At 41.6% G+C, this 241193-nt stretch overlaps 4 protein-coding genes across 18 annotated transcripts; 2 read left to right on the top strand and 2 right to left on the bottom strand.

Moving 5' to 3' along the window:
* Nucleotides 1-13113: 13113 nt before the first annotated feature.
* Nucleotides 13114-75280, bottom strand: LOC134351403 (RNA exonuclease 5-like). Of its 4 annotated transcripts, none has more exons than XM_063057500.1 (21): nt 75226-75271; nt 72199-72341; nt 70276-70440; nt 68471-68586; nt 65272-65398; nt 62636-62732; nt 59858-60025; nt 55060-55148; nt 51487-51611; nt 47764-47902; nt 47119-47213; nt 40561-40663; nt 37342-37508; nt 35194-35314; nt 31533-31649; nt 28008-28145; nt 24106-24198; nt 18496-18715; nt 16104-16321; nt 14724-14833; nt 13114-13745 (listed from the first exon to the last, which is right to left on the bottom strand). In XM_063057500.1, the coding sequence occupies exons 2-21, from the start codon at nt 72247-72249 to the stop codon at nt 13691-13693; spliced, it is 2514 nt and encodes an 837-aa protein (XP_062913570.1). In that variant the 5' UTR covers nt 72250-72341; nt 75226-75271; the 3' UTR covers nt 13114-13690. The 4 variants fall into 4 exon arrangements, with proteins under 4 accessions (XP_062913570.1, XP_062913571.1, XP_062913572.1 ...); XM_063057501.1 differs by having other exon boundaries at nt 51487-51602; XM_063057502.1 differs by lacking the exon at nt 72199-72341 and having other exon boundaries at nt 75226-75280.
* Nucleotides 75281-75551: 271 nt separating this feature from the next.
* Nucleotides 75552-97286, top strand: eri2 (ERI1 exoribonuclease family member 2). Its single transcript, XM_063059297.1, has 9 exons — nt 75552-75710; nt 81058-81122; nt 81829-81912; nt 83102-83229; nt 84366-84522; nt 87260-87360; nt 92786-92867; nt 95041-95129; nt 95268-97286. Exons 1-9 carry the CDS (start codon nt 75688-75690, stop codon nt 96636-96638), a joined length of 2100 nt encoding a protein of 699 aa, XP_062915367.1. The 5' UTR covers nt 75552-75687; the 3' UTR covers nt 96639-97286.
* A 180-nt stretch (nt 97287-97466) lies between these two features.
* acsm3 (acyl-CoA synthetase medium chain family member 3) lies at nt 97467-142029 on the bottom strand. 10 transcript variants are annotated; one of them, XM_063059286.1, is made up of 17 exons: nt 141217-141904; nt 135853-135935; nt 131825-131892; nt 131048-131312; nt 130221-130431; nt 128396-128603; nt 124968-125111; nt 122580-122736; nt 119928-120007; nt 113820-113894; nt 113587-113710; nt 110397-110477; nt 106568-106669; nt 103969-104096; nt 101962-102061; nt 99831-99950; nt 97467-99319 (listed from the first exon to the last, which is right to left on the bottom strand). In XM_063059286.1, the coding sequence occupies exons 1-17, from the start codon at nt 141338-141340 to the stop codon at nt 99227-99229; spliced, it is 2163 nt and encodes a 720-aa protein (XP_062915356.1). In that variant the 5' UTR covers nt 141341-141904; the 3' UTR covers nt 97467-99226. The 10 variants fall into 10 exon arrangements, with proteins under 10 accessions (XP_062915356.1, XP_062915366.1, XP_062915359.1 ...); XM_063059296.1 differs by lacking the exon at nt 141217-141904 and adding an exon at nt 136782-136857; XM_063059289.1 differs by lacking the exon at nt 135853-135935 and having other exon boundaries at nt 97530-99319; nt 141217-141333.
* A 5091-nt stretch (nt 142030-147120) lies between these two features.
* thumpd1 (THUMP domain containing 1) lies at nt 147121-162904 on the top strand. Of its 3 annotated transcripts, none has more exons than XM_063057496.1 (5): nt 147121-147478; nt 148344-148549; nt 152899-153064; nt 156789-157040; nt 160185-162904. In XM_063057496.1, the coding sequence occupies exons 1-5, from the start codon at nt 147295-147297 to the stop codon at nt 160571-160573; spliced, it is 1197 nt and encodes a 398-aa protein (XP_062913566.1). In that variant the 5' UTR covers nt 147121-147294; the 3' UTR covers nt 160574-162904. The 3 variants fall into 3 exon arrangements, with proteins under 3 accessions (XP_062913566.1, XP_062913568.1, XP_062913569.1); XM_063057498.1 differs by having other exon boundaries at nt 147130-147478; nt 156792-157040; XM_063057499.1 differs by lacking the exon at nt 147121-147478 and adding an exon at nt 148115-148223.
* Nucleotides 162905-241193: the final 78289 nt, after the last annotated feature.

The following is a 241193-nucleotide window of genomic DNA, read 5'->3' as shown; positions in this document are numbered from 1 at the left end:
TATTATAGTTGTCCACTTGCTTAATATGATATCTTTGCACTTTCTTCACCACTCAGCTTCCCACCTACTTCTATATCAGCAGCAAGTGTAGAAATGTTAGTTAATCTCCTCGGCCAGATTGGTGTAGATTGTGTACAACTGGGCCATGAGCGCAGATCCCTTTGGTAACCCAGTGATCACAGTGTGCCAGATCCAAATCTCTGTTTGTGACGTAATATAACCGACTCTCAATCTGTGTTAGACCATTAACACCAATTCCAGGCGCTCAAACCTCAATTGGGACTTTACCTAAACCATTCTGGAAATCCAAATATATCAAATACAAAATGCTGGAGGAACTCAGCAGGCCAGGCAGCATCTATGAAAAAGAGTACCGTTGACGTTTCGGGCCGAGACCCTTCAGCGGGACAGGAGAGAACAAAGACGAGGAGTAGAGTTGAAAGGTGAGGGGAGGGGAGGGATAACACCAGGTGATAGGTGAAACCGGGAGGGGGAGGGGTGAAGTAAAGAGCTGGGAAGATGATTTGTGAAAGAGACACAGGGCTGGAGAAAGGAGAATCTAACAGGAGAAGACGGAAGGTGATGTAAGAAAGAAAAGGGGGAAGGAGCACCAGAGGGAGGTGATGGGCAGTGATGCACCATCAATAACTCCAAAAGACTGGAAGTAGAGTAAATACTGAAAGGCTTTTATTCGCAGTAAAGTATGACTTCCAGCATGCGTAGTGTCTGCCTCTGGACTGAGAGGCCCAATCGCCTTTATTCAGGGGTCTGTGGGAGGAGCCACAGGGGCAGTCAGCAGAGGGGTGTGTCCAGACAGGTACAACATATATATATGATTTCCACAGGCAGGCAGGGAGATGAGGTGAGAGAGGGAAAGGGGGATGGGGAATGATGAAGGGGGGGGGGGGCATTACCAGAAGTTTGAGAAATCGATGTTCATGCCATCAGATTGGAGGCTACCCAGACGGAATATAAGGTGTTGTTCCTCCAACCTGAGTGTGGCCTCATTGCGGGCAATAGAGGAGGCCGTGGACTGACAAATCGGAATGGGAGTGGGAGTGGAATTAAAATGGGTGGCCACTGGGAGATCCTGCTTTTTCTGGCAGATGTAGCACAGGTGCTTGGTGAAGCGGTCTCCCAATCTACATTGGGTCTCACCGATACACAGGAGGCCACACCGGCAGCACTGGACACAGTGTATGACCCCAACAGATTCACAGGTGAAGTGTTGCTTCACCTGGAAAGACTGTTTAGGGCCCTGAATGGTGGTGAGGGAGGAGGTGTAGGGGAAGGTGTAGCATTTGTAGCACCTATGCAGGTTGGAGAAGCAACACTTTCCATCTGGGTAGTCTCCAACCTGATGGCATGAACATCGATTTCTCGATCTTCCAGTAATGCCATCCCCTCTTCGCCATTCCCCATCCCCTTTTCCTTTTCTCACCGTATCTCCATGCCTGCTCATCACCTCCCTCAGGTGCTCTCCCTTTTTTTTCTTCCATGGCCTTCTGTCCTCTCCTATCAGATTCCCCTTCTCCAGCCCTGTTTCTCTTTCACCTATCAACTTCCCAGCTCTTTACTGCACCCCTTCCCCTCCCAGTTTCACCTATCACCTTGTATTATCCCTCCCCTCCCCCCACCTTTCAACTCTACTCCTCATCTTTTTTTCTCCAGTCCTGCCGAAAGGTCCCGGCCCAGAATGTTGACTGTACTCTTTTCCATAAATACTGCCCGGCTCGCTGAATTCCTCCAGAATTTTGCGTGTGTTGCTTGGATTTCCAGCATCTGCAGTTGTTCTCTTGTTTCCAAATATATCACATGGGTCCCACCTCATCAACTCTACCAGACACTTCCTTAAAGAACTCTGTCATCAAATGAGGAAGGGCCTTGACCCAAAATGTTGACTGCTTATTCCCCTCCAGAGATGCTGCCTGACCTCCCCCTGCTGAGTTCTCCCAGCATTTTGTGTGTGCTGCTCACAATGTCTGGCACCTTCAGAATCTCGTGTTTATGAATCCTCTTTTGTAAATTCAAGTTTAACTCTGCTCAATCATATTATTATGTCAAATGAGCTTTGACTTAGGGATGAATATTGGCCAAGTTGGCAGTAATAACATTATATTCTACTATTGAAATTGCACCATTGACATTTATGTTCACCCAGAAGAGCAGAGCTTGGTTTAATGCCTCATCTGAGAGGTAGTCGCTCTAACAGTGTGACACACTGTCAGTGTTCCCCAAGAGAGTGAACTGAGAATTTGGTGCTCAATTCTCTTCCACAGGGCTAGAGAACCCACAACTGTATGACACAAAGGCATAAATGTTACCAACTGAGACAGGGCTGCAGGGGGAGAAAAGTACCCGATTTATGCACGACAGGTCCCCAGTGTAATATATTCCTTTAATCGGCTTTTTTTTTGGGGATGGCAAAAGAACTGTTAGATTGATTAACAGAAATACTGCACATTCTGTTTTTCAAATATTTACCAATTTTAAGTAGCAAATAGCATGTCTTACAACTCCTCAAGAACCTGCAATGGGGATCCATTTCTATGGAGGCCTTTAAATTGATAGACGGATTCAGCATCATTATAATGAGACAGGGGGCCTGGGCTAGTTCCATGACTGGAAAGGACAATGGTTGCAGGATAAATCAGGGGCTTCAGAGCTAGGTTCTGTTTGGAATTGGTATGTATATACTGTCTTGTCACCTCCTTCCATCTGGTCCATCTTCACAGTGCATTGCTTTTTCGTGGAATGGTATCATTAAGGATGCCCGCTACACTGACCATTCCCTTTTCTTTCCTTTACTTTCTGTGAGACAATACAGAAGGTGAAAGAATGGATGACCAGACCTAAGAACCAAAACCTCTCTTGCTCAAAGCTCAAAGTAAATTTATTATCACAGTATACTTTATTGTTGCCAAACAATTGATACTAGAATGTACAATCATCATAGCAATATTTGATTCTGCGCTTCCCGCTCCCTGGATTATAAATCGATAGTAAATATTAAAAATTTAAATTATAAATCATAAATAGAAAATAGAAAAATGGAAAGTAAGGTAGTGCAAAAAAAAAAACGAGATGCAGGTCCGGATATTTGGAGGGTATGGCCCAGATCCGGGTCCCAGATACCCAGATCCGGGTATTTACATTTCACTGTATACTTCCATGAAATACTTTTTTCTTGCAGGCATTCACAGTAGAATGAAGAAATAGAACAAAATCAATGAAGAATTACACACAAAGACAGATGAACAATCAAAGTGATTTTCTGGGGACACACTCATCTACAACTGTTTTAATAAAGTCCATGATAATCACGGTGTATTCATTCAGATCCCCAGATGAGTCCTTGAACATGGCCCAGTCCACCGACTCGAAACAATCCCATAGCTGCTCCTCCATCTCCCGTGACTTCTTTGTTGTCCTAATCTCTGGAGCTTAGTTCTTTAGCCTCTGCCTGTGTGTACATGGGAGAAGGACAGCCAAGTGATCAGATTTACCAAAATGTGGTTTGGGCATGGAACGGTAGGCATTCCTTATCTTGGTACAACAGTGGTCTAGTGTGCTGGGATCTCTGGCGCTACGGGTTATATGCTGATGGTAATTGGGCAGGGTTTTCTTCAAACAAGCCTGTTTGAAGTTCCCAGCTATGATTTGAAATGTGTTGGGATGGACTGTTTCTTGTTTGGAGACAGCATCATGCAGTACCTCAAAGTAGAGGAAAAGAATTTTAACAAAGCAAGCAACACACATCAAAGTTGCTGGTGAACACAGCAAGCCAGGCAGCATCTCTAGGAAGAGGTACAGTCGATGTTGCAAGTTGGGACAGTGGAAACCTGATTGGATGAGGACTATCAGGAGGGAGGGATGTAGGGGTATAAATCTCAAGCATCATCCTTGATGAAGATGGCAGAGTTTGTCGTAGAAATGTCAGTGAGTAGGATGAAGAATGAATTAAAGTTTGATGTTAGGGCCAAAACCCTTCTTCAAGTCTTGGCACCTCTCTCTTTCCGCCGTGGCCCACTCTCCAATTAGATTGCTCCTTCTTCAGTTCTTTACCTTTTCCCCCTATCACCTCCCAGCTTCTTCATCTTACTCACCCACCTGGTTTCATCTATCACCTTCTAGCCTGTACACCTTCCCCCTTCCTTTCTAGTGCTGATGAAGAATCTTGGCCTGCAATGTCAACTCTTTATTCCTCTCCAGAGATGCTGCTTGACCTGGTTAAGTCCTCCAGCATTTTGTGTGTGATACTCTGAATCTCCAGCATCTACAGAATCTCTTGTGTTTAATACTTTATGAAGACTACCTGGTGCAAGGTGAGGGACTTTTCAAAACATATTTTGGAATGGTATTGGAGATGGGACAGAACCATTTGCTGTGATCCATGTTGTACCCAAAAATAGATCAGGTGCAAGGGACTAAATAGCCTGTCTTACATTTCAACTAGCACTATTCTTATTGGAATCTACGCCTGGCATGCATCATAGCCAATTGTTACTTGTTATCCGCACTGGTTAAGGACTTAATATATCTCCTTGAACATAATAATGTGGGATCTGTATTTGTTTATATGAACAGTGGTTTCCTTTTGGAATAGATGAAATCTTGTGAAAGAGTCGAGCATTCTGTCAGGTGAAAAATTAAATGCAAGTTTTTGATATCAAGTGATCATTTAAAAAATCCCACAGCTCTCATTATGTCCTGGCCAATTTCTGCTTTATTTAGAGTGGATGAAAGGACCAGAGGGCGCACCCTCAGATTACAAGGAGGTCCCTTTAGCAAGAGTGTTGAATATGTGGATTCATTGTCATGGATGCCTGTAGAGGCCAAGTCATTTGGTATACTTAAAGTGGAGGTTGATAGGTTCTTGATTAGTAAGAGCATAAACGGTTATGGTGGCAAGGCAGAAGAATGGTGTTAAGAGGTATAATAAATCAGCCACAATGGAATGGTAGAGCATTTTGATGGGTCAAATAGCCTAATCCTGCTCCTATTTTTATGTCCTTACTAATCTTCCTGTCATCCATTAAAACTAATAAACATTTATCTCACTGCTACTTGAACGATCTGGCCATATTAGTATTAACAGGCACCTTTCCAGCATTTCTTCATAAGTATTTCATTGCTTGTAATGTTCCTGAATGGAATGCAAGTATTTTCTTTCCAACCCCATTTTACTATTCTATGCAGATGTTTATTGAATAATCTTTGATGCACCTAGGTGGAGGTAAAGTGTGATGGGCCACTCTCATCTCAGTCATTTCTCTGGCCCTTTCCTACAGGTTGCATAGAGGTGGAATGTCAAGAATCGTGTAGTAGCTTGAAGAATGGGTTCAGGCTGTAACTCTTTAGTCAGACACCTTTGGGGTGCTGCCAGACCTCAGAAAATACTGGTTCTCAGAAATTGCCCAAAGAACTGCCTTGCCAGTTTCCAAAGAAAATCTCTTGAGTGGCCTCCCACTGTGAACCAGGTGCCTGCAATGTTGACCTTGGTAAACTAGTTGAGGTCTGTGCATTTTATCACCCCCCACCCCGACATAATCTCCATAATGGTAGATTTTTATAAAACAAAAACTTCATGCCAATTTAATGTTCCACACCCTCAGGCTGTTAATCTGATCAAGTATTCTAGTTAACCCTCCACTCTCCCTCTATTATTCCTATCACTAAAACAATCCAAGTTTGCACATTGTATTGGATTTTCCTGACTTCACAGTTATAGTATAGTTTGAGCAAAAACAAATATAATAATAAATCTGCATTTATCAACACTACTGGTTGCCAAAGGAATTGGGACGGTCAACTGTTGAAGTGTTTTGCCTTGCTGTCTGGAGTTAAGAAGAGAGTGGGTCCTTAAGGCGAAATTCAAACTCCATATATTAACCTTAGTTTCACTACTAACACATTCAACTACTGTTGAAACCCTGTTTATCATCTCTAGACTTTTCTATTCCAGCCCATCCCTATCTGGCCTCAATTGTACTTTGACCATCCAAAAATCTGCTGTCCAAGTACTAACACTTGAAGTGAGTTTAAGCATCATTCAATGTCAGTCAGTAATCATTGCTGACCTCCACTGGTTCCTAATCACCATCTTGATTTCCTATAATGGCTTGAAAGTTCAAAGTAAATTTATTATCAAAATATGTATATGTCACCCTGAGACTCATTTTCTTGTGGGTGTACATAGTAAATCCAAGAAACACACCCAACAGGATGAACGAACCAAAAATAGATGTTTGTGAAGATTGGGCATGGTTTCACTCATGGATCCTTTTAGTAGATACCTGCATCCTTGCTAGATAACTACACATCTTTAATTCCGACATTCCGATGACTCCTAAATCTAACTGATCCATCTTTAGCCACTTTACCTTCAGATGCCAAGAGTGCAAGCTCTAAAATTCATTCCACAATGCCTCTGCTTCTCTACTACATTCTGCCTCTAAGATGTTGCCTAAAGTTTACATCGTCTATTTTAATCATTCACCCAGCCCCTCCTTATGTACTGTATTATTTTATGATAGTGCTATATTACTTCATGTGGCACGTGGTGCTGGACTGAGTTAAGAATCTATCCAGCTAGCAGCTCTAAAATGAATGTCCACCAGGTGCTGGAGGCCAAAGTAGCAGCACAGGTTTTAATTCTACACCACTTTTAACATCATGACCTGAAACCTTCCTCTCTTCTCCACTCCTCTCATACGTGATGTTTAATGCAAGGCGTTTGGAGTCAAAACATGGCAACAGCAGTAAATCCAAAACAAAAAGAGCAAATGTGGTGGAAAAGCTCTTCAGGTCAGTTTCTATCAGTGGGAAGAGAAAAGAAGTCGACGTTTCAGGTTGAGGGACTCTACAGGAGTGCAAAAATGCACTTTGACCCATTTCTCCCCCTTGACCATCAACCACCGTATGCCAGTCTTTGTTATTTATATTTTTTCATACATTGTTTTTGTTGAAACTGCCACCTCTTAAAGCACAGTAGCGTATTGCTTTACAGCACCAGCTGTATGATGAGGGTTCAATTCCTGCTTCTGCCTGTAAGGAGTTTGTACACACCCTGCGGCTGTGGGGGTTTCCGCTTACAGTCCAAAGACAGGGCTAGGGTTAGTAAATTATGTGGTCATGCTACGTTGGCACTGGAATCATGGTGACACTTGCTGTCTGCCTCCAGCACAATCCTTGGACTGCCTGCGTGGGTTGTTGACCCAAACAACACATTTCCATACATGCTTCAAGGTACCTGCGACAAACAAAGTTAATCTTTAATTTCCTTGTCGTTGTGTGATCTTCTGTTCTGCACCTTCAGATAGACCTCCACCTTCCTCTCTACCTAAGACATGCTGATCTTCTCAGCTTTCCTGTTGTAATGAAGACTCCTCGAGCAGAAGCGTCAGCTCTCTCCCCTCATAGGCATCACCTGATCTACTAAGCATTTCCGGCCCTGTCTTTGTTTTGATAATGGCCATGACAGAAGACCAGGCACACACAACAATGAAGTTTTAGCTTTGTTGAAGCTACAACTGTACGTTGCTTACCTGTAAGCACCTGAGACAACATAGAAAACCTACAGCACAATACAGGCCCTTCATCCCACAAAGTTGTGCCAAATATGTCCCTACCTTAGAAATTACTAAACTTCCCCATAGCCCTCTATTTCTCTAAGCTCCATGTACCTATCCAAAAGTCTCTTAAAAGACCCTATCGTATCTGCCTCCACCACTGTTGCTAGCATCCCATTCCACGCACTCAACATTCTGAGTAAAAAACTTACCCCTGACATCTACTCTGTACCTACTCCCCAGCACCTTAAACCTGTGTCCTCTTGTGGCAACCATTGCAACCCTGGGAGAAAAAGCCTCTGACTATCCACACGATCAATGCCTCTCATCATCTTTTACACCTCTATCAGGTCACCTCTCATCCTCTGTCGCTCCAAGGAGAAAAGGCTGAGTTCACTCAACCTATTCTCATAAGGCATGTTCCCCAATCCAGACAACATCCTTGTAAATCTCCTCTGCACCCTTTCTATGGCTTCCACATCCTTCCTGTAGTGAGGCAACCAGAACTGAGCACAGTATTCCAAGTGGGGTCTGACCAGGGTCCTATATAGCTGCAACATTATCTCTTGGCTCCTAAATTCAATTCTACAATTAATGAAGGCCAATACACCGTATCTCTTCTTAACCAGAGTCAACCTGCGCAGCTGCTTTGAGTGTCCTATGGACTCAGACCCCAAGATCCCTCTGATCCTCCACACTACCAAGAGTCTTATCATTAATACTATATTCTGCCATCATATTTGACCTACCAAAATAAACCACTTCAGTTATCTGGGTTGAACTCCACCTGCCACTTCTCAGCCCAGTTTTGCATCTTATCAACGTCCCGCTGTAACCTCTGACAGCCCTCCACACTATCGACAACACCTGCAACCTTTGTGCCATCAGCAAACTTACTAACCCATCCCTCCACTTCCTCATCAAAGTCATTTAGAAAAATCACGAAGAGTAAGGGTCCCAGAACAGGTCCCTAAGGCATACCACTGGTCACCAACCTCCATGCAGAATATGACCCGTCTACAACGACTCTTTGCCTTCTGTGGGCAATGCCTTGCTGAAATCCATATACACTACATCAGACAGGGGAGGAGAAGAAGATGGTGGTGCAACGCAGCTTGCAGCCGCCACTCCAGTGAATGATATCTGTTATCTGTCAGGTAGGGTGCCGTGCACAATCCTCATTTGATGGAGACAGACGTGAGAGCACAGAGGAACATCTGGTGAAACTTCTGAAATGCCTGTTTTGCTGCTGCTGCTGCTACTGTGTGACCCAGAATCTCGGGAGGGGAAGGCCCTGAATCCTCGGCTTGGCTTGCTGCTCGGCAGCCAGAGTGGGGTCGAAGCGCTCGGCAGAGATTATGCTCGGTGTCAGAGGCTTGAAGTTTTCGGACGGACTCAGAGTCGGCTGCTTCCAATGCATCGGCAAGTTTGCAGTGCTTGGGGGTTCATGGCAGTGAGAGTTTCTCCCTTCTACCGTCTGCGTGAGATGATGGGGCTATCGGGACTTGAGACTTTTCTTTACTGTGCCCATGGTCTGCTCTTTATCAAATTACAGTATTGCTTTGCACACTTGTAACTATATGTTATAATTATGTGGTTTTGTCAGTTTTAGTCTTGGTTTGTCCTGTGTTTCTGTGATATCTTTCTGGAGGAACACTGTATCATTTTTAATGCATTCATTTCTAAATGACAATGAACGAGGACTGAGTGTCCTCATAATCTAATCTAATCTACTGGTCTTCCTTCATCAATGTCTTTAGTCACATCCTCAAAAATTTCAATCAGGCATGACCTGCCCTTGACAAAGCCATGCTGACTATTCCTAATCATATTATACCTCTCCAAATGTTCATAAATCCTGCCTCTCAGGATCTTCTCCATCAATTTACCAACCACTGAAGTAAGACTCACTGGTCTATAATTTCCTGGGCTCTCTACTCCCCTTCTTGAATAAAGGAACAACATCTGCAACCCTCCAATCCTCCGGAACCTCTCCCATCCCCATTGAGGATTCAAAGATCATCGCCAGAGGCTAAGCAATCTCTTCCCTCACCTCCCACAGTAGCCTGGGGTACATCTCATCCGGTCCCAGTGACTTATCCAACTTGATGCTTTCCAAAAGCTCCAGCACATCCTCTTTATTAATATCTACCCGCTCAAGCTTTTCTGTCTGCTGCAAGTCAGCACTACAATCACCAAGATCCTTTTCCATAGTGAATACTGAAGTAAAGTATTCATTAAGTAGCTCAGCTATTTCCTCCGGTTTCATACACACTTTTCCACTATCACACTTGATAGGTCCTAACCTTTCACCTCTTATCCTCTTGCTCTTCACATTCTTGTAGAATACCTTGGGGTTTTCCTTAATCCTGTCCACTAAGGCCTTCTCATGGCCCCTTCTGGCTCTCCTAATTTCCTTTTTAAGCTCCTTCCCTGTTAGCCTTATAATCTTCTAGATCTCTAACATTACCTAGTTCTCTGAACCTTTTGTAAGCTTTTCTTCTTGACAAGATTTATTACAGCCTTTGTACACCACGGTTCCTGTACCCTACCATAATTTCCGTCTCATTGGAACGTACCTATGCTGAACGCCACACAAATATCCCCTGAACATTTGCCACATTTCTTTCATACTTTTCCTTGAGAACATCCGTTCCCAATTTAAGCTTCCAATTTCCTGCCTGATAGCCTCATAATTCCCCTTACTCCAATTAAACGCTTTTCTAACTTGTCTGTTCCTATCTCTCTCCAATGCTATTGTAAAAGAGATAGAATTATGTTCACCATCTCCAAAATGCTCTCTCACTGAGAGATCTGACACCTGACCAGGTTCATTTTCCAATACCAAATCAAGTACAGTCTCTACATATTGTGTCAAGAAACCTTTCTGAACACACCTAACAAACTCCACCCCACCTAAACCCCTTGCTCTAGGGAGATGCCAATCAATATTTGGGAAATTAAAATCTCCCATCACAACAACTCTGTTATTACACCTTTCCAGGATCTGTTTCCCTATCTGCTCCTCGATATCCCTGTTACTATTGGGTGGCCTATAAAAAACACCCAGTAAAGTTATTGACCCCTTGAAGCAGGAAACATGTTCCCGATGTTGGGGGAGTCCACAACCAGAGGCCACAATTTGAGGATAAGGGGTAGGCCATTTAGAACGGAATTGAAGAAAAACTTTTTCACCCAGAGAATTGTGGATCTGTGGAATGCTCTGCCTTAGAAGGCAGTGGAGGCCAATTCTCTGGATGCTTTCAAGAAAGAGTTAGAGCTCTTAATGATAGCAGAGTCAAGGGCTACGGGGAGTAGGCAGGAACAGGGTACAGATTGTGGATGATCAGCCATGATCACAGTCAATGGCGGTACTGGCTCGAAGGGCCGAATGGCCTACTCCTGCACCTATTGTCTTCCTATTCCTAACCTCCACCCACAAAGACTCCGTAGACAATCCCTCCATGATGTCCACCTTTTCTGCAGCTGTGACACTATCTCTGATCAACAGTGCCTGGCACTTGAAGTAACCATTCCTGTCCCTGAGCCATCCAAGTCTCTGTAATGGCCACCACATCATAGCTCCAAGTACTGATCTACTCTCCAAGCTCATCCGCTTTGTTTACAATACTCCTTGTGTTAAAATAGACACATCTCAAACCGTCCGTCTAAGCGCATCCCTTCTCTATCACCTGCCTATCCTCCCTCACACACTGTCTCTATTTGTGAGCCAACTGCCTCTTCCCCAGTCTCTTTAGTTCAGTTCCCACTCCCAACAATTCTAGTTTAAACTCTCTCCAGTAGCCTTAGTAACTTGCTATAAGCACGGGGAAGAGGTCTAATTTCTATTAGATGAGGTCAAAATTCTGTGATTCACTTGCAAATGATAATACCCAATTAAATATTCTGGACATATATTAGAGTCGCAAAAAAACAGTATTGATTTGAACCATTCGGCTCAGTCTGTGCTGACCAGGATGCCTAAGCTAGTTCCATATTCCTCTAAACCTTTCTGATCTACGTACCAGTCGAAGTACCCTTTAAATGCTGTTAATGTCTCAACAACTTCCTCTAGCAGCTCGTTCCACATACAGAACATCCCCTGGGTGAAAAGTTTGGACCTCAAGTTCCTATTAAATCCTCCTTCACACCAAGCAGTAGTAAATCAAGGCAACTGAACCTGCTGTGTTGTCTACAAGACACTGCACCAGTCATCTGAGAGGCTTCTTCAGTTCTAATCCATGGTGGGTAGTTTTCTGGTTTATAAACCCTAAGTGTCTGAAGATATAGTGATCACATGAGGGTTGCTGAAAGTCGTAGAAGCAATGAGAGGGTCATTAATCTTACCTTAATGGCATTGTTCATCTAGCAGGATGACCAAAATGGAACACAATACTCCAAATGTGTCCTTATCCACAGCTTGTTACAACTGCAACACAACATCCTAACTTCTATGTTCAAAGCTCAAATGATTAGACCATAAGACATAGGATAGGAGCAGAATTAGGCCATACAACCCATCAAGTCTGCTCCACCGTTTCATCATAGCTGACCCATTTCCCTCTCAGTCCCAGTCTCCTACCTTCTCTCCACAACCTTTTACACCCTGACTAATCAATATCCTATCAACCGCGGCCTTAAATATACCCAATGACCTGGCTCCACAGCTGCCTGTGACAACAAATTCCACAGATTTACTACCACCCTCAGGCTAAATGAAGGCAAATGTGCCAAAAGCCTTCTTCACCATGTTAGAATAATATTTTGATTATTTTCCATGTATTTAGATTTAAGAACAGATTAAGGGATACCAAGCTGCTAAGAAACACCCACAAAATGCTGGGGAAACTCAGCAGGCCAGGCAGCATCTACAGAAAAGAGTACAGTCGACATTTCGGGCTGAGATCCTTCGGCAGGACTGGAGAAAAAAAGCTGGGGAGTAGATTTCAAAGGTGGGAGAGAGAGAGAAGCACAAGGTGATAGGTGAAACTGGGAGGGGTGAAGTAAAGAACTGGGAAGTTGATTGGTGAAAGAGGTACAGGGCTGGAGAAGGGGGAAGCGGACAGAAGGCCATGGAATAAAGAAGGGGGGTGGGGGGAGAGAGGTGCACCAGAGAGAGGTGATGGGCATGCAATGAGATAAGGTGAGAGAGGGAAAAGGGGATGGGGAATGGTGAGGGGGGTGGTGGTGGGATTACTGGAAGTTTGGGAAATCGATGTTCATGTCATCAGGTTGGAGGTTACCCAAATGAAATACAAGGTGTTCCTCCAACCTAAGTGTGGCCTCATCATGACAGGCGTAATGGATGGAAATAGCGTAATTGGAATGGGAAGTGGAATTAAAATGGGTGGCTACTGGGAGATCCCTGTTTTTCTGGCGGATGGGGCATAGGTGCTCAGTGAAGTGGTCTCCCAATCTACATCTGATACCATATACCAAGCTGCCGATTCTGACAATGAAGTTTGGATTAAAGTTGAACATAATCTTCCTCTTCTCAAAAACTGTTCTTGTTAGTAAATATACAAATAACTGTACACTCCACATAATAGATAAATATTCATGTCAGAAAATGAAACACAGATGCACAGTACATGACAGTGTTTTCAAATACAAAACCAATATAAATGCAGACTGTGAAAATAGAAAGAGATTCAGGATGTGTAAAATACTACACAGACTACAAATGTCTGTGGAATTGTTACAAACTTGTAGCCACAGGCATAATACAAATCATTCCACAGTGGGAAAGGAGAGATGCATTGAGACCTGCTCAAATACTGTCAAAATTGGCAGCAAATGGAATATTTTCTGCACAACATAACCTAAACCTGGCAAGATCTGGCCATGGGGTGATTGGAGTTTCTGAATTCTGACCAAGAGAACTTGGTGCCATAACATAACCCAAATGCACTTGGATTATTTTCACACTTGAAACTTTCCTTTGTAAAAGTTTAATTGCTTAAAAAAATACTTCTAAGCAGATTTCTTGGCTCAGTCACGGCTGTTGACATAATTCAACTGTATACACGTGATCCAAGAACTATATTCACTTCTTAACCGTTCAATTAATGGTTGGTATCAAAACTGTAGCGTTGTGAGTCCATACTGAGCATTCAGTTTTAAGAAACTTGCTTTATTTCGAGAAGGCAGAGTCCAGGCGCTGAGCAGTGATCACTGTATTAAACAAAAAGAAATTAGTAAGTTAGAATAAAACTGTACAATGGGCCTTTAAAAAAAATCAAGAGTTTATAATTAAAGGAAAATAATAGGTGATCTTCCTTAAATATACAAAGGGAAATGATAGGAACTAGTGAGAGAATCTGATATGAGGGAATATAGTTACAAGGGGAGGATGCCAACTAAGTTTCACTTGCATCGAGTTTTTCAAACTATCCACCTCTTGCTGTCCATGATATGATATAGATGGTGGCCGTTGATGCGAGCAAGATGGTTCCTGCGAAAGAAATTTCTACAAAAGCCACTGTGCTGACCGTAAAATATTAAACAAGAAATGAGTATCACCACTGGTCACCAAGACTGAGCAAACTTCGAGACTGACACCAAAATCTTTCGAATTGAGGTGATTAAGAACACCTTACTGGGACTAGAGCATTTCTGGAATTCTCTACCCTCAAGGGTTGTGGAGGTTAGACTATTGGAGCTATTACGAGGGGAATTAGATACATTTTTGAAGGATCAGAGGATTGAGGACTTTGGGGAGCTGGATGGGGCAGATAAGGCATGACCATACTGATGGACAGATTGGCCTGTTCCTGTTTTCTTATGTTCACTTATTTATTCCTTTACTCTCCCTTGTTTCACTCTGCACCCTCACTCTCCAGCATCTCATCCTTGCAAAGTCCTGGCTTCAGTTACATTGGTTTAGGGGAGAGGATGGTAGAAGCATTGTAATCTATTCAGCACTTTTGGGACGGGGCAGATGACGTTATTCAAGAGAATTAAAAAAAAACACAGTAATTACATTAATCATAAGAATGTAAATCGCTGCCAACACGGCAGTATTTTATAACAATTTAGATATGCATTAAATATGCTAGACTACAGCCAATTGTTAGGAACAGCGTACATAAGAATTATTAGTGGCATTGTGAATGGATTAGTGGCTTGTAAAATGTTTATTGTATGCTTTACCTATTTATTCCAGGCAGCAGGACAATACAAAGCATGCCACTGGGTATTCCTCTGAAGAGCCGTCCAACTCGTCGATCCAGAGTCCGCATCACATTTTTCACCTCTTGCTCCTGTTCAATATAACATATTTTAGCAACAGGGCCAGAAATAAGAATTACATTTGACTCCCTGCAACCTGTTGCTCTCCTGTAGCCCACATTCCCTGTTACTATTCTGGATCAGTGTTTCAGAATGGCGTCATCAGATAACGCTCAGTGTTTTTGGGCTTTAAACCTTAAATGTTTCTCTGGAGTTCTACTGATACTAAATGCAGCACAAGAGGAAGGTAGGACATTTATTTTGATCTCAAGTTATCAATAAAGCTCCTCAACTCCTGCATGGCCAATTTAATTGCAAGTTAAGGTTTTCCACACCTCCCCCCCATACCCAGCCCAAGTGTTTTGAATCATTTTGTTCTGTTTACAACTATTATGCATCACTTACACCAAAAGTGAAGTGGGTACCCTAATCCATATGCTTTAAACAAAATCAGCTGATCTGGAGCTTGTACTAGATTAGATTGTTGTCATAAACACTCAGTGACCACTTTATGAGACATCTCCTGTACCTAATTGTGTCCTCTGGTTTTAAACACTCCCACAATAGGAAACATCCACTCCACATCCACACTGTCAAGGACTTTCATCAGTCGTTAGGTTTCAAGGAGCTCATCCCTCATTCTTCTGAATTGCAGTGAATACAGGTTCAATAACGTGGCTACTGAGCGTACGTTCATGGTCTTCTGCTGCTGTAGCCCATCCACTTCAAGGTTTGACATGTTGTGCATTCAGAAATGCTCTTCTCCACACCACTGTTGTAATGCGTGGTTATTTGAGTTACTGTCGCCTTCCTGTTAACTTGAACTAGTCTGGCCGTTTTCCTCTGACCTCTCCCATTAACAAAATATTTTGGCCCATAGTACTGCCGCTCACTGGATTTTTTTTTGATTTTTCACACCATTCTCTGAACTCTAGAGATCACATTTCTTCCCCATTCTGACGTTTGGTCTGAACAACAACAGAACCTCTTGACCATGTCGGCATGATCTTATACTTTGAGTTGCTGCCATCTGATCGGGGATTAGATATTTGTATTAACAAGCAGGTGCACAGGTGTACCTAATAAAGTGGCCACTGAGTGTATTATCAGGGAGCATGTAGCTCACAGAGTAAACAGGACAATAAATACAAGTGATGAGGGCAAAGCACAGCATGGTGCAAAAATTGTATAGTGCAATCTGAGGTAGTCTAAAATGAAATGCTAATAATAGATGGCTCCATCCTCTCAACCGGCCTAAAGAGGCTTTATAAAGGTTTTAGGATGAGCACAGCTGAAACTTACACATTGAGAAAGCTTCTCTTTTTTCCTCTCAGAGGACTGACTGCTTAGAGACAGAGTGTCAGATATCCTGGGGCTGACAGCAGTGTAGGATTCCTGAGTGGCCCAGGTCTGAAGGTGATATGGTGTGAGTGCTCTTCGAACACAGAGGTAACTGTTCTTCAGTTCTGTTCCATTCATGGCTGCTTGAGCGTTCAAGGCACTCTCAGGGCTTCCATATTCTGGAAGACAAACACAAAGTTCAGCAATTACATGAGATTTGCTTCACAAAATTAAGAAGTTCAAAGTAAATTTATTATTAAATTACGTATATTTTCTTGCAGGCATTCACAGAACAGAGAAACACAACAGAATCAATGAAAAACTACACACAAATGTGCAAAAGGAGACAAGATATCCAAAAAAAGTAATAAATAATACTGGAAACATAAATTGTAGAGTCATTGGAAGTAAGTCCGTAAGTTGTGGAATAATTTCAGAGTTAAGGTTAGTAAAGTTATCCACACTGGTTAACTTCACTAACCTGATGGTCAGCGGGTAATAACTACTCCTAAACCTGGTGGTGTGGGACCCAAGGCTCCTGTACCTCCTTTTTGATGGCAGCACTGAGAAAATGGCATGACCTGAACAGTGGGGGTCCTTGAGGATGGAAACTGCTTTCTTGTGGCAATGCCTCTATTAGATGTGCTCAACAGTGGTGAGGGCTTTGCCTGTGATAGACTGGGCTGTGTCCAACTCTAGTTGTCAAGTCATTATGCAACCTTTATGATCCACACAAGCCAATCTTTGCTCTTCTTCATCCGAAAGCAAGGAACTGGGCTCGGCGAGAAGTCATGATCAATATCATCCTTCTGTGTCGCTACATTCCTCTGAATATAACGCTGTCCCAATATCCTCTACAGCTTAACGCCAAATGAACTTACACAACCTCTTTTTAATCACGTCTATGAATGCAAAATAACGGTAAAAATAATTTTTGTAAGACTATTTTGCAGCTCCTCCAAAATAGTTCCAACACAAAGGATTTCTGGCTGGTTCCCAAGATACACAACAGGCAAATCTGAATCCTTATTGTCCAACTCAACTATGGAAAGTGCCAAAACAAGGTTTGAATTACAATTCAAATTCCAAGAAGCAAACACAGCATAGCTTCAAGTATTTATCCCCACACATTAAAAAAATTGAACTCTTATAAAGTTAACTGTTAATTTCCAGAATTCCACAGTAAAAATACCTCAGCAGATTTGCCCGCAAACAACATGATGGATTTTCATTTATCCGTGGCCCAAATTCCCTGGTTCTATATAAGAATGGCCATTTGCATATTCTCATTGGCCACTTTATCAGGTACCTTCTAATATGTATGTTTATGTTGTTGTCTACTGCCGCTGTAGCCCATTCACAAATTTCAATGTGTTGTACATTCAGAGATGCTCTTCTGCACACCACTGTTGTAACACGTGGTTATCGGAGTTGCTGCTGCTTTCCTGTCAGTTTTTCGCACCATTCTCTGTAAACTCCAGACTACTCTGTATGAAAATCCCAGGAGATCAGCAGTTCCTGAGATACTCAAACCACCCAGTCTGGTACTAACAATCATTCCATTGTCAAGGTCATTTAGATCACATTTCTTCCCCATTCTGATGTTTGCTCTGAACAACTGAACCTCTAGACCATGTCTGCATACTTTTATGCACTGGGTTGCTGTCACATGATTGGCTGATTAGATATTTGCATTAATGAGCAGGTGTACAAGTGTACCTAATAAAGTGGCCACTGAGTGTAATCACAAACAAGAGAAAATCTGCAGATGCTGGAAATCAAAGTAATACACACAAAATGCTGGAGGAACTTAGCAGGTCAGGCAGCATCTATGGAAAAGAGTAAACAGTAAACAGGACTGATGAAGGGTCTTGGCCTGAAAAGGTTGGCTGTTTACCCTTTCCCATAGATGCTGCCTGGCCTGCTGAGTTCCTCTAGCAATTTCGTGTGTGCCACTGAGTGTATATAAGGTTTTAGTTTATAAACTTAGCAAGATGCCACTTCATAACTTTGAAGTTTTCACAGTGTAAGAGCCAAGTCTCTGCCAACAGTGAACCAGCAATGAGGACATTTGGTGACCCAGCATCTCTTCTTGGGTAGCTCTTCATATTTAACTAGATAAGAATTCTTCCACTTGGAGAATACCAGGTACAAACCAATATTCTGTCAACCCGAGGTAGCATTTTTGAGAATGAACACACTTGGGTGTTAACGTAAAGCAAAAAAAAAGGTTTTATGGTTCTTTCATTATTCTATATATTGGCATGTGATTCCCAGGTATACAGTTTAACTTAAATTAATTATGACAGAATTCTCAAATGCTTTAACCAATTTGAACTGTTGATCTACTCACTGATAAAACAATCCTTATTCTTTGCACTAGGTTTATCACCCACAGAAATTACTGCTTCAATGTGTCCAAATTGGCTAAATTTCTCTGCAATGTCTTCCAAAGTCAACAGACTTTGCTGAATTCCAGCCACATAAACAACAGCCTGATTTGTGACGTCTTTCTCTAGTTTCTTTAGGATTGTTTCACAATCCAAGGACTTTTCGCTCATAGGTCTTTGAACCTGGAAAGATAGAAGAAATGTGTTTTAATTCTCAATTGTCTTGAGCAGTAACATTGTTAGGAATATGTTTGGGAGAGTGGATGATGCCCTTAATCTGAATCAAAGTTTAAACACATGGAAAGGAAAATCTTTCCTGTCATCAGGTGTAAAATTCCTATGAAAATGAGTCTAGGCACAATTAATTCATGGATGAATGCTCTATTTCTACATCTGGAAACTGCCTCTGTCTGGCTGTACCTCCAGCACTATCTGCTCTTAAGCTCTCTCTAGCTCTGGCTCTATCTCTATCCCATCCAACTTGCTCAGAGACACGAGGATGGTTGGTGTGGAAAGAGGCACATTTAAGTCACACAAAACAATGGATAAAGTTTTATATATTTATACTTTCAGAAGCTGATATATAGAATCCAGTAAAATACAATCAGAAAATCATGTCTATGAACCTAAAAAAACAACTTATCCTGAGCCTCAATATTGATGGACAGTGTAGCTCAATGCCATCTTGACCCAAATAGCAGTTCTTGCTCCTTCCTCTTCATTTACTGCCCCTGACCACTACCTCTTACTCATATCTGTCCCTAAACATTAACCTGACCCCCTAACTCCCATGTTTCCCCAAATCATCACTATGAACCCAAAAAATAACTAGTCAAGCCATGACATCGAAGGACAATGTAGTTCTACACCATCTTGATCTGAATCTGAATTTGTGGTGACAAAAACATCATGTAGGAATTACACAGCAGAAAGCATTGTGGCCAAGCTATACTGTGCTGGCATTTATTCCCATTAAAGGCTGAAACTCTAACATTACTGTCCACCCCTGATCAGTTAATCTGTTATTCTTGTTCTCTTTTCTCCATATACACTGAATGGCTATCCACTTCAAGGATCAATATATTGTGTGTTATTGTCATAGGACACAGGACATAGAACAGGATAGCCCATGAACAGGTCCTTCAGCCCACAATGTTGGTGCTGGACAGTTTAAATTAGGAATCAAATAGCCAACTAAACTAATCTCTTCTGCTAACAAAATGTCCATATCCTTTGTCATATTCATGTATCTATCTAAATGTCTCTTAAAAGTCCCTAATGTTTCTGCCTCTACTGTCACCCCAGGCAGTGCATTACAGGTACCCACCACGCTGTGTGAAAAAATCTTGCCCCACACACCTTCTTTGAGATAAGTCTCTCTAAACTTAAATGCATGCCCTCTGATATTAAACATTTCAAACCTGGGAAAAAGATACTACTCTATCTATGCCTCTCATAACCTTATAATCTTTATCAGAGCTCCGCTCAGCCTCCGCTGCTCAAGAGAAAACAACCCAAATTTGTCCAATCTCTCGTTGTAACACATGCCCTCTAACCCAGACAGCATCCTGGTAAACCTCTTCTGATCCCGCTCCAAAATCTGGACATCCTTCCTATAATGGGGCAACTAGAAGTGTATGCACTACTGCAGATATGGCCAGATAAAGATGCAACATAACTTCCTGACTCTTGAACTGAATGACTTGAATAATAAAGGCAAGCACACCCTCTGCCTTTTTAACCACCCCGTCAATCTGTGTAGCCACTTTCAGGGAGTTATGAACTTGGACCCCAAGATCCACCTGGTCATCAATACTGTTTTGCCCTGAACAGTGTATTGTCTCTTTACACTTAACCTTCCAAGGTGGAACTCTTAAACTTTAACTGGGTTAAACTCCATCTGCCATTTTTCTGCCCATGTCTGCAACCGATCTGTATCCCATTGTATTCTTTGCCAGTCTACTACACCATCCACAACACAATAAATATATGTATCATCTACAAGCATATTAAAGCACCCACCACATTTTCATTCAGGCCAATTATATACATATCCATCATCAACACGTGCTGTGCCGTATGACACGGGTGATCGTGGTCTATTACCGTGATTATTCCTGGCAAAGTTTTCTACAGAAGTGGCTTGCCATTGGCTTCTTCTGGGCAGTGCCTTTACAAGATGGGTGACCCAGCCATTATCAATACCCTTCAGAGATTATATGCCTGGTGTCAGTGGTCGCACAACCAGAACTTATGATATGCACCAGATGCTCATACGACCATCTCCCATGATTTCACGTTACTCTGATCTGGGGGGGTGGGGGGAAGAGGTGTTAAGCAGGTGCTACACCTGACCCAAGGATAACCTGCGGGTTAGTGGAAGGAAGGAGTGCCTTACACCTCCTTTGGTAGAAATGCATCTCTATCCTGCCACCCAATATACATATCCAAGTTATTTACATATGCCCTCCTGTCAGCATGAAACAGACTGTCCATTCTCCTCTGACCTCTCATTAACAAAGCATTTTCACCCACAGAACTGCCACTCACTGGGTGTTTTCTGTTTCTCGCACCATTCTCCGTGAAATCTAGAGACTGTTGTGCATGAAAATCCCAGGAGATCAGCAGTTTCTGAGCTACTCAAACCACCTGATTCGCACCAACATTCATTCCACGATCAATGTCACTTAGATCACATTCCTTTCCCATTCTGATGTTTGGTTTGACCAAACTTGCAATCTACAATGCTCCTGCTGTTCTCTGTCTCAAAATTTTGGCATTGTAGTTTACACTTGCAGAGGGGGGGGGGGGTTTACACTTGCAGAGGGAGGGGGGGTCTATAAATGAGAGCAGGTCTTAGTGGCAATTTATTTGAAGTCTTGTTGCACTTTTAAAGGAAATCCCATTTACGGAGCATTCTGCTGAATTTTTTAAAAGTTATGCTGATACATCAAGAAAGTTCCAGGAAATTCCTGGTGCCCGCTTCTATCCGTCTCTTCCCCAGCTCTTGAGAGTTGTTGCTCGCATGTGAAGAGCCATACCGGGATCGAGTTTGAGCTGAAAAATTGAGTACTCCTTCGTCTCCACAGGTGTTGCCTGACCCACTGAGTTCCTCCAGCAGTTCATTCGCTCCAGGTCTCAGCTGCATAATCCCGACCATCCAGGACATCTTCAAGAGGTGGTGCTTCAAGAATTCATCCAGCATTGAGGACCCTCACCACTTGGAACATACCCCCTTCTCATTACTACCATCAGGGAGGAGGTACAGGAGCCTGAAAATCCACACTCAACAATTCAGAAACAGCCTCTTTCCTCTGCCATCAGATTTCTGAATGGTCCACGAACCCTACCGCATTATTCCTCTTTTTGCACATCATTTATATCTTTTGGAAATTATAGTAATTTTTATGTCTTTGCACTGTATTGCTCCTGCAAAACAACACATTTCATGTCATATATGACAGTGATAATAAACTTGATTCTAACATTCTCTTTGTTCCATCCGATGACCTCCTCTGCCATTTAAACAACCTTCTCTCTCATTTCCTGATGGAGTCTTCAACTTAAAACATTTACTCTTTCTGTTTTCACGGATGCTGCCTCATCTACTGAGTTTTTCATCAATCTCCATTTTTATTTAAGACTTTCAACAACTACAGTTTTAAAAAAAATCATGCAATGGGTTATATATTAGAAACATAGAAAATAGGTGCAGGAGTAGGCCATTCGGCCCTTCGAGCCTGCACCGCCATTTATTATGATCATGGCTGATCATCCAACTCAGAACCCTGCCCCAGCATTCCCTCCATACCCCCTGATCCCCGTAGCCACAAGGGCCATATCTAACTCCCTCTTAAATATAGCCAATGAACTGGCCTCAACTGTTTCCTGTGGCAGAGAATTCCACAGATTCACCACTCTCTGTGTGAAGAAGTTTTTCCTAATCTTGGCCCTAAAAGGCTTCCCCTTTATCCTCAAACTGTGACCCCTCGTTCTGGACCTCCCCAACATCGGGAACAATCTTCCTGCATCTAGCCTGTCCAATCCCTTTAGGATTTTATACGTTTCAATCAGATCCCCCCTTAATCTTCTAAATTCCAACGAGTACAAGCCCAGTTCATCCAGTCTTTCTTCATATGAAAGTCCTGCCATGCCAGGAATCAATCTGGTGAACCTTCTTTGTACTCCCTCTATGGCAAGGATGTCTTTCCTCAGATCAGGGGACCAAAACTGCACACAATACTCCAGGTGTGGTCTCACCAAGGCCTTGTACAACTGCAGTAGTACCTCCCTGCTCCTGTACTCGAATCCTCTCGCTATAAATGCCAGCATACCATTCGCCTTTTTCAACGCCTGCTGTACCTGCATGCCCACTTTCAATGACTGGTGTATAATGACACCCAGGTCTCGTTGCACCTCCCCTTTTCCTAATCGGCCACCATTCAGATAATAATCTGTTTTCCTATTTTTGCCACCAAAGTGGATAACTTCACATTTATCCACATTAAATTGCATCTGCCATGAATTTGCCCACTCACCCAACCTATCCAAGTCACTCTGCATCCACTTAGCATCCTCCTCACAGCTAACACTGCCACCCAGCTTCGTGTCATCCGCAAACTTGGAGATGCTGCATTTAATTCCCTCATCCAAGTCATTAATATATATTGTAAACAACTGGGGTCCCAGCACTGAACCTTGCGGTACCCCACTAGTCACCGCCTGCCATTCTGAAACACATTGGATTAGTAAGGGTTCATAAGTTGTGGGTATGCTAAATTGGCACATCATTGCAATGTGTTGGTCACTGATGTAAACAATGCATTTCACTGTATGTCTCAATGTACATTTGATAAATAAAGCTCACCTTTATCATATTGCTATAAATACGGTTGACGCTTATCGAAAAAACCCGATAATTTAGAATTTGTTAATTAACTTATTTGCATATCAAATGGAATCTAAATTTATAAATTAAATCATTGCAATGATAAATAAAAGTTCAAATGAAAAGAAAAAGTGGTCTGTGGTGTATGAATACAAGAATCTGGACCACATTTCAACTATTCTAGAGCCCTGTCGCAGGGAAGCAGCATCCACCATCAAGCACCCCCATCATACAGCAAATGCTCGCTTCTCACTGCTGCCATCAGGAAGGAGGTACAGGAGTCTAAGGTCCCACACCACCAAGCTGAGGAACGGTTATTACCCCTCAACCATCAGGCTCCTGACCCAGAGTGCATAACTTCACTCATCCTAACACTCAACTGATTCCCACCTATAGACCTGCTTCTAAGGGCTCTACAACTTATATTCTCAATATTATTTAGTTATTTACCTTAGTTTAGTTATTTTTTTCTTTTTTATATTTGCACAATTTGTTGTCTTTTATATATTGGTTGTTTGTCCATCTTTGTGCGTAATTTGTTATTGATTCTATTGCGTTTACTGTGTGTGGCCACAAGAAAAAGAATCGCAGGGTTGTGTGTACATGGTGACATATATGTACCTTGATAATAAATATATGTTGAAATTTGAACTTCATTGTGCACGAGAGAACTGTGTGTTGTTACCTTAATGAGGAATCCAGCCACAATGCTTCCATTCAGCATTTCTACAGCAATCAATGCACTTTCCGGCACCTTGTATTGAACCCGCACATACGGCTGCAAAGGGAATGAGAGAAGTTACAGAACAGCTAGAACCACTTAGTTGAAATTTCCTTTACCTAGTTCTTAGTTCATCTCTGTAAAATGATTATTTACACACTTCATTTCAGAATCTCAGTGGGTTCAAGTACCAGTTTAGCAAATGAGTTTGTAGAGTCATAGAACACTACAAACTCCACCATGGATGGTCCTAAGCCTGGCTGCGAAAGGAGAAGGGTTGGACATGGGATAGCATCCAGAGCTACAGAAACACCAGCAGAAGCTCCAAAGACTTCATCCCTGGCAGAGGAAGGATCTTTGCCTCGAAGATGTGTGCAGTCATGTGGTGAAAGCAGAAGCCCTAGGAATGATCAACTTTCGGCTCAGGACTGAGGACTCCGGTAAGCTGATGTCAGTGGCTTATGCCCCAATAGGGACGATTGGCTTAAGAAGACTAGGAGCTCTATAACACAGAGAAAAGGCTCTTCAGTCCATCTCATCCATGCCAAATGTGGAGAGTAGCAAGTTTGTAAAACAGATCATGTTAGGTAGATTTAATGAATACTTTTTCCAGGAGGATTGGCCGAGGGACAGAAGACCAACAGAATTTTCCCACTCTCCGTACAATATTCAATAACTATCTGAGTGATAGAAGTTAGCATTGTGTTACCTCAGAAGTTTGGCACCTCATAATACAGCGCATCACTCTACAAGACAGGAGTGCCAACCCAGAGTTTGCACACATGACTCCGGTGGCAATACCATCCTTGGGAAACCAAATTAATATTAATAATGTGAAAGATGAATTCTTGGAATACACACTATGTGCAGACTCACTATTAAATCCAAAGTAACTTTTTTCCCCCGATTGGCTTTATTTGAATGAAAATAGAACCAATTGGGAAAATGTTTAGTTTAGATCTTACACAATGAAATAGAAAAGGGTTGCTTATTGTGTTGTAAAGGGGACCCCAGGGAAACGGTGACTATTATTTATGGCTGAATTTTAAATTACTTTAAAAAATGACACAAATCAATCTAAAACCAAGGTCTTCAGTCTAAGTAAATAAAATGATTAAGGTATGAAAGGCACCTCAGCTACATCAGACCAGCAAACTACATTAAAAAAAATGTCATCAGACAGGAAAAAATTAACACAAATAAATACAGGAATAATATCAGCAACAATACGTAATATTTAAGGGACAAAAATATGGCAAGAATAATGGTTCAGCTATGGAGAAATTAAAAATATATTTAAGGAAAATGCTTATAAACTTGCTAGAAAGACAAGAACATTAAAATGAGAAGACTACAATATAAAAGCAGATTAAAGTGCTGTGATTTCAAAAGGCATTGTTCAGACCATATTTGGAGCATGGAGACCAGCTTTGGGCCCCCTATTAGACCATAAGACCATAAGATATAGGAGCAAACAAGAATCAATCTTGTCCAATCAAGAATCTATCAACTTCTGCCTTAAAGGCTCCACAGCTGCAAAAGGCAAAGAATTCCACAGATTCACCTTCTCAGAAAGGACATGCTGGCATTGGAGAGGGTCCTGTGGAGGTGTATGAGAATGATCCCAGGAATGAAAGGGTTAAAGCATAGGCGCATCTGATGGCTCTGTGCCTGAACTCGCTGGAGTTTAGAAGAATGAGGGGGTATCTCATTGAAACCTTCTGTATTTTGAAATGTCTAGATAGAGGGGACTTGGAGAAGATGTTTCCAATAGTGGGAGTGCCTAGGGCCAACAGCCCCAGAATAGAAGGGGGAATCCCTTTAGAACAGAGGTGAGGCAGAAGTTCCTTAGGCCAGAGGATGATGAATCTGTAGAATTCATTGTTACAGATTTTTTAAGTGGAGGGCATCAAAGATCACAGAGAAGGCATTAGAATGGAGTTGGGAGGGGATACTAAATCAGTCATGATTGAGTGGCGTAGCAAACTTGATGCGCCCAACGGCATAATTCTGCTCCAACGACTTATGGTATAAAAAACAATAAATTAAAGAACTTTCCAGAATTCAGCAAATGATAAACAAGGGCAAAACAGAACACAAGGGAAATCTAACAGGAAACAAAATCAGAAGGAACAGACAAAGGAAAAGACTAAAAAGACAGGAGAATTTATGGTAGGCTATAGAGCAGCGACAGAGGAGTTAAACAAATCCTTTATTCTCTTGTCAACAAAGAAGAGGGAAATAACCTGCTGGAACTAGTGATGCAGGAATAAACCAGGTCCTTCTCAGACTGGGTTCCACTGGAATCAGTGCTTAGACTTCAACTATTTACAAACGTATAATCTGTATTAATGATTTGGCTAAGGGGAACAAATGTAACGTTGCCAAGTTTGACGATGGTATGGCACAAATTCTAAGCTGCAAGAAGAAAGCAAAGAGGTTGCAAGGGAGGTTGACAAACCAAGTGAGTGGGTTACAACAGAGCAGAAAACTTAATTTAAAAAAATGGCCCAGAAATACTGAGCTTTTCCTAAATGGAGAGAGATGAGCAATGTTGTTACATAAAGGGAATGTGGTGTCCTTGTACACTTCGTTAAAAGCTAACCTGCAGGAACAGCAGGCTATTAAGAAGGTGACTGTTATGTTAGTCTTTACAGCAAGAGAATTTGAGAACATGTAAAGATTCTTATCACAATTATATAGGGCATATGTAGGACCACACCTGGAGTATTCTATACAGTTTTGGTCTACTCATGTAAAGCAGATTTTACTTTCTATGGATGAAATGCAGTGAAGATTTACCATGCTTGTTCACAAGGTGGCAGGTATGCCATTGAAAGATACAAAATTTTTTGAAAGTTTGACAGGGTAGGTAATTGCTAACCTCAAACTATAGAGTTATCACGGTCTCAAGGTAAGGAGGAGAGGTTTTTTTATATTAAAAGGGTGATGAATCTCTGGAACTTGTTCCTTTCAGGACTGTGGAGACTCAGTCACTGAATACATTCTAAATAGTGGACTGCAGCAACAAAAGCCGATCAATGCAATGTATTGTCAAAGACTACCGTCTCTGATCTTTCCAAGCCACGTGGCCACCTGTCATTGCAACCAATTGCATTTACACACAAGCACCTATCATAAACTGCATTTCCTGCGAGATTAATGTTTAAGTAACATACACCCAGTGGCACTTTATAAGGTACACTTGCTCATTAATGCAAATATCTAATCAGCCAATTATGTGGCAGCAACTCAATTCATAAAAGCATGCAGACATGGCCAGGAGGTTCAGTTGCTGTGCAGATAAAACATCAGAAATGGGGACGGAATGTGATCTTAGAGACTTTGAGCATGAAAAGATTGCTGGTGTCAGATGAGGTGGTTTGAGTATTGCAGAAGCTGCCGATTTCCTGAGATTTTCATGCATAACAGTCTCTAGAGTTTACAGAGAATGGTGCGGGAAACAAAAAATATTCAACCAGTGGCAGAGCTGTGGGCGAAAATGTTTTGTTAATGAGAGAGGTCAGAGGGGAATGGCCAAGTTGGATCAAGATAACAGGAAGGCGATATGTAACTCATATAATAATCACACATTATAAAAGTGGTGTGCAGAAGAACATCTCTAGATGCACAACATATCAAACCTTGAGGTGGATGGGCTACAGCAGCAAAGGTCCATATTTATACACTCAGGGGTTACTCTATTAGTTTTAGGAGATTCCTAATAAAATACACACTAAGTATGTATGTCCATTCTGCATTATTCTGAGCAACTATGTTATTCTCTAGTTTAATATATAGACTAAAGTTATTACAAAAATTACTAAAGCATAAGACACTACCCTTTCTGTAATTACTGCACATACCTCGTACGTTTCCGTAGTAACAGTGACAGAACTGATGGAACCACAATTTCTGAATGTTCTTTTAACAGATTTTAAACAGAAATCCTTACAGAATGGTCCAACATACACAGTACACATCTCTGACAACATCTGTTGCATCTGTAGAGAAATTTGAAAAGAAAAATTAATTAAGATCTGTCAATGATGTAGGGCAGTGATCCCTTAACAAATGCCTACAGACACATTAGCCAAAGGATTTGGGATTTGATGGTGAAATTAGAATTTATTGGCTATTCCTTAAAATCAATGATAAGGTGGCCATGGTGAATAAAAGACGACAGGGTAGATGCAGAGCTCATGTATTGCCTGACCCGAGTGCCTAGAACTAGGGTGGTCACAGTCTCCAGTTAATGGGTTGGCCATTCAGGACAGAAATGAGGAGAAATGCTCTTATCCAGAGAGTGGAACTCATTGAGATTATCCTAACCTTGAAACACATCGCTGATCTTTCTATGTCGCTGGGTCTATATTCTTTAAATCCCTCTCAGATAATGCTTTGGGAGTGCCTTCAGCATAAGGAATGGCAGCTCACCATCGCCTTCTTGTGAGCAATTTGGGATGGACAAAAACATAGAATAGTATAGCACAGTACAGACTCTTCAGCCCATGATGTTGTTTTGACCTTTCAGCTCCTCCAAGATCAATCTAACCCTTCCCTCCTATATAGCCCTCCATTCCCCCCCCCCCCGCCCCATCACCCAGGACATGACCTCTTCTCATTGTTCCCACCAGGAAGGATGTAGCTGAGGGTACACACTCAGCGATTCAGGAACAGCTTCTTTCCCTCTGCCATCCCCTTCCTAAATGGACATTGAATCCATGAACACTACCTCACTTTCTTTTTATTATTTGTTTTTTTCACTATTTTCAATTTAATTATTTAAGATATATATATTTTTACTGCAATTGATTTACTTATTTTTTTCTATATTACCATGTATTGCATTATACTGCGGCTAAGTTAACAAATTTCATGACAAACGCCAGCGATAATAAACCTGATTATGATTTTTCTTTCATCCATGTGCCCATCTAAGAGTATCTTAAATGTCCCTAATGTACCTGCCCTTACCACCACCCCCAAAGTATGATCCATGCACCCACCACTCTCTGTATGAAAAACCCACCTCTGACATTCCCCCCATAACTTCCTCCAATCAATTTAAAAGTATGTCCTCTCATATTAGCCATTGCCACCTTGGAAAAAAGACTATGCCTTTTATCATCTTGTACACTTCTATCAAGTCTCCTTTCATTCTCCTTCGTTCCAAATAGGAAAGCTCCAAATATGTGCTGGCTTTGCCTGCAATGTTCAGATCCCAAAACGAAAAAAGCAAAACATGGATCAAGAGAAGCTGGGATTGAATAAGAGAGTGGAGACAAGGCCAAACAAATGTTTACTAATTTAATGAATGGTAGAGTAGGCTTGAGAGTCTATTTGCCTAAGTCAGTGGGTCCAGAGGAGGTTCACAAGAATGATCTCAGGAATGAAAGATTTAATATATGAGAAGCATTTGTTGGCTATGGGCCTGTACACACTGCGTTTAGAAAAATGAGGCTGGCGGGGGGGGGGGAATTTCAATGAAACCCATCAGATGTTGAAAGGCCTAGACAGAATGGACGTGGAGAGGATGTTTCTAATAGCAGGTGGGATGGGGGGGGGTGGGGGTGCAGTCTAGGACCAGAGGCACAGCTCAGAATACGAGGATGTCCCTTTAGAATAGAAATGCAGAGAAATTTCTTTAGCTGGGGGTATGAATATGTGGAATTCATGGTCACAAAAGGCTGTGGAGGCCATATCATTGGGTATATTTAAAGCAGAAGTTGATAGATTCTTGATAGGTAAGGACTTCAACGGTTATGAGGAGAAGGCAGGAGAATGGGGTTGAGAGAGAAAATAAATCAGCAATGATGGAATAATGGAGTAGACTTGAATGGGTCGAGTGGCCAGGTTCTGCTCCTGTCTTGTGGTCTAACTACCCCTCCAATATCTTATATATGTCCTCTTATAGATTTACTCTCACAGTTTTGGCATGGTAAGTATTTCAATATGAAGATATGATGGATGTACTTCAAGTCAGGATGGTGTATGACTTGCAATGGAACTTGCAACTTGCATCGCTACCACTCTGTGTGCCTGTTACTTGCTCTTCTATTTAATGGAAGCCTTAGGTTTGAAAGGTGTTGGCTTAGCAAATTGTAGCTGATATACATGTTGTAGCCACAGTGTGCTGGCAACTGAGAGGAAGACTTTTTATACATTTTATTGTGGGTGCAGAAGGTACAATCTATAACATTGCATGGAAGTCATTTGACATTCTCCCCATTCCTCGAAACATCTAACACTGAACAGACAGGAGAATCTGTGGGGTAGCAGCATTATCACTGCTAATTAACACCAAATTCTGGCATTCTATTGTCTCCATCACATTAGTACTCCGAAATTCTCTTCCCAACAATGTAGTGGGAGAAATATCATCACAATTGCTGGAACAGTTGAAAAGAGCTTCGTACTGCTAATTTGGAGCAGATAAACCCCAAGCATAATTTTTACTAAAACGTTATTAAATTATGCAAGTGGCTAATCAACATTTTCCACTTGTGGATAATGAGGATGACTTTAATATCTCCTTCCCTGTTAATAACATAACTGAAAGCAGGAGTGGCCTCTTGAGGTTCAATTGTGAAAGCATATTTGCTGGCCATAGCTAGGCAAGACCATCTGGTTCTTTGTAATTGATGACTTATGAATGAAAAAATGTGGAATATAGAAAGTCACACCTTTTAATTATTTAGAAGACTAATTATTTCTCAGCAACGATTTCACACTGCTAAAAAACATAGAACAGTACAGCACAGTATGAGTGCTTTGGTTCTCAATATTGTTGTTCCTCACCACGCCTTGTGGCGCATTGAGCAGTTTCTTCAGCATTTGTCTCTGTTTATTACGAGGCCGGGTTGCTAGCTTGACGCTTGACCCAGCATGGATGGAAAGTGTGCAAGGAGCTGGCCGGATTCGAACCCAGGACCATTCACCTTGAAGTCCAGGGTGGATGCCACTACACTACTGGCCAACATCACAGTGTTGTGCTGATCTTTTAACCCACTCCATGATCAATCTGTTTATTCAAATAAAGAAATTTCACAGGAATTCCACTAACACAGTGATGCTAATTAATGTATGGGTGGCATGTGGCCAAGTGGTTAGGGCACTGGGCTCACGATCTGAAGGTCGTGGGTTCGAGTCTCGGCCAAGGCAGCGTGTTGTGTCTTTGAGCAAGGCACTTAACCACACACTGCTCCAGTCCACCCAGCTGAAAATGGGTACCGGCAAATGCTGGGGGTTAACCTCACGATAGACTGGCGTCCTCTTGTACTCTCAGTTGCTTCACGCCACAGAAACCGGCATACAAGGTGGGCCACAAAGCTCAGGACAGACTTTGACTTTGAATTAATGTATAGCAATCCATGTCAGTTTTGTCATACCTTATCATGTAGTCGTCCTACATTGACTTTCCTATGCAGATCACAGTCAGCATAAGATGTAAAATGAATTAAACTTAAGGCAGCAGCTGGGATATTGGTCTCACCATGACGAATAACCTGCAGAAAACATAGTTCGGGTACAGTCAGAAGCAAAGTATTATAGCTTTTGTGTGTTTATTTGGCAAGAACTTTTAAAAATCTACCTCAATGTTTAATATGGATGCCTATCAATATTAATGCATGTAGGCTTGCTGTGTTGGCATCTGAAGCATGGTGACACTTGTGGCCTGCCCCCAGCACGTCCCCAAACTGTGTTGGTTGTTGACACAAACAATGCGTTTCACTGAATGTTTCCATGTATGTGTGATCAATAAAGCTCATCTTCTAATATTAAAATCTCTGGGCCCAGCATGTAACTGCAATTACGAAGAAAGCACGACAGCACCTCTACTTCCTTAGGAGTTTGCGAAGATTTGGCATTGCATCTAAAACTTTGACAAACTTCTATAGCTATGTGGAGAGTATATTGACTCACTGCATCACAATCTGGCATGGAAACACCAATGCTCTTGAATGGAAAATCCTACAAAAAATAGAGGATGCGGCCCGGTTCATCACAGGTGCAGCCCTCCCCACCATTGAGCATATCTACATGAAACAGTGTCGTTGGGAAACAGCATACATCATCAGGGGCCACCTCCCCCCCACCCACAACTCAGGACATGTTCTCTTCTCGCTGCTACCATCAGGAAGGTGGTACAGGACCCTCAGGACTCACACCACCAGGTTCAGCAGCAGTTACTACCCCTCAACCAACAGGCTTTTGGACCAGAGAGGAAAACTTCAATCAATTTCACTTGCCCTATCATTGAAATGTTCTCACAATTAATGGATCCATTTTCAAGGACTCTTCATCTCATGTTCTTGATACTTACTGCATATTAATTAATTAATTCTTCCTTTTTGTATTTGCACCAATAGTTGTCTCTGCACTCTGGTTGAATGCCCAAGTTGAATGGTCTTTCTATTGTCTAGAGTATGATCATTACTCTATTCAGTATGCCCACAAGAAAATGAATCACAGGGTTGTGTGTGGTGATGGTGACATATATACTTCTGATAATAAATTTTACTTTGAACTTTATATAACATGCAAACCTTCACTAACAGTTCCAGTTAGCAAAATTTCTGAGGCATGTTTACCTGCAATAACTGTTCCATTTGTAGGTGTGCTGTGCAGGGCTTTGCAAGATTAGGTAATAGTAAACAAGGTACAAGGTTCAATTCAATAAATGGTATTTGTCAAAAGTGCTGAAATGGTAAATAGACATATATCCACTCAAAGAAACGCTCACTTGAGAAGACTTGTCAGATACATATTGCCCCAAGTGTTAGAGCAGGATGGTTGCTTGGAACCCTTTTAATTACTTACTTGTAGAACAGTGTAGATTTCCTTAATCAAGTCTTTCCCATCCCATAACTTATCGGTTGCTATTTTGCCCTCCTAATGTTGAGTTTTCCAGCTTTCACGGTGGGATGTCTCAGTGCTAATTAATTGGGATATATGCGCTGGAGTTGAGAAGAATGCTCCAATTAATTAACTTCTCGGTTTTCAGGTCATCTAATTCTCATCCTCTCTTATTTCCACCTTCTGACCTATACCATGGCAGTTTCCTCTCTATTCTTATCCATTTCCAATTCCTGCCTTAGTCCATTAATCCCACCTTCCTTTTCACCATATTTGGCTTCAGTACAGTACTTGGGCAAGACTGTTGTGCGATGCCCTGGAAAGTTGATTACAAAAAAATCATGCAAAACTTATTTTTGTAAATGCTTTCTTTTTGAGAGAAATACAACTAAAAATGAAACATTTTAAACTGAACTTGCCATTCTAGCTCAGTGTTAATGCAGCCAGTGCTATGAATGAATGCAGTAAACACATGAATGAAGAGTTTAAAATAATTCTTGTTGGTTTTATCTGTTGCTTGGTTCAGAAGAGAGGGCCAACATACAGTTACAAGAAAAAGTTTGTGAACACTTTGCAATTACTAGGTTTTCTGCATTTATTACTCATAAAATGTAGTTGATCTTCATCTAAGTCACAATAATAGACAAACACAATCTGCCTAAACTAATAACACACAAACAATTGTAATTTTCATGGCTTTATTGAGCACGCTGTTTAAGCATTCACAATCCAGGCTGGAAAAAGTATGTGAATCCTTGTGTTTAATAACTGGTAGAACCTCCTTTAGCAGCAATAACCTCCACCAAATGTTGCCGGTAGCTGCTGATCAGACTTGCCAATGGTGTGGAGGAATTTTAGACCACTCCATCAATATTTCTGGGACACCTTGCATGAACAACCCTCTTCAGGCCATGTCACAGCATCCCAATGGGTTAAGGTCTGGACTCGGACTTGCCCATTCCAAAACACAAATTTTCTTCTTTTTAAACCATCCTGTTGTTGGTTTACTCGTGTTTAGATCACTGTTTTGTTGCATCATCCAACTTCGATTAAGCTTCAGGTGGCGGACTGCTACCCTGACAATTTTCTGTCAAATGTCTTGATATGGTTTTGAATTCAATGTTTCCTCAACGATTGCAAACTATCCAGGCTCTGAAGCAGAAAAGCAGTCTCAAACCATGATGCTTCTTCCACCATACTTCACAGTTGGGATGAGGTGTTGGCGTGCAGTGGCTTTTGCCATCAAACGTAGCAATATGCATTTCTGTGAAAAAGTTTAACTTTTGTCTCATCTGTCCAGAGAACATTGTCCCAGAGGCATTCTGGAACATCCAGATGGTCTTTTGCAAACTTGAGATGTGTAGCAATTTTGTTTTTGGAAAGCAGTGGTTTCCTATGTGGTGTCCTTCCATGAACACCATTCTTGTTCAGTGTTTTTCTTATAGTGGGCACATGAACAGAGACTTTAACAAATTCTAGAGATTTCTGCAGGTCTTTTGCTGTTACCCTTGGGTTCTTTTTCATCTCCTTCAGCATTGTACTTGTGCTCTTGGTGTGAGTTTTGCACGTTACCCACTCCTAGAGAGCATAGCAACAGCACTGAATTTCCTCCATTTGGAGACAATTTCTCTTACTGTGCACTGATGAACATTCAGGTCTTTAGAAATGCTTTTGTTGCCTTTTCCAGCTTCATGCATCACTACAATTCTACTAAGGTCCTCTGAAAAGTTGTTTTGATCGAGGCATGATGCACATAAACAAATCTTTCTTGAGGAGAGCAGGTTCTGTCAGTAACTTGACTTTATGTGTCTGTTTTCTAGGGCAGGGCACCTCTGCAACCCACACCTCCAATCTCATCTCATTGATTGTAACACCTGACTCCAAATAGCTTTTGTACAAGACATTACCCGAGATGTTCACATACCTTTTTGGACCTAGACGGTGCTTGTTTAAATGGTGCACTCAGTATTGACGAAAAGAAGTACAATTGTTTGTGTGTTATTTGTTTAGGCAGATTGTGTTTGTCTATTATTGTGACTTAGATGAAGATCAGATCACATTTTATGAGTAATTAATGCAGAAAACCAGGCAAATGCAAAGGGCTCACAAACTTCTTGCAACTGTATCTCAGCCATTCATAGAGTTTTCTTCATATGCAGAAATTGCAACAAATAATTGGTTCAAATCTCTTACCTCCTTGTCTGTTTCACATTCAATTTGATGCCACACTTCCTGGTATGTCATAGACCTCATAGCATTCTTTGTACCTAATACCACTACCTTACGATCAGCTATACACAATTGTTTTGGTAAACTAGAGGACAAAAACAAAAACATACACTCATTTCACATAAATGCTCCATTTCTTTAAAAAATTACATGAAGAAGTTATATGTTTTGCCTTGAGAATCTAGGCTTTGTCTCAACAAAACTATCCATTCTGAATACTGTGACCATATATCAATCTTCTCAAATTTAATTGCTCTAATATTTTTTTAATGTTGTCAATTAACAAACCAGAGACATCACAAGCATCAACCAAATAGAATGAATAGACAGTTAATAAAGTGATTTGGATCTTTTTCATGATAATATAAATAACATTTTGTACGCTGTACTAACTACACTTTCTTACTGAAACATTGCTTTGTGATATAAATTAGACTAAAATCAGAATAATAGATTAATTAATATATTCTCAGCAGATATGTTATTGAACTAGAAAATCATAATTATATTAATGGAACATAAAATGTTCCCATCAGATTTTAAATGATTTAACACTGATTTATACCAACACCTATAATTACTAAGTACCATTGAACAAAACAAATTGCAGATTGCCTGAATTTCCTACATATTTAGTGTACATTATTATAAGAAAATACAGCAAATTAATTATTGTAGGAGAAGCTTGGGGTGGGGGGGGCGGCTACAGTACACAGAGTCACTTGGGAGTTATGAATTCTGCTATTTGAGATGCCTGATAATAAAAGATTAAAATTCTGCTTGGTATTTTAGACACACAATTAAGCAAATTTACAGTTATTTGGTTACGGTACCAAAAAAATCATAAGACACAGGAGCAGAATTAGGCCATTCTGCCCATCAAATCTGCTCCACCATTCAGGCACGGTTGATTTATTTTCCCTCTCAATACCATTCTCCTGTCTTCACCCTGTAACCTTTGACACAATTACTAATCTATATAAATAAATTAAGTTGAACCTATCAGCCTCTGCATTAAATATACCCAATGACTTTACCTCCATAGCAGTCTTCTGGCAATGAATTCCACAGATTCACCACCATCTGGCTAAAGAAATTCCTCCTCATCTCTTTTCTAAAGTAACTCGTATTCTCGTATTCTGAAGCTGTGCTCTTTGGTCCTAGGCTCCACCATTATTGGAAACATCTTCTCCAAGTCCACTCTATCGATGGCTTTCAATTTTTGATAGGTCTCAATGAGATTTTCCCCTCATTCTTCTAAACTCCAGCAAGTACAGGCCTAGAGCCAGTGAACACTCATCAAAAGCATGTGACTAGGCAGCTTTATTCACTAAATCAACTTCTCAGTATGGACCAGAGTCAATGTTCGGGAATCTCTGCATTATGCCCAGAAACTGATGCATCAATATTTTAGAATGTAGACTGATAGTAGCTAGACAACGAGCAGACATCTCATTGGTGCTCATGTTCTTATTAATTTCAAAGTTCTCCTGTGCAGTTTTAGATGGCTTAATTCCCAATAGTAACTCTGTGATTTTGAGGTACATATTGGCAATTTGCATCTAAGATCTTGGAACTTAGAAAGATGGAACATGTGCAGTTTCTCTGCGGGTTGAGCATGCACTAGCCAAGCAAGAAATCTACAGATGTATTTTTCTTGGTATTGTTACTTGGGTAATCCTAAAGATGAGTCAGTTTCCTTTGTGCATATCACTGCAGCTAACTATCCAAAATAAATGAAGTGCCCATTTCTGAGAAGCAACCAGTGAGTTGCCAACACTGAAGAATTTGCACTTCCTATCACTCTGTGGAAAAATGATCACAGCATTTATTTACAAGCATCAGAAGATACTTGTGTATGCCATCAGAGAATGGTTTTAGCAGAAACATGTTATCCAAAATCCTTCTCTATGAGCCGAATTGATACCCTTCCCTGCCCTTTGCCACAGTGATAACATATATTGACACACAAATAGACACAAAAATGGGAAAGCAATTTGATATTGTACTAGGTTTCGTCTATAATGTGACCAAAACAGTCCACATGGTGCTCAGTGAAAAGCAAAAACAGAGTGACTTTTTAAAAAGAATTGATAAATGTAATGAACTAACTTGCCACCGTATAAGCATGCCCTGCCTTGAGATTCATCTATCCTTCTGCAGCTTGTGCTCAGTTTGTTTGATGACCTTTTCCACTGTCTTCGGGCTTCAGGCTGTGGCGTGATATCATCTCCCATTGGCTGCTTAGCTTGGAAATTCTCCAGGCTCAGCTCTGCTATCTGTAACCAAAGCATTTGCTGAACAGTAATATCCCTTATGCACAGACAGGCAACAAACACTCTGGGCTCTGAAAATAAACACATACAAAGAAAAAAAAAACTCATCCGTTTATCCAGCAGAGTTGTTTTATGCAACCTGACCTTATTAAATCCACTATATTTATTTAACGATGCTACAAGACTTACAGCATCTGCTGCCAAATGCAGCGACAGAGAGGTCATCAAAACTGTGACATTTTAGGCAGATACACTGGGAGGTCAGTATCACCATTAGGTATAAAATTTTTATGGTACAGACCACATATCTGAGACCACAATGTTAGCAGCAAATATTTCTCTGAAACACATTGACAATGATTATAATAAACCCGAAAACTGCTTGGGTCACCCACGTTGTTGTAAACTGCAAATCACAGTTTGTTTAAAAATAAAATTAAAATGGAGGAAGTTTTCCAGTCAGCCAATGAAAAGGAGAGCTGATAATGGAAATTTTATACCAAACTCTACATCACTTTGATGATCTATATGCCCTTATGCTTTCTAAAGAGCTTTTTGTATGTGTGCTGCCCCAGATAAAATAGGATACTTGTAATATTGTCTGCAGTAGCTGTCACATTGAGAAGCCCTGGTAATGGGCAGTGGGGGGGGGGGTAGTATTAAATGTATTATTATTTCAGTCTTCATATCAAAACACCTCTGCAAATATTGCTGTGTGCTGTGTAGCAGACACATATCTATTTTCTGCCTGTATTGTATTTTGTGGCGTGTTTATTATGGTAATCTGTCATGTGGTAAAAGTAAAATGAGTATAGCTACGTCTTCTCGTTTTGTTAGTTTTTAGTTTAGTCTAGTGGAGAGTGACAAAGCACAGGGAATAATATTTTTTGTTGACCACTAGTTGGAATGTTATTAGAATGTTTAATTATGCTAATTTTGTTAATTGGAATGTTATTATATGACTTAAATAGGCTAATTAGTTACACTAACTGTTATTTTGCTAACTAGATCACTGATTGTAATGCTATTAGAATGCTTAGTTATGCCATTGGAACACTAATATCGTGAATAGACCGTTATATTGCTCATTTAGTTTCATTAGATTTTTAAATCGCTACAAGGTCGTTTATCTTTGCTAGTTTCATAATAAAGGCTCCAATGTACCTTTTTTTGATTTGTAAATCTGTTACTTGGAAGCACATCATACAATGTTGAGTACCCCGGCTTAATCTCTCAGTGGTTTTGGTTTTCAAGGAACTGTTACCTTAAGCTTAATTGTCTGAAACAATTTGCCGGCTACTATATTTTTCGGGGAATTGCTTGTGTCACAATTTCAGGAACTGCCACTCCACTATGTTGTTTGAAATGATTAATCTCTCCAATAGCTTAGCATTTTAAGAACATTTGCAGTTTCTAGTCATCAGGCTCTAGAACCAGCATGGATAACTTCACGCATCTCAACACTGAATTGGTTCCACAACCTACAATCTCACTTTCAAGGACTCTACAACTCATGTTCTCAGTATTATTTATTTATTTATTTATTTGCTGCGCAATTGGTCTTTTGCACGTTACTTATTTGTCAGTCTTTGTTTATTAATAGGTTTTTTTCATAAATTGTATTTTATTTCTTTTTCCTGTAAACGCTTATAAGAATATGAATCTTTAAGTAATACATGGGCAAATGTCAGGCACATATTGTATATATAAAGCTAGGGTGCCTAAGACTTTTGCACAGTACTGTATTTGTCATTGTGAAGCAGAGAGTGAGTTTATAAATCTGGCGGGAGCCAAAGGATGTTGGAAACAGTGAGGGTGGAGCTCTGCGGGAAGGGTGGCAGAGAAGGAGTGCCAAGGGTGGGGGGTGGTGCCAGTGCAGACACACCCAGCCCTGAGACACTAGGCAAGATAATTTGATAACAAACAATTGTTTTTTTTATTCATTACAGAATGTCTCTCTGGTTCTTCCCCCTTTCCCAGAAATGATTTCCCTCTCCCTGCCCCCTTCCCAATCTCAACCCACAACAGAGATTCATATCAGAATCAAGTTCATCATTGCTCACGTATGTCATACAATTTTTTTTGCAGTAGTACAGTGTAATACATAAAATTACTACAGTACTATGCTATATAGCTAGAGTGCCTAAGACTTTTGCACAGTACTGTATATACTCTGATGAGGAAATTACTTGGACTACAGGTATAGCTAATAAATGTAATGGAATCTGCTACTCTAATACCAATGGTTCCAAATGGAACCACTGACATTTGGCCTTTGAAATGGGAGTAAATTGAGGACTCCACTGCATGTGTTGTGGAATTTGCAAGTCCAGGGCATGATGACAGATTTGGAACTGCAAATATGCTAGTTTCTTCTGCTGCTAAACTTCAAGGACCACAAACTCAACAGAGAACTTGCTGTTCTTAAGTTAGTTAAAATCTGAGTTACGGAGTCTTCACCAAGTTACATATGGTGCACAATTGAAACCACATTAATTTTGACTGAGATTGTAAGGTTGAAACTAAGAGGAAATTAACTTCATATCGTGAAATTACTTTGGCTTAGTTTAACGTTTTAATTACCTTCGATTATTTTTAGGTTTCATTTGATATTAAAAACAACTTCTTTTCCTACAGTGATTCATTTCAATTTTATTAATTTTTGTGCGTCTGAATGTCAGAGGTATTTAAACACTATTATTCACACAATTTTCATAGCCAGCAAAGTTCATGACCTTTCTATCAATGCTTACAGAAGCATTTCAGAGCTATTCAATGCAGATTGGAGGCCTTTGTTCAGACCATACTGCTGGTACTGGATGTTTTGGGACTGTAATCAAGGCCTCTGCAGCTGGAACAGATAAATACATAGATGGGGAGACAACTTTGATGGTGGCGCCCATGCCAGTCCAGAAATTTTGGATTAGTGTTATGTTATTGACATTTGCATACATTTCAACATGGAAAATATCACTTCTATAAAATCAAGACAGACAAGCTGCTACCAGGTTAAGCTTAACTCCCACATTTTTGGCTTAATGACTTATGAACATACCTTCACAGGTCCTTGGTTAATAAAATACTGAGCCAACTCTAAAGCTCCTTCTGCATCTTCTGATGGATCATGGCCACCCATTTCCGTTGACTGAATTTCCCTTCTGTTTGGGGAAAAACATCCACATAAGACGGATACCCCAAAGACATACACAGTAGATTTGTACTGTAAATACAAACTACATTTTACAGTGCAGAGAAGTCTTAAAAGTTTAAAACACCAATGATTTAAAGATAATGGATTTGCTCAAAAGCTCCTAATCTTGCGACATGTTACATGCTTTGATGGGCTACAAGGGCTTCTTAAGAGAGAAATGTCCAAAGACCATTTTAGTAGGGCATTTAGCTCCCAGCCTCATTTTATTATACAATATCTTATAATTGACCTTACTTCACAGATATGATTTGAGCCCCATATCACCAATAGCTTTGAGATACTATAATTACTATATTATAAGAACATTATATTTTTAATAATTATATTGGTTAACAAAATATCAGTCATTCTCACAATAAAAACATCAAATGATCTTCCATCAATAGCTATTTACAGAAGGGAAAACTGGCTATTAATTTAAAAATGTTCCCCTTAGTTATTATCATCATCAACATGTGCCATGTCTTATGATACGGACAGTTGTGGTCTATCCATGACCATGTTTGTTCCTGGTAAATTTTTCTACAGAAGTGGTTTGCCATTGCCTTCTTCTAGGCAGTGTCTTTACAAGACGGGTGATCCCAGCCATTATCGATACCCTTCAGAGATTGTCTGCCTGGCATCAGTGGTCGCATAACCAGGATTTATGATATGCACCAGCTACTCATACAACCATCCACCATCTGTTCCCATGGCTTTACGTGACCCTGATTGAAGGGCTGGGGGGGGGAGAGGAAAGAGGAGAAACAGAGCAGGTGCAACACTTTGCCCAAGGGTAACCTGCAGGCTAGTGGAGGGAAGGAACACCTTACACCTCTTTCGGTACAGACATTTCTCCACTCCACCATCCAAGTTACAGATTTCCTAAAAAGTAGTATCTACCTACCCAATCCATTTCTCTAATATTGTAAAAACAGCGACAAAGTAATCCTCCTTATCGTGAACCCTAGTTTTATCTCATGAGGGCCAGGTATCAATTTGGCAAGCCTATATTACTCTCCCAACACACTCAAAAGATCCTTTGCAAGGTGAGAAAGCCAGACACAGTTTACCCAGGGATCTGTACTGTTGCCGAATAATTCCTCAATACAACTCTGATAATCCATTGTCTGATATTTTTCTTTTTTGACATTTTGATAGTTTGACATACGGCTCTTCAGTTTAGTTCCCAATATTTGTCCCAACAAAACAGCCAGCATATCAAAAACCCCACCACTCTGGACATTCTTTCTCCTCCTTTCGGGCAGAAGATACAAGAGCCTGAAAGCACACACCATGAGGCTCAAGAAGAGTCTCTATCTTGCTGTTATAAACTACCGAACGGTTCTGTAGTCTGATAAGATGGACTCTTAACCTCACAATATCCAGTACCTTGTATCTTATCATTTACTTGCAATGCGCATTCTCTGCAGCTGTTACACTTTATTCTGCATTGTTATTGCATTAGCTTGTTCTACCTCAATGCACGGTGTAATGAATTGATCTATATGAACAGAATATAAGACAAGCTTTTCACTTTACCTCTGTACACATGGCAATAATAAACCAATTTTAATTCCCTGCTCACTGACGCTTCATTCCCATGCTCCTTTTAAACCCTGTTCCTCATATTCCCTTTAGTCTAATCTGATTCAATGGAAAATTTATTCTACTGCTGTGTAACATTATAAAAGGAGAATAAAAAGTGTTGGTGTATTAATAGGCATAATATTCATTCGTCCAGAGAATCTGCCAGTCCCATATACCGAAATCTCAAGGAAGTTTTAATGCATCTCTCTGCATGCTAGTCCTCTAGTTTTAAATGATAACATTCCCTTGGCCTTTGATTTTTCTCAGTTGCTGGTCAGAAAAAATTAACCAAATACAGCATGGAGTTGCTTAGGGAAGGTTTCTTTTCCGAATAATGTGATTGAATTTTGAGTGCAATATTTCAGATAAAATTCCACAAGGATTTCAGCATGCTGTTTGACAGAACTCCACAAGACAAAACTCAGAGAAGCAAAAACCCAGGGGATCCAGTAGAAAATAATAAACTGGATTCAGTAGAATCGAATCAGTAAAAAGTAAAAATCTGTTGTATTTAGTAACGAGGAAACTGCTTGCAATGCAAATACTACATGACTCCTTGTCAGTTTTTCATGGTATGCATCAATGATTCAGATTTGATAATAGCAAATTTGATAAAGAATTTGTGAATGACAGTGAGGAAGGAAATTGTGAAGTCGAGATGGCTAGTAAAGTGGCTAAAGCAATTCAGTTTAGAGCAGGGCTTCTCAGCCTGGGATCCACAGAACCCTCAGTTGATGGTAAGGGTCTATGGTATAAAAAAGGTTGGGAACCTCTGGTCTAGAGAAATACAAGGTATTATGCTTGGGAAGGTTAAACAAGGGAATACATGGTAAATGGCAGAAAACAGAGAGACCTTGAATGAATGTCACAAGTTGTTGAGATTGCAGCTAAGTTTATGACATGGTTAAAACACTATAAAGGAACTACCTTGTGTTTGGCAAAACATTACATTTGGCCAAGAGGCCATGCAAGAATGCTATAAGACACAAGTTAGACCAGAGCAGGTGTATATGTAAAATGGTCACCATCATATGAAGAAATGAGAGCGATAGAGAGGGCATTTATAGATTGCTGTCAGGACTGACTGTGTAACAATAAGGTAGGATCAATTAAAACGCAAACAACAGGAATTCTGCAGATGCTGGAAATTCAAGCAACATACATTAAAGTTGCTGGTGAACGCAGCAGGCCAAGCAGCATCTATAGGAAGAGGCGCAGTCGACGTTTCAGGCCGAGACCCTTCGTCAGGACTAACTGAAGGAAGAGTGAGTAAGGGATTTGAAAGCTGGAGGGGGAGGGGGAGATGCAAAATGATAGGAGAAGACAGGAGGGGGAGGGATAGAGCCGAGAGCTGGACAGGTGATAGGCAAAAGGGGATACGAGAGGATCATGGGACAGGAGGTCCGGGAAGAAAGACGGTGGGGGGGGTGACCCAGAGGATGGGCAAGAGGTATATTCAGAGGGACAGAGGGAGAAAAAGGAGAGTGAGAGGAAGAATGTGTGCATAAAAATGAGTAACAGATGGGGTACGAGGGGGAGGTGGGGCCTTAGCGGAAGTTAGAGAAGTCGATGTTCATGCCATCAGGTTGGAGGCTACCCAGACGGAATATAAGGTGTTGTTCCTCCAACTGAGTGTGGCTTCATCTTTACAGTAGAGGAGGCCGTGGATAGACATGTCAGAATGGGAATGGGATGTGGAATTAAAATGTGTGGCCACTGGGAGATCCTGCTTTCTCTGGCGGACAGAGCGTAGATGTTCAAAGCTCTACGCTTCTTTTTGGATTCCAGACCTAATCAGTTCCCCTCTACCACCACTCTGCTCCGTCTAGCGGAATTAGTCCTTACTCTTAATAATTTCTCCTTTTGCTCCTCCCATTTCCTCCAAACTAAAGGTGTAGCTATGGGCACCCGTATGGGTCCTAGCTATGCCTGCCTTTTTGTTGGGTTTGTGGAACAATCTATGTTCCGTGCCTATTCTGGTATCTGTCCCCCACTTTCCCTTCGCTACATCGACGACTGCATTGGCGCTGCTTCCTGCACGCATGCAGAACTCGTTGACTTTATTAACTTTGCCTCCAACTTTCACCCTGCCCTCAAGTTTACCTGGTCCATTTCCGACACCTCCCTCCCCTTTCTAGATCTTTCTGTCTCTGTCTCTGGAGACAGCTTATCCACTGATGTCTACTATAAGCCTACTGACTCTCACAGCTATCTGGACTATTCCTCTTCTCACCCTGTCTCTTGCAAAAATGCCATCCCCTTCTCGCAATTCCTCCGTCTCCGCCGCATCTGCTCTCAGGATGAGGCTTTTCATTCTAGGACGAGGGAGATGTCTTCATTTTTTAAAGAAAGGGGCTTCCCTTCCTCCACTATCAACTCTGCTCTTAAATGCATCTCCCCCATTTCACGTACATCTGCTCTCACTCCATCCTCCCATCACCCCACTAGGAATAGGGTTCCCCTGGTCCTCACCTACCACCCCACCAGCCTCCGGGTCCAACATATTATTCTCCGTAACTTCCGCCACCTCCAACGGGATCCCACCACTAAGCACATCTTTCCCTCCCCCCCCCAAATCGCTCCCTACACAACTCCCTTGTCCATTCGTCCCCCCCATCCCTCCCCACTGATCTCCCTCCTGGCACTTATCCGTGTAAGCGGAACAAGTGCTACACATGCCCTTACACTTCCTCCCTTACCACCATTCAGGGCCCCAAACAGTCCTTCCAGGTGAGGCATCACTTCACCTGTGAGTCGACTGGGGTGATATACTGTGTCCGATGCTCCCGATGTGGCCTTTTATATATTGGTGAGACCCGACGCAGACTGAGAGACCGCTTTGCTGAACATCTACGCTCTGTCCGCCAGAGAAAGCAGGATCTCCCAGTGGCCACATATTTTAATTCCACATCCCATTCCCATTCTGACATGTCTATCCACGGCCTCCTCTACTGTAAAGATGAAGCCACACTCAGGTTGGAGGAACAACACCTTATATTCCCTCTGGGTAGCCTCCAACCTGATGGCATGAACATCGACTTCTCTAACTTCCGCTAAGGCCCCACCTCCCCCTCGTACCCCATCTGTTACTCATTTTTATGCACACATTCTTTCTCTCACTCTCCTTTTTCTCCCTCTGACCCTCTGAATATACCTCTTGCCCATCCTCTGGGTCACCCCCCCCACCGTCTTTCTTCCCGGACCTCCTGTCCCATGATCTTCTCGTATCCCCTTTTGCCTATCACCTGTCCAGCTCTCGGCTCTATCCCTCCCCCTCCTGTCTTCTCCTATCATTTTGCATCACCCCCTCCCCCTCCAGCTTTCAAATCCCTTACTCACTCTTCCTTCAGTTAGTCCTGACGAAGGGTCTCGGCCTGAAACGTCGACTGCACCTCTTCCTATAGATGCTGCTTGGCCTGCTGCGTTCACCAGCAACCTTGATGTATGTTGCTAGGATCAATTAAACTGTTTTTCTTTTAAAAAGGCTAATGGATATTTTTGAGAGGTAAAATTACATATGTAAATAAAGTAAATAGGAAAAACATTTCCCTGAGCAAACAGATGATCAGAATCCAGTTTAATATCACTGACTCATAGAACGTGAAATTTGTTGTTTGGCAGTATCAACATAGTGCCAAGATATAATTATAAAAATTACAAAAAATAAGTTGTGCAAAAAATGGACTAACAAGGTTACATTCATGGACTGGTCGGAAAAGTGATGGCAGAAGGGAAGCTGTTTCTGAATGACTGAATGTGGGTCTTCAGGTAGTACAATAATTAAGAAAAACAGATTTAAATAAGATTAGTTGAGAAATAATAAATTAATCCAAAACACTAACGGAGATGAGGAATTCACTGACAAGGAGGCAGAACATTTCACATTTAGAAAGTACCTGGATGAGTGTTTGATGGCCATAACCCACAAGACTAGAACTATGAAGAAGTAGAATTGTCTCAATAATTCACACTTGGCTGAATAACCTCTTTCACCACCACAAACCTTTACAATTCTGATTTGTATGATGCACACACTTAGATTCCTAGATCCTTTAAAGCTTCCACTGCTCTGTGCTTTTCACCATTTGAAACTAATGACTGCTATGTACGAATGTCTTTAATTTTAGACTTTCATCTATACGTGTTAAATTGCCAGCTTGATTTGAGTCATAATTAAATTTGTATAAATGGTCTTTTTCATTAGTTGTTACTTATAAACAGTGGACAAATGTGGCACTGATACCGATCCAATAGGATTCTATTAAACACCTCCTACCAAAGAGTTCTGCCCATTATCCTCACTATCTCCCGTCATTCCCCCTAACCATATCAGCAATTTGCCTTCAATTCGGTAAGCTCTAAGAACTCATGAGGAACTTCATCAAATACTTTTGGAAAGCCCATTATGAATGCCATCCACTGACATTCCACAGGAGACTCTTCTTAATGCGGGGTGTAATGAAGCCAGAAATAGAAGCCCAATATTGTTTTAAAGGATTTGAGGGGTGAGAAGGGATCAAGTTGGAATTGGCTTAGAAGCAACCTGTGGACAACCATGTATTCCATCTAGAGTGGAGAGGAGTCAGCCTCTTTCATCTGTCTCTATACCAAATTACAATCTTGTACTTCACTGAGAGTGCAAAGACAGAGCATTTAAAATCTTTAAAGTTTCTTTAGAATCTTAATTAAAATTGTCCAAAGTATTAACCAGTAAAAGGGATCACGATTTAAAATACGTATTTTGTTCAAAATGCTACTGTATTTACTTCTCATTTCTATCACAATTGAAGAATGGTACACATCCAAATCAGAAAATGAATTTAATGTCCTTACCCAAGAATATTTTTTACTAAAACTTTCAATTTAAACCTTCGGCCCGAATCTCCAACAAAAAGGAGTGACGTGTCAATTACATTTGGATGGACCATCTATAAAAGAAATTAATTGTGCTCATTACCTGAATTAGCATACAAAATATAACATGGCAAAAGCTTTACCAATTGCTCTACTTCTCAAACGATACTTACTATAGTTGCAGAAGACTGCCAGTGCTACTGAAGCTTATTGAGTACTGGTTAAAGCCATACAGATTGTGAAATGAACATTGAGAACAGAGTCTGTAAGTTTTGCCTGTAATCACTGGAGTTTAGAATATTGAGGTATGAAAGATGTTGAGAGGTTACTTTCGCTCAGAAGCGATATGGTCTATTTTCAGGTCTTTGGGGGCGGGGGTTCACCACTTAAAACTGAGATAAAGAGAAATTACCTTGGCGAAAGTTGTTGGGTGCTCAGAACTCACTAAAGTACTGAAGGCTAAGCCGAATAGAATTTAAATAGACTTATACCATAGGATCAGTGATGTGCTGACACAATAGTAGAGAAGGCTCAAGTTACTCCCATCTCTATTTCTCATGGTACGTCTCCAAAATGTATCTTAAATCCATATCAATTATGTGCAGTCAATTACAAAGATCTTACTTGCAAAGCTGTCAAATCGTTGTTTAAGGAGTGCCCCACAAGGACAGCATCAGGGGGTAAAATCTTCCTCAGCATGGCCTGAACATCCTTCAGTTTTGTTTTCACAGTTAAAAGCATTTTCCAGGTAATGCCAGAGAACCTGAATGTACAATTTGTGACACTGCTTAGCTCTATCAATTCCATGAAACTTCTGACAACTATAAAATTGTATTAAAAAAATTAAAAATATATAGCTGTTTCTTACAAATTAGTTAAAAGATTTTCTGCAAGGCAATTATTATGATCATGCACATCAGCCTTTTAATTGTCCCAACAATTTTCCTGGAGATAGAAGCATTTATATAATCCAGAGAACAGGTAACCTGCGATAACCAAATTCTCTAAAGGAATTAGACTGAAGTGATCGCTCAATGATTATATTAAAGGTGTATTTGGAAATGCATTGCTGCTTCTGTCCAAAAGAATCAATGACAATATGGAATTCTGTTGAGGTAAAATTTAAATTTTATAAGACAAATAACAGCAAGGGCTAAAGAATTCACAATAAAAATAACCAAATGAAATAGAAGCTTTCAGCGGAGTAATTTATTCAATGTTAAATCACACAAACTAATAAGGTCATGCAGAATCTAACTTGAACCGCTTGCAGCTTACGTTAAAATGCTTGAGATAATTTATTGGATCATATCAAAATTCAATAACATTGTGACGTAAAGGCTGTATTCCTGTTTGATGTGTGACCCAATAATATTCTAGTTGTACATTAAAATGTGAGATTACACAGGCTGACTATTGCACAGGTCACTGATTGGAGCAGAAAGCACAATGATAGCATACCGGATAAACATAAGGCAATGCTTCTGACCCAAGAGGGAATCTCCCTGTCATCCAGTACATATTATTTATGACAGCTCTATTATCAGTATACTATTGTATATTTAACTGTATTTCACATATGCACTTTGTCAACTTGCACATCTAGAAAATGCATTTTTATCTGTTAATATTATTGTGCTGATATCATTTTGTGTGTTATATGTGATAAAAGTACTGTTTTGTTTCGTTTAGCTGTATACATGTGTACATGAAAATAAACCTGAACTTGAATTTTTATGCTACAATCTTCTGCCAATTTCCATGATTAAGAACAGCAATAGCAGCAGATGCAAGGCCTATCATTAAATACTGAAACCCATATCATAACACAGCATTCCACTGGATCTTACGATGAAGTTTACTACATGTCTCTAATCACTAATACCAAAGCAATGCAAGTACTTCAGCCACCACTCCTTAGTATGCTAAAACCATCAACGAACTTTCAGTCATATAGCAACCTTCAAGACCTCAAAGGGATTTCAGGACAAACTTCTGAATTGTAGTCACTGACATAAAATGGAAACTTGGTAGCAAATGGGAACATAGCAGATTTCCATAAGTAGTAACGACCAGATAATCTTAGAACATTGAACAGTACAGCACACTGAAGGCCTTTTGGCCCACAATGTTGTGCTGCCCCCTTGAAACTATTCTAAGATCAATCTAACCCATTCATTCAGGTGTCTATCTAACAGTCTCGTCCTCCTTCCTTCCAAAGAGGAAAGCCCAAGCATACTCAACCTTTTCTTTCATTAGACGTGCTCTCTAATCCAGGCAGCATATCCTTCCTATAGTAAGGTAACCAGAATTGGCTCTTGAACTCAATCCCCTAATTAATGAAGGCTAAAATCTTCTGAAAGTAAATCCGAATGCTGGAAATATTCAGCAGATCAGGTGACACCTGTGGAGGTGGGAGGGAGGGGGGTACATTGTCTGTTTAAATGCAGTTTTCCACCATCTGGAGTGTCTGACCTGCAGAGTTCCTCCAGCATTTTGTGTGTGTTGCTTTCTAGATTGTTCCTTTTTTTGTTAGTTGAGTCAAATATTGGACCTGTGGGAGATCTTTCCTACATTTCCTCAAAATATGGACCTTGACTTTAGAGCAACAAGTAAGAATGGTCTCATAATGAAACATCAAAAGCCCATTTCCTGCCACAGATGGTGCCTGACCTCCTGAGTTCCTCTAGTATTTACTGGTTGCTACAGATTCTAGCATCCCCAGTCTCTTGTGTCTCCAAAGGTTTTTATTCTGGTCAGCAGGGAGACCCAGCACTTGGCACCGATCTATGTATGAAGACTGAGCTTAAACACTTTGAAAGAAAACAGCTGAACTTGCTGGAGAAAGGAATGTAGATCCTTATCAGTGAGGCTCTAAGTAACCACAAATACAACATGTAGGACCACCCGAGGACAGTTTTGAAGCAAACGTGTCTATGAAATACTGAAAAACACTGTCAGGTAGGAAACATTTAATGAAACTTACCTAATACAGAATCTAAAATGTACTCTTAGCTGTTGACCTTCATTCAATTTTCTGCGTCAGATTAGTCTTTTCCTAGCCTTTAGTAGCCTCTATTAAAGGAGGAGGAGTATGTATGAGGAGTGTTTGATCGCTCTGGGCCTGTACACGCTGCAGTTTAGAAGAACTGGGGGGGGGGGGCGGGGTCTCAATGAAACCTATACAATAGTGAAAACTCTAGGTAGAATGGATGTGGAGAGGATGTTTTCAATAGTGGGGAGTCTAGGACCAGGGGACACAGCCTCAGAATACAAGGACGTCCTTTAGAATGGAGATGAGGAGTAATTTCTTCAGCCAGAAGGTGGTGAATCTGTGAAATTCATTGCCATAGACAGCTCTGGTGGACATGTCATTGGTATATTTAAAGTGGAGATCGATAGGTTTTTGATTAGTAAGGGTGTTGAAGATTATGGGGTGCAGGCAGAAGAATGGTATTGAAAGGGAAAATAAATCAGCCATGATTGAATGGCGGAATAGACTCAATTGGCCAAATGGCCTAATTTGGCTCCCATATCTTATGGTCTCTGCAACAACTAAGTTGTTCCGGACTTTAAAGAGTCCAATGGTGGAAGAAACAGACAGCAAGTTCACAGCTTCCATGCTTGGAAGTCTTGAACATGCTGGCTTTTACGTAAAGAAACAAAGGTAGTTCAATAAATAACTGCTGGCATTTCCCTGCAACTTCTCATCCAATGTTATGGGATCTCTTAGTTCCAAGTGAGAAAACATGGATTCGAGTTTATGTCTCACTTAAACTAAAGCAACTCTGAAATTATTGCACCTTTTCAATTTTAGAGAGATTGGAATGTCAGACTAGACTTGGTACTCACATTACTGCAAAAGCAGCTTGGAAACACGACCTTCTGAGTCTATTGCTACTTGGCTGCACTGAGTAACGTTTAGCTCATTTAATGAAACATTTAAGAGATACTCGGATAGACAGACGGTTGAAAGAAATGGAGGGCAATGTGGGAGGGGAGTGTTAGATTGATCTGAGAGCAGGTTAAAAAGTTGGCACAACATCGTGAACGAAGGGCCTGTACCATGCTGTAATGTTCTATGACCGAGAGGGGTTTGGGAATGTTTTGTTGAGTTGTTGCTAGTAAGTGGCATTATGCACTTAAATAATATAAACAGATAATGGTCTTGACTATTTTCAACGTACCACGTAATATGTTCCATGACACGGAACTGCACTGTGTGATTATGTAGCAAAATTAAAAACAGCCGAACAGTGGAATGAAAATATCTGAAAAAAAATCAATCTGAACACAATGAGAAAGAGGTTCTTTTTACGTATGCTATTAATCCAATTTGATCAATACCTGGTGAGGTAGTTAAGGATCTGGTTGTCTGGTTTCACTAGCTCATCCATCAAACAGTGTCCCTCTGCATCGACAACAGAGATGCGTGTCAGTTCTTTTCCCTTTCTGGTCAGGCACTGGAATAACTCACACAGATAAAAGTGTAAACACCTGGCATACATTTTTTTATATACACAAGGAATGAAAGTTATTATACCACTATTTGGTCTCATTTTGAGGTTAAGCACACATCTTAAACTGACAGCCTTGGCTTGGTGCAGGACTTTCATCCCCAGTTAATTGGTAAAGTCCTCATGCTCCAGTCCAAACGACTGAGCAAATAATTGAGATTGACACGGCAGTACAGTCAAGTGATGCAGTATAAAACATCTTTTAGATAAAAATGTGCCTGTTACTTCCATATGAGAAGGCTATTATAAAGAAAATCTACTGTACAAACTGAGATAAACCAAAAGAGCTGCCGTGATGTACTAGCCAGAATTAATCACCGTCGCCATAACAGATTAACTAGCCATTTTCCTTACTGCCACTTTTGCAGCTTTTTACATATAATTTGCCTCTATATTTGTCAACTTAACAGTTAGAACATTTCACAAATATTTGTAAGGCGTTTTAGAGTTTGGGCTGTGCTGTTAGACTACAAGAGATAGAAGGAGAATTATACCATTTGGCCCATCAAAACTGCTCCACCATTCCATCACGACTGACTTATTACCCCTCTTAATCCCATTCTCTTGCATTCTTCTCATAACCTTGATGCCCTTACTAATCAAAAGCCTATCAGCCTCTGCTTTAAATATACCCAATTACCTTACATACAGCCATTTGTGGCAATGAATTCCACAGATTCGCCACCCTCTGGCTAAAGAAATTTCTCCCCATCTCTGTCCTAAAGGGATGTCCTTATACTCTGAGGCTGTGCCCCCGGTCCTAGACTCCCCCACTACTGGAAACATCCTCTCCACGTCCACTCCACCCAGGCCTTTCAATATTCAATAGGCTTCAATGAGATTTCCACCGTGCCCCCTGCCCCACAGTTCTTCTAAACTCAAGCAAGTACATGCCCAGAGCCATCAATGTTGCTTATAGGTTAACACCCCATTCCCGGGATTATTCTTGTGAACCTCCACTTAACCCTGGAGGCCAGTACATCCTTTCTTAGATAACAGGCCCAAAATTGCTCACGTGTGATCTGACCAATGCCTTATAAAGCCTCAGCATTACATCTTAGAAACAAAGAAAACCTACAGCACAATACAGGCCCTTCGGCCCACAAAGCTGTGCTGAACATGTCCTTACTTTAGAAATTACCAAGCGTTACCCACAGCCCTCTATTTTTCTAAGCTCCATGTAACTATCCAGGAGTCTCTTAAAAGACCCTATCGTATCCACCTCTACCACTGTCGCCAGGCAGCCCTTTCCACGCACTCACCACACTCTGCATAAAAAACTTACCCCTGACATTTTCTCTGTACCTACTTCCAAGCACCTTAAAACTGTGCCCTCTCTTGCTTGCCATTTCAGCTCTGGGAAAAAGCCTCTGACTATCCACACAATCAATGCCTCTAATCATCTTATACACCTCTATCAGGTCACCTCTCATCCTCTGTCGCTCCAAGAAGAAAAGACAGAGTTCACTCAACCCATTCTCATAAGGCATGCTCCCCAAACCAGGCAACATCCTTGCACCCCTTCTATGGTTTCTACATCTTTCCTGTAGTGAGGTGACCAGAACTGAGCACAGTACTCCAAGTGGGGTCTGACCAGGGTCCTATACAGCTGCAACATTACCACTTGGCTCCTAAACTCAATCCCACAATTGATGAAGGCCAATACACCATTTGCTTTCTTAACCACAGAGTCAACCTGCACAGCAGCTTTGAGTGTCCTACGGACTCAGACCCCAAGATCCCTCTGATCCTTCACACTGCCAAGAGTCTTACCATTAATACTATATTCTGCCATCATATTTGACCTACCAAATGAACCACTTCACAATTATCTCGGTCAAACTCCATCTGCCACTTCTCAGCCCAGTTTTGCATCCTATCGATATCCCGCTGTAACCTCTGACAGCCCTTCACACTATCCACAACACCCCCAGTCTTTTGTCATCAGCAAATATACTAACCCATCCCTCCACTTCCTCATTCAGGTCATTTATAAAAATCACGAAGAGTAAGGGTCCCAGGACAGATCCCTGAGGCACACCACTGGTCACCGACCTCCATGCAGAATATGACCCATCTACAACCACCCTTTACCTTCTGTGGGCAAGCCCGTTCTGGATCCACAAAGCAATGTGCCCTTGGATCCCATGCCTCCTTATTTTCTCAATAAGCCTTGCATGGGTACCCTATCAAATGCCTTGCTGATAAAATCTTTGCTTTTATATTCTAGTACTCTAGAAATGAATGCTAACACTACAAAAATATTTAATGCTATTGTATGTTGCCACATTATACTCCTATTAACCTGTTTAAAATGCCAATTATGTTTTCGTTTTGTGTCTTTTAAAATCATACTAACACGGTTACATTTGAACTTGTTGAGGTTGTCTCTTTTCAATCCTGTAGTTGAAACTAATTTGCTCTGATTGCAAGAGTTGTGGATAAAAAACATTTTATTATAAAAACAACGGAAAGCGAGTGACCAACTTGGGGCTCGGCTTCAAATTCACATTATGGGGGTGCGGAAACGTAATATGAAAGTACCTCCACAGAGACACCAAAGCACAAACTTTGAAGTAATTTGTCAGTGAAATAACACAATCTCTGTAGGGATCCATCAATGGTGACTCGTCATTACCTCCTCAGGAGTACTAGGAATAGGAATTAAATTCTGTCAAAGCCAGCAGAGTCCAAATCTAATTTTAAGTAGATAATTAATTGTTCAATGATGCACTTAGAGGGACAATCTTTTGAGCAGTATATAAACAGAGGTAGCTCTAAATACTCTCACAAGAATTTCAATTTCCTGGTCCATCTTTTAACTTCAAGCATTGATAAATTATCTGTTCATTTAATTAATTTACATTGCTGTGTGCAAGCTATGCCATGCTTGCAAATGTTTCTATTTACTCACAGGATGAAGATATCACTGCTAAGGCCTGCATTTGTTAATCATATCTGATTGTTTTCAACTATGTGTATAGTCATAGAAAACTACTGCACAGAAACAGGCCATTCAGCCCACACAATCTGAGCTGAATCAATAATCTGCCTAGTCCCATCAATGACACCTGGACCATAGTCCTCCATACCCCTCCCATCAGTGGAGTTCAAATGGGACAACAGATAGACTTTAATGTGAACAACTCAGGTTTTCCCAACCATGATTCTCCTCTCCCTGCCCCCTTCCCACTCTCAGACCACAATAGAGATCCATATCAGAATCAGGTTTATCATCACTCACATATGTCATGAAATCTGTGCTTTTTTTTGTGGCAGCAGTACAATGCGATACATAAAATTACTAAAGTACTGTGCCTTAGGCACCCTAGCTATTAATGTGCCTAAAACTTTTGCACAGTATTGTTGTTGCTGAAGATGTTAACCTAGAAAATTAAATTACCATTTCACAATCTAGTCCAAATAATGGACTGCTGTCAGTTACTTCAGTTGTGCATCTGCTCTGAACAAATCCTTCGGATCCTGGAAAACCTAAAATATTTTTGATATAAAAGTTCAGAATATATTTAGTACAGTGGTTTATACATTCTACACAACAAAATATAGACAGTGGTAGTCATTTACAGTTCTATTTGAATTGACCACATAATTCTTTTAAACTTCAACATCTGTCAACAGGGTGAGAGTAAGCAAGCACGGAATAAGTTCAGCTAAAGCAATTCTTATCACTGTTTCTGGCTTGACCACTGGATTATTTAGCTACCAGGAGTCAGTGAAAAAGATTTTTGCAAGAACAAATGACATTTAATCAACGTCCTCTCTATTTTTTTTCAGCTGCATGAATCAACCGTTGCTCTGAGCAGGAAATTTTTACACGACCTGAGAACTATGCGGTACTAAGTATTTTTTTAAAATAAGAGTATTATTAATATTTAAAATGAAAATTGGAAAATCTCATACTTTTGATTTTATTAATTGCAGGATATGAGGGGGAACGTCAACTCAGACCATGAGAGGCCTGCATCGGGCATTTTCATGCCTTACAAGGCGCAGATTGGAAGTCTGTGTGGGGCGCCACTCCTCGCACAGACTAGAGCAATGTGTGATTAAGTGCCTTGCTCAAGGGCACAAACACGCTGCCACAGCTGAGGCTCAAACTAGCGACCTTGAGGTACCTAGATGGATATAATGAAATACAGTATAACAAAGAAAACCTTTCACATTTCATAAACTTTTAAACTTAGACGGCGTCAATGTTCAGTGGGCTGGCAATTTATTAACAATGAGCTATAGACTTCAATTCTGTGTTTATTGTTACAAATAGTAACAGTGTTGTAACTTGAAACACTGACAACGTAAATACATTGAAGCTCCAAAATGTTCCAAAGTAAAGGTTGAGGTACATTTATTATTTAGAAAATTTATGGATTATTTTCATTAACACATAATTACAGTATTTTACAATTATATTAACAGATTTCAAAATTGTATTAGCATAACTTTAAGATCATATTAACATAATATAAAAGAAAATCCCAGCTGCGCAGCAACAAAGGCTACGTGCGCAGGAGCATTTCAGTTACTGCGCGGCCACACACCCTGACAGCTTAGAGTAAACAGTGCATTTGATAACTTTTTATGAAACTAATATTAGAAGCTAAAATATCCAAAAGTGGAAAGGGCCCGAAAACATACAAGGGAGCTAGAGCTTTACTCTTTGGAGAGGAGGAGGATGAGAGGAGACATGATAGAGGTGTACAAGATAATAAGAGGAATAAATAGAGTGGATAGTCAGCGCCTCTTCCCCAGGGCACCACTGCTCAATACAAGAGGACATGGCTTTAAGGTAAGGGGCGGGAAGTTCAAGGGGGATATTAGAGGAAGGTTTTTTACCCAGAGAGTGGTTGGTGCGTGGAATGTACTGCCTGAGTCAGTGGTGGAGGCAGGTACACTTGTGAGGTTTAAGAGACAACTAGACAGGTATATGGAGGAATTTAAGGTGGGGGGTTATATGGGAGGCAACGTTTGAGGGTCAGCACAACATTGTGGGCCGAAGGGCCTGTAATGTGCTGTACTATGTTACTGTACTATATACATAGAACAATACCATGTTCTATGTATTATTTTTATGTGATATGTGGTATGATAGCGTGGTGGTTAGTGTTGTGCTTTAGTGCCAGCTATAAGATAGAGATCCAATTCTTGCCACTGTCTATAAGGAGTTTGTACATTCTCCCCGTGACCATATGGATTTCCACCAGGTGCTCTGATTTCCTCCCACATTTCAAAGATGTACAGTTAAGTTTAGTGAATTGTGGGCCTGATAAGTTGGCACATAGTGACACTTGCGGGCTGCCTCCAGCACATCCTTGGCGCAACAATTTCACTGTATGATTTGATGTAAATGTCACAAATAAAGCTAATCTCTCCTCATCACTGGGACATAGGGCATCAACAGCAGCTCTCCAGAGTCCTCAGTCCTGAGCCAAAGGTTGAATTGACCTAAGGCTTCCACTTTCGCCACACAACTTCATACATCTTCTCGGCGAAGATCCTTCCTCTCCTTGAGATGGGGTTTTTGGAGCTTCTGTTGGTGTTTCTGTAGCTCTGGGCTTGTACGGGACGGGGTTGCTAACCCCGTGCCCAGCCCTCCTCCTTTCGCAGCCATGCTTGGGACCATCCATGGCTGAGTTCGAGTGATTGCACTACTACCAAATGGTCTTCTAGCAATCTGCCCCTGACAATAGGGGCTCACAACAAGACCCTGGAAAAACAGAGCACTTGCTGTATCCTGAGAGTTCCTTTCAATTCTTGCGATCACTCGAGTCAAGATGTTCTCCTAAGGGGTTGTCTATTGGTGGATTCTCAGGTGGCTGTAGAAGCCAAATCACGATCCACATATTCTGGTACAGTACTGGACATGAGTAAATGGTGGCTGTGGCTAGTAGTTGGGTCTTTTGACTGCTCATTCTCTCCTTTCGCAACTGCAGCACTTCAGATATCACTCCCATGTAGTGCAGATCCCTCTTGAAAAGATTTCCTCCAGGAGCATCTATGGAGTGCAATGACTTCCCAGTTTTTAGATGCAATGTTGAATTCTTCAGGCCGATTTTTATGTCATCTTTTAAGTGTTTCCTTTGCCCATTGGTGGCTTGCTGACCTTCATTCAGCTGGGAGCAAAGGATCTGTTTGGGGAGACTTGGGTTAGGCATTTGAATGATGTGACCTATCCATCAGAGTTGTTGTTGCTATAACATGGTGGAGACACTGTTCATGTTGGCCTCCTGCAGTACACTGATGTTAGTGTGTCAGTCCTTCCAGATGATCCTCAAAATCTTTACTAAGGATCTTTGGTGGTATTGTTCTAGGGCTTTCAGGTGTCTACTGTATGTGGTCCATGATTCAGCCCTGTACAATAATGCTCTATAAACTAAAAGTTTTGTTTGGACCTGTAGGTCGCTGTCTTCAAAGACGCTTCTCCTTAATCTTGCACCAATTCCACTAGCACTACTCAGGCAGTAATTGATCTTTGAGTTGATGTTTGCTTTTGAGGAGAGAATGCTGCCACGGTAGGGAATGTAGGGCAATTTTGTCAACTTTTATGGAGGGATTGATAAATGGCTGGCTGGGTGATGGCTGATATAACACCTGTGTTTTTTTTACTCAAAAAAAAAGAGCCAGGGCTCTATACGCCTTGACAAAGACATTCAGGATACTTTGGAAGTCTCCTTTAGAGTGTACTGTGATATTGTTGGCATCTGCATACTGAAGCTCTGTGATAATGGTGGTGCTAACCTTGTTCCTGGCTTTGAACTGGTTAAGGTTGAAAAGCCTGTTGTCCATTCCACACACGATTGGGATTTCCTGTGGCAGGTCTTGACCAAGGAGGTGGCGGATGGCAAATAGGGTGAGCACAATAATACAGTCCTGCTGTGGCTGACATGCCATCATGTGTAGCCTCAGTATTCATAAGTACTTAGGGACCGGTGGCTTTGTTGCTTTTCAGGTTCCTGATGTGGACCACTTTTATACTGGGAAATTTCCCCATGTCTTCTCTCACAGGTCTCTAGACGATTTGGTTTGTAACCTCCGGTTCAGCAGTACTGTCATAGTTAAGAAGTTCTTGAAAGTGCTCTCTCCGTTGATTGTTCTTTTCATCCATTGAGCACAGGGGGTTTAATCCAAAGTAACTTCAACCATAGACTGCTTTGGCGGCACTGAAGAAGACTCTCGTTTCACCAGAGTCTGCCAGTCTCTGGATTTCCAGGGCTTTCTCGCTCCACCAAGAATTCTTTAGCTCCCTCGCCCTGTGCTGGGCATTTGCCTTGGCAATGAAGTAAGCTTCTCTTTTGAGAGCTACCATGACAAAGACAGGCATAGTTGTTGAAAATCATCATCCGTTGAATGTGCCAGTACAGCCTTCCATCGTCCGCGGAGAAGGATCTCAGACTTGCAGGAAGCTGATGGTTGGCCAGGGAGTACTGATGTCTCCGACGTATTTATGAGACATGGATGACCTACGGCAGACACCTGAAGATGATGAAAACAAAACTAATACTGTCCCCACAAGCTCATCCCAAGTCGCACTGAACAAGCATCAGCATCTTCTCATAGACCAACCACCCCAGCAATGAGGTCCTGGTTATTCTCAGCCAGCTCCACTGGGGCAGGCCATGTTACTTGCACGCCATTTCCACATTCCCAAAAAGACATGTCACAGTAGATTGGTAAGGCGGCTGGGGAAAAGATTGAAAGATGGAGGAAAGTAATAGGGAGATGCTGGAGTGACGGGTGCATACCAGGGGTGATGGTAGAGGCAGGTATCTAAGGGACATTTGCGAGACTCTTGGAAAGGCACATGGATGAAAGGAAAATGAAAGGCTATGTGGGAGGAAAGGGTTAGATTGATCTTGGAGTAGGTTATAAGGTCAGCATATCATTATGACCGAAATGCCTGAACAGTGCTGTAGTGTTCTACGTTCTATGATGTGCTCAAAGCCTCTGAAAAAAATGCAACACTTCCATTGTCTCCTGAGAATTTATGGTCCATGTAGAGAATGAGGTATTGTGAACTTCAAGGTGATGCATCAGAAGTGCTTAAAAACTATACACCTTGACAGCCATCTGTGGAAGAGTCTATGGTTCCCTCATAATAGTCACATCTGTACCCACACAACCATGGTGGAAGCAGAACATTCTCAATCATAAGCCTGTAAAAAATAGATTAGAAATATACTCACCTGCAACAGGGTAACCATTCTGAATCATGTCCTCTTTACTAAGCAGGTAGCGCGTCAACCCTTGCTTTTCTCTGCCATATTTAATAATGATGGGATGATTATCAAGATCAGATGATCCACAACCTTCATCCTCTGCCATAAGGAAATGCCCATTCACAACAGGATTGCCTTAAATAAAAAGCAAGACTCCTTTAGTGATTTTCTTAACTGAATGTAAAAGTACCCATCTGATGTGACCTTAACCCCAAGTTCGATGTTCTACCCACTGTCCCCTTTTAAGATCATATGATATATTTGTGTTTTAATTTGACAATAATTTACATGAATAATTGCTATAGGGCTGGGTCTACCTCACAAATTACTATGGATATGTGGTACTAGTTACTCGTGAAACTGTGTGATTGTCTTGCATTCAGGAATATCCTGAACAACCAGCTATGCAATTATTGTGGTACGGTAGCGCTGTGTATGCGCTGAGCAAGAATGACAACTGAGTAGTGGATTAGACATTTTAACTGAGCCATATTAGTAATGGTACACATTGGACAAGCTACAGTGCAGGGGCGACAAACTGAGCCTGCTGAGACGAAAACGTGTGCCAGTGCCAAAAGAGAGTGCCTCTCGCATGTAGAAGGCCCAGTAGACTTACTGCACAATCGACTGGCCACATGCGCACATGCCATATACCCACAATCAACCTGATCCGGTTCTGGTAGCATGATGGTTAAATTACTGACTGTCAATGAAGAAGCCTGGATAATAATCCGATGACAGTAGCTCTAATCTCACTGGGACCAGGAAGTTTAAATTAATTTTAGTAAAAGTGCACGACTAACGGTAACTATAAACCTATCAACTGTATTTAAAAACCTGTCTGGTTCACTGACATAACCTCTCAGGCCTACGTAAGACTTCAGAGCCATAACAACGTGGCTGACTCTTTTCTGTCCTCCCGGACAGCAAGCCACAGACTTAAAGGCCTCATCTCAAATTCCTACATGAAATGGATTAAATTTAAAGGCAGGCCAAAATAGGATCAGATTCTTAAGAGCACTGAAACAGACCCTTTGGAACACTTTGTCCATATCAGTCATGAAGTACTTAAAGTACTTATCTATAATAATCCACCTTTCTAGCATCTCACTCAAAGTTTTCTATGCAATAGCATTTCAATACTTCTTAAATGTTTTAAGCGTACTTGTTACCACCACCCATCCACGCAGTGCATTCTATATTTCAACCATTGCTTGAGATGAAGAAAACTTCTCCTCAAATCCCCTAGCCCTTAACTTAAACTTGGGTGCTCTAGTTATAGACAACATTCTACCTCCTACCAGCAAGTCAATTTTAGATGTTTTGTTTCAGTTTGCCAAACTGGCCTGGATCCCATGTGTACCTACTTTTTGTATCGGTCTCCTATGGGATACCTTAACAAATGCCTTTCTGAAGTCTATGCAGACTACACTGATGAACCTCATTAGTCAATTTCTTGAAAAATTATTTCAAATTAGTAGACAGGGCCTCCCTTCAGCAAAGCTATTCTTACTATCTCTGATCAAGTCCTGCCTCTCTGGGTGCAGAGTAAACTGTGGCTCAGAATATTTTTCTATTAGTTTCCTTGCCATCGAGATTAGACTCACCAGACTAAAAATTTGTGGCTCATCTTCACTACTCTTCTTGACTAAAGGCATCACATTTGCCATTCTATGGTGATTTGGTACCTCTTTTGTGGCCATGGAAATGAAATTTTCTGTCTGACCCGATAATACCTGTTTAACAGCCAGGGATAGATCCCACTAGACCGTGGGGATTTATCCACCTTTTAAACCAGCTAGGATATCTCATACCTCCTCCTTTTTGGAGCAATTTGTTTTATTACTGTGAAACTTGATTTCCCCTCCCCCATGGTAAATGTAGAAGTCTTCACTTAAGATATCACCATTTTCCCTCATCTCCACATAAATGTTGTCATTCTGGGGTTAATGGGTCCTATTCCTTCCCTGGTTACCCTCTTGCTGTTAATGAGATGAGTCAATAAAAATTTACTGAGTTGAATGGAGTGTTGGTTGAATTAGTTCAATCTCGCGTAGAGCCTCGAAACATGAGGAGAATACCCACGTGTTATTTCTTTTTGCATTCGTTCGTTATGCGCTACATTGTATGACGTGGCCGATAATGCTCTTAATTATGACAATGATTGCTCTTGGCAAATTTTTCTATAGAAGTGGTTTGTCATTGGCTTCTTCTGAGCTATGTCTTTACAAGATGGGTGACCCCAGTCGTTATCAGTACTCTTCAGAGCAGGACTTGTGAGATGCACCAGCTGCTCATATGACCATCCACCACCTGCTTCCATGGCTTCATGTGACCCTGATCAGGTGGTATCTAAGCAGGTTCTACACCTTGTCCAAGGGTGACCTGCAGGCTAGTGGAGGAAGGAGACCCTTACACCTCCTTTGGGGTATCTTCACCCCGCGACTCAATATCATTATCTTTCACAATCTGACCTTCTAGCTTACAGCATTTGACTTGCACACTACATTATCTTTTGTTAACACTAATAGCTACAAATGGTCTTAGTTCAGATGAGGGACTTCCTATGTCACATCACGGAGTAGTAAATTGTTGGTGTGGAACTGGGTCAAACCAGGTGAGATTAGTTTCCTATCTTGAAGAATAACGAAGCAATGAGAATTTCTTCAGATAACAGCTCAAGAGAACTTGCATAACAAATTAACAAAATGCATACAAGAATATTTTATGAGACTATTTCATTACCATTGCCTATTAATCCCCTGCATTCACATGATGGTGTGTTCTCGATTCCAAAGATATGATGCAGAAAATCCTGAGAAGGAGGGGGCATGCTGAATCTCTGGAAAGAAATAAAGATGTGAGTAAGAGTGGTAAAGTATTATCAAAGCATTTAGTTGTCTTCTGAGTACTGGGCATAAACTGCAAAGAATTGTTTGTTTTACTGTGACTATTTTCTAATGTCTTCCTGTAAGGTACAAATTAATATTCATCATAGTAGAAGATCAATTTTTTCAATACGACTTTGCAGCTTTTAGGCACTTGGGGAAGTGGTCAATGTATTAACCTATGAACATATGAGGAGTGTTTAATAGTTGTGGGCCCGTACTTGCTGGAGTTTAGAAGAATGGGGGAGGGGTAATCGCATTGAAACCTATCGAATATTTAAAGTCCCAGGTAGAGTAGATGTGGAGAGCAAGCTTTCTATAGTAGAAGAGTCTAGGACCAGAGGGCACAGCCTCAGAATACAAGGAAGTCCCTTTACAGCAGAGATGAGAAGGAATTTCTTTAGCCAGAGAGTGGTGAATCACTGCCACAGGCTGCCGTGAAGGAAAGATTATCGGATAAATTTGAAGCGCAGGTTGACGTGTTCTTGAATTGTAAGGGCATCAAAGGAGAAAGGGGTGGAGAGAGATAATATATCAGCTATGATAGAATGGCGGAGCAGACTCGATGAGCCAAATGGCATAATTCTGCTGCTATGTTTTTTGGTCTTATCTGAATGGATATGGGATTAATGAAAGAAAGTTGCTCCTAGTCAAAAAAAAAACAGCCAGTCTTATTGAATGGCAGAGAAGGTGCATTGAGCTGAAAGGCCTCCTCCCACTCCGACTTCCTATGTTTGTAATCACACAAGCTAATCCAGAAACAAGTTCAAATTCGGGATCTTCCATTGGGGAAATTTAACTTCAGTTGATTAAACAAATACAGAATTGGTAATGTAGCAAAAGTGACCACTAAAACTAATGAATTATACAAACCCAGTGTGGTTCACTGATTTCCTTTATGGAAAAAAATCAATTTGCATTGCCTCAGCAACATTTCTTAAATGCAAACCACTCGAAAGTATCAAAACAGTACTTGCACATTATCTTTGCCATTTATCTAACCTCCTAAGTCAGCAATTTGCTCTCAGATGCAGGAAGTTCAATATTAATTAACAGTCCTTAATGAGGGACTTACAGCAACTGCCTTCTGCATAGAAAGACCATGATCAACTGAACTTTCAAAGTGTTCAATCTCAACCCTTAATTTCCTTTCACAAATGTCAGGTTAATGGTTTCATAATTCCCTCAATTCTCTTTTATATTTCTTAAGTAGCAGAGCAAGATGTGCAATTTTCCAAGTAAAGGAAAATGTGATCGATTGCCTTGCCCGAAACTGTCCAAGCCCTCTCAGCTAAGTTCATTAATGATAACACCAGAGATTCTGCAGATGCTGGAAATCCATAATAACACACTCAAGATGCTGGTGGAACTCAGCAGGTCAGGCAGCATCTATGGAAAGGAATAGAGAGTCGACATTATGGGCTGAGACCCTTCATCAGGACTGGAAAAGAAGAGTGAAGAAGCCAGAATAAGGAGGTGGGGAGAAGGGAAGGATTAGAAGCTGACAAAGTTGATAGGTGAAGCCAGGTGAGGGGGAAGGTAGGTGGGTAGGATCATTCAGTGGTTGAGAACATTATTCAAGTTCAAGTTTAATTATCATTCAACCATACATGCATATAGCCAGACAAAACAGTGTTCCTCTGGGGCCAAGGTGCAAAATACATTACCAACAGGACACAGCAAATATGGTTACAATTTCAGAAAAACATACAGTCACAAAGAAAAAGAAAAATATAGCTTAAGCCCCTGAATGGCATGACTGCAGATTGTCTGGTCCAACTTGTTCTTCCACTGAGTAAACACTGGAGGGCAGCACTCATAAAACATAGGGGCAGAATTAGGCCTTTCTGCTTATTGAATCTGCTCCGCCATTCTACCATGGCTGATTTACTATCCCACTCAACCCCATTCTTCAGCCTTCTCCCCAAAACCTTTGATGCCTTGAACCTATCAACCTCTGCTTTAAATATACCCAATGACATGATTTCCACAGCTGTCTGCGGCAATGAATTACACAGATTCACCACCCCTGGACTACAGAAATTCCTCCTCATCCTTGTTCTAAAGGGATGTCTTTTGATACTAAGGCTGTGCCATCTGGTCCTTGACTCACAGACTATAGGAAACATCCTCTCCACACCCACTCTATGTAGACCTTTCAATATTTTACAGATTTCGTTTTTCTAAACTTTAGAGAGTACAGGCTTAGAGCCATCTAATGCTCCTCATATGTTAACCCTTGATGTTCTCAATCACTGTTTAAGTAAAATTATTCAAAAATCCAAATTAAACAAAATGGAGCAAATATAAAGCACTGTATTAGGACTTAAGAAGCATATTAATGGTGAAAATGTGACACATTTTGCAGCATGGAGTGGTTAAACTAAATCAAACTGACATATTTACAGGAGATCAGAGGAAACAACAATGAGAGAAATTTAATGGAGATTTATATGGACCAGTTGGATAAAATGTAATAACCCAAATACCTACCCATTTGAACCTTTTCCTCAGCTGCTTAAATTGGAGATAGTATCTGTAGAAGTGCATCTGACTTGCACCATGTAGAACAATGACTGTTACTCCTTTAGTTTGATTTTGCCCATGGATCTGGCACCAACTGTTGGAAGACAATTAGGCTAGTAAGAAAAGTTATTTTCCAATTTATCTGCAATATTCTCCAAAGTAGTACATTAGAAGAAAATTTCTTTATGTCTGACCTTTATATGGAAAGGTGCCAAAGGAAGGCCAGCAATATCATGAAGGATTCCACCTTCTGGAGGGAATTCCTCTCTCCTTTGCCCAGTAGGTTCTGCTTCCCTCCTTCTCCCTGTTCCCTGTTCAGCCCACCCTGCTCTTGGACTGTCTGACCCACTCCCATCAGTGGGGAGGCTACGTAGCATCCATGCCAGGACCCAGACTTAAAAACAGCTACTTTCCTCAAACAGTGAGGCTGATCAACACCTCCACCCATTAACCCACATCACCACACCCCCCACCACTACTTTATTGTTTCCTGTCAGAGTCACATTATGTACAACGTACATAAAATATCAAATGTATTTATATTTATTATGATTTTTAATAAAGTGTTCTTTAATCTTATTGTGCTGCAACAAATCTGGAGTAACAACCATTTTGTTTTCCTTTACACTTGTGCACTGGAAATGACATTAAACCATCTTGAGTCTTACCCTGCAACTGATCACACAAGAACAGTACTGTATTTGAATATGTACAGTAAGGTTTCAATGCAAGCCAGGTGATAGGGCTGCTCTGGTAATAGAAATTCACCCTTGCAGAATTCACCAATCGCTACCCTAAATCTGAGATATGGAATAGAACTGGCTCTCGTGGAACCTGTGTGTCAGTTCTTAATTTTATCTTCAGTTCCCATTCCTTGGTGCAAATGGAGATGATGTGGCTTCACATTAGAGAAAAGTCATGATATGGGCAGTTTTCTGGACACAACCATCCCGTAACGTGGGGGTTGCCTGTAATCCTCTATCTGACCATTGGGAACACCAGGTAATGCTTCCTATACTCCCACAGGACCCAGCAGGGCTCCTATTCCTGCAGCCCCTGAAACCTACTGGGTACTCTGGAGAATTGATGATAATACCGTATGACATCTTAGAAATATGAAACAAGTGTTAGGATATTAATCAAGGATCAATTTCATTCACCATATGCATTTACATGTATTAGGAATTTGCTGTGGTGTGTTGGTGTGACGTGCAACAAATAACATCAACATTCAACAATTATAAAGAAAATAATATAAAAAGCCAATAAAGTAAGAGGTTAAAGGACAGATATAATAAAAAGTAAATAAATATTAGCCATGCATTTACAATAGAGGTTTAAAGAGTCTACAGTTCAGTGATGGGGATAATAGATAGAGTGGGACAGGGGTAGGGGGCTAACTCAAATTGTTGATCAGATTAATTGCCTGGGAGAAGAAACATTTAAGACAGTGTGAAGTTATTGTTTTAATAGCTTGATTGTGCTTTCCAGAAGGGAGCTTTTTGCAGAAGGCAGTCTGCAGGCTGGATAGTGTCCGTAATGATATTTACCTGCCTGCTTCTTTGTAGAACATCCAGTAGCCTAGAAAATCTACTGTTACCAGTGAAATGCCATGCATGGCAGATTATTGTAGTCTTACTTCAAACGGAAAGTTGTATCTTAGTTTCAACTGTTCAAAATTCAATACAACATGCTCTAGTATATAATATTCACCATTTGCTTGTAACATCAACAACTGATTATTATTGTTGGAGATATTAGAAAAAGATAATCGAAAGTGGGTAATTAAAAGCTCTGTCGAAGGAGGATATATCATGCACCATCTTTATGAGGAGAGGCAGAGTGTTAAGGTGAGCCTTGGCATATGAAAACACATCTGCAAATACTGAAGCAACCATAATTCAATGGTGGTGGAAGAAATGATCCTAGAATTAAAGGAACATGTGTCTTATAACATAAGGAGGCTACAGGTATAGGGAGTGACAAGACAATACATACACAGGGGATGGGATACTGGTTAATGCGACAGCAAAAGCCAGGTTGCAGAATATTTTGATTACATCAGTTTTACAAATAGTACTGTAGACTGAAGGTGATTGTTGATGAGAACTTTTGATTAGTGAAACCTAGAAATAACAAGGGCATAAATAAAGGTGTTCAGCGACAGATGAGCTCAGATGTGTGATGCGGCCCAGCAACATTATATTCAATTTACAAGTATTATCAGGAAACTTCCAGTGAATTATTAATTATTCAAATTCAGAAATAAACACAAAATGTTAGAACTCCAGGGTCAAACAGCATCCACATGAGATGAGTTGAGGTCTACTCCTTCATCAATGACTTATTGCTCAAGTCCAATGTTAATGTTAAAGAAATTAAAGACCTTATCTAACTTTATGTCAATACTAAAATTGCAAAATTCATATTCCATAAAGTTGTATATAACTTACTGTTTAAAATCTACCAACATTCTTACATTATTGATGTTAATGTTAGATATCAATACAATGTGAAAAAAAATTTCAAAGCAATTCTAGAACTTGCTAAACAGTAAAAAAGAGAAAACTACTCAATATCAAATTATATGGTATTGCACATCTATACGCACATCATTCTATAGATGAGCAGTAGACAGCATCCTAACATGTTGCATCACTGCCTGGTTTGGAAACTGCACCGTTCAATGCATGTTGGAAAAGGGCAAGCAACATCATGAAGGATCCCACCCACCCTGCTCACGGACTGTTTGTCCCACTCTCATCAGGGAGGAGGCTATGTGCAACCATACTAGGACCACCATACTCAAAAATAAGTTACTTTCCCCAAGCAGTAAGGCCGATCAACATCTTCACCCACTAACTCTACCACTACTTCATTATTTTCCATCAGTCACCTTACATACAGACTAGCGTTACTTTATAGACATACAATCAATGCTATCTTATGTATATATATTTAATGTTTTTTTTTAAATATTACTTGTTTTCTTTTTCTTTAGTGTTGTTTTTTGTGCTGCATTGGATCCAGAGTAACAATATTTTGTTCTCCTTACACTGTGTACAGAAAATGACATAAAACAATCTAAAATTAAATGGGCTCCCATTAAAGACATAGGGAGGCATACCTGACTACTAAAGATTTGGGGAAAATAAGTTTGCATTACCTGGGTGGGGAGATTTTCGTTTCTCTTGATACTGTATAATTTATCAGCTCCCAAAGCTGCTCATGAGTAATGGCACTGTGGTTACTGTTGGACTTGAGAGTGAAAATTGAAACTTCCTAAGAAACATGGAAAAATTATTCAGAAACAGAACTTGCAAAATATTGTCAAATGATCATTTATTTGTTTTGGTACATTAGAAACATGCACTCAGTGGCCACATTATTAGTTATACCAGTTCAGCTGCTCACTACTGCAAATATCTAATCAGCCAATCATGTGTCAGCAACCTGACGTATAAAAGCACGTAGACATGGTCAAACATCAGAATGGGAAAGAAACATGATATAAGTGAGTTTCTCTGTGGAATGTTTGTTGGTGCCAGAGGGATGGTTTAGGTATCTCAGAAACTGAAGATCCCCTGGGATTTTCATGCACAAAAGTCTCTTGAGTTTACAAAGAATGGTGTGAAAAATAAAAGATATACAGTGAGTGGCTGCTCTGTGGGCGAAGATGAGGGCAGAGGAGAACGGCCAGACTGGCTCAAGCTGATGGGAAGGTGGCTTAAATAACCAAATGTTAAACCTTGAAGTGGATAGGCTAGAGCAGCAGAAGACCACACCAGCTTCCACTCCTGTACTTAACAAAGTGGGCATGGAGTTCACATGCCTTAAAACAATAATTCTAAACAGAATTGTGAAGTGTGTTGTCACACATTGTGGAGATTGTAGTTACTGCTGTGAATTCATCAATTTAGAACTTCTAACATAAGAGATACAAGAATAAGTAAATAAACTTTCCAATTATCAGGGTAACATAACCCTGGGAAGACCTCCTAATTCCTGAATGATGTAACTAGGAAGCCAACAGAATAACAAAATGGAAAATCTTTCTAGACGAGGGTCTGCCTTGCGAAGCCAAGATTCTCAATATATTTTTTAACCACTTTCTTGACCTGTCCTGCTATCTTCAAACATTTAACACAGGTCTCCATGTTCCCCAAACTCCTTTGGAATGGTATCATTTAGTCATAGTCATACTTTATTGATCCCGGGGGAAATTGGTTTTCGTTACAGTTGCACCATAAATAATAGTAATAAAACCATAAATAGTTAAATAGTAATATGTAAATTATGCCAGGAAATAAGTCCAAGACCAGCCTATTGGCTCAGTGTGTCTGACCCTCCAAGGGAGGAGTTGTAAAGCTTGATGGCCACAGGCAGGAATGACTTCCTATGACGCTCAGTGTTGCATCTCGGTGGAATGAGTCTCTGGCTGAATGTACTCCTGTGCCCACCCAGTACATTATGTAGTGGATGGGAGACATTGTCCAAGATGGCATGCAACTTGGACAGCATTCTCTTTTCAGACACCTCCGTCAGAGAGTTATTGTTTTGTTCAACTAAAACATCGATGTTTTGGGCCGAGATCCTTCATCAGGACTTGTGCCAGCACATTATATTACTTTGCACTTTCTACATTGCCATGCATCTGATAATTCAACCAGTCTGTCTCTATCCTCTTGAAGATTATCATTCCTCTCCCAAATCTATGCTATTAACAAATTCTGAAATTATTCTCTCACATCCCAGCACATCCTCAGACTATGTTGGTTGCTGACACAAACCAACCGAATCCAGGAGTTTTGATGTACATGTAACAAATAAAGCTAATCTTTATAAGTCCTCAACATATATCACGAAACACACTAAATGATTCTGTATTGCATTATATATTGGCAAAATCACAGTGTACAATTGCAATTGAATAGCTCACTACAAAAGGAGCCGCATTTATAATTTACACACCTTTTCCTCTCCTGGGGTATGTTTGATGCCATTTTCCACAGTGCCTCCATTTTGGACCTTGATTCTCTTGCACTTGCTTGCTTCTAACTTCTTCTCACTCAGTCCTTTGCGTTTGCAGACTCTAGGAATATTAGTAGCCATCTGACCGATTTCACAACTGTGACGCTATGAAGAAACATAGTTTTGCCTAAGTTAACCAGAGAATCAAATCAGTTCAATCAGGAAGAGAACGCAAATCTGATGTATAAAGTAACAGGGAAACAGGGCCTACAGCCCAAGTCATCCATACTAACTAAGCTAGTCCAACTTGCCTGCATTTGCCTCATATGTCTCTGAGTCTTTTAGATCCATATCAATAAGACTGAAATTACAAGGCTGTTGCTGGGATTGTGGACCTGAGTATAGGGGAAAGTTGAATAGATTACAACTTTATTCCCTAGGATGTAGGAAATGAGGGGTGATTTGACAGAGGTATACAAAATTATCAGGGGTATAGGTAGGGTAAATGCAAGAACTGGAGGTCATGAGTTAAACCACTAGGGGAACATGACAGGGAACAGGGTGACATGGTAGTGTAGCGGTCAGCGCAACACCGTTACAACTTGGAGCATCGGAGTTTAGAGTTCAATTCCAACGCTATCTGTAAGGAGTTTGTACGTTTCCCCCTGTGACTGCGTGGGTTTCCTTCGAGTGCTTCTGTTCTCTCCCATGGTCCAAAGGTGTACCGGTTAATAAGTTATTGTAAATTGTCCTGTGATTTAGGCTAGTGTTAAGGTGGGCTGCTGAGTGACACGGCTCGGTGGGCTCGGTGGGCTGGGAGGGCCTGCTCTGCGCTATATCTCTAAATAAATTAAAAATAAAAAAACTTCTTCACTCAGAAGTTGGTGAGAGTGTGGAATAAGCTGCCAGCGGAAGTGGTGGATGCAATTTTGATTTCAATAGTTAGGAGAAATCTCAACAGGTACATGGAAGAGAGGGTATGAAGGGCTATGGTCCAGCTGCAGGTCAATGGAACGAGGCAGAATAATAGTTTGGCATGCACCAAAAGGGCCGAAGGGCCTGTTTCTGTGCTGTAGTGTTCTATGACTCTATGTACCTTTCCGCCTGTTTTTTTTAAGAGATTGTAATTGTACTCGCCTTTACCATTTCCTCTGGCAGCTGATTGAAAGAAATCACTGAAGGGTTTATATTTTGAATGTACAGCAATTCCAATGATCAACAATGACTCACGTGCTTGCTGTAAAGTTGGAGAATGGCAGCCAAAGGACCCAGCCACTAACATTAATTATCAAACTGCTGATACCAAATCAATAATTTTCCAAAATAATCCTCTATTTTAGGAAATATCAGACAAAAGTCAGAAACTAATTCAAATAGTGCAATTCTCCACTATAACACGTTAGTAAATATGTTCAATGTGTCATAATTGAAGTTAGATGATTGTCGATTCACTTGTTGGTTGTTTGTCAGTCATTGATTCTATTCTGTCCTACTGTGAATGCCAGCAAGAAAATGAATCTCAAGGTAGCACATGATGACATATATGTACTTTGATAATAAAGTTACTTTGAACTTTTGAACTTTGAGATTTAACAGACAAGATGCAAAGGAGCAAAATCTGTCAGAGCTGGTACAAAATCTTTTACAACTAAGTTATCCATTTCACCAAGTTTCATGGATATCAAATCATGATACAGTTCCAAAGAATACACTTTCTCTGAACCCCAAGCACTAGACACATTAATTCAACTTCTGACCTGCTCTGTGTAAGGCAATTTTGATTAGGGATATACAGAGAATGACAATGGACCCCAACATCCCAGACCACAAGGATCTCAATCCTACGACACATGAGCCTTGCAGGAGCTGTGCAGTCATCGGTAGCTGTATCAGCCCAGACTATAATCTTTTTCAGTTTCTCACCGTCTCTGGGCAAAGGCCAAGCAGGTGAATGTGCCAGACAGTCATCATCATCAAGCAGTCAATGCAAAGGACACTAGTTCCACAAGCTTACATCCACAGGAAGAGTGGAGGTGGAAATAAAATGGCTCCCACCTGGTCACAGTCTGGGATAAGAAGAAGAAGAAAATGCTGAAAACAGTCAACAGGAAAGACAGTATCCATTCAGAGAGAAAGAGAATTTACTTTGCAGGTTGAAGACCTTTTGTGAAAACCAAATATTGACTCTGTTCCTATCTCCAGAAATGGTGCCGGGCCTGCTAAGTGCTAAGGGGTGTGTGTGTGTGTGTGTGTGTGTGTGTGTGTGTATATGTGTGTGTGTTAGTTAAACATTGTCCATGGGACAAACATTGACTACAGTAGAGGAGATCATGGACTCTCGTCGGAATGGGAAGTGGAATTAAAATGGGTGGCTACTAGGAGATCCTGCTTTTTCTGTCAATCCATGGCCTTCTCTACTGTTGCGATGAAGCTACACTCAGGTTGGAGGAACAACACCTTACATTCTGCCTGGATAGCCTCCAACCTGATGGCATGAACATCGATTTCTTGAAATTCCGGTCATGCCCCCCCCCCCCACTATTCCCCAACCCCCTTTCCCTCTCTCACCTTATCTCCTTGCCTGCCAATCACCTCCCCCTCTGGTGCTCCTCCCCCTTTTCTTTCTTCCGTGGCCTTCTGTCCTGCTGAAGGGTCTCGGCCCAAAACATCAACAGTACAATTTTTCCATAGATGCTGCCTGCTATTCTGAGTTCCTCCAGCATTCTGTGTGTGTTGCTTGGATTTCCAGCAACTGCAGACTTTCTCTTGTGATGTAAATCCCTCGGATTGTCTACACACTGCTCCTGGCTGACCCACGTTTCTGTTTAAATGTAGTGCTGAGTGGCTGCATTTCGGACTTGCAAACTGAGTTGTGAATAGTTCTCAGGAAAGAGCCGGATGGACTCAGTCAGCCAGGCAGCATCTACCGAGAGGAGTGGACAGTTAGCACCTAGGATGGAGACCTTTCATCAGGACTCAGGAACAAAACCCTGTCCTAACCTGGGTAGGAACTATACAATGATCATTGGTTCCAACACACTCCTCGGCCAGTGATCGGAGAAAGATGAGGCCACTCAGCCCCTCAATCCTATCACCCATTCAATAAGCATGGCTGATCTCTTCCATGCCAATTCTCCCTAGCACTCAACTCCCCAATAATAATTTACCCACCTCTTATTTAAACACTCCCAAAGATGTAGATAGTGCTGCCTGTTGTTTTCCAGCACATTCCCATACTGTCAGATCTGAGCACTGGTGTAAGGCCATAACTCACAGGAGCAGAATTGGGCCATTTGGCTCATCAAGTCTGCTCTGCCATTCGATCATGCCTGATTTATTTATCCATCTTAACCCCAATTATCCCTGTAACCTCAACATCCCTACTAAACAAGAGCCTTCAATCTCTGCTTTAAATACACCCAATGAATTAGCTTCACAGCTGTCAGTGGCAGCAAATTCCACAGATTTACCATCCTCTGACTAAAGAAATTCCTCCTTATCTTTGTCCTGTTGGGACATCTATTCTAAAGGTGTTAGCTGTGGTCTTAGACTCTCCAACTGCTGTACACATCCTTTCCATATCCACTCTACCCAGGCAACACACACAACACGCTGGAGGAACTCAGCAGGTCGGGCAGCATCCGTGGAAACAAACAGTCAATGTTTTGGGTAAACACAGCAGGCCAGGCTGAGACCCTTCATCAGGACTAACTGAAGGAAGAGCTAGTAAGAGATTTGTAAGTGGGAGGGGGAGATTCAAAATGATAGGAGAAGACAGGAGGGGGAGGGATGGAGCCAAGAGTTGGACAGTTGATTGGCAAAAGGGATATGAGAGGATCATGGGACAGGAGGCCTAGGGGAGAAAGAAAAGGGGGAGGGAGAAAATCAGAGGATGGGCAAAGGGTATAGCGAGGGGGACAGAGGGAGAAAAAGGAGAGAGAGAGAAAAAGAATGTGTGTATATAAATAAATAATGGTTGGGTTCCAAGGGGGAGGTGGGGCATGAGCGGAAGCTTGAGAAGTCATTCCAGCATCTGCAGATTTCCTCGTGTTTGAGTCAATGTTTCGGGCCAAGACCCTTCGTCAGGACTGAAGAGGGAGGGGGCAGGGGCTCTATAAAGAAGGTGGGGGGGTGGGTTGGAAGGAGAGGCTGGTAGGTGCCAGGTGAAAAACCAGTAAAGGGAAAGATAAAAGGGTGGGGGAGGGGAAGCAGGCAAGGTGAAGAAGGAATAGGAGAAAGCACAATGGGTAGCAGAAGGAGGCGGAACCATGAGGGAGGTGATAGACGCAAACAACAGGAATTCTGCAGATGCTGGAAATTCAAGCAACACACATCAAAGTTGCTGGTGAACGCAGCAGGCCAGGCAGCACCTCTAGGAAGAGGTACAGTCGACGTTTCAGGCCGAGACTTGCTGCGTTCACCAGCAACTTTGATGTGTGTTGGGAGGTGATAAACAGCTGGAGGAGGGGGCAGAGTGACATAGGGATAGGGGAAGGGGGCGGAGGGAATTACCAGAAGTTGGAGAATTCTATGTTCATACCAAGGGGCTGGAGACTACCTAGACGGTATATGAGGTGTTGCTCCTCCAACCTGAGTTTAGCCTCATCATGGCAGTAGAGGAGGCCATGTATGGACATATCTCAATGGGAATGTGAAGCAGAGTTGAAGTGGGTGGCAACCGGGAGATCCTGTCTGTTGTGGCGGACGGACACCGTACCCAGGGCTTTCAGTATTCGGTAAGTTTCAATGAGTTCCAGTCATCCAGCGGGTACAGACCCAGACAGCATTTAAACGCTCCTCATACAGTAACCCTTCTCGCTCCCATAAACCATCTCAAACACCAACACACGGTGCCCAAACCGTTCACATTTGTTACCATGACCACCCTGAGCGCTGCCCTGCCGGATTTTAACACCCTTCAAACTGACTAATACAGCGGGACAGACTCACCTTAACAACCGGCGGACCGCCACCGAAACAACGTGCTGCCGCCGGCTAACGTCACAGCCCGGCTAGACCGATGACGTCACCATCCCGCTGTCCAACCATCGCTCCAACACGGTCCCGCTCCCGCCTTACGTCAACGCCCCTCTGTCCAACCATCGCCGGTCACCGACCCAGTTTAGCTCCGCCCCGTGACGTTACAGCCCGCTCTCCCGTCTCAGCCCCTTCCCTGGTGATGTCACTGCCCCGCCGTCCCCCCCACTTTGCTCCCAGGCATCACCAATTCATCGACGATCGCTTCGATCGCGACGGATGTGACGTTAAAGCAACGGCGGCAGCTTTAAATTCTGGCCCCGGGGCTGGCATTGAAGTTTTGAGAGTTAGTTGGAACGATTCTGTTTATTCACCGTAATACTTAGCATCCTTTGGTGTTTTCTCCTGTCTTCCTGCTTTTGGATGAACTGAATAATGACGACAAAGCAGCTGGCTGAGTATGTGTCCCCTTCTTGTAGATGCTTCCACAGCGCCTGGGATTGGGCCAAGTTGTTCGTGGTTGAATTAATGCAGTATTAAGAGGCATAGAGTCGTAAGATGTGCGTTCCAAGCTTACTGCGATGGCAGAGGATGTTATATTCCGTTAATTAAGCAAATGCGAGATGTTATACTTTGGTAAGACAAACCAGGACAAACTTATACAATGAATGATAGGTATATGTATCTGTGGTGAGTGTTGTAGAACAGGGAAACTTGGGTGTAGATATATGATTCCTTTGAAAGTGGTGATACAGGTGGGTAGGGTGACGAAGAATGCTTGCCTTAATTGGTCAGGACATGTCACAGCAACACGCACATAGCGAAGTATAGTCTCTTTTCCATAGATAGTGCCTGGCCTGCTGCGTTCCTCCAGCATTTTGTGTGTGTTGCTTGGATCTCTAGCATCTGCAACTGTTCTCTTGTTTAGTTATATCACAACTGTACATTAGGCCATATTTAGAGTTCTGTGTACTGTTCTGGGTTGTAATTAAATTGGAAAACATGCAAAAATGATTTTATGAGTGTATTACCGGGACTGAAGGTCTTGAGTTGTAAGGAGAGGCAGCATAGGTTAGGACTTTTCTCCACAGAGTACAGGAGGCTGAGGGGATGACTTTTAGTGGTTTTAAAAAAACATAAGGGGCTAGAAAAAATGAATAGCTGCAAATGTTTCCCCCGAGTGAAGTCCAAAGCTAGGAGGCAGTAGATTAAATTGAACGGAGAATAATCTTGAAAAGGCCTTTGCTGCACAGAAGCAAACAACCAGAGGAAGTTAATCATAATATAAAAGACATTTGGACAGGTACATAGATAAGAAAGGTTTTGAGTGATATGCCCAAGTGCAGTTAAATTGGACTGGCTTAATTAATTAACTTGGTTGGCATAGCTGAATTGAACCAAAGGACTATTTTCCAGACTGACTGTAAATCTGAAACAAAGCTGATGTTGATCGTTAAAACAACACACATCAAAGTTGCTGGTGAACGCAGCAGGCTAGGCAGCATCTCTAGGAAGAGGTACAGTCGACGTTTCAGGCTGAGACCTTCGTCAGGACCTGCTGCGTTCACCAGCAACTTTGATGTGTGTTGCTTGAATTTCCAGCATCTGCAGAATTCCTCTTGTTTGTGTTGATCATTAAAACACTGGATTGTGTTTAAGTGTCTCCTGTCCTTGCCCATCCTGATCTAAGACCAGTCAGCTGAAAAGCTGTCTCCTTGGGCTTGCAGGCCACTTAATTTGAGGGCATAAATGCATCTGCAACTTTTTAGGCAAATGATGTCCATTTTTCCTGTGGATTGACTGGAGATGTGGCAGTGACTCCTTTTTGGGAGAAGTTATGAAACACTTTCAAAGGGTGTAGGAGTAATTTTGTCTAGAATACAGTTCATTTATATAAAAATGATTTGTACTGTATGAATTGCATTTGCAGTAATTAGTGCAAATGAGATAGAATGGTTGAGTGGTGTTGCAACAACAATCTTGAATCCAACATCAGTAAGAGCAAGGACTTGATTGTGAACTTCAGGAAAGTGAATTCAGGAGACCATACACTAACCTTCACTGAGGGGTTAGCAGTGGAAAGGGTGAGCAGCTTCAGGTCCTTGCATGCCACCATCTATGAGGATCTATCCAGGGCCCAACATTTTGATGCAGTGACAAAGAAGACATGTCAGCAGCTATATTTTATTAAGGGTTTGAGGAGATTTAGTATCTCACCAAGAAACGAAGAAAGGTATGTTGCATCTGGAATTTTCTGGTTAGCGGGCGATTTCCATCCACGCCGCTCTGACATATTGGGAAATTGTGTACGAGGCAAGTTACAGCAGTGGTTTTCCATTGCCTTCTGCTGGGTGAGTTTTTTAAAAGAGACCACCAGCTCTTAACACAGCACGGATGGAGAGCGTGCAAGGGTGTCGGCTGGAATCAAACTTGGGACCTCTGGCCCTAAAGTCCAGTGCTGATGCCACTACGCCACCAGCCGACACAATGTTACCAAAGACACTCGCAAATTTCTACAGATGTGTAGTGGAGAGCAGTCTGACCTGGTATGCAGGCTCCAAAGCACAGGAGGTTGGAGACTCAGCCAGCTCCATCATGGCACAAGCTGGCCCACCATCGAGGACATCTTCAAAAGGCACATGAGGAAGGTGGCATCCATTACGAAGGAGCCTTGCCATCCGGGACATTACTACTCTTCTCATTACTACCCTTCTCATTACTACCATCAGGGAGGATGTACGGGAGTTTGAAGGTGCACATTCAACAGCTTCTTCCCCTCTGCCATCAGACTTCTGAATGGACCGTGAACACAACCTCACTGTTTTACACTCTTTCTGCACTATTAATTTTTTTATTGTACCTTATAATTCTTATGTATTGTACTATACTGCTGCCACAAAAGAACACATTTCATTGCATATGTTAGGGATAATAAACCTGATTCTTGTTCACTACCATCTATTTTCATATCCTCTGCAAGCTTATTAAGTCACCCATCTACATTTTCATCCAGGTCATTTATTTATATATATATATATATATATATAATCTCGATCTCACAAGCAGCAGAGGTCCCAGTACCATCCCTGTGGAACTCTCAGTAACTTGCTTTCACTGCAGTTCTGTGGTTTCTGAGGTAGTGATGCAGCCACTATGGCCCAGGATATTCTGCCGCAGTTGAGATAGGACACATTTGATGGGATGGGTGGGTGAGTGGTTTGCCATTTATGATGTGATAGACTTGATGTATTTAATGCTAATCAAAACTGAAAATACTCAATAGGTCAGGCAGCATCCGTGGAAAGAGAAACCAGCTCAGCACTTTGGGTTGAAGGCACTTTATCCCAGGGTTCTCAATGCCAACCTGAATACTCCATTTTGAACCGCCTTAGTGAAAGGTTTCTAAAACTGTGAGATACTGTGAATTTTCGAGCATCATTTTATTGTTTCCGCTGTCCACCTGATAATCTCGTGCTGTGTTAGAGCATTGAACTGAGTTTGTTTCAGGAGGCTGCTGTCCAGCATGTGAACAATAAGACCTGCCCATTGGAACTGTCTGGGGATATTGGCTTGGAGGAAGACGTTAGTATTGACTTATTTATCCTGCCAGTGGATTTGGAGCATTTTGCAGAAATGGCATTGGTGGTGTCCTTTCAGTGATAAAAAGTGCTAGCTGTAGGCGGTTCCTGTCTTGGGCATAAAGAGAGGCAAGAATCATTGCTGGCTAGTTGCTGATGAACTTTGTGTTTGTTTGAAGTTTTAAATACTCTCCAGGAACAACTAAAAACTGCAGTGTTACATTGACAACACCCATGAATTAAAGTCTGCTAACCCTGAGTGGTGGATACTGAGAAATGGGAAATGGTACATGTTTGCCCCAGTTATGTTCTGTACCTATATTGCTGTACATTTGAAGCTGGTCGGGACCTTTGTTTTACTGTAGGTGTAAGATCCATTCTCTTGCAGCTTCAATGACTTGGGTCTCAGTTCATGAAAGAACATAAATCTAAGCATCATCTGTGTGTTATGATTCAATGACTGAAGTTAGCTGACTTTGTTCTGGTTTGGAGGCATTTTTGTCATTACAATACAGAAAGAGGCCATTTGACCCATTGGGCCAATGCTGATTCCCAGGGGGATTAATTCCCTCAGTCATAACGCTGCTTTCGTTATTTTCCTGTACCTGTGCAACATTTTACCCTCTCATACATGCCCATCAACAGTTTTCTTGCTTTTTGCAGATTTTTAAAAATTTGTGTTTACCTCTTAAAAAGTTGAACTTGCATATGGAACCAAGGATAGACAGTAGCATAGAAGTTGCATTATCAGTTGCAAGACACAAAAAGCTGGAGAAACTCAGCAGATCAGACAGCAAGGGAAATGAACAGTTGTTGATTCAGGTCGAGACCCTTCAGGACTTGCATTGGTGCTTTCTTTTAATGTTACTTGAGAGTGATATAAGCAAATAGCAGTGTGAAAAATGTAATATATCTCCTTTTTGTGCTGAAAAACCTTTTTTCTTTATTTGAGAAGTACAAGACTTTAAGATGGAATTAATTCATTTGTTGCATCGAATCTGCTCCACCATTCTATCATGGCTGATTTACTATCCCTCTCAAACCCACTGTTGTGCCTTCTCGTAACCTTTGAGGCCCTTGCTAACCAAGAATCCATCAATCTCTCTGCTTTAGATATATTCAATGCCTGTGGCAGTGAATTAGTTATGTCTTATTCAATGTGTCAATGTTAGCTCAGAGGAATTGTTTTCACCTTATTTTTTAGATTAGATTATGAGGACACTCAGTCCTCGTTTATTGTCATTTAGAAATGCATGCATTAAAAAATGATACAATGTTCCTCCAGAGTGATATCACAAAAAAAAACAGGACAAACCAAAGACTAACACTGACAAGACCACATAATTATAGCATATAGTTACAGCAGTGCAAAGCAATACCATAATTTGATAAAGAGCAGACCATGGGCACGGTAAAAAAAAAGTCTCAAGTCCCGATCGACTCCCGAGTCCCCGATAGCGGCGGCAAAAGGGAGAAACTCTCCCTGCCATAAACCTCCAGGTGCCGACAACTGTCGATGCATTGGAAGCACCCAACCACAGCCGACTCTGAGTCCGTCCGAAAACTTCGAGCCTCCGACCAGCCTCTCGAGCACCATCCTCTGCCGAGCGCTTCAACCCCGCCCCGGCCACCAAGCAACAAGCGAAGCCAAGGACTCGGAGCCTTCTCCGGAGATTCTGGATCACATAGTAGCAGCAGCAGCGAAGAAGGCATTTTAGAAGTTTCTCCAGATGTTCCTCTGTGCTCTCGCGTCTGTCTCCATCAAATCAGGATTGTGCACGGCACCCTACTTGACAGATAACAGACATCACCACCGGAGTGGCTGCTGCGCGCTGCGTCGTGCCGCCATCTTCTCCTCTTCCTGTTTGTACTGCTTTTACTCAGGGACAGTCTTTGGTGTATATTGAAAGTTTTGTTGGTTATAGTTTCGTGTTTAACTAGTTCCCTTCCAATCTATGGATATGTGGGAAAGACGATTATGTGCCAGATGCTCTGCTTTATCCACCTTTTTATTTACTTAGTGTTTGTCAAGTGGATTCTGAGTCCCTTGCAGAAGTGTGCACATACCTGGAGTAACATCACAGCCGCTTTAATACTTAAATGTGCTGTACAATCCCAAACTATATTTCTGAGGTTATTTGTTGAGATTAATTACTGCTTTGGTGTTTTTTCATGTAAATAACCTTTCATACATATAATTTTTTAAACTTCCCTATATTTTCTCTAGGCAGCTTGGCTTAATAAGAAAACGCTCATCAGTTTCTGCTAAAGGCAACAAGAAACCTAAATTGAGTAAGTATGGGAATATTCATTCTATCGAGGAACAACAGGAAGTCCAGATACAGATAGTTCTGCAGTTTCACCCATTTCTATAAAGTGAATTGGGTATAATATGATTAGGGAATTGCGCAGCAGACTTAGTTGTAATGTGTTTGCAACCTGGAACTAGAGAACCATTGGAGTTAGTTTGAGAGGCATTTTTTTTTTTTTTTTTTTTTAAAGTTGTTTGGTGGAACTGTTTCTATGTATTCTCCCTGCAGTAATCAGACACTGTTGTCGCTTAAGGACAAGAGCAGCTAGTTTTACTTTGGGAAGGCAGTGGAAATTGACGGGCTTCTATTGATATTTTGGCAAAGATGCTTTATTAAGCAGCATCAGATTCTTTATTAATCAAACTAATTGTCTTTAGTATTTTTAAGCTTACTGTAACAAAATAGACTAGTAGCTATTAAAATGCTTTTATTTTTGAAAACCCTGCAGGAAAAAGTAATTTCGTTATTGCAAATCTGACACACTAGCCACCTTTTTATTTTCTTTCTGTTGACGCAATTGGTTTTTATAACATCATTTTCTATAAAACAAGGTTTATTATGAATGCAACTATCACATTATAGCAGAACTATTACAGATGTCTGACTGATCCCAGAATAATCATGAAGAACTGTACCAATCAGCCAACATTCCATGCGGGCTAATCTGGAATTTTTGTACTTTTTAGATCAGTATTTCTCATACCTAATTATTATTGATTTTGAGTCCACCTGCTGGAAAAATGGCAAGTCTCATTATCGTCCCGAAATAAGTGAGTATAAATCTATAAAAGAGGCCCATTATTTCATCATGGTATGTTGTGCCTTGAAGATGATTCTTTAAACAGCTACGTCTTTTTCAGATAAATTACTAAATGTTTCAAAGCACAAGCGTGCAGCCTCTTGGAGAAACTTTGTACTTTAGATAAAGGAAACCTCAGTGAATTGCGTTTTCCTGTTCTCTTCACTTCCTAACTCTTGTGCATTTATGATTTTAATATCTTCATTGGTGCAAATTCGAGTCTAATTGACATTCAGCCATACGCATGTATACAGCCAAATGAAACATCATTCCTCTGGGACCGAGGTGAAAAACATAGTACATACAGTTACACTCAGCACATATCGTTATGATAGCACATACCATCGCAAAATAATATTAGCACAAGTCCCTAAGTGGCATGGCTGGAAGATCAATGGTGCATTGGACATTGTCCTGGAGTCATGTTTCTGAAAGAACAGTCAAGTAACAGTTCCTTATCTTGCACTGGGTCAGCTGCAGGCAAAGGCTATCCGGGTTCTCTTCCAGGGAGCGAACACTGGACACCTGCACCAGTGGGAGAGCCGGCCAGTAGGGGCCAGTCCCCAATCCAGCACAGATTCCAGTGTGCCAGTTGCATCTCTGTTCATTCCCACACCGCCTCCAGTGCCTCCTCCCCTGCGTAGCCGCAACAGGTGATGCTCTGGCAAGAGGGCCTGGTCATTGCAGCAATTCCAGGCCACGCAGCTCCTCTGCTTTCAGTCTCGCCAATGCACTAACGAACCGGAATTACAATATTTTGTATTGCTAATGTCCAACGTTGTCTTGTGACACAAGAAAATCGTTTAAGATGAGCTTTGCACCATTTGTTAGGCAAGAAAAGTTGCTGCGATTAAGCACACTGCCACCTTACCGCTATGCCCTCAGCTTCATTTTAGGAATTCATCTCTAACCCTCTATTTCTACTACATTTGAATTGTTTATTAGTTTTCTCTCAACCATGTGTTTGGCCACCTGTGCTTTGGGGCCTACTGTTAAAATTCAACAAATAATGCTCTTTTAAAGTGTGTAAATTCTGTTAGTGATACTAATTAAATACAAGTTTTTGTTGTATCGGAAGTAGATAAGTCCTGTTTGAATTGTGGAGAGAAATCGTTAATTTTCTGTTTTGATCATGTGTTGTTTGTTTCTCCATAATCTAGTTGAATTTCCTGCAGTATTGCTCAACACTTCCAGTGGAGAGATTGAGGTTGAGTTTCACACGTACGTTCAACCTCAGGAGCATCCAATCCTGTCAGAGTTCTGTACAGAATTAACTGGAATTAAGCAGGTATTCGTGCAATACAGAGTTATGTTCTCTGTGAGGCATAGAATTGGTTATTGGCCTTCGCACTATGGTATGTCGGAAAAAAACAGAATAACTACTTTTAAATAAGTTCTTAGAAGTGTAGTCTGGCCCAATAAAAATTCATATTTCTTAAGTGGGGACCATTGATTTCAGTAGCCAAAGTCAGCAAAATGGTGGGGAAGTTGAGATGAATTCCCAAGTTTTAAAGGAAAGTTTCAAATTTCCATATTTGAAACAGTTTTTAAACCTGTTGAGTTCATCTCTCAGGGGGCTCACCTGGTTGGATAAGTAGTTAGATTGCACCATTGAGTATTGGCTTGTGTCCAGGAGCAATAATCAAAGGTAGCTTAGCAAAAAGGCTGAGCTACATCATAGGAGTATTACAAGGGGAATCTGACCAGACTTGCGCATGGAGTAACTGTAGGCTGGGATGTTTAAAGACTTGGAGCTTAAGGCATTGAGGCAAATGCAATTAAGGCAATGATTAGCTATTACCTAGTTGAAAAGTTGATTGTAGCACTCCAGTTTCTATATTTCTAGCTTGCTAGAGGACAATGCTATTTCAAAACATAATTGTCTTTTAGCTTTAAAGTACTAAATATCTCCCTCTAGTGTGCATTTGTTGAATTCAAGATTGTTTATTGTCATTCTTCAGTACATAAGTGTAAAGGAGGGTAAAATGATTGTTACTCTGGATCTGATGTAATATGAAAAACACAATCCCATAAACACATGTACAAGTAGCTATTGAGGGCAGCCACATATACATAAGATTAGCTTAAATACATAGACTGATTGTATGTACACAAAGTGACACTAGGTGCAGGAGTATCTGTGAATAAGGTGACCCTGCCAGAAAGTAATAAAGTGACAGTGATTTTTGGCAAGAGGAACTCTTGTAGGAGGAGGCAGGGCATATGAAAATAGAGTAGGGCAGTGTCAGTGTCGATATGAGGTGCAGAGTGTAAGCATAAAGTGACAGTGCATGGGGGGGTGAAGGGGGCTGTGGAGAGCAGTGGCTGATGTGGCTTTAGTGGTGGGGTGGATGGGTGAGCCATAATTTTATGCCACCTTTTATTAGAATTAGCAAGTCCACTGCTGCCTTTTATCATTTTCAGTGTCGGGTTGAAGCTGGAGTTCCCCTACCAATATGCCTATCACAGTTTTCCCGTTGGATTCAGAAACTGCAGCAGGAGAAGAATATTGATTTTGTGAAGGGGGGATCTCAGCAGTGCACTCCTGACTCAAAACCCTGCACCTTCGTAACTTGGTCAGGTACTCTCTGATTTTGCTGGTCAATTCAAATAATTTAGATTATTTGAATAAGGATAAACTACTCTACAATTTTTGAAAACTAATTTGGTTTTTGAGAGCATTAGTTTGGTTATTTGAAACGTAGATAATGGTGAAGATATTCAGTGGGTCAAGGAGTACCTGTGCAGAGAGGAATGTTTCTGTTTTATGACTCTCTCACTAGATTTGCATTATCTGGACATTTTTATCATCTTGCTTTTGGATACTTTGGTCATTATTAATTGTGATTTAAAAAAAAAAACATTTTTTTCTTCTATATTAACACACTCTGCTCAACAGCTTGCATTCAGCTGTAGCGCTATTAGTCAAATTCTTGTCTCAATTGGAAGGATAGAGGTTCAAGCTCCAATCCAGAGATTTGCACAGAAACACAAATTTATGCTGACATTAGAACATGGAACACTACAACACAGTACAGGTCCTTTGGCCCATGATGTTGTGCTAAATTTTAACATACTCTAAGATCAATGTACTCCCTCCCTCCTACATAGCCCTCCATTTTAATATAATCATGTGCTTATCTAAGTGTTTCTGAAATGCCCTAAGTATTTGCCTGTACTTCCACCCTTAGCAGGGCATCCAACACACTCACCCCTCTTTGTGCAAAAAAAAAACCCCTTACCTCTGACAGCCCCCCCCCCATACTTTCCTCCAATCGCCCTAAAATTATGCCTCTGCATATTAACCATTTCCACTCTGGGGTGAAAAGTCTCTGGCGATCCACTTGATCTATGCCGTTTATCATCTTCTAGTGCAATACATTGGGAGTTGCTGCAATATTGGAGGTGTTAAATTGTCAACATATTAAGCCAGGGCTTTATTTTGTGGTGGGCATAAACAATTTGATAGCATTTCATATGAGAAGTTGCCTCTTTGAATAACTGATCTCTGCAACATTCCTCCATTTGCTGCCTGCCACCTGTTCTTTTTTTAAAACTGTTCATTCCTCCAAAATACACAAAATGCTGGGGGAAGTCAACAAGTGAGGCAGCATCCATAGAGGAAATGGTCTATTATTCCCCTCCATAGATACTACCTGACCTTGCTGAGTTCTTCCAGCACTCAAATTTGTTACTCAAATTTGCCTTTTTAAAAAAAATTTTAAATCATCACTTTTCAGCTCTGGCTTAACAAGAGCATTAACAGTCCAAAACAAAATCTTTTTGCATCTCTTATCAGTAACACTATTTAAAAAGAAAATGCAGATGCTGGAAATCTGAAATAAAAACAGGAAATGCAGATATTGGATCTTTGATATAGAAATGTTGCTTGACCTACTGAGTGTTTTTGGCATTCTCTGCCAGAATTTAATTTAAATTTGAGGTTTAGTTTAAATCTGTGTTTTTTGTTAGTGCTCTTGGAAGGATAACTAATTAAACTCTTTTTGAATGTCTGAATTAGACTTGTAACTAAATTCTTTTGTAGGAGCCATGTATTTATTTTCTGTCTATTGTATTTTGTGGCGCATTTATTATGGTAATCTGTCACGTGGGTTGGCGCATGGTAGAAGCAAATGAGTATAGTTTTGTATTCATGCCTTGCGGCTTCTCATTAGCCAGAGGGAGTAAGCCACAGGGAATGATTTTTTTTGTCTGCTTAATATGCTTAAGTACGCTAACTTGGCTAAATGGAACACTCTTTTAGTTTGGCTGCTAATTAGGCTTAGTTATATCAATAATTAGAATTTTTTTTTGCACAAAGAGGGGTGAGTGTGTTGAATGCCCTGCTAAGGGTGGAAGTACAGAGTACAAAATAAATGGCAGGATACTTGGTAGTGTGGAGGAGCAGAGGGATCTGGGGGTACATGACCACAGATCCCTGAAAGTTGCCTCACAGGTGGATAGGGTAGTTAAGAAAGCTTATGGGGTGTTAGCTTTCATAAATTGAGGGATAGAGCTTAAGAGTCGCGATGTAATGATGCAGCTCTATAAAACTCTGCTTAGGCCACACTTGGAGTACTGTGTCCAGTTCTGGTCACCTCACTATTGGAAGGATGTGGAAGCATTGGAAAGGGTACTGAGGAGATTTACCAGGTTGCCTGGTTTAGAGAGTATGGATTATGATCAGAGATTAAGGGAGCTAGGGCTTTACTCTTTGGGGAGAAGGAGGATGAGAGGAGACATGATAGAGGTGTACAAGATATAAGAGGAATAGATAGAGTGGATAGCCAGCGCCTCTTCCCCAGGGCACCACTGCTCAATACAAGAGGACATGGCTTTAAGGTAAGGGGTGGGAAGTTCAAGGGGGATATTAGAGGAACGTTTTTTACTCAGAAAGTGGTTGGTGGGTGGAATGCACTGCCTGAGTCAGTGGTGGAGGGAGATACACTAGTGAAGTTTAAGAGACTACTAGACAGGTATATGGAGGAATTTAAGGTGGGGGCTTATATGGGAGGCAGGGTTTGAGGGTCGGCACAACATTGTGGACTGAAGGGCCTGTACTGTGCTGTACTATTCTATGTTCTATACCAATGTTGATTTGATCGCTAAGATTGTTATATAGCTAATTTAGTTTTGTTAGATTTTTAGCGATACAAGACTGTTCGTGTTTGCTGGTTTCATAACAAAGAATCGGTTTGGAAATTCGCTGTTTGGAAGAGTGTCGTACAACGTCGATTACCCTGGCTTAGTCTCTCAGTGGTTTCAGTTTCTTTTCAAGTAACTGCTACATCTATAATGATATGCTCTGATTTGAATAGATTGGGATCTGGGAGTGTGCCTGCACTATGAATGTAAAAGGAAACAACTCAGAAAACCAAGTGTTTTGAACAGCTGGATTGATCTCCGAGCAGCTTACAAGGTATGACATTTAAATGGGAAATGGTTTTAGCTGATGCTAGAAATACGCAGTAGGCTAGTCAGCATCTGCAAAGAAAGAGGGCAAGTTACTGATTGTTCTAATTGTCAGAATTGAAGGCTGAAAGATAATTTGGATTTTTTTGATAAAATTGGTAAGGAAAATTGAAACAATTTGGGAAAGAATGATTAAACAATGACTCTAGTAATCACAAGGTAGATGGGAAATGACCTACAATACATTTCATTAAAAATTGAAAGATGACTTTAAAGATCACTGGTAAGATAACTAAGAGATATTAAAAGAATAAAAGAGCAAACGGTGTGAAATATTCAAGGTCCATTACAAAAGGAGGAGAAAATTATAAAGTTGGGAAAAGAAGCAACATGTGTTACTGATCTGCACTTAAATACCCAGAAGGGAAAAAAGGTAGGGAGAGTGAGGAGGTGATAGATAGATGGGAGCTATAGGCAAGTAGTCACACTGGGGCCTTGGGAGACAGATAAGCGGGTAACAGTCAGGAGAAGGAAGGGCAAGAGTCAGATACCAGAGAGTACGCCTATGGCTGTCCCCCTTAGCAATGAGTACTCCTGTTTTTTGGGGGGGGCAGGGGAACGGCCTACCTGGGGGAAGCAGCAATGGCCGTGCCTTTGGCACGGAGTCTGGCCTTGTGGCTCAGAAGGGTAGGGAAAAGAAGAGGATTGCAGCAGTGACAGGGGACTCTATAGTTAGGGAGTTAGGGGGTCAGACAGGCAATTCTGTGGAAGCAGGAAAGAAACACGGATGGTAGTTTGCCTCCCAGGTGCTTGGGTCTGGGATGTTTCTGACTGTGTCCACGATATCCTGAAGTGGGAAGAAGAACAGCCAGAGGTCGTGGTACATATTGGTACCAACGACATAGGTAGGAAAAAGGAGGTCCTGAAAACAGACTACAGGGAGTTAGGAAGGCAGTTGAGAAGCAGGACCTCAAAGGTAGGAATCTCCGGATTATTGCCTGTGCCACGTAACAGTGAGTATAGGAATAGATTGAGGTGGAGGATAAATATGTGGTTGAAGGATGGAGCAGGGGGCAGGGATTCAGATTTCTGGATCATTGGGACCTCTTTTGGGACAGGCGTGGGAGGTTTGCTAAGGCTACTGGGGAGAGTTTAAACTAGAATTGGTGGGGGGTGGGATCCAAGTTGAAGAGATGGAGGAAGGGGCGGTTGGCTCACAAATAGAGAAAGCTTGAAGACAGTGCTAGAGGGAGGATAGGCTTGTGATAGAGAAGGGATGCACTCAAACTGATGGTTTGAGATGTGTCTATTTTAATGCAAAGAGTATTATGAACAAAGCGGATGAGCAGTGTGGATCAGTACTTGGAGCTATGATGATGTGGCCATTACAGAGACTCAGATGGCTCAGGGGCAAGAATGGTTACTTCGAGTGCCAGGCTTTAGATGTTTCAGAAAGGACAGGGAGGGAGGCAAAAGAGGTGGGGATGTGGCACTGCTGATCCCAGGTAGTGTCATGGTTGCAGAAAAGGAGGAAGTCATGGAGGGATTGTCTACTGAGTCTCTGTGGGTGGAAGTTAGGAACAGGAAGAGGTCAATAACTACTGGGTGTTTTTTTTAATAAAGCATTCAATAGTAACAGGGACATTGAGGAGCAGATAGGGAGATGGATTCTGGAAAGGTGTAATAATAACAGGGTTGTTGTAGTGGGAGATTTTAATTTCTCAAATATTGATTGGCATCTCCCTAGAGAAAGGGGTTTAGATGGGGTGGAGTTTGTTAGGTGTGTTCAGGAAGGTTTCTTGACACTATATGTAGATAAGCCTACAAGAGGAGAGGCTGTACTTGATCTGGTATTGGGAAATGAACTTGGTCAGGTGTCAGATCTCTCAGTGGGAGAGTATTTTGGAGATAGTGATCACAATAGCATTGGAGAGGGATAGGAACAGACAAGTTAGGAAAGCGTTTAATTGGAGTGGGGGAAATATGAGGCTATCAGGCAGGAACTTGTAAGTATAAATTGGAAACAGATGTTCTCAGGGAAATGTACAGCAGGAATGTGGCAAATGTTCAGAGGATATTTGCGTCGAGTTCTGCATAGGTACGTTCCAATGAGACAGGGAAAGGATGGTAGGATACAGGAACCATGGTGTACAAAGGCTGTTAAAAATCTAGCCGTGAAGAAAAGAAAAGCTTACAAAAGGTTAAAAAAAAAACTAGGTAATGATAGAGATCTAGAAGGTTATAAGGCTAACAGGAAGGAGCTTAAGAATGAAATTAGAAGAGACAGAAGGGGCCATGAGAAGACCTTGGTGAGCAGGATTAAGAAAAACCCCAAGGCATTCTACAAGTATGTGAAGAGCAAGAGGATAAGACGTGAGAGAATAAGACCAATCGAGTGTGACTGGAAAAGTATGTATGGAACTGGAGGAGATAGCAGAGGTACTTAATGAATACTTTGCTTCAGTATTCACTATGAAAAAAGATCTTTGCGATTGTAGGGATGACTTACAGTGGACTGAAAAGCTTAAGCATATTGACATTAAGAAAGAGGATGTGCTGGAGCTTTTGGAAAGCATCGAGTTGGATAAGTCACCAGGACTGGATGAGATGTACCCCAGGCTACTGTGGGAGGCGAGGGAGGAGCTTGCTGAGCCCCTGGCAATGATCTTTGCATCGTCAATGGGGACAGGAGAGGTTCTGGAAGATTGGAGGGTTCAGGATGTTGTTCCCATATCCAAGAAAGGGAGTAGAGATAGCCCAGGAAATTATAGACCAGTGAGTCTTACTTCAGTGGTTGGTAAGTTAATGGAGAAGATCCTGAGAGGCAAGATTTATGAACATTTGAAGAGGAATAATATGATTAGGAATAGTCAGCATGGCTTTGTCAAAGGCAGGTCGTGCCTTACGAGCCTGTATGAATTTTTTGAGGATGTGACTAAACACATTGATTAAACACAAAGGGGACATTGCTTTGTGGATCCAGAATTGGCTTGCCAACGGAAGGCAAAGAGTGGATGTAGTTGGGTCATATTCTGCATGGAGGTTGGTGACCAGTGGTGTGCCTCGGGGATCTGTTCTGGACCCCTTCTCTTTGTGATTTTTATAAATGACCTGGATGTGGAAGTGGAAGGATGGGTTAGTAAATTTGCTGATGACACAAAGGCTGGGGGTGTTGTGAATATTGTGGAGGGCTGTCAGAGGTTACAGTGGGACATCGATAGGATGCAAAACTGGGCTGAGAAGTGGCAGTTGGAGTTCAACCCAGATAAGTGTGAGGTGGTTCATTTTGGTAGGTCAAATATGATGGCAGAATATAATATTAACGGTAAGACTCTTGGCAGTGTGGAGGACCAGAGGGATCTTGGGGCCTGAGTCCATAGGACACTCAAAGCTGCTATGAAGGTTGACTGTGTGGTTAAGAAGGCATATAGTGCATTGGCCTTCATCAACCGTGGGATTAAGTTTAGGAGCCGAGAGGTAATGTTGCAGCTATATAGGACCTTGGTGTGTTGGTGGGTGGTCAAGTGTTTAAGGCGTTGGTCTAGTGATCTGAAGGTCGCTAGTTCGAGCCTCAGCTGAGGCAGCGTGTTGTGTCCTTGAGCAAGGCACTTAACCACACATTGTTCTGCGATGACACTGGTGCCAAGCTGTATCGACCCTAGTGCCCTTCCCTTGGACAACATCGGTGGCGTGGAGAGGGGAGACTTGCAGCATGGGCAACTGCCGATCTTCCATACAACCTTGCCTAGGCCTGTGCCCTAGAAACCTTCCAAGATGCAAATCCATGGTCTCAGGAGACAAACGGATGCCTATAATAAGAACTTGGTCAGACCCCACTTGGAGTACTGTGCTCACTTCTGGTCGCTTCACTACAGGAAGGATGTAGAAACCATAGAAAGGGTGCAGAGGAGGTTTACAAGGATGTTGCCAGGATTGGGGAGCATGCCTTATGAGAATAGGTTGAGTGAACTTGGCCTCTTCTCCTTGGAGCGATGAAGGATGAGAGGTGACCTGATAGAGGTGTATAAAATGATGAGAGGCTCTAATCATGTGGATACTCAGAGGCTTTTTCCCCAGGGCTGAAATAGCTAACACGAGAGGGCACAGTTTTAAGTAGGTATAGAGGAGATGTCAGGGGTAAGTTTTTAATGCAGAGAGTGGTGAATGCGTGGAATGGGCTGCTGGTGACGGTGGTGGAGGCAGATACGATAGGGTCTTTTAAGAGACTCCTGGATAGGTACATGGAGCTTTGAAAAATAGAGGGCTATGGGTAATTTCTAAAATACATGTTCGGCACAGCATTGTGGGCTGAAGGGCCTGTATTGTGCTGTAGGATTTCTATGTTTCTAAAACAACAGTCTTCACTCTTCTTCAATTCATGCTTTTGATCAATGGTTTTCACTGTAAGAATCAACACTTGTTTGCCCTTCAATGCAGGTAGCTTTTATTGCAATTATATTAGGAGGGAAATGTTAAATTCAATGTTTTCATCAGGGTCAGTACTTTGTGTTTAGCTTAACATTTACTGAAAGATCTGAAGATCAAAAATTGAAGCTGCGTTTGAAACAGGAAAGTGGACAATATTGAATGATGAATGAGTTTTTAAGCAAATATGGCTCAGTATAGTAGTTTCTCTTCATTTACAGCCTTTTAATCATCTTGCACAATTGCATCTGGTATTTGCAATCTATGGAAAAATCCCATAATGAGCTTCGTGCCTTCTAGAAATAATTTTCAGTCAAAAGAAGCCTGTTGTATCCAGGAGGTGAATACCTTCCTTGTGGAGATGCATTCATTTTCACTACCATTTAGAGAGCTGTTTTTAATATATTCTCAGTGGCCACTGTAGGTTCGTGGTCTTCTGCTGTACCCCATCCACTGCAAGGTTCAAAGTGCTGTGCATTCAGAAATGCTCTTCTGCACGCCACTGTTGCGATGTGTGGTTATTTGAATTACTGTTGCCTTTCTGCTTGAAATAGTCTGGTCATTTTCCTCAGACCTCCCTTGTTAACAAGGCATTTTTATCCATGGAGCTACCACACTCACTGGATGTTGTTTTTTGGTTTACACACCATTCTCTAAACTCTAGAGACTGTTGTGCGTCAAAATGCCAGGACATGAGTATCTCAGGAAAGTGTTCAAACTACTACAGCTGGCACCAGTGATTATTCTATGGTCAGTCACTTAGATCACATTTCTGCCCCATTCTGATGTTTTCTCTGAACAGCAAATGAACCTCTTGACCTTGCCTACATGCTTTGAGTTACAGCCACATGATTGGCTGATGAACAAGTGGTTGTACAGGTGTACCTAATAAAGTGGTCACTGAATGTATATTGTCTAAATAATGCATTCCTTTTCTACACTTTCATTTAATATTGCTTGAGTTTTCTGAGGGCAATGATTTCAATTGACTTGTGTTTGTGTGGCAGTTGTTCTATAACCGGAAGCCAAAAGGTTTAAACGGAGCTTTGCAAGACCTGGGCATTGTCTTTTCAGGGCGTGAACACTCTGGTAGGTGGTGCACATTGCATTCCTTTTGGCTTGCTGGTTGTCTTTATAGAAATGAACATCATAACAGGAATTGGTGTTCTGCTTCCTGTGTATATTCTGCCATTGCCTGCTATGTATCCTAACTTGATTAGCGTATCTTGGTTGTATCGGACCCTTATTTTCAAAGGTTCAAAGTAAAGTTATTGTCAAAGAACATATACAGTGCCTATTAAAAAGTATTCATTCCCCCTTCCCCCGCCGGAAGTTTTCATGCCTTATTGTTTTACAACATTGAATCACAATGGATTTAATTTGGCTCTTTTGATACTGATCAACAGGAAAAAGCCACTTTTGTGTTAAAGTGAAAACAGAACTCTATAAAGTGTTCCAAATTAATTACAAATATAAAACACAAAATAATTGATTGCATAAGTATTCACCCCCTTTAATACGACACACCAAATCATCACTGGTGTAGCCAATTGGTTTTAGATGTCACATAATTAGTTAATGGAGATCACCTGTGTGCAGTCAAGGTGCTTCAATTGATGATGTAAAAATACATCTGTTTCTGGAAGGTCCAATTGCTGGTGAGTCAGTATCCTGGCAAAAGTTACACCACAAAGACAAAATAACAGTCCGAGCAACTCCGTGAAAAGGTTATTGAAAAGCACAAGTCAGGAGATGGATACAAGAGCATTTCCAAGTCGCTGAATATCCCTTGGAGTACAGTTAAGTCAATCATCAAGAAATGGAAAGAATATGACACAGCTGTAAATCTGCCTAGAGCAGGCCGTCCTCAAAGACTGAGTGACCACACACGAAGAGGAATAGTGAGGGATGCCACCAAGAGATCTATGACAACTCTGGGGGGTGGGGGTTACAAGCTTCAGTGGCTGAGATGGGAGAGACTGTGCATACAGCAACTGTTGTCTGGGTGCTTCACCAGTTGCGGCTTTATGGGAGAGTGGCAAAGGCTACTGTTGGGGGAGGGGGGGGGAGAAAAAACACTCACATGAAATCTCAGCTACAGTTTCCCAGAAGACATGTGGGAGACTCTGAAGTCAGCTGGAAGAAGGTTCTATGGTCTGATGAAACCAAAATTGAACTTTTTGGTCATCAGGCTAAATGGTATGTTTGGAGTAAGCCACACACCGCACGTCATCAGAAGCACACCATCCCTACCATGGTGGCTGCATCATGCTATGGGAATGCTCCACTGCAGCAGGCTTGTGAAGGTAGAGGGTAAAATGAATGCAGCAAAATACAAGGAAATCCTGGAGGAAAACTTGATGCAGTCTGTAAGAGAATTGCGACTTGGGAGAAGATTTGTTTACCAGCAAGACAGTGACCTCAAGCATAAAGCCAAAGGAATGACTTAAAAACAACAATATTAATGTCCTGGAGTGGCCACATCAGAGTCCAGGCCTCAATACAATAGAGAACTGTGGCTGTACTTGAGAAGGGCTGCTCAGTCATGATCCCCATGCAATCTGACAGAGCTTGGAAATTTTGTACAGAAAAATGGGGAAAAATTGCAGTGTCCAGATGTACGAAGATGGTAGAGACCTATTCACACAGACTCGAGGCAGGAATTACTGCCAAAGGTGTACCTACTAAATACTGACTTGAAGGAGGTGTAATTGTGCAAGCAATTATTTGTGTTTTAATAATTGTAATAAATATAGACCATTTTGTAGAAATTTGTTTTCACTTTGACACGAATGAGTTTTTTTCTGTTGATCAGTGCCAAAAAATTCCACTGTGATTTGATGTTGTAACACAATAAAACATGAAAACTTCTGGGTTGGGGGGAGGGTGAATAATTTTATAGGCACTGTATGTCACTACACACTACCCTGAGATTTATTTTCTTGCTGGCATTTACAGAAGACTCAGAAACACAATATAATCAATTAAAAACTACAAAGATGAACAAACAACTAACGTACAGGAGAAGACAAACTGCAAATATAAAAAATAGTAATAATATTGAATAAATAAGTAACAAATAATTTTGAGAACGTGAGTTGTAATATCCTTGAAAGTTGAGTCCATAGGTTATGTTATGGAATCAGTTCAGTGATAAGTTGAGTGAAGTTATCAATGATCAGGAGAGTAAAGTTATATTTTGTTCTCATGTCTCTTAATCCTTTGGAAAATGTGATTTTTGTTTTTTTTTTTCCCCCCCCAGGCTTGGATGATGCCCGCAACACTGCTCGTCTTGCTTGGCAAATGATCTGTGATGGCTGTACCATGAAAATCACCAAATCGTTGGACAGGGTGAGTTGTCCTTGGTGAGTTCTACACTTTAATTTACCAGACCTCTGTGATTGCATCTGATGTGTAATATGAGATTCTATAAATGTTCAGAAACAGAGTATCCTATGGTAATTTCCACTTTTATGGCATGTTCTTTAGGTTGCTCCCATGAGAAATTTAATCGCAAGATTACCAACTGTAAACCCTGTTCCAGGTGGCAAAACCTCACAAGCAACTCCCTTTTGTGAAGACCCAGGCAACGGGCGTGGAGCTAGCTTGTTTTCTGAAAATGATTCTCTTAACAAAAGAACGGCTGAAATCAAGCAGGTGGACGCACACCATGAACGTAAAGTCACAGCTAATCAACATAAACCAGTTTTGCCAACTTTGATTAAAACTGGTCGGCAACACATGGGGACCATTGATTGTGGAAATGGCAACAATGGAAATGCTCATTATCAGAGTTTAATATCCCCCAGGACTCTAATCAATGGACTTTCTACTTCTATTGATCATAGTAAAGCACAGAAACCTCAAGTTGATGCTAATAATATTGCCGTGAGTGCTGAAGAAACTAAGCCCAATAGGAGTGTATGCCATCTGTTGCTTGTATCTACCACTATTGACTCAGTCACCAGTACCTCTAACCTGAATGTTATCTGCTCAGAGTCTGACGGCCCCTGGGAATATTGGGAAGATTCTGCCATGTTACCTCTGTCAGGTAATGATCAATCAAAAGGGTATAGAGACCAAGAAGAAGACTGTAAAGAATCAGGTTTGGTTGAAGGGGAGTACATAACAGAAGACTCTTCAGTTCTAGATTCACCACAAAGCAGGAAGGATTACGCACTGACAGAAGCCAAAAAGCATCAGGAAGAGGTACATAGGAACCTTCAAACAATATATAATGTAGCTGAAGTTATGAGGCAAGCGAAAGATCAACCCAGCTTTAAAGTACCCAAGGTGACGGTTCCCAATGTCCAGTCTAGCTGTTTCAATGTAGGCACTGAGTCCTTAGCACCTTCTGTTCTGCCCTTTCGATCAAATAACCATTTACCTGTTGGTATTAAAAGAAAAGAAATGCAGTCAAGTCCCTTCAAACTACCCATTTCTAAGAAGCAGTCATTCACTATATATTCAGACAAAAACTCATCACCTAATTGTTCCCTACCCTCAGTCGTTAAAACAGATTCAAGAGTTATTCCTTCAGCAAACCAGTCAAACCCAGCACAGTGTAAATTAATTGGTAAAAAAATTACCCCTCCGCTGTGTGGATGTGGTTGCAGAGCTAAGCGACTTACTGTGTCAAAAGCAGGACCAAACCAAGGGAAAGCTTTCTACTCCTGTGCAATGGGGAAAAGAAATCTGGACAATAGCAGGGGCTGTGGGTACTTTAAGTGGGAATGGGCATTGAAGCAAGAGAAAGCTGCTTCAGTTTCATTTGCAAATAATTTTAGTGCAGCTTCATCTGGAGCCTTTCCTTCTTCCCAAAGGAAACACCTAGGCCTCCGATTTTCTTTCCGGAATTGACAGCGAGTCTGGATTGATTTGTATTTAATGTAGTTTATGAAGCAACAAATTATCCAGTACTTCAGAGAAGTTAAAGTAGAATAGTGTGCTATAATATTTTTGAAGAGCACTTAACTTTCTTGATTAGGCTTCTTTTCCTTCTGTATACAAGTTTTAAGTATTTATGTACAGGACCTTGTGGAAGGTTTCCATCCGGCTTCTTTTGGATGTAGTTTTGGATCTAGTGCTAAGATTTATTCCATGAGCACTATTTTTGCATTGATCTGCATAAATGAGGAAAAGGTAATTGGTCTGGGGTGGGATGGAAATTCCGATTGGGCCCAGCGCTCTCCTGGCTAACATGTTTATACTGTTAGTGTGTGTCAATGTCGTCTCCTCACTTACTTTACTCTTCACACATTTTCAACAACTTTTAGCATCTTACTACTCTACAACTAAAGATATTACTGAAAAGTTAGTTTCAATCATGAATCACTGGCGATTTTTTTTTAAAGTCAACAGTATATGGTGAGGCATCATTGTAAACATTTTTGAAATTCTGTTTTGTGTTTTATCGGTTGAATAATGTTCTAATGGGGAAGTGACTTTGGAAATCAAAATGCTTGTGCAAACACATTGTGGCTTATTACTTCCAACCTGATGACCAAGTCCTTGCTTACTGTTTAGCTAAATATCTGCTTTCTTTAAAAAGGAAGGAAAATATTATTCAACCATGTGTCTAGTTCCATAATTTAGCTTAATTGTTTTTAAATGTTTTAATATTTCAATTATATTTTTATACTCTTATTTTTAAGTTCCTTATAAAGTAACTGCATTGCAAAAATGTCAAGTACTTGGGGATGTTAGGGCATAAGATGCTTTGTAAGTGCACCTATTATGAAGGACTTTTCAATTACTTAAGTACCTTTAGTGAAAGTTTTTAGATGAATTTGTTTCACAAGTGAAGAGCTCCAGAGCCCTGCTCATATGTGGGAATGCAGACTTTGATGAATTGACAAGGGTAGCTTGTTGCTTAATGTATAGACTCCCGAAACCACATCCAGAGAGAATTGGGTATGCAACTTTATGGAGTTGGTCATTTATTCAGCTGGATAATGTTACATATATGACTGCATATGGCCTTTAAAAGAGGGACCTTTTGGTCAGGAAGTTAGAAATTTTAGAAAGAAAACTAGATATCCTGTCATAAAAAGATAAATATGGGCAAAGCAATTATTTGCAGTGGAAATCTTTGTGGAGAAAATTCCACTGGATAAATTCAGACTCCCTATAGACGTCCATTCAGCTTAAGTTGTACATTTTTATTTCAGCATGCCTACTTTTCCCTTCTATAAAAGAGACTCTCTGTTGTGTTGTCTGATGGCAGAGAAGAGAAACCATTCTTTTGAGACCTTGACAGTTGACTCTGATACAGTGTTTTGGTTTAGTACTGATTATTTTGATATTTATTAATGAACATTGCAACAACTGAATACACCGTGCTTTGCCACACTGACATTCAACCACGTTGTGGAACGTGGGACATGTGTTTGACCAGATAGAGGTGGTAGGGGTTCTGCCCTGATACATGCCAATGATCCACTTTGAGATTTTATGGCAATAGAGGACCTTGAGGCTATGCATTAGTAGCACCTGTCAGCCACCTTGCAGTCCACAGTTGTGGAAGAGTCCGCATTTCCCCACCATGGTTGCATTAGCCACTTAACAACCCAAAAAAACTGGAGTGTAAGCAAGTCATCCTTGATCCTAAGATACTGCTTAAGAAAAATACTGGCTCACAAAATGCTAGATATATAGGGGTTTTAGAATATGCTCTGAGTAGCTAGTTAAGTACTAACATTTTCCCTTTTGAGTTCATGTAAATACATTTCCAACGCAGGATATAATTACTAGGAACACATGATTGCTTTGGCTTTCAAATCACATCTGATCTCTATTCTTGGCCTTAGATTGTTTGGTCAAGTAATAATTTACAACATTTCAAATAATTTATCAAAGTGAGTCAAGTAAAACATTTAAAATATTTTTAAAGTTACTATATTTCATTTGGATTAATAAAATAAAGGTGTTCTTTCTCGGATTGTATCTATCCCTTATTTTTGAACTTTGTTATGGAGCGGTTAGTGCAAAGCTTTTACAGCTCAGGACATTTCGGAGTTCAGTTCCACTGCTGTTCCATAAGGAGTCTCTGTATGTCCTCCCTGTGGAATGTGTGGGTTTTCCCCGGGTGCTCCAGTTTATTTACCATTGTAAATTGGTTTGTGATTGGGTTAGGGTTAATCGGGTTTGACAGGTTGCTGGGCTGGTGTGGCTCATGGGGCCAGAAGGGCTAAAGTGAAAAATGGCCTACTATTCAAAGTATGTGGTGTCTTGCACTGCAGTAAGTGTATAATGTCTCTTTAGATACAAAAGTAATGGTAGAAATACATACAAATTTTTATAATGGCATGAATGTTAGGGCAAAAGCTGCTGTGCCTTTGAACAGTACAAGACAAAAGATTTGCTAACGTACAATGTAAAATCTGTTCAAATCATCAGCTAAATATAAAAGCATAAATTGATTCCATTCTATGATGTACAAAAATGATTTAACTTCTAACACTTCCCCATTCTTTCTTTCGTAACTCAGTTCTTCTGATTTTCCCACTAATGGTCTTGGGCAGTTCATTTACAAATTCAATCTGTGAAGAAAAAAAAAGTTGTCAGTCTTTAGTACTTAAACTAAGAAACTGGTGAATTGAAATTCTGGGACATGTTAAAGGGTATTCTGAAAATGAGATGCTTTCAAATAAAGCAAGTGTACATTTTTTCCTTTATTCACTTGCACAGTTTCTAATTCAGTATATGTGTGATGTTCCTCCTTGTAGCTTATAAGAAATGGTTTAAATGAATTGTTACATTGTTCCCAAACTGGGGTCCTTGGACCTCTCAGGTAATGGTAAGGGTCCATGCCATAAAAAAGGTTGAAAACCCCTGTTATAAAGGATGGATGTCATATGTATTATGACTATTTTAATATCTGTAAATGACTGCACCCCAAAAACTAACCTACAATAAAAGTACACAATGTCACAATAACTTGTGGTCATTCATCACTCATTATGACTAGCCTTGCAAAAATTACACTACCTCTTGTTAAATCTGCATTTGTTAATACAAAATATAGAAAGTCAATATGAGAAGAATACAGACCTTCCTTGGGTACTTGTATGGTGCTGTGGTTTTCTTAACATGTTCCTGTAATTCTTTAATTAACTTGTCAGGATCATGCGAGGTAAAATTAGGTGTTAGAATGACGAATGCCTTCACAACCTTAAAGAAAGACAACTTCTTTAAAAAGGAAACATTAAAAATGTAATGGTCTTTTGGAAGCATAGCTTTAGGAATAATAAACAGATATACCAAGCATTTTTTGTATTGTACCTGATTGTACACTAGTATATTTGTTATAGATCAAAAGCAAGCTAGTGGATATGTAATTCAGTTACTCCAGAAATGTAATTAGAATAAAGCCAGAAATAGAACTGTCTGCCTGAAATGTTGTCTTAGACTCCTGTGAGTCAGGAATGGTGGGAGATAGATGTGCAGTTTAAATTGGCATCATGGGCTGAATGGCTTGTTCCTGTGCAATACTGTTTATCTGTAAATGAAACTATACCCTCAACATCTAGACTGTCCTATGAGGGGAAATATCCTCTCAGCATCTGCTCTGTTAAACCACCATGGAATCTGACATCTTAATAAGCTCCTTGTTCTAAATTCCAATAGAAATTGACTCCAGGTGTGCTACATTCCGGGTGTGATCTCACCATTGTCTTAAACTGCTAATCCCAAACTTCCCCAAGTTTCTATTCCATTCCATTTACAGTAAATGCCAACATTTCATTTGCCTTCCTCATTACTTGCTGTACCTGTTCGCATTCTTTGTGCTTGATGTACAGTCTTATGCAAAAAATGTATTGCATTGATGCTTTCAAAAATAATGAAATGAAAAGTTCCTAAATATCAAAAAATTATTATAAAGTGCAGTAAAGGAAAGGAAAGGTACATCACATTCGGAGTTTCTCTGGTTAGCGCACAATTTCCCTCCATGCCTCTCTGACGTAGTGGGGAAGCGCGTACAAGGCAAGTTACAGCAGTGGTTTGCCATTGCCTTCTGCCGGGTGAGTTTCCAAAGAGATCACCAGCTTGTAACCCAGCACGGATGGAAAGCGTGTAGGGGAGCCAGCTGGCTGGATTCGAACTCAGGACACAGTTTTAAAAAAAAACTAATTCAAATCAATATTTGGTGTGACCTTTTAAAACTGCATCAATTCTCTTAGGTACACTATCAAACAGTTTTATAAGAAAATCGTCTGGTAAGCTGTTCCGAGCATCTTGGAGAACTTGCTACAGTTCTTCTGCAGACTTTGTCTGTCTCACTTGCTTCTGTTTTATCAGACAGCCTTGGTGATACCGAGATCAGGGCTCTGTGGAGACCATACCATCTGAAACTATACTTTTAAAGAGGAGAAAAAAAAAACTAGGGTAACTACGATTTTTGCATAGTACTGTACATGTACACCCACATTTATGTTCTGCAGACTTTAGTAGTATCTCTAAGCAATATTCCATTCTTAGAATTAACCTCAACTTCCCCACATTATTCTTCCAATTGTCAAATTTTAGCTACTCAGTCCTATGTCCATTTGCAGTGCCCTGATGCTATCCTCCGAACATATATTCTAGCTATATTGCATCATCATTAAATGTGGCTATGATAAACCTTCAAGTTTATTGTTTTTTGCACAGGTGCAATGGGAAACTTAAAATATACAGGGTTCCTTCGTCAAAGTGAATTACGTTGATTGTAAATAGCAGACCTCAACTATAATCTCTCTGGCCTCCACAAGTTGCTCAATGGGACAAATGGTGTAATTCTCCTCCAATGTCTTATGATAAATGGAAAATGACTGGTTTATCCCCACTGTCTGGTTTCTGTTGGATAACTAACCCTCTCATCAAGCTAATAGATTATCCCCAATGAGTTCTCATTGGTGCAATAACCTTAATGAAACCAAAATTGTTACAGGCTTTCCCTTCAGCCCTGCTTGTTACATCCTCAAACAAATCTAATCAATTTAACATACACTATTTCCTTTTAATAAAACAAGGTCATCTCTGCTTGCTTTCAATATAATGGTGTAAAAGTCCTGCTATTACTTAATTATTTCAGCACTTTTCTATTAGATGCAAATCCTGCTAATGATACTGAAGTCTTGCAAAGCAATACAGTTTACTAAATGGTGAGCTGTTGATTAAATATGTAGACTTCAAGACGTACCTCTCCTCTTATGGGATCAGGACTACTAACCACCGCAGACTCTGCCACTGCTGGATGTTCTATTAACGCATTTTCTATTTCAAATGGTCCAATGCGGTATCTTAAGTTTAACAATAAATATTTTAATTAAGGAGTCATATGTTAATTATTCATAACTCATTTATTGCTTTTTCTCCCCCCCCCCCAAACTATTTTATATAGTACATTTTTAGAAAGAAGGGGTTTGTCTTGGTATTGTATTATATTTCCTCTAAAGGATAGAGGGTTCCAATCCTCTGTACTGCCACCCTTGAACATTTAGTTGGGTGCTTTGCAGCAGCGGTCTCTTTTGGGAAATTGGAAGCTGCAGAATTTCTACAGATTAAATTTCCAGCACTACATGTTGAATTAACAAAATAACTTTTATTTCTGATCTAAATTTGATTTAATGATTATAAAACTGACTATTATCATTAGATTATCTTTCTAGGAGTACAGCACTTTTTTTTTTGCATACTTTGCTATCTAATGGGGGAAAAAATCACATCTACTTTTCAGTTTGCAATAGCTCCAGACTTGCTATTGCAATGAATAGTAACTTCAACTACCTATATGCCGAATTCTTAACTCATTTAACAGAAAAAACTGAATGCAGTGGCCCTCACAACACGCTGGAGGAACTCAGCAGGTCGGGCAGCATCCGTGGAAAAGATCGGTTCAACGTTTTGGGCCGGAACGTCGACCGATCTTTTCCACGGATGCTGCCCGACCTGCTGAGTTCCTCCAGCATGTTGTGAGTGTTGCTTTGACCCCAGCATCTGCAGATTATTTTGTGTTTTGAATACAGTGGCCACTTTATTATGCTCATTAAAGTAAGTAATTAGCCAATCAAAGCAATAAAAGCATGCAGACATGGTCAAGAGATTCAGTTCAGACCAAACAGCAGAATGGGGAAGAAGTGTGATTTAAGTGATTTTGACCTTAGAATGATTGTTGACAGGGTGGTTTGAATACATCAGAAACTGCTGATGATCTGGGATTTTCATGCACAAAAATCTCTGGAGTTTATAGAATGGTGTGAGAAACAAAAAAAAATCCAGTAAGCAGCAGTTCTGTGGGTGAAAACACCTGTAAATGAGGGTGGTCAGAGGAGAATGGCCAGACTGGTTTAAGCTGACAGGAAGGTGACAATAACTCAAATAACCACACATTACAACAGTTGTGTGCAGTTGAGCAACTGTTAACACACAACATGACGAATCTTGATGTGGGTGGGCGAGAGCAGCAGAAGACCACGCCAGGTTCTACTCCTGTACCTAATAAAGAGCCCCATGAATGTACCTTCAATTATAGAGTTGACGTGGATCGGCTTTTTCCATTGAGAGTGGGGGAGATTCAAACAAGAGGACATGAGTTGAGAGTTAAAGGGCAAAAGTTTAGGGGTAACATGAGGGGGAACTTCTTTACTCAGAGAGTGGTAGCTGTGTGGAATGAGCTTCCAGAAGAAGTGGTTGAGGCAGGTTTGATGTTGTCGTTTACAGTTAAATTAGATAGATATATGGACAGGAAAGGAATGGAGGGTTATGGGCTGAGTGCAGGTCAGTGGGACAAGGGAAGAGTAAGAGTTCGGCATGGACTAGAGGGGCCGAGATGGCCTGTTTCCGTGCTGTAATTGTTATATGGTTATATTTGTCGTCTTTTCCTTTCCACAAGTGTATGAAATTAATGACTGTCATTTCATTGATCTGACCAAATAACTTAAATATGTTTAATTAATTTTCTATCACAAAATGGTCAACAAGTCTGCAAATATGCAAATTAACATCTTTGGTTAGTGCATTTAGTCTTGTTTGGAGCTTGCTTGCTTGATTTTGCAGTGAAAAATTTTTGAAACATTTTGGAATATTTTGTGAAGTACCAAACGCTTAATGATTGTCTTACATTGTAATGTATAATATACCTGTCAAAACCTTAAAGTGCTCAACTGTGAAACTGAGTAAGTAAGATTAGATGGTTAAATAACTATACCCAGATGATAAAATTATATCATCTGCTCTTCCCATGAACCAGAAGTATCCATCCTCATCCACTCGGCCACGGTCTCCAGTCAGATAATAGTCTCCCCGCAGGGTTGCAGCAGTTTGTTCTGGCTGATCCTAGCAACGTACAAGTGTCTCAAAGGTTCAAAAGAAATTCAATAGTTACTTAAAATATGTACTTTTTAATGTTGCTTTATGACTTTATATTCCAAACATAGGGTAATTGTAACTTGAGGGGAAAACATGCATAAGAGGGTTTTGTACAAATACTGGAAAATAAATTTAAGGTACTGTTTGAGTATAAACAATATTTAATACCCTGTGAATATCTCAAAGCTATTATTTACCACAATGTTCATATTGTTGTCCTTTATGGAATTCTAATTAAAACAATGCCCAAAAAAGTTGACCTGATATCCCATCAAGATATCAATCAAATCATGGGGTTTGAACAGACCACTAGACTTGTTTGGGTAAGGTACACACAACATGAGTTCACTTTGTCAAGTATCTGGGCAATGTTAAAACCCATAAGAGATTTAGAATAATGTTCTTGTGTTACTGTAGGTAATGACGGTAGTGCAAAAGTCTGATTTTAAAATGATGAGTTTTCAAATTAATATTATATGCTCCTAAAGCTGTATTCAGAAAGAAGACTTTTGTGGCAGAATACTTTAAAATGTGTATGAAGAAGTGTTACGGTTGGTATAACCAAAGGCATAGCCTTGTGCAAGTACACAGGTAAATACATATGCTATTGCTGTCTGATTCAGAGTTGGTACGAAGATAGTTCCATTATGCCAAGCCTTGATGGGAGGTTCTATCCTCCTGTCTTCCACTTATCAGAGATATTTTTATGGTGCGCTGCCTACGTAGGGCCCTTAGCATTGTCAATGATCCCTGCTATCTGTTCAACAATCTCCTTGACCCCCTACCAACAAGTAGGAGGGCTGTTAGGATGGGAAATATCCTAATTAGGATATTAGTTAGGAGAATTAGGATGGTAATAGTATAGTCAAAGCAATCAAAGTTAATTTTATGACAATGCGCCATACGTCATATGCCAGTAACTTAAATACATTACTTTTATGTTTTAAAAAATATAAAATTTCACTCCCTTATTCCAAGGTATGCTTGTTTATACTGGTCAAATGTATGTTAGGGGTAGATTATCCCACTATCCCTGATGCCTTCAAATCCATTCATTGCAATCTCCAACCCATTTTATGTAGATCACCTGGGTACTTAAAGTCCAAAAAAAGTTTCCCTTTTCCTTTGAGCAATTGTTTCACAGTAAATAGGTCTAACATAATTGTTAACTAACATGGGCAAGTATCTTTCAGTTCCCTGTATCACTGACATCTTTCCCCTCTAATTGTGCCCATTCTCCTCTAAAGGTTTCTATTTAAAAAGAAGTTGGTCACATTTTTAAATATTAAATTGATGGCAAGGGTAATGCAGAGGTCACAACACAGTTGGATGTGTGCTAAATAGATCCTTCCCTAATCTGTGACCCAAAAGAAAAAATTATATATTCATACATTAGGAAAAATAGATTGGCCTGTGATAGCTTTCAATCTGTCAGTTCAATGTCAATTGAAATGGACTACTGTCCTAGACTCAGGGATTCCAAGATCCAATGGAGGGGGAGCCTCCTCGTTGCACGTCCACGTTGCAGTGAGTGGTACACTCAAGCAGAGTAGATCATTTCTGTCAGCTACCAAAAGTTAAAGACCTGTTAATCACCAGAGTACAAAGAGCTGTAAAGAAAATTACTGCTGACTCCACCCACCCTAGCAGTCACCTATTCACCAAATTGCCATCAGGGAGGCGCTACAAGTCCGTCACCACCAGGACTACACTTCATCTCTGAAGCTTTTCCTGTAGCCACCCAGCTTCTCAACAAAGCTTGCTCAAGTGTAATAACTTGCCTTTGCAAAACATATGTTAAATGAGGGGTTCCCAACCTTTCTTATGCCATGGACCAATATCATTAAACAAGGAGTTCGTGGACCCAACGTTGGGACTCCTGCAAGAAATAGTCTTTCCTGCTGTCATTGGTTTGTTTATAATTGAGTCTGTTCATATGTTCACATTGATTTAAGTTTGATTATCGATATTTGCCAGGAACATCAACTATCTATTCATTTCCATAGATGCTGCCTGACCCGCTGAGTTCCTCCAGCAATTTGTGTGTGTTGCCTTGGATTTCCAGCACTGTGTTTGTGGTCGCACATGTGACTGTTCCGCTAATTGTTGATTGCTCATGTCTGTTTGCATTATTGTTTTGTAAATTGTTGGTTGCTGTTGTGTTGTCTGTTATGGCATTGTCCTGTGTTTTATTCTTGGCACTGAACCACAATCAATTCTGGTATATTTCACCTATTGGCAATAAAGTGATTCTGATTCTGATTCAATGAGTCGGTAAATATTATGATTGTTCTAGTGCATAATTCAGCACTATTTAAGCAGCTTCATTAAATCAAACCACTGCATTCATCAATCAATAAACGATATGATATAGTAAATAATAACATTGAGACAATTTGGAAATATTTAAACTCATTCTTAGAATAGGATTACCGTACAATGTATCTGGAAATAAAGCCCAAGGGTCTAGCAGACTTCACATCTATGGCAATGTCACCTTCCACTCCAGGAGGTACCACATTACAATTCTCATCTATAACCTACAAGAGAAATAACAAAGTTCTAAAGTGCTGTGACTGGTGCAGAGAAAACCATTTGTGGGACTTTCAATAAAATATCATTAGCTTGATCTTTTACTAGTTTGAAAGTGCTACAAAGCATTCCAGTGTTACATTTCAGACATAAAGTATAGAAATAAAATGTGCACTAGTCTTTTTTAAACCCATCCTGTTTCTATCTGTCAGATTCTGCTGGTAGATCTGGCACATTGTGTGGTTTTACTCGATTCAAGTTAAACAGGAATTCTAATGCAACAAGGCATTTTGCTTTGATAAGCAAAGTGGTCTCCAGCTATCAGAGGTGTGCTGTCTTCCTCGTCTCAATCTGAGGTAAATTTGGGTTTGAATACATTAGGAATGTAGTGTATTCTCTCCCTGAGTTCACTGTATTGACCCGTCAGGACAAATTGAAGCCAGCCCTGTGTCACTCTTACCCCTGCACCTATTATTGTTCTCATGAAGGGTCTCCACCCAAAACTTTAGCTGTTCATTCCTCTCCATAGGTGCTGCTTGACTTGCTGAGTTTCTCCAGCGTTTTGTGTGTGTCCATCTGGATTTCCAGCATCTGCAGAATCTCATGTTTATTCATATTTTATCAGGAGTATACCAGATGTTGACAGGAACAGATATTACAGCAGCTTTCAAGGTAATAAATGAATAATTAATTAAAGTGAACAAGTTCAAAGTTCAAAAGTTGAAAGTTAATTTATTATCAAAGTACATATCACCATATACAACCGTAAGATTCATTTTCTTGCGGGTGTACATATACTCCAGAACTCTAATAACCATAAAAGGATAAATGAAAGACTGCAGGAACAGAGCGAACAACCAATGTGCAAAAGTCAACAAACTGCAAATACAAAAGGAAGAAAATAATAATAAATAAATAATAAATTGTTTATTAATTGGAGGGGAGGAGAAGATGGCGGCACAACGCAGCGTGCATGGCTGCTCCGAAATGATATCGTATTTGTAAGTAGGTACTATGCACAATCCTGATTTGATGGAGACAGGTGTGAGAAGCATGGAGGAACATCTGGAGAAACTTCTGAAATGCCCAGTTCGCTGCCACTGCTACTGTGCGATCGAGAATCTCCGGAGGGGAAGGCCCCAAATCCTCGGCTTTGCCTGTTTCCTGTTGCTGGGGCCGGGGTCGAAGCGCTTGGCAGAGATGGTGCTCGGTGCTCGGTGCTTGGTGTCCGACGGCTGGTTGGAGGCTCGAAGTTTTCGGACAGACTCAAGAGTCGGCTGAGGTCGGGTGCTTCCAGGGTGCCGCATTGGCAAGTTTACGGCGCTGGAGGCTCATGGCAGAGAGAGTTTCTCCCTTCTACCGTCTCTTTCGAGAGACTTTGAGACTTTTTTACTGTGCCCATGGTCTGTTCTTTATCAAATTACTGTATTGCTTTGCACTGTTGTAACTATATGTTATAATTATGTAGTTTTTGTCAGTTTTTTTAGTCCTGGTTTGTCTTGTGTTTCTGTGATATCATACCGGAGGAACATTGTATCATTTCTTAATGCATGCATTACTAAATGACAATAAAAGAGGACTGCATGTCCTCACAATCTAATCTAAATAAATATCAAGAACATGAAATGAAGAGTCCTTGAAAGTGAGTCCATAGGTTGTGGCAACAGTTCAGTGATGGGACTAGTGAAGTTATCCCCTCTAGTTCAATAGCCTGATGGTTGAAGGGTAATAACTGTTCCTGAACCTGGTGGTGTGAGTCCTAAGAATCCTGTACCTTCCTCCTGATGGCAGCAGTGAGAAGGGAACATGGGGGTCCCTGACAATGGATTCTGCTTTCCTGTGACAACGCTCTGTGTAGATGTGCTCAATGGTGTCGAGGGCTTTACCCATGATGGACTGAGCCGTATCTACAGGGAAAGAGCTGGACAGTGTAATGAATGATTCTACCAAAGACCAGGATGGCTTACAAACATGAGAAAATCTGCAGAGGCTGGAAATCCAAAGCAACACACACAAAATGCTGGAGGGACTCAGCGGGTCAGGCAGCATCTATGGAAAAGAATAAACAGTTGACGTTTCGGGCCAAATCCAGGTACTGAAGAAGGGTCTTGCCCAAAATATCGACTGTTTACTCTTTTCTATAGACGCTGCCTGACCTACTGAGTTCCTCCAGCATTTTGTGATTTACCTGGATGGCTTAAATGGCTTCATTTTGTGGTGGAATAGGAATATTATTATTAATTAAATTAATAAAATTTTCCTTCTCATTTTTATCTCTCCTTGCCACAGTGGATATTTTTGCATGTTGGGTTATTAGCTGCATGGAGGGGCTTCGGGTCTAACCCTATCCATACATACTCCTATCATGTGTCCTGTCTGTCTGTATCTTGTTTTACGGCGGTTGGCATTCAGCTTAATGGTGCATTACCGCCAATTATGTGTCCTGCTTTTTGTTTTCTTGCTTAGGTTAAACCATACCCTTTTAAACTGCCGTTAGGCAACAGACAAAGCCACACAATCAGGGATTCCCAGCCTTTTTTATCCCATGGACCAACGCCATTAAGCAAGGGGTCTGTGGACCCCACGTTGCAGTTGTGACGAAAAACCAAGTTATTAGAAGATTGATGCTAATGAGAGAGATAAGTGAGACAATGGAGCAGCATTCAGAAATGTTAATGAGAGAGGAGAGAGATTAACGAAAAGAGACTGGTTGCTTTGAACCTGAACTGTTTGAAGTTTGATGGACAAGCGATACCCCAGCAGGGGGATAAAAGGAACAGGTTTGCTAAGGCAAGACAGACACCACGAGATAATGAGACCCCGCAAGTGCGGTGTGCCCCCACAAGTTGGTGGAAGTTTTGGAGGTCTGGTCGCGGGACCGACCATGGATACACAGGGTGAAAAGGTACGATCGGCGGGAACCTGGTGTGTGTGTGTCTGCCCTTGCCTGGGTGCTGGATTCACCGCGGAAGAACGATCCTATCCGGAATGGAGGGGTCACAGTTGGTGACCTCAGAAGACATTAAAAAAGGGGCTCGCCCAAAAGCTACCTGCGGAGAACATCAAGGTGTGTCTGAATTCGATTTGCATATCATCCTTCTCTCTCTCTCTCTCTCCAACGGCACAACAGCGATTACTGCGAACTGTACTCAGCTGAACTGAACTCTGCATCACTTGAGACTGATCATTTTACCCCTAGACTGTGATAGAGCTTGATTGATTCCTATTATCCTAGTTCTGTGTACATGTGTGTTTTATCGTTGCTAACCTGTTGCATTTACATCCTTACGATTAGAGTACTGTGTTACTTATTTCTTTAATAAAACTTGCTTAGTTCCAGTAATCCAGACTCCAACTAAGTGGCATACATCAAAGTTGCTGGTGAACGCAGCAAGCCAAGCAGCATCTGTAGGAAGAGGTGCAGTCGACGTTTCAGGCCGAGACCCTTCATCAGGACTAACTAAGTGGTCCATTTCTGCTGGTTTGGCAACCCAGTTACGGGGTACGTAACACAGTAGATAATCATACAAAATAGTCATATACACAAAAACAGGCTGCTAATCCTGCTGTATCTATGCTGACCATCTGTAAGGAAAAATGAGTAAGAAGATTTAAATTTACCAAACTAAAAGTCTGTTTCAGTACCATTTTGAACTCTGAGTGAAAAAACCTACTGCAGCATGGAATTTGAATCTACAACGACAATTCAAGAAACATTTAAAACACAGTGTTTACCTGCACATTAATTGCTGGTGATGGCTTCCCCATTGAACCAGGTTTAATTTTCATCCCTTTGAAAGTAGCACAGATCAAGACCTATAATGAAATGGAACAAAAATATTATCATTGCGCTAACAATCCAAAATATATACAAGAATAAAATGGAACTGTGACCATAGCCAGCTGTGGAATGTTTTTCACTGATCTCAAAAACTAACATCTTTGCTTACTGTGATTCAAACATTGCCAACTGACAAACAATCTATAATACCTCCAATCACATACTCAAGGATTTGTATAAAATATTACACTTGAGGGATATATTGCTCTGTTCAACAGACCGTGGTTCAGTTGCTTGGCATTCAAGATGAAGTAGTAAATTGGATTAGACACAAACACGAGGAATTCTGCAGATGCGGCAAATTCAAGCAACACACATCAAAGTTGCTGGTGAACAGGCAGCAGGCCAGGCAGCATCTCCAGGAAGAGATACAGTCGATGTTTCGGGCCAAGACCCTTGGTCAGGACTAACTGAATGAAGAGTTAGTAAGAGATTTGAAAGGGGGAGGGGGAGGGGGAGATCCAAAATGATAGGAGAAGACAGGAGGGGGAGGGATAGAGCCAAGAGCTGGACAGGTGATTGGCAAAGGGGATATGAGAGGATCATGGGACAGGATGCCCATGGAGAAGGAAAAGGGGGAGGGGGGGAACCCAGAGGATGGGCAAGGGGTATATTCAGAGGGACAGAGGAAGAAAAAGGAGAGTGAGAGAAAGAATGTGTGTATATAAATAACGGATGGGGTACGAGGGGGAGGTGGGCCATTAACGGAAGTTAGAGAAGTCAATGTTCATGCCATCAGGCTGGAGGCTACCCAGATGGAATATAAGATGTTGTTCCTCCAACCTGAGTGTGGCTTCATCTTTACAGTAGAGGAAGCCGTGGATAGACATGTCAGAATGGGAATGGGATGTGGAATTAAGATGTGTGGCCACTGGGAGTTGGCTTTGTGGGAGAAGCCAGAGAGTGGTAGTAGCTGGTTGCCTCTCTGACTGGAGGCCTGTGGCTACTCGTGTGCCACAGGGATCGGTGCTGGGTACATTGTTGTTTGTCATCTATGTCAACGATCTGGATGATAGTGTGGTTAAATAGATCAGCAAATTTGCGGATGACACCAAGATCGGGAGTGTAGTGGACAGCAAGGAAGGCTATCAAGACTTGCAGAGTGACCTACATCAGCTGGAAAAATGGGCTGATAAATGGCAGGAGGAACTTAATGCAGACAAGTGTGAGGTAGAACCAACCAGGGTAGGTCTTACACAGTGAACGGTAGGTCACTGAGGAATGTGGTCGAATAACTGGATCTGGGAATACAGGTCCATAATTTGTTGAAAGTGGCATCACAGGTAGATGAGGTCGTAAAGAAAGCTTTTGACTCAATGGCCTTCATAAATCAACGTATCGAGTACAAGAGATGGGATGATATGTTGAAGTTGTATAAGACATTGGTGAGGCCTTATTTGGAACATTATGCACAGTTTTGGTCACCTACCTACAGGAAAAATGTAAATAAGATTGAAAAAGTGCCGGGTCTGCAGGACCAGAGTTATAAAGAAAGATTAAATAGGTTAGGATTTTATTTCTTAGAACGTAGAGGATTGAGAGGAGATTTGATGGAGGTTTACAAAATTATGAGGGATATACTCTAGATAGGGTAAATGCAAGTGGGCTTTTTCCACTGAGAATGAGTGGGACTACAACCAGTGGTCATGGGTTAAGGGTGAAAGGTGAAAAGTTTAAGGGGAACATAAGGGGAAACTTCTTCACTCAGAAGGTCATGAGAGTGTGGAATGAACTGCTATCACAAGTAGTGCATTATATTACTCTAGTGAGTACAGGCCCAAAGCCATCAAATGCTCCTCATTTCCAGAATCATTTTTGTGAATCTCCTCTGGACCCTCTCCAATGCCAGCACATTTTTTCTTAGATAAGGGGCCCAAAACTGCCCACAATATTTCAAGTGTGGTCTGGCCAATGCCTTATAAAGACTCAGGTGTGGAACAGAATGTATCGAAGCATACATTTTGCAAAGAATGCTGATCATCATATGGTGTGAGGAAAAAAAGTAATTTGAGTTAACTGGTTAGTTAAAAGTATGGGTAATCCTACAGAGATGGAAGAGTATTGCAAAATGATTGTGGAGTTAACTATTCTAAAGGATGCAGAAAGGTACAAATGGATAAAGGAGAATATATTATGATTACAGTCTCTACTCATAGTGTTTACTGTTTAGTCTCTATCAGTGCTGCGGCAGGACGCAAAGTTCGATCAGAGAAAATCCAATATGGAATTTTGTTAAATATGGACAAGGATTTGATAACAGCATCAGATGGAAAGGACAGAAATGATGAGTGTTTTTATTGGAGGAACAGATGGCGGTAATATTGGTGGATTTGAAATTGAAGGGAATCTAGATACAGTACTGTGAAAAAGTCTTAGGCACATGTAAAATATTCTGTAAAACGAAGATGCTTTCAACATAATGAATTGAAAAGTTTCTAAATATCAAAAAAATTAGTATAAAGAACAGTAAACAGTAAAAAAAGACGAAATCAAGTCAATATTTGGTGTGACCACTCTCTGTCTTTAAAAATGCATCAATTCTCGTAGATACTCTGACGTGCAGTTTTATAACAAAATCAGCTGGTAGGTTGTTACAAGCATCTGGGAGAACTTGCCACAGTTCTTCTGCAGACTTTGGCTGTCTTGCTTGCTTCTGTCTCTTTAGGTTGTCCCAGACAGCCTTGACGATGTTGAGATCAGGGCCCTGTGGAGGCCATACCATCTGAAACCATATAAAAAATCTGGCAATGCCTAAGACTGGCAATGCGCAGTACTGTATACTGTATTTGAGGTGCTTGTTTTGTCATAGAATGGGGGAAAACAGCAAAGGCATATGAACTTATGATTTCAACTTTAATGTCAATTAAATCATCAGCTTCTCATATTTCTTTAAAGTAGGAGGGGTGCAGGAGAGGAGGCTTGAAAGCCATAGTTGTTACTTAAAAAGTGAGAAGTTATATTTACAGACGTTACATGCTGTTTGCAAAGACTAAAGAACTCATCCCAGGAGACAGAGCTTGACCCTTCATTCCAAAGCTGACTGGGTTCCTTATTTGAAAGAGTTCAAGGAAAGTAAGCACTTACAGTTTCTGTCTGAGCATATCCTTCATAGATGTCTAAGCCAGTCTGCTCTTTCCAGATAGTCATTACCTCAGGATTAATAGGTTCACCTGCACTCGCACAGTGCTGGAGATTCTTGAACTTGTACCTAAATTTAAAAAGAAATGTCAGGCCAAATGGTGCAGTTTTTTAACGTCAGTCTAATTCCTTAAACACAAGAGATTCTACAAATGCAGGAAATCTCGAGCAACACGTACAAATTGCCGGAGGTCCTCAGCCCGTCAGGCAGCATCCACGGAGGAAAATGTACAGACCAAGACTCTTCAACAGCACTGGAAAGCGAGGGGGACGAAGACAGAACAAGAAAAGATATAAGGCTGAAGAAAAGCGAATCTGATTGAAAAAGAGAGTGGACCATGGGAGAAAGGGAAAGAGGAAGGGTACCAGAGGGAGGTGATGGGCAGGTGAGCAGCAAAGAAGGGGGTAAGAGAGGAGCCAGAATGAGGAATAGAGAAAGAGGGAAGGGGAAGTGGGGAGAAATTACTGGAAGTTATAGAAATCAGTGTTCATGCAGTCAGGTTGAAGACTACCCAGACAGAGTGGCCCTATCATGGCAGTATTCCGACTTCCTTCCCCTCCCTTTCCAGTCTTGATGAAGGGTCCATTGCCTCTTTAGTTTAGTTCTGATTATATCATGCAAAGCAAATTGAATAAATCCATTTTTTTCTTGACAGACAGTATGAATGTTTAAAGTAGGTATAATCTGCATTGAACAATGCATTTATTGTTTGGTTAACACACAGAGACTGAAAACTGCTCAAAAGTTTCTATCCCGGTTTGCCATGAGGAACCACAGGATTTTAAAAACTGTTTGGGAATTGGAGAAGCAGCAAAAGGAGTCATTCTTACAGAGGTACAAACAAATGTAACCCAGGGATTCAAATTACTCATCTGTTTGCATTGACATGACTGTCCACAGAACTTCAACTGATGAGTTTTTATTAGAGTAAGATCTTTTCAAGGTTCTGACAAACTCATTCTTCCTCAAGACAACTTACCTATGCAAAATGACAAAGTCTATTTGAATTAAACAGTTCATGGGCACAATCATAAGAGATTCTGCAGATGCTGGGAATCCACAGCAACACACACAAAGTGCTGGTGGAACACAGTAGATCAGGCAGCATAAGACCATAAGGCAAAGGAGCAGAAGCCGGCCATTCGGCCCATTGAGTCTGCTCCGCCATTTTATCATGAGCTGATACATTCTCCCATTTAGTCCCACTCCCCCGCCCTCTCACCATAACCCTTGATGCCCCAGCCACTCAGATAGCCATCAATCTCTGCCTTAAATACACCCAATGACTTGGCCTCCACTGCCGCCCGTGGCAACAAATTTCACAGATTCACCACCCTCTGGCTAAAAAAATTTCTTCACATCTCTGTTCTGAATGGGCGCCCTTCAATCCTTAAGTCATGCCCTCTCACACTAGACTCCCCCACCACGGGAAACAATTTTGCCACATCCACTCTGTCCATGCCTTTCGACATTCGAAATGTTTCTATGAGGTCCCCCCTCATTCTTCTAAACTCCAATACAGTCCAAGAGTGGTCAAACGTTTCTCATATGTTAACCCTCTCATTCCTGGTATCATTCTAGTGAATCTTCTCTGAACCCTCTCCAACGTCAGCACATCCTTTCTTAAATAAGGAGACCAAAACTGCCCACAGTACTCCAAGTGAGGTCTCACCAGTGCCTTATAGAGCCGCAACATCACATCCCTGTTCCTATACTCTATTCCTCTAGAAATGAATGCCAACATTGCATTCGCCTTCTTCACCACTGACTCAACCTGGAGGTTAACCTTAAGGGTATCCTGCATGAGGACTCCCAAGTCCTGTTGCATCTCAGAACTTTGAATTCTCTCCCCATTTAAATAATAGTCCGCCCGTTTATTTCTTCTGCCAGAGTGCATAACGGTACACTTTCCAACATTGTAATTCATTTGCCACTTCTTTGCCCATTCTTCCAATCTATCCAAGTCTCTCTGCAGACTCTCTGTTTCCTCAGCACTACCGGCCCCTCCACCTATCTTTGTATCATCAGCAAACTTAGTCACTATGAAAATGAATAAACAGCCGACTCTCCAAGCTGAGATCTTTCATTAGGACTGGAAAGGAAGGGGAGAGATGCAGAGTCCGGGTCTGAAACATTGATAATTTATTTCCATAGTCCATGGACATGTGTTTCAGATTGTTTGAAACAAACACTTGCGTTGATCAGTTGTTACAGGGTAACATTTGTATTACAAAAGAAGAGGAGTTTGTGGGGTGAAATTTTGCACCATGCAAGGGAAGTGCAGATGGGACTGATTGCCTGTTTAAATGGAAACTATCTCCTCCAAATTTCACAAAGATAAATTGAACTTTGAGTCAGAGTTAAATAAAAATCTTAAGCTAAAATTACAGTTGCAGTAAAGAATTAAAACTCTGCAAAATTGCTAGAGCATGGAAGTTCCATTTTTTTTATTTTTGCAGTATTTTATTTCATATAATTCTTTTGTATTAATATTTTATAACTTCAACAATGCTTTACCTGATTTTAATAAATCTTATGAAGAGTTCTAGATTGCACTTCTGTTATGAGGGTTGACTAGCTTTAACCTACCCAGGCAAGTTCAGGCTGATCTCGGAGAATAGGTGAGATTGGGCTCTTCTGATTTCACTTCTCCTTTACCTCAGAGCTTGTGTACTCACCAGCACTCGAACAGTTCTTTGAATATGTAATTATGTTTTAAAAAGTCAGACCAAGTGATGCAGAGCTTTAAACTTTTGTTTTATGGGCTGCTAGATTAAGATCTGAATATAACATGCATTGAAATAAGTTCATTGTTTTTAGTACATTATGAACATTTAGGCTCCTAGGAGAGCAGATGACATTTATATATAAAATTAAGGATCACTGTGATCAACAATGTGTGCAGCTACAGGAGCTTGATCTTAATTTAATATTTTTCATCTGGATTTACTGTGAGGAAAGCAGTGGAGCTAGAGAAGTAAGGGAAATGAATAGCGATGTCTTGGAACATATCCATGATACAAAAGAGGATAGTAAGGTGGATAAGTCCATAAGGCCTGACTAACTGTATTGTAGGACATTGTGGGAAGCTAGGCAAGAAACTGCAGAGGTCCTGGAAGGGATATTTGCATCATCTTTAGCCACATGTAAGGTACTGGGTGGCAAATGTGCCTTTATGTAAGAAAGGCTGCAAGTATAAACCAGGAACAACAGGCTGGTGAACCTAACATCAGTATCGAGAAAGTCACTGGAGGGGAGTATGAGGCTCAGGATTTCCTGCATTTGACAAGGTTTCTGATTAGGAATACTGTATTTAGCATGGCCTTGTTGCACAGATTTGATTACATTTTTTGAAGAGTTGATGAGGAGTGTTGATGAGGGCAGGGCAGTGGATGTTGTCTACATGGACTTTAGCAAGGTCTTGGGAAAGGTCCCTCGTGGTAGGCTGGTCCAGAAGGTTAGATCACATTGGATCCAGGGTAAGCTAGCCAACTGGAGACAAATGGCTTGGTGGCGGGAGTTAGAGGGTGGTAGTGCAAAGTTGTTTTCCAGATTACGCCAGTGACTAATGATGTGCTGCAGAGAATCAGTACTGAGTTCATGTTTGTTTGTTATCTATGTTTGTACATTAACAATTTGAATGAGACTGTAGTTGGATGGTTAGTAAGTTAGCAGATGACATCAAAATTGGTGATATCATGGAGGGCAGGGATGGTTATCTAAGAATACAAAAGCATTTAGATCAACTGGGGAAGTGGGTAAAGAATGGTGGATTGAATTTAACATGGACAAGTGTGAGTTGTTGCACTTTTGTAAGTTAAACCAGGGTAGGACTTACATGGTAAATGGTAGGTTCCTGCGAGTGATGTCAAACAGAGAGACCTAGTGGTACAGGTATATAGTGGAGATGCAGGTAGACATGGTGGTGAAGAAGCTTAGCATACTGGCCTTCATTGGTCATTGAGTGCAGGAGATACAGATGCTGGAAAGATGAAGGATCTCAATCTGAAAAGTTGACTGTCCATTTCCCTGCACAGATGCTACCTGACGTATCGAATTCTTCTACCAGTTCATTTTTTTTTGTGCAGGAACTAGGATGTCATGTTGCAACTGTGCAAGTTGATGGCGAGACCACACTAGTATTGTGTGCAGTTCTGATTGCCCAGACATATGTAATTAAGCTGGAGATGGTGTGGAAAAGATTCACCAGGATGTTACGAGCACTTGAGTTCTATGGGGAGGCTGGATAGGCTGGGACTTTGCCCTGGAATGCAGGAGGCTGATAGAGATATATAAAATCAAAAGGGGTATAGATAAGGTGAATGGTCACATCACTTCTCCCAAGGTACAGGAGACTAAAACTACTGGGCATAGGCTTAAGGTGAAAGGGGAAAAATTTAGAAAGGACCTGAAGGGCAACTTTTTCCACACAAAAGGAGGCTGGTATATGGAATGAGCTGCAAGCGGTGGGTACAACTACGACATTTAAAAGACATTTGGACAGGTGCATGAATTGGAAAGGTTTACAAGGATATGGGTCAAACACAGACAACTTGATCAGTAGGATGATTTGGGCCAAAGGGCCTGTTTCAAGCTGTATCACTGAACACTCTTTCAAAATACCAGTTAGAGATTCCATAAAAATATGAACATCTAAATTCATAGTAAATAACATTTAATTGTCAGGAATACTTATTCATATGACAGACATTTAGATTGCCAAATGGCCCAAAGGAGATCCCATTGCTGCCTGTAATGAGTTTGTACATTCTCCCCGTGATTATGTGGGTTTCCTCCGGGTTTCTAGTTTCCTCCCACAGTCCAAAGATGTACCAGTTAGTAGGTTAATCGGTCATTGTAAATTGTCCCGTGATTAGGCTAGGATTAAATAAAGTTGTTGTGTGGTGTGGCTCAAAGGGCCAGAGGGGCCTAATCCACACTCTATCTCAATATATAAAAATAAATAAAGTTTTTGCTTTATTTTAGAAATACTGTACTCTTTGTGAATCCTTTCCTACATGCCTAACTAAACTAATTTGTATAACCTCAGGATGTATTAGAAATAAAAAAAAACTACAAACATTTAACATTTATGGAGGGAACAAAAATGGAATTAATATTTCAGGATAAAGTTTCTATATCTCATGCTTTGCTTTTTTATTTCTCTCCCTCCTCTTCTTCCGCCATTTACACCTCCTTCAGAGAAACTTGCAGCCTTTAAAAAGACTTCTATAGCCGACTGATGGTGAAGTGGCGTCAACAGTGGACTTCGAGACGAATGGCCCAGGATTTGAATCTGGCTTGCCCCTTGAACGCTTTCCATTTGTACTGGGTTGAGCAACTTGGCCTTGTTAAAAAAAAAAAGACAGACGCTAAGGAAATGGCAAAAATGCCACCCAAGGTGTGAAAAAGGAACAGCAAAAAGCCTTCTGTGCCCTCTCCCGGTCCATCCTTTAGTACGGTGGGGTGGAGATATGTCTCTACCAAAGGAGATGTAAGGCATTTCTTCCCTCTGCTAGCCTGCAAGTCACCCTTGGACAAGGTGTAGCTTCTGTTTAGCCGCCCCCCCCCCCCCCCAATCAGGGTCATGCAAACCCATGAGAGTGGGTGGTGGATGGTCGTATGAGCAGCTGGTGCATTTCACAATTCCTGGTTACGTGACCACTGATGCCAGACAGACATTATCAATCTCTGAAAAGTATTGATAATGGCTGGGGTCACCCATCTTGTAAAGACACTGCCCAGAAGAAGGCAATGGCAAACCACTTCTGTAGAAAAAAATTTCCAAGGACGATCATGGTCATAGACCATGATAACCCATGTCGTATGACACAGCACGTAATAATGATGATGATCCATCTTCGCTCAGATATTCCTTTATTCCCTCCATCCTTTCACCTTCTCTGTAACTTAAAACATTTCTGTTTCCTAAATGTGCCCATTTCTGACCAATGATTTTCAACCTGAAACACAAACTTTTTTCCCCTCTCTATAGATGCTGCATAACAAGCTGAATATTCCCAGCATCTTCAGTTTCTATTTTTGATGTCAGCATCCGTGGATATTTTGTTTGCTTTCTGAAGAATGAGCTGGAAGTATTTCTTATAACATTAGCTTTATGCCTGTCATTTACTTGTATACGAATTCTGATCCACAGTCTTTGGTGAATCTTCATCTTCAAAACATACAAAACTATTGGTAACAAAATAGGAATTGGTTAAAAAATTGAACGGCGTTTTGCAGAAACAGATAAGAAAAGAAGCAAAAATATTTTAAAGTATAGTACTTGCTGACATCACTCTGTATAAGCATGCGATACACAGTTGGTGTAGAACAGAAGGTCGTTATTGGATACTTGGATAAAATCTAGGAAAGGAACATTTAAGAAAAAGAAATTACCATCCAGAACAAAGAGCAAAAGCAAAGCACTTGCAGAAAATCAGTCTTTAAGGAACAAGTTTATTTTAGCAAAATAAAATTATTTACAAGAATAAACTGTTCAAAAACTCTACATTCTTTACAGACATTGTCAATACTTTCCATACAGTGTAAGATACTCCTGCCACTCATGTGACACTCTGGGGTTTTGTATGAAGGCAATGTAACCGTAATTGAGGGGCTTCCTCTCCCACCCCCATGCAGCCCCCCGCTCTGCAGCGGGAGAAAAAACCCTGAATCATGGTCCTTCCCCAATGAACCCTTACAGTAGCTGCACCGTGTTTCAGTGTGTCTTTCAACCCGTACTCCTGCAGCCGGGAATGTGCCAGTCGGCAGCATTTTGCTATGGACATCTCGACGTGCTGGTAGGTCATTAAGTTTCGGGCCGACCAAAGTGCGTCTGTCACCAAGTTGATGACCTGCCAGCAGCACCTGATGTTTGTCCCCTTGTGCACTCCCTGGGAACAGCCTGTAATTCAGAATGTCCTCTGTTACACAGCTGCTGCGGATGAAACGTGACACAAGCCTGTTCATCTTCCTCCACACCTTCTCCACCCACAGTATACAAAGAGCAGGGCCACCGATTCGTCCCCACTGCAGTCCTCCTGTGGGCAGCGGGTTGTGGAGATGATACCACGGGCATACAGGAGGGATCTGACTGGAAGGGCCCCTCTCTCCGCCTGCCAGGGTAGGTCTTGGTGCTTGTTGGTGAAGTCTGGTGATGAAGCATTTGGCCTCAAGCAGGACTGTACACAAAACTGCTAATAAATAGCTGAGTTATTCTTGCGGGGAAACAGCAGTGTAGTGTTTAGCACAATGCTTTACAGTACTAGTGACCGGGGTTCAATTCTTGCCACTGCCTGTATATTCTCCCCATGAGAGCATGGATTACCTCCGCGTGCCTGGGTTTCCTACCACAGTCCAAAGATGTACCAGTTGGTAGACTAATTGGTCATTGTAAATTGTCCTATGATTAGGCTGGGGTTACTGTCACCATAGCTCAAAGGGCCTATTTCACCCTGTATCCCAACAAGTAACTAAATAAATAAAAGAGTTTAAAAACAAACATACTTTATTTCTTTAAATTTCAAAATGGAAGTCCTGTACCAGGATTGTTATTCTTGACTTGGAAAGATCTTGTTCCTGAATTCCAAGCCTATGCCATCATACAGTACATGAGCAGGTCATAAATATTTGATATAATGGAGCTGGTCAGAGTGAAGCTCCATCACATATATCTGTTTTAAAACTCAGTTTTAAGAGATGATTCTGAAGTATCTGGTCCAACTTCACTGAAGGTGCGATTTAACCTGGAATGTTATCATGATCTACTGGAGTTGCAACACTTTGATGTGTAAATCGTGCATAGAAGTGGAACTAATTTTATATTGTCAGCACATCAGGATCCATTAAACATCACAGGGCACCAAATAGCATATCTTATTTAAGGCACCTATCTTTGTATATTTAAAAAAATGCTGAACGTTTATCAAGAGCAACACACACAAAATGCTGGAGGAACTTAGCAGGTCAGGCAGCATCTATGGAAATCATTGAACAGTTGATGTTTTGGGTCAAAACCCTTCATCAAGACTGGAAAAAGAGTGGCGGGGGGGGCGGGGTGGACGGGGGAAGAGGCCAGAATAAGAAGGTGGGGGAGGGAAAGGAGTACAAGCCAGAAGGTGATGAGTGAAGCCAGGTGGGATGGTTAGAGGTAGGGAGCTGGGAGGTGACAAGTAGAAAAGGCAAAAGGGGCTGGTGAAGGAGGAATCTGATGAGAGAGGAGACTGGACTATGGGAGAAAAGGAAGGAGGAGGGACACTGGGGGAGGTGATAGGCAGGTGTGGAAAAGAGGTAAGATGCCAGGGTGGGGAATTGAAAAAGAGGGAAGGAGGAGGGGATTAAAATTACTGCAAGATGGAAGAATCAATGTTCATGCCATCGGGTTGGGGGCTACCTAGATGGAATACGAGGTGTAGCTCAGAGCAAGGAGCACAATAGTATTGATATAAGTTAGAGCAGAGAAATTGCAAAATAGGGAGAGCACGTCTATAGATGAGATCAGGAAATAATTAAATAAGAAAAGGAAAACTTCCTCAAATATTCCACTTAACAAACGTGGGAAAGGTATCACAATGACCAATGTTTGAGTGGTATTCAAACATTGACAAACTACAGTTTATGGAGCATTATGATCCTTTCAGTGGAAAATAGACGTCTGTTTCAAAGAGGAGGAAGCTTAATCAATGAAGGTAATGAGAGGGAATGCTTGGCAGCATCATAACTTTAAATAAGAACTAATGCAGTCAGTCATGTGTACTGCAATCAGAGTGTACAAAGGAATACTTCATTTGGATGCCGATGGAAAACAGTCAGTTGTGGATTAGCCAACAGATTTACTCAATGATCCACACCTCCAGCAGAGATTATTCTAACATATAACTATTCTATTATAATCTCTCTCCAGAGATAAAGGAAATGGTAGGATATAGCTTCTTACTTGCAAAACTTGTTCTGGATTAAACTGACGCATGCTCAAGGCAAAAACACAAGATCCTTGGATCCATGGTGTAAAGACATTGTTCCACAAGGACTTTGCCCAGCCAGTATCTGAGGTATTCCACATCACATCTGAAGTTGTGAGGTCCAACCAGTACCTGGTAGAGGGCATCACTGTAGTCAACCTTTTGCCACTTGATTGTAATAAAACATATTTTAGAAATCTAGCTTGGGGGTTGGGGATGGGTTTGATGCTCTTGTTGCCAATGCGTGATTTTTTTTGCATGGGTGGGTGTTTGATGATCATGTTGCTGTTCTTTGATAATGTGAACCTTCTTAATTACTTGAAGAACCATTTCAAGTGAAATATGAAATAACAGTATTGAACTATAATGACCAGGAAGATATCAGTTTCAATTTTTGAGCTTAATAAGTAGTTGATACCCAGTAGCAATTTTGATATTAGTGATCTTGTGGTCACTACATGGGTGCAGAAACATAGAAAATAGGTGCAGGAGTAGGTCATTCGGCCCTTCGAGCCTGCATCGCCATTTATTATGATCATGGCTGATCCTCCAACTCAGAACCCTGCACCAGCCTTCCCTCCATACCCCCTGATCCCCATAGCCACAAGGGCCATATCTAACTCCCTCTTAAATATAGCCAATGAACTGGCCACAACTGTTTCCTGTGGCAGAGAATTCCACAGATTCACCACTCTCTGTGTGAAGAAGTTTTTCCTCATCTCGGTCCTAAAAGGCTTCCCCTTTATCCTCAAACTGTGAGCCCTCGTTCTGGACTACCCCAACATTGGGAACAATCTTCCTGCATCTAGCCTGTCCAATCCCTTTATAATTTTATATGTTTCAATAAAATCCCCCCTCAATCTTCTAAATTCTAGAGAGTATAAGCCTAGTTGATCCAGTCTTTCATCATATGAAAGTCCTGCCATCCTAGGAATCAATCTGGTGAACCTTCTTTGTACTCCCTCTATGGCAAGAATGTCTTTCCTCAGATTAGGGGACCAAAACTGCACACAATACTCCAGGTGCGGTCTTACCAAGGTCTTGTCCAACTGCAGTAGTACCTCCCTGCTCCTGTACTCGAATCCTCTTGCTATGAATGCCAGCATACCATTCGCCTTTTTCACCGCCTGCTGTACCTGCATGCCCACTTTCAATGACTGGTGTACAATGACACCCAGGTCTCGTTGCACCTCCCCTTTTCCTAATCGGCCACCATTCAGATAATAATCTGTTTTCCTGTTCTTGCCACCAAAGTGGATAACCTCACATTTATCCACATTAAATTGCATCTGCCATGAATTTGCCCACTCACCTAACCTATCCAAGTCACCCTGCATCCTCTTAGCATCCTCCTCACAGCTAACACTGTCGCTCAGCTCTGTGTCATCCGCAAACTTGGAGATGCTACATTTAATTCCCTTTTCTAAGTCATTAATATATATATTGTAAACTACAGGGGTCCCAGCACTGAGCCTTGTGGTACCCCACTAGTCACTGCCTGCCATTCTGAAAAGGTCCCGTTTATTCCCACTCTTTGCTTCCTGTCTGCCAACCAATTCTCTATCCACATCAATACCATACCCCCAATACCGTGTGCTTTAAGTTTGCACGCTAATCTCCTGTGTGGGACCTTGTCAAAAGCCTTTTGAAAATCCAAATATATCACATCCACTGCTTCTCCCCATCCACTCTACTAGTTACATCCTCAAAAAATTCTATGAGATTCGTCAGACATGATTTTTCTTTCACAAATCCATGCTGACATTGTCCGATGATTTCACTGCTTTCCAAATGTGCTGTTATCATGTCTTTGATAATTGACTCCAGCATTTTCCCCATCACCAATGTCAGGCTTTCTCAGGTTTCTCTCTCCCTTCTTTTTTAAAAAGCAGGGTTACATTAGCCACCCTCCAATCCTCAGGAACTGATTCAGTGAGAACAAGGAGTGAGATAAAAGGATTAAAACAAAACTAATGTTTCCCTTCTGAATAGCATCCTTAAATTCTACCAAAATGCACATAGATAGAAGCTAGGTGAGTCTAGGTTCAGATTTGACAGTAGCGGGTTTCATAATTAGTCACGGTCACTTTCTTGAATCTTGCAAGAAAAGTCTCATGCTTTATGAGAGAATTAACATTGTGCGGTAACACAGTAATTGGAGAGACAAGGGAGGCTAGACAAGGACTATAAGAAAAATAGTGAACCTATTATTTGCTGCAACAACACATTTAGAATTAATCATTCAGGCTTAAGCTTTAATAAAGCTCTAACATTTAAAAAAACATTCTAACTCATAGGTTTCAGATTTTACATTGCTTATTAAACGTTCTCCAGATTAATGGTACACAATTTTATTTTCTGACCTTGCAGCCACTGTCAAGCCTATACCAAAACCGGAATGTGTGTGAAGAACCATCTTAGGAGCGCCTGTGGTTCCGCTGGTAAAGAAAATGATCAATGGATCGAAACTCTTGGTCTTTGCACATTTGTGGTCAGAGGATGCATTTCTTAAGAGAAAGAATTCAGACTCTTGTCAAACCTGTAACTTTTCATTCTGAAAATTCAACAGTGAGGTACTTTCACTTGTCAAACAATAACAACATCTCTAATGAATTCTTTTTAAAATAATCAGATGTCCCCATGCTCTGCAACACAATATAATGGAACAGAAACTGGTATTAAGCCACAGAAATTGTTAGCAGGACAGATAAGGAAAATTTGATCAAAGACCTATATGCTGGAAGGAGCATTTTAAAGGAGGAGTGATAGGTAGATGTTTAGAGGACTGGACTCTAAAGCTATGGAACAATGCAATCCAGCAGCAAGATGGGGTACACATGATCACAGTGTCCTCTCAGGGTCCAATCAAAGGTATAATTGTTCTTCCTTCATGTCTTTCGTCACAACTGTAAGGTACTGATGCATATTAAGAACACCAAGTACTACAGCAGGTGTACCCCATCAGCGAGTTGCTTGATAGCAGAGAAGCTTGACTAGTTGTGGTCTGTGTTGTCACCTGCTGCAGGAAGATGTCAAGTCGGTGCGCGGAGGTGGTGGACAGTCTAACAATGGTGCAAGTAATTGTCTTTGACATTTTCCTTATGACTGCCAGACCCTGTTGGATGTTGGTAATGCAGAGCACTGCAAGTCTGGTTCACTGGTTCATTGGTGAGATTGATGGTGGGGGAGCTGCGTGGCCTTGGTTGTGGCGTGGACCAGGCCTCATGCTGTGGGGTTGCCTGTTGCAGCTGCACAGGGGAAGGGACGGTGCAGGCAGTGAGGTGTGGCAAGTGTCTATGGGTTGGGGGCTGACCCCTTCCATCCGTGCTGCTCTCCAGTGTGAGCACAGTGGAAGACAGCTGGATTGTGTTCTTTTGCGGCTGCATTAGCAGGTGGTGATTGGATGGATGCAAGCTTGTTCTTGCCAACAACATCCCATGCACCATCTATCTACAAGACTTGACACTAAGGTACTTGGGTTATATATTTTTTGTGTGACTGTATGTTTACTGCTGTTGTAATTATATGTGCTATATGTACCTTGTGCTGTATATGACTGTTGGTACTGTATTTTGTACCTTGGCCTCAGAGAAATGCTGTTTCATTTGGCTGTATCATGGATATTCATGTATGGTTGAATGACAATTAAACTTGAACTTGAACTTGAGTTGCAAAGCTGCAGTGATTAAAGTCTGGTGCGCCCAAGAGGTTAGAATCAGAGAAGCACAGATATGGAAGTGAACTGTCGAGCATTCAAATATCAAGAACAAAGTTTCTGGAGAGCATAATCTTGTGTAGTGGATGGAAAGGTGCACAGGAATGGTCAAATGCAGAAGTAACTAAGGCACGTATGAAGGTTAGAACTGCAGATGATCTGAAGCAGAGTGGATCTCAATAACATTATGAAGTTTGCAACAGGTACCGTTTGTATATGAGCAGATATCAGAATCAGGTTTAATAGCACCAGCACATGTCGTGAAATTTGTTAACTTAGCGGCAGCAGTTCGACATAGAACATAGAATAGTACAGCACAGTACAGGCCCTTCGGCCCACAATGTTGTGCCGACCCTCAAACCCTGCCTCCCATATAAGCCCCCACCTTAGATTCCTCCATATACCTGTCTATGTTCAATGCAATACATGGTAATATAGAAAAAAACTGTGAACTACAGTAGGTGTGTATATATATTAAATAGTTAAATTAAAAAAGTAGGGCAAAAACAAAAAAAATTAAAAGGAATTTGAGATAGTGTTCATGGGTTCAACGTCCATTTAGAAATCGGATGTCAGGTCATGCTCTCTTCTCATTGCTACCATCAGGGAGGAGGTACCAGAACCTGAAGGCACACTCTCAATGATTCAGGAATGGCTCCTTCTCCTTTGCCATCAGACGTTCCTGAATGGACGTTGACCCCATGTACACTATCTTACTACATTTTCCCTCCCTTTTTGCACTACTTATTTAATTTATTTATAGTTAATTAAATTAATTAATTTACTATGTGTTAAATTAAATTGTAATGTACAGCTGCTGCATAACAACAAATTTCATGACCTATGACAGTGACATTAAACCTGATTCTGATAAATATGTGGTATGACGAGCTTTACATTACTCCACCATGGTAAAGGTTATTGATTGCATTATGCTGGGGTCATGAAGCTGAGGACTAAAGGTTTAAATATGGCAAATCCAAGCGGCACTTTCTGGTTTAATAAAAGCACAGGAGCAACCCGCGTTTGAAATTTCTGTCAATAATTATGATTTACATGAATGATATTGTGAGACTCAGGTTCTAGTCACCACTTGGAGAACTATCAGCTACTTCTAATTCTTAATTGTGAATCTGTGATGAACTGCTGCAGACTGGCAGACTGTCAGAATGATGTGATAAAGTTACCGCAAACTCTAGGGATAGGCAGATTTAGACTCCCTCACAATTGTGCGTTGTGGTGCTGGGACCAGTTTAAGCGTCCTTTGGAATGTTTTCGTCATGTGTAAAATTGACATGGCTTGTACTAAAACTGATGACATAGGTACTGTATGTATTTTGTATGATCTACAGTACACTTGGCAATTTTATGTCCCATAGTTCCAGTATCCCAAGTTCAGTCCTGACCCCAGACTCACTATGACTACATGTAATCCCTCTGAATGTTGTTGGTAGGTTAATTAGCTGCTGTGTGTTAATGAATGTTGGTAGGCATATAGAACAGAGTAGGCTGCCAGGGAAATAAGTGGGGGAAGGAGACTTGAGTGCCAGTATAGACTTGATTTATCAAATGTTGTAAGAAACTATGAAACTATTAAATATGAAGTAATGGATTCAGATTTATATGTCATAGGTACATCAAAACATACAGTGAAATGTGTCATTTGCCTTAACAACCAATATAATCTGAGGATGCGCTGGGGGCAGCCCACAAGTGTCGCCAGACATTCTGGCACCAACATTGCATGCCCACTATGTTCAGCAGAAGAACACGAGCAAACAACAACAAGACAACAAAACAAAAACTGCAAAACAAGCCCCTTTTCCCACCTTCCCATCCACCCCCACACAGACAGGCTTTCAGCCCCATTTAATGCATACTGGTATTCCAATCCATTAAAACTACTTGACAAATAATTCATGCTGTATAATTAGTAGAATGTTTGCTATTCTTTGTACTAAAATGATTGATTAAACTTTCTGAAAATAGCTAATATTTATACATATATTTGAAATGCATTTCTTCTGAGGTGCTGCAGCATCAATCATTTTAGAATGGATTCATACAAGTACTAACCGGTAAAGATCATGGAAATTCAGCCATCCCTTTCTGTATTTATGTGATATGATCATCTTTGCTTTGAGCGATGGGCACTTGGACATCACTACCTCTACTGAATCTGCCAGTACGTCATTTGTAATGATACATTTTGCATTGGATGCCTGCAACCTGTATAAAATGTCTCTGGGAGTTAGCTGGCTTGTTCCGGGGATCAGTACAGTACCTTGGAGAAGAACAAAAAAAAAGCTGCCTAAATATTTGCAGTTAGTAACTAAAACTTAATTGGAACGAATTGAAAGCTCACATTTGACAGGATTTATGAAAACAAAATGTGATACAGGTTGGAAATTTGAACTCAACATAAGGGTGCCTTAGGGATTCCATCTCTGGATTTTTCCCCTTGGGGTTTACTCCCGAATCCTTCCCCATGAGTGGGTATACCTGCACGGCAGTGGAGGTTTGAGATCAGAGTTACTGAGTGAACACTTAAGATAAACATTTGAGTAACTTGAAAGTGGTAGTGAATATTTTAGTTTGCCTTTGTTTTGTTGATAAATGGTTAACAGTTTACCCATAGTTGGTATTTTGTATCCCCTTTACCAAATCCGTGAACCTAACATTGCTTGTTGCAGGGAATTAGGTAAAGTGTTCACCCAGGCCACCTATGTGCAGCACACCTCCAAACTTTCCACGGCCCTGTTCACACAATTCCACGGTGACCCAGAGAGAGTGAGAACATATACAGTATGTCGGTGCCAGAAGCTGGTACCATGGCACCAGAACGAAAGGGTTGCAGTGTTCTTCGAACGGGTCAATCGATAACTAACGTGGCGGCGGCAGCTTCCTACCAGCCGATAGTGTTAACCCTTCATATTACAATGCCGGGCATATTCAAATCAAATCAAGTGTAATTATCATTCAAGACATACCCAGATACAGTTCAACGAGACAGTGTTCCTCGATATTGGTATTCAGCAATATTAGTTACACTTGGGAGCTAAAGCTCAGAGAGTCAGAGCAGTAGCCATGACTAATTGAATAAAGTTATGGAATTTTTTCCTGTACTGCTCCCAGGGTGAGTGAAACTCACTGAAGTGGTAAATTTTGCTGCTACCTTCCTTTCATTCACAAAGTAGGTGCTTCATGAATGACCTTACCTCAATTATAAGGTCAGAGGTAGAGATGTTCACTAATGATCATAGAATGTTCAAATGAATTAGCCTTAATGCAGCAAAAATGTCTAAAAATTAAACATACACTCAGAGGCCACTTGATTAGATACAGGAGTGGGAACTGATGTAGTCTTCTGCTGCTGCAGCCCATCGACTTCGAGGTTCGATGCATTTTACATTGAGATGTTCTTCTGCACATCACTGTTACAACGTTTGGTTATTTGAGTTACTGCTGCTTTCCTGTCCGTTTGAACGAATCTGGCCATTCTCTTCTGACCCCGCTCATTAACAAGGCGTTTTCACCCATAGAACTGCACTCAATGGATTTTTTATATTGCACCATTCTCTGTAGATTCTAGAGACTTGTGTGTGAAAATCCCAGGGGATTAGCAGCTTTTTTAGATACTCAAATCACCCTGTCTGGCACCAACAATCATTCCACGGTCCAAGTCACTTAGATCACAGTTCTTCCCTATTCTGATGCTTAGTCTGAACAACAGCTGAACCTCTTGACCATGTCTGCATGCTTTTATGCATTGAGGTGTTGCCACATGATTTGACTGATTAAATATTTACATTAACACATTAACAAGGAGGTGTACAGATGTACCTGATAAAATGGCCACCAAGTGTATGTCTCTTTGCACTGTTCAGTTTAATGTTCTTACCTGTTCTCATGCATGCTGCATTCAACAGCCACCATTCTGGAATGACAGGCAGGATAACAATAACTCGATCAGTTGATTGAAGATTGCATGCATCAGATAAGATATTGGCCACCTTCTTGGAGTAAAGAGCAAGGTCCTGGAAGCTCCATTTCACTTCTTGTCCTCTTTGATTGAGCCACCACAAAGCAGGGTTTGAACCTCTGCTTCCATTCTATCAGCAGAAATAGCAATGCAAAAGTAAAATCTTAAGGTTATCTGATTAAGAGCACATCACAATGCTTTCCCAATGTAAAAACATCGTAATCAATTTAGTTTTTCAGAAACATATTCTTCAAACAAGCTTGCTAATTATTGGCACTGCAATAATTTGAATTTTGTATTGCAAATTCTCTGCAGCAACATGCCATATTTCTAATGTCTGTGTTTTTTTTAACTGGATTTAAAATAATTCGTGTTTTTGTAACTTCTTGTAAATTAGGAAAATCATTTTATCTCCTCTACTGGTTGTTGCGACCTTGTGGCATGTCAGGAGGCAACCTTGCCATTTCTTTAGCGTGATGCTCAACCCAGCATGGAAGGAAAGCGTGCAAAGAGGCGGTCGGTTTCAAACCTGGGACGACTCGCCTCGAAGTCCGACTGCACCACTGGGCGGCTACCTCTACTGGTTGTCACGTCATAAAGTTTAACTAAACTTATCAAACCTTTAAAAAAAACAATATAATTTAAAAATATTTAAATATAATTGAAACATATTGTTGAATCCATAGAATATTTAAATTTTAAATCACACATTACCGATTTGGCACCTAAAAATGAACTGTCATTACCTTTTCCATGTCACTCCATTTATCAAGGACATCACTTGCAAAATTGAAGTATTTTGGCACTTGTGGTTTGTACTCTTGCTTCATCGATTCATAGTCTGTGACGTTTTTAGGTTTACTCTTCTTATTATCTGAGAAGAATAGTCTTACATGTGTCTTTGGTATCCCAAAAGCTCCTCGATTGCAATTAGACAGGTAGGATGAATTGACACTTCCTACTGGTAGCTTCAGCACGCGAAATGGAACAAATAGGATGTTCATTCTGTATCTTGGGAGAAAAGAGAATCAAACACACAATAAAGACAGACATACAGCAATGATACGTAACATAGAGGAATACAGACCATGAACGAGGTAACTACATTAATTATTAAATCAAATTGGGTCACTGAGTTACAATGTTATGCTATGTACTCAAATTCAAATTCCAGTCACGAGGCATTTGGACTCTAACTTGTTTTTCTCAAGTACTGAGTATCATTGTCATCATTATGTGTAGTGTTGAACGAAGTGGGCGAACATGGTCTTTGACCATGATTGCTCCTGGCATGCTTTTCTACATAAGTAGTTCGCCATTGCCTTCTTCTGGGCAGTGTCTTTATGAGGCGGGTGACCCCAGCCATTATCTATACTGTTCAGAGATTGTCTGCCTGGAGTCAGTGGTCACTTGTGATGAGCACCAGCTGCTCCTATGACCATCCACCACCTGTTCCCATGGTTTCACGTGACCCTGATTTTGGGTGGGGGGTTGCTAAGCACGTGCTACAACTTACAACTTACCTAAGGGTGACCTGCAGGCTGGCGGAGGGAAGAAGTGCTTTACAACTCCTTTGGTAGAGACGTATCTCCTATAGTGAGCAAGCAATGAGCATATGGACTAAATGGTGCAATAATGATAAAAGAAATGCCAGAGCCTAATTTCAGGGTTTTAAGAAAAATAAAGACTATAACACCATGAGACATAGGAGTAGAATTAGGCCATTCAGCCCATCAAGTTCTGCTCCGCTGATTTAGTTTTCTCTCACTGCCACATTCTCCTGCCTTCTCGCCATAACCTGCAGCACAAATCACGCTGCTTGAATATCCTTTGTTGAACATAAACATGACCAATGTTCAGACAATAGCAAAAAAAAATGCATACTAGTTGGTCTTTGGAGGCTGTTTAAAGATCAGGAATGGGTGTTAGGATGACGCTTCATGTGATCAAATCACCAAGGTATGTTAAGACATGCTTTGTCACAACCAAGACAACAAATTTGACACTTAATTTCTGCAACTGACCTCAAAGGAATACATTCAGAAAATATAATGAAACAATTAAGGCAGTATAGTCGGAAGACTATAACTGGTGGTACACCTTGTTTCATTAAAAAAAGAATCCCAATATTTGAAGCATTTGGATAGGTATACGGAGGGAAAGGACTTGGAGGGTCATGAGCTGAATGTGGGCAACTGATACTAACAGGGAGGATGCTGTGCCCGGCATAGAACGTGATGGGCCTTGCTCTAATATTCTATAACATAGGAAAAGAAAGTCTACAACTGCTGTAAAAATTATATAATAACAGATCATTAGTACGTTAAATTTTCTACCACCTAAATTGGAATGTTTCCATTAACAGTGAAAGCAATAAATTTAGAATTGTACCTGAATTGTCTTATGTCTATTTTATTTTCCTGCCACTTGAGCATACATTACTTGGAAGAACCACGTTGAACAATTCAAAGACAGAGTAGTTTGTGACACGTGCCCCTCACCCTGGAAGGCCGGGGTGAACAGATAGATTCTAAAATGGGCATGACTTTAAGACCATAAGATATAGGAGCAGAATTATGCTATTTGGCTCATCAAGTCTGCTCTGCTATTTCATCATGATTGATCTATTTTCCTTCTCAGCCCCAATCATCTGCCTTCTCCCCATATCCCTTCATGCCCTGACTAATCAAGAACCTGTCAACTTCTGCCTTAAAGATGCCCAATAACTTGGTCTCCCCAGCTGTCTGTGGCAACAAATTCCACAGATTCATCACTCTCTGGCTAAAGGATTTCCTCCTTATCTCCATCCTAAAAGGACGCCCCTCTATTTTGAGGCTGTGTGTCCTCTGGTTTTAGACTCCCCCACCATAGGAAACATCCTCTCCACATTCACTCTATTGAGGCCTTCCAACATTTGATTGGTTTCAATGAGGCCACCCCTAATTCTTTTGAATTCCAGTGAGTAGAGGCTCAGGCGTCAAACGCTTCTCATATGATAAGCCTTTCAATTCCGGAATAATTTTCACGAACCTCCTTTGATTTCTCTCCAATGTCAGCACATCTTTTCATAGATAAGGGGCCCAGAATGGTTCACAATTCTCCAGGTGAGACCTCACCAGTGCTTTATAAAGCCTTAGTATTATATTCCTTGTTTTTATATTCTAGTCCTCTTGTAATGAATGCCTTTCTCATCACTGACTCAACTTCCAAGTTAACCTTTAGGGAATCTTGATGAGGACTCCCAAGTCCTTTTGCGCCTCAGATTTTTGAATTTTCTCTCCATTTAGAAAATAGTCTACGCTTTTATTTCTTCTACCAAGGTGCATGACCATATACTTCCCAATACTGAATTCCATCTGCCACTTTGCCCATTCTCCTAATCTGTCCAAATCCTTCTGCAGCCACTTTACTTCCTCAAAACTGCTCCTCCACTTATCTTCATATTGTTCACACTTGGCCACAAAGCCATCAATTCCATCATCCAAGTCATTGACCGACAGTGCCCAACACAGCCCCTGTGGAACACCACTTGTCACCGGCAGCCAATCAGAAAAGGATCCCTTCATTCCCACTCTGCCTCCTGCCAATCAGTCAAGGCTCTATCCATTCTTGTATCTTTCTTGTAATACCATGAGCTTTTAACTTGTTAAGCAGCCTCCTGTGTGGCACCTTGTTAAAGGCCTTCTGAAAATCCAAGTACTGTACACAACATTCACCACCTTTGTCTATCCTAACGTGTTATTTCTTCAAAGAATTCCAATAGATTAGTCAGGCAAGACTTCCCCTTAAGGGAACAATGCTAACTACAGCTTATTTTATCATGTGCCTCCAAGTACCCCAAAACCACATAATTAACAATAGACTTCAACATCTTCCCAACCACTGAGGTCAGACTAGTTTGGTTATAATTTCCTTTCTTTGGCCTCTCTCCCTTCTTGAAGAGTAGAGTGACATTTGCAATTTTCCATTCCTCCGGAACCATGTCAGAAACAATTGATTCTTGAAAGATCACTACTAATCCCTCCACAATCTCTTCATCCACCTCTTCTTCAGAACCCTGGGGTGTACTCCAACTGGTCTGGGTGACTTATCTACCTTGAGACAATTCAGTTTCCCAAGAATCTTCTCTCTGGCATTGGCAACTTCACACACTTGAACTTCCAGCATACTACTAGTGTCTTCCACAGTGAAGACTGATGCAATATACTTATTCAGTTCATCTGCCGTTTATAGTCCCCCATTCTACCCCTCCAGCATCATTTCCTAGTGGTCCAATATCTACTCTCGCCTCCTCTTTTACACTTCAGGTATCTGAAGAAAATTTGGCAACCTCTAGGTATCCTAATTACCCAGTCACACAAAATATGATGGATAACTGTGCTATTATTATGGATTTAACATATAATTCCTGCTGTCTGTTGCTGAGTGAAACTTTTCTTTCCACTTCCAATCTTTACCTAGACTCTTCATTTATATGCCTGTTGGATCAAGTGTTCCAAATTTTCAACCAGTAGCTTATGAATCTGGATTAGTAAATTTATTATTAGTGTATTATATGAACAATCAGGCCACATTTAATTGACCTACCTACCTACTCCCTGTTACACGCTGGCACTTAGGCCAGCAATGAAGGTCTTCCATCTGTGGCAGTGTTCAGTGCCTCCTTTATCATGTAAGTAGCTCAGTCTTCACTACTATCAGTCATGCAAGTCCCAGGTGGAGACTCAGGAATGCTTTCATGCACATATGTAGAAGGATTCTTTAGTTCTGTTTCTGTAAGTTTTGTTTTCTCGGTCAGGATTGTTAGCCCTGAGCTGAACCCCCAAATCTGGAGGACCAGTGGACGCCTCTACCCTTTGACCTTTTTGGCATGGGTGACCCTATCAAGAGCCAAAGCATAAAGCCCTGACTCCAGCCAACATAGCTCTCCAGGTCATTGAGACACGCAAGCCTCCAAACACTAAGTCAAGGTTGTGGTGCTCTTGGATCCATTTAAGTGAGCAAGAGTTTAAATAATGAAATGAATAAAAGCATAAAATCTCTGTACAATTCCCTTTCTGTATCTTTTAATGATTGCTATCCCAGTTCAGCAAATAATTGTTCAATCAATAAATGTTTAAATGAAATCTGCTTTTGATGATTAGACAGCTTTACTAAGGCCAATGTCCTAGTTATGCTATAACTCTGCACAGTATTCATGTGCATAATGCAATACTGTAGAATTTTAACCAGACAGCCAACTGCTCTTTGGACTAGCACAGTGGTATCCACCAGAATGAAACATGATCGGAAATCATTCTGAGAAATTTCCTCACCTATATGCAGCACGTGGATGGCTTGGTCAATAATTCAGAAACAAGCTATCAAAAGATATTTTAAGTATACTCTGATTATAATTCCATCATGGACAGTCTCAAACCCAAATGTGAAAGGAGGAGGGTTGGGCATGGGGCTAGCAACCCCATCCCATAAAAGCCCAGAGCTACAGATACAAAGTTCCAAAGACCTCATCCCTGGGAGAGGAAGGATACACTAAGAAGATGGGCTATACCTGGGAGAATGCGAAAGACTTGCCCAGGACAGAGGATTCTGATGAGCTGCTATCAGCAGCCTTTACCCAGGAGAGATGATGGGCTTAGAAGACAAAGAAGAATGCTCTGATTATACAATTTATGCATTACAGAACTGTAAGGTGACTAGAAGTACTGTAGGCTCCTTTAAATGAAAATGTTATTATCATCTATGGGTCTTCTATAATTCCCCCAGTCTATTCATGACAACAGTCAGCACTCCACCTTCCCCGTCTCATCAATTCTTAATTTTGAAGTGTGCACACGATCGTAATCTCAATGATTCCAGCAAATGATCATATTTTCTTATTGCATTAACTCAACGTTCCCAGACGAACCCATCCTCTCCTCAGTCATCGTTACTCCCTGATATTCCTTATACATTAATAGTGAACCAGATTTCCTCCAGTAAATTCACAAATGCATTTGTGTATGAAAACTATTGTGTATTTAATATTTCAGTAATATTTGAATCATCTTGTGTGCGTGTATTTGTGTGTATGTATATATATAGATTAGGCATTCTTGTTTGTTTAAATAATTCATTATGGGTTTTATATATGTGAATTGTTTACATCATCATGCTACCATGTGATACGTGTGCACCGAGCTTAAAGTAAACACAGTTAGACACATTTTAGACTACTATGTCTTCCTTTGAATTAATTTAATGTTTTAAGTTACAAAACATAACAAAAGCCATTGTTAATTTTCATAGGTGCCTGTTATAGTAATAGTTACTAACAGAATTAGTAACATAATGCCATTTATCCTCTCTCATACTCACACGCACAAATTTAAAGTCTTCTCAGTGAAATTAAAGATTAACATGCAACCTTCCTAGCATAACTTGCAGATTTCAGTTCAGCGTAGTCTTGAAATTAACGTGTAGAAAAATTGTTTTAAGTACCACTTTCTATTCCATATGTTACTGTAAATCCAGGTTCCTCTACGTTCTTGATTCCATTAAACAGACATGGCTTTCCATCCACTTCTCACTTGTTTCGGGTTTATGATCAAATACATATGAAAATATACATCCATTAAAATTACTGCATGTGGACCAATTGATTCATGAAAGATAAAACCTCAAATCATTTTTAAAAATAAGAGTTATTTCAATGTCTTGTCTAAGATCACATCTACTCTTTGAATTGAAAATTGCTTTACATTTTCTTTTGAATCATTTGACACTTTACATTTTGATAATATGACTTACCATCAGACTGAAGTAAAATTCCACAGGTACTTTGTCTAAACATCTTTTATCAACCTACTGATTCCCACGGCTATCTTGACTATACCTCTTCCCACCTATCTCCTGTAAAAATAATATTCCTTTTTCAGTTCCTTTGCCTCTGCTACATCTTTTCACAGGACACAGCTTTCCACTGCAGGACATCAGAGATGTCATTCTCCTTCAAGGAACAGGGTTTTCCTCCCTCCACTATCGATGCTGCCCTCATCTGCATCTCCTCCATTTCCTGAATGTCCACACTCACCCCATCTTCTAGCCGCCTTAACAGTGATAGAGTTCCTCTTGTCCTTATCCACCACCCCAACAACCTTCACACAACACATCATCCTCTGCAACTTCTGCCATCTCCAAAAGGATCCTACCACTAAACATATCTTTACCTCCCCCCACTCTGCTTTCCACAGGGATTGCTCCCACCATGATTCCTTTGTCCATTTGTCCCTCCCTACTAATCTTCCTCCCGACACTGACCCTGCAAGTGGCCTAAGTGCTACACCTGCCCATTCACCTTCTCCCTCACCTCCATTCAGGGCCCCAAACAGTCCTTCCAGGTGAGGCAACACTTCACCTGTGAATCTGCTGTGGTTGTCTATTGTGTCCAGTGCTCCTGATGTGGCCTCCTCTATACTGGAGAAATCCATTGTAAATTGAGGGTACCGCATTATCCAGCGCCTCTGCTCCATCCGTCACAAGCAGAACTTCTCGGTAGCTAAACATTTTAATTCCGATTCCAACTCCAACATGTTGGTCCTTGGCCTATCCTTATGTCAAGATGAGGCCACCCTCAAAGTGGAGGAGTAACACCCTATATTCCATCTGGGTAGCCTCCAACCTGATGGCATGAATATTGATTTCTCCTTCTGGTAAAAAAAATTCCCCTCTCTTTCCTTCCCCTCATCCTCTATTCCCCACTCTGACCTTTTATCTCTTCTCATCTGCCTATCACTTCTCCCTGGGTCCCCTCCTCCTTCCCTTTCTCCTATGGTCCACTCTCTTCTCCGATCAGATTCCTTCTTCTCCAGCACTTGACCTTTCCCACCCACCTGGCTTCATCTATCACCTTCCAGCTAGCCTCTTTCCCCTTCCCCCACCTTTTTATTCTGGCATCTTTCCCCTTCCTTCTCAGACTTAAAGAAGGGTCTCGGTCTAAAAAGTCGACTGTTTATTCATTTCCATAGATGCTGCCTGACCTGCGGAGTTCCTCCAGAATTTTGTGTGTGTGGCTTTGTTTAAACTGACACCTCCATCATTCTCCCCAAGGAGAAGCATAACTCACATGTATCTGTATCGCAATCAAATAAAGGAAATTACAGAGGCATGAGAGAGGAGCTTGCCCAGGTGGACTGGAGGAGGATACTGGTGGGGATGATGGCAGAGCAGAGATGGCTGAAGTTTCTGAGAATAGTTCACAAGTCACAGGATGGATATGTCTCACAGAGGAAGAAGTCTTCAAATGGCAGGGGTAGGCAACTGTGGCTGACAAAGGAAGTTAAGGATCTGGGGTTGAGGGGGTAAACAGCTTTTAGTTCCTCGGCATAAACATCACCGAGGATCTCACGTGGTCTGCACATACTAGCTGTGTGGTGAAAAAGGCACAACAGCAGCTCTTTCACCTCAGATGGTTGAAGAAGTTTGGTATGAGTATTTCCAGCAATTAATAAGCCTGCAACTTTCAAAGTACATTCAGTACTGAGAAGAGTTAATCATTATTGTCTAATTTCAGTAATGCGTGCCAGTAGCAAAATATGGGCTTTGGGGATTTTTTTTCCCATGGCACTGGGACTGGTTTATTTTGAATTCACAGCAAAGTAGTCATGGTTTTACTTCCTGTTATTTGAGCACACACTTGTTTGTATATAAACTCTGTGGCCACTTTATTTGGTACCTACTTTACCTAATAAAATGGCCACTGAGTGTATGTTCGTGGTCTTCTGCTGCTGTAGCCCATCCACTTCAAAGTTCGATGTGTTGTACATTCGGAGATACTCTTCTGCACAACTCTGTTGTAACGCACAGTTATTTGAGATACTGGAGCCTTCCTGTCAGCTTGAACCAGTCTGGCCATTCTCCTTGGACCGCTCTCATTAACAAGGTGTTTTCACCCAACTGAACTGCTGCTCACTCAATATTTATTTGTTCTTTGTACCAATCTCTGTAAATGCTAGAGACTGCTGTGTGTTAAAACCTCGGAGATCAGTAGTTTGAGATACTCAAACCATCCCATCTGGAACAAAACAGTTATCCCATAGTCAAAGTCACATAGATCACATTTCTTCCCCATTCTGATTCTTGCTCTGAACAACAAATGAACCTCATGACCACGTCGGCATGCGTTTACTCATTGAGGTGCAGCCACATGATTGGCTGATTAGATATTTGTATTAATGAGTAGGTGTACCTAATAAAGTGGCCACCGAGGGTTGAGTCAGAGCTGGCCCTTCAGCCCAACTCATCCATGCCAAATGTGTTGCCTGGCGAGGGGGTCCCATCTGCCTGCATTTAGTCCATAGCTCCCTAAACCTCTCCCATCCATGTTTTCAAACTTTGCTGATGTCCCTTTCTCAACCACTGTTTCTGGAAGCTTGATCCATTTATGCATCTCCCTTTGCAAGAAGAAGCTATCCCTGATGACCTTCTTAAATCTCTCACCTCTAATTTTAAACCTATGCCCATCTTGATTTTAGTACTTCCTTCACTGGGAAAAAGACTATGTGCTTTCACCCTGTCTTTGCCCCACATGATTTTATATATATTCTATCAAGTCACTCCTTGATCTTCTGCATTGTAGGGAATAAAAGACCTAGTCTACATTATCTCGATAGCCCATGGCACTCGGAGTAACCCAGAGATTACTACACTTGAGCTCCAGCCTTCTAGGTTCTCTTCTGACTCCTTATATTCATTGTGCAGGACCTCATCCCTCTTTCTGTCTGCGTTGCTGGTACCATCACGCACCACAACCCCTAGTTGCTCACTGTCCCCCTTGAGAATGTTCTGAAGCCACTCTGAGATGTCCTTGACATTAGCACCTGAGAGACAATACACTGTCCTGACATCTGTAATGGCCAATTCTCCCTTACCCACTGAGTCTTGAACCAGTCACATTGCCACCTACCTAGCTACTGCTGCTGTGCCCAAAAAGAACCTCCTGCAACCTCCCCTCCCAGCAGTATCCAGAAAGGTATACTTATTGCTGAGGGGAAGGTCCACAGGGGAATACTCGTTTATTTCCCTTACTTCTCCTGGATATTACATAACTATCTACAGCCTGCTCCTTAGGCATGACTGCCTTGCTAAAGCGCTTGTTTGTGATCTTCTCAGCATCCCAGATTATCCTAAGTATGTACAACTGCAGATCCAGTTCCTTAATATGGTCCGTCAGGAGCTGTACTTGGGCACTCCTCCTACAGATGAAGTCCTCAGAGACACCGGTAGTCTCCCTGATCTGCACATATTGCAGGACCAGCACAACACTACCCTGATATTCCAACCACACTCACTCTAAGAAATAACTTACCAAACTTCACCTCTTTTCTTCCTCTGCTTAGCCTCCTTGTGCTATATCCTTTTGAACAAAAGCCTCACCTCCCCACTCTTACATTGGCCCATTTTCACAATGGCTAATCTAAAATTGCTGCTCGGCAACCCCACCTTCCTTGGTTAAAGTGCTCTCTATTAGCCACCTAATGAGACTCTCTCTTAGCTGCTGATTCCTGTAAGAGTGAAACCAACAAGCAAGACTTTTTAAAAGTAATATTTATTTGGCTGTATTCAGAATCTAAGGTTAAGAATGTTTAAATGAAGACTTTATTACACAGCTTTAATAAAGACAATGCTTTAGTGATTCTATTATGCTTCACAGTGTTTACGTGCACCGGATTAAGAATGTCCGATTTATAGACAAACCCACATACAAAGGAACTCCAACAATAGTATTAAATTCAAACATCTGTTATATGTACAGTACAACCAGTATTGTGCAAGTCTTGGGTGCTAGTGTGCTAAAGACCTCTGCACGGCAATGTAATAATTTTATGTATTGTACTGTTCTGAATGATTGCTGCAAAAGAATTAACTCATGACATACCTGAGTGCTGATAAACCTGATTCTGATATGGGTCTGTGTTGTGGACTGAGAGTGGGAAGGGGACAGGGTGAGGGTTATCATGGCTGGGAAAAGTAGGAGGGAGTGGGAAGCACCAGAGAGACATGTACACATGATCTGGACAAGGTAGAACTGTTCCCTTCTGGACAGATTTGTAACAAGAGTCCTGATGAAGGGTCTCAGCCTGAAATGTTGACTCTTTATTCCTTCCTCTCCATAGATGCTGCCTGATTTTCTGAGTTCCTCCAGCAATTTGTGTGTTGTAACAGATTAACTGATTAAAACCAAGAATTCCTTGGTAAGAATATATGAGAAAAATGAGTAAGATTCAGACGGACTGGCAAGTTGATGTGAACTGGCAAAGAGCTGTTCGGCACAAGGAGCACATTTCTGGGGGGGGGGGGGGGGGTTGCTCGCTCGGTCGCTCGCTCCCTCCGGCCTGAACAGTCGTCCTCGGCCCGGCCCGGTCTGGCGCCCACCGGCGGTGGCGGCGCATGCGCACCGGAACAACCTGCAGCCTGCCGCCTGCCGCTCGCGCTCAGGAGGAGGCGCCATAGAGCGGGAGCACCGGTCGCCGGTAGTCTTCAGTGACACCTTATCTCCGTGACTTTATTTCGGTCAAAACACTCCGTTTAAATGACTGGCAAATAACTATATCGATTCGAAAAACAAAGAGGAATGCAGGCTACCTTATTCCATACATCAAAGTTGCTGGTGAACGCAGCAGGCCAAGCAGCATCTATAGGAAGAGGTACAGTCGACGTTTCAGGCCGAGACCCTTCGTCAGGACTAACTGAAGGAAGAGTGAGTAAGGGATTTGAAAGCTGGAGGGGGAGGGGGAGATGCAAAATGATAGGAGAAGACAGGAGGGGGAGGGATAGAGCCGAGAGCTGGACAGATGATAGGCAAAAGGGGATACGAGAGGATCATGGGACAGGAGGCCTAGGGAGAAAGACGGGGGGGGGTGACCCTGAGGATGGGCAAGAGGTATATTCAGAGGGACAGAGGGAGAAAAAGGAGAGTGAGAGAAAGAATGTGTGCATAAAAATGAGTAACAGATGGGGTACGAGGGGGAGGTGGGGCCTTAGCGGAAGTTAGAGAAGTCAATGTTCATGCCATCAGGTTGGAGGCTACCCATACGGAATATAAGGTGTTGTTCCTCCAACCTGAGTGTGGCTTCATCTTTACAGTAGAGGAGGCCGTGGATAGACATGTCAGAATGGGAATGGGATGTGGAATTAAAATGTGTGGCCACTGGGAGATCCTGCTTTCTCTGGCGGACAGAGCGTAGATGTTCAGCAAAGCGGTCTCCCAGTCTGCCATTCCCATTCTGACATGTCTATCCACGGCCTCCTCTACTGTAAAGATGAAGCCACACTCAGGTTGGAGGAACAACACCTTATATTCCGTCTGGGTAGCCTCCAACCTGATGGCATGAACATTGACTTCTCTAACTTCTGCTAGGCCCCACCTCCCCCTCGTACCCCAGCTGTTACTCATTTTTATGCACACATTCTTTCTCTCACTCTCCTTTTTCTCCCTCTGTCCCTCTGAATATACCTCTTGCCCATCCTCTGGGTCCCCCCCCCCGTCTTTCTTCCCGGACCTCCTGTCCCATGATCCTCTCGTATCCCCTTTTGCCTATCACCTGTCCAGCTCTCGGCTCTATCCCTCCCCCTCCTGTCTTCTCCTATCATTTTGCATCTCCCCCTCCCCCTCCCACTTTCAAATCCCTTACTCACTCTTCCTTCAGTTAGTCCTGACGAAGGGTCTCGGCCTGAAACGTCGACTGCACCTCTTCCTATAGATGCTGCTTGGCGTGCTGCATTCACCAGCAACTTTGATGTATGTTGCTCGAATTTCCAGCATCTGCAGAATTCCTGTTGTTTACCTTATTCCATTTTGATTTAATTATTTTTCTGTCGATCTTGCCTTAATCTCTTGCTACTTCTCAAATTCACGTCCAACTTCGCCCAAGTTTAACCTCAATATCAACAAATTCATGACCAAACACCCGCTGTAGTGCTATCTGCAATCAACTCGCGTCTAGCATTCCCGCACCAGATGTGGAGGGTTTAACTTAACTGGCTGTGGTGTTCCCGGACTTTGCAGTGTGAGCAGGGTAGGGCGAGGAATGAGAAGTCCGGTTCCTCAATTATCCCTTAAAAACCTTGGCAGCAACATGAACCATACCTCTATTTAAAATCGGTTTATTGTTTGATGAAACCACTGTTGGTAAAATCTTAGATGGCGTGCCGTAAAGGAAGCTTAGAGGGGTGGGATACATACATTGGTTAATTGATGTCGCAGCAACAACCTCACACTCAGCATCGGCAAGATATGGCCTTCAGGGAGAGGAAGTTGGGGAAACATATCCTCATTGAAGGGATTGGTGCATGTGTAAAGGGTGAGTAGCTTCAAGTTCCTGGGTGTGAACATCTCGGAGGATCTACCCTAGATCTAATACATTGAATACATGAAGAAACCTTGCTCTTTTAGGAGTTTGCAGGGATTTGGTATGTCACCAAAGATTTGAAAATTTCAATATTCTGTATGTACTGTAGAGACCACTGTTTGGTATAGATGCTTAAATGCATAGGATTGGAAAGAGCTGCAGAGGGTTCTAAACTTAGCCAGCTCCATTACAGGCACAATCCTCCCACCATCAAGAACATCCCCAAGAGATGGTGCCTCAAGAAGGTGTCACAAGGGGCTGCTGGGAACAGACCCAAATGCAGGACACAGACACTGAAGTACAAGGAACAGGACCTGACTAGAGTAGGGACATGACAGGATACAGACAAGGAGCAGGGACAAGAACGCAGACTAGGGCTTGGACCCCGAGCCAGAGACTGGGCAAGGACCCAGACCCTGGGTCTTGCCTCGGGCTCAGGCCCCTGAACCAGGCCTGGACATGACATGACTGCAGGACTGGAGACTGGGGTCTTTGGACTTGGAGACAGGCTGGGGTCTTGGGTCTTGAGGCTTGAGCTTGGAGACAGGCTGGGGTCTTGAGGCTTGAGCTTGGAGATAGGCTGGGGTCTGGGGTCTAGGATACTTCGAGGCTTGGGTATGGACTCCGAGCCAGAGACTGGGCAAGGACCCAGCACCTGGGACTTGACTCAGGCTCGGACTCCAGAACTAGGCGAGGGCAAGACAAGGCTACAGGACTGGCCATGGCTTGGATGTGGAACTCCTGGGTAGGGCAAGACACAAGGACAGGTAAAGGCACATGGACAGGACTCGGATAGGACTGGACTAGGCATGGACTGGACAAGGACCTTCAGGAGCACAGACCCTTGGACTAGAAGAGACAGGAGCACAGAACACAGAGCCGGGACCCCTCCTTGGGAACAGGACATAGGGCTAGGACTCACACACATGACACAGAGCCAGGACTCCTCCTGGGGAACAGGACATAGGGCAAGGACTCACACACATAACACTGAACATGAAGAGACAGATTCCAACACAAGGTGGCAGCAAACAGCCAGACCCACCTAGCGAAGGTGTGGACACAGAGACAGATCCCAACACTAGGTAACGGCAAATGGCCAGACCTACCTAGTGAAGGCATGGACACAGAGAGACAATTCCACACAACAAAAGACAGTTCCTTATCTTGACCTAACAAGGCTCCAGTCTTGCTCCAGCGGTAAGACTTCAGCAATACAGAAAGGGTATCCAGGCTAGGTGAGCAGGCAGAGAATCAGGCAAGGGGGGAAAAACAGGGAGGGGAACAGGACAATCCAGCAGGGAATCCCTGGTTTGCAGAGGTATTTGTGTCTCAGCCCCAAAACGAGAAACGTGCCCGCAACAGAAACGGGGGAAAACCAGAAACCCCGGAATAAGGAACCATAGACTGGACCGTGAACCAGAATACGGACTTCACGGACCAGACTATGACAGAAGGTGGCATCCAACATTAAGGGCCCTCACCTTTTGGAACATGCCCTCTACCACAGGGGCAGAAAGATTCAATGATTTAGTAACAGCTTCACACACACAATGCTGGAGGAACTCAGCAGATCAGGCAGTTCCTCCAGCGGTGTGTGTGTGTGTGTGTGTTTTGCTTGGATTTCCAGCATCTGCAGATTTTCTCTTGTTTGTGATTAGAAACAGCTACTTCCACTTTGCCATCTGATTTCTGAACAGTTTATGAACCCATGAATAATGCCTTATTATTTCTGGCACAATTTTTATTTTGTCATTTATGGTAATTTTATGTATTTGAACTATACCACTGCTGCACAATGTTATACAGGACAGTGATAATAATCATTATACTTTTCCATCATGTGACAGTTAAATGCACTTACCAAATCAGTTTTATATTTTCCTATCCTTTTTATCTCTAACAAATGCCAGTCTATGTCAGGCCAAACAAGCTTCCATGGAGCTACAACTGGATAAACGACTGAAGGACTTATCCTTAGATCATTATTCTTTGCTAAATGATAAATTATTCTTTAGCAATATTGTTCCCTACCTGACTAAAGTTATCCCTCTGAAACCTCCGATTTTCCCAGCACTCTTGCAATACTCCTTTAGCAGGGTGAGAAATTAGCCCAGTAGTTTGCCATCAATTACATCCTTCTTAGTTCCAAAGGCATTACTCCCTGTAGGGCTGATACTGGTAATGTTTTAAAAGCTCCACTGCACACTCTCAAAGCCTGAGCCTGAATCACATCCAGTTTCCTTATAAGAGACCTAGCTGCTGATCCGTATGCTATATTTCCACAGTCCAACACAGATCTTACTAAAGCCACATACATTCTCTTCAACGCTGAACAACTTGTTCCCTATTCCCTACCAATCAAACATCTCATCACATTTATTACTTTTTTACATTTCTCCTCAACTTTCCTGATATGGTCTGCCCATGTTAATTGTGAATCAAATATAACTCCCAGAAATTTAAATGATCTAACCCTTTCTAATTCAATCCTGATCTCTCTTTCACAAGGTCCATCTTCAACTCTTCACTGTGATCTCCATGCGTCCTTCTTGGGATAGGTTAGCCACTAAAAATCAGTTGTAAGATCTCGGAGTCCTACAGCTATCTTGACTATATTTTGTTTACCGTACCTCATATAAATACTCCTTTCAGTTCTCCCAATTCTTCTTGTATTGTTTCTGCTCTAATGACATAACTTAATACAAACTACCTTTCAGATGCTGATCTCCTTGTGTCCCTGGTCCATGTCCCATTCATTTCATGTAGCTTTGCACTCACTTCCTCCCAGACTGATTTCTCCTGGTCCTCACTTTCTACCCCACTGACCTCGATGTTCAGAATTCACAATTTCCAAGATCTTTAAAGAGCTTCCATCATCTGACTTGTAAGCTCCTCCCCTATCCTTGTAACGTTCTGGAGACTTTTCTCATTGCTGATTGTAGCGTTCTCTTTTTTTCTTCACTAACAACTCTCTTTCTCATGTTGCTTTCCCATGCATTGGTAGGAGATGTAATAATGATTCTTTAATCTCTTTCCTTCCTATGATACAGGGAGCCAAACAGTTCTTCCGGGTAAACCAGCTATTCACTTTTATTTCTTGCCATTAAGTTTGTAGTGCATTACATTGTGGTTTCTTCTACTTTGGAGAAACCAAACCCAGATTGGGTGACTGCTTTGTTAAGTACTAATGTTCAGTTTACGAGATGGTTCTAAGCTTCCAGTTGCTTGTTACTTTAATTCTGACAATCAGCACTGTAATAATACAACTTTAAATTCCTTGGCATTATCATTTCAGAGGATCTGTCCTGGGGGTCCTGCAGATAAGTGCCATTACAAAGTAGGCACAGTGGTGCCTCTACTTCCTTAAAGGATTTGGCATGTCATCTAAAACTGAACAACTACAGACACGCAATGGAGAATATACTCATTGCAGCACGGCCTGGTATGGAAACACCAATGCCCTTGAACGGAAAAGCCTACAAAAAGTAGTGATTCAGCGCAGTCCATCATGGGTAAAGCCCTCCCCACCATTGAGCACATATACAAGAAGCACAGTCAAAAGAAAGTAGCATCCATCATCAGGAACCCCCACCACCCAGACAATGCATTCTTCTCACTGCTCCCATCAGGAAGGAGGTGCAGGAGCCTCAGGACCAACATCACCTGCTTCAGGAATGGTTATTGCTCTCAACTATCCGGCTCTTGTACCAAAGGAGATAACTTCACTCAGCCCAACAATGAATTTTTCCCACATCACTTTCAAGGAATCTTCATCTCATGATCTTGGTATTTATTGCATATTTATTTTTTATTATCTTGTATTTTTCCCTTTTTGTGTTTGCAGTTTGTTGTGTTTTGCACATTGTTTGTCCATCTTGTGTGCATTTTTTCATTGATTCTGTTGTGTTTCTTTGTAGTTACTGTGAATGGCCACAAGAAAATGGTAGTATTGTAGATTCTGGTTAATTAGCAAATATCAATATTTCTGATGTATATATATATAATCGTAATATTTTCCGAGTTTCGTCCCGAATTGTTACTCAATTTCTCTTTCCTCCGTTTTTTTTTTGCGGACGCCTAGGCTTTCCAAGCACTTTTTTGTGTTATTTTTAATTTTTTTTTTGGTTTTTAGAGTGTGGCTGGTGGAAACCCTGTGGGCGGAGAAATGGGTTGAAGGAGAATAGGACAATAACTTGCAAGGCAACGAAGAATAAATAAGAGACAACGGGGAATATAACTGATGGGATTGTTCTACTGGTGACGGGCAAGATGGAAATATGTGAAGGGCAGGGATTTATTTCGTTGTAGACTCAGACCACGTGGGAAAAACAGTTTTTCGTTTTCAGGTATAACTGTGCCTAGCTGGACAGAAAATGCCAACATTGGTAATTAGGGCGTCAGGCTGTAAAAGGGAGCGCACACGTCCGTGAGCACTAGGACCCTGTTCAGTGGTAGTTGGGTTGTGTCGCGTCGCAGTTTAATGATGCGAAAGGGAGGAGTTCTGCCGAGCCAGTGCTTGAAATTGCAATCGGTAGGTTGTAGGGTGTAATTTATCGCATGTGATGCATTTTAAGGAAAACACTTGTTGGTTTGATCAGTAATAACTTATTTGCATTAAATTCGAGACGTTTTTCTTTTCTGTCTTGAACAGCCATGACAACAGCCGACCCCAAAGCAAAGAAGAGAAACAAGAGCTCATACTTGCGCCATGTGGCCAAGAAGCCCTGCGGGAGCCGAGAGCTGGAAGCGGGGATGCAGGGTCTGCTCATCACTTGTAACATGAACGAGAGAAAATGCACGGCAGAAGCGTACAGCTTGTTGAATGAGTACGCCGACCAACTATACGGCCCAGAGAAGGTGCAGTGCGGCTGTGAGTTAGGACATTATGAGCATGCAGGCAACTCTAAACCCAACTCCTTTATCTTTTGTTCTTCCATTTACTGACAATGCCGGTAATTATTGCCAGTACCTGATTATCCCGCGATCTGAGTCTAACCAGCCAGACGGTACAGGGTACTGCAGAGGGCAAGTAGAGAGAACAGTTCTCTACTCCAATCATCAAAAAAAGTGGTTAGTCAGATCATGGATCTGCACATATTTGTCCTCGGCCACGATGGTGGGTGTTCACTCCCGTCATTCAACAAATCTAAAACATTTTGGTCTAAGCAAATTTAATTGCCATTGGAAGTGCAACAGGTTACTGTATTGAGTTAGAAATTTAAATAGCTGGAATAATTATTGAATTGCGTAGGGTTGACAGCAAACAACTTTATATTCAAGGATTCGAGAGCACAAAGTAACTAGAGAGTGAGTAGGTCCTCATGTGTATCCATAGTCATAGTCATACTTTATTGATCCCAGGGGAAATTGGTTTTCGTTACAGTTGCACCATAAATAATAAATAGTAATAGAACCATAAATAGTTAAATAGTAATATGTAAATTATGCCAGTAAATTATGAAATAAGTCCAGGACCAGCCTATTTGCTCAGGGTGTCTGACCCTCCAAGGGAGGAGTTGTAAAGTTTGATGGCCACAGGCAGGAATGGCTTCCTATGACGCTGTGTGTTGCATCTTGGTGGAATGAGGTCGCCCTTGTGACTTGGTTGGCATGGATGAGTTGTGTGCCAAAGGGCCTGCTTCTGTGCTGTATAATTCCTTGAATACACAGTAAATGAGTGGGTACTGAGAGAAGTGGAGGCATAGAGACTCTGGGAGCATGTGCCCCACTGATGTTTAAGTGTGGCAGACAATTAGAAAAGGCAATTAAAGTCATACAGGCTGGTTTTCTATATAGCTAAGGCATAACACAAAATAGGAAGAAGTTTATGTTAGAATTTACTTCATTATTTGCAAGGTTGAAACATTTCTAGTCATCAGAATCAGGCTTATTATCACTGAAAAAATCATGAAATTTGTGACAGTAGTGCAGTGCTAGTTACTAGAAAGTTACTAGAAAGTACAATAAGGATATATAAAAACTAAATAGTACAAAAAGAGATGAAAATAGTGAGGTAGTGTTCATGGGTTCATGGACTACTCAGTAATCTGAAGGCAAAGGGGAAGAAGCTGTTCCTAAAATATTGAAGGCACATCTTCAAGCTTCTGCACCTCTTCCCAGATGGTAGTAATGAGAAGGCGGCATGCCCTGGCTGCTGTCTTCTTGAGGCATGGCCTTTTGAAGATGTCCTCAGAGGTGGAGAGGCTAGTGCCCATGGTGGAACTGGCTGAGCCTGATCCTGTGTATTGAGGCCTTGATACCAGGCCGTGATGTAAACTGTCAGTAAGCTCTCCACGGTACTTTTGTAAAAATTTGCTAGAAATCATTTTGCAACAAAAACATAATCACTGATACACTACAGGGGAAATTTACGAGCAGGTTTGGACTTTAGTTATAAGGAAAATTGGATGGCTAGAGTTTTTATCCTTCGGTGAGAGAAGAAAGATCTAATAGGAATTTGAGGGGGATTTTCTTATTAACAGGATTATAAATATATGGAATGAGCTGTCAGAGTACATGTTTGTGGTAGGTACAATAACAACTTTTAAAAGATAGACTGATACATGGAAAGCAGATATGGGCAGAAATGTGGGAAAATAGGACTAACCTGGATCGGCATTGGTTGGCCTAACTAGCAAAGTAAGGTGAGGGCATTCTTAATTGAGGTATATAAAATAAAGAGAAGTTTAGAAAGGGGGTTTATTTCTCTAGAATTTTTAAAAAATGTGTAACTGGTAGAAGGATTTGATGAGAACTGAGAATGCTTTTTTTCCCTGGAGCATGGTTTGGATTTGGAGCTCATTGCCTAAAAGATGCAGAAGCCCTCATCCAACTTCAACATTTTGTCGATGTCTATCTAAAGAGTCATTGACAGCAGGGTCATAGATTTAGTTATGGAAAATGAAATGAGTATATTTTTTAAACTAGAACTTGCAGAATGAGGCCAATGGTCTGCATCTGTGTTGTAAATTTATTTTACGATTCTGATGTACGAGACATACTGATCCAGGTGTTTTCGGGTTCACCATTGTCCGTCACTCTTTAACTGGGTTTATTAATTGACTGCATTTATATCTCCTTCCTAATGATGGGTTGCGGCTTTTATAACAGTAGCTCTAGCACCTGATAATGCAAGAATTATGCATGTGAAGATTTTGTATGAGCGGTTAGTACTTGTTCATATTTATACTGTTTGGACTTTATAACCACAGCTTTTATGGGATGAGGGGGAAGAGGTAGAAGGTGGGTTGTCAGTTGTCATAATTGTTTTTTTGCTAAACTCTAGTTTAAAATACAAGCCACTTACGGTTAAATATTGCTATTTAGCTTTGATTTTACAGACTTGCTGTTAGCAGTTAACAATACTATTGGTGCTAATTGATGATATCATTCGGGACGCTTTGCTTTAATGTGGTTTAAAAAGTCCCATCATGCTTTCCCATTTCGATAACCAAGAACTTGAGGTTGCATGAATGGAAGCGTGTGTGTTTACAGTTGGTGTTTAGTAATGAACCTAAGAATTTTCAATAATTCTGTGAGTTATTTGTACCAGTTTTTTTAATCATCCCACTAATATCTGAATATGAAAAGTGGCCTTCTGTAGTGCTGTTGCTGCCAGCACTATTAAATAAATTGTCACAGGCAGAATCAAAGATGGTGATGAATCAGCACATAGGAGGGAGATTGAAAATCTGGCTGAGTAGTGTCATAACAACCTCTTACTTAATGTCAGTGAGACCAAGGAGTAGATTATTGACTTTAGGAGGAGCAAACCAGAGGTCCATGAGTCAGTCCTCATTGGAGAATCTGAGGTAGGGAGGGTCAACAACTTTAAATTCCTCAGTGTTAGTATTTGTAGAGGACCTGTCCTGGGTTCAGCATGTAAGTGCAATTGAGAAAAAAACATGGCAGCTCCTCTACTAGCCTTAGGAGTTAGCGAAGATTCAGCATGATGTTTAAAACTTTGACAAATTTCTGTAGATCCATAGTGGAGAGTATATTGACTGGTATAGAAACACCAGTGCATTTGAATGGAAAATCCTACAGAAAGCGGTGGCTATGGCCCAGTTCATCATGGGTAAAACCTCCCCTCCATTGAGTACATCTACATGAAATGCTGTCATAGGAAAGCAGCATCCATCATCAAGGACCACCACCATCTGGGGCATACTGTCTTCTCGCTGCTACCGTGAGGAAGGTGGTGCAGGAGCCCCAGGACTCGTACCATCAGGTTCAGCAGCAGTTACTACCCCTTATTCAACAGGCTCTTGAACCAAAGAGGATAACTTCACTTGCCTATCATTTGAAGTGTTTCCCACAACCAGTGGACTTACTTTCAAGGACTCTTCATCTCATGTTCTCAATATTTATTTGTTGTTATTATTAGTATTATTTCTTTTTGTCTGTATTTGCAGTTTGTTGTCTTTTGCACACTGAGCGCCCAAATTTTGAGGTCTTTCATTGATTCTGTTACGTTTTTATTCTGTGCCCTCAAGAAAATCAATCTCAGGGTTGTATATAGTGACATGTATGAACTTTGATAATAAATTTACTTTGAACTTATTATAAGAACATTGTTCTATGTTCTTGGGCAAAGTAGGGACTGAAGATTAAAAAAAAGTACTTTCCTGTAATTTTGAATACATATAGGTTGCACTATGTACTTTAAAACAAAGTAGTATTTATAACCATATTCCAAGTTTGTTAGGAACATAAGAAATGGAGGAAAATTGTGCTTGATCTTTCCCCCTGATTCCATTGATATCCATCTGTCTTGAAGGGAAACAGAAATCACTGATTTTATTTTAAAGGGGATTTTAAGAGGCCTTTTGCTTCAACATGAGTACACCTTCACATTTCATTCAGTAAATCTTTCCTCCTTCTGGAATATTTAAATAATTGCTTAAAACATTTTAATACTCCCAGGGCAGCATATATAGAGAATAGTTAGTAACTTCCGTTGAATTAGTAGATTAATGAAAATATCAAATGCTTATCATAGTTAAGAAGCAAGAATTGAGTAGCGGGTCTGGCCATGAAAAGCATAACACTGAATTTGCATGATGCAGTGTTTTGTTTCCCATAATTGAAAACTGAGTTTTGGTCAAGGAAATTTTTGTGGATAAATGTATCTAACAAAACACAGTATCCCTGTTTCCATTTTAAAAATATCTAGAATTTACAGATTTACTTCTGTTTACTTCCAGTTTGTAGAGGAATCTAACAGTGAGGATGAAGAAGATGACGATGCTGAAGCTGCCCTGGAGCAGGAAGTTAGACAGATCAACGCATCGACACAGAAGCAGCTCCGCCGATTCCAGGCTTTGGACAGTGGAGCCAATAATATTGTCTTCATCAGAACCCATGACATTGGTGATGTGATTTTTATTTTTAGTTCTAGACTGAATTGTATTCCATCTGTTGGAGAAATAATTTCTTATTCTTTTCTTCACAATGCCATTAAAGGGATTAATCTTAATCTCTGTGCTTCATAATTTATAAATCATAAATATTTAAAGCATCAATAAGGGGCATAGGTATATGGTAATTAGTCAAAGGAATAAAAGGGAACAGGAAAGATTTATTCATCTATATGACAGTTGGAGTCTGGAATTTGCTGCCTGAAAAACTAGTAAAGGTAGGAATGGCCTATTTAAGAAGTACTTAGAGTACTTGATATGCCTGTAAAATCGGCGAAGCATTAAAACAAGGACAGGGAAATGGCCGTGAGCTGGGGCCATAGTAACAGGCCATAGTTTGACTATTTGGAATTGTTTTGCACTCTGAAGGTAGTAAATCTTTGGAACTCTACTCCGAAGTACAGTGGATGATCAATCATTGAGTTTATAATTGTCTGGATTGTTAAATTTTGGGCTCCAAGAGAATTGAAAGAAAATCAAAATCAAGTTTATCTCTGACATATGTTGCAAAATGTATTTTGCAGTAGCAATGTAGTACAATATCTTTAAAAAATTGTTACAATAAGAAATCTGTATAAAAAAAAAATTATTGCCCAAAAAAAAGCAAAATAGTGGTGTTCATTGTCCATTCAGAAATCTGATGGCAGAGGGGAAGAAGCTGTTCCTGAAATATTGAATGTGTGTCTTCAGTACCTCCTCCTTGATGGTCGTAAGGAGAAGGGAGCATGTCATGGTGGAGATAGATATGAACAGAAATAAAACAGAAAATTTTGAAAATACTCATGATCAGACAGCATCTATGAAATGAGAAATGGAGTTAACATTTTGGGCCAATAACCTTTCATTTGTAAAGAATATTGACTTTTTTCCCCCCATATTCACAGATGCTTCCAAACCTGGAGAGTACTTCTAGCATTTTTTGTTTTGTTTTAAGTTTTTGGCATCTGCAGTATTTTGCTTTGGATGGGTGGCAGGGGTGGGGGGAGATGCTGTACATCTTTACCAAAGGTGGTGTAAGGTGCTCTTTCCCTGCACTAGCCTGTAGATCACCCTTGGGCAAGGTGTAGCACCTGCTTAGCCCCCCGATCATGGTCATGTGAAGCCATGGGAACAGGTGGTGGATGGTCGTATGAGCAGCTGGTGCATATCACGTCCTAGTTATGTGACCATTGACATCAGGCAGACAGTCTCTGGAGAGTGTTGTTAATAGGTGGGATCACCTGAATTGTAAAGACACTGCTCAGAAGAAGGCAATGGCGTACCACTTCTGTAGGGAGAAAAAATATTCCCACAATCAATCATGGTCGTGGATAGACCATGATTGCTTATATGATGTTACACGGCACATAACAAATGATGGATTTGTGCAATGGGATCATATTTGATCTTATTGAATGGAGAACTCAGTGTGGGGACAGTAGCTTAGCTCCTGTTCCTTGCACTTTTATTTCTTGGCTGGGTTGCTCTTTTTTTTTAGCTGGTATTGATATAGTGGGCCAAGTGGCCTCTTGCTGTGCTATTTTTTTAGGATTGTGAAGTACCAATGAAAAAACAGTTGTGTGTTACTTTGTTGTGGGCATTAGTGTTCTACTGTATGTTTTGTGGCCTCTGAAAACTTCTGTTCTTAAGAGTACTGATGATGTGTAGAAAGATGGATCTGGACAAGCCTTTCTTAGGGATTGATACTGGAAAAAAATCATTGTACTGAATGACAAGTTCTGCTAAGAACAGCATCCTGGACTTGAAGAGCTTTCTATGGGAAATGTCATCTGACATGTTTTGTATGGATGTGATGTTTTATATGGGAGTGGGAGCCACTATAATATCAATTAATAAGGAGGCAAGAAAAGTGAGAACAACATCAGTCAGCAGAAAAAAGATTTTGTGGACGGAGTTAGTTGGAAATGGAAGACAGAAACTGAACAGATGAATTTAATGTGTCAATCTCAGTGATGTAATTAAGTGCATGGGTTGGAATCGGTATGTACTGAGTACACAATGTAATAACATGAATTGAAGCCTGTTTCTGGAATTTGTTTTTTGTAATTTCATTGGGATTATAGTTCAGAAGTGGAGTTCATGGTGCATACATTAAGACACAGCACATGTAGCTCTACATATCAGGGGTTCCCAACCTGGGGTCCATAGACCCCTTCGTTAATGGCAGGGGTCCCTGGATCAATGGTTCAATTTAATATCAGAAAATGTATGCAATTCCTGAAGTTCTTGCTCTTTGCAGACAAAAAAAAACCCTGAAGAGTGAATGACAGAAAATGTCAGAATTCCAAAGCCCCCCCATGCACAAGCATCAGCCTCCACCTCCCCCATTTGTCCCAACAAAAGCACTGATTTTTGCCCTTTCCTCCCCCCATCATGCAAGCAATAGCAAAAGCCCCAAAGGGAACTTGATCTAGAGTCAATCAAAAACTACAGTCCTTCCCAACACTTTGGTATCTCAGACAGGCTTTCTCTCACTAGTAAGGGAGAGAGAGTTTGCTTCCACAACAGATGAGAGTGGGAGACCAGCAGCTTGCTGTTTCATGTTACAATCTGCTGTGTGGCTCTCTGAGTCTTCTGACTCGACCGACAGGCTCTCACCATCAGAGAGAGAGTGCGCGCACGTGCGAAGGGATCACTTGAGTGCAGGAGCCGCCTTCTGACGGCACTGCGCACTGCCTGCTCCCTCGATGTTTCAGTCTCCTGCGATGCTTCAGTGAGCGACATTGGCAAAGAACCGGGTTGTCCAGACAGCCACATCCCGAAGGTTCAGATCTGTCAAGCCGCAGCTGGAGATAGTGAAACACCAGACCACATGGCAAGTCTGAGAACAAGAACTCACGGCCCGTGGAGAACTGTAGTTTGAGCTGCAACTATAGATCATGGACTCTTATCAGGACCCCAACCACCTTGAAAAGAGATGGAGAAAAGAAGAATAGCCTGTTTTGCAGACAAACTGGAAGAAATTGCCTGGGTCTACAAAAGGTTGGGAACCCCCGATACATAATGTTGGAGCTGTAATATTAAAGGGATCTAAAGAAAAGTGCTGCTAATGGAAAAACTAAACCAATCGTATCTTTGCATTTCTGAATAATACCACAGTAGTTGGTGGCTTTGGTAAAGAAGAGAATGTTCAGCTAATGCTTCAAACAAAAGTCTGCCCTCCATTGTATGTCCTGAGTACATAATGCAATGACATATGCATTGAAGCCTGCTTCTGAATTTTTTTTTTGGTAATTTCATTGGGATCATAGTTCAGAAGTGGAGATAATGCTTCAAACACAAGTCTTAAAATTGCTGATTGGGTGCTGGTTCCACTTTTTTGAGCTTTCTCTCTGGGATTGCCCCTTTAAATGTGCCCTGTGAGCTAGTCTCTTTATTCCTTTATGTAGATGCTGCCTGACCTGCTGTGTTCCTTCAGCATTTTCTGTGTGTTACATTCTGAGTGTACTTCTGTTTGCATCTGTTGGGGTTCAGCATTCATAACTTTCTGACTCCAAATATTCTGTTGGAAGTGTGTAAGGCAGAAATATAAGGTCTACACTTGACTAGCATGTAATTTACTTGAAGTCAACACTTAGGACAGGCAGGAATTCTTGCCAATTTATGTAATGTGAATGCATGAGCTCAGTGATTTTTGTGAATCTAAATACACCCTCTTTTTTTCCCTCGCTCAAAAGCAGAACCGGACAAACTAGTTCATCACATTTTGAAGGATCTGCATACAACCAAGAAGAAGAAAACCCGAGCTATTTTGCGGATGTTGCCGGTGTCGGGGTCATGCAAGGCTTTCATGGAGGAGATCCCAAAGTACTTTGAGACTTTCCTGGAACCCTGGTTCAAAGTTCCCAAAAAAGCCACTTTCCGAATCGTTTATAAAGCTAGGAATAACAGTCACATGAACAGAGATGATGTCATCAAGGCGCTAGCAGGTAAATGTCATTTTTTGTTTGTATATCACACCTGTTTCAAGGGTGAATCTTACAATGGAACCATGTTTGCAGACAAGTTATAAACTTTCTTATAATATTGGAAGGTCTGTGTAAAAGGCATTGTTTGAATATGTTTAGTTTTATTTTTAAATAAATCTTAACCCATTGCAATGTTCTAGATGCATTCCTTTTGCTTTTTAACCTTTACCTGCTTTGGTATTTTCATTGGTCTATTCATGCATTCAAAGTTTGCTTCTCTACTTTGTAGGGGCCTCCTCAATGCTGATGTATCCAGCCTCTTTTATTCCATGCCTTCAATCTCGATAACAAAATTATTTTTCAGCCCTATGAATAATGTTTTTCTTGCCCTTCCTCTTCAGTTACCTCACTATCAAGTTAATTAGATGTGATTTCCCCTTACAAGTTCACATTGGCTTTCTCTGATTAAACCATTAGTTCAGCTCCAAAATACTTTTTCTAGAAATTTCCTCGGCACCGAAGTTAAACGTAGAGATTTATGTTTGTCCTGCAGTGAACAAGAGTACAATATTTGTTATTTATCCAGTCTCTCCTGAATCAAGAAATGTTTGGAAGTTTATGGCCATGACTTCTGTAATTTCCTCTCGTACTTCCCTTATTAATGTAGAATGCATCCCCCAGGGCAAGGTGATTTATTCATTTTAAGTGCAGCTGGGCTTCCTAATATTTTTTAGGCCATCCAGAATCTCAATTTCATCTTATTTTGCTGGAAACTTCAGCAATGTCGTCTTTAGTAAAAACTGATGTTAACAACTCATTCAATACCTCAGCTTTGCCCTCTTCCTCCATGAGTAAGTTCTCCTTCTAATCTCTGATAGGCTTCATCGCTCTTTTAAGAGCCTTTTTCTGGTACCTGTGCCTAGGGAATACTCTGGAATCCCTTCTGTATAAATCTTCTTGTGTGTTCTCTGGCTCTCTTTATTTCCATTTTTACTTAACTTTTGTGATCATTCTGCTTCTCGCATGTATAAAAACATGGCACTTTTCACATGTTCTTCCTGCTCAGTGTACCCCTGCCTTTCTGGACATGCAGGGAGCACAGATTTTAATTTTCCTACTTCTATCCTTCATGAGAATTTATCTAGACTGTAACTGAAACATTTCCACTTGAAAAGCCTCCCATTGTGAAACTACAGTTTTCCCTGCCAAAAACATTTGATTCCAGTTCACCAAAGCCAGACTTGTTCCTGTCCTATTGAAATTGGCCCTTCTCCAATTCACAAGTTTACCTTGGAGTCTTCTATATCCTCTTCCATAGCTGTCTAAATCTTATAATTCTGTTTCCTAGATGTTGACCCACTGGCAATTGCTCTGGTTGGTCTGGCTCATTTCCCAGAACCAAGTCTATTAGTGCCTTGTGCCGGAAAAGTTACAATGAAAAGAGTTCTGTTGAGCATACTTCAGAAGCTTCTCCCAGCTCTTACTGTCCTAGTTTTTATTTGGATAGTTAAAGTTTCCCATTACTTTGGCACATCCTCTGCATTTCCCCCAGACCTTGCTTCTTAATATCCTTCCTATCAGTCCTTGGCTTACAGATTAGTTGTAACAGTGTTGATTGCACCTCTGTCTCTTAACTTTACACAAATAAGATGTACTGGAAATGTTGAGGACAGAACCTTTCTCTCCAGCATTGTAATTTCTCAATAGTTTTTATTTATTCATACTTCAGTACCTGGGCGTTGCTTGCAAGAACAATTTGTATTGCTTGTTCATAATGAGATCCTTGAACTCAATTGCTTGTTGGGCTATTTGGGATAGTCAATGTAGAGTTGACTACATTGGTGTGTGTGGAAACCTATGGAAGCAGATTTCCTCCTGGAAGAATATTACTTGGCCAAATGTGATTCTTAAGACAGTCCTGTGGCTTTGTGGTCAGTGTTGCTTTGACTTTTTAAAGTTTCAAATTATTAAGTTTCACAGGTGCCATGGTGCAGTGTGAGTTCTGATTTCTACATTGTTGGTCCAATAACCTAGCGCCAGTGCTGGTACAGAGTATTCCTTCTCATGCTCTTTTCTAACCATTTTATAGGTTGCAAACTATCATTTACATGCACATAAAATTAAGATGGCAGCAAATATATTGAGGAAAAATGCAATCTAACTTTTAAGAGATTATATTTGGGGAGGTGTAGTACATACCAATGTAATTATTTTAAATATTTCAAAAATGTGATTGTAATTGTGGCAGAGTGCAAATTTTGAAAGCCTAATCATACGTCATTCAACAAAGTATCACTTTTCAGGGAAAAATGTTTTTTTAAAAAATTCCCCGACTTAAATTTACTGTGGGAATAATTTAGCGGTTAACGTAATGCCATTATAGCGCAGGGTGTTCTGGAGTTCAGTTCTGGTGCCATCATTAAGGAGTGTGTACATTCCCTCCATGGTCCGCCTGGGTTTCCTCTGAGTGCTCCAGTTTCCTCTAGCGGTCCAAAGAGCTAGTGGTTAGCGTCATATTTTGCAGTGTCAGTGATCAGAAGATCCTGGTTCAATTCTTGCTGCTGACTGGAGAATTTGCACATTCTCCCCATGAATGCATAGGTTTCTTCTTGGTGCTCCAGTTTTCTCCCAGATTTCAATAGACTTACTGTAGGCGTGCTGTGCTGGCAGCACCTGCAGACTGCCCCAGCACATCCCTGGACTGTTTTGGTTATTGAAGCGAATGACACATTTCACTACTTTTTGATGTACATATGACAAATAAAGCTAATCTTTATCTTTTTCTTTTCCCAAGTCAATTTTGAATAACCTTGGATCAAATGTGCCTCTTAAGATTTTCCTACAACAGACATGAGGGCATCTGGTCCATTGAGCCTATACTGGTTTTTAGAACGTTCTAATTCCCTAGTAATTTCCCTGGAAATCCACACAGTCACAGGGAGAATGTGTAAACTTCACATGGATAGTTTCAGAGGTCAGGATTGAACTTGGGTCTCTGGAACTGTAAGGCAGCAGCTCTATATTGACACCTATGTGACATGGCTTGGGACTTCTTTGCTGGGTTAATGTGCTTTATAAATCACTGTTCTAAAAATTGTAATTTGTAGAGAGCTGTAGGTGTCTTTTTGTCTGGCAGGAGTACTAATTTTGCTCCTCATTTTTCAGGAATAGTGGTAAATTTGAATGCTGAAAACAAAGTGGATCTTAGTTTTCCTGAATACACCATCATTGTGGAGATAATAAAAAGCGTGTGCTGTGTAAGTGTAGTCCAGGACTATATACTTTTCCGTAAGTACAACCTGCAAGAGGTAACAAAAAGTGACACAGAAGAGAAATCGAAAAGAAACACCTGTTCTCCCACTGAGAATGATGGCTGTGTAAGTTCAAAAGAGCAGCTAGAAGAAAAGGAACTCGCCAAGAAAGCTGAAGAAGATGGAAAGGAAATGGAGCCACCTTTTGTGGGTACAGATGTGTTTCAAGAGCAGAAAAGTGGAGAACAAGGAGCTGGAAAGGAAACCAGCATTTACAGCGAAAATAACCAGTTTGAATCGTAGTTCACCGGATTGTGACTTGTACAAACGTTTTTGTAATTTTTGGACAGCAAATCTTTTCTAAGTTCCATGTTTGTATCTGTTAAGCATTTTGCATCTGACTACTTCATTGAAGTCTTCACATGTTATAAAGGAGCAAGGAGGAAAGTTTAACTTTGCAAAGATGATGTGGTGGTTTATCTCGTCTTCAGACCTGCTACAAGTTGTTCCTGTTTAAAAACAAATCTTCCTGCTTTTTTCAAAATAGATATTTGGATCATTTATTAAATTGAAAATTGTTGAAGATGGGCTTCAATTAAAATGTTGATTTCATTGTTTTACCTCAGTTTATTTTAGTATGATAATTTGGAATGATCTGGACATAGATACCCTCTGTTTTAATGTCATTGTCATTCTCAGCTAGATCAGAGAACAGACTCCACATTTATGGAGTATGGTTGCATGGTGTTTATGCTCCATTGGGGAGATGGAAATTGTCTTTTGAGTGGTTGGATTTTTAGATATCTAGCATATTAAACTCACAGCTGTGTTCCAATATCCTGTGTCTGTGAATGTCACTGTGTAACCAATTTCTTTTGGGTACAAGTTGTGACACTTTGGAGATTCAGAGGTTATCAAACCAGCAGTCCAGAAGTCTGGGATAATGATATGGAATCAAAGTTGAGACCCAGCAGGCAGCAGATATTTAGTTAATTTTCAAACTTAAAAATTCTTGTCAAAAATGAAGTATTGCAAAAGTTCGATGGGTTCGCTGTTTGGAAACGTTTCCCTTCTGTGTTCTGAACCCCTTTATAGCTTAGGGCCAAGAAGAATATGGTTAACTCTAAACTGCTTTGTGAAATAGTTGATTAAGCCACTCAGATTCAGTAACAATGCCTGACTAACAACAGCACATGAATCAACAAAAAAGGGCACATTTAACTTTGGTTGGAATGGGAAAAAAATGCTAAGACCTTAAGACATAGGAGCAAACTTAGGCCATCTGGCCCATTGAGTCTGCTCCACCATTCCTTCACGGCTGATTTATTTCTCCTCTCGACCTCATTCTCCTGTCTTTTCCCTATAAACATTAATGTCCTTACTAATCAATATAGCCAATGACTTGGCCTCCTCAGCTGTCGGTGGCGATGAATTCCACAGATTCACCAGCCTTTGACTAAAGAAATTCCTTTTTATCTCTGTTCTAAAGGGGCAACCTTGCATTCTGATCTGTGCTCTCTGGTCCTAGACTCCCACACTATAGGAAACATCCTGTTCATATCCACTTGGGTTTTCAATCTCAGCAAGTGATGGCTTTTAAGTCTCAACATAAGAACAGTCATTACTTCTATTAATAAACCTTTTGATAACTTAATTTAAAATGTTAAAGGTAACAAAGAAGCTCTAATCATATTATGAGCCATGTCAGTACCTTAACCCTGATTCCATGTGCTTCAATTTTGCATACCATGTGAACTATTTGAAAGTGATAGCTGCAGTAGCTCTTTGTTTGAATGGTAAATTGGTGGACAGTCTTTCCACAACCAGTAGAACACTAGAGGATAATTGGAGGTGATGTGTTCCATGGTTTGCACCAGATGACTAATTGCACATGTGGTTTGTCTCCTTGTCCAATGTGCTGTCCGGAGGTCATTGGATCTGTGCCTGGCATCACAGATCTCAAATTCAACAGCTGTAACAATTGTTAACTGTTATTGTTGCTGTCATGCTGTTAACACTGTTCCTTATCTTATTCATTTATGTTGCCAGTTGTATTTTTTAAACCACAGTTCAGAAATGTGGATTTTATTGGATGATAAAAACCTGAAGGTTTTATTTAAGCATTACGTTTTGTTCACTCATAGGATAGGGATTAAAAATCTGCTCACTATAAAATTAGAACCTAATCTAACTACAGACAAACTGAGCCTGAGGACTTCCATCGTATTTTGATTCCTTACTTTAACGTGGCATCCGTAGACAGGTCCTGTTGTCGTCTGGGTAGGGTTGTGGCTCCACCAGTTTGATAGTGTTGCTGCGGAATTGCCTGTCTATTTTATGTCTGTCTGAGTCACGATCATCTCCCAGCCTCAATCCCTTTGTGTTCTCTCCTGCCTCATGAGGGTTTAGAGTGCTCTGCCCTGGATACGTTTGTCCAGATAGCTAAATTAGGATCAGGAGTAGGCCACTTGACACTCAAATTTCAAAGCAACTCTATGACCGAAGTGTATATGTTACCATATACTACCTTGAGATTCATTTTCTTGTAAGCACATACAGTAAAAATCAAATGCAATCTATGCAAAACTATACATAAACAAAGACTGACAAACAACCAATGTGCAAAACAAAAACTCTGCAAATAAAGAAAGTTCTAAGAATATGTGTTACAAATTGTCTCAAAATGAGTCTGTAGAATCCGGTCTGAGTTGTAGGTTAAGAACTGTTCCTGAATTTGGTGTTGTGAGACCTAAGATATCGGTACTGGTAGCCAAGGTACTGGTGACCCCTGTTTTCATCCAGGGGGTCAGTGTGGACATGGTGGAGGATTACAAATACCTGGGGATACGAATTGACAATAAACTGGACTGGTCAAAGAACACTGAGGCCGTCTACAAGAAGGGTCAGAGCCGTCTCTATTTCCTGAGGAGACTGAGGTCCTTTAACATCTGTCGTACGATGCTGAGGATGTTCTATGAGTCTGTGGTGGCCAGTGCTATCAAGTTTGCTGTTGTGTGCTGGGGCAGCAGGCTGAGGGTAGCAGACACCAACAGAATCAACAAACTCATTCGTAAGGCCAGTGATGTTGTGGGGATGGAACTGGACTTTGACGGTGGTGTCTGAAAAGAGGATGCTGTCCAAGTTGTATGCCATCTTGGACAATGTCTCCCATCCACTACATAATGTACTGGGTGGGCACAGGAGTACATTCAGCCAGAGACTCATTCCACGGAGGTGCAACACAGAGCATCATAGGAAGTCATTCCTGCCTGTGGCTGTCAAACTTTACAACTCCTCCCTTGGAGGGTCAGACACCCTGAGCCAATAGGCTGGTCCTGGACTTATTTCCTGGCATAATTGACATGTTACTATTTAACTATTTATGGTTTTATTACTATTTATTATTTATGGTGCAACTGTAATGAAAATCAATTTCCCCCAGGATCAATAAGGTATGACTATGACTATGACTAAGCCTTCTGTACCTCCTGCCCTGTAGTAGTAGTGAGAAGAGCGCATGGCCAAAATAACACAAGAAATGCTGGAGGAACTCAGCAGGTCAGACAGTGTGTATGGAGATGAACAAACAGTCGATGTTTTGGGCCAAGACCCTTATTTGGGACACCATGACCTTTTAATAAAATAATGATTGATTGTAACTTCAGCTTTGTGTTCCCATCTACCTTCGATATCCTCTCAAAACTTTTCTTATGAATCTGCCTACCTGTGCACAAAGACTGCTTGTATTGCTCTGAGGATAAACGTTGAAGAAATTAGTGACCCTCCGACAGGAAAAGATGTTATTTTTAATGGGCAACCACTTAATTTGAAACATTGACCCCAATCCTAGATTTCCCCACAAAAGAAAGTATCCATTTACACCCAAAATGTCTGAACTTCTTGTAAATTAGAGGATGTAAATGTACCCCGTCCAACCTTCCAAATAATATTCAGCTCCCATCAGTCATCAGAACAACAGCAACGTTGTAAAGCAAGGCATTACTTATAAAAACATTTGTGTGGCCTGACCTCAAGGATACCTATTTGCAAATATTATGCAATTTCTGATAACCCACTTTCCCGCCCCAACCTTGTCCCCATTCTCTTCCCGCCCACCATCTGCCCATCACCAGTTGCAAGGTGATGGGTGAAACCCGGTGGGTGGGAAAGGTATAGGGCCAGAGAAGAAGGAATCTGATCGGAGAGGAGAGCGGACCATAGGAGAAAGAGGAGGAGGGGACCCTGGGGACCTGATAGGCAGGTGAGACGAGGTAAAAGGCTAGATTAGGGAATAGAGGGGAGGGGAAGGGAAGTTTTTTTATCTGAAGGAGAAATTGATATTTATGCCATCATGTAGGAGGCTACCCAAATAGGACATGAGGTGTTGCTCCTCGACCCTGAGGGTGGCCTCATCTTGGCACAAGAAGAGGCCATGGACTGACATGTCAGAATGGGAATGGGAGCCAGAATTAGGAAGTTTCGCATTTGCTGGATGGAGAGGAGGTGCTCAAGGAAGCAGTTCCCCAATATACGACGGGTTAATCTACTTCTGTTTCTTCTTTGAAAAGGGAGAGAGAATGTTCTTCCTCTTCCCAAGATCCCCTTGAAATAATTCTGTGTAAAGTTAAACTAGTAAATTTTGACAGGCTTTGAGTTGAAGCATCACCTCTGTGCCTGGTTCTGTTTTTTTAAAAAAAACTATATTTCTACCATATCTTTCCTAGTTGTTACACTTCAAAGTGTTTAACAACTAAGGAAGTAGTTTTCAAATGTAGTCACTGTTCTAATGTAGAAACTTGGCAGCAAATGTGTACACACATGCCCCACAAACTGGGGAGAGAATAATCACATAATTTGTCTGCTTACTAAGTCAAAAAAACAAAGTAAATTTATTATCAAAGTACGTATCTGTCACCATATACTACTTTGAAATTCAATTTTGTGAAGACATTCACAGTAGAACAAAGAAATACAATAGAATCAATGAAAAGCTACACACAAAGACTGACAAATGGCCAATGTTCAAAAGAAGACGAACTGTGCAAATACAAAAAACTAAAAATAATAATAAATAATACTGAGAACATGAGCTGTAGAGTCCTTGAAAATGAGTCCATAGGTTGTGAATCAGTTTGGAGTTGAGCTGAGTGAAGTTATCCAGGTTGGTTCAGGAGCCTGATGGTTGAAGGGTAATAATTGTTTCTGAACTTGGTGCTGTAAGACCCAAGTCTCCGGTTCCTCCTTCCCAATAGTACCAGCAAGAAGAGAGCGTGGCCTTGATGGTGAGGTCCTTGATGATGGCTGCTGCTTTCTTGTGGCAGCACTCCTTGTAGATGTGCTCAGTTGTTAGGAGGGCTTTGCCTGTGATGAAATTGGCTGTGTCCACCACTTTTTGTAGGCTTTTCCATTCTTAGTCATTGGTGTTTCCATACCATGCAGGGTTGCAACCAGTCAGAATGCTCTCCACTGTATATCTATAGAAGTTTGTCGGAGTTTTAGATGACATATAACAACCATATAACAATTACAGCACAGAAACAGGCCATCTCGGCCCTTCTAGTCTGTGCCGAACTCCTACTCTCACTTAGTCCCACTGACCTGCACTCGGTCCATAACCCTCCATTCCCTTCCTGCCCATATATCTATCCAATTTAACTTCAAATGACAACATCGAACCTGCCTCAATCACTTCTACTGGAAGCTCGTTCCACACAGCCACCACTCTCTGAGTAAAGAAGTTCCCCCTCATGTTACCCCTAAACTTTTGCCCTTTAACTCTCAACTCATGTCCTCTTGTTTGAATCTCCCCCACTCTCAATGGAAAAAGCCTATCCACGTCAACTCTATCAATCCTCCTCATAATTTTAAACACCTCTATCAAGTCCCCTCTCAGCCTTCTACGCTCCAAAGAATAAAGACCTAACTTGTTCAACCTTTCTCTGTAACTTAGTAGATGAAACCCAGGCAACATTTTAGTAAACCTCCTCTGTACTCTCTCAATTTTATTGACATTTTTCCTATAATTTGGTGACCAGAACTGTACACAATGCTTCATATTTGGCCTTACCAATGCCTTATACAATTTCAACATTACACCCCAACTCCTATACTCAATAAAGGCCAGCATACCAAAAGCTTTCTTCACCACCCTATCCAGGTGAGATTCCACCTTCAGGGAACTTTGCACCATTATTCCTAGATCCCTCTGTTCTACAGCATTCTTCACTGCCCTACCATTTACCATGTATGTCCTATTTTGATTAGTCCTACCAAAATGTAACACCTCACATTTTTCAGCATTAAACTCCATCTGCCATCTGTCAGCCCACTCTTCTAACTGGCTTAAATCTCTCTGCAAGCTTTGAAAACCTACTTCATTGTCCACAACGCCACCTATCTTAGTATTATCTGCATACTTACTAATCCAATTTACCACCCCATCATCCAGATCATTAATATATATGACAAACAACATTGGACCCAGTACAGATCCCTGAGGCACACCGCTACACACTGTCCTCCAATCTGACACACAGTTATCCACCACTACTCTCTGGCATCTCCCATCCAGCCACTGCTGAATCCATTTTACTACTTCCATATTAATGCCTAACGATTCAACCTTCCTAACTAACCTTACGTGTGGAACCTTGTCAAAGGCCTTACTGAAGTCCATATAGACAACATCCACCGCTTTACCCTCGTCAACTTTCCTAGTAACCTCATCAAAAAATTCAATAAGGTTTGTCAAACATGACCTTCCATGCACAAATCCATGTTGACTGTTCCTAATCAGACCCTGTCTATCCAGATGATTATATATACCATCTCTAAGAATACTTTCCATCAATTTACCCACCACTGACGTCAAACTCACAGGCCGATAATTGCTAGGTTTACTCTTAGAACCCTTTTTAAACAATGGAACCACATGAACAATACGCCAATCCTCCGGCACCATCCCTGTTTCTAATGACATTTGAAATATTTCTGTCAGAACCCCTGCTATTTCCACACTAACTTCCCCCATGGTCCTAGGGAATATCTTGTCCAGACCCGGAGACTTATCCACTTTTATATTCCTTAAAAGCGCCAGTACTTCCTCTTCTTTAATTGTCATACTTTCCATAACTACTCTCTTTCTTGTTTCCTTTACCTTACACAATTCAATATCCTTCTCCTTAGTGAATACCGAAGAAAAGGAATAGTTCAAAACCTCCCCCATCTCTTTTGGCTCCGCACATAGCCGTCCACTCTGATTCTCTAAGGGACCAATTTTATCCCTCACTATCCTTTTGCTATTTATATAACTGTAGAAACCCTTTGGATTTACTTTCACCTTACTTGCTAAGGAATCTGTGCAAACTTCTAAGAAAGTGGAAGCACTGTCATGTCTCTGATGACACTTACGAGCTGGTCCCAGGACAGATTCTCTGATATGACAGGTTCAAGGAATTTAAAGTCACTGACCCTTTCCACCTCCAATCCCCCAGTTCATGGACCTTGGATTTCCTCCTCCTATAGTCAATAATTAACTCTGAGGGATAGTGACCAGGAATAGCTCCCTTTTCTTTGAAATAGTGTAGAATGTAAATCCAAAACGGATTCCACTTCCAACTGTCCGACACTCCTTTGATATTGTACTAAAGTGTCAGCTTTAAATTTTGTGCTGATGTTAGCAATGTACAGCTGAACCCTGAGCTCCCCTACTCAAAGTTCAAAGTAAATTTATTATCAAAGTGCATATATGGCACCATATTCAACCCTGAGATTCAATTTCTTGTGGGCATATACAGTAAACCCAAGAAACACAATAGAATCAATAAAAGACCACACCCAACAAGATGGGCAAATAACCAATGTGCAAAAGACAAACTGCAAATAGAAAAGTAAAACATAATAATAATAATAAAAAATAAGTAAGTAATAGTATTGAGAACATGAGATGAGTCCTTGAAAGTGAGTTCATAGGTTGTGGAAACAGTTCAGTGATGGGAAAGTGAAGTTGAGTGAAGTTATCCCCAGTTATCTCAGAGGTGAGGGTACAACACACAGACGGTGAGCATTAGTGTCTGAACAAATTCTGTGCACTTTCCAGTGGGTGTCAGTAGAAGGTCATCATGAACAACAATCTCTAACATGGTGGCTATAAGTATAACTGATGGTGGTAGCTCTATAGTGATCTTGTATTAGACCATCTAACTCATTGCAGATCAAGGATCTCTCTAATCAGTATAGCAGTGTACCACATCAAACAGCGTATGCACCTCATGAGCCACTGACAGCACCAATGAATACATTGCTGATGGATTGTTTTGGAGATTAAATTTGACACCCTTGGGTTTTTCTGGATGAGACATGTTTTGCATCAGAGCCAAGAATAGCATTAGTGGAAGTTCCACAGCGCTTAATGGATTCTACTTGTCAGCATGTGGTGTTGGTTTGGACTGATCAATTAGTATTTGAGTGCTTAGATAACTTGCCCAGTTCACATCAAGTGCGTACACTTGGCAATGGAGCGCACACAGTCCAGACACCTTACAGCAGCCAAGTATCAGTTTGCCACATACAATGCTGCTCAGATCCATAGTTACCCCAGCTCAGAATCGGGCCCTTCCGGCCAACTTGTCCACACTGACCAGAATGCCAATCTATGTTGACCTCATTTGCCTGCATCTGCCCCCTAACCTTTGAAATCTTTCTGATGCAAATGTACATTGTAATTGTACCACTTCCTCCAAACAGTAGATTTATCAAATCACAAACAAGAGAAAATCTGCAGATGCTGGAAATCCGAGCAACGCACACAAAATGCTGGAAGCACTCAGCAGGCCAGGCAGCACCTATGGAAAGAAGTACAGTTGACGTTTTGGGCCTGAAGTGTCAACTGTACATTTTTTCCATAGAAGCTGCCCGGCCTGCTGAGTTCCTCCAGCACTTTGTGTTTGTTGAGTAGATTTATCAAATGGTCTGACTCATGACAAACATCAGAACCCCTGAGTTGCAAGACCAAGTTGATTGAGATTGCAATCTTATTTTCCTTTGGGCAATCGGAGAATAAGGTGTGCAAAGGCTCACAGCTTTCCAATATCACGCACTGAATAAAGATGCAGTGATTACTGGCTGCACTTCACTGAAAACTTTACTATTTTCTCTGAAGGATATAATGAAACATCATGACTAGGTTTTCTGGCAGTAATGTTTGTTATTTCCCTTTAGGTTAGTGAGTGATCCTAGCTGCTGTACAATAAATGCCTGAAGCCTCTTGAACAATCACCGGGGAGCATTTAGGTTTGACAGATATCTTTCAAGCACCGCCGTTCTTTTAAGACTTGGCTTCTGGGCTCATGTTACCAAGCAACACTATCAAGCTCTGTTCATGTTTAGAGTGTAATGTTACAATAAGGTGACACATTTTATTTCACTGAGAACTTGAACACTGTCCGTGGAGATTAATATTATTGGTGTAAATGGGGTGGTGACTGTGTTAACGCTTCTCTGAGGATGCAGAACATTGAAAGGACTATAAGTAGTTTAAGGATTCAAGATTCAATTAAGATTCATTATTGCTTAATAAGATAAGATACAACTTTATTTATCCAGAAGGAAATTATTGTTGCAAGATTGTTCAGTCAGAAATATATACTTTAAAATACAAAATGTAAGCATCGAGGTAAGAAAAAATACAAAATGAGCATTAAAAAGTAAAAGTGCAAAATACAGACGTGCAATGAAACCATATAATTGTATACTTAAGGAGGAGGAGTTGCAGAGTCTTATAGACACTGGGAGAAAGGATCTCCTGTGGCGTTTCGTGGTGTATCTTTGTGGAATTAGTCTGTTACTAAAGGTGCTCTTCTGTTTGTCCGGTATGTCATGGAATGGGTGAGAGGGATTGTCCTTAACGTTATTTCCTGTACACAAGTGTAAAGAAAAACAAAATAATTGTTACTCCAGATCCGAAACAGCACAAAAAAATACACCAAGATAAAGAACACAGCAATAAAAAAATCACAGTAAGTATATAAACATTAACAACAGGAATTCTGCAGATGCTGGAAATTCAAGCAACATACATCAAAGTTGCTGGTGAACGCAGCAGGCCAAGCAGCATCTATAGGAAGAGGCGCAGTCGACGTTTCAGGCCGAGACATTAGATAGCTTATATACATTGATGGATTATATGCTCATAATGTGACACTAGGCACAGTGCATCTATGCAGAAGGTAACTGACAGGAATTATTAAAGTAGTGGTGGGGAGGGCGTGATGGGGTGGGTTAGTGGGTGGAGGTATTGATCAGCATTTCTGCTTGGGAAAAGTAATTGTTTTTTGAGTCTGGTGGTCCTGGTGTAGATGCTTTGTAGCCTCCTTGCTGATGAGAGTGGGAGAAACAATCCGTGAGCAGAGTGGGTGGAATTCTTCATGACGTTGCTGGCCTTAATCTAGCACCTTTGAGTATATATGTCCTTAATGGTGGCTAGGTTGTGGCCGATGAAGCAAGTGGGCAAAAATAACTTAGGTGAAATGGAATATGAGGAAATGCGAGATTATCCTCCTTAGAAGATGAGAAAGCAATTGCATATTATTTCAATGTAATCTACAGAATAATTTGTTGTAAAAGGAAGAGTATTTTTTACTTGAAACACTTAGGTGTCGTGCAAGAGCAGGAAGACTGGGAAAGTTGGCTTTTATTGCAAAGGCATACGGAAATAAAAGTTGGAAAGTCTTGCTGAAACTGTCCAGTTTTTGTCTCCTTATTCAAAGCGGCAGTTCTGAGAAGGTTCATCAGGCTGATTCGTGGACGAAGGGGTATCTGCTGAGAAAACATCTAATTCTTCACAAAGAGCTTAGAAGAACTAAAGGTGATCTTATGTTTTGATGAGAGTCCGATGGGGACTTGACAACATAGGTGGCGAGGGGCTGTTTCCCTTTATGGAAATTGAGTTCTAGGTGGCACAGCTTCTGAGGAAAGGATCGTGAATTATTCAGCATCTGCAGATTTTCTTGTGTTCATGAATTTGAAGATGAAAATGAGGAAGAGTTTCTTCTCTAGGTGGGTCATGAATTTTTGGAACTCAGTACTCCAGGGAGCTGTGAATTCAGGATCTTTAAGTCTGCCATTCAGTAAGGATATGACTGACCTGATCTTTGCCTGAACTTTCCACCCTAGTCTCCATAACATCTAATTCACAAGAGAGGTTGCAAATCTGGTTGAATGGTGCCACAACAGCAACTGTCCCTCAATGTCAGCAAGACGAAGGAATTGGTTGTTGACTTCAGAAGGAGTAGCAGTCCGCACGACCCAATTTACATCGGTGGTGCGCAAGTGGAACAGGTCAAAAGCTTTAAGTTCCTCGGGGTCAATATCACAAATGACCTGACTTGGTCCAACCAAGCAGAGTCCACTGCCAAGAAGGCCCACCAGCGCCTTTACTTCCTGAGAAAACTAAAGAAATTTGGCCTGTCCCCTAAAACCCTCATTAATTTTTATAGATGCACCATAGAAAGCATTCTTCTAGGGTGCATCACAACCTGGTATGGAAGTTGTCCTGTCCAAGACTGAAACAAGCTGCAGAAGATCGTGAACACGGCGCAGCACATCACACAAACCAATCTTCCTTCTGTGGACTCATTTTACACTACACGCTGTCGGAGCAGTGCTACCAGGATAATCAAGGACACGACCCACCCAGCTAACACACTTTTCATCTCTCTTCCCTCTGGGAGAAGGATCAGGAGCTCGAAGACTCGTACAGCCAGATTTGGGAACAGCTTCTTTCCAACTGTGATAAGACTGCTGAACGGATCCTGACCCGGATCTGGGTCATACCCTCCAAATATCCGGACCTGCCTCTCGGTTTTTTTGCACTACCTTACTTTCCATTTTTCTATTTTCTATTTATGATTTATAATTTCAATTTTTAATATTTACTAATTTTAACTATTTTTAATATTTAATATTTGTAATCCAGGGAGTGTGAAGCGCAGAATCAAATATCGCTGTGATGATTGTACGTTCTAGTATCAATTGTTTGGTGACAATAAAGTATAAAGTATAAAGTCAGCAGAACCAAAGAGCAGTTTATTGACTACCAGGAGAAAGAAACCAGAGATCCATGATACAGTCCTTAAGAAGGAACCCGAGGCAGAGAGGGTCAGTAGTGTTATTATATAAGAGGATCTGTCCTGGGACCAGCAAGTAAGTGCTACCACAGTGACACGACAGCACCTCTATTTTCTTATAAGTTTGCAGAGATTCATCACATCATCTAAAGCTTTGACAAATTGATGTACAGTGGAGAGTATCCTAACTGGTTGCATCATGGCCTACGATGGAAATGCTTAATTGCTTAGAAGCAGAAAATAGCACAGAAATTGGAGGATACAGCCTGGTCCATCACAGGAAAAGCCTTCCTCACCATTGAGCACATTTACAATGGAGCATTGCCATCATCAAGGACCCTCATGACACAGGATGTGCTCTCTTCTCACTACTGTCCAACAGGAGCCTTAGTTCCCACACCACCAGTTGCTACTCTACAGGAGAGCTGATAATTTCACTCACCACAGTGCTGAACTGATTCCACTACTTACAGACTCACTTTCAAGGGCTCTACAATTCATGTTCTTAGTATTACTGTTTTTTTTTGCACATTTTTTCTTCTTTTACACTTTAGCGATTTGTCAGTTTTTGCTTATGTACAGTTTTTCAGAAATTCTATTGTATTTTTTAAATTTTTCCTGCAGGAAAAATACATTTCAAGGTAGGTTGTTGTGACATATATGTCTGTTAATAATAAATTTATTTTGACTTTGTCTTTGATTCTGTCTTAGTTAAAAAAAATATTTATCCTTGCCTTGTGCTGCTCAGTAATACTGCTCTCTTGCTCGGAAAGTCCCAACAATAGAAATAGTGTTGATATTTCAGATATCACCAGAAAGTTATTGTATGTTGCTCACCCCAGTAAAAACCAGCCTGCCACTCTGCTGTGCAGGGGAAGCCAGAGTCTGTGTCTTTTGTTAGCGATGTTGAAGTGGGGTTCTGGCACGAATATAAAATGAAAATAGCTGGCACTGCTCCAAAGAAAAGTATGCTGAGAGGCGTTGATCGTGTGGATAGTCAGAGGCTTTTTCCCGAGGCTGAAATGGCTATCACGAGAGGGCACAGTTTTAAGGTGCTTGGAAATAGGTACAGAGGAGATGTCAGGGGTAAGTTTTTTACACAGAGAGTGCGTGGAATGGGCTGCTGGGAATGGTGATAAAGGCAGATATGATAAGGTCTTTTCAGAGACTCCTGGATTGGTACATGGAGCTTAGAAAAATGGAGGGCTATGGGTAACTCTAGGTAATTTCTAAAGTAAGTACATGTTCTTTGGCACAGCATTGTGGGCCGAAGGGCCTATATTGTGCTGTAGTTTTTCTTTGTTTCTAAAAATGCAAGAATTCATTTCAGATGGGCATTGGTTTTTCTATCCATGATCACTTCGTGGGAACTTACTATGCATAACCTGGCTGTTTCCTTCATTGTGGGTAAAGGACAGCTTGGAGTCAAAGCATGGAATAAAAGCACCCTCCAAAATAAAGTTCCAGTGTTTGACCCATCAGTAAGACCTCACTGATTTCAAGCTGCTGTGTGAAATAAGGAAGGCTCGAAATCAGACCTGAATGATGTATGGCTATTGTGCTCATCTGATGTGCAATGTGTGTCCTAGAAGTTCTATAGAATGTGAAAGTGGCAATCAAGTTATAACAAGACTCTGTCCTGCTTTGAAATTTAAAGATGATGTTACCAAGATATAATTCCTGTCCTCAAGGGTATTAGATTGTTTAATTGGTGTGAAAACGATATAGGAGCCTCAGGACTCACACCACCAGGTTCAGGAACAGTTATTAGAATCAGGTTTAATATCACTGATGTATTTTGTGAAATTTGTTGCAGCAGTACAATAAAATGCATGATAATGATAGAGAGAAAAAGCTGTGAATTGCTGTAAGTATATATATAAAAATAGTTAAATTAAGTAAGTAGTGCAAAAAAAGGAAATAAAAAAGAATTGAGGTGATGTTCATAGGTTCAATGTCCATTCAAAAATTGGAATGCAGAGGGGAAGAAGCTGTTCTTGAATCGTTGAGTGTGTGCCTTCAGGCTTCTGTACCTCCTTCCTGATGGTAGCAATGAGAAGAGGGCATGTCCTGGGTGGTGGGGGTCCTTAATGATGGACGCTAGCTTTCTGAGGCACTGCTCCTTGAGGATATCCTGGATACAATGGAGGCTCGTGCCCATGATGGAGCCGACTAGTTTTACAACTCTCTGTGGCTTATTTTGATCCTGTGCAGTAGCAGCCCCCCACCCCACCCCAATACCAGGTGGTGATGCAGGCTCTTGAACCAAGGGGGATAACTTCACTCAACATCACTCACCCCAACACTAAACTGTTCCCACAACCAATGGATTCACTTTCAAGGACTCTTTATTCATTGCATGTTCTCGATATTTATTGCTTATTTGTTTATTATTGTTATTTTGTTTGTCTTTGTTCTTTTAGTATTTGTACATTGTTGTCTGTAGTATGTAGTGACATATATATACACTTTGATAATAAATTTACGTTGTCCTTTGAACTTTGATAAATTGTTGTTCCGTCGGCCATGTGGAGGTGTCATTATTTCAAAACTACTTTGCCATCCGTCCAACATGTTTGACGATCTAAAGCTGAGCTATGTGCAAGATAAATGGAAATGTTCTCTTTATAATTTTCATATGATGCTTTATAACTGGCTAACGTTATAGGTTTAGGACGTACCTAACAACTGTAGAGCAGAAGACAAGCTACTTGTGCTCGCTGCTGGAAAGAGACATGAAACAGTTTGCAGAGTTTACCTGAGCCAATGTCATCAGGGATACTAGGCTGGAATGAGATTATAACAATAGAAAGAAGTTGGAATGGGAGAAAACAGATTGCAGGCAAAATCTCTGCATGGAGCTAAGATCAGGTGCAGGAGAGCACCAAGGGACTGTAAAGATTTAAATTTTTTTTTTAAATAGCTTAATTTTGGCACATCTACATTGAACCATATAGTGAAATGCATCATTTTGTGTCACATCAGATCAGCAAGGATTGTGCTGCTGGTGTTGCTTCTGCCACTACTCACTAACCCCAACTGTATGCCTTTGGAATGTGGGAGGAAACCGGAGCACATGGTGGGAATCTGCGTGGTCAGTGGAGAACGTACAAACTCCTTACAGACAGCGTGGGAATTGAATCCAATCTTAAGGCTTGCGCTATAAAGCATTATTGTTAACTGCCACGTTACTATGCCACCCCCATAATTCAACAAGGACTATATTGAGAAGCAACAAAGCACAAACCATTGAAGAGCCTGAAATGAGATCCTTGCAGTTGAAGTTGAAGGTAATACGATTTGAAGTTTGGTGGAGGGCAAGAGATAGTCACAGTCATAGTCATACTTTATTGATCCCGGGGGAAATTGGTTTTCGTTACAGTTGCACCATAAATAATAAATAGTAATAAAACCATAAATAGTTAAATAGTAATATGTAAATTATGACAGGAAATAAGTCCAGGACCAGCCTATTGGCTCAGGGTGTCTGACCCTCCAAGGGAGGAGTTGTAAAGTTTGATGGCCACAGGCAGGAATGACTTCCTATGACGCTCTGTGTTGCATCTCGGCAGAATGAGTCTCTGGCTGAATGTACTCCTGTGCCCAACCAGTATATTATGTAGTGGATGGGAGACAATGTCCATGATGGCATACGTTTATAACTCCTTCCCTCTGCTAGCCCACAGGTGACCCTTGAGTGAGGTGTAGCACCTGCTTAGCCCCCTGATCAGGGTCACGTGAAGCCATGGGAGCAGGTGGTGGATGATTGTATGAGCAGCTGGTGCACATCACAAGTTCTGGATAAGCACCCTCTGACGCCAGGCAGACAACCTCTGAAGTGTATTGATAAATGGCTGGGGTCACCCGTCTTGCAAAGACACTGCCCAGAAGAAGGCAATGGCAAGCTCCTTCTGTGAAAAAGATTGCCAAGAACAATCATGGTCAAAGACCATGATCACCCATGTCGTATGACACAGCACATGATGATGATGATAATGAATACTACTCAGACCCGAAACTGAGAGCTGAGGACTTGCAGTAACCCAGCAAGTGCAATGTTAGTATTCATTACCTGAGGACTAGAATATAAAAGCAAGGATGCAGTGCTGAGGCTTTATAAAGTGTTAGTCGGACTGCATTTGGAGTATTGTGAGCAGTTAAGTTTTTTATCTATTTCATTTTTTTTAGACAGACACCGTGGTAATAGGTCAGTTCAGCCCAACAAGCCAGTGCTGCCCAGTTACCCCATGTGACCAATTAACTTACTAATCCATATGTCTTAGGGATGTAGGAGGAAACCAGAGCACCCGGAGGAAACTCACGTGGTCATGGGGAGAACGTACAAACCCCTCACAGACAGTGGCAGGAAGGGTCCCATATATATAAGAAAGGATGTGCCAGCATTGAAGAGGGTCCAGAGGAGATTTAGAAGAATGGCCCTGGGAATGAAAGGGTTAATGTATGAGGAGTTTTCGATGCTGTACTTGCTGGAGGTTAGAAGAATGGGGAGGGGGTGATATCTCATTGAAACCTACCAAATATTGGAAGGCCTATACAGAATGGATGTTGAGAGGATGTTTCCTATCGTGGAGGAGTCCAGGATAAGAGGCCACAGCTTCGGAATAGAAGGACATCCCTTTAGAACAAAGATGAGGAGCAATTTATTTGGCCAGAAAATGATGAATCTGTGGAATTTATTGCCACAGATGGGTGTGGAGGTCAAGTTTTTGGGTATATTTAAAGCAAAGGGTAATAGGTTCTTGATTAGTAAGGGTGTCAAAGATTACAGGGGGAAGGCAGGAGAATGAACAGGTGATAGGTGGATTCAGGTGAAGCGAGTGAAAAACAGTGGAGAGAGAGGAGAGTGGCAATGATGTGATAAGCTAGGAAGTGATAAGGTGGATATGACAAAGAGCTGAAGATGATGGGATCTGATCGGAAACTACATTGAAGCTTGGACAAATGGAGGAAGGAGGGGAGGGAGGGGAAGGAGTGGGTAGAAAGGATGGGGGATGGACAGATGAAGAGGGTGGGGGAGCAGAGATGGTAGAGTATTGGGGAGCTAGAGGACTTTAGGTGTTGTGAAAACTACTGAACTATTGTACTCTTCCAAGTTTGTTAGTAAAAGAACAAAATATATCTTGCAGGTAGGAAAACCGGCGAAGGGCAGCAGAAATGGGAGAACTCTTTGAAAGAAGCCGCTACATGCATGATGATAGGACTCGATGTTAATCGGGGCGCAGAAGCCAGCGGATTGTGACAGAACACCGGAGAGAACTTTGGATGTGTGTCTGGAACTGGGGTCACTGCAGGATTTGTTGACAGTAGTTGTGGATGAGAATGTTGGGATGGCTTTGAATGCTTAACATTGTTAAAATGCCTCATGTTATTATTGAGGCCGTAAGAAGTTTGTACGTTCTGCCGCTTTTTCTAAGAAGTTCGTACGTTCTGTTCGTGACCGCATGGGTTTCCTCCGGGTCCTCCGCCATTCCGAAGGCGTAAGGGCTAACGAGTTAATTGGTCACGTAGGTGTAATTGAGTGGCACAGGCTCAAAAAGCTTATTATTGTGTTTATTTCTGAGATAAAAAGTATCGGACACCCTACCGCCTACTGCTCCCTCGGGACGGTGGCTAACAGTTAGGTGTGATTGATAGAATATTTGGGAACTTCTCCCTGGAGAGGCTTGTGAGTTCCTGAGGTCCCGAGAGCGGTGCCGTCTGGAGCTTATGTCACCCATGGCGATAAGATGAAGGCAGGAGGTTCGAGACTAAGAGCGATCCGACCAAGACCTAGCGAGGGAGTTGGCAGGAGATGATGGCACATCACAGCGGCAGTGAAAGCGGAGGAAGGATGCAGCAGACAGTGAGGGGGTCCCCGCTCGTCTTGTGTTCCATGCCACTGGACCCCGATCCCGATCCATCAGGACTGTGCGGCGGCTGTCCATGTATCAGCCTCCGCAAGGTAAACAATTACACACAGGCATTCTCCATGAAGGGAATAACTCCTTAAGAGAACATCATACTCGATTCGAGTGATCGCATCTGGGAATATCTGGGAACCAAAACAGGAGCCTACTGGCTTTTTTTTATACAGCTACAGTGGAAAACAAAGCACGATTTCCTGGCTCCTGTCCAAGCATCTATAGTGTTAAGATCCAAAACAATCTGTTCCCATCAATCACCATTTTATTACTGGTGTTTTTTTTAAAAAAACTACTACAGTTAAATATTTCGTGACAGGTTCAGTTCAAGATCCGCCAGCGCACGCAGAGTTCGCTGAGACTGGCTGATGTCCAGCTGAAGAGATTTATTGGGAACAGACGAGTGGGGGCGTTTTCCTGTGCCAGAAACCGTACAAAGGCAGCCTTTGCCTCTGCATTGTGTCCTAGCGAGGGTGGCAGTCACTTCAGTCTGAAGCTGCCTCTGAGTTTTTGCTTGCCACTCCGTCAGTAGTATTGCCAAAACAGTGTGTAACCTAACCCGCGGAACACTCGAAGCGTCAGCCGAGAGAAGAGGCGTGAGATAGGCGGGCGTTTCTTCTGGTGGAAACAATAATTTCTCCGGACACTTGGGAAAAAAAGATGAAAAAAAATGTCTTGAGGGCATGGATGCGAGAAGCAGCCTAGCAAAAGTATGTGCTGTACTTCCAACCCCCACCCCCCATGCATCGATTTTTAAAACTCCGTCCCCACCCGCTTTATTCTGTCCCTGAAGCCTTCCCCTGATGGAACTAACCCGTGAACATGAAAATACAGCGGGATTTTATTTTGGAAACATACATACAAAGATAAGAGCGTCCATAGGGATTCAGAAACAGGACACGGGGATTGCAATAATTTGCCCTGACCTGCTGTGGTCATTTTTGTCGGAAGCCCGGCTTGGTTCAGGTGAAGCGCAAAAACAGCTGGGCCAGCTTTGAACCCAGAAATTAAAACAATGCAGGCCCTTCTGCCCATCACGTTGTGCAGACCTTTAAACTTACTCCAAGATCAATCGAAGCCTTCCCTCCCACGTTTCCTTTCCCGTTTTTCTTTCATCCATGTCCTCTCTGAGTTTCTTAAATATCTTCAAAGTATCTGTTTCGACCACCACACTCTGGAAGTAGAGCATACCGCATACCCCTCCATTCTTTGTGTAATACCTCTGACACCTGCACTTTCCTCCGTTCACCTTAATGTTGTACCCTCTCATATTTGCTATTTCTGCACTGTGAAAAAGTTGTTGGCTGCCCACTCTATCAATGCCTCTCGTTATCTTGTGCTCTTCTATCAAGTCACCTCATCCTCCTTCGCTCCAAAAGGAAAGCCCCTAATTGCTAAACCTATTGTCGTAAGACATGCTCTCTAATCCAGACGGTATCCATCTCTGAAAGGCAGCATCCATTATTAAGGACCTCCAGCACCCAGGGCATGCCTGTTTCTCACTGTTACCATCAGATAGGAGGTACAGAAGCCTGAAGGCACACACTCAGTGATTCAGGAACAGCTTCTTCCCCTCTGCCATCCGATTTCTAAATGGACATTGAACCCTAGGACACTACCTCACTTTTTCAATATATATGATTTCTGTCTTTTTGCATGATTTTAATCTATTCAATATATGTATACTGTAAATTGATTTACTTATTCTTTATTATTATCATTTTCTTTTTCTTATCTATATCATGTATTGCATTGAACTGCTGCTGCTAAGTTAACAAATTTCACGACACATGCCAGTGATAATAAATCTGATTCTGAGTATCCTGGTAAATCTTCTCTGCACCCTCTCTAAAGCTTCCACATACGTTGTATAATGAGGTGACTAGAACTGAACACAATGCTCCAAGCGTGGTCTAACCAGAGATGTATAGGGCTGCAACATTACCTCTTGGCTTTTGAACTCAGTCCCTTGATTAATGAAGGCCAACACACCATGTGCCTTTTATCAACCCTATCAACTTGTGGGCAACTTTGAGGGATATATGGATTTTGGTCCTAAGCATCCTCTGTTCCTCCAGACTGCCAAGAATCCTGCCATTAACTCTGTACTCGGCCACCAAGTTCAACTTTCTAAAGTGAATCACTTCACTTCACAATTTTCCAGATTGAACTTCACCTGCCACTTCTCAGCCCAGCTCTGCGTCCTATCAATGTCCCATTGTAACCTGTGCCAACCTTCTACACTATTCACAACATCACCAACCTTCCAGATCTTTGAAGAATTGCTTAAGCATAGTGTGTGTGTGTGTGTGTGTGTGTGTGTGTGTGTGTGTGTATGTGTGTGTGTGTGTGTGTGTGTGTGTGTGTGTATGTGTGTGTGTGTGTGTGTGTGTGTGTGACTATTGTGAGCCAAGATGCTGTCTAAATATTTTTAGCGTGTGCGTGCATGAATATCTGAGTGTGTGAATAGGTGAATGTTTAAATGTTAATGTGCTAGAGCGTGTTGTTGAGTGTGTGTGTACCTATGTGACTGTGCAGAGACTGGGTAGATCCCACAGCTGATCCTTGCAGTCAATAAGACCAAGAAATTAATTGTGGGCTTCAAAAAGGGGAAGCTGGGAGAACGAGGACATGGCTCATCATTGAGAGGACCGGTGAATGTGAAAAGGGTGAGTAGTTTCAAGTTCCTGCGTGTCCGCATCCCAGAGGATCTAGCCTTGGCCCAAAGTATTGATGCAATTGCGAAGAAGGAGTGCCAGTGGCTAAACTTCATTAAGAGTTGGAGGAGATTTGCTGTGTCACCAAGACTCTTGCAAATTTCTACAGATCTATAGTGGAGAGAATTCTAACTAGTTGCATCACTGTCTGGTATGGAGGCACAACAGCACAGGGTGGGAAAAAGCTACAGAGGGTTGCAGACTCATCTATCTCTAGCATGGGCACTAGCCTCCCCACCATCCAGAACATCTTCAAAATGTGGTCCTCAGATAGGTGGCGTCCATCTTGAAGGACCCTCACCATCCAGGATAGACCCTCTTCTCACTATTACTGCCAGGAAGGAGGTACAGAAGCCTGAAAACCCACACTCAATGTTTTAAGAACAGCTCCTTCGCCTCTGCCATCATATTTTTGAATGGTCCATGAACCATGAACACTAGCTCACTAATTTGTTTTCTTTTCTGCACTATCTATTTTTATATATTCTTACTGTAATTTAAAGTAATTTTTTTAGGTATTTCACTGCACTGCTATTGCAAAACAACATATTTCAAGATATATATTAGAAATAATAAACCTGATTCGGAGACTTGTTTCAAACATGTCGATAGCCGTTGGAGCTGTTGGGCAACAAATCTTTCCAATAGTGTTGCTTCCTTGGAATTATTTTTTTATATGATAGACCGCTTGAAGCTGAACACAAATATAATTTCAGACTACTTGTACCAGAAAGGAATTTAGAGAGACAAGAAATTAACTTTTATTGAATATAAGTCATTTAATTGCATAACAGTGCTGATGCTTTGTAATTGTTCAACTAAGCTGAAGCATTTTGTGGGTGATTTTTGTTTGTATTCAGTGTCTGAGGCTTCTTGATTGGGTCTAACAATAATCCGCCCCCATTGATGGGTTCCAGTTGCCCTGATACTGTTTCTCCATGATCGTAATGTTCTGGTGAAATCTTTCGCCATGCTCGTCGCTGACAGTGCCAAGATTTGCAGGAAAGAATTTAACTAGGAATGTAGAATAATGAATCTTTAGTGACATGTTGCACTTCGTGGTTCTGTATGCATGAAGCATGTTGTCAACCAGCTGCATGTAATTTGAAGCTCTGTAGTTGCCAAGAAAATTTCCAACATCTTTGAATGCCTTCTATGAGATTTTCTCCAGTCCCACTAGAAGTTCTTTGAATGGCCTGTTTGATTTGTGAACCAACAAAAATACTTTCCTTAATCTTGGCATCAGTAATTCTGATTTGAATTATGAATTGAAATAACAATAATGGATGATTTCAAAAATGGTGTGTGACAGAGAAATTTCAAGGTGATTTTCATGATCAGCAGCCAAAATCCATAAGATATACCCAAAGGTATTCAGGAAGCAAAATCTTTGTTGTCCAGTGTAATCAGAATCACACTTCTGGGGATTGTACGATGGTAGAATGAATGGAAAGATGATCTTTCTTGAATAATAAATAGAGAGAAACTAATTTAGAGGGTGCACTTATCAGGGTTTTGCAGTTTGCAATCATAAAAACTAAAAACAACATCCACGTAAGTTGGCATCATGCTTTGCATGCTAACTAGTTACTGGATGTGAAATGCCCCTGAAGACCATTGAGTTATCTGCTGGCTGCTGGCTGTCTCCATTTTATCACATCAAACTCACACCTAGCCCGAATGTGTTGCAGCCAAATATTTTTGGCGTGACATCATGCAAATAAGATTAAATGGTATCCTTTGACATCTCTTTCTCATCTCAAAAGCACTGCCAACAGCACAGTGAAAGAATTTGAAAGCATCGCTTCTCAGACGCCCTTGTACTCTTTGAAGTCAGGTAGAATTGTCCATAAGACATGGCTGGCTCAGAGGTTGAAATGCCTGAAAGCAGATCTTCCCTAAACTGTAATTAAAGTGCTTGAACATTTTGAAGCTTGTGTCTAATGTTTTCAGAATACAATTATGGAGGATTTTATGCAGCAGTTAATTAAGATCTCAATTTTTATTCTGAAATTTGCTTTGATTTAACTTACTTGGTGAGGTATACACTATGAAAAAATGTGAATAAAATTTAATTTTTGATACTCTTAAATACAGTTTTTAAGATCTAAGAGAGGCAGACATGAGACTGCAGAATCTGAAGGAAAAAAGCAATCTGATGCTGGAACTCAGGAGGACGAACAGCATCTGTGGGTGAAAAGGAACTGTTAATGCTTCACAGCTTCATGTTCTGATGCAGGCTTTCAACCCAAAAAAAATCACCAAATCACTATCGAAAAATACGATCTAAAAATTGACTCTTAGCAAATGTGTGCCAATTTTTGATGTTATGTTTAGCTTGCATTTCTTGCTGTTTGTGTTTGTCTCCCCACCGTCAAGGACGTCTTCATCAAGCGATGTCTCAAGAAGGTGGCATCCATTATTAAGGACCCCACTATCGGGGTCATGGCCTTTTCTCAGTGCTGCTATCAGGAAGGAAGTACAGGAGCCTAAAGACACAGATGCAACATTTTAGGAACAACTTCTTCCCCTCCACCATCAGATTTCTGAATGGACAATGAACTCATTGACAATACTGACTTTTAGTCTCTATTTTTTAGATTATGAAGACACACAGTCCTCTTTTATTGTCATTTAATAATGCATGCATTAAGAAATGATACAATATTTCCTCTGGTGTGATATCACAGAAACACAGGACAGACCAAGACTGAAAAAACTGACAAAACCACACAATTATAACATATAGTTACAACAGTGCAACAACACCATAACTTGATGAAGAAGTCCATGAGCACAGTGAAGTTCAAAGTCTCTCAAATGTCCCACATCTCACGCAGACGGGAGAAGGAAGAAAAACTCTCCCTGCCATGCCTGACCACAGTCTGACTCTGAGTCATCTGAAAACTTCGAGCTCTGATCAGCTCTCCAACACCGAGTACTGAGTGCCATCTCTGTCCGAATGATTCGACCTCCTTCTCGGTCGCTAAAAGCAGGCAAGGCCGGGGATTTTGAGGCCTTCCCTCCAAAAGATTCCCGACCATGCAGTAACAACAGCAGCAAATGAGTGTTTCAGAAATTTCTCCAGATGTTCTTCTGTGCTTTCACGTACATTCTCCATCAAATCAGAATTGTCCACGGCCCCTATTTAACAGATACGATATCATTTTTCACCAGAGGGCTGCACACGCGCAGACACGTCGCCATCTTCTCCTCCCGCCTCTGTTCTACATTTGTTCGACATCTTTATTTATTTTATTTTTCTTAATGTAATTTATGATGATTTTTTAATGCATTGCAAGGCACTGCTACTGCAGATGAATAAATTTCATGAAGTATGTCAGTGACAATAAATCTGATTCTGATTCAGTGTTACGAAGTGCGCCGGCAATATCGGAACCCAAGTGCGAAGGAAAGACAGACTCCGATGTACAGATGGTGATGAGAGTTTATTCATAATAATTCCTAAAGAAAATCGGTGGCTCGGCCGAGTGACACCATGAGAATAACATTCTCAAAGCTATGATCGTGCGATTAGCGCTAATCAGGCATCTGCTTAGATAATACAAGTAACACAGAATCCCTAGCCTATCAAAATAAATTTAACAAGCTGAAACAGAAAACACCAGGAGACTGTATTATGAAGAGCAAGGCGCTCAATAAAAACAGTAGGAACCCTCATTTAACAACTGTCATTGAACAGCAATTAAAAAATTCAGGTGCTCTAAAAACCTTGGAGTCCAATACTCGCTGGTAACCTGTACAAGCCCAAAGGACTCTTTACGTTCTGATTCCGAGATGATGTGGATTTGTACTACAGAAAATTGCGCATCTGACTATTTTCTGGGAATGCAACATCCCCATAACACAGAGGTTGTCTGTATAAATACTGCTAAACTAACAACAGGTGCTTTTGTTTGTCTATTATTTATAGGAGAAACATCTACTAGGACTTGCTTGAATTTCCAGCATCTGCAGAATTCCTTGTGTTTACTAGGACTAATGCTGGCTCTTTATCTGGGATCCACAAGATGGGATTTGGACGGTGGTCTGCTTGAGGAAGTTCAGGCGTGAGTAAGAACCAGGACCTCAGTATAAATGTGCCTGGGAGCTGCAGGCACTGAAAAAGTTCAAAGTTCAAAGTAAACTTATTATCAATGTGTATATGTGTTACCATATACTACAGTGTGATTTGTATATGTCACCATATATTATTACTCTGTGATTCATCTTCTTGCAGTCATTCACAGTAAAACAAAAAAATAGAATCAATGAAAAACTGCACAAAGACTGACAACAATCAATGTGTAAACACAAAAATAAATAGATAAATAAATAAATAATATTGAGAATGGATGTTATCCAGGGGTGGTGATGGTATGGGAGTCCTTGGAGCCTGTTGGGAACTTAACTTGGAGGAGAGTCCTGGATCTGAGGGCACAGCCTCAGGATAAAGCATGTCCCTTTGAAACTAAATGGAGGGGGAATTTCTTCAGCTAGAGGGTGGTGAATCTGTGGAACTTGTTGCCACTGAGGGCCATGGAGGCCAAGTCATTGGGTGTATGACAGAGATCGATAGGTTATTGATTGGTAAGGGGACTAAGCAACACTCCCTCTATTTTTTTTACAGCTGCATGTACCAAACAACCATTGTCTAAGCTAGAAATTTTTATATGGCCTGAAAACTGTGCGGCACCTTAAATGTTTATATGAAAGAAAATTCTAGCTGTACGGCAATAAAGGCCAGGTGCATGGGAGCATTTTAGTTACAGAGTGACCGTGCACCCGTACAGTTTAGAGAGAACAGTGTGGTTGAGAGTTACATGGAAGAAGGCGGGAGAATGGTGATTAAGGAATAGCTATTTGAATGGCAGAGCAGACTCGACAGGCCGAATGCCTTATCTTTGCTCTTATATCTTACGGCCTTATGAACTTCACAGTGGAGCAATCATTTGACATGGGAAATGGCTGTGTGTAGGAGAAACTGTGTGTGTTAAGAGCAGCTGTCAGTGGCCATACTACCAAGTTTTACTAAATAACCTGCAATGATTTCTTTAAAATGTAAGAGTTTAACTACTCAAGGCCCTTTGCTGAAAGGTCCTAAACACGTTAATGAAGATGGGCTGAAGGGCCTGTTTCTATGCTGGTGTTAATGGTTTCTCTTATTTCATTTTATAGTTGTACAGACCAACCATTGCTCTGAGCAGGAAATTTTTACATGGCCTGAGAGCCGCGCAGCATGTTAAATGTATTTTTTTGTAATATGCATTGGCATTCAGCAGGCTGGCAGTTTATTACAATGATCTATTGACTTCCATTCTGAGTTTATTGTTACAATTTGTAAAAGTGTTGTAATTTGAAATAATGACGATATAAATATGTTGAAGCTCTAAAATCTTTCAAAGTAATGATTGTGGTATGTTTATTATTTAGAAAATTTATGGAATATATTCATTAACACATAACTAATTACAGGGTATTTCTCAATTATCTTAACATAGACTTCAAAATGATATTAACATTATACTGTACAAGAAGAAAATTCCAGCTTTGTAGTAACAAAGGCTAGGTGCGTGGGAGCATTTCAGTTACTGCGCGGCCATATGCCCACACAGCTTGGAAGGGGCTGTAGCTGTAGTGCTCTATAATTCTATGACTCTATGTAGTGCCTTCTGGGTACTTGTGATGAATGCTGTTGGGGCAGTACATTTGAACATTGTGTTGGTGAGATGTTGATGTAAACCAGTAGTCACCAATGGTCTACCATGGTATGTTAACAAATTTGGGTCTCCTGTGCCCAAGATCAAGTGTGTTGGTGGAACCCTGCTGGTGATGTACTCGCTCCACTCAGTTGTTGGAGTCCAGTCATGGAGAACGAACCTGCTGCAAAGACTACTGGGGACCTGCCCAATGATCCTGCACAGGGAAGGAATGGGATAGAAATAGTGAACCCATACATTTGAATGGACAGGCATGGATGAATGGAGAAGGGTTAGATACAAAGTAAATATAAAATGATTTATTTTCATCATCATCATCAGATGCTATGCCCAGATTGAGTTTTGACTGCCATGGCCCACACATTCCTGTTTAGGGTCAAGTGGATCAATTCATTGGTATTCATTTGAAGTTCTCTGGCTGCTGTCTCCATCATCATTTGTCTTTGCCTTCCTCTTGCTTTCTTCCCTTCAATCTTTCCCATAATTACTGTGCATTCTAACTCCTCTTTCCTAATCACATGTCCAATGAAGTTACGTTGCCTTTTCATGACCTGATACATTATTTCTCTTCTTGTGCTTGCTCTGTTCATGACATCCTCATTAGATATTCATTTCGTCCACGATATTCTTTGCATCCTCCTCAAAATCCACATCTCTGCTGCTTCAATTCGTTTCCTCATGTTACTAGATATTGTCCTACATTCTGAGCCATATAACTGTCATGCCTAGTTTAGTGTTGGTCAGTATACTCTTCATTCTCGTGAAGGTGCCTTTTGCCATCCCTATTCTTCTTTTGATGTCCATGTCTCACCTGCCATCTGATGGAGGAACAGCTTCTATCCCAGAGCTTGTGGCCTCCATCACACCACTCCAACAGAACAATGACTGAAACCATGAGCACGCACATGCACACACAAGAACTCAAATACTTACACTAATGGCACTTTGTGCATTACTGTGATATTCTGGTGCTGCTGCAACTTATTTTCTGTTACTTATCTATTTAATACTGTTTTTCTATTACTGTCTTGTTTTTATCTACCACTTTATTTAATTGCCTGAGAGGAAGCCAAACATCATTGTACCTATGTATAATGACAATAAAGATCATTCAATTCAATTCAATGTCACCCAGCTTCCTAAGTAGCAAAAGTTCTGTACTTGTTTTATGTCTTCCCCATTTATTTTCAGCCTGCAAATAGGATTCTCCTTCTTTTTGGATATCACCATACATTCTGTCTTTTTACAATTGATAGATAGACCCATTTTTGCACTTTCTTCAACAACTGTATCAATTAAGTTTTGTAGTTCTTCCTCCATACTTGCAACTAACACAGTGTCATCCACATATCTGAAATTATTGATGTTTTCACTGCCAACTTTGATTCCCAAGATGTCTCTTATTTTTTGTAATATTGTTTCACTGTACGCATTAAACAAATCAGGGGAAAAAACACACCCTTGTCTAACGCCTCTCTTGATTTTTGTAAACTGACTCACTTCTCCATCTATTCTTAAAGCGGCAGTTTGTTCCCAGTACAGATTTCTGATTAGGCGGAGGTCTTTCGAATCTAGATCTAGAGTTTCCTGTAATATTTAAAATAACTTATTGTGCTTCACTTTATCAAATGCTTTTGTGTAGTTGATAAAACAAACAAACAAATCTTTTTGCACTTGAATAGCGCATTCTGATAGTATCCTTTACATCAATATCGCCTTTCTTGTACCTTTGTCTTTCACAAAACCACATTGTTCTTTACCTATTTCAGCTTGTATCTTACATTTAGCTCTTGTCATCAAAATTCTTAGAAGTATCTTGGTGGTATGACTCATTAAACTTATGGTCCTCTGTAATTCACATTCTATTGCTCCAGCTTTCTTAGGAAAAGTGATAAATACTGATTTACTTTATCTGAATTAATTAAATGCGTAAGTGCTGGCAATTGTTTAAAATTTTAATGTAAGGTCATAAGACATGGAGCAGAATTTGGCTATACAGCCCATTGAGCCTGCTATGCCATTTGATCATGGCGTGCGGCCACTTTGGTGGTGATGTCTGTTATCTGTCAAGTAGGGGACCGTGCACAATCCTGATTTGATGGAGACAGACATGAGAGCACAGCAGAACATCTGGAAAACTTCTGAAATGTCCGCTTCGCTGCCGCTGCTACTGTGTGGTAACCGGAATCCCCAGAGCTGAAGGCCTCGAAATCCTCGGCTTTGCGTGTTTCAGCGGCCGGGGAGAGGTCGAAGGCGCTCGGCAGAGGATGGCGCTCAGGAGGCTGTATCGGAGAGGCTGGTCGGAAGCTCGGAGTTTTCGGACGGATGGACTCAGGGTCGGCTGGGGTCGGCTGCTTCCAAGGTATCTGCAAGTTGACGGTACCTGGAGGTTTATGACAGGGAGTTTCTCCCTTTTGCCGCATGCTATCGGAGACTCAGGAGTCGATTGACTCGAGACTTTGAGAACTTTTTTTACTGTGCCTATGATCTGTTCTCTATCAAATTATGGTATTGCTTTGCACTGCCGTAACTATATGTTATAATTACGTGGTTTTGTCAGTGTTAGTCTTCGGTCTGTCTTGTTTTCTGTGATATCACTCCGGAGAAACATTGTATCATTTCTTAATGCATGTATGCATTTCTAAATGACAATAAAAGAGGACTGAGTGTTCTCATAATCTAATTTATTATCCCTCCCAAATCAATTCTCCTGCTTTCTCCCCGTAACCTTTGACACCCTTACCAACCAAGAACCTAAGGTTTCTAAATGCTAGGAAAGTTCCAATCCCTTGACTGCTTTGACAATTAGCAGGGATTTGGAGATGTGCCTTTGTCAATCGACCAAGTTTTTGTCATTCTTTATATGAGTGTGCTTTGTTCTGCACCACCTCCCACCACCCCTCCAGTGAAACCACGTCTCTTCCTGTCCATGAGATGGCATTCTGTTGTGTAATAATCCGCCACTGAACAAAGTTCAAAATAAATTTATTATCAAAGTACATATATGGTACCATAATCAGCCCTGAGATTCATTTTCTTGCGGGCAAGAACATACAAAGAAACACAACAGAATCAATGAAAGATTGCACCCAACAAGATGGACAAAAACCTATGTGCAATAGACAACAAACTGTGAAAACACAAAAAAGAAACAATAATAATAATAATAATAAATAAGCAATAAATATGGAGAATATGAGATGACGGGACCTGCACGTTTTGAGTTGGGGTTTCACCTATCAGCAAGATAGACCGTTAATGTAGTGGGTAAGTTACAGAACTAGCAACCTAGAAACCTGGACTAACAATCCAGGGACCTGAGGTCAAGTGAAATTTACATCTTGATTTTAAAAAATACTGGATAGTCATTATGCAAACTACCAGACTCAAAGAGAGCTTCTAACCCATAATTACCAGACTCATGAACACACCTCTCATATGTTAAAAAAAATGAACTCTTAAACTCAGGATCTCCCAATCTACCTTGACATGGTCCTTGCGCTTTACTTGTCTTTTATTTTTCTTGCATTTCATTTCATTTGTCTATGAATTAGGAACGGCTTCTTCATCTTTCCCTTCAGATTTCTGAACAGCGCATGAACGGATGAACACTGCCTTACAATTCCTTTTTTGCATTTATTTTTTGTAATGTATAGTACTTTTTATGTCTTGCACTGTGGTGGTTGTCCATCGCGTCTGTCAAGAACAGGAAACTTGTTTAGGAGCGTTTTTAAAGTGGAAAAGCATATATGTATACTTCAATAATAATGTACCTTGAACGTTGAACCTTGAACCTTAGATCCAAATTTAGTGAAAAAGGAGATTTTAAGGTGAATTTTAAGAGTATTTTTCTAAGAAAATACCACTTCCTAGACTGTTTCAAGGATTCTGCAGTTTGATGTTTAATATCCTGTGTGTTAATCTCTTACTTTTTGTCATTTGCGCGATTTGTTTTTCTTTTAGTGCATTGGAAGTTTGATGTTTTCTTTGAAGGGGTTCCATGGTGTTTCTTTGTTCCGCGGCTGTCCGTGGGAAGATGAATCTCAGGGTTGTATACTGCATGCATACTTTGATAATGAATGTACTTTAAACTTTGAATAAGAATAAGGTAGGGTGGTGATTATTGTAGTGCTATTACAGTACCAGTGGGTTCAGTTCCACCACTATCTGTAAGAAGGTTGTATGCATTCCCTGTGACCATGTGGGTTTCCTCTGGATGCTCTGGTTTCCTCCCAGATTCCAGAGACATGCAGATTACTAAGTTAATTGGTCACCTGGGTATCACTGGGTGGTGTGGCGCATTGGGCTATAGATGCCTGTGACCACACTGAATCCTTAAATAAAGAAATATTTACTGCGCTTGGCAAAAACGTTTTCCACCTTCTTACTTCAAGGAGATACAAGCATAGTATGACCCATGCTGGAGATCTAGAGCAAGACACAAAATGCTGGAGAACTCTGCAGGTCAGGCAGCATCTACAGAGGGGAATGGACAGTTGTCATTCCAGGTTGAGATCTTTCATCATGACTGGAAAGAAAGAGTCCTGATGAAGCGTTTCGGCCCAATATGTCAACTGTTTAGTCCCCTCCATAAATACTGCTTAACTTACTGAGTTCCTCCAGCATTTTGTGTGTTTGTGTGTTTGTTAATCAAGAAAGAAAAAGGAGGAGTCTCATTTACTGGGACAAACTGTTGAATGATACAGCATAAGGGAATTTGACAGTTCTTTTGCAAGGGCAATCCTATTCTTGATAATTTCACTCACCTCAACACTGAACTGTTTCCACAACCTATGGACTCACTTTCAAGGATGCTACAGCTCATGTTCTCAATATTATTAATTAATTATTACTATTACTTGCTTTTTTTGTATTTGCACATTGGTTTTCCATCTTCGTGAGTAGTTTTTCATTGACTCTGTTTGTATTTACCAAGAATGCCCACAGGAAGATGAATCCCAAACTAGGATATGGTGACGTATACGTATGTACTTTGATGATTAGTTTACTTTGAACGCTGTTGGCTTCATTGCCTGTACTTTATCCAGAGTCTTACAAAGCACCAAGTACTTAACCAGTATATCCTTTCAATTTAATCATTAAATCTGCTTTCAGCACCTGTAACTTCCATTTATCTGATGTTCTTAACAAGAGTACATCCTCTTGAGTTTTCCAATACAAACACTTCCTTTCCTTGGAGGTCCGTTGGAAATGTTCTTTAATGAATCAATCGATCTTAAACCCTGGCAGGCACCCACCTACAGTATCTAAATTATTCCGTGTAATGAAACTCAGGCATTGTATTATTTTCTCACTTTGTGTCCTCAGTTCCTTGAAAGATTATGACCACCCCATGCTAGTTCCACTGTCTTTTAACTAAACTATGGAGAGACACCACACCTCCCACTGCTTGACCCAGTTACCTTGGTAACAGGTTTGTACACTGCTGTGCTCAATGGGATATTAACCCTCCTGACCCCTCTGCAGAGCTTTGAGTAAGGCTGGAGCCTGGATTCGCAGTATGGTGCCATAAGCAATTAAGGATAAAAATGTACAAAATGCATGCTGAAGCACCGATTTAGAAATAAAATAAAAATAAAAATTCGAAGTTCAAAGTAGATTCATTATCAAAGTACGTATATCCTGCCCTGTGATTCATTTTCTTGCAGGCATTCATCGGTAGGACAAAAGAATATAATAGAATCAATGAAAAACCTATACAGGAAAGACTGACAAGCAACCAGAAGACAAACTGTGCAAATACCAAAATAATATATTAATAGGTAGATACCTGTAGATAAGTAAATGAATAATACTGAGAGCATGAGTTGTAGAGTGAGTCCATTAAGCTGTTTATTTGCAAATAATCAAATTTTTATCCTGTTCCTCTCAATGTCATTTTCTGTAATGAAGAAGGGTGAACAAGTTAAAGCTCCTGGGCATCAACATCTAAGCAGGGCCCAACATATCGATGCAATCACAAAGCAGGCTATTCTTCATCAGGAGTTTGAGGAGGTTTGTTATGACACCGAGAACTCTAGCAAATTTCTGCAGAGGTGCCGTGGAGAGCATTCTGACTGTTTGCCTCACCACCTGGTATGGAGGCTCCAGTGCACTGGATCAAAAGAGTCTTGCAGAGGGTTGTAAACACAGCCAGCACATCACAGGCACGTGCCAACCCACCATCAAGGAGACCTTCAAAAGGTGATGCCTTAAGAAGGTGGCATCCATCATTGTGGACCCTCACCATCCTGGATATGCCCCCTTCTCATTACTAGCATCAGAGAGGAGGTACAGGAGCCTAAAGATACACACTCAAGATTTTAGGGACAGCTTCTTCTCCTCTGCCTTCAGATATTTGAATGGTTCAAGACCCCAGTATATTGCTCTCTTTTTGCACTTTTTATTTTTTACATTTCATACTGTAACTTAGTGTACCTTTCAAAGTTCAAAGTTGAAAGTAAGCTTATTATTGAAGTATAAGCTCTCTTTACGACCCTATCTACAAGTGGCGTCACAGGTAGACAGGGTTGTAAAGAGAGCTTTTGGTACATTGGCCTTTATTAATCAAAGTATTGAGTATAAGAGCTGGAATGTTATGATGAGGTTGTATAAGGCATTGGTGAGGCCGAATCTGGAGTATTGTGTTCAGTTTTTGTCACCAAATTACAGGAAGGATATTAATAAGGTTGAAAGAGTGCAGAGAAGGTTTACAAGGATGTTGCCGAGACTTGAGAAACTGAGTTACAGAGAAAGATTGAATGGGTTAGGACTTTATTCCCTGGAGTGTAGCAGAATGAGCGGAGATTTGATAGAGGTATATAAAATTATGATGGGTATAGATAGAGTGAATGCAAGCAGGCTTTTTCCACTGAGGCAAGGGGAGAAAATAACCAGAGGACATGGGTTAAGGGTGAGGGGGGAAAAGTTTAAAGGGAACATTAGGGGGGTGCTTCTTCACACAGAGAGTGGTGGGAGTGTGGAATGAGCTGCCAGATGAGGTGGTAAATGCGGGTTCTTTTTTAACATTTAAGAATAAATTCGACAGATACATGGATGGGAGGTGTATGGAGGGATATGGTCCGTGTGCAGGTCAGTGGGACTAGGCAGAAAATGGTTCGGCACAGGCAAGAAGGGCCAAAAGGCCTGTTTCTGTGCTGTAGTTTTTCTATGGTTTCTTCTATGGTTTCTATATATACGTCACCATATCGTCGTGGCTGTCCCTCGAGGTCAAGGATGATGGTCTTCGTTCTGAAGAAGTGGCCCACAGAGTGAAGATGCCTGTGGGTGTATTTGTTTAACATGTACTTGATGTTGCACTCCAAGAAGCACACGATACTTCACAAATCAACCAAATGTTTCCAATGGCATGGAAACCACGACGATTGGAGCTGATGGATTTGCTGCAGCCTTCATCCACTTTCATAGCCGTTGAGTTTGAAGTAACTTCGGCCGCCTGTTCCACCGTTGAGGTCTTGGTTAGATTGTTCTTTGTCAGGGACTTCACCTTCGACCTCACCGCCATGGGTGACCCTACCAGGAGCATAGCTCCAGACGGCATCGCTCTCGGGATCTCAGGACCACACAAGCCTCTCCACCACGACAAGGTGACAATCCATGTCACCAGATGCAACCCTGAGAATCATTTTCTTGTGGGTTATCACAATTAATTCAAAAACACAATAGAATCAGTGAAAGACCACACCCAACAGGACAGACAAACAGCTAATGTGCAAAAACCAATGAACCGTGCAAATACAAAATGAAAGAGAAAAATAGAAATAACAATAATAAATAAATAAATAAGCAATAAATATCGAGAGCATGAGATGAAGAGTCCTTGAAAATAGAGTCTATAGGCTGTGGGCAGAGTTCTGTGATGGAGCAAGTGAAGTTGAGTCAAATTATTCCCTGTAGTTCAAGAGTCTGATGGTTGAGGGGTACTAACTGTTTCTGAACCTGGTGGTGTGGGTCCTGAGGCTCCTGTACCTCTTTCCTGATGGCAGCTATGAGAAGAGAGCATGGCCTGGATGGTGGGGGTCCTTGTTGATGGATACAGTTTTCCTGCAACAGCGCTGCATATAGATGTGGTTAATGGTGGGGAGGGCTTTACCCGTGATAGACTAGGCTATATCCACTGCTTTTTGTTGGCTTTTCCATACATGCATATTGGTGTTTCCATACTAGGCCATAATACATCCAGTCAATATACTCTCTATCATACATATATGGACGTTTATCAAGGTTTTAGATATCTTGCCCAATCTTCGTAAACTTCTAAGAAAGTAGAGGTGTTGCTTTCTTTGTAAGATGGTGCCAGCGAACAATGCGACCAAGGACAAAATCCCCCAGATGGTTCACAAAACTAATTTTCTCAGTCTGCCTCTTCTTTTTCTTTCAAATATGGCTCTGCTACTGTTAGAGCCTGTGATCTGCATTGTGATGGTGTGTTTTGGGCGATTGAGCAATCCGGTGCTCTGCTGTCTCTGAGGGTATTCAGTGAGGTGTGCAGCCTCGAGCCAAGAGGCCGGAGGACGACGAGCTAGCCCATAATCTCGCTGACTACACCATCGAGGAATATTGAAGACATCGAGGCGAGAGCGGAAGGCGAACGGGAGTTCAATGCTGTCTGCCAGCCTCTTGCTCACTGCCACCGGGGGAAGGAGTCTGCGTGAGGCGGTCTCCCTCTCCTCCTCTCACTTTTGCTGCTCTCAAGGGAAGGTCCCTCCATTCGAATGGACTCTCTCGCTCCCCTTAACGCTGTCAGAGGATGGTGCCAGAGATCTGGGTCCTGGGCAGGGTTTAATCGATGAAGTGGGTGGATTGGACTCGGCACTTCATATTATGATGTGTTTCTGGCTTCTGGTCATTCCCTTTCTTTGTTGCTATTTTGAGTGATTTTGACCGGGATGGCCTGCAGATAATAAATGACAGGGTGCTAGATTGAACTAGAACTGAGGCGAGCTGCATATGCCTGGACTCTTTTAATCTTGTGTTTTATATTCTTAGTTTTTCCACTTTTTTTGCAGTTTGCCCCATTTGTTTTATTTGTGTGTGTGTGTGTGTGTGTGTGTGTGAGGTGCATGTGTGTGTGTGTGTGTGTGTGTATGTGTGTGTGTGTGTGTGGGGGAGGTGCATGTGTGTGTGGGGGGAGGTGTGTGTGTGTGGGGGAGGTGCATGCGTGTGTGCGTGTGTGTGTGTGTGAGGTGCTTGTGTGTGTGTGTGGGTGTGTGGGGTGGGAGGTGCATTCATGTGTGTGTGTGTGTGTGTTGCAAAAGGTGTTAGCATTCAAACCCAGCCATAGCTGTCTAGCATCCTTCAGTGATTCAAGTTTGGTCCAGAATTGCCACTTCGCATGTGAGATGGCTTTCCAGAGATAGTACCTAGACCCCTTTTATTTAGCTTCATTGTCAGACCATAATACCACTGATCTGACCCTCAAATCTCATGGTTCAGGGATTCTGGTTATGGAAGACTTTGAATGATATTGTAAGGACACACTCATCTATGACTGTTTTTAGAAAGTGTGTGACAACTGTGGTGTATTCATTCAGATCCTCTCTGATGAGTCCATAGGACTATAAGACCATAAGGCATAAGAGCAGAATTAGGCCATTAACCCATTGAGTCTGCTCTACCATTTCATCATGGCTGATCCATTTCCCTCTCAGTCCCAGTCTCCTGCCTTCTCCCTATAATCTTTCACTAATCAAGAACATATCAAACTCCGCCTTAAATACCCCCAATGACTTGGCCTTCACAGCCACCTGTGGCAATGAATTCCACAGATTCATCACCCTCTGGCTAAAGAAATTCCTCCCCATCTCCATTCTAAATAGATGTCCTTCTATTCTGAGCTTGTGCCCTATAGTTCTAGAGCCCCCATCACAGGAAACATCCTCTCCACATTCACTCTATCTGGTCCTTTCAACATTCAATAGGTTTCAATGAGATCCCCCATCATTCCACTAAATTCCTGTGAGTAAACACCCAGAGCTATCTATCGCTCCTCATACGGTAAGATTTTCATTCCCAGAATCATTTTTGTGAACCCCTCTAAATTCTATCCAATGGCAGCACATCCTTTCTTCAAAGAGGAGCACAAAACTTCTCACAATACTCCAAGTGAGGCCTCACCAGTGAGTTATAATGTCCCAGCATTACATCCTTGCTTTTAGATTCTAGTCCTCTTAGAATAAATGCCATCATTACATTCGCTTTCCTCAACGCCGACTCAACCTACAAATGAACCTTTAGGGAATCCTGCACGAAGATTCCCAAATCCCTTTGCACCTTGTATTTCTGAATTTTCTCCCTGTTTAGAAAATAGTCTATGTTTTTATTCCTTCTACAAAAGTGCATGACCACACCCTTCCTGACACAGTATTACATTTGCCATTCCTTTGCCCATTTTCCTAATCTGTCTAAGTCCTTGTGCAGCCTCCCTGTTTCCTCAACACTACCTGTCCATCCACTTTTCTTTGTATGTCCACAAAAATGGCATAAATTCCATCATCCAAATCATTGATATACAGCATAAAAAAGAATCAGTCCCAACACCATCCCCTGTGGATCAGCAGCCTATCAGAAAAGGATCCCTTTATTCCCAATCTTTGCCTCCTGCCTTCAGCCAATGCTCTATCCGTGTTAGTATCTTTCCTGTAATACTATGGGCTCTTAACTTGTTAAGCAGTCTCATATGTGGCACCTTGTCAAAGGCCTTTTGAAAAGCCAAGCACACAGCATCTACTGATTCCCCTTTGTCTATCCTGCATATTATTTCCTCAAATAATTCCAACAGATTTGTCAGGCAAGATCTTCCCTTAAGGAAGCCATGCTGACTTTGGTCTACATTATCATCTGCCTCCAAGTACCCCGAAACCCCATCCTTAACAATTGACTCCAACATCTTCCCAACCACTTAATTTCCTTTCTTCTGCTTCCTCCCTTCTTGAAGAGTGGAGTGACATTTGCACTGAGCATGGCCCAGTCCACTGACTTGAAGCAATTCTGTAGCCTCTGTTCCGCCTCCTGTGACCACCTTTTTGTTGTCCTTATGTCCGGAGCCTTGCTCGTTAGCCTCCATTTGTGGCAGGTAGGAGGAAAACAACCAGATTTCCTGAAATGTGGTCTAGGCATGGAATGGTAGACATTCCTAATCGTAGCCTAACATTGGTCAAGTGTGTTGGGACCTCTGGTATTGCAGGAGATATTGATATTTTGTACGTATTGCACTGTACTGCTGCTGGAAAACAAGCAAAATTCATGGCACAAGTCAGTGATAATAAACTTAATTCTGATTATGTCCATCATCAAGGACCCCCACCACTCGGGCCATTCTCTCTTCTCACTGCTGCCATCAGGAAGGAGGTACAGGAGTATCAGGCCCAATACCACCAGGTTCAGGAACAGTTATTACCCCTCAACCATCAGGATCCTGAACCAGTGTGGATAACTTCACTCACCTCAAGTCTGAACTGACTCCATAACCTATGGACTTACCTTCAAGGACTCTACAACTCATGTTACCTATCTATCTATCCTCATGATTCTATTATCGCGCGGCCACTCCGGTGAATGATGTCTGTAATCTGTCAAGTAGGGGACTGTGCACAATTCTGATTTGATGGAGACGGATGTGAGAGCACGGAGGAACATCTGGAGAAACTTCTGAAATGCCTGTTTTGCTGCCGCTGTCACTGTGTGGTCCGGAACCTCCGGAGGAGAAGGTCCCGAATCCTCGGCTTTGCTTGTTTTGGCGGCCGGGGCGAGGTTGAAGGCGCTCGGCAGAGGATGGCGCTCGGGGGACTGTATTGGAGGGGCTAGTCGGAGGCTTGAAGTTTTCAGACGGATGGACTCAGTGTCGGCTGTGGTTGGCTGCTTCCAGGGTATCGGCCGTTGTCGGTGCCTGGAGGTTTATGGCAGGGAGTTTCTCCCTTTTGCCGCCTGCTATCGGGGACTCGGGAGTCGATCGACTTGGGATTTTGAGACTATCTTTACTGTGCCCATGGTCTGCTCTTCATCAGATTATGGTATTGCTTTGCACTGCTGTAACTATATGTTATAATTATGTGGTTCTGTCAGTGTTATTCTTTGGTTTGTCCTGTTTTCTGTGATATCAATCTGGAGAAACATTGTATCATTTCTTAATGCATGTATGCATTTCTAAATGACAATAAACAAGGACTGAGTGTTCTCATAATCTAAAATCATTTCTTCGTTCTATCATGAGAAAACTACAAACTATGAATGCCCGCAGGAGGTGACACATACATAATTTATTTTAAACTTTGAACTTTCATTGTGATTTGAAAAGCAGAGCCTACTTGTTTGCGCAAACATGAGGAAATCTGCAGATGCTGAAAATTCAAGCAACACAGGCGTTCACCAGCATTTTTTGTGCGTGTTGCAATACCAGCTTTCGTCCACTAGAGTGCAGACTCCTCCCAGATTTTCCTTGCGACCATTTGATCCCATCTCTGCAGTATTTCATCTCTTGGAAAAAAAAACGGGCTCTCATCAGATCAGAATAGTATAATGACACCAATTCTCTAGCAATAAACAGCATGTGGCATTCTTCAGATCCCTGCTCACTTATCTTGGGAGTGTGCAGAGTTTTGTATCTTGCCTCACAGCACAGCCAGCGTCGAGATTATAGAAAGGAATATTGTCTGCTAAATATCTTTCATCGCTGATCTGATCAGTGGCTTCTTACAATGACATTTTCAAAGTCACATTGAACTGCAAGCTTTAATCTGTAGGGGGCTGCACCACAATCACTTCCTTTTTGGCTGGAGTCTAGATTGTCCTGATGAGATCTCGAGTTCAAGGTCAGTTTAACATAGCCACATCCCTCTTTGCTGGACTAGCTGTGAACTCGTATTCTGGTTTAACCCTTTGGAGTCTGTATTACCTCACGAAGACACATATTCACACCGTTACCCTGATAAAATTATTCAGGGTATGCCAGTCAGGAACTGTCTGAAAATTCTGTGGTAACTAGAGAGACCAACAAATGCTACAGAGTCTGTATCATGGCATGATTCCGGCTGTGGTTCATAAGGGAGTCTGGAGTCCAAGGCCTAGTGTTCAGTGATCGGCGGGGGGGTCTTGGTGTCAATGTCGAGGATCGAGGTCTGAGGGTCAATCGGAAGTCCGGAAGTTGAGGCTCGTGGTCTAGAGCCCTGAGTCTGTGAATCTCTGCAAGTCTTTTGGGGAAGTTGAGGGTCCAATGTCTGCGAGTCTAAGTCTGTTGAAGATGGCACCCTGGGGTTGCAGGGGTGACTGGGTGGAAGGGAGGAATGGGGGCATATGTGTGCTGTTGTTTGTTGTGTTCTGTTTCGTTGTGTTCTGTGTTGTTCTGCTGAGTATTTTGGGTATGCAGTGTTGGTGCTGGAATACCTTATGTTCTTTATGGGCTTATGGAATATGTGGCAACACTTGCCGGATGTGCCCTGGGTTTGTTGCTCGTTAACACAAATGACACGTGTCACTGGATGTTTCGATGTGCATGTGGTAATACATCTGAATTTTGAACCTTGAGCCGTGGTAGCAGACTGTCATGTTTTGTAACTCCAAAACATAAAATTAGTTGGAAAGAAAACACCGCGAATTCAGAATGTGAGTCTAACCTTTGTTTTTTACTTTAAGCGAGGCGTGAACTTATCATGATGACGTGATAACGTATGCCATTCACTTACTTTTACGTATAACCCACAATGCATTATGTAAATGACAAAAAATGCTTAATTAAACAAAATAATTACGATATTACTCAAATTTTACTGAAATATTAAATACACACCATTCCGCCCTACTTAGCTATAAACTTCAACTCAATATAGAATGCATCTCAACATTCTAAAAGGCAGGGGAGGGGTGAACAGCCAGGTCTTGGTACATATTGGCACCAATGACATAGGTAGGAAAAGCGAGCAGGTCCTGAAGAGAGAGTTTAGGGAGCTAGATAGAAAGCTGAAAACCAGGACCATCAGGGTAGCAATCACTGTATTGCTGCCTGTGCCATGTTTCCGTGAGGGTAAGAACAGGATGAATTGGTAGGCTGAGAAGCTGGTATAGGGGGCAGGGTTTCAGATCGAGGGATCACTGGGGTAGGCATGACCTGTGACAAAAGGGCAGGTTGCACCTGACCCAAAGACGACCAATATTCTCTCAGACCGATTTGCTAGAGCGGCCGGGGAGGGTTTGAACTAATTTGGCAAGAGGGCGGGGACTGGAGTGATAGGGCTGAGGATAGGGATGTGGCTTTATAAGCAGGGGCAGTGTGTAGTGAGACTGTCAGGAAGGACAGGCAGATGGTAGGGCAAAATTGCAGTCAGTGGGTTGAGTTGCAGTGTAGATACAGGATTGAAGGTTTTATATTTGAATGCACAGAGTAAACAGAATAACATAGAACAGTACTGCACAAGAACAGGCCACTTAGTCTACAGTGTTGTACCAAATCAGCTAAAAAGCAAATCAAAAAACCCTAACACTAATCCATCCTACCTACACCATGTCCATATCCCTCCATCTTCCTTACATCCATGTACCTATCCAAATGTCTCTTAAAAGCCTCTACCAGGCAGCGCATTCCAGGTATCCGTGACTCTGAGTAAAATCTTACCCCTCACAACCCCCTTGAGCCTACCCCCCTCACCTTCAATGCATGCCCTCTGGTATCAAATATTTCAACCCTGGGAAACAAATACTCTCTGTCCACTCTATCTATGTCTCTCATAATCTTGTAAACCTCTGTCAGATCTCCGCTCAGCCTCTGATGCTCCAGAGAAAACAGCCCAAGTTTACCCCCCTCTTGTGCTAGCACATGCTCTCTAAACCAGGCAGCATCCTGGTAAACCTCTTCTGCACCCTCTCCAAAGCCTCAACATCCTTCCTATAATGGGGCAACCAGCACTACATGTGATACTCCAGATGTGGCCTAACCAGGGCTTTATAAAATTCCAACTTAACCTCTTGACTTTTGAACCCAGTGCCTCAACTAATAAAAGCAAGCATTCCATAAGCCCTCTTAACCACTTTCTCGACCTTTGTAGCCACTTTCAAGGAGCTTTCTTAACAACAGCACTGTTAAGGATCTTACCCTTAACAGTGTACTGTGTCCTTGCATTTGCCCTGCCGAGGTGCAACACCTCACATTTATCTGTGTTAAACTCCATCAGGCATTTCTCTGCGCATGTGTGCAACTGATCTATATTCTTTTCCAGTCCTCTACACCATCCACAACTCCACCACTCTTGGTATCAGATGATCTTGCAGTGCAGTTAGAGGTTGGCAGGTATGACTTTGTGGGCATCACTGAGGCATGGCTGAAATAAGGTTGTAGTTGGGAGCTTAACGTTCAAGAATACACATTGTGTTGAAAGGATAAGTAGGTAATCAGATAGGGTGGTGTGGTTCTGTTGGTAAAAGATGAAATCAAATCCTTAGTAAGGGATGTCATAGGATTGGAAGGTGATGAGCCGTCGTGGGTAGAAGTAAGTAACTGTAAGGGTAAAACTCCCATCGAGTTATATACAGGCCTCTGAACAGAAGCCAGGATGTGGGCTACAGATTAGAAAAGGCATGTCAAAAGGGTAACGTTATGATAGTCATGGGGGATTTTAATATGCAGGTAGAATGGGAAAATCAGGTTGGTGCTGGATCCCAAGAGCAAGAATTTGTAGAATGCCTACAAGATGGCTTTTTAGAGCAGCCTGTGTTTGAGCCCACTAGGGGATCAGCTATTCTGGATTGGATTTGGTATAATGAACTGGGTTTGATCAGGGAGCTTAAGTTAAAGGAACCCTTAGGGGACAATAAAATGATAGAATCATAAAATGATAGAATTTTATGATCATAAAATGATAGAATTCTCCCTGTATTTTGAGAGGGAGAAGCTAAAGTTAGATGTATCAGTATTACAGTGGACTAAATAGAGTTACAGAGGCATGAAGATGGAGCTGGTCAAAACTGATTGGAAGGGGACACTAGCAGGGAGGATGGCAGAGTTTCTGCGAGCAATTTGGAAAGCTTAAGATAGATACACCTCAAAGAAGAAGAAGAAGTATTCTAAAGGCAGGATGACACAATTGTGGCTGAGAAGGGAAGTCAAAGCCAACATAAAAGTGCAAGAGAGGGCATATAATAAAGCAAAAATTTGTGGAAAGTTTGAGGATTGGGAAAATTTAAGAAGCAACAGAAGGCAACTAGAAAGTCATAATGGGGGAAAAGATGAAATATGCTAGCCAATAATATCAAAGAGGGTACCAAATATTTTTTTCAGATATACAATGAGTAAAAGAGATGCAAGAATTGATATGGTACCGCAGGAAAATGACGCTGAAGAGGTAGTAATGGGGGACAAGGAAATGGTGGACTAACTGAATAAGTATTTTGCATCAGTCTTCACTGTGGAAGACACTGACGGTATGGCAGAAGTTCCAGGTGTCAGGGATCATGAAGTGTGTGAAGTTACCATTACTAGGGAGAAGGTTCTTGGGAAACTGAAAGGTCTGCAGGTAGATAGGTCACCTGGATCAGATGGATTTCACCCCATGGTTCTGAAAGAGGTAGATGAAAGATTGTGGAGGCATTAGTAGTTACTAGAATCACTAGATTCTGGAATGGTTCTGGAGAACTGGAAAATTGCAAATGTCTCTTCACTCCTCAAGAAGGGAGGGAGGCAGAAGAAAGGAAATTATAGGCCAGTTAGCCTGACTTCAGTGGTGGGGAAGGTGTTGGAGTCGATCGTTAAGGTTGTGGTTTTGGGGTACTTGGAGGTATATGATAAAATAAGCCAAGTTAGTGGCTTAGCTACTAATTCCGGCAGAACTGATTCTACTGACAGGAAAACGGCCAAAGGAAGGTTACTGACCTTAAAACTACTTGCTTTGAGCAGATGGGCTCATCAGCTGTGGTTAGCAACTCACCTAGGAGAAGGAAATCTCGGATCTCAAACCTCCGCTGCCTTGTAACTATTCCCACTCACGGGGAAGTCTTCGGGATTAAATCCTGAGGAAAAATCCGGATCTGGGGTCCCCAAGGTAGTCTTATGTTGAGCTTAACAGTGGCAACTACTGCGATGAGCCTTAGCAAGCCATTCAGTCTTAGGATTATTTGGAGATGGGCTATGACCACTGGGTTTGCCAGCAACCTCCACACTTTAAATAATAATTAAAAACACACCATCTCTCTGTCTGAAACAAGCAGGATTTCCCGGTGGCTAACTACTTTAATTCCACTCCCCGTTCCCATTCTGACATGGCAGTTCATGACCTTCTCTACTGCCACAAAGAGGGCTCTCTCCGGTTGGAGGAGGAACACCTTATATTCCGTCTGCACAGCCTCCAACCTGATGGCATGAACAATGATTTCTCCAACTTCCGGAATTACTCCCCCATCCCCCTTCTCCCTTTTTCCCATTCCCTGTTCTGGCTCCCCCTCTTACGTCTTGTCTTGTCTTCTAGTTCCCCTCTCCTCACCTGTTTATCACCTCCTTCTGGGCCCCTGTCTCCTCCCCTTTCTCCCATGGTCCACTCTCCAATCAGATTCCTTCTTCTTCAGCTCTTTAACTTTTCTATCTATCACTTCCCAGCTTCTTACTTCATCCCCCTCCCCCACCCACCTACCGTGCCCCTCACCTAATTTCACCTATCACCTTCCAGCTTGTACTCCTTCCCCTTCCCTCACCTTCTTCCCTCCTTCCTTTCCAGTCCTGATGAGGGTCTCAGCCTGAAATGTCAACCCTATTCCTTTCTATAGATATTGCTGAGTTCCTCCAGTATTTTGTATGTTACTATTTAAAAAAAAAGCAAACCTAGTTTGTCTTCCCTCTGCTTATAGCACATGCCCTGCAATGCAAGACATTCAACATTGAAATAGAGCCTTACTAAGGATATAAGACCATAAGACACAGAAGTTGGCCATTCGGCCCATCGAGTCTGCTCCGCCATTTTATCATGAGCCAATCCATTCTCTCATTTAGTCCCACTCCCCCGCCTTCTCAGCATAACCTTTGATGCCCTGGCTACTCAGATACCTATCAATCTCTGCCTTAAATACACCCAATGACTTGGCCTCCACTGCTGCCCGTGGCAACAAATTCCATAGATTCACCACCCTCTGACTAAAAAAATTTCTTCGCATCTCTGTTCTGAACGGGCGCCCTTCAATCCTTAAGTCATGCCCACTCGTACTAGACTCCCCCACCGTGGGAAACAACTTTGCCACATCCACCCTGTCCGTGCCTTTCAACATTCAAAATGTTTCTATGAGGTCCCCCCTCATTCTTCTAAACTCCAAGGAATACAGTCCAAATGCGCATTCTGCAGTGAGGAAAAGTGGCAGCCCTGATGCAAGTGGAACAGTCGTATTGAAATTACTATCGGGATGATTAGAGGAGGCAGTAAATTGCGTAAAAGATGTGCCAGGTTCAACCTGCAGAAGTGTATTAGCAGTAGTGTGGTCTCTCGAGTCGGGTGTAATGTTCTCTTAGGGTGGATTCCCTTAATGGAGAATGTCTGCAAATGACTTTGTTTAATGTGGGAGGTTAAAACACAGGCAGCCACCACCCGGTTCTAGACAGGCCGGGGTCAGGGTTCGGTGGCCTGACGACTGGGGACATTTCACTGCTGCGGCCTTCCTCCGCCTTCACTGCCGCTGTGAGGTGTCAGCATCTTCCCCCAGCTCGTTAAGCTCTTGTTTGGGCCAGTTTTCTTCTGGAACCTCCCTCTTGACCTTACCGCCAGTGGTGACCCTACCCGGGTCTAATCGCCAGGACGCTAAACCTTAGCCGGCGTCACTCTCGGGATCTCGGGAGCTCACAGCCTCGACAAGGTGGCAATCCTCAGAGAAGCCTCAGGTGTACCTGATGAACAATGAAAGAAAGTCTTTGCATCTTGAATTTGTTACTTTTCACCTTGATAAAATTGAGAGAGAAATCCGTGTATTTTTGTTTCCCTGATGATCTGTAATTGATTTTTGAGAAACGGCACTTTGCAGAAAATAATCGATGAGAGAGACCACTTCACTTGCCACCAACTGAAGTAAAACCCTTGCCCTTTGATAGGTTAAAGGCCATTCAAACATCATTTAGCATAATTCAAATGGAATCGCATCCTGTTTTAATGTTCCATGCAACTTTTTGACCTTTGGCTTAATGTAAATAGCTAAGATAATGTAGAATGTAAGGGCTGCGCTATTCTCAAGCTGGTTATGCTGTGGGTTACAGTGTTCAAGTTCAATTTTTTTTTGTCATCTGACAGTACATAGAATTAAATGAAAAAATGTTTCTCCAGACCACACAGTGAATCCACAAAACCTATATCACACACAGCATATAAAACAAAATATTATCATAAATAAGATAATAAAATGCAATTCAAAATGCTTGTAGTGTACAGCAGAGGTAAGCAGTAAACGGTAAACAGTGCGGTAAATAGTGAACTGCTCTCTGTTCTAGGAACAAAACCTGCCTGATAGTAAGGTATTCATGAGTCTCACAGGTAGAGGGAAGCAGCTGTTGCCCAGTCTGGTAGTCCTTGTTCCGAAGCTCCTGTATTTCCTTCATGATGGTAGTTGAGTCAAAGAGATTGTGGGATGGGTGGTGGGGATCCTCAACAATGCTTTGGACCCTTTGTCTACAATGTGGTTATGCTCCTGTAGCCTCAAAACTACCTGGTTCTCCACCTATCTTCATATCGTCTGCAAACTTTGCAACAAAGCCATCAATTACATCATCCAAATCATTGACATATAATGTAAAAAGAATCGGTCCCAACACAGAGCCCTGTGAAACACCACTAGTCACCGGCAGCCAACTAGAAAAGGCTCCCTTTATTCCCACTCTTTGCCTTCTGCCAATCAGCTGCTGCTTTATCCATGCTAGAATCTTTCCTGCAATGCCATGAGCTCATAGCTTGTTAAGCAGACTCATGTGTAGCATCTTGTCAAAGGCCTTCTGAATATCCAGTGTTATGTACCCCGTAACTGGGTTGCCAAACCAGCAGAAATGGAACACGTGTTGGAGTCTGTGATTACTAGGAACTAATAAAGTTTTATTAAAGAAATAAGTAATACAGTACACTAACCGCAAGGATATAAATGTAACAGGTTGGCAATGATAGTATACACATATACACAGAAATAGGGTAATAGGAATTGACCAAGCTCTATCGCAGTCTAGGGGTAAAATGATCAGTCTTAAGTGAAGCAGAGTTCAGTTCAGTCTAGTGCAGTTCGAAGTAATCGCTGTTGTTGTACCGTTGGAGAGAGAGAGAGAGAGAGCGCGCGCGCGCGAGAGAGAGAGAGTTGGTTTCAGGCAAACCTTTCGATGCCTTCTGATCCAGCTGTGGTCACCAACGGTGACCCCTCCGTTCCGGATACGATCGTTCTTCTGCGGTGAACCCGGACCCAGGCAAGGGCGGACACACACCCAGGTTCCCACCGATCATATCTTTACACCCTGTGAGCCTCTGACCGATTCCCGTGAACTGGTCCTCCAAACTCCCACCACGTTGTGGGGCACACTGCTCTTTCCAGGGTCTCGTGGCGTGTGTGTGTGTGTGTGTGTGTGTGTGTGTGTGCGCGCGCGCGCCTTAGGAAACCTGCTATTTTTATCCCTGCTGGGGTATCACCTGTCCATCAAACTTCAAACAGTTCAGGTTCAAAGCGAACGGCCTGTCGCAGACGCCAACATCGGAATTGTGTTTCTTTCTCGTTAATCTCTCTCTTCTCTCTTATTAGCATCTTGAATGTTTCTCCATTGTCTTCAGTTATCTCTCTCATTAGCGTCATCCGACCTGCAGCTCTGCTTGGCGTCACACATGACACCAAGTACACAGCATCCACTGATTCTGCTTTGTCTATCCTGCTGGTTATTTCTTCAAATAATTCCAACAGATTTGTCAGGCAAGATTTTCCCTTGAGGAAACCATGCTGACTAGGCCTATTTTAGGAGGATGAGGTCACAGGGTGCCTTTAAGTACACAGAGATCTCATCCTTAATAATCAGCTCCAACATCTTGCCAACTACTGAGGTCAGATTAATAGGCTTATAGTTTCCTTTCTTTTGTCTCTCTCCCTTCTTGCAGAGTGGAGTGACATTTGCAATTTTTCAGTCTTCCAGAACCAGTCCAGTGATTCTTGAAAGATAATTACTAATGTCATCACAATCTCTTTAGCCACCTCTTTAAGAACCCAGGGTGTACACCATCTGGTCCAGGTGACTTATCTACCTTCAAACCTTTCAGTTTCCCAACAACCTTCTCTCTAGTTATGATAACTTCACACACTTCATGACCCCTGACACCTGGAAGTTTCACCATGTTGCTAATGTTTTCTACCATGAAGACTTATTCAGTTCATCCACCATTTCAATGTCTACCATTACTACGTCTCCAACATCATTTCCCAGTGGTCCCATATCTACTCTTACCTCTGTTTTACACTTCATGTATCTGAAGAAACTTCTTTAAATGTTATTGGCTAGCTTACCTCTGTATTCTATCTTTCCATTCTTTGTGACTTTTTTTAGTTGCCTTCTGCTGGTTTTTAAAAGCTTTCCAATCCTCTAACATCCCACTAATTTTTGCTCTATTATGAGACCTCTCTTTGACTTTTCTGTTGGCTTTGATTTCTCTTGTTAGCCATGGTTGTGTTATCTTTTCTTTAGAATACTTCTTCCTCCGTGGGATGTATATACCCTGTGCCTTCCGAATTGCTTCCAGAAGTCCAAGCCATTGCTGCTCTGCCCTCATCCCTGCCAGTGTTCTTTTCCAATCAAATCTGGCCAACTCCTCTCTCATGACTCTGTAATTCCCTTCACCCCACTATAATACTGATACATCTGATTTTTTCTTCTCCTCAAATCTCAGGGTGAATTCGGTCATATTATGATCAGTTTCTCCTCAGGTTTCTTTTACCTTAAGCTCTCTAATCAATTCCGGTTCATTGCACAACACCCAGTCCAGCATAGCCATATCATTGGCACTCCAGAAACTCCCCCTCCTAGAATACAGCACCAACCTGATTTTCCCAGTCAACCTGCATATTGAAATCCCCCCCTGACTATTATACATTGCCTTTTTGGTACGCAGTTTCTATCTCCCACTGTAATTTGTGACCTCATCCTTACTACTGTTTGGGGGTCTATATAGCTCCCATCGGGGTCTTTTTACCCTTGCAGCTCCTTAGCTCTATCCACAATGACTCAACACCTTCCAGCTATGTCACCTCTTTCTAATGATTTGATTTCATTTTTTACTACCAGAGCAATGCCCCTCTGCCTTCCTGCCTGTCCTTTTGATACAATGTGTATCCTTGGACATTAAGCTCCCAGCTATAATCTTCTTTCAGCCATGATTCAGTGATGCCTACAACATCATACATGCCAATCTGCAACAGTGCTACAAGTTCATCCGCCTTATTCTGTATACTGTGTGCATTCAAATATAACACCTGTATTCACCCATTTCGATTTTGTCCACCTTTTACATTACTGTTGACTGCATATTCTCCCTATCAACAGCCTCTCCTCACTACTCATTGCCTCCATTTGTAAACCAGCTACCTCATCTTCAGCACTATCATCCGCCTTTCCAACGATACTTCTTGCATTGAGATATATGCAGCTCAGGACACTAGTCACATCATGCTAAATTTTTGATTCCTAACTTTGTCTGAGATCTTACCAACCTTGGCCTCCACAACCTCTCCACTAACTTCTGGCACTCTGGTTCCCATCCCCCAGCAACTCTAGCTTAAACCCTACTGTGCAGCATTAACAAACCTTCCCGCTAGGATATTAGGCCCCTCCAGTTCAGGTGTAAACTGTCTCTTCTGTTCAGGTCCCACCTTCCCTAGAAGAGAGCCCAATGATCCAAAAATCTTATGCCCTCCCTCCTACACCAATTCCTTAGCTATGTGTTAAACTGTATAATCTTCCTAGTTCTGGCCTCATTGGCACGTGGCACAGGCAACAATCCTGAGATCACAATGCTGGAGGTCCTGCCTTGTAACTTAGCATCCAACTCCCTGAACTCCATATGCAGGACTTCATCACTCATCCTAGTCATGTCATTGGTATCTGCATGGACCATGATTTCTGGCTGTTCACCCTCCCAATTAAGAATGCTGAGGACTCGATCTGAGATATCCCAGACCCTGTCACCTGGGTAGGCAACGTATCATCTGGAAATCACATTCTCGCCCACAGAACCTTGCCTCCATTCCCCTAACTAATGAATCCCCTATCACCACGGCGTGCCTCCTCTCCCCCTTTCCCTTCTGAGTTGCAGACCCTGACTCAATGCCAGAGACCCTACCATTGTGACTTTCCCCTGTTTGGTCAACCACCTGCCCCAACAGTATCCAAAATGATATCCCTGTTATTGATGCGGATGGAGATAGGTGTACCCTGCTTTTCTCCTTAACCCCTTTTCCCTTCCAGACTGTCACCCAGTCTTCTGTGTCCTGCACCTTAGGTGTAATTTCCCATGGAAGAAAAATTAACTTGACTAGCTAAATATTGCTCAAGGCTTGAGCCATGAGGATGACAGGATAAAATGCAGACACTGCCTTGCTTGTGCGAGTTAATGATAGCAAGCAATAGATCATGCCAGTGATGAAGTATTGCTAACCTTTGCCCGAGACTGTCTAGCTAACAGAGGAACTGACGATAGACGTGTGATTCTAATTTTGAGTATTGCATGGGGACAATTTGATGACTTACTGATACCTAATGAGTGCTTCTTGAAACTGCGGACCAAATATGTTTAGCTGTTGGCTATTGCCCAAAATTTACTGTATAAGTTTAAGACGTAACCTGACATTGATGGAGTCATAGGACAATGGCTCCCCGTGATCACGTATTAAAGGGTTAACCTTATACCGAGATCTGTGTCTTTATTCCTGTTTGCTAATGGGGTAAGCCTTTCTCAGTAAATTGGCGACAAAGTTCTTTTACAGTAATGTACAATAAGTCAGAGTAAATTCTTCAACACTACCTCTCTATATGTCCTATCTGTCACCCCCTCAGCCTCCCAGAGTTCATCCAGTTCCAGCTCCGACTCCTTAACACGGATTGTTAGAAGCTACAGGAGTACTTCTTGCAGTTGTGGTTGTCAGGGACACTGGGGGTCTCCCGCAAGAGGAGCATTCCACTATCCTGCCTGGCATCTCTACTGTCCTAGCTGAGCAGATATAAAGAAGGAAAAGGAGAAACAAAACTCTAACCTTGAGCTTTTCTTTCCCTTGCTTTCTCTGACTGAAGCCTGGAAGGGCTAAAGCCTCAAGATCACCACTCTGACTCTGTCCACTCAGACGATGGCCTCCGCGCTTGCTCCTGCCTTCCTTTACTTTACTCTCGCTAAACAAACCCAAATGCTGACTGGTCACTGGTCAAAGCTCTTTCTTACTGTAGCAATCCGCTGCTGGCTTTGCCTCTCAGGCAGTGGACCGGAGTGAAATCCCCTCCTCTTAACACTTCCGATGTCCGGATTGGTCGCTGGTCAAAGTAACGTAGCGACCAGCATAATACTTTCTAGTGTTAGCAGTGAGATTGGGGTTCAGTTTCTGCCACAGTCTGTACGTTCTCCCCATGACCACATCGGTGTACTCCGGGTGCTCTGATTTGTTCCCATGTTTCAACGATGTACGGGTTAGGGTTAGTAAGCTGTCGTCATGCTATGTTGGCACCGGAAACAAAGCGACGCTTGCAGACTGCCCCCAGCAAACCCTCGGACTGTATTGGTTGTTGATGCAAAACAATGTGCGTTTTGAGGTTTTGATGTACAAACGTACATATAACAAATAAACCTACTCTCTGCTGGGGTGACCAGAACCACACTCAGTATAATCCATGTGCAACCCAACTGAAGTTTTATATAGCAAAAGATAATTTAAGTTTTGTAATGGTACAATTTAACTATTTAATTGCTGCCTGGTTTAGAGAGCTTGTTTTACGAGGATAGGTTAGGATAGGTTGAGTGAGCTTGGGCTTTTTTCTTTGGAGTGAAGGAGGACGAGGGGTAAATTGATAGAGGTCTACAAGATGACTCTTTCCTAGGGCCAATGGCTAATACAAAACATAGAAAACCTACAGCACAATACAGGCCCTTCGACCCACAGTGCGGTGCCGAACATGTGCTTACTTTAGAAATTACCTAGGGTTACCCATAGCCCTCTATTTTTCTAAGCTCCATGTACCTATCCAGGAGTCTCTTAAGAGATCCTATTGTATCCGCCTCCACCACTGTCGCCGGCAGCCTATTCCATGCACTCACTACTCTCTGAGTAAACAAACTTACTCCTGACATCTCCTCAGTACCTACTTCCAAGCACCTTAAAACTGTGCCCTCTTGTGCTAGCCAATTCAGCCCTGGGGAAAAAGCCTCTGACTATTCACATGATCAATGCCTCTCATCATCTTATACACTTGTATCAGGTCACCTCTCATCCTCCGTCGCTCCAAGGAGAAAAGGCCAAGCTCACTCAATCTATTCTCATAAGGCATGCTCCCCAATCCAGGCAACATCCTTGTAAATCTCATCTGCACCATTTCTATAGTTTCCACATTTTTCCTTTAGTGAGGTGACCAGAACTGAGCACAGTACACCAAGTGGGGTCTGACAAGGGTCCTATATAGCTGTAACATTACCTCTCAGCTCTTAAACTTAATCCCACGGTTGATGAATGCACCGTATGCTTTCTTAACCACAGAGTCAACCTGCGTAGCAGCTTTGAGTGTCCTATGGACTCGGACCCCAAGATCCCTCTGATCCTCCACACTGCCAAGAGTCTTACTATTAATACTATATTCTGCCATCATATTTGGCCTACCATAATGAACCACCTCACATTTAACTGGGTTGAAATCCATCTGCCATTTCTCTGCCTTGTCTTGCATCCCACTGATGTCCCACTGTAACCTCTGACAGCCCTCCACATTATCTGCAACACCCCCAACCTTTGTGTCATCAGCAAATTTACAAACCCATCCTTCCACTTCCTCATCCAGGTCATTTATAAAAATCACGAAGAGTAGGGGTCCCAGAACAGATCCCTGAGGCACACCACTAGTCACCAACCTCCATGCAGAATATGACCCATCTACAACCACTCTTTGCCTTCTGTGGGCAAGCCAATTGACCAGCCTTTGACAAAGCCATGCTGACTATTCCTATCATATTATGCCTCTCCAAATGTTCATAAATCCTGCCTCTCAAGATCTTTTCCATCAATTTACCAACCACTGAAGTAAGACTCACTGGTCTATAATTTCCTGGGCTATCTCTACTCACTTTCTTGAATAAGGGAATAACATCTGCAACCCTACAATCCTCTGGGACCTCCCCCATCCCCATTGATGATGCAAAGACCATTGCCAGAGGCTCAGCAATCTCCTCCCTTGCCACCCACAGTAGCCTGAGGTACATCTCATCCGGTCGCAGAGACTTATCCAACTTGATGCTTTCCAAAAGCTGCAGCACATCCTCCTTCTTAACGTCTACATGCTCAAGCATTTGAATCCGCTGTAAGTCATCCCTACAATTGCCAAGATCATTTTCTGTAGTGAATACTGAAGCAAAGTATTCATTAAGTACCTCTGCTATCTCCTCTGGTTCCATACACATTTTTCCACTGTCACTCTTAATTGGTCCTATTCTCTCACATCTTATCCTCATGCTCTTCACATACTTGTAGAATGCCTTGGGGTTTCCTTAATCCTGCTCACCAAGGCCTTCTCATGGCCCCTTCTGGCTCTCCTAATTTCATTTTTAAGCTCCTTCCTGCTAGCCTTATAATCTTCTAGATCTCTATCATTCCTTCTAGAGCCTTTTGTAAGCTTTTCTTTTCTTCGTGACTAGATTTTCAACAGCCTTTGTACACCAAGGTTCCTGTACCCTGCCAACCTTTCCCTGTCTCATTGGAATGTACCTATGCAGAACTCCACGCAAATATCCTCTGAACATTTGCCACATTTCTGTTGTACATTTCCCTGCGAACATTTGTTCCCAATTTATGCTTCCAAGTTCCTGCCTGATAACTTCATATTTCCCCTTACTCTAAACACTTTCCTAATTTGTCTGTTCCTATCCCTCTCCAATGCTAAAGGAGATAGAATAGTGATCATTATCTCCAAAATTCTCTCCCACTGAGAGCCCTGACACCTGATCAGGTTCATTTCCCAATACCAGATCAAGTACAGTCTCTCCTCTTGTAAGCTTATCTACATATTGTGTCAGGAAACCTTCCTGAACACATCTAACAAACTCCACCCCATCTAAACCCCTTGCTCCAGGGAGATGCCAATCGATATTCAGGAAATTAAAATCTCCCACCACGACAACCCTGTTATTATTACATCTTTCCAGAATCTGTCTCCCCATCTGCTCCTTGATGTTACTATTGGGTGGTCTGTAAAGCACGCCCAATAGAGTTATTGACCCCTTCCTGTTTCTAACTTCCACCCACAGAGACTCAGTAGACAATCCCTCCATGACTTCCTCCTGTCGGAGGCATGTTTTTTTTTACAGAGAGTGATTTGGCGCCCTGTCAGGGATGGTGGTCGAGGCAGATACATTAGGGACATTTAAGAGACTCTTAGATAGGCATACAGATGAAGGGAAAATGAAGGGCTATGTAGGAGGGAAGGATTAGATTGATTTTAGAGTAGGTTAAGAGGTCGGCACAACATTATGGACCGAATGGCATGTACTGTACTGTAGTGTTCAATGTTATATATTTAAATTTGCTGATTTAACCGTTATTTTTTGCCGCTTTCATACGCATGTTCCATACTGGTTCACACCATCTTAGTTTCACCTGTGTACAGAGCAAGTATTGGGCCAACTACTTGAAGGTCAAAACTGTTTAGAAGGCTAGGCACCATTTGCTTAAAGCTAGTGCTATGTGGACACTGGACAAAGGACAATGGAAACTTTGTTAGGAAAGAAGGTTGGATGATCAGGTATCTGCCCCGTGAAGCTCATGTATTTAGACTGAAGTGGCGGAGATCGGGATATGGGAAAGGAAATCCATCGGCTTTCTGGTGGCATATTCTCAGCAGCTTGGAAAGCAGTAAGCATGTGCCAACAAAAAGCATGTGTCTTTGTCACCATAGAATGAGAATAAATATGAAAACAATGCGATACTCAGAAAATGTAACTCCAGTGTCCCAGAGTAGAAAAGCCTACTAAAAGTGCTGGGTACAGCCCAGTCCATCACAGGTAAAGCACTCTCCACACTGAGCACATCTATAAGGAGCTCCAGCACAAGAAAGCAGCATTCATCATAAAGAACTCCCATCAGCCAGGCCATGCTCTCTTCTCACTGCTTTCATTGGGACGGAGGTACAGGAGCCTCAGGTCCCACACCAGCGGCTTCAGGAACAGTTATTACCTTTCAACCATCAAGCTCCTGATCCTGTGTGGATCTCACTCACCTCAACACTGAACTGATTCCACAACCTATGGACTCACTTTCAAGGACTGTTATGTGCATACATAATAAAGAACTTCAGTCCCCAGTGGGTAATGCGGTCAGTTCGCCCCAGAACCGGAAGTGACATTGCTGAGCTGGTCGCACGCGTTCGCGTCGAGCTGGAAACCATTAATTGTAAATAAATATGTGCTGCTGTTTTCACCCACTCTGCTTATCTTTATTAAGAGCAAGCGTAGCATCTACAACTTATGTTCTCAGTTTATTTATTTATTATTCACTTTTTATTTATATTTCCTCAGTTTGTCTTCTTTTGCACATTGATTGTCCGTCTTTGCGTGTAGTTTTTCATCGATTCTATTGTACTTCTTTGTTCTACTACGAATCTCAGGGTAGTAGATGGTGACATGTATGTACTTTGATAAAAAATTGACCTTGAACTTTGAACTTTGAAATGACTCTGCCGATGGCAATCTGTGAGTGGGTAGGAGCTTAAGACAGTGGTATGGGGGACCAGGCTTAGTTCTCTCCTGTGTGGAGTATTGTTTCACAAAGTATTGATGGATGTGAACTGACCCACTGTGAATGTCAGCCTTCAAAGGCATAGCATAGCATTTTTAAGTAACACCATTTTGCTACTAAAATGGAGGAAGCAGTCCCATGGAGTATTCTGTTTATACATTTAATAGTTTTGCATCATCACTGCAAGGTCAAAGTTCAAATTCATTAATGGGACTTAACATCTTACCATCTGTGATGGAAAATGCAGCTATTTCTGCTAATTCTGTGTGACTTTATGTAACGATCAGTTACGGGAAGTACTTAATATCAAATGCTCCTAATTAAGCATGAAATTGTCATGAGGTAATTTTGACCAAGTAAATTGCAGTGATCTTAAATTAAATCAATATGTTGCTTTTAACCTTCTGTATAGCTTGCCAATGGTTAAGATTCACATGACAAGTATCCATGAAATACATTTCTCTTCCATTCTCCGTGCACAAAAGAAATGCAGCTAAAATTGGTGAGGCAACTGATAGCCCAGGTCTGCTGGATCTTGATATTTTTGTGGATCCAAAGGTTCTTCTGAAGTCAAGAATGAGGCTTACAGCTATTTTATTAAGTGTTACAAGAAGCATCGACAGAACAAAGAAAAGACCAGACTAGCGATAACAGAAATTCCCTTGAATAAGATATGGAGATTCCTGTCACCCTTCCTACTAGAAGTGTTTAGCACAAGACAGAAGCAATTGTACTGTAATTACTGGAAATTTCACTGAACAATTACTGTATGTGTATGTAGAATAGTGGTTTCTAAAGTGAGTGATATTGCAACCAGGGATGGACAATAAACACTGGTTTAGCTGGCGACACCCACATCCTGTAAATGAATTAGAAAAAACACCCCGGGGGTGGTGGGAGTTTCTAAGGGGGCAATAAAGATAGAGGGGGTGGTGGTGGGGGGTGCTCGGTAGCAAGGGGAGCAGCTGAGGGATTAGAGGCTTAGTTTAAGAAATGAATCACTTATTATAAGCATTTGATCCTTCTCTTCATCTGCTTCTTAAGCCCATTACCCCTACTGGGGTATAGGCCACCAAAAGAAGCTCGAAAGAGTCCTCCGTCCTGAGTAGGACTTCCAAGCTGTATGCAGATATAGCCCGGCTTAAGATCTTTCCTTTCTCAGGAATGAGGGCCTTGGAGCTTCTGTTAGTGTTTCTGTAGCTCTGGGTTTTTACGGGATGGGGGTTGCGAGCCTTTTCCTTTTCCATCCCAGCTCGGGACCGTCCACGGTGGAGTTATTTGATCCTCAATGCCTCATAATTGATTACCATGATTAGGCAAACACCTCATCTCTTGCTAACCCACCTGAGAGACATTCTACCTGATGTTGTGAAGCTGGTATCACTGTGCCAAGCCCATCCATCTCACCGAACGGTGAGGAAGCAATGAAGCAGTGAATAGTTGCACTGCTAATGTATATTCTAAAATTGTTGATTAACATCGTTTTACTGTAATTAAATAACAAAATAATTTATTTGTAGCTTTAAATAGATTTGAACAATTTTGCAATTATTTGTCACTGCTTTGAATTTGCAGTTCCTATTTTCTTTCACTGTGCATTGTAAATCAAATTTCTTTATGGTTTTCATGTAATGGCACAAAGGGAGGAGTGCCCTAGGAAGTATATAAAAATATAAGCAAGGACAGGAAAGTTAAACTATAAATTCTACATCCCAATCCAATACGTCTCTGAGCTGGTAAGTTTGGAGAAATCAAAAACGGATTGGATGACTGTTTTGCAGAACATCTTGGTTCATCTGCAAAATCGGTTGGTTTAATTCTCCGTGTCGGTGTCTTTCTTTGGCCTCTCATGGTGTTCCAGTGAAGCCAAAGGTAAGCTCAAGAAACACCACCTGGGAAAAGTACATCCCAATGAACCATTTCAGAGAATCAGCCCTTCCAGTTTTGTATCAAGTCTGTCCAATTTGGCTCCAGCAGTGGTCGATCAGGCAGTGTTGGTGTGTGGCAGGGTGTGGAGGGGGACAGTGGGCAATATTGGCTTTCTGGAACACTGACCATAAGACATAGAAGCAGAATTAGGCCATTCAGCCCATCGAGTCTGTTCCACCATTCCATCATGGCTGATCCCGGATCCCACTTGACCCCATACACCAACCTTCTCACCATAACCTTCGATGCCTGACCAATCAGGAAACTATCAACTTTCACTTTAAATATACCCATGGACTTGGTCTCCACAGCTGTCTGTAGCAGAGGATATTCTCTGGCTAAACAGTTCCTCCTTAACTCTATTCTAAAAGGTCACCCCTCAGTCTTGAGGCTATGCCCTCTAGTTCTGGAAACTCCCACCATAGGAATCATTCTCTCCACTTCCACCCTATCTAGTCCCTTTGACATTCAGTATGTTTCAATGAGATTGCCCCGCATTCTTCTAAATTCCAGTGAGTACAGGCCCAAAGCTGCCAAATGCTCCTCGTATGTTAACCCCTTCATTCCCGGAACTACCCTCAGACTCTTTCCAATGACAACACATCCCTTCTGAGATATGGGGCCCAAAACTGTTGAAAATACTCCAAGTGTGGCCTGACTAGTGTCTTATAAAGACTCAGCATTATCTCTTTGTTTTTAATATTCTATTTCCCTTGAAATGAATGTCAACATTGCATTTGCCTTCTTTATCGCAGACTCAACCTGTAAATTGACCTTCTGAGAGTTTTGCACAAGGACTCATAAGTCCCTTTGCACCTCTGACATTTGAACTTTCTCCCAATTTAGATAATAGTCTGCACTTTTGTTCCTTTTACCAAAATGCATTATCATACATTTCCCAACACTGTATTCCATCTGCCACATTTTTGCTCATACTTCCAATTTGTCTAAGTCCTTCTACAATCGCATTGCTTTATAAGCACCACCTACCCCTCCACCTATCTTCGTATCATCTGCAAACTTTGCCACAAAGCCATCAATTCCATTATCTAGATCATTGACAAACAATGTGAAAAGTATCAGTCCCAAAACTGACCCCTGAGGAACACCACTAGTCACCGGCAGCCAACCAGAAAAGGCCCCTTTTATTCCCACTCGCTGCCTCCTACCTGTCAGCCATTCCGCTATCCATGCCAGTATCTTTCTTGTAATGACATGGGATTTTATCTTGCCGAGCAGCATCATGTGTGGCACCTTATCAAATGCCTTCTGTAAATCCAAGTAAATTACATCCACTGTCTCCCCTTTGTCCACCCTGCTTGTTACTTCCTCGAAGAACTCTAACAGATTTGGCAGGCAAGATTTCCTTTGACAGAAACCATGCTGACTTTGACTTATTTTATCATTAGTCTCCAAGTACTCCGAAATCTCATCCTTAATAAAGGACTCCAACACTTTCCCAACCACTGAGATTAGGCTAACTGGCCTATAATTTCCTTTCTTTTGCCTTCCTCCCTTCTTAATGATCTTTCCTAGTGGAGCAGGAAATGAGGTACTGGAGGACATCAGCATCTTACTGAGTTCTATTGCAGATAATTTTTACTTGAGATTCTAGAATCTGAGGTCTCGTTCATCTCACCTTTCATAGTGAGGAGTGAGTCATCGACCCGAGCGTTAACTCTGTTTTCCTATACATACAACCGAACTTACTGATTGTTTCCTGCATTTTCTGCTTTTGTTTCAGATTTGGCAGCATCTGTGGTATTGTTTGATCCCTGACCAGTTCAGAATCAGAATTAGAATCAAGTTTATTATCACTGAGATACACTCTGTGGCCACTTTACTAAGTACACCAGTACACCTGCTCGTTAATGCAAATATCTAACCAGCCAATCATGTGGCAGAAACTCAATGCATAAAAGCATGTAGACATGGTCAAAAGGTTCAGTTGTTGTTCAGAACAGACTTCAGAATGGGGAAGAAATGTGATCTAAGTGACTCTGACTATAGAATGATTGTTGGTTCACACAGAGGGTTTGTATATCTCAGAAACTGTTGATCTCCTTGGATTTCACACGTAACGATCTCTAGAGTTTACAGATAATGATGTGATTGAAAAAAAACATCCAGTGAGCAGAAGTTCTTTGGGTGAAAATACTCTGTTAATGAGAGAGGTTAGAGGAGAATGGCCAGACTGGTTCAAGCTGACAGGAAGGCGACAGTAACTCAAATAACCACGCATTACAACACTGGTGTGCAAAAGAGCATCTCTGAATACACAGCACATTGAACCTTGAAGTTGATGGGCTCAGCAGCAGAAGGCCATGGACATACACCGAGTTGCCGCTTAATAAGGTACAGGAGGTACGTAATTAAGTTACCTCTGAGTGTACATCATGACATTTGTTTTTTTTTTGTCAACAGTACGCAAAAGGCAAGTATGGAGGTCAACAAGTGGCAGCAGCTGGCTTGTGACAGAGACCGCTGGAGAATACTGATCCATGGAGCAGCCAAGAATTTTGAGGAATCCAGGAGAGTGACTATTGAAGAGAAGAGGAGATGCAGGAAGAATCCTACTATCCAAGTGACCACATCCCAGATATTCCTGTGTACCAGGGGGTGGTGAAAGGTACCTCATAGCTCTGGAGGCAGAAAAGGCATAGAGTTCTTTTGTAAGGCCACGTAAGTTTTGACAACGGTTTCAATATAAAGATCACAGTCTTTTTTGCACAGGTTTTCAGTCTAGAGGTTAAAATAAAATGAAGCACTGATTGATCTGTCCGGGGCAGTGGGGAACCTCCCAACTCTTTTGAGATCGTTCATATCTTCCTAACCATCTGTGAAAGCAAAGCACACTACAAGCACTGCCCAGGCCAGGAATTTCCTGGGAGGTGCCACACAGTCGACCCTTTCACCGCACTCCTGAGCAAGCTAAGGCAGCAGATCTCCAAAACTCCGTGGAAATTCTTAACCTGTGCACGAAAGCCCACCACGAGTGTTCAGTTTGCATACTCTCAAAGAAAATGGAGACTGTAAATGGTAAATATAATCAGCAAGTAGTCTCTTACAACATTCACAATCATTTGAAAGATGGACCAGTCCCAACCCCGGCACAAAGATGAAACAGTGGCCTAAGCTAAGCCAAAACATAAGGTAGTGGGAGGAGATGTCATAGAAGGGCAAAAATTAATTTCAAAAAGACTATCCTCTCCAAAAAAACAGAAGTTGCTGGAAATATTCAGCAGGTCCTTTGAAAGAAAGTATTAAAGTTTTATCAAAACTGGGAAAATGTTAAAATCATGCCAGAATATGAGGGTGGGATGAACAGAGGGAATGTCCGTGATTGGGTGGAGGCTACCAGGAGAAAATGGCTTACACAAACTAACTGAACGAGGGTGCTGAAGTCTTGTTAATGGCAGGTGGTATAAATAAAGAGGGAAAGGGAATGGAGGAAGAATAGACAAATAAAGTAATGCTGTGACTGGGCTGCTGCAAGGAATCTGCAATGAAGGAAACTGCAGGGAAAACCCTGTGGGTTGGGCAGTACCTGTGGAGAGAGGCAAAAATGCATAACTAGGAACACCCTCTTTCCCTCTGCCATCAGATTTCTGAATGGTCCATGAATCCATGAGCACAACTTTGCTAATCCTCTTTTGCATTATTTATTGATTTTATTTAGAGATTCTGACCCTTCCGGCCCAGTCAGGCATTGCCACCTAGTTACGTTTCTGTGGTTAATTAACCTACTAACCTGTCCACATTTTTTGGAACGTGGGAGGATGTCGCGGCAATGGTAAGAAATTGGAGCTGGCAAGGTTGGAATGCAGCCTAAGCACGAAAGATTCTGCAATTGCTGGAAGTCCAGAGTAACCCACAAAAAATGCTGGAGGAACTCAGCAGCTTCTATGGAGAGGAATAAAGTTGTAACATAGATTCCCAAGTTTTACTTATTTATTTAGAGATACAGCATGGAAAAGGCCCTTCTGGCCCAATGAGCCACACCTCCCAGCAACCCACTGATTTAACCCTAGCCTAATCACAGGACAATTTACAATGACCAATTAAGCTAGTAACTCGTATATCTTTGGACTGTGGGAGAAGACTGGAGCACCTGGACGAAACTCTTGTGTACACAGGAAGGATGTGCAAACTTGCTCACAGAGGACGCTAGAGTTGAACTTTGAACTTTGACACCCCGAGCTGTAATAGTATCATGCTTGCACTACGCTACTGTGGTGGCCCGATAGCATTTTATATTCTATTCACCAACCTGTCCATCTCTGTTGCATCTTTCGGGCAACAATGGGCCCAAACCACAAGATCCTTCTACTGATCCACGTTCCTGAGCAGCCAACCTTTTACTCTACGTGTCCCAGCCTCCCCAGCTTCGAGGACATCTTCACAAGGCGGCGTCCGTCATTAAGGGCCTCCATCACCCAGGTCATACCCTCATCAAGTAGGAGTTACAGGAGCCTGAAGACACACTCAATGTTATAGGAACAGCTTCTTCCCCCTGGTCAATGACTAACCATCACTGTATTTATTTTGCTCTTTTTGCATTACATATTTAATTTACTGTTCTAATATATACTGTATATTTTTTATTGTAATTTATAGTTTTTAAAAGATGCATTGTAATATGCACATCCCCTCTGCCATCAGATTTCTGAACGGATATTGAATCCATGAACACTGCCTCACTACCTTTTATTTTTTCTCTCTTTTTTGCAATACTTATTTAATTTAACTTTTTAAAAATATATATCTACTTCTTACTGTAATTTATAGTTTTTATTATTATGTAATGCACTGTTCTGCTGCCACAAAACAAAGTTTCACGACATTTGTCAATGATATTTTCGTCCCTCTTCCCTCCGGGAGAAGGCTCAGGAGCTTGAAGACTCATACGGCCAGATTTGGGAACAGCTTCTTTCCAACTGTGATAAGACTGCTGAACGGATCCTGACCCGGATCCGGGCCGTACCCTCCAAATATCCGGACCTGCCTCTCAGTTTTTTTGCACTACCTTACTTCCCATTTTTATATTTTCTATTTATGATTCATAATTTAAATTTTTAATATTTACTATCGATTTGTAATCCAGGGAGCGGGAAGCGCAGAATCAAATATCGCTATGATGATTGTATGTTCTAGTATCGATTGTTTGGCAACAATAAAGTATAAAGTATAAGTATATTGAAACGGATTCTGATTCAACCCCTATCTGATTTTCCAAGGCCCAGTAAGACTGGCAGATATCATTGATTCTGAAAATGTTTTGAAGTATTAAACTTTTGCCTTTGAATGGTCAGGCCTATGGCCTTGCACTTTGCATTCCCACAAGTTTGCATTTTTCAAGCACTCACCCAATTCCCCTGTGAAACTTATTCTTGAGTCTTCTTTGTCCATTCCCCTCAGAGGGTGTATTTATACAAGCCCTGAGTGTTTTACCAGATATCCTCATTTGGTTTTGCCAGCGAGTGAAGTTTCTCTTTGACCTTCTCATTAAAGTTCCTCGTCATTTTGAACCCCACTGTTACATTCTCATTACTCCGCACAAATGTATATACAATTTGGAAGTATTTCATGTAAAACCTTAAAAGTCATTCTGAACATCAAGAGGAAATAATTAAAATGCATTTTGATTGTTAATTTAAGTTTGTAAACCAAATCCTTGTTAACAACCAACAGAGCGATTCAATGCTTTACTAAAACAGAAATGATTTGATAATTTTCAGTTTGCTAACGATTAAAATTTTTTTTGGGAGCTTTGAGGGTTTTATTCCATGATTACATGGATGAACCTTAATGTTAGTGCACTTGGCTGTTTATGAAGGGGCTTTGTTCACTTAATCTTGGTTATTTCATTTTGACAATAGCTGCAGTATGGTGAACAAATACAATTACCATAATATGTGGAAAAATTGCTATAGTTTTTAACTGTGGTATTTATTCATTTTTCACTAAGTTCCAGAAATTAGAAGGAACGTCTCCTTAAATTCACGTGCATTTAATTACCTTCAGGACACTTTGTACAGTAACAGCTTTTACACCACTCAGCATCATAGTCTATTCTTTTATTGTTAAGCCATTCTACAGCGCAAACATACCAATCCCATCAGCCATGGTCAAGTCTAATTCACAAGGGAGAGATTTGCATCTCTTGTGAACTTAATGACCTCAAAACCTCCCAAAATACACGTAAGCCAATGAATTAGATCATGGGAGGCATAGACAGGGTGAAAGTATGGTCTTTTTCCCAGGTGCTATAAACAAGAAGGCATTGATTTAAGATTATAGGCAAGATACTTAAAAGGGAAATCCGAGGCGGTTTCTTCACACAAAGAGCAGTACGTATTCGGAATGAACCCCCAGAAACAGTGGCTGAGGTGAGCACGTTGGTAATGTTTAAAAGCCAGTTAGATAAGACCATGGATAGGAGAAGTTTAGTGGACTATTGGCCAAACATAGTGTAACTAACGTAACAAGTTGGGTGGCTTGGTGGTGTAGTGGTTAGCACAGTCGCTTTACAGCACCAGCAATCACTGATCGGGGTTTGATTCCTGCCGTTATCTGTAAGCAGTTTGTATGTTCTCCCAGTGAATGCATGGGTTTCCTCCAGGTGCTCTGGTTTCCTCCCACATTCCAAAGATGCACGATGAGTTGTGGGAATGTTACGTTGGCACCGGTCATGTGCCGACACTCCTTGGACTGTGCTGGTCGGTGGCACAAGACGATGCATTTCACTGTTTGTTTGGGTATTTGATGTATATATGACAAAACAAGGCTAATCTTTAAATCTTTATCTTTAAACACAGACAGATGGGACTAGTTTGCTGGGCCACACGGCATGGGCGAGTTGGGCTGGAGGCTATTTTCATGTTGCAAGACTCTACAAAATTTTTCCGAAGTTTGGTCAATCTCTTAAAAATAGGAAATGGTAGCAGTCAGCATGGCACAGAAGAGTCTTGACTTTTGTGTTGTAATTCTCTGGAGTGAATTTCCGATAAACTTCTGTGTTCTAATTCTCTGGAGTCAATTTCCAATAAACTTGGGGAACCAGATGTGACATTTTAGTTCCTTCAAATCATAGAGTCATTGAGAACTACTGCAATGAAAAAGGCCCTTTGGCCCATCTAGTCCATGCCAAAACCATTTAAACTGTCTACTCCCAGTGACCTGCACTGGGACCATAGACCTCCATACCCCTACCATCCACGTAACTACTCAAACTTTTCTTAAACTTTGAAATTGAGCTTGCATACACCACTTGTGCTGTCAGCTTGTTCCACACTCTCATGACCTTCTGAGGGAAGATGTTTCCCCTCATGTTCCTCTTAAACTTTTCACCTTTTACCCTTCACTCATGACATCTGGTTGTAGTCCCACCCAATCTCAGTGGAAAAAGCCTACTTGGACTTATCCTGTCTTTACCCCTCATAATTCTATATACCCTCTATCAAATTTCCTCTCAATTTTCTACGTTCTAAGGAATACAGTCTTAACCTACTCAATATTTCCATACAACTCAGGTCCTCCAGACCCAGCAACATCCTTGTAAGCTTTCTCTGTATTCTTTCAACCTTGTTTACATCTTTCTTGTAGGTAGATGTCCAAAACTGTACACAATACACCAAATTAGGCCTCACCAATGTCTTATACAATTTCAACATAACATCCCATCTCCTGTACTCAGTACATTGATTTACGAAGGCTAGTGTGCTAAAAGCTATCTTTATGACCCTATCTATCTGTGACACCACTTTTAATGCATTATGAAACAGTATTCCCAGATCCCTCTGTTCTACCACGCTCCTCAGTGCCCTACCGTTCACTGTGTAAGACCTACCCTGGTTGGTCCCACTGAAGTGAGACACCTTGCAAAGTCTGCATCAAATTCCATCTGCGTTTTTTCAGCCCATTTTTACAGCTGATGCAGATGCCTCTGCAAGCCATGATAGCCTTCCTCACGGACCACTACACCTCTAATCTTGGTGTCATCGGCAAATTTGCTGATCCAGTTAACCACACTATCATCCAGATCATTGATATAGATGAGAAAGAATAAAGGACCTAGCACTGATCCCTGCGGCACACCACTAGTCACAAGCCTTCAGTCAGAGAGGCAACCATCTACTACCGCTCTCTGGCTCTCCCACAAAGTCAATGTCTAATCCAATTTACTACCTCATCTTGAATACCGAGTGACTGAACCTTCTTGACCAACCTCCCATGCAGGACCTTGTCAAGTGCCTTGCTAGAGTCCATGCAGACAACATCCACTGCCTTGCATTCACTTTCCTGGTAACTTCCTCGAAAAACTCTAAGATTGGTTAGGCATGAGATGACCTACCAAGAATGGAGGCATGCTTACTATTGTTAATCAGTTCTTGCCTATCCAAACACTTACATATCGGGTCCCTTAGAAAACCTTCCAATAACTTTCCCACAACTGATGTCAGACTCACCGGCCTATAATTTGTGGTTTCTGCTCAGAGCCTCTTTTAAAATAGCAGAACAACATTGGCTATCCTCCAATCCTCTTATACCTCTCCTGTCTCTAAGGATGATTTAAATATCTCTGTTAGGACCTCGGCAGTTTCTGCACTTGCCTCCTGTGGGGTCTGAGGGAACCCCTTGTCAGGCCATGGGGACTTATCCACCTTGATTTGTCTCAGGGTAGCAAACACCTCTTCCTCTGTAATCTGTACAGGATCCATGAAGTTGATACCACTTTGTCTCACTTCTATAGACTCTGTGTCTGTCTCCTGAGTAAATACAGATGCAAAAAAAAAAATATTTAAAATCTCACCCCATCTGTTTTGGCTCCACACATGGATTACCATTCTGAACTTCCAGGGGACCAATTTTGTCCCTTGCAATCCTTTTGTTCTTAACGTATCTGTTGAATCCCTTAGGATTCTCCTTCACCTTGTCTGTCAGAGTAACTTTGTGCCTTCTTTTAGCCCTCCTGATTTCTTTCTTAAGTGTTCTTTTGCATTTCTTACACTCCTTCAGCACATCATTTTCTTCCTACCTGCCTAGAACTGCTATGCACCTCCTTTTTTCTCTTAACCAGGACCTCAATATCTCTTGAGAACCAAGGTTCCCTACATTTGTTATCTTTACTTTTTGTTCTGACGCGCACATACGAGCTTTGTACTCTCAAAATTTTGCTTCTGAAGGGTCTCACTTACCAAGTTCTCCTTTGCAGGAAAAAACCTGTCCCAATCCACACTTACCAGCTTCTTTCTGGCACCACCAAAATTGGACTTTCTCCAATTTAGAATCTCAACCCACAGGCCCGAGCTATCTTTTTGCATATTTACTTTGAAAATAATGGCATTGTGGTCACTAGCTGGAAAACGTTCCCCGACACAAACCTTTGTTACCTGCCCTGTCTCATTCCCTAATAGCAGATCCAGTATCGTTGGGACTTCTACGTACTGATGAAAGAAACTTTCCTGAACATGTTGACAAACTCTACCCCATCTAGTCCTTTTACAGAATGGGATTTTTAGTCAATATGTGGAAAGTTAAAATCACCTGCTATAACAACCTTATGTTTCCTACAAGAGTCTGTGATCCCGCTACAAATTTGTTCTTCTAAACCCCGAGGACTATTGGGTGGGCTGTAATACCTTTCTTATATCTCAGTTCCGGCCATAAAGCCTCACTAGACGAGTTCTCCAGTCCGTCCTGACTGAGCACAACCGTGGTATTTTCCCTGACTAGTAATGCCACCCCTCCTCTTTCAATCCCTCCTGCTCTGTCATATCTAAAACAACGGAAACCCGGAATATTGAGCTGCCAGTCCTGCCCCTCCTGCAATCAAGTCTCACTAATGGCTGCAATGTCATAATTCCAGCTGTTGATCCATGCCCTGAGCTCATCTGCCTTTTCTACAATACTTCTTGCATCGAAATATATGCAGCTCAGGAGACTATTGCACCATGTTCTGCCTTTTGATTCCTGACTTTGTCTGAGATCAGTCTTCATACCTCTTCACTATCTGACACTCTGGTTCCCATTCCCCTGCAACTCTGCTTTAAAATCCCACTGTGCCACATTAACAAACCTTCCCACCAGGATATTAGTCTCCCTCTGGTTCAGGTGCAAATTATCTGTTCTGTACAGGTCCCAACTTCCCTGGAAGAGAGCTTAATGATCTGAAAATGTTATGCCCTCCTCCTACACCAACTCCTTAGCCACATACTAAACTGTATAATCCTAGTTCTGGCCTCACTAGCACATGACACGAGTACCAATCCTGAGATCATAACCTTGGAAGTCGTGCTCTTTAACTCTGCATTTAACTCCTGAACTCCCTATGCAGAACCTCATCACTTGTCCTACCCGCGTCATTGGTACATACATGGACCACAACTTCTGGCTGTTTACCATCCCACTTGAGAATGCTGAGGGCTTGATCTGAGGTGCCCCAGATTCTGGCACCCGGGAGGCAACATACAATTCGGGAATCTTGTTCTTGCCCAGAGAACCACCTTTCTGTTCCCCCAGCTAACGAATCCCCTATCACCATAGCATGCCTCCTCCCTCCCTTTCCCTTCTGAGTCACAGAGCCAGACTCAGCTCCAGAGACCCTACCGCTGTGACTTTCCTCTGCTAGGTCATCTCCCCAACAGCATCCAAAGTGGTATACCTGTTGTTGAGGAAGATGTCCAGAGGGATACTCTGCACTGGCTCCTTGACCCCTTTCCCCTTCCTGACTGTCACCCATTTTCCTGTGTCTTGCACCTTGGGTGCAATTACCTCTCTAAATGTCCTACCTATTACCCCTTCAGCCTCCCAAATGATCCAGAGTTCATGCACTTTCAGCTCCAGCTCCTTAACACAGATTAGCCTCGAAGAGTTGAAGCTTAAAAAGCTCCATTCTATCTCTGCCCACTCTGACGATGGCCGATCGACTTGTCCCTCCCTTCCTTTAATTTGTTCTTGCTAATCAATACGAAATGCTGATTGGTTTCTGGTCAGCAGTCTGATAAACCGGCAGTGTCCAACGTTTCTTGCTAGATTTCCATTCTGGTTTAACTTTTACCATTTATGGTTTAAGATTAGCTTTATTTGACACACATACATCAAAACATGCATTACTTGCATCAAATCAGGTCAGTGAGGATTGTGTTGGGCTGCCCACAAGTGTTATCATGCTTGCGTCACCAAGATGAACTCCAACTGTACGTCTTTGTAAAGTGAAAGCAAACCAGAGCACCCAAAGGAGACTCATACAGCCAAGGGAGCCTGTAGAAACTCATCTCACACAGGGGTAGAATTGAACCGCGACTGGTGATCAGTGATTGTTGGTGATGTAATAGCATTACGCTAATCATCACACTACAGTGTCACCCGTACAGTGAAAAACTTTTACTTGTGTGCTGTCCAGGCAGATCCTAAGATACATAAATCCTGCGAACCATAGAACGTTGGGCCACTAGGTTTCTCAAGCACCTGTATTTACTAATAGTTGTCTTTACTAGAGGCGTTAAGCCTTTGTGCTTTCGGTTTAATCTTGACAAGTTAATTGTGACTGGCATGGGCTTTTCGCATTCTGTGTGTAATGCCCTGGTTCATATTTTTTTTACTGTTGTGCTGATCTGTGCGAGCTTCTTGTTTTCCACTTATGTTCGGGTTACCGTTGGAGATAAGAGATAGGAGAATTGTGTGCCATCCAATTAGGATGGTCGGATTAAGGGGAGGTTTCTCTGGTGAGGGGCGCTAAGGTTGGGTTTGGGGCTTTTGTTCCAGAGGAGATGAAGGGAGAAGACGCTGGATAGAAGAGGTCATAGGATTTGACCTGGAGTGGGGCCATGATCCGACGAAACCCGAACTGATCAATGGGGGATCGGCGACGGGGAAACTGTGAGCTTCAACTTGTGCACATTAGAGTGTTTTGTTAAAATGGGCCCTTTTTTGTTTTTTGTTCTTTCTTTACTAACCCTTTAATCAAATTAAGAATTATAAAGCTAAAACTTTTAATTTTAAGTGGCCTACTGTCAGTTATTTTGTGGCACTGATTTGTAACGGGGTAACGAATTACACAGCATCCACACAAACGGGGGTTTTGGGGTGGGCTCACACCTCAATCTCACACGTTTGGCGGGGTCGGAGATTGTCCCCCCTAGACTTATGCAGCTGAGGAAACCGAAGTGTTTCATATGAATACTTAATGCGGACCTCCAGTTATTGCCCATCGCAGGGTCCTCGTGTTGAGAACGATTAGTCTCGCGCTGTTGGTCGGTTGTGCCACCCATCTCCTGTTGGAATTCCTATGTATAACCTCTTGTTTCTGTCTCTACAAGAAATTCTGCCATTTCTCCACACCTGGGTGCAATCTTTGCCCGTGTGCACGTGACAGGTAAGTGCACTGAGGGAACAAAAAGAAATCAGAATGCAGAATATATTGTTACAGCTACAGAGAAAATTCAGTGTAAGCAGACAAATAAAATGCAAGGGCCACAATGAGGACTGTCTGTCCCATTCTGTAGAAGGAGAAACAGTCAATATTTCCCGTCCTGGTCCCATTTCTTATTCGATCCATTGCGGAACTTCCTGCATTAATAGTGATTGAATTTAAAATTTAATTCACTAGCTAGGGGGTATTTAGAAGCCGGAAAGGTGGGAAATGAATCCAAGTTGTTGTTTATTGAATTGGGATGTTGGCATGAAACCCAAAATTTGAATCTTAGAAATTAATGGCGCAGGAGGAGGTCATTTAGCCTTTAATGCGTGTGTGTTTTGCTGAGTCTAAAGTTTAGCAAGGCACAGGTTAGGACTCATCAGAATTATACATTCTATTGTTGCAAAGAAAGTAACTGCCTCTCGGGTCTGCCTGAGAGTTATTGATCTTGGAGCACAGCATGACGTCTCCAAGGGAATGCTGCTGACTGTCAGATTCCAGGCTGCAGGAGTACGTGCTGAAGTACGCACTGAAGCTTGGGATAGCTAAAGCAAGGGCTTGGTGCAGAAGAACCACAGTCTAGGTTTCTTCTATTTTTGGACTGGAAGGAGCTGAGTTGGGTGGGGAATTTCAAATATTGAAGTGGTGTATCCCAAGGGGGACAAATGTGTGGCAATGGTGTTATAGTTATTTTTAAAAAAGGGTAACACTATTGAAAGTAACGACTGTGAAAGCAAATGTGTTGCACTAGTTCTTCTTTCATAAACACAGGAGATTCTGCAGACTCTGGAAATCCAGAGCAACACACACACAAAATGCTGGATGAATTCAGCAGGTTAGGCAGTATTTATGGTGGGACATAAATAGCCGATGTTTCGGGCCGAGATCCTTGCCAAGGTCCTTATGTATGGAATGATCTGCCTCGATGGCATGCAGACAAAAGTTTTTCACTGTATGGGGTAGCATAATGGTTAGTGTAATGCTATTACAGTGCTAATGTCGACTGTTTATTCCATTCCATAGATCAGGGGTTCTCAACCCTTTTTATGCCATGGAGCTTTGCCATTAACTAAGGCATCCGTGGGCCCCAGGTTGGAACCTCCTGCTGATTGTTCCCTGTCTTGCTGAATTCCTCCAGCAGTTTTTGTTCTTCTTTCGTACATCTATTTTTTTTTATGAATAACATTTATTTATGAAATATAAAAAGTAACTGCCACAGTAATGTCTCATCATCATAATTAATTAGATAAAACAAAGTTTAGAAAATGAAGCATGGAGAAGTTCATTTAATCCACGAGCCTGCTCGGCCATTCCACTAGATCCACCCAATGTTCAAAGGTTCAAAGGTACATGTAATGTCAGAGAAATGTATACAATATACACCCTGAAATGCTTTTTCTTCGCAACAATCCATGAAAACAAAAGAGTGCCCCCAAAGAATGAATGACAATTAAATGTTAGAACCCCAAAGTCCCCCCCCGCACCCCTCCCTGCTGCGCGTATGTGGCAGCAAGCAATGGTCCTCCCTCCCCCACTGGCCAAAACAAAAGCATCGGCACCTACCACCAAGCACTCAAAGCAACAGCAAAGACACAGACTTGCAGTACCCCGAAGACTACTTGTTCACCCGGTATTCGACATACCACAGGCTCTCTCTCCCCCGAATAAGGTAGAAAGAGCTGTCTCCATTTCACAGCGAGAGGGGAGACATAACAAACAGTTTGCTGGTTTATGATGTTAAAAGTCTGTTGCATCGCTTTTTCCAAGCTCTGTGCCCAAAGATCTTGGGTCTCTGGGCGCACAGCCGTAGATTTTCCGACTCCACCGACGAAACTCCGATCTCCTGCCATGACACTGACCTTCGATCTGCCCGTCTCCGGAGCCATGAGATCTCGGCCCTCGAAAGGCGAGCTGAGATCTTAGACCCAGCCCTTGGCGTGCCGAATAACAGCAATTCACGAAACCCCGAGAACGGGTCCCATTCCCGCAAAAAACCATAGTCAGCATGTAACTCCAGGCAGGGTCTTCAAAAGAACCCTGAAAGGGGAAAACAGATATTAAAGATGGAAATAGAGCTGTTTCCGAAGATGCAAGCAAAGGTCCTAAGCTCCTCCCCGATGTTCCTAAGCTCTTTACTGTGTTTTTAAGACAAGAAATGATCAAACTCCTTTGAGAAATCTCCTTTTGTCCCAAACTCCACATCACTTTAGGGAAGAGTATTCCAGATTGGTGCCACCTTCTGTGTGAAACGAGTTGTCTCTTGATTTCTGTTCCAAATGACCACACTCCAGTTTTAAGATGATGATTCTTTGTTTCTGATCCCTCCTCATTGGAGGAAAGAGTTTGTCTGCATCTTTCATAAAAGACCATAGGATCATAAGATATAGGAGCAGAATTAGGCCATTTGGTATATCGAGTTTACTCTGCCCTTTCTTCATTGCTGATCTATTTTCCCTCCTAGCTTCAATCTCCTGCCTCCCCCTCCCCTGAATCGACGATCTAGCAAACTTTGCCTTAGATATACCCAATGACTTGGCCTCCACATCTGCCTGTGGCAACAAATTCCACATATGTGTTTTACTAATGGTGTAAACATCACTCAGACCATCTCTCAGTCTTCTGTGTGCAATTATTTGGTATTTTATTTTCACTTTTTGATATATCTGTAGGCAATGGGCCAAAATGATCAAATATCTGAACGGTTGATGAACCCTTGACGCTGCCTCATTATTTCTGTTTTGCACAACTTATTTACTTTTGTAACTTACATTTATTTTTTCGTCTTGCACTGTACTGCTGCTGCAAAACAACACGTTTCACAACCCATGTCCATGATAATTAAACTCGATCCTGGTTTTGATCTTAAGAAGTTACCTTTATTCGTCACGTGTACATCGAAACATCAAAACATAGTGTGAAATGTGTCTTTTGCATTATGGATGTGCTGGGGGCAGCCTGTAAGTGTCCTGCAACTAGATAAGGTGAACATGGAAAGAATGTTTCCTATAATGGGGGAGTCTAGCACCTGAGGGCTTAGTATTGGGTATACTTAAAGTGGAGTTTGATAGATTAGCAAGGGTGTCAAAGGTAATGGGGAGAAGGCAGGAGATAATAAATCGGCCATGATGGCAGGAGATAATAAATCGGCCATGATGACAGAGCAGGCTTGATGGGCAGGATGGCCCAATTCCGCTGGTACTTCTGGAGTAAATGTGTAGAGGGTGTTTCCTATAATGTGAGGTGTCTAGGACCAGAGGGCACAGCCTCAGGATAGAGGGACATCCATTTATAACACAGATGAGGATCAATTTCTTTAGCCAGAAGGTGGTGAATCTGTGGAACTGATTGCCAGAGATGGCTGTGCAGACCAAGTTATTGGGTATAATTAAAGCAGAAGTTCATAGGTTTTTGATTAAGCAGGGCATCAAAGGTTATGGGGCTAAGGCAAGAGAATGGGGTTGAGAGAGATAATAAATCAGCCACGATGGAATGTCAGAGCAGACTCAATGGGCTGGAAGGCCTAATTCTGTTTCTTTTCTTTATGGTCTTGTAGTCTGCTGTTTTCATGCTATTTATGACATTTCAGCTTCTATTTACGTGTTTCAGTAAAACTTTGTTTTTGTAAAATATCTTAAAAGATAAATAAAAATAGGACCTCACTTCCTTCTTTGCTGACTTACAAAACTGTTTCAGAATGATTGGCTACTTTGCCTGTTTGATGATACTGTGGCGACCCACTTTCTGGCGCCCACGAACCGGCTCACGAAACAGCGCGCGCAGGCAGAGGGCGGGCACCAAAAAGAGCGCCAGGCCATCTTCACCAGCAGGGGGAAAATCCCGCGCGCAGAAAGGGTCTGGGAATATGCATTCCCCACAGTAGTCCCGCCCAGGGAGGGAGGGAATGGGAAGGCTTTAAATCGGGCCGCGAAGTTTGAATAAATCTCTTTCATCGCAACTCTAACTCACCGACTCCGTGTGGTTATTCTAGCGCTGTGTGTAGCACATCGCTACAATACCACATTTGCTAGGTGTGACAGGTGAGACCTTATTGATTGCATCAGGCTCCTGATAAACTTGAAAGATGAAGGTAAGTCAATGAATCGGATTCAGAATCAGGTTTAATATCACTGGTGAAATTTGTTGTCTTTGTGTATTTGTAGCACCAATACAATGCAATGCATAATAATAGAAAAAATGGTGAATTACAGTAATTATATTTGGCCCATTGACTCTGCTCTGCCATTTCATCATGGCTGATCCAATTTTCCACCCAGCCCCAATCTTCTGCCTTCTCTCTGTATCCCTTCATGTCTTCACCAATCACAAATGTATCAACCTCCACCTTAAATATACACAAAGACTTGGGCTCTCGAGCTGCTCATGGCAAAGAATTCCACAGACTGACCACTCTCTGGTAAAAGAAATTCCTCCTCATCTCTGTTCTAAAAGGATTCCCTTCTATTCTGAGGCTGTGTCCTCTGGTCTTAGACTCTCCCAACACAGGTAACATCCTCTCTACATCCACTCTATCAAGGACTTTCACCATTCGATAGATTTCAATGAGGTCACCCCTCATTCTTCTGAATTCTAGTGAATACAGGCCCAGAGCCATCAAACACTCTTCATATGACAAGTCGTTCAAACCTGGCATGATTTTCGCAAACCTCCTTTGAACCCTCTCCAGTTTCAGCACATCCGTTCTAAGATAAAGGGTCCAAACCTGCTTACAATACTCCAAATGAGACCTCAACAGTGCTTTACAAAGTCTCAACATTACAGCCTTTCTTTTATATTCTAGTCCTCTTGAAATGAATACTAACATTGCATTTGCCTTCCTCACCACAGACTCAACCTACAAATTAACCTTAAGGGAATCTTGCACAAGGTCTCCCAAGCCCCTTTGCACCTCAGTATTTTTTGTATTTTCTCTCCATTTAGAAGAGTCAACTCTTCCATTTCTCCTACCAAAATGCATGACCATACACTTCTCAACACTATGTTCCATCTGCCATTTCTTTACCCATTCTCTTGGTCTGTCTAAGTCCCTCTGTAGCCTCTCTACTTCCTCAAAACTACCTACCCCTCCACCTATCTTCATATCGTTTGAAAACTTTGCAACAAAGCCATCAATTCCATCATCCAAAGCATTGACGTACTTTTATACTTTATACTTCATTGTTGCCAAACAATTGATACTAGAACGTACAATCATCACAATGATATTTGATTCTGCACTTCCCGCTCCCTGGATTACAAATCGATAGTAAATATTAAAAATTTAAATTATAAATCATAAATAGAAAATAGAAAAATGGGAAGTAAGGTAATGCAGAAAAAACGAGAGGCAGGTCCGGATATTTAGAGGGTACGGCCCAGATCCAGGTCAGGATCCGTTCAGCAGTCTTATCACAGTTGGAAAGAAGCTGTTCCCAGATCTGGCCATACGTAAAATCTGACATATAACATAAAAAACATTGGTCCCAACACAGCCAGTCCTGTGACAGCCAGTCAGAAAAGGCTCCCTTTTCTCCCTCTCCTTCCCTCCTGCCAACCAGGCATTGTTTTATCCACGCTGGAATCTTCCCTGTAATACCGTGGGCTCATAGCTTGTTAAGCAACCTCATGTGTGGCACCTTGTCAAAGCCCTCCTGAAAATCCATGTAAACAACATTAACCAATTCTCCTTTGTCTATTCTGATAACTACTTCTTCAAAAAGTTCCAACAGATTTGTCAGGCAAGATTTTCTCTTGAGGAAACCATACTGACTATGAACTATTTTAGAAAGAAGAGGTCCCAGGATTCCTCCAAGTATTCTGATACCTCATCCTTAATAATCGACTCCAACATCTTCCCAACCACTAATGTCAGATTAACTGGCCTATAGTTTCCTTTCATTTGCCTCCCTTCTTGAAGAGTGGACTGACATTTGTAATTTTCCAGTCTTCTGAACCATTCCAGAATCTAGCGATTTTTGGAAGTTCAATTCTAATGCCTCCACAATCACTTCAGCCACCTTTTTCAGAACTCTGGGCTGTACCTTCTGGCCCAAGTGGCTTATTTACCTTCAGACCTTTCAGTTTCCCAAGAACCTTCTCACTAGTTATGGTAACTTCACACACTTCATGACCTTTGACACCTGGTACATTCACCATACTGCAGTGTCTTCCACAGTGAAGACTGATGCAAAATACTTATTCAGTTTGTCTTCTATTTCTTTGTCCCCCATTACTACCTCTCCAGCATCGTTTTCCAGTGGTCTAATATCCACCCTTGCCTCTCTTTTACACTTTATGCATCAGAAGAAACATTTGGTATCTTCTTTAATATTATTGGCTAGCTTACTTTCGTATTCCATCTTTACCCTCTTAATGACTTTTTAGTTGCCTTCTGTTGGTTTTTAAAAACTTGCCACTGTTTTTTGCTCTATAATATGCCTTCTCTTTGGCTTTTCTGCTAGCTTTTACTTCCCTTGTTAGCTACAATTGTGCCATCTTTCCTTTAGAATACTTCTTCCTCTTTGGGATGTATATATCCTGTGCCTTCCAAATTGCTTCCACAATTTCTAGCCATTGGTACTCTGCCATCATCCCTGCCTGTGTTCTTTTCCAATCAATTTTGGCCATCTCCTCTCCCATGGGTCTGTAATTCCCTTTACTCGATTGTTATACTGATACATCTGACTTTGCCTTCCGCTTCTCAAATTTCATGGTGAATTCAGTCATGTTATGATTACCCTCTCCAAAGGGTTTCTTTCCCTTAAGCTCGCCAATCAATTCTGGATCATTGCAAAACAGCCAGTCCAGAATAGCTGATCCTCTATTAAAAAGCTATCTCATGAGCACTCTAGAAATTTCCCCCTCCTGTAATTCAGCTCCAAGCCGATTTTCCTAATCTACCTGCATATTGAAGTTCCCGGTGACTATTGTAACATCGCCGTTTTGGCATTCAATTTCTATCTCCCGTTGTTATTTGCAGGCCACATCCTTACTACTGTTTGAGGGTCTGTATACAACTCCCATCAGGGTCTTTTTACCCTTGCAGTTCCTTAGCTCTATCCACAATGATTCAACAACTTCTGGACCTCTGTTACTTCTTTCTAATGATTTGATTTCATTTTTAGCCTACAGAGCAACACAACCCCCTCTGCCTTCCTGCCTGTCCTTTTGGTACAATGTGTATCCTTGGACAGTAAGCTCTCAGCTATAATTTTTCAGCCATGATTCACTGATGCCTACAACATCATAGCTGCCAATCTGCAACTGTGCTGCAAGTTCATCTGCCTTATTCCGTATACTGGATGCATTCAGATACAACACCTTCAGGTCCTGAATTCACCCTTTTCGATTTTGTCCTCCTTGCAACTCATCCTGTTAACTGCAATTTTGCCCTTTCAATAGCCTCTCCTCACTACACCTCTGTTTGTAAACCAGCTACCTCATCTTCAGCACTATCATCCACCTCTCCTACGATATTTCTTGCATTTAAATATAGGCAGCTCAGGACACTAGTCACACCAGGGTCAGCCTTTTGATTCCTAACTTTGTCTGAGGTCTTAGCGATATCGGCCTCCACAACCTCTCCTCTATCTGTTCTGGCATTCTAGTTCCCATCCCTCTGCAACTCGAGTCTAAACTTCACCATGTGGCATTATATATTATATATATTAAGTAGTTAAATTAAATAATTAGTGCAAAATTAAAAATAAAAAAAGTACTGAGGTAGTGTTCAAGGGTTCAATATCCATTCAGAAATTGGATGGCAGAGGAAAACCATTTGTAGCTGTTCCTGAATCGTTGAGTGTGTGCCTCCAGGCTTCTGTACCTCCCGTCTGATGGTAGCAATGAGAAACAAGGTATGACCTGGGTGATGGGGGTCCTTAATGATGGACGCCAGCATTTTGAGTCATCATTCCTTGAAGATGTCCTGGATGTTACAATGTGGTTGGTGACACACGAATTAAATCTAGCCATAACCGGCCTTTCAAAGCACTTCACAGCGAAGCTGTGAGCGCTACTGGACGATAGTTGTTAAGGCAGTTCACCCTGTTCTTGGGCACTGGTATAATTGTTGCCCTTTTGAAGTAAGTGGGAACTTTTGAAGTGCAATTGGATCCTCAATTTCCTCGCTTTCAGACCCAGTTAGTTCAGATTGGCAACAACATCTCCTACTTCTTTAGATGAACAAATTTCTATAGATGTGTGGTGGGGACTATATTGACTGATCTTGGTATGGCAGCACCAATGCCCTTGAATGGAAAATCTTACAAAAGGTAGTGGATAAGGCCCGGTCTATCATGGATAAAGCCCTCCCCACCATTGAGCACATCTACATGAAATGCTGTTGCAGGAAAGCAGCGTTCAACTTCAGGGACCCCCACCACGCAGAACATGCTCCCTTCTCACTGCTGGCTTTGGGAAGAAGGTACAGGAGCCTTGGAATCACACCACCAGGTTCAAGACCATCTACTACCCCTCATCCATTAGCCTCTCGAACTAAAGGGGATAACTTCACTTGCCCCATCATTGAAATGTTCCCACAATCAATGGGCTCACTTTCAAGGGCTCTTCATCTCATGTTCTCAATATTTATTGTTTATTTATTTATTTATTTATTATTATTTCTTTCTTTTTGTATTTGCACAGTTTGTTGTCTTTTGCACACTGATCACTGAAGTTTGTGTAGTCATTCATTAATTCTGTGATGGTTATTATTCTATTGATTTATTGAGAACACCCACAAGCAAATGAATCTCAAGGCTGTATATGGTGAAATACAGTATATGCACTTTGATAATTTACTCTGAGCTTCGAAGTAGCTCATATTGGATGTTAATCTGGCATCAGCAACAAGCACCTATTTATCATGTTGGATCCATCCACTTTCATGCTTAGTAAATTGCAGGCATACTATATTGGCGCTGGATGCGGGTGACACTTGCGGACTGCCCCCAGCACATCCGAGGACTGTATTGATTGTTGGCGCAAACCCCGCGTTTCACTGTATGCTTTAATGTTTTGATGTACAAGTAAGACTTCCTATGGAGGATCAGTGGATTGTGAACACCATTGTCTGGACCGCTTGCTTAAATGCACATGTGTGGACGCTGCAAATTATCGTTGGTTTCACAGAAATGACGAGCGTTGACCGTTTGGCTGCTGTTACAACCACAAATTCCAGTCCTTTGCTGGGACACGTCGCCTTTCAGATCCCTCAACTGATTCACCCTATAAACGCATACCACGGGGAGGGAAGTACATACAACAGGAAAAGCTATAACAGTGGAGATTGTAATGCTGATGTGAACTGTGTATATTTATTGATGTTAATCAGAAAGCTAAATATGGTATGTTTGAATTAGCTCCTTACTAAGTAACAAGAATTTAATTCTGGTATCAGAATGAGGTTTATTATCACTAGCATGTGACTTGAAATTTGCTAATTTAGCAGCAGCAGTTCAATGCAATATATAATCTAGCAAAAAGAAAAAATAATAAATAAAATTAAAAAAAATAACCAAGTAAATCAATTACAGTATACGTATATTGAATAGATTAAAAATGTGCAAAAATAGAAATACTGTATATTAAAAAAAGTGAGGTAGTGTCCAAAGATTCAATGTCCATTTAGGAATCGGATGGCAGAGGGGAAGAATCTGTTCCTGAATCACTGTGTGTGTGCCTTCAGGCTTCTGTATCTCCTACCTGATGGTAACAGTGAGAAAAGGGCATGTCCTGGGTGCTGGAGGTCTTTAATAATGGACGCTGCCTTTGTGAGACACCGCTTCCTGAAGCTGTCCTGGGTACTTTGTAGGCTAGTGCCCAAGATGGAGCTGACTAGATTTACAACCTTCTGCAGCTTCTTTCAGTCCTGTGCAGTACACACACCCTCCCCACCCCCAGATCAGACAGTGATGCAGCCTGTCAGAATGCTCTCCATGGTACATCTACAGAAAGGGTATATTTATTTTTCTGTCATTATCACATTCTGATACTCATCTAAGTATAATTTAACTGCGCACCACAAATGCCCATCCATATGCCAGCATTTGTCTAAGATAAGAAGAACTCTTACATTGCAAAGAAGCTGGTTCAAAGTTCAAAGACAGTTTATCATCAAAGTATGTATACATTACCATATATTACTCTGAGTTTCATTTTCTTGCAGGCATTCATAGTAGAGCAAATACAATAATTAATAAAGACCAAAAGCCTTTCAGCCACGATGAAATGGCGGAGCAGAATTAGGCCATTTGGCCCATCAAGTCTGTTCCGCCATTTCATCACAGCTGATCTAATTTTCCTCGCAGCCCCAATCTCCTGCCTTCTCCCCGTATCCCTTCATGCCCTGCCCAATCAAGAATCTATCAACCTCTGCCTTAAATATACATAAAGACCTGGCTCTCACAGCTGCCTGCGGCAAAGAATTCCACAGATCCTCTACTCTCTGGCTAAAGAAATTCATCCTCAGCTCCGTTCTAAAACGACTCCCCTCTACTCTGAGGCAGCCAGTCAATATACTCTCCACCACGCATCTATAGAAGTCTGTCAAAGCTTTAGAGTTTAAGTTTTAAAATATACAAAGGAAGTTAAATTCCTGAATGCTGAGGTTCCCAACCTTTTTTGTGCCATAGACCCTTACCGTCAACTGAGGGGTTCATGGACTTCAGGTTGCAAACTCCTGCCAACCTATAGAAAAACTTGCCAAGAACAATCATGGTGAAAGACATGGCCACATCACACATCACAGCACATAACGATGATGATGCTGATGATAGAAATGTTAGATAGTCTTTATTCCAGGTTGAAATGAAGAAGGCATACTAGAAACAGAGTCCTCCGGTAAATACTGACCCACTGCTCACGGTGGGATAGCACAGTAGCATAGCGGTCAGCTCAGCGCTACTACAGAGCCAGCGACCTGGGTTCAATTCCTGCTGCTAACTGTAAGGAGTTTGTACGTTCTCCCTGTGACCACGTGGGTTTCCTCCCAGGTTCCAATCCCACAATAGGAAACATCCTCTCCACACCCACTCTATCAATGCCTTTCACCATTTCAATGAGGTCACCCCTCATTCTTCTGAATTCTAGTGAATACAGGCCCAGAGCTATCAAACACTCTTCATATGACAAT

Source organism: Mobula hypostoma, chromosome 9, assembly GCF_963921235.1.
Source record: "Mobula hypostoma chromosome 9, sMobHyp1.1, whole genome shotgun sequence".
In the NCBI taxonomy this organism is placed as follows: domain Eukaryota; kingdom Metazoa; phylum Chordata; class Chondrichthyes; order Myliobatiformes; family Myliobatidae; genus Mobula; species Mobula hypostoma.
This window is presented reverse-complemented; position numbering and strand designations above follow the sequence as displayed.

Coding starts and splice junctions, on each gene's coding strand:
- thumpd1 (XM_063057496.1), top strand. CDS start 147,295: ATGCATTCTTCTCACTGCTCCCATCAGGAAGGAGGTGCAGGAGCCTCA. Junction 153,065..156,788: donor CATCAGAACCCATGACATTG/GTGATGTGATTT, acceptor CTCGCTCAAAAG/CAGAACCGGACAAACTAGTT. Junction 157,041..160,184: donor TGTCATCAAGGCGCTAGCAG/GTAAATGTCATT, acceptor CTCATTTTTCAG/GAATAGTGGTAAATTTGAAT.
- acsm3 (XM_063059286.1), bottom strand. CDS start 141,340: ATGTCTCTCTGGTGCTTCCCACTCCCTCCTACTTTTCCCAGCCATGAT. Junction 131,893..135,852: donor AGTCTTTCGCATTCTCCCAG/GTATAGCCCATC, acceptor TGCTCACTATAG/GAGATACGTCTCTACCAAAG. Junction 99,320..99,830: donor CATACAAGTACCCAAGGAAG/GTCTGTATTCTT, acceptor TTTTCTTCACAG/ATTGAATTTGTAAATGAACT.
- eri2 (XM_063059297.1), top strand. CDS start 75,688: ATGACGACAAAGCAGCTGGCTGA. Junction 83,230..84,365: donor AATTAACTGGAATTAAGCAG/GTATTCGTGCAA, acceptor TATCATTTTCAG/TGTCGGGTTGAAGCTGGAGT. Junction 87,361..92,785: donor ATCTCCGAGCAGCTTACAAG/GTATGACATTTA, acceptor TTTGTGTGGCAG/TTGTTCTATAACCGGAAGCC.
- LOC134351403 (XM_063057500.1), bottom strand. CDS start 72,249: ATGATGATGACTGTCTGGCACATTCACCTGCTTGGCCTTTGCCCAGAG. Junction 37,509..40,560: donor TTAACCAAGGACCTGTGAAG/GTATGTTCATAA, acceptor CTTTGGTTACAG/ATAGCAGAGCTGAGCCTGGA. Junction 13,746..14,723: donor CTGCTGCCTGGAATAAATAG/GTAAAGCATACA, acceptor TGTTTAATACAG/TGATCACTGCTCAGCGCCTG.